The 288358-nt window shown below is 38.1% G+C and overlaps 32 protein-coding genes across 53 annotated transcripts; 18 read left to right on the top strand and 14 right to left on the bottom strand.

The window, feature by feature from the left end:
- Window positions 1–3994: 3994 nt before the first annotated feature.
- RB195_025793 (uncharacterized protein) lies at window positions 3995–12245 on the top strand (the record flags this gene model as incomplete). Its single annotated transcript, XM_064214085.1, has 10 exons — window positions 3995–4093; window positions 5271–5381; window positions 5474–5584; window positions 8431–8574; window positions 9216–9301; window positions 9798–9891; window positions 11471–11568; window positions 11651–11819; window positions 11883–12032; window positions 12123–12245. 10 exons carry the CDS (start codon window positions 3995–3997, stop codon window positions 12243–12245), a joined length of 1185 nt encoding a protein of 394 aa, XP_064069966.1.
- Window positions 12246–26212: 13967 nt separating this feature from the next.
- Window positions 26213–30096, top strand: RB195_025792 (uncharacterized protein; the record flags this gene model as incomplete). Of its 2 annotated transcripts, XM_064214083.1 has the most annotated exons (10): window positions 26213–26311; window positions 26394–26565; window positions 26675–26833; window positions 28801–28899; window positions 28972–29136; window positions 29299–29372; window positions 29442–29537; window positions 29608–29763; window positions 29835–29910; window positions 29975–30096. In XM_064214083.1, 10 exons carry the CDS (start codon window positions 26213–26215, stop codon window positions 30094–30096), a joined length of 1218 nt encoding a protein of 405 aa, XP_064069964.1. The 2 variants fall into 2 exon arrangements, with proteins under 2 accessions (XP_064069964.1, XP_064069965.1); XM_064214084.1 differs by lacking the exons at window positions 26213–26311; window positions 26394–26565; window positions 26675–26833 and adding an exon at window positions 27741–27750.
- Window positions 30097–30509: 413 nt separating this feature from the next.
- RB195_025791 (uncharacterized protein) lies at window positions 30510–44397 on the bottom strand (the record flags this gene model as incomplete). 2 transcript variants are annotated; one of them, XM_064214081.1, is made up of 24 exons in its annotated part: window positions 30510–30638; window positions 30818–30907; window positions 31557–31699; window positions 32073–32181; window positions 32337–32463; window positions 35287–35405; window positions 35498–35577; window positions 35642–35735; window positions 36016–36138; window positions 36205–36309; window positions 38308–38373; window positions 38432–38567; window positions 38636–38735; window positions 38877–38945; window positions 39020–39115; window positions 40401–40532; window positions 40611–40672; window positions 40729–40928; window positions 41447–41647; window positions 41801–41889; window positions 42284–42412; window positions 44004–44145; window positions 44203–44307; window positions 44362–44397. In XM_064214081.1, the coding sequence occupies 24 exons, from the start codon at window positions 44395–44397 to the stop codon at window positions 30510–30512; spliced, it is 2682 nt and encodes an 893-aa protein (XP_064069962.1). The 2 variants fall into 2 exon arrangements, with proteins under 2 accessions (XP_064069962.1, XP_064069963.1); XM_064214082.1 differs by lacking the exon at window positions 44362–44397 and having other exon boundaries at window positions 44203–44277.
- A 3279-nt stretch (window positions 44398–47676) lies between these two features.
- RB195_025790 (uncharacterized protein) lies at window positions 47677–53367 on the bottom strand (the record flags this gene model as incomplete). Its single annotated transcript, XM_064214080.1, has 8 exons — window positions 47677–47791; window positions 48400–48509; window positions 48563–48730; window positions 50472–50610; window positions 51182–51294; window positions 52765–52918; window positions 53045–53135; window positions 53217–53367. The coding sequence occupies 8 exons, from the start codon at window positions 53365–53367 to the stop codon at window positions 47677–47679; spliced, it is 1041 nt and encodes a 346-aa protein (XP_064069961.1).
- A 2851-nt stretch (window positions 53368–56218) lies between these two features.
- On the top strand, window positions 56219–61816 carry RB195_025789 (uncharacterized protein; the record flags this gene model as incomplete). The annotated part of the gene is made up of 8 exons (XM_064214079.1): window positions 56219–56299; window positions 56394–56525; window positions 57649–57755; window positions 59071–59141; window positions 60786–60939; window positions 61047–61164; window positions 61226–61347; window positions 61750–61816. The coding sequence occupies 8 exons, from the start codon at window positions 56219–56221 to the stop codon at window positions 61814–61816; spliced, it is 852 nt and encodes a 283-aa protein (XP_064069960.1).
- Window positions 61817–83392: 21576 nt separating this feature from the next.
- Window positions 83393–90193, top strand: RB195_025788 (uncharacterized protein; the record flags this gene model as incomplete). Of its 3 annotated transcripts, XM_064214076.1 has the most annotated exons (12): window positions 83393–83548; window positions 84476–84561; window positions 87755–87914; window positions 87973–88071; window positions 88299–88419; window positions 88712–88860; window positions 88921–89002; window positions 89374–89522; window positions 89596–89674; window positions 89731–89836; window positions 89895–90018; window positions 90107–90193. In XM_064214076.1, 12 exons carry the CDS (start codon window positions 83393–83395, stop codon window positions 90191–90193), a joined length of 1398 nt encoding a protein of 465 aa, XP_064069957.1. The 3 variants fall into 3 exon arrangements, with proteins under 3 accessions (XP_064069957.1, XP_064069959.1, XP_064069958.1); XM_064214077.1 differs by lacking the exon at window positions 83393–83548 and having other exon boundaries at window positions 84479–84561; XM_064214078.1 differs by lacking the exons at window positions 84476–84561; window positions 87755–87914; window positions 87973–88071; ... (6 more) ...; window positions 89895–90018; window positions 90107–90193 and adding an exon at window positions 83617–83754.
- A 4778-nt stretch (window positions 90194–94971) lies between these two features.
- On the bottom strand, window positions 94972–104562 carry RB195_025787 (uncharacterized protein; the record flags this gene model as incomplete). Of its 3 annotated transcripts, none has more annotated exons than XM_064214073.1 (15): window positions 94972–95169; window positions 96285–96421; window positions 98864–98933; window positions 99478–99583; window positions 99809–99903; window positions 99988–100101; window positions 100460–100646; window positions 100720–100869; window positions 102066–102153; window positions 102208–102296; window positions 102357–102439; window positions 102567–102678; window positions 102771–102843; window positions 104145–104300; window positions 104520–104562. In XM_064214073.1, 15 exons carry the CDS (start codon window positions 104560–104562, stop codon window positions 94972–94974), a joined length of 1701 nt encoding a protein of 566 aa, XP_064069954.1. The 3 variants fall into 3 exon arrangements, with proteins under 3 accessions (XP_064069954.1, XP_064069955.1, XP_064069956.1); XM_064214075.1 differs by having other exon boundaries at window positions 100720–100818; XM_064214074.1 differs by lacking the exon at window positions 100720–100869.
- Window positions 104563–116757: 12195 nt separating this feature from the next.
- Window positions 116758–128126, bottom strand: RB195_025786 (uncharacterized protein; the record flags this gene model as incomplete). 2 transcript variants are annotated; one of them, XM_064214072.1, is made up of 21 exons in its annotated part: window positions 116758–116784; window positions 116979–117067; window positions 117128–117234; window positions 119574–119701; window positions 119761–119877; window positions 119958–120071; window positions 121143–121254; window positions 121439–121488; window positions 122331–122407; window positions 122507–122630; window positions 122698–122831; window positions 122937–123042; window positions 123543–123708; window positions 124672–124766; window positions 124821–124909; window positions 124982–125120; window positions 125261–125374; window positions 125427–125883; window positions 126030–126136; window positions 126189–126310; window positions 127144–127198. In XM_064214072.1, 21 exons carry the CDS (start codon window positions 127196–127198, stop codon window positions 116758–116760), a joined length of 2529 nt encoding a protein of 842 aa, XP_064069953.1. The 2 variants fall into 2 exon arrangements, with proteins under 2 accessions (XP_064069953.1, XP_064069952.1); XM_064214071.1 differs by lacking the exons at window positions 126030–126136; window positions 126189–126310; window positions 127144–127198 and adding an exon at window positions 128110–128126 and having other exon boundaries at window positions 122331–122422.
- A 2766-nt stretch (window positions 128127–130892) lies between these two features.
- On the top strand, window positions 130893–132056 carry RB195_025785 (uncharacterized protein; the record flags this gene model as incomplete). Its single annotated transcript, XM_064214070.1, has 6 exons — window positions 130893–130913; window positions 131021–131106; window positions 131242–131365; window positions 131507–131695; window positions 131758–131934; window positions 132012–132056. 6 exons carry the CDS (start codon window positions 130893–130895, stop codon window positions 132054–132056), a joined length of 642 nt encoding a protein of 213 aa, XP_064069951.1.
- A 3471-nt stretch (window positions 132057–135527) lies between these two features.
- Window positions 135528–137026, bottom strand: RB195_025784 (uncharacterized protein; the record flags this gene model as incomplete). Of its 2 annotated transcripts, XM_064214069.1 has the most annotated exons (4): window positions 135528–135586; window positions 135716–135833; window positions 136086–136179; window positions 136758–137026. In XM_064214069.1, 4 exons carry the CDS (start codon window positions 137024–137026, stop codon window positions 135528–135530), a joined length of 540 nt encoding a protein of 179 aa, XP_064069949.1. The 2 variants fall into 2 exon arrangements, with proteins under 2 accessions (XP_064069949.1, XP_064069950.1); XM_064214068.1 differs by lacking the exons at window positions 135528–135586; window positions 135716–135833; window positions 136086–136179 and having other exon boundaries at window positions 136724–137026.
- Window positions 137027–139861: 2835 nt separating this feature from the next.
- On the top strand, window positions 139862–145095 carry RB195_025783 (uncharacterized protein; the record flags this gene model as incomplete). The annotated part of the gene is made up of 12 exons (XM_064214067.1): window positions 139862–139940; window positions 140046–140174; window positions 140242–140356; window positions 140433–140561; window positions 141350–141443; window positions 141651–141785; window positions 141864–141927; window positions 144011–144133; window positions 144235–144333; window positions 144535–144638; window positions 144700–144794; window positions 144912–145095. The coding sequence occupies 12 exons, from the start codon at window positions 139862–139864 to the stop codon at window positions 145093–145095; spliced, it is 1350 nt and encodes a 449-aa protein (XP_064069948.1).
- Window positions 145096–147685: 2590 nt separating this feature from the next.
- On the top strand, window positions 147686–159801 carry RB195_025781 (uncharacterized protein; the record flags this gene model as incomplete). Of its 3 annotated transcripts, XM_013453938.2 has the most annotated exons (10): window positions 147686–147705; window positions 147760–147894; window positions 156301–156355; window positions 157343–157458; window positions 157538–157656; window positions 157714–157792; window positions 157850–157928; window positions 157998–158103; window positions 159499–159574; window positions 159648–159801. In XM_013453938.2, 10 exons carry the CDS (start codon window positions 147686–147688, stop codon window positions 159799–159801), a joined length of 939 nt encoding a protein of 312 aa, XP_013309392.1. The 3 variants fall into 3 exon arrangements, with proteins under 3 accessions (XP_013309392.1, XP_064069947.1, XP_064069945.1); XM_064214064.1 differs by lacking the exons at window positions 147686–147705; window positions 147760–147894; window positions 156301–156355 and adding an exon at window positions 157277–157282; XM_064214065.1 differs by lacking the exons at window positions 156301–156355; window positions 157343–157458; window positions 157538–157656; ... (3 more) ...; window positions 159499–159574; window positions 159648–159801 and adding an exon at window positions 149762–149939.
- RB195_025782 (uncharacterized protein) lies at window positions 150040–156809 on the bottom strand (the record flags this gene model as incomplete). Its single annotated transcript, XM_064214066.1, has 3 exons — window positions 150040–150088; window positions 155047–155212; window positions 156761–156809. 3 exons carry the CDS (start codon window positions 156807–156809, stop codon window positions 150040–150042), a joined length of 264 nt encoding a protein of 87 aa, XP_064069946.1.
- A 3415-nt stretch (window positions 159802–163216) lies between the features above and the next one.
- On the top strand, window positions 163217–165009 carry RB195_025780 (uncharacterized protein; the record flags this gene model as incomplete). Its single annotated transcript, XM_064214063.1, has 4 exons — window positions 163217–163366; window positions 164071–164272; window positions 164343–164830; window positions 164890–165009. The coding sequence occupies 4 exons, from the start codon at window positions 163217–163219 to the stop codon at window positions 165007–165009; spliced, it is 960 nt and encodes a 319-aa protein (XP_064069944.1).
- A 223-nt stretch (window positions 165010–165232) lies between these two features.
- RB195_025779 (uncharacterized protein) lies at window positions 165233–173566 on the bottom strand (the record flags this gene model as incomplete). Of its 3 annotated transcripts, XM_013453936.2 has the most annotated exons (17): window positions 165233–165332; window positions 165388–165454; window positions 165541–165595; window positions 165724–165791; window positions 165860–165967; window positions 166049–166157; window positions 166235–166357; window positions 166484–166581; window positions 168615–168687; window positions 168745–168889; window positions 168960–169053; window positions 169144–169281; window positions 169349–169459; window positions 169513–169664; window positions 171301–171392; window positions 171482–171606; window positions 172488–172641. In XM_013453936.2, the coding sequence occupies 17 exons, from the start codon at window positions 172639–172641 to the stop codon at window positions 165233–165235; spliced, it is 1812 nt and encodes a 603-aa protein (XP_013309390.2). The 3 variants fall into 3 exon arrangements, with proteins under 3 accessions (XP_013309390.2, XP_064069943.1, XP_013309389.2); XM_013453935.2 differs by lacking the exons at window positions 165233–165332; window positions 165388–165454; window positions 165541–165595; ... (3 more) ...; window positions 166235–166357; window positions 166484–166581 and adding an exon at window positions 173532–173566 and having other exon boundaries at window positions 168565–168687; window positions 172488–172633; XM_064214062.1 differs by lacking the exons at window positions 165233–165332; window positions 165388–165454; window positions 165541–165595; ... (7 more) ...; window positions 171482–171606; window positions 172488–172641 and having other exon boundaries at window positions 165718–165791; window positions 166484–166573.
- Window positions 173567–173598: 32 nt separating this feature from the next.
- On the bottom strand, window positions 173599–174147 carry RB195_025778 (uncharacterized protein; the record flags this gene model as incomplete). Its single annotated transcript, XM_064214061.1, has 1 exon — window positions 173599–174147. The coding sequence occupies one exon, from the start codon at window positions 174145–174147 to the stop codon at window positions 173599–173601; it is 549 nt and encodes a 182-aa protein (XP_064069942.1).
- A 183-nt stretch (window positions 174148–174330) lies between these two features.
- On the top strand, window positions 174331–174813 carry RB195_025777 (uncharacterized protein; the record flags this gene model as incomplete). Its single annotated transcript, XM_064214060.1, has 1 exon — window positions 174331–174813. The coding sequence occupies one exon, from the start codon at window positions 174331–174333 to the stop codon at window positions 174811–174813; it is 483 nt and encodes a 160-aa protein (XP_064069941.1).
- Window positions 174814–174956: 143 nt separating this feature from the next.
- RB195_025776 (uncharacterized protein) lies at window positions 174957–175616 on the top strand (the record flags this gene model as incomplete). Its single annotated transcript, XM_064214059.1, has 1 exon — window positions 174957–175616. The coding sequence occupies one exon, from the start codon at window positions 174957–174959 to the stop codon at window positions 175614–175616; it is 660 nt and encodes a 219-aa protein (XP_064069940.1).
- A 202-nt stretch (window positions 175617–175818) lies between these two features.
- On the top strand, window positions 175819–176250 carry RB195_025775 (uncharacterized protein; the record flags this gene model as incomplete). Its single annotated transcript, XM_064214058.1, has 1 exon — window positions 175819–176250. One exon carries the CDS (start codon window positions 175819–175821, stop codon window positions 176248–176250), a length of 432 nt encoding a protein of 143 aa, XP_064069939.1.
- Window positions 176251–176360: 110 nt separating this feature from the next.
- On the top strand, window positions 176361–177782 carry RB195_025774 (uncharacterized protein; the record flags this gene model as incomplete). Of its 2 annotated transcripts, none has more annotated exons than XM_064214057.1 (2): window positions 176361–176741; window positions 176793–177782. In XM_064214057.1, the coding sequence occupies 2 exons, from the start codon at window positions 176361–176363 to the stop codon at window positions 177780–177782; spliced, it is 1371 nt and encodes a 456-aa protein (XP_064069937.1). The 2 variants fall into 2 exon arrangements, with proteins under 2 accessions (XP_064069937.1, XP_064069938.1); XM_064214056.1 differs by having other exon boundaries at window positions 176631–176741.
- Window positions 177783–177968: 186 nt separating this feature from the next.
- RB195_025773 (uncharacterized protein) lies at window positions 177969–179016 on the bottom strand (the record flags this gene model as incomplete). 2 transcript variants are annotated; one of them, XM_064214054.1, is made up of 6 exons in its annotated part: window positions 177969–177975; window positions 178035–178160; window positions 178244–178363; window positions 178477–178619; window positions 178685–178812; window positions 178872–179016. In XM_064214054.1, the coding sequence occupies 6 exons, from the start codon at window positions 179014–179016 to the stop codon at window positions 177969–177971; spliced, it is 669 nt and encodes a 222-aa protein (XP_064069935.1). The 2 variants fall into 2 exon arrangements, with proteins under 2 accessions (XP_064069935.1, XP_064069936.1); XM_064214055.1 differs by lacking the exon at window positions 177969–177975 and having other exon boundaries at window positions 178001–178160.
- A 5277-nt stretch (window positions 179017–184293) lies between these two features.
- On the bottom strand, window positions 184294–191053 carry RB195_025772 (uncharacterized protein; the record flags this gene model as incomplete). 4 transcript variants are annotated; one of them, XM_064214053.1, is made up of 23 exons in its annotated part: window positions 184294–184437; window positions 185437–185560; window positions 185653–185822; window positions 186087–186241; window positions 186484–186547; window positions 186653–186733; window positions 186799–186864; window positions 186921–187008; window positions 187073–187185; window positions 187526–187612; window positions 188426–188497; window positions 188560–188580; window positions 188691–188785; window positions 188844–188955; window positions 189404–189523; window positions 189591–189744; window positions 189816–189897; window positions 189979–190072; window positions 190182–190371; window positions 190471–190562; window positions 190649–190738; window positions 190841–190908; window positions 190969–191053. In XM_064214053.1, 23 exons carry the CDS (start codon window positions 191051–191053, stop codon window positions 184294–184296), a joined length of 2367 nt encoding a protein of 788 aa, XP_064069932.1. The 4 variants fall into 4 exon arrangements, with proteins under 4 accessions (XP_064069932.1, XP_064069933.1, XP_013309387.2 ...); XM_064214052.1 differs by lacking the exon at window positions 188560–188580; XM_013453933.2 differs by lacking the exons at window positions 188560–188580; window positions 188691–188785; window positions 188844–188955; ... (7 more) ...; window positions 190841–190908; window positions 190969–191053 and adding an exon at window positions 188269–188363 and having other exon boundaries at window positions 188426–188477.
- Window positions 191054–191829: 776 nt separating this feature from the next.
- Window positions 191830–203877, top strand: RB195_025771 (uncharacterized protein; the record flags this gene model as incomplete). Of its 2 annotated transcripts, none has more annotated exons than XM_064214050.1 (12): window positions 191830–191944; window positions 198312–198408; window positions 199439–199553; window positions 200163–200264; window positions 200931–201038; window positions 201158–201269; window positions 201441–201520; window positions 201588–201680; window positions 201749–201834; window positions 201889–201991; window positions 202525–202687; window positions 203720–203877. In XM_064214050.1, 12 exons carry the CDS (start codon window positions 191830–191832, stop codon window positions 203875–203877), a joined length of 1332 nt encoding a protein of 443 aa, XP_064069930.1. The 2 variants fall into 2 exon arrangements, with proteins under 2 accessions (XP_064069930.1, XP_064069931.1); XM_064214049.1 differs by lacking the exon at window positions 191830–191944 and adding an exon at window positions 198040–198064.
- Window positions 203878–205334: 1457 nt separating this feature from the next.
- RB195_025770 (uncharacterized protein) lies at window positions 205335–219270 on the top strand (the record flags this gene model as incomplete). 3 transcript variants are annotated; one of them, XM_064214048.1, is made up of 11 exons in its annotated part: window positions 205335–205391; window positions 206847–206957; window positions 207443–207599; window positions 207708–207798; window positions 208812–208935; window positions 209837–209951; window positions 213746–213896; window positions 213998–214070; window positions 216422–216545; window positions 217341–217408; window positions 219181–219270. In XM_064214048.1, the coding sequence occupies 11 exons, from the start codon at window positions 205335–205337 to the stop codon at window positions 219268–219270; spliced, it is 1161 nt and encodes a 386-aa protein (XP_064069927.1). The 3 variants fall into 3 exon arrangements, with proteins under 3 accessions (XP_064069927.1, XP_064069929.1, XP_064069928.1); XM_064214047.1 differs by lacking the exons at window positions 213746–213896; window positions 213998–214070; window positions 216422–216545; window positions 217341–217408; window positions 219181–219270 and having other exon boundaries at window positions 209837–209962; XM_064214046.1 differs by lacking the exons at window positions 205335–205391; window positions 206847–206957; window positions 207443–207599; ... (3 more) ...; window positions 217341–217408; window positions 219181–219270 and adding an exon at window positions 210361–210376 and having other exon boundaries at window positions 216422–216559.
- A 2081-nt stretch (window positions 219271–221351) lies between these two features.
- Window positions 221352–230889, top strand: RB195_025769 (uncharacterized protein; the record flags this gene model as incomplete). The annotated part of the gene is made up of 6 exons (XM_064214045.1): window positions 221352–221393; window positions 228239–228325; window positions 228396–228507; window positions 228584–228677; window positions 228787–228899; window positions 230858–230889. 6 exons carry the CDS (start codon window positions 221352–221354, stop codon window positions 230887–230889), a joined length of 480 nt encoding a protein of 159 aa, XP_064069926.1.
- Window positions 230890–231489: 600 nt separating this feature from the next.
- RB195_025768 (uncharacterized protein) lies at window positions 231490–236356 on the bottom strand (the record flags this gene model as incomplete). Of its 2 annotated transcripts, XM_064214044.1 has the most annotated exons (7): window positions 231490–231669; window positions 232205–232296; window positions 232470–232601; window positions 232662–232734; window positions 232801–232917; window positions 234013–234175; window positions 236109–236356. In XM_064214044.1, 7 exons carry the CDS (start codon window positions 236354–236356, stop codon window positions 231490–231492), a joined length of 1005 nt encoding a protein of 334 aa, XP_064069925.1. The 2 variants fall into 2 exon arrangements, with proteins under 2 accessions (XP_064069925.1, XP_013309380.1); XM_013453926.2 differs by lacking the exon at window positions 236109–236356 and having other exon boundaries at window positions 234013–234162.
- Window positions 236357–239184: 2828 nt separating this feature from the next.
- Window positions 239185–239622, top strand: RB195_025767 (uncharacterized protein; the record flags this gene model as incomplete). Its single annotated transcript, XM_064214043.1, has 2 exons — window positions 239185–239368; window positions 239453–239622. 2 exons carry the CDS (start codon window positions 239185–239187, stop codon window positions 239620–239622), a joined length of 354 nt encoding a protein of 117 aa, XP_064069924.1.
- Window positions 239623–242251: 2629 nt separating this feature from the next.
- On the bottom strand, window positions 242252–248811 carry RB195_025766 (uncharacterized protein; the record flags this gene model as incomplete). Its single annotated transcript, XM_013453925.2, has 14 exons — window positions 242252–242453; window positions 242547–242674; window positions 242804–242933; window positions 243830–243972; window positions 244028–244124; window positions 245110–245228; window positions 245286–245417; window positions 245515–245577; window positions 246246–246320; window positions 246371–246430; window positions 247755–247880; window positions 248169–248297; window positions 248351–248461; window positions 248737–248811. 14 exons carry the CDS (start codon window positions 248809–248811, stop codon window positions 242252–242254), a joined length of 1590 nt encoding a protein of 529 aa, XP_013309379.2.
- Window positions 248812–250910: 2099 nt separating this feature from the next.
- Window positions 250911–252209, bottom strand: RB195_025765 (uncharacterized protein; the record flags this gene model as incomplete). Its single annotated transcript, XM_064214042.1, has 4 exons — window positions 250911–250953; window positions 251030–251135; window positions 251218–251295; window positions 252110–252209. 4 exons carry the CDS (start codon window positions 252207–252209, stop codon window positions 250911–250913), a joined length of 327 nt encoding a protein of 108 aa, XP_064069923.1.
- A 1743-nt stretch (window positions 252210–253952) lies between these two features.
- Window positions 253953–256554, bottom strand: RB195_025764 (uncharacterized protein; the record flags this gene model as incomplete). Its single annotated transcript, XM_064214041.1, has 7 exons — window positions 253953–254036; window positions 254108–254257; window positions 255007–255141; window positions 255222–255314; window positions 256061–256162; window positions 256282–256389; window positions 256486–256554. The coding sequence occupies 7 exons, from the start codon at window positions 256552–256554 to the stop codon at window positions 253953–253955; spliced, it is 741 nt and encodes a 246-aa protein (XP_064069922.1).
- A 1609-nt stretch (window positions 256555–258163) lies between these two features.
- On the top strand, window positions 258164–259925 carry RB195_025763 (uncharacterized protein; the record flags this gene model as incomplete). The annotated part of the gene is made up of 6 exons (XM_013453923.2): window positions 258164–258437; window positions 258497–258598; window positions 258682–258777; window positions 259377–259466; window positions 259556–259632; window positions 259812–259925. 6 exons carry the CDS (start codon window positions 258164–258166, stop codon window positions 259923–259925), a joined length of 753 nt encoding a protein of 250 aa, XP_013309377.2.
- Window positions 259926–268634: 8709 nt separating this feature from the next.
- RB195_025762 (uncharacterized protein) lies at window positions 268635–280852 on the top strand (the record flags this gene model as incomplete). The annotated part of the gene is made up of 29 exons (XM_013453922.2): window positions 268635–268721; window positions 268783–268864; window positions 268951–269072; window positions 270958–271036; window positions 271115–271274; window positions 271339–271495; window positions 271548–271670; window positions 271738–271917; window positions 272099–272215; window positions 272429–272574; window positions 272658–272709; window positions 273104–273264; window positions 274148–274283; window positions 274358–274518; window positions 274591–274680; window positions 274770–274854; window positions 274927–275051; window positions 275121–275271; window positions 275481–275617; window positions 276309–276459; window positions 276579–276681; window positions 276833–276959; window positions 277031–277187; window positions 277241–277378; window positions 277433–277539; window positions 277608–277686; window positions 278082–278227; window positions 278324–278429; window positions 280679–280852. 29 exons carry the CDS (start codon window positions 268635–268637, stop codon window positions 280850–280852), a joined length of 3639 nt encoding a protein of 1212 aa, XP_013309376.2.
- Window positions 280853–288358: the final 7506 nt, after the last annotated feature.

Here is a 288358-nt window from a genome sequence, read left to right as displayed (position 1 = left end):
CTATCAACATACACTAATTTATTCAGCAATTGTTTTCTTGTTATAGATTTATAAGCAAGTATTCCTCAAAATTATAGTGGAGACCACAAATTAAAAGGTTCAAATATATCCAAAGAAAATTTGTGGATTAGAATTTTTTATCCATCATTCCGAAACGAGACACAGAGACCAGGGAACGTTCAAAGAAGAACTCATGATGTTTGTTTTTTTTCTGACAGCAAATGATCGCATAAACGATATGTTCTTTAGCGATTATGTCATGAAACATTGTGGGAATTCGAATGAACCGAGACATCAAACGGACTGGGTCGACTTTCATGTGCAAACACCGAGTGCCGATCATCTCACACCGATTGTCGGGATTCGATTACCGTGCTTCGTCCCCTATACAATATCTTTTGTCCCGATTCTATATGTACACTTGTCCAACTCACGGACACAAACTCAGTTCTCCCCCGTTCAAAACGGTTATTTTCAGTCGGTCGGCTTTCCCCGTTTAGAAACGGGTTTTTTTTTCCATTCTTTTATCTTCATTAAGATGTAGGTTATTCTTGTATGAGTAGTGGGACAGATGTTTTTCCTATCATCCTTAATTTTGTCGCTGACCTTGACTTCATTTCTATGAAGTACGCAATTCTATCTCGTAAGCAGATCTGCACTAAAAATTGCCCGACTATTTGATGAGTAGAGAAGTGTAGTGACATTTCGTTGAGCGCAATCAGCGTGGTGTCTTGGTAGTCAGCCAAATCCAGTCGGTCGGGATACATCTCAACCTCGCACCCACCCATTTCGGGGGATTACTAACACGATTCCCATCTACTCGCCTTTGTCCACCTCCGCAGTCGTTCTTTTTTTTCGCAATTTTGTTGCCTTTTCCCTTTTATAGGGATATTTGTCCTCCGACTATTAGTATGACAATCAACCACCATAATAAGTAAATAATAAAGAGTGATGAATGAAAGTGGTAATAAGCGAATAATTGGGAGACAAAAACTAATTTTAAGAAAGAGGAAATTGAGTGAGCATCCTCTAACTTTTATGATAGCGAGGCGAGAAAAAATAGATAAAAAGTTTTCAGAATAAAAGAAGTGAACACTGTTTTATTTTCCATAAATCTGGAGGAAAAATTAATGTTTAAAAGTTCATTCCTTGTGCATGTGTACTTCTTGAAGACTATTCTTGGCTCATGATCACCCATATTCTTGGACTATTCCAAACTATTTATTATTTCCTTGTTAGGCTTGTCATATTATGGCTTTAGATCTTCCAATGAGGAAAAATGTTAATTTACCGACCTAAAAGTTTTTTACATTAGATATTTTTCCATACCAATCAAATCTTGTTTTCTTTTTAGACTGATGTGTTAGATTTGTACGCATCTACCATTTTCTACAAAAGATACTTTTATATGTAACATCGGAGGCGGAAAAAAACATTATAATATTATATATTATATCTTGTGTATATATTCTTTTCATACTTTTTAACATGATCATGACAACACCCAATTTTGAGTTCACATTTACAAATCCTTGTGTCCTCGTCGCCATTCTACGACAACTAATACGCAATTAATCCGGTTAATTATTCCCTTAACGATTGTCCCGTAATTATTCGCCTCTTCACTCCAATCATCACATCACTATACGCTTAAAATTTGATAATGATAACAATGTACCACTTTAAAACAACTACATATTCTTGAATTCTAATTTTTTTTCCACAAACGCAAACTAAATAATCAGTAGCTTCTCATAAATGATGTACTTATATGTTTTGCCCAATTTTCAAGAATTACGCAGAATATTAATGATCAGGAAGGAATTTTTCGTGAGCATTTTTCCTCTACACAGAAGAATTGCTAAGTAAATTACCTGAAAACCTTGGAAACGTGCGATCAGAAAAAAAATATTAAATTACTGTTCACCCAAACCGTCAAATGAAAAAAAATTAAGGATGATAAAAATAAAATAAAACATATATTGAATCTTTCGATAAATGTTCACTTTTCGTAAATATATTTTTGTCGCAAGTTGGAGCTAATTTATATTTTGATAACAGTGTTGTCGGGGGAAAAAAGTGGGGTTAATTTATATTTTGATAGCAGTCTTGTCAAGGAAAAAAAGGATTTTCAGAAATGTATAGACCAGAACTAGAAAAATTTACGATCTAGTAATCATGCATTCGAAAAAACAGATATGTAGCCTTCTTCGTTATAGGAGTGATCATGCCAGAAAAAAAAGTCCCAAGTAGTTGATATATATATATATATATATATATATATATATATATATATATATATATATATATATAAGGAAACTCAGAACTATTTTTTGTTGGAGATTTTCACAAGTTTTATTAGGAATTCCCTCAGGCAACTTCGTGTCAGATGATGTGTTCTTGTTTATTATATTTATTTGTTCATTTTATCTATTTCATTCGAATATATTGTATTTACGTGTGTATATAGTGATGCGAAATAAAATATATGTCATATTTCACCATACGGTATGGTTTTGCCATAGAGCAGGTTTTATTAAAAGGCGGCTGGCTCATCCTAAGGCTACGAACGCTGCGAACGTTGGCGACGAGTGGCTTTTCTTTATCCGGACTGGTTTCCAAATCGAAACAGTCAACGCCTCGGATCACCATAGAGCGAAGCGCGCTAGTCGTATTTCAAGTACAATGCCATCCGGATCACCACTATCATTTCTAGCATTTTAATTGGACCATGGTTTTCTGATCGGTTTCGCATGAAGAGATGTTTTCGGCTACACGTGAACCTCTGCTAACCGTTCCTTATTAACTCTTTACTCTAAATTTTGTGTCAAATCCGGAAGCGGGAAGATAAAAATAATGTCATAAAAGTTCATTTATACACAAATTAGTTTCGATGCTCTCATTACGTAGCCAGCATATCTTCGCCTAATCCTCTGATTTTCCCCCTCACAGCATCTATTTGTTCAAAGTCTTTCTGCGACTGAAGGAAACGTTTCGCATTCTCTTCGCCGTTCTTGCCTTTAATTTTCCAGAATATTGTGCACGTTTTTTTTTCCTCTGAAATCCCTGTCAATTTGATCGCATACGGATGTGACATTCAGGATAACAATATTGTCCTATAATGTAGGTTCGAGGACTCATCTCGTTCCGAGTGCGGTAGATATACTGGAAGGCCGCCAATGCGATTAGAATCTATGTACGTCGGCGCACCTTGCCGTGGATATTTATGGCCATTTTATTCGTTTACCACATTCTTTCATGTACAAGAGTTTTTGTGATGTTTTGAAAAGGAAATTTCTGCTTCGCCGGAATCACGAGGTGTCGTCCTCGTTAGTGCTGCTGTTCATCACTCATTTCACACATCAAATATTCCGTAAATTCTTCCTGTTCGATGCACTCCAACAAGCTCATCTCTTCTGAGCAATTTTTTCCCTCCTATATCTATAGCTATTTTCGTTTAATTATTGAGAAATACGTTATTCAACGTTCCAGCACTTTAATCCTTGCTATACCCGGAATTATATCTATAATATTCAGTATCTCATTGAAAATATGCTGCAGTATGATTAAAAATTAAAAGCTTTTTCATGTGCATGTTTTATTCTGTAAATTTTTATTTTCAGACAATTTTCGCTGTGAAAACAAAATAATGTAGAGTTGAGAGTTTACGGATGTACATATAAACAGTGGGACCTCATTTTTTTTTAAAATATATTCTCCAATACTCCTCTTCATTTCTCCAAATCGTTTTTCAATTATTATAGTCGATTACCTAGACTAATTTTGTGTTTTGTACCTGGTTAATTTAAAATTTTTAGGGTTTCCCTGTCAATAGCAAATAAATATATCTTTCTATCCTCGGAACTGAGCAAATAATAGGAAACTTTAGGATTAAAGAAAATCAAATTGTATCTTTAAGAACTCCCGCTCAGTTACAATTGTTTCTCATTGGAATATACATAGAAATTCTTATTTGTTACAATTTTCAGGTATTATGGTTTGGCTTCTTCTACTTCTTCTCCCGAACCATGTTATCGGAGAAGTTAAATGTCATTCTTGTTTATCACACTGTCCAACAATTCAAGGATCAAAGGTACACAGCTTTGAAAAATAGTTCGTCCTACCTAGAAATCATACAAAAACGAGGTTCTAATTTTCTTGTTCGAGTATGTCCTCTACTAAATAGCACCATAGTCAAGGATTTATGTTCTTGCACATTAACGACCTTTAGACATCATGTATGGAATGAAAAGGATTATTTTCGTAAAACTCATCTTTCTTCTCGGAGTGAGTGAGGTTTTTTCCTCTATAAGAGTTACATATTGGTTCAATGAAAGAATTTCACAATGTTTGGAAGATCCCGGAGTTTCATGGCAGCAACTTTTCTCCTTTTAGACGAAGAATTTACTACCATAATTGAATGTTTTTGTGTAAGAATATTGTAAAAGAATAAGAATAGGTGTGCTAAGTCTTGATATCCGTGCAAATTTGGGATTTTTTTGCAATTTTGCACATTTTTCTACAGAAGTTATTATCTCAAATGAAAATCAACTTTGAGTGGAATATTGCTTTTTTTATGTTTTGCATTTCTCACAAAGAACGATCAACGTTGCAGATGTGAGACAAATATATTTATAAGGAAAAATTCCAACTACAGGAACGAAAAGATTGTAATAATTCGAAAATACAACAGCTCTGAATGTGTTTTAGTTTCTGTAAAATTTGATGTGAATTCTTAGAAAGAAATTTTACTACGATATTCTACGGTATTTACACATTTCGTGAGTAAATATGTATGTAGAACTAAAGCTTTTCATGCGATCCTACATTAATCTACACAAGCATAATAAGATACGTTGAACAGTGCCTGTGAATCATCTAACTCAATTTTTTTGTAGAAATCCAGGTAATTATCCAAGTTTTTGATCTGTAGATGCGACCAAAAATTATGCTGAAGGAAATTCCGGCCTTTGGCCCGGAAGATCTTCTAGACGAGAACATGTTTGCATTTGTATATAGGCAAACAGAGCATTTTTCTAAGCAAAACAGAACTCTTCGGTTATTTTTTAAAAATTTCTGAGAAATGTAATAAAATGTTAATAATTAAAATGTAAAGTGACGTCATTTACGCGTTGAGATGATAAATGTTGACCTATTTTTGACACGAGAACGTCTTAAAATTTCCATAAAATTGTGCACATTCTCGGATAATGTGTTGTTTCCGATACAAACAGTTTCTTTTACGATTCGAATGAGAATCACTTTCATAGGTTGACCCAGTTGCGTGCGATTGTACCTCGAAACCGGATGATATGTGTATGGGTGAAGCATGTTTTGCAAAGATTGAAATATTCTCCGATGAAAAAACTGCAATTATGCAGGTATGTTTTGTTTTTTGTAGAAAAAAAAATATAAAATGGAAGAAATATTTTTCTAACTTATCGCTTAGTGTTTTTATATGCCTGTTTTCCAGAAAGGATGTATTACGGATATACCTGGTGGACAGAAAGGTTGTCAGTATGCTAGCAACTATGAAACACTTCACTGCTTCTGTGAAGAAGACGAATGCAATACAAGACATAAGGTATTGATCCATTATGATGAGTAAAAAAAAAACTGATAATATCTCTTCTCTGATTTTTTTTAAACTGTCCACGCTGGATGTCGATCAATGGTGGACTTCTATCTTAAAGAGAAAAAACCACTTTTCTTCACTTTTTTGGTGTCCATTGCGCACAGCATCCCATTAAAAAGAACAAAAATTTGAAAATAAAAAAAAAAACATGGCTCTTCGGTACTTCCAGAAACTGTCTGCATGAGACCGCATGAGTTGAAAACGTTGATTTTTTTTTCTTGCTAATTAGTGCGGTAAAGTGCAGATTTCCAGTGAATAGAAGCTTCCTGAGATCTATGCCTAGAATCGATGAAACGCTGAAAAAGTTAGAAAAAAAAAGATAGATTCTACGAATTTGAACAAATTCTTTCATTCTCTACATACACAGTAGGAATCCTCCATAATCCTTCTAATTCCTTCTTTTAACTTCCCTTTATTATATTATTTACTGAAACGGTGAGGTCATTGAGTTTTCTGTATCTCAATTTTCAAAACGTCGGCCGCCCTTTCAACAAAAAAATCTAAGAGACAACTGTGAATGGTTTCGTCGTGTCATTGTAGGATCCTTTCACTAATCAATCGTTTTTTTTCCGGAACACGCAACTGTTTAGCTTTTTTTTGCTATTTGCGTAGAACAAAATTCAACAGAAATTGTTGAAGAAAACTGTGTTATTCACCATTGCACTCCAATAGGAAGAGTTAGAGAATTCTGTAACGAAATTTCATTTCATTTTTAAAAATTAAAAACATGACTTAACTACGCATTTTTTTTTCATTCTCAAATGTCTTTCGCTGAAAAACCATCTGGAAACATCAGCCAATATTGATCCTAAGATGCGATCTACCGCTACAGATGGCCACAAATAATTAATAATGTTTTACAATTGTTGGTAAACCTTTTTGTCTTTTTTTCTGTGCTACTATCAGGAGAAATTATGACGAATTGCGCTGATTGTAGATCGCGAGAATCTCGAAATTTTTTTTTGAAATTTTGTCCTTATTTCTTGCAAATGAAGGAAAGCCGGCTATTAAAATGTTATAGGATACATTTTGGGTCTATCTCGGTAGGCGATTAGAGGAGTATTAAAATGTTATAAAAAAAATTTCAAAAAAAAATCGCATTTGGTCGCTAAAAAATATTACTAAAAATGTTCACTGATATTTCTGTGCTAATCATAAATTGTTGATCTCGTTCACTATGTCTAGTCATTATGATCATTTTCAAATACTATAATAATAATAATATATTTTAATCACTTTCAAATACTCCTGAAAAACACAGCCGTATATTGCAAGTCGCAGAGGCTGCAACGGTCCCCGAAATGGTGACACTAGAGTCGCGATTGGCGTCCGGATTGAGCAAGACAAGAGTGTATTTTGAAAATATAATTTTTCGATGATTGAATGCGGGTTGCTGTTGCTTTCACAACATCGCGTTTGAATATTTCCACATCTCTCAATCTTGAAGCATAAAACCATTGAAATACTTGAGTTTTTCTCCGAAAATTCTCCTTCATTTCATAGAAATCTTTCATTTTATCCGTTCTATCATTAATTTCCTACATGTTTTCTTTTTTCAAAAAGATTTAACTTAGTTTCTTAAGAATCGCTTCCGATGTGATTCATGAAGATAATCTGAAAATTTGTTTTCACCACGTCCTCCTCGGTCCATTCATGGTAAATATCGCGACATTTAACCGCTACTTAAACAAATGATTAATAGTTATAGCTTCTAGAAAATGAAAATAGTTTAATGGTTTCAAAGAATTTTTTTCGTCCAAGAAAATGATTCCGTAGAATAACCTAAATTTTCACAATGTTACCATCTTCATTTTCTGAAGTGTGTAGGAAATCAAAAACCGCTAGAAACCGCAAAATCGGGTCAAAATCCAGTGCTCAACTAAAGAACTTGGTTACATTCGGTTTCGCTAAGAGATTTCGCAAAAATTGAAAGTACTGGAAGAGTTCTGGATAGCTGAACAGTGTTCTAGGTTTTATTTCTTTTCTGCGAGCAATAAATCTTAATAAACTTCTTTGATTCTTTTCTTTGTTATCTATACCCTGAAGGAAAGTAGAGAATTTGAAAATGGTAACAAAATGGAAATTCCGTTTTTTTTCTATCCTGAAAATACAAAGATCCTTCTTGAAACCAATTCAGCCTTCGACGCTCATTTCACGACAAAGTTATTCATATCCACAAGAAGTTGGAAACTTAGAATTTTCGCTGATCCTTGCGCTAGTAATAATCGCGGGTCGAGCAGTTCCGTGACTATTAGTGGCGGAAGCCATTGTTCTAATCTGGCAAGTGCATGTGACTTGTGGCCGCAGCAAATCGGTCGCCATTTCCTGGACGATAAAATTGGATTCAGCGACAAGATACGCGCACCAATACGGTGCAATCAAGGGATTTGGGATGTTCGTGCTCGTCTCGATGTTCCCCTTCCGTTCCTGTTTATAACACAACATTAGTTGTTGAGATTACTTTGTTTTGGATGCGATATCCTCTTGAGGGACATAAAATAGCGATATAGCTGATTTGAAGAATGTGTATGTTTTGAAACTTAACTCTGACATAATCATCATAGAGTGATGGAAGTTTTGTTGTGGAAAACAAAAGTTCTTAAACATGTAAACATGCCCTTACCTTAAACATTAATGTATGACATGAAAAACTGTGGAAAATTAATACAGCATCGTAGCGCTGGTGAACAGAAAATCATGATAATAGCTTCAGAAAACGGAAGAAGAAATCCTTTGTTGTTGAAGAATATGTGAATCAATATTTGTGGATCTGCAAGAAAATTTTACTTTTTCAGATGAATAACTTCATGACAAATCGCCTTCCAACGGTAGAATGTTGTGCGTGCTCGGAACGTCAAGGAGAACGTTGTCCTAGCGAAAATTGTTTAAGGAAGTGTAGAGGAAACTATTGTGTCGTTGATTTTGATGGTGTTGAACAGGTTTGATACTGAACGATTTCCAATCAATTTTACACTAAAATGTTCCAAAGAAAGTCTTCTTTTCTATTTTTTCCTATAGAACCTTTTTCTATCTAAGATACCAGACTATAAAACAAGGACGTTTTCTGAAAAAATATGCATTTGTTTTACTACATTACTACACTATTTATTATATAGTTTGTAATGTTTACCTCTACTCTAAGTGGTAGTTCCACATTCAATCTCCTAGAAATTGAAATTTGTATCTGTTTTTTTCTTGTTGAAGAGTAAACACCCCGCTGTTGAGTCCTAATATTTGTGTGCTCTCCATTAAAATTACTTCAGAAATGAAAAAAAAGATCTATTTTAACATCAATCATAGAAAATTTTCAAATCGTGCTTAGGAACCAGTGAAAAAAGGTTCGAACCATTGTGTTGGAGGTCCTTTCCCCATATTTTGTATGTAGAAAGGACATTCACTCTTACCCTTTCTTCTTTTTCAAACCACCTGAAAGAAGTGAGCATTTACTGGAAGATAGGGAACTTCAACAAATTTAAAACAAAACATTTAAACGATGTTTATAATAAATACATTGTTTCAGATGAGGGAAGAATTGTAAAATGAAAACTCTGGGTTTTCAGATCAATGGAAATTTTTTAAGGGTTGCGGACTTGGTTTTCCACGATTACAGTCATTCCTTAGAATGGGGAACTACTTGGATTATCAAGGATCTCTTATATGTGCAAGGTTCGACAATTAAATGTTCTGCTTTCTCAAAACATTGCATCAAAATCTTTTAGATCATTCATCTCCTTTTATTTAATTCCAATTTTTTCCCAATTTCAATTTTTTTTTTGAAAAGACAAGTTCAGCATTCCAGTTAAAATATAGGAAAATGAAAATGTGTAACAACTTGTAAAACATTCTCAGATTTTTATACATTACAATATTTATTATATTACTGTTGCATTTGCTGTTTAGAACAATATTCCATAGGGAACAGTTTCATATAGATTCTTCTAGAAATATTAGTGAATTGTCGCATTCTTTAAGTAATCCAAAATTATGTAAAGCTTCCAAGAATAATTAATGAGTTGAAAAAAATGAACGAATTCATGTATCTAGTAATCTCAATGACCTCTATTGGGTTAAGGTGAAATCCATAGATTCATTATAGTCAGTACACTAGCAGAATATTGATCCAGTTCTTTGTATCCATGTAAAAATTACGTCATATTTCTAGATATGAAGCGACACCAGCAACGGTTATGAATGGATGCACTTGTACGCAACCGTCAGGAATGTGCAACGAACTCAACAAGACAAGGAATTTCCAGGTATTAATGAAAATAGGAGCATTGCTATTTAATATTATTTGTCAAAAAAACGTTTTTTAATTGTTACACTGAGAAAAAGATTTTTCTAAAAAAAAAAGTGGAATTTGCAGAAAATTATTGTTATAACAGAGAAACATCTGGAATTGTTAAGCGGGAATTTCAAAAAAATGTTGTGTGGAAAATTGTCAAGTGTAGAACGAAATCTAACAAAATAAATAGTGAAAAAATAAACTGCTGGCATCCCTACCAATAAAATTTTTCTGGATTTCTTTTTAATAAAGGGACAGAAATCTTATATACACCTTGTGTATCATATATGTATTGCGTATTATATTCTTATGGCGTACATATAAATTAATCATGTGCGATGTGTATACGATATCCAGTTTTCTATAAAATTTTTCTGAAGAAGGTTTTTCAGTCAGAACTCGTAACAATTACTGAGTTACTGAGTTTGATAACATTTGATAATACTTGGAAAATATGCTTTTCTTCTTTTGTGCGACTATCATAAGAAATCTATAAGGTACAGCAGGAAATTTATTACGTGCACATAATGCAATCTGCGAGATTTTCGGAAAAAAACTGGAAAAATTTCGTGTGATTACTCTACCTCACGTCCATCGGATTGCTAAATAATATTCCTGAAAGCGGATTCATCTAAAAAAGAGTCTTGATGGCAATAAGAATTATCTACAGAACCCGAGCTTAATCATTTTAAATGCTTCACGCAGAAGACTGCTCGACAATCTCCTTGAGCGTCTCAGGTCTTCACTTAGCCTTATAAACAACAACAACAACAACCGCAACAACAACAACTGAAAGCATTAGATTTAAGAAGAAGAATTGACATGCTCAATAATTCCATTTCACGCATGGGAGTTATCCTCATTGAGGATAATATTATATAAAACAGGTGAAGAAATAGTTCATTTCGAGTGCATTCGAGGTGGTGAATGCAGACATGTGGGAGCCAAGGTAGAAGAGGAAAATGTCGGAGAAAAGGAAGAAAATGTTCGGAATAAGATGCTATCTTTAAATTTAATATCTTTTTCTGAGAATTAGAAAACAGTTATAGAATCGTGTAGATTATCCTGGGTTCTTTTGGAATATGTGATTGTTCTCTCCTGTAGCTCGCAAGGTCAGCTTTAAAAACACAAGTTAAGAAAGTAGTCGCTGAGATCCCGAACGTACATGGTTCACTTATTTGGTCTTTTAAAAAAAAACACCAGAATTTTGGAGATTTTTTTTAGTTTGTGTCAAGTTGGTCATTAGAAGAAACTTAGAACTTTGTTTTGATTCCTCTTCTAATTTCCTCTTTCTTCTAATTTTTCTAAATTTCCATGTATCAATGGTTTCTCCTTTTTTAATTCAGTAGATTTTTTTTAACGTAAATGTGTCCCATGTGAAAAACGAATTATTCACCATTTTCCACACTCACCATTTTGTAGTTTTGAATTATAGCACAATTTTTTTTATGATACTAAGAATTTATTCTCACTTCAAGTCGCCTTACGTAGAATTGTATGATTAAATGTCACAGGTAGTCGGTAATATTGATCAAATTATTTCCTTTCAGGTGAAAAAAGTGATCGAAAGGCGTCAGGATGAACAAAACTACTGCTATAGTCTAAGTCACAAATCAAGTAAATCATTCGGACAAGAGGTTTTCAAAAAGTACGCAGTTTATTACTTTTAGCAAGTAGTAATTGTAGTAAAGTGTGCTAAACACATTCTGCAAATAATATATTTTTTTAAGGTCGACAACATGTGAAGGACAATTCTGCTTTATTTCACTCACTACATCTGAAATCGTACTCGAAAGCGTTGATTTCAAGCACGATTTCTCGGAACACGATGAATTTGTTGGAACAACGAGGCCTCGATTCGAACTTTTAGCTGGTTGCCTCAAAGTTGACGACGATAATGTGAGAACCAATTCAGATTGGAAAAAATATTATCTTTGTAACAAACTCCTAACTTCTTTCCAGAAAATCAGTCTCGGATGTACTACAGAATATTTGAAAAACACGAGCGAACCTCTAAGTAAGCATTGCATATGCGATAGTCATCTCTGCAATTTCCATCATTTAGTCAGTGGAATTCAGGATTCACGTCCCAGAGCTACTAAAAAACAACAGGTGAGATTTACGCTTTCATATCCGCCCATAAACTGACTCAACGGCTTACAAGTATTAACGATGTCTAGCTTAAGAATTTTCTTTTTTCAGGAAGAAGGCGAACGCAATCAGAATTCCATACCGAGAACTCCTCCTCATCTTACAGTGAACAATCTTGCTGATTATAGAATTGCACTAATACCTTTTATCCCTCTAATAATCCTGCATATTTAATTTTCTTTTCTTCTTTTGCTATGTTTCATACTTTCATTCGTAGAACAAATTGGGTATTTTTGAATTTGTTTACGTACCAGCTTCGGTCCAGTTCAACTTGTTTTCGCTTCATGACTCATCATCTCATCCAAATCCTCCGTAACTGATTAAAATTTCGCTGCTCCGCAGCGGCCTTCCTTGAGCGCACAAAGAAAGCGTTGCTTTCTACGTGTGTCCTTCTCATTCCTTTTTCGAAATCGTTAGATTCAGATTTTTGTAAATTTTACTGACTCGACTTTATTTCGTCTTGTTGCGTTCTTTTGTATGAAGAAATTTGTGGCATGGAAAAAGACGGGTAGTGCTTTTTTCTTCGAAATAAAATTCCTTTGTCGTGCTTTAGTTTTGTGATCGACAAAATCTCCGACAAAAATCTTCAATTAGTATTGTACTTTGTAAAATATTGAGTTCAATAGAGCTTATTTTCTTGAATTTCTACTATTCCAACGCTTCCATAGAGACAAATAAATCGAATATGCATTGGACAATTGTTAATGGCTAGGCGACTAGTTCCAGCCAGAAAATTATGCATCTTTACGCACCAGTTGAGTATATTCGTTGTTTTTACGATAGAACGGAAATCCGTTTTTCTTTTCTCTTCTCCTAATTATAATGATCACTTAAAGAAATTTCAATATAATTTGTGAATTAATCCATTATTTGAAAAAAATTCTACATCACATCCATCCGACAGCACACATCTCATTTTTCTTATCGTAAATCCTCCGATAATTATTCACTTAGACTCAGCCTCGCAACAGAGTTTTTCTAGAGTTTCCTCAAACAAACTTTTTCCAGGCTTATACGTCTAATGCATTCTAATTATCATGCCAGTCTCAAATTTCATAAAATTATTCTTTTCGGGTGAGAAATTGTGAACAGTTTTTCTTCCGTATACAGTTGAGTTCCGTATCATAGATCAATAACTAATTTGCAATTATACGATTAACACCTATGTTGATGTTTTTGCAATTTGCATACATTGCAACGAAAGGACCATGAGATGGCTGTCGTTGTTATTTTGCATTTGTTGTCAGATGTTTGGATGCACATAGAAGATGCACATGTGACGCTTGCTTCGTTTACCACCATCTCCTCTAATTTTCCATGGAAATCCATGACAGCAAGGAAGTTAACGAAAGCCCTCTCATGGTTGACGTACATTCTGACAGATCTCATCTTTTTGACGAGCAAATTACTTCACTTCTAAAGGATACAGATGGAGACAGATGAAGAATTCTCATCCGAAGAATGCTGTGAGTGTCAGAAAAAAAGAAGAAAACTATTTTTAAATTAGTTTCGGACACGCTGGCGGATTCAGCGTGTCCGAATTCAGCTTCTTCAATTTGACCGTTCAATTACCTGAGTATTTATAAATAAAACATCGAGAGTTTGAAAAGTTTCACTCTTCTGACTAAGAAAAAAAAATCACAGGAGGCATCTTTTTATTTCTTGATTGGAGTTGAATTGCTTTTTTAAAAATTGTGGGATAGTACTGTACATACTGTGTTTTTCTCAGAAATTTCCGTTGAACAGTCGATAATCGAATGATCAACAAATGATCAAAATACAAAAGTTTTGTTTCTTCTTAAGGTTCTGACGTTTGAACTTGTTGAAATATTGTTGATTTTCGAATGATAATCTAAACCGTAACTTAGTGCAGTTAGAGAACATAGTGGAATTCTCAAGATACTAATTTTTTATAATACTGTAGAACTAATATCGTTTCCGTATATTAAAGTTAGGGTTAGAAGCGGGGAAAATATCAAAGACTTTGATGATGTATGTAAATATCAAAATAATAGAAAAAAGTGAGTGAGTATTACAAATGAAGAGAGGACCAGGCTTAATTGCATTCAAAAAGTCATGAAAAATTCCTACGACTAAGAAATTTCATACAAATTCGATAAGGATTCCGTTCGATCGCAGTCCGCTATTAGCACACTGAGTATTCCAAGAACATGACCTGACCGCTTTCGAATAGGTCACGCATAAAACTTTATTTTCTAAAAATATAAAATATAGAATCTTTCAACTGTGCTTATTCGTTATAACCATCATCAGCAAAGAATACAGAAAATTGTTTGCAAAAAAATCTTAAAGTTACAGCAAAAATTTTTAAAAGAAGAGATTCGAGAGAAAATGCAGTAGACAAATGTAAACATGCATTAGTTCCATGGACAAATTTACCTGTTTCCAGTCCACTGGTTCAGTCATTCATGCTTAATTTCGACCGTGAACGCTTGTTTTTCTAGCATACATCTCCGTTTTTTTTACGCCGAATGGATTATTTGGAAGTGATTTTGGTGGTAATTCCATGATTGCCCAGGAATCCAACCGAAGTGTTAATATTGTCCAGAGCAGTTGTGAAGCGATGTTGTTATTGGCATAGAGTTTCGAGCCAGTAGTGTTTTCTGGATCATACAGCTGTTGCTTATGATCATGGCGGTAGAACTTGTTCGTAGTTCTACTTCTAATTCAATAAGAATTTGGATGCAGATTCTTATCTCAAAAAGGCATCATTGAGAAACGAAACAGCACCGTGTCGTACCAACATTTTTTCTTGTGAAATGACGGGGAATTTTTAGATGATTTTCGTCATTTTATAACATTTTTGTAGTCGTTCTGCCATAAATTCATTCTTTTTTATTTACTCATTCAATTTTGAATATGAATCAATCAGTTTTCTGTTCTCTTAGAAACGCCCTTCTTAGTCCCACCCTCTATGTCAATTTTCTCTCATAACTCAACGGCTACGATCACATTTTTTTCTCGCTTTATCCTCTTTTCAAGGATTCACGTCACCTGATCCTCACGAAGCCGAGAACTGACTCTTTTTCCCTTGCCGAAAATTCTTCGCAAACAACTGTAAACGTTAATTCTATCAATCATGAGAAAACAGTATTTCATTTGTGTGCCGGAAGTTGAATTTTCTTCGGATTTCAGAAATATGTTACACAGTGAGGGATGGCGAAGGAGTGGATTGTTGTTTTTTTTTTCGGAATTGTGCAAGTCTGAAAGCTTTGCTTATAATACCGCATTGTGAACGACAATAACTGGCCACCGCACTTATTCAAAAGTGCTCTGTTCCTGCCGGCTTTGCACATACACACTACAATTTACTGCTTATACAAAGTATGTTCCCAATTTTCCACAATAATGAGCACTAGATGCTTTTGCAAAAAATATTCACATTTCAAATACTCCTAAAACTAGAAATCTGGAACCACTATTGAACCTTCAGCCTCGTATTCAAAAATAACTTGCCAATTAGGATGCTTTCATTGGAATCCCATTTATCGAAGATTACTAGATAAATTCACTAACGAATCCCTTTCATAAAATTCAGTACTCGTGGAACGAAGGAGTATCTTCAAAACTTTGAAAAGAGATCTCCAATTTCTATGTAGTAGCTTTTTTTCGTACACCTCATTTTTTCTTCGCTACTGGATTCGAATGTCAAACGTTCTACGAGTGAGTGACAGACTGCTAGGTTTTTCTTTTATTTGCAAAACAGTCCCATGAGATTCTAAGACAAACAACTTGCAAATTTCTATTCGCCGTTTATATGTGGAATTTTTGCGCATTTGTCAAAACATAGGCAATATTCCAGAAAAAACACTGACACCCTTCCAATCTTCATACCATAGCTGCAAATTTCGACACGTCCTTGTTTTTTTCTGGATCACATTATTGCTTCCAATCAGATAATGTCAGTTTTTCTCGTGGTGCAACCTCCTCCTTTGATGATGTGACATCATCTCAAAAAGAAATACTTCCAGCTTTTGGCAGAATACGGATTACTGTTGCATCCCACATGAATTCTAAAAAATCAAATAAAATAAGACTTATCACATTCTCTGGGCTGATTCATGCTGACCATCATTCAAATTAAACATATGAGTATCTATTACTCTTAATCCTAGATTTTTCCTGGATTGTTCGTTAACATTTCATCTTTTCGCACTTCGTTTGGAAGAAGCAGTTTTCACCCATTAGAAAGATAAAACTTACTTCGGAAGCTTATGTTACGGAAAGCGAATAAAGTCGACATTTTCAGGATCGATGGAAGCTTAAGATTGTTCACGAAGATAAAATGGTATTGTAATCATCCAGAGAGTTAAGTTCTGTCTTGAAAATCCTGACCGTTTCCACCTAAAGATATGAGCAGAGCGTAGCGTTGTTATCTTATTAGCATACAATACGTTTTATGTCAAATCGGTCTAACTATAAATGCATGTGTTGTTGTTTTACAGTTCACGAGTAAATCCAACAACTTTTGCTGTTCCACCAAATAACCTCTGGATTGTCAGAGCTGTCAAGTGATGCTGTTTCTGAACTTCAGCTTTGGTCTCTCATGAAAACGATGCTGTAAGCGGCAAACAAAACTATGCAATCAACGACTGGGTCTCTTGGCGAAAAAAAAGAGCGAATTTTTGAGCTTTGTCTGACTAGTGGTTCACTTTTGATGGTGTTTTTCTTGTTTTTGTTGAACTCAAAACAATTCAGTCAAACTAGGTATTCGTACAAGTCGGATATTTATTTCAATGTCAACGAACATAGAGATATACAATCGCTTATATTCAATGATAATCATGGATGTGATCGTAGAACTACGCGAGCTGCAATAATGAGGTGTTTTTGATGTGAAGAAAAAAAGCGATATGCTGCAATAATTGCACAACTATGTATGCTTGCCCCTAGGCATTTCATCATCACTGACAGATAAATCTGTTCGTACATGTACATAGATCGAGTATGTGGGATTCTCTAAGCTTGAGCTCGCCCCCTTCCCGAGAACTCTATCCAGTACACAAATAGGATCTCTTTTTTTGGCCTTTTTTTTTCTCTGCTATGAGATATGGTTGTCACGTTCTCAGCGCTTCCCTCTGTGGTGATCGCCGTTCTTGTTTGGAGCACGATTTTCATCACCTTGACGCCTAGACCACAACAATCTAACCGTGGATATAAAACGATTTACTAGTATCTAGCGGTTTACCGGCAAAAGCAATTATGACTCCGTAGGATCGACTCGGTATTTTCGCTTAAGCGGGTCGTCGTCGTCGCCGTCCTCGTCGTCGTTTCCTTATCTAGATAGAATATCTTCTTACTCCCAATAGGACTTACTCAGTGTCAAGGGAAGACATACGTGAAGGACCCACATGTTAACTGTTCTCACTTTATTTAACGAACAACACACAAAATATTATTTTACTCTAAAGTAATTTTGTTTTCAAAACGGCAAAATATAAACATCTACTGGTTGCATATTTTCAAACGTTGATGGCATTACTATCCTAGTCTTTTTCTTGTTCCACGTTTTCTCCTGTACTTTTTGATCTAAGCTGCTTGGACATCCTGGAAATCTCCCGAGTGCTTAGGTATTTGTATTTAGAAGAGGTTTTTTCTTCAAGTACATGAAAGATAAATCTAAGCGATACCAGAATTTCACAATATAAATCTTAGTTAACTCACACATACGATCAACTTCTGCAAAGTGAAATAATTGCATTTTCCCTAGAATTCATTTCTCAGGCTCAACTCTACTTTTTTCGTACAGTTGATTTATTTTATTATTTTAGACATTATGAATGCGCCGAAAAAGTATTTCACCATAAGCAGTTTAGTTACTTTTAATTGTGGTAATTTTTCTTTTCATTAATGCACTGATATAAACGCGCCTAAAAATCTGAAGCGATACTTCATTATCATTTGTTACCATAATTTTTGACTTTGATATGGACCACAACATGTATGGAACAATATATGAATTTTCATTTAAAAAATATGTGAAATTCTCTGCTTTACTAAACTTTTCATTAAGTTTTGCACACTTCATTCGAACTACTACTAGAAAAAAGATGAGAATCAGGAGAGTTTATTCCAATCCCTTTTTTCGTGTTACCACTTAGAGATTGGTGGAGCTGAAAAAAAACTAAAAATACAAAAATTAACAATGTCGAGTAGTAACCAATCACAATAAATCGGAAAATGATGACGGGATTCAAGTTAGTAGAGATCAGTTAGTAGAGTTAGTAGAGTTAGTAGAGATACTTATATTTCTGGAATTTTGAAGCTGCTGCGTAATATTGTCTAGTTGGTATTTTCGGGCAGTGGATAATAATAATTTATTAGTTATTAATTTCATTTATAATGTCATGTACTTTCCTTTTTGAATTTGTCACTGAACCCCTAAAGAAAGAAAAAAACTCAAGAGCTGACTCAGAGTGAAGAGTAGAAATAATTGTGGATTAATTAATGGATTTGTTATTATAAGGCACAGACTTTTGTTGAATTCTTCTATTATGGTAACAGTACGAAATTAAGAACGTTTATGGAGTTTTATGGATACCGAAATAGCCGAGAGTGTTTGGATCCGTAAAATTCGTGAACAACCTTGGATCTTCCGGTGGTTTTCAATTCTACACGGTATAAGAGCAATTGTAACAATGCTACACGAAGAAAAACTCATGCATACCTTAGCGGCACCACAGAAACATTATGGAAGTCATGTCCAGGAGTTGTTTGAACTCTTAGGCAGCGACGTATTTCGTTGGCTTTTCTTCGTTTATACTAAAGTCAGAAAACGCCATCGTTGAGTTCTACACTCAGTTTTTATTGTTTATAATTGTATTAATGTAAAAAATGTAATCTTCGCAGTATAATCGCAATTTTTATGAAACATAAATGAGCGTTCCGTTAATCATGTTTACTATAAAACCTTAATCGTTTACTGTTTCTGTTAATTTAGATTGACGCGGTTTAAATAATGATGTTTACGACAGCTAATTTTGTTAATTACTCCAGTTTACGGTGACCAAGAGCGCACACGGTTGTACTTGCTTACTTGCTCTCTTTCTTTCTTTCTTTCTTTCTTTCTTTCTTTCTTCCTTTCTTTTCCTCTCTCTCCGTTCTCCATCTCTCGATCATGATGAAACATCATAGTCTCCTTCTTATAGATGAAGGAAGTTGAATGATGCCTCCTCACTTAGGAGGGCCTCGGTAAATTCCCCAGGGTGATGAGATTTATAACGTTGTGAACGGCATACTACATTCCACTGCTTTCTTCTTTCTTTCTCAACTTTCCTCCTTAGTACTTTCTTGTTGAATTCAAAGTGTGAACAGTGACAAACACCAAAACAAAGTTTAAAGAATTGCTTCAGTTTCCGAAAATTATTCCAGTCTCTTAGTCTCTGTTGTTAGAAATGTTAAAGATATATTTAAACTAACTCTTCTTTCCAGAAGTACTAACGCAAAGAAGATAAAAATTGGATGAAATAAAGAGTAGCAGAAAATATCAAGGAATAACAGATTGTTCAATTTTTCCCATACTTAAACACTTTGAAATTGTCTACAGTATTCAAGGAAGTGAATTTGTGTAAGCATTAAATGTTAGTCAATATAATACAATAGTTGTTTATAATTTTTATATTAATGTATATATTTGATAGCAAAACACTTATAAACAATAGAATATCCATAATGCTCAGGAATAGGATCACAAGATATGTGCGCATTAAGAAGCACGTATGAAGCCTAACAGCTCAGGTGACAACTCGTGTCACAGCACAATTTTCATGGAATGGAAAAGTTTCGCGAAAGTGCACACAATTCTTATTAGTATTCGCTATATTTTTTTCATGTTTATTTTTACAGTAACTGCGTTTTCTCTCACTATAAATGCAAACCTTACTGTAGTCTTCTAGAAAACACTGAAAACTTTGAGCTTTTACTTTTGATCTTTCCCTGATTCTCCTCTGACAAATGGGTTCGCTATAGTTTTCAAATATTTTAGGAGTAATAATTGTAGAATACAAGTACAATCCTCATTTCTAAAGCGATAAAACATGGCTTTAAACATTTTTTTTGGCTAGATAAACTAAGAGTTTATCAAATTTGCCTTGCTACTATTACTAGCAGGCAACCTCTCACGGCGCCGCGCTCATCCGTATCAACATAAGTACGAGAGTTAATATCTAAAAAGTTATGCTGCTAGGCTGAAATATTAAAATATTGAATCTCTCTCTCATTGGAATTTTCCTATTTTCCCTTGCAGAAAAAAAAGAAGACTTCTGAAGATGTGCACAAAATATCCGTAATACTTTAACGCTTCACTAATTTCCGATATATATGTTGCTGCGTAATTTCTGTTGTTCACTCCCAAAGTCATTACAAAGAAAAGATTTAAAAAAAAACGTCTTTATTCGGTAAAGTCTGCTGGATTAAATTTGTTCATTATGCTTACATTTCACTGCTTAACTTATTTAACTACGCATGAAGAGATCCTGACGGGCATTCGAGCTAATCTACGCCACACATCCCTGAAAGAGGAGTCTCGAAAGCTCGATGCATTTTACCGTTATTTTACTAGAATAGAACTATATTGGTATTCGTTTCGTTGCTTTCCGCTTTAACCTCTGATCAAACGAAGCACAAAAACAACGACTTTAATTTGTGTTTGTTAACGTCTCTGTTGTATAAACGATTTTTGATTTTCCTCGTCTATATTTTCTTGTTTTCTTGGCTGAAGTGTCATAATTAGGTATTTGAGTGACTTCTAAAATAACAATTTGTTCCTGAACAAATATCGTTTAGCGCTCGCACACATGAAGGATGTATCTCCTTGTTTTTACAGCCAACATCTCGCCTTTCACGCATTTTTTCATCAAGAAGAATATTAGTCTTCCTGGAATGGTCGCATGAACATCTCGGTCTCTACGCGTTACTCTACATTTCAGGCTTTAACCTTAGAGCTCTTAGACTTCTTAGACCTCAGTATTATATTCCTTTGTCCTCTGATAAATTACTATCGTCGCCACATGTTATTAGGATCGTCGAGCTGTCGAAACCGCCAATTTAGAAAGAAAATCCTAAGCTTTTGTGCATGTAACAGTGTTGGGAGGTGCCTGAGGGCGGGTGCCACTTTGAAACTTGACGCGCCGATGGATAGACTTCTCTCCATTTCCTCGTTTCCGCACTTGCCATCCTCTTCAACAACACCTTCCATTATTCCCGTCGTTCAATAAGTATTCTTAAAACCAGCACAACTATTCTGATATCCATAATAATTTATCTTTGCATATCTATCTTCATGTATTAATATCCTGCTTTTTTAAATTCAGATATTGCCCAAATCTAATGATAAATGATCTACCATGAAGAGATTAATTCAATGAAATTTTCTTTTAGCAACTCCCAAATGATATTCAACACAAAAATAAAAGAAATTCTTATTGGCTAATTTTAAATACATTAACAGCTCTGCTATGCATCGTCCCCTATAAGCAGCTTCCGAGATCTGCAGGATGTAGCGATACACACTGTATTGAATTATTGCCTACATTTACTGCGTGTAGCATTTCGCTCTCACCACACTTTTTTTCTTATTACAAAAACTTTCAATACCTTATGCTTCTCCGGAAAGATCTGCGAAGCATAAGTGGTCATCTGGGAAAGCGTCTGCATACGCTTGTCCGCTTCGGGCTAATATTTATTGCTTTGAGGTGCCACTAGTGGAAATTTATCAAATCATGTCTCATTGATTCGTAAAATGAATTTGCTTCCTGTCAAGTAAATTTCGTAAAAATCACGAAATTAACTAATTCCTGTCCGTGTATTATCCTTCTTTTTTTTTTAGAAAACTAAGTAGCACCCAATGCCTGTTACAACATGTGCATTCTCTAATTATCGTGAGACAAAAAAAAAACGTCCGTACTGGATTCTCTTCACTTAAACCTTTCCGCCGATAATTCTTTACATTCAGGAAGTATCGTGTGAGAGTCTGAAAGAGTTTCAAACAAGGATGTCAGCAATTATACTAATTACTATTTCGGATGATCTCCACTCAAACGGACACCCTCATCATCACACATCCTTATTAGGCTCCGAACGAATATAGATCATGTCAACAACATCCGTGTAATATCTGATCTACTTAACCAGTTTGAATTCAGTTAGTGTCTTGTACTTTTGAACTCGAAGGGGATTCTGCAAAAATATCAATAAAATACAAGTAAACAAGTTCATTTAAATCAATCGAATTTTTCGCCAAAATTAAATCTACTTAAAACAACTTTAATGAATCCAGAAACCGAGCAAAGAACATCGTTCCATTCCTTTAAATAATTTCTGATCATCATCATTACGCAGACATCATATGACTTATTTACTATTTTTTCAACCCTTTGATGCAAAATAAAATCCATGTTTACGGGTAAGAATATATGTACACAGCAACATCGCCACCGACTTGTGTCTTAAAATCCATCAGAGTCTTTGGGAGAGGGCAAAATTGAAGTTTGAAAGTACCATTCAAATGCAGAACTGATTCTTCTTCAGAGGGAAAAGTTTGAAAGGGTAATCGCGCATGTCACAAACACTGGACCTATTTTTTTGAACGTTCATTCATATTTACTCTCTAGAACACCTGACGGAATGTGGTTTACGTTGTTTCCCCTAAGTTTAGCTAGCACGGAATCAACTCACAACTCAAGTGTTTACGGATCTTCCCAGAGTGGCCGCGGTTTCTCATTTTCTCACATCCAGACGGAGATGACTCTTCTTGGCGTTGTGTATCCTTAATTTTCTACTTCAGTCTCTCTCCCACATTATTATTCTTGTTTTTTTTTGATCCCTGGATAATTTGCGATATTCAGTAATTTTATTAATTCGTCCATAGAATATCAGTCTTTCCGCCCTCTTTGCGAGGGCAACACGATTTTTTCTTTCCTTGGCTAACATAATTCAAGATGAAGCAACATGCAAAGTTTTTTTATTTTGCACTTTATAGATATGACTTATTCAGTTCTTCTTTTCACCTTCAAATCTTTAATTGAATTATTTCCACTATATTAACAAAAATCAGATAACTTGCATACGTAGAATGAGAGCAAATTTTTTTTTCAAGAAAGGCAGCATCCGGATTGGATTTGTTTGGATTGGATTTGGATTTTTACTCGTTTAATGTCCTTTTTTCACCACGTAACAAAAAAGACCATCTCCTGTCATTTTCTGAGACAGGAGAAAGTAAAAGAGTTTCCTAGAAATATAGCTAATAATATAAAGTATACCTTTCCGCACCTTTTATCTAAGGTTTTCAAATTTTTTTCTTTTCATGGAGCTTATTGGCAGCATCGAGTATAGAGGAATCCTGGAAATTGCCGAATTTACATTTCATAGAGCTGTTTCTGATGACGTAGAGAAAAAGCTCATCAGAATCATACAAACAATGGCTATACTTCTAGGATTCCCTCTTTACTTCTTTAACAAGATGGAAGAGTTAAAACTCTCCTCAGAACTAGTAAATCACCTTTTTGATTCACAATTTTTTTTCGATTTTTTTCTACTTTTCATTATTTCTGATTCAAAGTTCCCCAAATAGCGCTTGACCTGGAAAATCAGTTATACCTTTAAATTATTTTTGATGTAATGCTTAGCTTATTGTTACAAAATTCCTAACATTGGTTGGTTTATGGTTCATAAAACCCAGGAAGCAAAATCACTTTTAATTAGAGCAAAATTCTGATAATTTATGCTTTTTAGTCAACTATGAACAAACCTATAGAAAGATTTAGAAGAAGAACTTAAAACTGTCAGGATTGCAATGCAAAGGTGCTACATACGATAAAACTCCATTAAAATTAGCGTCCTCTGGAACAGTTGGCATTAGGAACTCTTCTTCTTATCTAATCTCCTTCAAGGACAATACCTCAAATTTGTGGGGGTGTAATCCATTAGATCTTTCTGTAACTGCTACAACCTCCTACTAAAGATTTTCAGTGATCGCATAACGATGGGCATTTTTTTTTTCGAAAACCATTCATCTAACAAGGAAAGCTATTTGGTTGAGCGTGTTTTTTTGCATCGTCGTAGACAACCCTTTTGGTTAGATTGTCATTTAATTAGTTGGCTTATTTTGTGTTATTCACAGGCACGATTATCATTGTGAGACCAACGTGGTGGTTTTCCCTTCACATAATTGCGCGGAGCTACACGGTTTGACATTCATATGTATTCGTCTTCAGTATAATTTCTACACAGAGTACCCTAAGCGGTGGACCAAACTTTCATATTTGAAACAATTTCCCACAAATTTTAAGCATACCATGTCTGGAATAATAGAGAAATCCATGCGAACTTCTTCATATACATAAATATTTAATTATTTCTATAGTTGCGTGATGCAGTAGATTTCACGAGATGCTTCTTCAATAATAATTGCATAAATTCTGCATAATAGCAACTTCGATGAAAACTATTTCCATGTATTTAATTTATTTTTTGATCGGAATTCCCTCTAATGAAAAAATGAAAAATAATGGAAGTAGAGGCAGTATTACGATATTTATTCGTAGAATAGAGGATCCATAATCATAATTGTGAGATGCTTGTCATTTATTCAGATGTTCTAATGAACATTTACTGGACAACCGATGCTTCAACTAAGCTGTTCACTGTTCATTAATAATATTTTATTAAAAACCTTTAAATTACATATCCTTGTATTTTTTTAAATGATATTAGCTTAAAATCAGATATTAGTTTTCGGAGCACAATTTATTCCAACTATCCCTTTTTTGCTATTAAGTGTATCGGTTTTTTTTTCTCCAGCTTACTGCCTACCGTTGGAATAGATTCAAGAAGTTTTTTCTTTAGTTACTCTTCCGGATGATCGTGACTTCTGGGAAATAGGACTCTAAGCATAGAAGGAGTAGTGTTTACCAAGATGAACGCCATATCCTGCTGCTGGATCATGACATTTCAGACGGCCTTACCACCCACATCACTTCGCTCGTTTTTCCCCCCCCCCCCCATCAACGATACAATTCATGAAACGTTTTATTTAAACTCTTCATTAAACACTTAGATAATTGTTGTTAATGTCAAGCAAAAATATTAACGAGAAAAAAATAATCGCTTCCTCGTCTATATCTATACGAAAACACCTCAAGCCAGTTTATTTATTTGACGGTGAATATGAAAGTATTATTCGGTGAATTTGATGCCATATCCATGACACGACGACGACGTTTACACGCAACGCGTGCGCAACATTCTTGTAGTCTCAAATTTTGCGTGTTATGCTGTGATTTGTCTATGGTATAGGCTGCACATCAGGAAGTATCCATACTTTTTTTTTCCTTTCCACCTCGGTCTGGACATTGCTAACTCGTGTTTCTTTCTTCTTTCTCTTCACAAAATCAATTCTGAGACAAAGAACTTGGGGGAATTTCACTGTTCCAATTAACACATAAAATATGTGAAGCTTCAATTGCTCCACCTACATTTCGCATATTTGCATTTCTCGTTGCTAAATCTCGTTTGTGGATGACAGCAACCTCTGGCTTCCGAATTTTATAGGCATTTGCTCTGATTTTCACCATCTTCATAGTCGAGAATCTCTTCAGGACCCAACATTTGCATCATCTCGCTTCACAGTCAAAACAAGATTTCCTCTGTCCTTCACCAGCTCTGAGTAGTCGTTGTCTTGAAATCGTGTTACGAAGACCTAGTAAAGGGAAAAAAACTGTTTGTGGCGTATTTCTCTCATCCACTTTTAGTTTTTCTTCTGGTTGCGTATCTTCTTTTCTTTCGCTCGCCTTCGAATCCTGCACAAAATGTCAATTCCTAGCATGAATGCGCTAATCCGGTGACGACGTGATTTCCCGTTGCACTTTTTGCATTAATCGCTCACATCACATTGTTCCCAGTAAACGGCTGTTAGATTCCCACTATCACCAACGTAATCTTATTGTTGTCCTCCGAATTCGATGAAAGAGAAAGAGAAGACTTCTATTTATAGAGGGTAACTCACAATTGAATTCTGTCTTCGTTCTTCTCTGCGTTTAGTTTAATTGAATTTTTAACGCTTTACTCCTATAATGATATAGCATATTCTCGTAAATAAAGGTCATTTCAGACTTAATGCGGTGATGTCAAACTTCAGCTGCCTCGGCGCCCCGGTGACCATCGCGTGCCTTAACCTCGGAGAAGCAATTCTCACTATTGCTAGCATGCTCACTGTGATGCTGGTACATTCTTCTTCTTATTTCTTAATCGAAAATCTCATTTTCTTCGAATTCTGAATTCGTATCCTTCTCTATTGGATTTCAGATAATTATTCTTGGTAACCTACTTGTTGTCGTTACCGTATACCGCGATCGTAAGCTACGTCTTCAACGACAGAATTGGCTCATCATTTCATTGGCGCTCGCCGATTTGTTGGTCGGCTTATTAGTAATGCCTCTAACGCTTATCTATGAAATCACTGGAGAATGGAAGATGGGTGAGCATCGTCTTATGGATCTCGTCGTAGTCGGAGAGTGAATCGAATGTCCAGACAATCGTTTATACTCACATCCTCTTCGTATTAATCCTACGATGTGTACGTTTAGGTAACGTGCTATGCGAGATGTGGCTTGCACTTGATGTACTCTTTGTCACAGCTTCAATCCTTCATATTTGTGCAATTTCGTTGGACCGATACTTTTCTGTGACGTCACCGTTAACTTATCCGGCTAAGAGAACACCGAAACGAATGTTCATCTATATAGGTAAGGGATTAGTCGATAATTCTTACCTCAAGCCACGTCAAACTTAACGTGGTCCGTCAAAAATAAACTTCACAATGAATTAGAACAGAACAGAAGATTCACACGAAAATACACCTCAATGAAAATATTTGTTTTTATTCTGTGAAACGATCCATATATAAATTAGAAAATTCATATTCACTGGATTCGTGTATTTGGCAGTCTATGTTAGCGTTTTTTAATGCAAGATATATTGCAGCTATATGGATTGCCTATCCAGGGGAACACTTAATCTCTCATAAAGGAATGCTACTTTTACTGGTAGTAAATTTTTTTTCAGTGCAATTTCTCCACAATTAGGATTCCTGCGGCCAAATTGAAACTCTTTTTTTGAGAATATAAGATGATATTGCAGTGTCTTCATATGAGTCCTCATATTTCACTATTAGCACACGAATACACGGACGTTCTCTTTGAAAGAAAGAGAGACTGCAAAAGGAAAGGTTACAGTACGGTAGTCGGTCACGATATCAAATGTAATGTCGATATATGGGAGTTTCCTATGGATATTCAATTGTAATTATTCACAAATTTTGCTGGAGAACTCATCGTTTCTCAAGATCATCGTGAAGTCCTTTTTTTCAGAATTTTCAAAGATTATTAAATGATGTGAATAACTTGAGAATCTTGATTACAGTTATTATTATCGGGAACATTAATAAACTGCTAAAATTACATAATCCAGTTACTTTTTGAGCAAATTATTCACATAACAATTGGACTGCGTTTATGTACCGTCTCTTGTCTTTTTTTCTGCAAAATTTCGAAGGACGGTGACATTTGGTTTGGATTTTTTTAGAGGCATCACCCCACAAATCTGAGGTGGTACGGATTTCATGTGGAGTATCCGTATACGGCATAATAGATTATGGAGAGGGGTATGATCCCATCCATTTCTTCCTACATGCCGTAAAAAACGGCCCGGAAGATGCGTGCGCGCACAAGACTGGCGCGCTCCAATCGAACTCCTTGTGGAAAATAGTGCGCCGGAACGCTCGAAGCCGTATCTCCAGGGCCGTTTTTTACGGGAATTAGGAATAAATGTATTGAATCACCCTTCTCTCAATAATCTACGATCCCGTATACAAATACTCCACCGGAAATCCGTACCACTCCAGATTTGTGGGGTGATGCCTTTAGGAAGAATTCCTTCCATTCACCAATCCGGTGAACTTTCGGAGAGCTTTTATTTGGAAGTTCTCCCCTACCAATCACTACTAATCAAGGAATAGGTATTTGTACGAGCTCATTTCATATGGTTTAAAACAGTCTATGAGGCTACCTGATCAAAAATTGCGTTTTTTTTTTAATTCTGAAAAGCCAAATAGTGTGGTAGATCCTTATAATTGCTAATCTTTCATAAATGATGTATAAAATGAAGTAAGCAAAAGCAGTGATGTCACGTAAAAGACAAAATGAAAAACAACAAAGAAAGAAGCAGAAGCAAAATCCACGTTTACAATTATCACCGTGGAAATCAAGGGAAATGATTGACATGTGACCACTTCAAGTTGGCAAACACCCTATCAGACTCGTCTCCTTGGTCCACAACAAAAATCCAGCATGAGGTCTGCTGACGCGTAACAGAACAGCTCCAAACGGATTCGAACATAAACATTACTCGTAATTGGTCTGAACTTTGCAAATAATTAACTTATCTTGCAGTGCAAATGACATTAGGGGAAGTACGGTTCCTCTTGCTGGGTCTGCACTTTTTTCATTTAGTTCCTTTAATTCTAAGCAAACCTGCTCACTACTTTGAACTACAAAAATCCAAAATAAAGATACAAATGTCACTGAGGACAGGAGAAATTGTATCATTTGAATATAAATATGAACTGCTTTTTTAACTCCTACATTTGCACTTAAAACTGCAAAAAAAACTCTCTAACGTCTAGCGTTTATATCCACGTTTTCAAAAATTCTAGGTGTCGCCTGGATTGTTTCACTGTTGATATGCCTACCTCCAATTTTTGGATGGCGACCAGAGCGACGACCAGGAGAATGTGCAGTTAGCACAGATATCGGTACGATTCACAAAATTGTTCTCACTAAACTTGTTTTAAAAAACTATTGCAAAATTTCTGTACTCATTCCAGGATACGTCCTCTATTCGTCACTTGGCTCATTCTATATTCCTGTTATTATATTAGTCATTGTATATGCTAAAATATACAGTATTACTATTAAACACAGTCGGCAACGTTTAAAGGAAACGGAACGTCGTGACAACACTCTGAATCTGCTCACAGCTAAACCTACTAGTAAGTGATTTATTTCCTGAGTTCCAGGCGCAATCTCTTTTCTCTGCGGGACATTTCATATGTTTATTGTTGAGAATATCAACAGGGATTAAGAAGAATGTGCCGCATCATCGAAAACGGGGAAGTGACGACGAATCGTGGGAAAATTGCTCTTATTTTCAGCTAAACAAATTGTGGAACTTGAACTGCTCGAGGAGAATTCGGATGGTGAAGAAAAAGATAACAGCAATAATAAGGTGACAGAAAAAAGTGACCTTTACCATACACACATATTTTTTTTTGTTTCCAAAATAATTGAGTTATAGGAGGAAATTAACCAAGTCTGCTGGCAATTACGAAAAATTTCCGAGGAACTTCCTAAAGTGAAACTGAAGAAGGTCAGCGCAACTCAGCGATTACTGGTAAATTCAGTCGGAATTTTGAATACAGAGATTTAAAAAGTGGAATATTTTAATGAGTTATTCATTTTAGCACACTTTCGAAAAGAAACCTGCAGTTATTCAGAAAAGCGAAAAGGATTTGAGTGCTGAAAAACGCAGGCGAAAGTTAAAAGCGAAAGAACGTCAAGCAACGTTGCTTCTGGGAATCATCCTCTCCGCATTTATACTTTCATGGCTTCCATTTTTTGTAAGTAATTCACACCTTCGAAACAATTCTCAGTCATTTGATCATATTTTGATAATATGGAAATATTTCAGGTTTTTTACGTAATTGGAGCCTTCGGGTACGAAGCACCTGCTATTGTATTTAAATTCTTTTTCTGGTTGGGCTACTGTGAGTTTGGAACCCGTATCAATTCACGAATCCAAAAACTTTTCTAAAACTTCATACATTCCAGGCAATTCTGGCATTAATCCCGTCATCTACACGGTGTTTAACAGAGAATTCAAACGTGGACTTTGTCGTCAATTGCGGAAATTTGAACGTTACATTGAACCGATTACGGATTTCTACAAGTAATCAATCATCTTTGTCCAGCATAATATCCCTAACATTTTCAGGATTTGCCATTGTAGAAGTTATCTTTGCTTGTAACAACCATTATGTGAGATGATTTGATATTTCCCCCGTGTGCTTCCTGCCAAAACATGTATGACCACCATTTTACATGAATCGATACTAATCGATATTTCGACAAAAATGCCCTAGTTCTATTTTTAATTATAAACCCATGTGTCATTTGATTCTTTACAATTCCTGTGCTTTAATATTGTGCCATATTAAATGTTTCATGGATGAAAATATTACAAATAAATAATTTTATTAATTCTGAGCATCTATAATAGTGTGCACCTGTATAGTTTCTGACTTGAAATGTGGAAATTTTAGGCAAAAATTGCCTTAAAAAATCCTTATTGAACAATTTTTCATTATTACAGGTTCAATTGTGACATTGAACATGATGCATTCTTTTTATCACGTCGCATTTTTCTGTATTTTCTGAAGAATCCTTGTCGTGTTGGTTGTCCAAGCGATAGCGAATCCGAGGTACTGGATTGGCCCTTAATAGATCTTTCGAATTATCAGTAAACACCTGTCATTGTTGGAGTCTGGATAAACACGTATTTCGCGTATTCCCGATAAAAACACTAATACGAACGTGTAAAAGAGTAATTTGGCCGATTCACGCTAATTCTCCTGAAAAATGCTTCATATCCTAACAGATCCGCGCAAATCCCACCTGTGATCTTCTCCTCAGGATAGGAACTCCAGTCATAGATGCTGACATTGCTCGAGACCTCTCGAATGGAGATAAATGCATGCTAGATGCCTAAATAGACAATTTTATAAACATCTTCACAATTATTGTCAATTTTGTGACTGATTTAACGACGATCTTTGATTCTTTTGCTTTTGAGATTTCGAACGATATCCTTGAGCTTCGTTAATTTTTGCAACTTTTCGCTCTTTTCCAGAAATAGTCTTTAGGCTGCAAATGATTTCTTTATGCGAGATTTTCTGTGGAAAAACATGGGTTGTCGAAAAATTGTGCGCCTCACAAGGTACATATTTCCAATTCTTATATGTATTTTTGAATTTTTATTTTTTTCCTTGATCATATTCCGATTTTTTGCTGTATAGAGCTCAGTTTTGAAAATCTGCAATATGAAATAGTTATTTTAAATGATAGTTAACAGTGTTTCGAGTGCAGTGCACATTTTCCCTGAGGGGATTTTAAATATTCGTAGAAGCGCTTGCATAGACTATGACCAGCACAAAAATCGAAACCGTTGTAAATGTGGAATTCAAAGGGATCGCTGCGTTGATCCATCTTAAACGAAGCGTTGTATACAGACAATATTGCCTAGAAAAATGAATAAATAAACAATTCCGTTGGCGAAAATCTCTCTTTTCTTTTCTGGATAAGTTGGACACTCATCCAAAACCATAATTGTATAATGAAAAGTTCGTAAAAATACCTCTCTTGCTGCTGTGGTTGACACCGGATCTATAGTAACATATTCGACTCTCGAATTGATCGAATTCGAACTAGAGGAGGAATTTGCGACCGCTGGTAATGCTACATCACAGTAATCCACACGACGACAACTGTTCGTGCTTTCTGGAATGTTTCGAGTGTTTTTCTCCACTTCTTTTTTCCTCTGGAGTAGATGTAGCACAAGATGTTCGGCTGTGATTTCACGATCGATCGATGGTTCGAAATCACCCCAGTGCTAACCAAGCTCCTCATCCCTTTGAGTTGTCGAGAATATGGTACCAGATTTCTCTGGTAGGATAAAAAAAAGTCATTCAGAGGGTGAGTGCGTTCATAAACATCAAACAATTCTGAATTGAAATCAAATGCGTAGGCGAATCCCTATAGAGATGGATCGACGCTGTGCACTTTTTACATTTTCCTTTTTCTTCCCTATGCACTATTTTTTTTTCAATTAAAAGTCCGTTTAAAAAAAAAAGAATACGAGAGAAGTACGTACGCAACGAATGCACACTGGTATCTGGCCTTGAATATCGTCTAGAAAGTGATGGTGAAGTGGTTCTGGCTGTTCGTTCCGATTCCAAAGAATCACCGGAAGTGCTCGCTTGCTGAATTTCCTTACAATAAAATGTGTAACGAATTTTTTCTAAAGATGATATTTGTAATGAAAAATGAGCCGACATTACTACATTACACATTATCAGGAAGAGTAAAGAGCAGAAAAGGAGAGTTACACAAATTCGAACAACAACAAAAAACATACTAATAATGTGTGCGAACTGGGCTGCCGTGGTAGAAGTATCGGTGCCGAAACTTTTGGTGGAGAATTTGTTCGTTTTCGGAATGAGATTCGAGAACGAGCATCAGATGAAAGCGATTCGCTGGATGATCTGAAGAATCTCATTTCAACACTTCCACAGACTTCACTACTTGAAATTTCCAGTAGCTTCTTTTCCGAGTGGGTATAAAGCTTATTACAGCGTTTTTGAACACATTTTAGAAAATATTAGCTGTTGTTGCTCATATCCGATAATGAAGAAATCGATGAAATTACCGACACTTTTTCTCTCCTTCTGGAAAAGTACACTCATTACAAATCACTGTAACCCTCCGTAGCCTTTAGAGATTCTTATCATTGTTTCCTTGGCTTTCTTCTGGACCTTCAACTTTCATCCTATTTTTTGATCACCTACGAATTACTATTTAAGATTATGAATACTTTCCCGAGTTTTTTGTTTCCTTCTTCTCTTAGAATCGAGCTTCCAATAGAGATAAGGTACCCTCACGATAATTATTGCAGATGAGCTTTTTCTTAGAGAAGTTGATAAAAAACATTTATATTATTTATTTATATATTTATTTTTATTTATTTATTTTTTTATTTATACATATCTACATTTACACATTTATATTTCCAAAAACTAATAAAAGTTTAGCTAAGGTGTTATAACTTCAATAAAAGGGTTCCTTTTACGTGACATAAGGAGTCATAGAGCAATGAGTGAAAACTTCTGCAAAATGAAAAACAGGTATCCAGGAACTCCGAAGATTCTGACCGCTTGACAAATTTAACCACTAATAATTCTACAATTTCATCTAAGGTTCTTCCGCGTTGTTTTCAGTAATGCAGACCTAAAAATCAGTTACACATTTAAAAAGGAGAAAACAAATGCTCATCGTGTTCCGGAAAACCAGAGAGTCCTCTGTTCACATATTGTTTAACAAAGTACGTTAAATACATACATACACAGCGTCAAAATCCACAAAAACAATACAATGCATAGAATTTTCCTGATGCTGAATTTATTACCTCGCGCAGAGTTTCTTTCCACGGATTTTTCATGCATAAGCAAATTTCTAAACAAATATGGAAAAAAGCAAAACTGCACGCCACTGGTCGTCACATTTGAAACTCATCGTTAATTGATGGTCTAAGATAAAATAAATATTTACCTCACTTATGATGCTTTGATTTATTCCATTAGTAGAAGAAATAGTTGCGCTCCGCTTGAAACAACTTCAGAATTCTTTTAAAAAAATAGTAAATGAGCATTAAAGAATGTTACATATACCCTGCTATAAAATGTGAATGTTCTATACTACATAATATATACCGTTTATTTTTTTCGGAATCCGTCTATGAAATTAAGCTTTGTTCTCAACATAAAATTGTGAATCTCTTAGTTAATTGTTAATCTGGAGTAGATAATAGAGGCATTGTCGCCATAAAAGAAAATGTCAAACTCCTAATTCACTTGAAGAGTTCGGAGTACGAATAATTCATGAAAAACTTAGGGGAAGAGGAACGCTCTCTTTTTCTGAAGAACCTCTTCTCGTCAAGGAAAATAGGAAAGGTCTGGGACGTTTTTCTATGCGGATGGGACAAATTTGTTCGATCATTTTCTAATGTGACACAGTACTATATAATATCTAACATTTCTAAAGTCATATTATCAAATAATTCACAAAATAAAAGTAGAAGAATTTTTTCAAACAGAAAATTAAGAGGAATGGCTTCATGCGAAATGCAACAATGCTCTTCCGTAAGGAAATTACTGCAACTTTCAGGTACCAAACTCGAAGGGAATTGTTATTTTAGTGAATAATTGTGGACAAATCCGTATTGATTTCTCAAGCGATTTCTTCCGGAAACGACGGATTAATGGACTCAGCAAAAAATTGTACTAAAATTTCCCTTAGTCTCCTTAATCTTCTTACGTTATCACTACACGCTCAAAACTGCAATCGAAGGATTTTCTCAATATCGTGAAGGGACAAAAAAAAATTAATTTAAAAGAGCAACACAATCAAGACTGACCATGAAATGTAAAGGGAATAAAAATCGAATAAAAAATTGTGACTTTGGACACTTTCAAATGTAAGAAAAAAACTATGAAGGCCTTAAATTGTATGCATTTCGCATTTTCGTAGTCTGCATTAAAGTCCTTTTTACAAACAATTTTCTATAATAAAAACATCCATCTTCCCCTCTCCCATATTACTGGGCGTATATAAATCGAATTGCAGGATTTTTTCTACATGCGCAGGGGGCAGTGGTAGTTAAGTTTCGTTCACCATTAACGTGAAAACGAATACGTTTCTCCTTTTTTTCCTCCTGCAACGCATGTTTCCATGTGGTTCTGGATAAAAAAAGGAGCACTTTTAGTTATGGCCAAATTACAAATGAGCTCTTACGCACTTTATGTCCAACAAATGAAAGCATTATTGAAATAAGGGGAACTCGATCGTGTCATGAATGAGAATCAGAAACAAAAATCACATAAATCCACCAAATATGTAAAATATTTCATTTCTTCTTTAAATCTTAACATTCTCTGCATCTTATTCAAGCACATAGTTGAAATGATAAATAAATAATTCTACAAGTGATTGTTACGAGTCTGAATCCAGGAACTCAGTGAACTCAGGTGAACTCCCAGTCACCTATACAACTGAACTATTAGTATAAATATAAAAATATATTATCACTTTTATTTTTTAAGTGCAGTTGAATATACAAATGTATAGGTACCGTTGCGGTATACTCAGTAATATGCTATTTTAATTACATACGAATTCGTTTATTTTTTTCACTTACTACAGCAGCGATTATAATCAATAACCATCAGACCATGAAAAATGTGTCTCTCAACTCCGCTGTTTCAAAAAAAAAATATTCATGAATTTACTTTAGTTCTCTGGTTTGAACATACCTTGTACTTTCAGAATATGACGTCGAATTCCGTGGCGACGTTATATGAACTACTGACGTTTGATTTATGCTCACTGATGACTTTTTCTGTTTCGGTTGTTTGATAGGCATCGGTAGTACCTAAAGGACAAGCTGCTCTTATTCGAGCAAAACTCGGTAATAAAAATAAATTAACAGTAATAAAAAATCCATGAAGAATATGTAAAATTAACCTTATGAAATGAAACATTTGACGCTCTTCTGTCGCTTTCTTTCAACCGATCTTGACCACGGTAAACTGCAGCTTCTATTCCTGAAAAAAGGAGTTTGGAAAAAAAACGAAACGGTTGAAATGTTTCAAACTTGTGCACGCTTACCATCCAGCGCTTCCAGCATAGGTGGCGATGCAGCTTTAACGGATTCAGCTGGACCACCTTGATAGTGATGTGTAGCACGTTCACCGTCGTACTTCTGAAATTCCAGGAAAAAAATCCAGGACTATGATCTAGTGCAAGTAAAGACACCAACGTTTACAGGTTTAACAATCCACAAACAGATGTTTTTTGTCGTTTCCAAATAATTTCATTATCGTATTTTTCGTCGTATTTTTTTTATTTATTAGTCGTATTTTTCTTAATTCGAATACACTTTCTTAAATTTCTTACTTGATTACATTCAGCACATTCCTCCAGTGCAAGAAATGTTCACAATGTTTCCGGATATAGAAATATACAACTTTGGTAAAACCTACCGAAAATGATCCTGTCACTGAGGCAGCCAACCTTCGAGCCAATACAGCACTTACACCTGCCCTTGGTTTTATCTGGATGTCTTCCCTGGGTCGTACTAGTCCTTCTGGAGGACTGTCTTCGAACTGCAACTCTTTTATGTAGGAGACGAAGAATATATCATGAGTAGAAAAATGCAAGCAACGGTTAACCTCCTTTTGAAGCCCTGTAGGCTCACATACTACGAGATCCAAGGAAGGAGGTGGTTCGTCGAAGTCTGTTATTGAGCCCGAAGTATCTCCTCCTGCTTCATTGTACTGAAAATATGACTGTACTTGTACAATGGTAAAAGAAAGTAAAGGAAGACTCCATCCGTTGAGATTTGCTTGTGCTTGAGAGGAAACGAGAAATTACAAACACTAGAATGTTCATATTACCTATTACCTATTAATGATAAAGTTTTCCTGAACTTTGTATGTACTCGCCTTCACAGAAATTTTACTTACTTGCTATGGATCTTTAGATTATTTTTGCACTTATTTTTTCTTCTGTCAAACATTAACATGTAGTATTCGAACAGGACTATTAGACGAATTTTTAGAATCTTCGAGAAATGATGACAAAACAAAAAATCTGGTAAAGATTTTAGCAACTGGAGGCAAACAAATGTTACTCTTGAGTCTTTCACAATTAGGACAGTGGGGCAACTGCAGAAATTGAGCTCTATAAAGAATAATAGTAGATAATAATAATTACCCAATTAATTTAACCGGCGGGTGGGTGTTACGGTCTAACGCGGCTATCCGCACCTTCGCCGACGAGTGTCGTCTTTAGGCATACCTGGGCCCATGCTGTTCGATCTTCAGCTAGAGCTCGCATAGAATCCACACATCTATCGCTATTCCACAATCGGCGAGGCTTTACGTCCCGAATGAACTGCCAGTCAACGTCAATTCTCCTCAGATCTTCCCTTACCACCTCCGTCCAGAAATTTCTTTTACGACCAGGAGGCCCTTTCTAGTCCTGGTAGAGGAAGCATCCTCAAGACAACTTGGACATGACGACCTCCTCATAACGTGTCCAAAGAGGTGAAGACGGCTTTCTGTCACTACTTTAGAAGGCCGGGCCGGGCAAGATGTAAATGTTTACCACGTGTCATCCGCCTATACACCACATGTACTTCGGAGTAAAGTTCTTCTTTATGGCACAACATCGACCTAAAGTAGCCTAGCTGTCGTCTAAATAGTCTTCTCTCCATGCACTCAAGCTTCGCCATCACTTGCGCAGCCCAAGTCTCCGATCTGTACAACATGATAGGCCGAACTGCGGGTACGTAGACTACAGCAGCTTGACTTTGTCGGCGATGGGGATCGACCATGAACACTTTGCCAGCGAGTTCAATGCCGAATTGCCTTTAGCGCTCTTTTGCTGAATACCTCTCTCGTAGTTGCCATCGTTTTCGGCGCACAACCCAAATAACAGAACTCATGCACAAGTTCAATAGGTTGCCCACCCCTCCCAGACATGTCTGGTACCAAATTTAACATCCCCGAAGGGAGGAAAGCCTTGTTTTACACTAGGGAGGGATCGAACCTCCGATCGTGCAGGAAGCGGAACTTCTAAGCGCTACACTACATTCGCCCCAGCAGTAATATTTCTCGGTAATTCTTGGAATCCGTGATGGATAGCTTCTTGTGGAGAGGAATTAAGATATCAAATCAGGTATCCCTTTGTCAATGTTTATTGAACAGATGGTCTTCGTCATCTCACAAATCCAAAAGGGGAAGAGATTTCAGCATATCTGCACCAACTCCATCGTCTCCGCCAGATTTTCCATCCTTCATTTTTTGGATGTGTACCAGAAGCTCCCAGTCCGTAGGAACGCCTTCTACCGCATTCACCATATAACAGTGCTGGTTATAAAGTTCGTACGCTTCCAATGCGTATACTCAAATCCCTGATTGTATTTAGTAAAACCAGGGCCACCACAAGCAGATAACGATCAGACTTGTATTCGCGCCCCTGGCCCATACTAATAATGATAAATAAAAACAATAATAGCAGGATTTCGAAATCACTATTGCATTCCTGGTATCCAAGGAAAATGTTCAGAGGTCCGTCTACACAGGTAGGATAATCACATGTTTGGAAACCGTGCTAGCTCAAATCAGGCTACTGGTTGTAAATAGAAATGCAAGACATAAAAATCGATTAGATCCCCAAAAACAAAACAAGACAACACTTTAGGATGCCAATTTGTTTTGCAGAAATTAACACATCCTCAAGATCGGAGCCACGTACATAAATGCACTTACATATGGAGTAGAGGAAGCGAATTGAAGAGCGCCAGTGCTTGACGATTTCACAAGGCTGATACGGTTCTATAGAAGAAAAATATAGGGAAATCTAGTTTTTTAATAGAACCCTTAAAAATATAACCATTCTGTTTCGCTGATTCAAATCTGATTGTGATTTTGGTTTGAATGATGAGATAAATTTCTTTGCTTTTCTCCAATTCTCGTAACGAGATTCCTCCAGTCTCGCTGCCTTCAAATCTCCAACAGATCGTCCTTTACTAAAAGAAAAGGTGACACGGTTCTCTTATTGAGGATAAGTTTCCCTCTTATTCAAGTAAATATAAACCTTGTTGAAGGTTTATCCATTGCATGCATTAGCGCCAGCTCCGATTTCCTTCTATACCCATTGTTCGGTGATCTCGTAAACTGTTTGTTCTCTTCATTTCCTATAACAGGAAATTGGAAAGTTGCCAGGAAATAAAGCGATTTTTGATTCACTCAAGGCAACGAAAAAAAACTCTAAAAACAAAACGAAAGTGTTCAAGAGTTAGGGAAGCTATGAAAACATTTAAGAAAAAAGTTATTACCTTTTCTTCCAAAGGAGGCTTGCTGCGCGTTGATATAATTTGGCAAACTTTTACGGTAGGTGACATTAGCTGAAAAGCGTTAAATATATTCATAGATGATTTATGAAACTGGAGAAATCCACAGAAAAAATCTAATTTCTTACCTTTCTGGTTTTCTAGTATACTGTCTTGATTTTGATAGTTCTCATAAGACGTAAATGATGGTTCGAAACGACTCGTTTTCCTTGATGATGTGTACACTATAAACAGTGCTAGACTATGCCAACTTAGAAGTTATCCAGAACATTTTTCATGTTGATATTAGAATTTTTCAAAAAAAAGTGCTTTTTTTATAGATACTGCCAAAGTTACTTCATTCACTTAAAAGAAGTCTGTAGTTTGCAAGAAGACAGAGTACACTTTTTAATATTTACTCTCATTTATCTTCGTTGAAAGGACAGAGAGGAAGCTTTTCCATCTCCATAGTGATCAGTTTACTTTGCTCCGGATGAAAATAGGAAACGTCGTGCGATTTCATTCCACTCCTTGCAGTTAATCCTTCCACTTTCACAAAAGACCCGAAGAGATTATCAGTATCTGTGGAACAGAGCTCCAATCTATCCTCATTAGAAATAATGAGCCAAAAGAGCGCTACATTTCATTTTGTTTTTTTTTCCTAAAATTGCTGGACATTGTGGATCAGTTCTCAGGAAAACTCCCTTTAACAACTTATATTCTCTACCTGCACTTAACTGTTCTTCTTTTTAAAGATTAGATAGAAAGTAATAGATGAAAGTGGTTTCTGTGGCAAAATCAATACCGATAACGTACATTTGTATGAACGATGTGGAAAAAACCATTTTTTCTTACTTTTCTTTTGTTTAAAGGCATCGATACCAACATGAAACATTTTTTTTCAGCGATAAAATACATTGGATAGCAAAAAAAGTATAACTACTCAAAGAAATTATCTCTAGCTGTAGGCTCCTATAAGTATGGAAACCATCGTCTAGAAATATCCAGATCTTTTTTGCAGCCAATGGCTGCCTCACCGCTGTGAACTACCCACTGAGAGATTTTTATCCCTGAAACAAATCCATGGATGAGCACAAGAAAGTGATCTTAATCTAGAATATATCCTCATGGTTTTCAAAAATAGGAGATCCCACTAAAACACTTTACGGATCTCTTCTCATCATCGCTGCATTTCTAAATAGCAATATGGTGCTGAGTTATTTGGAACCTCATCCATGCATACGTAAACGCATTTGGCGACAAAATGTGTGGATAAAATAGCATCTCCCACCACTCCAATCCAGGCTCAACGAGGGATCACCTCAGTATACACGTTTTTTTTTCTCTCTCTTCAAAAAACCCACTACTATGATTTACCATTAGTTCTACACAAATTTTAAAATGTTCGTGAAACTGAGTTTTCCAATCCTGGAGGAGCATTTTCTAATATGAAGAGAAGAAAAAACAACAGAAAATGTCCATCAAGAGTTTGTGTGAATCCAAAGAATTGAGGAGAAAAAACTTTTCTACATCGTTCCCTCTCCGAGCCTCCTCGTTCACGATCGAGTGTGGGCTTTGAGATGCTGTGTCGACTGATATTAACGTAGTTAACTGTCGGCTCATCTCTCCCAGGAGAAGGTTTCGTATTATGGTAAAATGCCACTGAAACAACTATTTCGAGGATTTTTAGTGAATCCGACGAGAAAGTAGCCTTAAAACAATATAAGGTGGAAAACTAACAAGAATTGGCCCTGGCAAGATTACTTTGGTTCTTAGCGAAAGCCGACCCCCCGACATGAAATCTAAAATATTGCATCGGAGAATTTCAAACCATAGAACACGATCAAGAATTCTCTACCCGGATTTTGATTTTTCCTTATCCAGATTAATTTTTCTTGAACCTCTTGCAGATTCTAGATTGAAGAAGTTGAAAAGTCCGCTGAGCGTATGCGAAAACTGTGACTCTGTATCCGCTTGATCCTTTCGTTTCGGGACCACAAATTCGGGCATCCAATCGCCTTCCGAACTCTTTTTGCTGAGATATCGATGTAGGCCTCTCTGAAAAATGAAGAATACTCAAGAGGATTACGATATTAAGAGCGAACTGAACGTATAAAACGAATATATACATGTTTTGAAGGGAAGTAAGAAGGGAAAATCTAAAAATATAAAGATAGAGCTGGAAGTTACATGTGAAATAGCGCTACTGCGATCCTATATGGTATTCGTCTTAATTTCTCGGAGTAGAAAAAACTGTGAAATCAGTGAATCACAGTGCTACTAGAGGATTAACAGCGCTTATGGATTATGAAGAATCCAAATTACTAAGTAAAAAAAGAGCTCTGAAAGACATAAAGTTTATAAGATCCAAAGTGGTGCAAACGTTTCAACATGTAGGCCTAAAACTCGTTGCTCGGTAGAATACTGGCTCTCGCATATGTTTAACATGTGTGACATGAACATAGTGAAGAAGATGCGAGAATCTATCACATTTTATTGAGTGAAACGAAAAAAAAATGCTTGCAACACATGTGATTCGATAAGAAGTTCCGAATATATTTATATGAACAACAAACCTCCATCATAGCTTTTGAAAGCATTCGTTGAAATGTTTCACTACGTGCGCACATAAATACAAAGCATTCATCATCGGTAGTTGATTGATTGGATTGAATAGTGATCATATTATTTGTATCCACATTAATTTTAGTACTATGAATATCGCAGAAGAGAAGAAGTTTTGGTGGTCTACCATGAACAACCGCTAGACGTGAATCCTAAATGTGTATGAAAATGATACGCATCTCGTGGATGACCAAAGAGTATCGAATGTTACATAAGCCTAGAGCTTCCAGAATTACAGCTATTGGAAGATCCTTCAATTAGTCGTCCCTACCCTCTTTTAAACTCATAAACGTAGTGCAACTCACATGTAGATGACATCGAACTTCCTTGAATAAAACCGGGCTGAACTCCGGTCTTTGTGGGGCATGTTGAAGCTGCATGTAAAAGCACGTGTCTGGAAGAGAATCAGTATTTGTTGACATAACATTAGCTTGGAAGTCACTTCCAACTTTATGAGGATCTTCAAAAAGTACGAAATGATGTTACCGTAGTAGAAACAAATACAACAGCCATCACGTTTTATATAGTTACTTACTGATTTTTTTTCTAATTAATTACAGAAAAGAGGAGGGAAAAATGAATAGAGATGCTACTCAGCAAGGATAGATAATTCCTATATAGGCGTAGATACGATAATCCAACAAACGAAACACTATTGACCCGCCTCAATTTTCCTCTTCGATAACTATGAACTCACCGCAATGCAGAATGAACCACAAATAAAACCACAAAAGACAAAAGAAAATGTTGCAGGCACATGGAAGCTTTGGAGGCAAGAAAAAACTCACTTGATCCACATGTTGACTTCAACCACGTTTCCCAAACGACAAGACTTTCCGGAAGACTAAAGGAAATCACAACGATATCCTCAAGAGTTAGTAAAGCAATAGTTTGAGTACATTTTTTCAATTCAAAACCTGAAAAATGAGGAGGTTTGGACTGCGAGAGATTGCTTTGAAGATCTCCATAAGCCTTAAATGAACCTTTTTACTCACCGTATTTCACTGTTGAGTTTTCTCGAACTATGTTATTTACACAAAATTTTGCAAAGAGCAATAATTCAAAAGAAACTGAAATCAAAAAACATGGATGTATTTTCTTCAGGAATCGACGTTTCCACACAATTAAAGTTGAACTAAACTCATGCAAAAAAAGCATTAAAAATTATTTCTTATGTCTATGAAACTCTCTGAAAAAGGATAAGCCTCATGAGAAGGAAAATCGCGACAGAAACAAATCTTACAACTATTTACTTCTTATAAATACAGGAAATAAAAAATTAACGAAATCAGTCCTGAAAGAAGGGTAACCTGGTGATACTGATTATTTTCATAAAAACAACACCCTTTTAGAAAATTTGGTTGCATAGCAATAAAAAATGAACTCGAATATGGTGGGAAACAGAAATTTCTGACGCGAACTTTCAAAACAACTTAAATGTTTGACACATCATCGGAATTTAAAATGGTTTTTTTTTTCTCAAAAATTAAGAGCAGGTTCGAATGTTTTTCTGTAACTTGAAGAAACTTCCAGAAAAAAGTAAGGAAAATGATATTCTTCAAAAGAGCAAGCAAATCGAAGAGAAACGTGCTTTTGGTAACGCTTAGATTTTACATTTATAGATTTTTATGCACATGAGTTACTGCAATTTCTGTGCATCCGTAAAATTCCGGAAGATTTTGTGGCAAAATCTTTTGTTTAAATGATCTGGTAATGTCTTCCCATCGTTGACGTACGTAACTCAGTATCACTCCAGCTGGCTTCATGGACTTTTTTTTAAAAGGTGATTGAATAAATAAAACCAAAGCGACCACGCTAGTGGCAGCTAACTTTTACATATTTCCTGAAATTGACAAGGAATTTTTTTGTGTGATTTAATTTAAACTTTAGAAAATGAACATGAACACAGAAATAATTTAATTACGACGAATAATTATGACGAAGAGGATTTCACGGATTTTTACCTCAGCAGACTCAAGCCTCTTAATAATCTTACTTGATTCATAAAAATTTGATGTGATAACTCTTTGCAACAATCAGATATGTTGCTCAACCAAAACCAGAGTAAAAAAGTCTCTTTGGGCACATTTCAAGAGTTTTTTTTTCAAAATAAGGGAAAGAAAAACATATTTGGAAATAGTCATAATTTTACTTTAAGGAAGGAAATTCACACAGTTAGCAAATTCGGAAAGCAAAAATATATTGATCTAGGCACTAGAAAAAGCATTTCGTTTTAATAATTAAGCCATTGGCCTTAAAAAAAGTCTGCAATGACAAAAGCCTGAGGTTAAAAGTAGATTTGATACAGTTTTGTTTAAAACTTTCGTAAAAAATGCGCTCTTGTCATAGTTAGGAAGAAAAAACAATGGAGAATAACAAGTATACTTCTAAAAACACTGTTACTATACTATATGTATACTTTTCGCTGCCTATATAAGAATTTCAAAGAGAATTTCAAAGAAAAAGAATTATAATATCATCAACAGAATCATTAGAAAAAATACCTACCACTTTCAAATCCAACATAATTTTGAAGAACAAGCGAAGTCTTGGAATTGTTGTTTAGTCGTTGCTTCTTTGATTTGTAAACATACAGGATTGCAACGCTAAGATCTGTTGGTTTCTTGCAAACTAAGTAACGTTTCACCCACTGAAATACGCCATTAAATAATTTTTTTATGAAAAAATTAGATGAGCATTTACTCACTTTTCCATTTTTTAATATTCTACCACTAGACTCGATACAAAGACCATTATTGTTGAGATCAACTCGCTCCCTCATAAAGAACTTTGCAAAACATTCAAATATGCTCTAAAGGAAGAGGGAAGGGAATTCTGAAAAAAAAAAGAATAAGTATTAGGACACCTTGCTAACATACTTGGTTTCTAGGAAAGCACGCATCCAGACAGAAGATAAGCAATCACGTTGCGTTTTTACACCAGTGCTTGAAGAGATCACGCTTTCTTCCCTCTATACTCACTTAAGTCATAAATTTTTGTTTTATTTTTTTTTCTTTTCTCAAATTTCAATTATGGACAAAAAATCCAGAAAATTGGTTTAAAATGCGTAGTAAAATGCGTAGCAAAGACCGGGCAGTGCTGCTCTTCAGAAGCAACAATAGAAGGTGGAAGGTTTGTTGTTGAGTAAAATTTGCTACAAAATCATAAACAAGCGATTACTGCGTTTTTGGAAGTTAAAACATAAAGGGTAACTGTTCAATTTGACTTTTAATAACTCAATTAGTGACAATATCAAAGAATTGATATAAACATCAACAATTTCCTGCAAAAAAAACACACCTCAATAACACCGTTGGCCATTCAATTTTACAAAAAAAAATCTAATTTTATCGAAAACCAAAAATAGAAACACTAGCAAGAGTGATTTCAGTGAAAATGCTTTTTTAATCTAGTTTTAATTTTCAATCTTCATTGTACACTGATTATTGCTATTTTTCTTCGAATATAAATATTTTATAAAGGAAATTCGGAACTGTACCTTGAAATCACATCTTAATACCACCCAATACATGAACAACTATCAATCTTCAACATGTTATTTTATGAAGTATCAATTACTTATCTTTTCACATCTTTCTGGATTTTCTTCCGAAGAACTCTACAAAAATAAAACGACAGAGGTGTTTTTGACAGTAAAAAAAAGAACTTCGTATACAATTACTCCCTGACACGACATTCAGGCGTTGATCCTAGACGGAATTTTAAAGGTTTCTCTACCACAATAAGGACACCTATGTGAACATATAGTAACGTCCTGAGTCTTAATTAACAACAACTTAACCTGCTGTTAATGTCATGACCTAAGGATGACCCGTAGCTATACTAAAACAGTAAATAAACAAAACAGCTATATCAGAGCACAGTAAATATAGCATCTATTGATCAGTTAATCAATAAATTGAGTCAGTTAAATTGTCTTTGGTCATTACAGTTCATATATATAGATTCGTTAATCTCCGCGCATTCGATCAACCTTTCGTTTTTTCCGGTGACTTCACGTTGCAGATTCACAACGTGTTCCTGCAAATGTTTCACTGTTTTCATTCACAAAACAATCCATAATATGTACGAGCAATTGTTTTTCTCCATCCATAACTGTGTAGCAGTTATTGCTGCCCCTCTCTCCTTCACAGCAAAGAAGAAATGAAAAGTCCCAACGCTGTTTTTATTATCGGAAAATTTCTGTGGTTATGATGAAAAACATTAGATCACCAGTAAAAAAAGATGATTCCTTGATGAAATTTCGATAGCTTCACTGCAAAAATTCCATCGGCCTTTCACAAAAATTCCATAAATATGCACAGTAAGAGCAGAATTAGATCTCCTATGAAATCGGAGGGAAAATTTTCGTTAACCATTACTATAACTGTTATAACGACGAAGTACGACTATACGACGATATAATAAATAATACATAGTAATTTTCTCTCGTTAAAATTTTTATGTTCTAACTCTTTCTTTAGGTAGGCATAAACATGGCTATCACAATTCCAAAAGGGAGAAAATTATAATAAGAAAATTAAATTGAACCAACAAAGAGACGTTTGATATTTTTAGCCATGACACAAATTTCAACCAAATTAATAGTTGAATTGTTACTGTACATATTTTTTAGAAGAATCTGCGAAAAAAAAAGTCGTGTAAGGATCAAGACCTTCATTGACAGTAGATCAACAAAAACTATCTATTTTAGTCGCAAGATTTCGGACCACCTGGAAGAAAAAACTGCTTTATTTATCTACTACCTTCCTAATTCATGATTTTTTCTTTCAATCTGAATTAATTTTTGGAATCCACGACTATTCAAAGTAGCCTCTCGATTTTAAGTTCTAATAAAATAGACTGCAACGTAAACACGAGACGAAAAAACAAAAACAAAATCAAAACAGAAACAAACAAGAACATGACGATGATCTACAGTGTCAGTACAGAGTGAAGTAAAACATATTTCCTAAAACTTGGGTGAAAAATGACAACGTATCAAATCTACGCTCAAAATGAACAAATTGATTCACATACTTGTCTAGGAGCTCCAGGAATATCTAAGAAAAATATCGAAAACATTGAAGTGGATAACGGTAGAGATAAGAGAAGAGAAATGTATTTTATTGAGGTATATACATCATAATTGTGAACTGGTAGGGAAGTTTAACGATCGTGCATCCAGAAATGACGATTTGTGTAGGTCGTTCAATAATAAAGTCACCAGACATGCGCATTGATAATCAATAGTATCAATGATTGCGCGGGTGGCCGGTACGTAAGGTAGGAGAGGTGGTCGCGTAAGTGTGCGTGTATGTGTGTATGTGTAAAACAGGCTGAACACCGGAAACGGCACGTCAATCTTCCGTCGCCAATCCGTCGACATTGTCGCAAACGTAGCTATCATCACTGCCATCACCTTTTTCACTATTTACTACTTCCCTTTCCGTGATATTTTTCATGGATTACATTCAAAACGCTACGAAATGGTCCTGTAATTTTCAAGGACAAGATAATTCAACTGCAATATCCACTAAGACATCATGAATTTCATTTTTTTTGAATCCATTTTTTTCTGGATATGTCTACTATCTTGTGTTAGTAGCTCTTGCAATACTACCTTAAAAATGGGGACACCCGTCACATAATCCATCATTACGCAAAACGGTGAATCCCCGAAGGGAGAGATGTGATATGAAGGATGCCGTATCGAAAAATTAATTTTGCCAATGACTTACCTTCGTTACAGGTACACAATTGCATTAGTGAACTTGGATTAAATTAAATATTTTTGTGGTAATTATGGATATAGGTAGACATCCTTGAGCCATTTAAATGGGATTTTAAAACATATCCTGCTTTTGTTCACTTTATTTGGAAGAATACTAAAAAAAAACTGGACGTTTTTCCTACTTGACATACCCTATACTGTTGCATTCAGCATTTTACCGTGCAAATAAGCGTGAACAAAAGTTGACTGCGCACGAGTGTTCACGAATAATAGCACGGGCTTTTTTTCTCAGCCAACAACAGATCCTTGAAAACGTAACTCTACTTTAAACAGTTTATTTTTCTGACCTTATAAATGTTGGGAAAGGGAAACGACAATGAAAAATAGGCAAATCTATTAATGCGACGATATTTACAAATATATATTCTGAACCCCATTATCTACAAGTTAAACTTTCATTAATGATGATTGTTCAGGATTCTTGCGAGATGTAAGATGTGAAAATGATGACATTGGAAAATCGATAGCTGAGTGTTGTTGAATCCTGGTTAAAGGAATACACCTAAAAGATTATAAAAATTCGGAATTGAATAGATATCTTCTTAGAAATATTCACACTTTGAAACGTATAGTTATTGCTGAAGTAAATAAGTATCATAAATAAACAGGAGTTATGTGCCGTATCCATCTTGACCTGTTTCCTGTTTTCCACACTTTTTCTCCTGCATATTTCTTGTTTTTTTGGATTGTACGTTAATTTACTCCTTTTAATTGCTAACCAGTAATAGATGGATTTGCACCTGTGTGATTTTTGTTAGGTTGATTAGAGGACACTCAATAGAAGTTTTTGTAACAAATTGAGAATGATATACTACTCACTATAATAAGTATAAACTAGTATGAAACTACTTTTCTTGTCTTTCAGCTTTTTTCAGGAGCAGACTCAAAGATAACTCCTTCAAAATCAAACCTAATGAGCTCAGCGTTCCCGGAAATCAGGAATTCTGATGTGCAACTTTTGAAGAATTTAAAAATAACTAGTACCAGGTCGGAATTATTCTGCATTTTTCTAGTTGTTTTTTTCTTCGGGTTAAATTACACACTGAGATAAACAGCAAATTAAATCTTGTAGCACGGTATCTCTGGTGTGAATACGAAAAGATTCTGAACCTCAGTTGATTTCGAAGATGCCGTCGTAATGTCGCGGAACATGAAAGTATCAGCCATGCTGAAGCACCAATGTAGATGTCGTTGAAGACGTGATACAACAAGTAGAAGAGCTGTAGAATGTACATTTTTTGAAGCCGTCGAGATCACCATCATCAATTCTTACCCTTGTATTCATATGAAGTTGAATGACAAATGCATAAATTACGTAGAGATAATAAATAATTTCAAAAACACATGTGAACACTGATACGATTGTCAAATTGTTCTCCTGGCGTTGTTTCTCGGAGAGGACTTTCTGGTTTAGTGGAGCACAGTATGATGCAGATTTTCGCTGGAAAACAGGAACAGAAATCAATAGTACAGAAATAAACATAATGTAAGGGAGAAAATTTGGTGACGAGCCTTACAAAAGTAGTCGAAGATCCTCATTTTGCAGGGATTAGATACCTTTGGGACAATGTACACACAGAAGCACTAGCATTTTGAAGAGAAAGATAATGCGCAGACACTTTTTAGGGTCCTTGATATTATGGAGAAGACAGTCCATAGTTTCAGTGTTTTCCACAGTTTTCTACAGTTTCACGAACGGATGGTCCATCCCAAATAAAAGATTCCATTTATCTCTGTGACGCCTCGAAACTACAATGATAATAAGAGACTATTCGAAATTTTAGAAAAATTTCTTGATGTAAAGTTCCAAACTGCTTCTGACAAACACTAGTACTAATTGTTGTCCTAAAATCCGTCTTCGATGGAGTAATCCGACGGTCGGAATCCTTTTGGGCTAAATGGAACACAAGTCAGTAGCGATATTGTAGGTAGACGTTGCATAATTTTAAAAGCAGCACATAATGGAACTAACGATGATAGACTCTCTATGGATAAATATATGGTTCGGCGTGTAGGTGACAGGAATGAACATGCCTCCCACCCCTCAATTCCCCCTCCTCGTCTTTAAAAACGGAGTAGAAATCGCCCTAGTTTCTACGAGGTACGTTAGAACGCGCTATCCTTGTACACGCTCCGGCTCGCTCAGCACCCTATTCATTAGTTTTACTTGAATGGCCTGTCGAGAAGATCTTACTGATTTTCAGTCGCTCGCTGGTGAACGCGATGCGTGGGTGGCGCGTTCTAACGCACCTCGTTAAGACTAAGACTGTCTTCCCCGCCGTTTTTCAGGATGACTAGTAGAAATTGAGCGGGGACACGCTCAATTTATCCGTCACATTTACACTTGAACTCTCCATTTGTCCACAGATACCCAACGTCGCCGGTTTCGTGATACGCTGCCCTTAAAGGCAGCATACCAGAAATCTGGGGTGGTACGGATCTTAGGTGGAGTATCCGTATATGGAGTCGTAGATTATGGAGACCGAAGCGGTTCCGCTCATCTCACCCTGAATCACTGCAAGCAGCCGGCCCCTGAATGCTGTTTTGTACGATGCCTTCTATTGCAGCGCGCCACAATTGCACGCGTAGCGTCCGTTACTGCCTATTGGGGCAGTCCGAATTGATTTTCGACGAATCGCAGGGCGGAGGTGGCGCGAGGGGTGGAGCGTTGCAATAGATGGCGTCCTACAAAACAACATTTTTGAGGCGGCTGTTTGCAGTGATGTCAGTGATGCAGGGAGAGATCAGCAAAAATCCCCCCGTCTCCATAATTTACGACCCCGTATACGGATACTCCACCTGAAATCCGCACCAACTCAGATTCGTGGTATGCCGCCTTTAACTGTAAATGCCTACCAATAAACGCACAGCACATAGTACCATGCTTAAGCGTTGCGCATGTACCGTAACTAACACTCAAAAATCGGAAGCAGAAATATTTCCATACTATATATTACTTGAATATTACAACTATTTAAAATGGCACCCACACATTAAATATATTTCCTATTACAGTAACACATCTACACTTGTTCAATATTTCCCTGTGTTATTTAGAAGGACTGCAGCAACCCTAGTTTTGTAGTGGACACATGGATTACATCACAAACATCCGGAAAACAGGGAGCAACACCACAGTATAACCGTATAACCGTATCTCAGTTCTAGAAGAATCGGCTTACCAGTCTGTATTTCCTTTTTAGGTGTATCATCATTGTTATATTGATAATTATAATGGAAGCAACAAAAAAGGTCTCCAGAGCATACGCAAAAATGAAATATCGAGCACGGAAGTTGAAATCTTCAAATTGGATGTATAATCTAAAAAATGAGAAAAAATTATCAAACATTAGCTATAAAAATTAGAAAAAAATAAATGGAGAGTAATTTTATTTGCTCTGATTTAACAGATTTTTTTCTTATCAGTTCTTAATTTAGGAAGATTTTTAATTATTTCATCAAATCCTTCAGTTGGTTTTGAGCTCACAATGAAAATTAGCCATCTCCAAAATATTCTGGAAACCATCTCGGAAATAAGTGAACAACCAAAGTATTCCGATTCTGCTCCTTTTAATCCAGAAAGTGCTTTAAACTGTATTCCACACAAACAGAAAAGAGGGTTGAACACAACAGTACAATGCAAAAGAACAAAAAAAAGAAGCAAAAAAGAAAGAAAAAAAAGAGTCGAAAGCGGTTTTTTACATGTTCGCCAACGGCCAATCCATTACCCATGTGAATCACGGAATCTTTCAAGGTTATCTGCAATCTTAGGAGCAATATCCTTTTAAAATTCTTTTCATTTTAATTATGCGATTATCATTAGGAAAATAACACTTTTTCTAGAAAGCGATTTAAAAGCGATCAAAGAAGAATGGTGAAATAATACTCGAACCCATGCGCTTGCTTCTTCCATACTACTTTTTGTGGAATCAAAATCGATCCGATAGTGAACGAGAGACTGAATTGAAACAAGAATATCAGGTTCGCCCATGGGGAATTCCATATCTGAACGAAAGAATGATAAAAAAAAGCTATCACAAGTCATCAGAAACTATCAGAAATCACATTTCTTTTCCAGTTCCAATAGTTCTGATGAAGTGAAATCCCAATAGTTCTGATGAAGTGAAAAAAAAAAACGCCGTGAAACAGCCGGTCAAAAAAAGTTCTTGAAGAGGAAACAGGAATGATCTCTTCCTCCAGACAAAGACCTTCATCTAACGCTTTCCGGAGGGTAAAATTCAGAGTGTGAAGAAACAGTGCTTATGAGGTAAATAAGTTAGAGGACGATAGAACAGTTAGCTGAAACTCAAACATTCTGCTTGAGGAAAAACCGAATGACTTGATCTGAACAGAAAAGCGGACTTAGCCACTGTGCGGGAAAAGCGCTGAAGAAGGAGAAAAGAAAAAGATGAAAGAGTTTAACTATGCAGTTGGTTGTTTACGTGATGATACGTTTGACATATGGAACGAAATTTCGTGTTTCAGAACACTTACCATAATTAAATTTGCTCATATGATAATTAAAAATCTGAAGAGAAATGCTTGAGTTGATGTGAGCAAATCCTGGATGAGAGCTGGAAACCTTTCAACTGATTCCAAATAATTCAGATAAAGATTCAAACCACATTGGGAACAAAGAAGTACCCAAAAACGAGTTGATTTAAAAACAGCTTTCTGGAAACTTCTTGAAGTTAGGGTCTCTCCAACAACTATGAAGGAACTGTGCTACAGTTCACAAAGATCACGGTGAAGAGGCGCAACTATCCTCATAAATCCGGGAAGTTTTGGCAAAATACCGCTGAAGGCAATTTTCGAAAATATATCTAGGGCTCGAACTACCGGGACCTCGTGGAATGAGCAATGAATCGTTGTAGAACAATAAAACCTTCTTGTTACTTATCGCTAACTTTCTCTATGGGAGAATTTGTGAAGAATTTTCTGTTTTCTTGATTGAGTTTCCTTCACGAACATCGTAGCGAATCTGGATTCTTCTGACTTATCCGGTTGCTGGATTAGTGGGAAAGGGAGTTGTTCTCGCGGTGATATTTATGAACTACGTCCTTCTCCACAAATTTATGAAGTGCCCGTAACTTTGAAAACATCGCAGAAGTTTACTTTTAACGTCAGGAAATGGTAATATGTGGAAGAGTAGGGAAAAAATGATTGGCAGTCACTACAAACAGTGAAGTTTGAGGATTTTTCCGACAGAAAAAGAAGCACACAGGTGAATTTACAAAGACTACGTCATGTGGTGAACCTAATCCACAAGGTTCACAAATTATAGGATTGGTACTGGTATCGTAATTGACTTGTTGTGCCCCGAATTGCTAGATACTGTAGCTGAACAGCAGCAATGAAGTACTGCATGACTGCAACGAACTCACGCGCAGAAATTTTGAGCTCAAACTGAACGTGTTCCTTCATGAGGATAGTACTCTCCGAACTCTTCTAGGTGAGTAAAATCGCCAAACAAACCCTTTTATGCCTTAGAGGACTACATACTGCCGTCGCTCTATTCAAAGCCAATAACGTCACTGTACATCCTTGACTACAACGAGTTGTCCAAGCAATAACAAGATAAACATGACCAACGGTAGTGCCGCTAGAAATATAGAAGTCGAGGAACCAGCTGGAAAAATATGATTACATAAGCAGAATGATCCTTTTTCTCGATAATTTCGTCATGAAATCAAATTTTTGGTTAGTGACAGATGTTTCTGCAAGAATATTGCTGCAAAATCGAAAGATGACACACCTCCTGGATGGAAAAATAGCGCCAATGTAAGTATTTAGTATTGCAACTATATCGATAATAGCTCCGACAATAAATATACGAAAAAACATTCCTAAGAGGACAACTTTACGGATTATCCTGTCTTTAACGTAGAAAGAAGTATTAAAATAATAAGTCACGTGAATATGTTTACCTTTGTAAGCAGTTTTTCTCAGCATTATCATTATTGATACAACCGCTACGTATAACGGTAGTGTGATTGCCATAAAAGTCATACATGAGTAACTAACGGCAAGTTCGAGGTAGTCAAACCAAGGTGGTAACGTCGTGTTCGCATATCTCATCTAAAGGAGAAAATGTCCAGAAGGGAAAAAATGAACGCGAAATTGAATATAGCGAAAAAAAAAGAGTCGAACAAATGAGGCAAGCTAGAGCTGAATTATTCCTGTTCGTTCATCACTACATAGGAGAAGATGATCTGTTGCCTCTCATATAATGAAAGAGAAAGCTAATTTCCGAGCGCTAATACCGATATTCTGCCTGGAAATATGATTCTTTGCCCTCTTTATGGAGCACTTCATTTAAAACTTGTTGACTCAAGGAATAATAATACGTTAGAGAAACTAAATAGTGCTCCACACGTTTAAATAAGTATTTGTTTTATGAGTATGTCATGAAGTTACTTTTTGCATGAACTGCATTATCCTTAACACAAATGAGTTAGGTGAATGCAAAAATTAAAAAAAAACGGGAAAAAACTGTAAGTTAGGCAACATTAATGTGGAATACATCAGTAACAAACCAGTGTATAAATGAGGTACTTCAATCTGCTAATCATAGATCAGGTGATTCCAGAAAAAAAAAAGATATGTAAATGATCCTCGACTCCTTATCGGACATTGCCAACATGTGATGACATTTGCATTTTATTTATTGAGATCGAGTTTCGTCTACGCCTCCTCAAAATCACCGCTCACATGGACTGAGATTCATTGAGAAATTGACTCGTTTAACAACTCAATGAGGTTTTTTCTGTCAGTATACAAATCCAATGAAAAAAAATGAATTCCGTCAAATACAATTCTGTGAAGGTTAAATAATCCAGACATTTTTGTAAATTGTTTTCAAACCTCATCAGGAAGACTCAAGAAAGCAGGAGACAAAACGCGTTAACTGAAAAAAGGAAAGTGGTTGAACAAGATTTTATTCATTAGGTTATTATATGCACTATCAACTCTCTTGGATAACGTCTTATTTCAAAATTGACATTTTCCTCTTCCCTCATTTCCTATTTTAATTAGCAGTTTGAAAAATAGAAACTAATTAATTGTTTTTGTTTAGTAATTGTTTTGAGACGGAAAGTAATTTGAATGAAAAGAAAGCCTTTCACGATACTCAACTATGATTGAGTAATTTGTTAGAAATATTAAAAATATTTCTGAAAAGACATTTTGCGGACATTTTCCCTCTCAATTTTTGCAAAATAATGTTTTTCCATCTGTAGCGAAAATTCATTTCTAACATCGTCTTTAAGCTTCTTTTGCGCTGCTTCTGGAAATATGTAGCTTCTAGAATCTATCCTTGCCTTCAGCGGAACGCGTTTTTTTACATCATTTGCTCGTGCATTTCACGTGTTTTAAACAGAACAAGAAATCGGTTAGTTTTCTTTCCTTATAAATGATTTAAATATCATGAATATCTTGCCAAAATCGTTGTTTTCCGAAACTATTTGTTTTTTACAAAAGAAAAATCTATAGCGCTATTGTAGCGTTCCATTTTAAATTCTTTCGTTTGACATCGGTCACATTTGGGGCGGTGAGTCAATTCTGCTGCCCTTCTACGCTGCTCGGCCGTGGCATTTGTTGGGAAACCATGGACACTAATTGAAGAGCAGATTGTGGATTCTGATAAAACTCGGATTACCGTGTACTTGTTCATATTCACTTTGTAAGTTCTCTGGAGCAAACATTCCACTGCTTTGGTATGCCTTATTTTTACAACTTCTAAATTAGCATCGGTTGTATTTTTTCTCTTGTTCTTTTTTTTTGCACTTATTGTTTGCGTAGGCTTATTAGCACTCTTCTATGCTTCTTCTACTGCACTTTATAAGATTATTTTAAGAAATCCTGCTCATTCGGTGAAGTCTCGTCCTATTTCTGGGAATATATCCACGAAAGATGCTTGACGAAGAAATTTAGTGAACTTTCCACGACTAGATGCATTGCGTGTTCCAGCTACATTCTGCACTCGCCATATCCTGTCTCCCGAACATGCAAGGATAAACTCCACGTTCTGGTTGTTTATTTTATGATAGAGAGAATGCGCAGATGTCGGAAGTTGAACGCTAATTGAATGACAGTGAATTGAATTAACCCTGAATGATTGATTCAAATATATTAGATTCAGAATAATTCTGATCAATCACAATAATCATAACCAAAATCGCAAAAATCATAATCAAGTAATCAAAATTACTGATAGTGATTATAGTCACATCGCTTCTTTATACACTGGAAGCAAGACGGCCTAAAACATTTCAGAAAGAATTAAATTCACTATAAAATACTTTCTTTCCATTATGTAAGCAATAACTTCGACTAACAAGTCAGCAGTTTTCAGCTAATACAAAACAAAAATAGATCGGAGAGCGTAGTAAGACTAAATCATATTTGTAAATTAATGTCTTAGCAGAACTAATCCAGTTCACTATCGGTCAATTCGTGTTTAGCTGAAAAAGTGTGAAGACCTCCTTATCCCTGTGTCATATCCGAAGAAGCACTTCCACCGATGTTGCACTTTGTGACCACCCATTTTCGTGTTCATCGTAGGATATAAATGGGTGGTCGTAGATCATTACCGCAATCGAACTTCTCCCCATTCATACCGGAACGACACCGCCTCCTTGTGGATCAGTTCTTATGCATCGTTTTCTTACGATTGCGCGTACATTGTGATGATCGCGCAGTCGTGTTTTGGTCTTTCTGTCACAATGTAATATAAGGAAGTGATCACCAGATGATCGACGCTGTTTTCCATTGTACATACACGATGTGCTCCATGCACTTCTCTGCTAATATCCTTTTCCAGCTTAGTTTCCTTAAGATTCTGCTCACTTCTGGAACATTTGATCCCTCTGAATATTCATTTATATAATAGTGTCTACTTTGATTCCCAAAATGATCTGTTATATCATAGATGGCTTCTGCCAGTGCACCCATCAAGGAGGTTGCCATGGCGGCAAAACGGATTCTCATGTGCCGTCCCACCTACTTTCAAGTGAGCAATTTCATTTGCATCATCATCAGTGACAGAGATAAAAAGTGCTGAAAAGTTCTAAACTCATTTAGTCCACAATTTTTTCCCATCTCAGCTGACCTACTCGATTAACCCATGGATGGATATGCGTAAAGGAGTGAACCGTTCCAAGGCAACCGAACAATGGGAAACGTTAAAAACCACCCTAGAGAATTGCGGTGCCCGAATTGAAGTAATGGAAGCTGATGTAAGCGTTGGCTTTGCCTTTCACTGCATTTCTACCCGTCATTTTGCTGTCCTCATGCATGTCTCCTTTTTTTTTCCTGGACGTTATCTATTGCCTGTCATTTCGAAAAGCTGTTGGAAGGATAGGGAAGGGCAGAGGAAATACATTTTGTCGCACTTTACAAACAAATAGAAAAGGGATTCTACTGGGCGATTTACCTTCATGTAATGCTTTTTAAAGTCTTCTCGGCTGATTTTCTTAACATGGTTCCATAAAAAGCGACCGCAAAATCCAAGAAGTACTAATTAATTTTGCTGTCTTTTATGCTTCAAAAAGATTATGTCAGAGAGATCATTATGTATTTTTTACTGACCTTAATATACTTGAATGAAATGGCAGGTTTTTGATTCCATTATTTTCTGCAGTCACAAATTCAAATTTCACGCGGTTCTACTCTAGAACGTATCATTTTCTGAGTTCGCTTCTAAGATATGGTACTTAATGTTTTTTGTCTAGTTTCATCTGGTGCTAAAACTGAATTTTTTCAGGTGTTCAGTAATAAAGTAAAATTTCAGTTGACCGCTTCAAAGAGTAATCCATTTAGGCGAAACGGTTGAGCGTAAGCTGTAATTTTTTAAATTTCTCACGCATTTAATCCTAGGACGACCACAAGGACTACTTTGATTGTGCAAAAATTTGTGTTTTTATGGTGACAGTAACTAGGCTGGCAATCAAATGATTGATAACTTTCCTGTAACATTAAAATCGGCCAAAAATCTCTGTACAATGCCACAAACAGAGATTTATCAAATATAAGAAAAACACATTTGAATGTAAATAAGACCGGCAGAACATTTTGCGTAGTTAAAAACATCGTCGCACTTCCAAGAACGTTTTGACAGCAGTCAGCACCGCAGTTTAAGCTGTTAAACAAAAAAAATGTTGTGTAAACTTCGTAAAGAATTAATGTTATTCCTTTTTCCAGTAACTTGTAATGAATAACAGAATTATGCCAATCGTTGTCGAAAAGAATCACTTTTAGTATATTAATAGTGACGACTGAAACAATTGACTTCGATCACATTATGAATTCCCTCACATATATGTTCCAAGAAAAAAATAATAATAATTTCACACATTTTAGGGAGCTGAAACTTTCCCAGATATGGTTTTCTCCGCTAATGCTGCAGTTATAAAGGGTAATCGTGCTTATTTGGCCAACTTTGCGCATCCAGAACGGAAAGGAGAGAGGTAAATATGAAACATTTTCATATTTGAGTAATCCTATCCACAACACATCGCTTAGTAAGAAGTAGAACAGAAATACTAGTTAGAGGTGTCAGGAATTTCCTCGAATTATCAGGAATCACATAAGCCTTCATCAATCAGTTAATAGCAGTCACATAATCAATTATTATTTCACAACGCTTTCAGGCAATAACTCTGTTCCAGACACTGACTGCTTAGAAAGTTTTATAAGTGTTTTTTCGTTCTCTGTGTTGGATAAAAAAAGTGCAGAAGTCGTACGCTCTTGGATAATCTTTTCCACAGAGGTTTTTGAGTCAACAAGATTTTATACATCGAGGAATTCCTTTTTCTCAATAACTTTTGAAAACGTAAATCAGCTCTCTCAACAACCTATGTAGATACTTAAAGAAGAAGAACAGAAGAGATGTTCTTAGATACGTTATAGCTGAGGAAATGCATAAGAACATGTATTTTTGACTCCTAATCCTGAGAAGTGGATCAAGATTTAGCAGATATTTCTGGAACGTTTTAATTATCTTCGATTTTTTGCGGATTTTAGAATTTCCAAGCCATCTAGCTTCGCATTTGAATACTTTGTGATTCATTTGTTGTTAGCTCAAATTTATTCGTTAACATCACGTCTCCATTTAAAAAAAACTCTACGTGGCATGTTAAAAACAGCGTCGACAAATCGAAAGATTATTGTTTTTTGTACGTTTCCGGAAATCCAGAAAAGAAAGAGTTCCAGCAAATTTGGAATTGATTGCTAGGATATTGTTCAACGATCATAAATCGTGCACATCATCTTTTTGTACGGAAAATGCACCCATGCGATAATTTTCCCGTATCTGATGCATTGTTTACACCGATTGCGATCGAATATGCGCTGATCACGGCGGCTGTACGTCATGAAGTCGAGGTCATTGTTGCCTTAATACTGGGTCATGTATATTTTGATGGATATAATCAATATTCCTATAATGTAAAATTACTGCTATAACCTACAGGTTTGCCTTAGTAAAACACAGAAATCCAGGGAGAGCATAATTGTTGGTCTTTAAACGATATCTTCCATACTAGTTTTGAGTTAGATTTAAAAAGATTTAAAAACAACAACAAAACCACGAATATGCGTTATCGGATGGTTGGATAAAGTGCATATTAACAAGAATATGCAAACTGTATAGGTATTACAGTGTTTTTGGGCTTTTATTAGCTTTATATGGGTAATATAAGTACGTAGTAAGGTGGAATGCTATAGCATTACGAGTAGCCGTTATAATATAAGTTCAAATTAAAAATAGCAAATTATTTTTAGATATTTTTTCGAGCAATGGTTTACAAAGCATGGGTACGAGTGCGTAGGCGATTTGGATATTCCATTTGAAGGTAGGTCGTTCTCGTACAATTTCCAGAAAGAGAAGCCGCTCCACCCTACACTCGTAATATTAAGAGTACTGGATCAATACTTTTCTTTTATTTGATACTTTTCATTTCTTATAGCTTCCTTACTATTTTCGTAAAAATTTGTTATATTATTTCTTTCTATTGGTAAAATGAGGATTGAAATAGTCAAATAATTAAAATTAATTAATAACTAATACTTAAAAATTGTTGCCTGAAGACCCACATTTCTGGAGTTTTTTTAATCATTTTATTCTATGGAACAAATAGCGTACTCATAAATGGAAAGTGTTCTTTTCTGTCAACAAAAAAAAAAGCCTTAAGTCCTGTTTCCGGGGAAAAAATCTTAAATCTTCCATATATCTGATTCAGTGTGTTTTAGCATTCCTATTAAGATACGAAATAGATAATGTCAGATATCGTGAGCGCAATGAAACGAAAATAAAATCAATATATTCCAATGAAAAGACTCAGTACGAAATGCGATCCATAAAAAATATAACTCCCAAATCCTTGTTCATTCGTCGCTGATGGAAAAATTGTGTGCCAAGCGGCGCAATTCAAGGACCGAGAGAAGGAGATCACAAGCAAAGAGCATTCCTGATTGTGGGATACTATCTGTTCTGTAAATAGGCGCAAAGCGAGCTGATCGTGATTTATACCACATAATCCAAGGGATCAAAAATTGCATTGAAAATGTTTGGAGGATTTTTTTCATTGAGGAAGTATGTATTAGCAACATTTATATTTGTTATATTCTACTACAGTGTTACTTATTTGATTCTGAATGCTCTAGTACATCCAGCGGCTCCTTTATTTTACTAAAACTTGTGAGATATTTCTGGAAATCAGTTGGAAAAAAAGGCAGCGGATCTATCTTAACATGTATACATGTAGCAGATCTTTCGTCAAATAAACAACAGAAAAAGATAATAGCGCTCCCTTTTTTTGAAATGAAGAGAGATTAGGATCTTTTCCTCTTTTTGCTGTAGCAGCCCTTGCCAATACGTTTTAGTGGTGCGACAGTTGAACATAATAAGTTTAGACAGAGTTAAGGGACCCTTGGATTTTAAACCGTAACTAAAAAGAGAATCAAAACGAGTATATAGGAGTCGAAATGATTTAACTGATCGAGTAATTGGTTAATTTAAATAGTGTTTTTTAACGGAGAGTTTAGTGAGAAAAAAACAAATGAATTAGATTTGACGTAGGTACACACGTGTTCAAATAGTACAAAGAAATCTTATCTGGAGTGTGTCCGGAAAAGGACCACCCTTACTGATACGCTTGCTTAAGCATATCAGCACAGTAGCATTGATTGTAAGTAAAAAGTTTTACTAAACAGTTTTTCTTTGAATTTGAGATTTATGAGGTACAATTATTAAAAGTAGTTCTTTCTAGAAGAACTACTTTTAATAATTGTACCTCATAAATCTCAAATTCTACGAGGTGAAAATAAAAAAAAAAATTGGCAAACGTCTATGAATTTTGAATAGGGATTGCCTTTTTGTGTTAACGATAAAAGTATTATTAATTAAAGTTGTGAATTATGTGAAGGGTCCTTTTTTCAGATCTTCGAAAAATTGCTACTACTCAACTCGCTTTTTTTCGAAACAATGGTTTTTCCAGGAGCAGGTGATGCTCTCTGGGGAGGTGCGGGTAATCGAACCTTATTCACCGGTGTAGGACCACGAACGGATGTTCGTGCACTGAGAGATTTAACCGAGAAATTGGACGACGGCACATCATGGAAAGCACTTGGATGTCGATTAGTGGATCCAAGGTAAGCCCAATGTTTGATTCAGAAGTTCCATCTCCATTTTTATATAATTTTTTGGGACTTTCAGCACTGGTTCTGGAAGAGATAAAAAATTTCATTTTAACTTTTAGGTTCTATCATATCGATACGGCATTCTGTCCTCTTAATGAAGAATTAGCTATGTACTACCCTTACGCGTTTGACCATATTAGTCAACATAATATGCACAATGAAACGGATCTTTTACCGGTAAGCATGGAACAGAAGGAATATTCCAGAATAAAATACAGCGAAATTTGCTGAATTCCAGGTTTCTGACAGAGAAGCTCGAAATTTTGCTTGCAATGCTGTGGTGGTTGGACGAAATGTGGTTATGCATCATGAAAACGATGAAATTGCGGGTAAACTGGAAAAGCTTGGATTCAGTGTGAAGTAAGTACAGTAGAATGCAAGCAGACTTTGCAGACTAGAGTTTGAAAGCTGGGAAACTGGAAAATGAGCTAATATTTGTGGAACTGTCACATCGAAAGAATGTTGAACATTTTTTTGCAAAAGAAAACATCTTTTTATATGATAGGCCATATTTTGCGATTTTCAACTACATGATATCGATGAAATATTGGTGTAGTGAACAACTTAAACGAGAATCAAAGACGAATGTAGGATCCTTGATCCATGACGGATCGAGCCAAATGTTTACAAATCATTGCGATGCAGATTCGAGCACAAATCTCCGATTTCCTATGTGTGAAACCACTCCTCCAGATATTCACATAAACTAAAGATCCAACGGAAAAAGAATGACTTCTATGTGATTTAGATTGTTTTTTTTAGATTTGTTGATATGAGCGAGTTCATCAAGAGTGGAGGATCTGCAAAATGCTGCACACTAGCGATCTGAACAGCTTTTTACCTTAACATAATTCCTTCTTTCCTATACTTACTGATTTCCACTTCAAAATATCCTCTTACCATTTTTTGTTGCAAACTACTTCCTTAGCAATTATGTGCTAAACACATTTGCCGTTGTTCGCTTCTCATGTGCAACTTTTTTCATTCAAATTGTGATATTAATAGCAGTAGTGATTTCTAAAAAAAAATTTTTTCTAATGAATAAGAAATTGTCATATATTTACATATGTGCACATGATATCAGCAACTGTGGTTTCAAGTGATTAATTGCGGTAGAGTTTTCTTATCTGCACTCTAGTAACTTAAAAAAATAGATTTTGGGATATACATAATGGATCGATCTGATCCGAAAGAAAAAAGAGTCCTATATGTAAGTACAGACAGGATTTATGGGACCAATGACAGAACGGTAAGATTTTTGTCAGTGTAAATGGATTAGAATGTAAGGTCAGTACAAAACAATTCTACATTAATCAGACTCCATTTCACCGGGATTTTTGAGGTTATGCTGTCCTCATTTCTTAGCCTTCAAGTCAAACCCCATAATAGTCCTTATATCTCTCTAAGTGTTCTGATCCAGAGCGTCACTAAAAATTAAGCCAGGCGAGAAGCATATGGCAAATGTAAACATAAGTTTCAGTTGTCCCAAAATCCACAAAAATTTAGGAGGACACATTTTTCGACCTCCGAATACACAACACATTTATGGCATGCCTGTATACATAAAGGCAACACCCCACGAATCTGGAGTGGGACGGGTTTCAAGCGGGGCCTGTACGGGGTCATAGATTGTGGGGAAGAGGATGATTCCGTTCAGATCTCCCTGTATTAGTGTAAACAGACGAACGTTCCTTACGACGGCTTCCGTTGCAATGCGCAACCGTTGCGCCCCGCCCCTCCTGCGATTCGTCCGAATGAGTTTTCGACGTGACGTACAGGCGTGGAAAATAAAGTAATAGTAGCGCTTTAGGAAAAAATTATCCCAAAAAGATAACAATTGAAGAATAAGAGTCCGAAGATAGAGGAAAAACTGTAGGCATTGATCGCTCCGGATTTCCACAACACTGGCACAGGTCCACCTTCTGGAACTCATAATTGACAAGTTTTCTGAGCATAAGTAGTGGCAGAATTGTGATCATTGTAGAGAACTTCAAATTTTGTCATAAACGGCACTACCGTTACTCACACCATCTTCTGTTCGATCACTTCCATTCAATACTCGTCCTAGAAGAATGCGAACATTACTGTATACGTATTGTAAAAAAAAAAATTAGCGGTTTATTTTTCGGTTGCTCAACAGGCTATGACCTTTTATCTCATCTTTAGTTTCTCCATACTTTTCCTAGAAATGTAAAATCTACTGGATGTAAAGCGATCACGATCAAAAGCTAAAGGTAAGGGTTTCAGGCGTTTCCAGTTGTTTCCTCACATAATACGAGAGTTCTGAGTTTATTTCCACTGATTATACCTTATAATTAATTGCTCTGTAGTGCGGGAGATACAAAGTGAACGTCGACCGGCTAAGGTGATAAGACGACAATAATTGAGAGACGGCACAAAGTTGTGACAAGTTTTTGTCACAACTTCGGGAACACTCTTTTTCAGTGGTATACGTCGTCCAGAAGACCAGTTGCAAAGGGTAGACGATAACCGCTTCAGAGGTGGTAGATAGCATACATATTTTTGCAGATGCCTTGCTCTGATTGGAGGTCACAGATGTGTTCGCTTACCTCAAACCTCAACAATTATAACTCCACTCCTTGGAGGAAACGTAAAGATGTTCGATTTTGAGTTCTTTTCGTTAGTAGGTAAGATTCATGACGTTGTTTGCAAATGTCGTGGGAAAACCGAAAGTACCCGCTTCAAATCCACGAACCAGAAGTTGCGGGAACATCCGAGTCCTCAGTCGTCCTTACAAGGCGTTTCTCCACATCCACAGAATTGACGAAACGAAACTGTGAATGGTGAATTACTGATGAAATTGCCTAATGAAATTGTCTTAAACAGTGCGAGAAATGAAGTCTGTTCAATGACGAATGAGGTTTCATCATGTCAATCCGTTAGTGTAAAGAGCTGCTTCGTTGGGAGCATTGATCCTCAGGTAACGTGAAAAATCGCCTAAAAATCTAGGAACCAGAGACCATGAATGATATCTACTTCTGATATCTGCTACTTCTCCTAAAATCTACTACTTTGCTCTAACAACCGTACCTCCCTTCCCTCGTGAGGCTACATCATGCGCAATAATTCGCCGAGATCTAGGCCCTGCATAATGACCCGCCTCAATATTAGTGTATGAATATGATGACCACTTACTTCCTGTACATTAGTACAAAACGTGAACACCACAGTCGGCTATGCACTGTTTAGCTTCATGGTCCACAATGGCTTGGTTGTCGCTAGGACGGTTTCGAACCAAGGGTCGATAGTGCGTACACAGCGGAACCTTTTGCCGACTGCGCTACATACGCGCTCCTAATTTATTTAGGCCCAGCTAGACGTCGCTGGATCATTCTTGTGAAATCTTCTATTTCCGTCATTTCTGGGAAATTTAGCTCCATACCTCTGATAAAAAGCACGAAAGCGGCCACATCGAAGTGGAATCAGAGTGAGAGGCCTGCTTATCCTTCATCGTGTACAGCTGTTTTGGAAATGTCGATTTAAAAGCGTTCCAAGGAATTAGATGCATTTAGAAACAGAAATTTTCGATTATTGGGATCTCCTCACTAGGAGGTTTGGGCTGAGACGTATTTCAAAAGTATTCCACTGAAATCTAAAGGGTGTGTTACCGTATTGGTGACTACATTTGAAAAGAACAGAATAAACCAAGAGAAGAATGTTATACCTGCAGAGCGACATTCTTCAAAATTCTCTGCTCTTTTTCTTTTTTGTTCCCTTTATTTTTGATTCTACCTGCACTCTTCGCTCTTGTAAATCAAAATCGCCAAGTCAAAAAATAATTATTAAACAAATTTTTGTACGTCCTCTGGAATGGCACAAATAAGTGACGTAGGAAAATAAAGTTCCACTGAAATACAAATGTGAATTAAACCACCAAAATGTGGATTTAGAATGAGAATCCACGGCTATATAGTGAAACAGAGCCCCAATTCCATTAATCTTCAATTTCAAGGGTTTCCAAGGATTTTTAAGAATTTTGAAGAATAGAAAACACCATCCCGCAGAATTTCTTTTTAGAGAAAATCATTTTTCACAAAATCAATGCCATTCAATAGCCTGAAAAAAACATATCCACTTGAAATCTGGAAAAAAAAAATCCGATAAATCGCAGAAGAATGAGTTATTTGTAAAACCATATGGAAAGTTTTCATCTTTACAGGTTCAAAAGTGACCGCATTTAAGACATATTGTGGAGCAAATTGAACTAATCCATAGGACAAAGACTGTTCCCAATTGCGTTGTGCCGGCAAAAGGCAAATATAATTTGTTAGCGATTTATGAACTGCTAAAATCACAATGGGTAATGTAAAACACCGAAGTTGTAACTTCAGCTGCAAAAAAAAATTGTGTTGAGCTAAAAAAAGTCAAGCACTTATTTGAGGTACAAAGCCATCCCACAACAAATCGTTTTCTTGCAAATTTTGTATGAGAATAATTTTTAAGCTACTGATGTGTATCGTTCCTGTAATTGAAACATGTTACCTTAGAGAATTTTTCAACATCTCTTCAAAGTTATAATATTACTGTTGTGAGAGATATCAAATTGTTCCCAAAAGTATTCAAATTACTAATATGTAGCTATTATTTCACTTAACGAAAAAAGTATTCATGTCAAAAACCACATATCCTTGGAGTGCAATTATCTCGGACTCAGCCATGCTGCGGTGTAGCCGCAGGTTTTTTAATAGAAATATTTTAATGGTAGGTTTTAAGAGTTCTAATTATATCCTATCGATACAGCAAACACACATGAATCTATTGATGTATAGAAAATAAAATAAAAAAAATAATAATAAAAAATAATAAAAAAATAGAGATCAAATTGAGGTGAGTTATGAAAGAAAAGGACTAAAAAGACGAGGATCCGCTGTCGAAGAACTAGCGATTCTACTGTACATCCCGTCCCCACAACTCCTAGAATTTTAGACATCAAGGCACTCAATGCCGTCAGTCCGCACCCGCCCAATGTATTGTTGGCAAAATGCTTAAAGGCATCACTCCACGAATCTGAGGTGGTGCAGATTTCAGGTGGAGTATTCGTATACAGGATGGGAGACTACGGAGAGGGGGGTGATTCCGTCCATTTCTTCCTAATTGCCGTAAAAAACGGTCCGGAAGATACGGCTTCATTCGTTTTGGCGCACCATTTTGTACAAGAGGTTCGATTGGAGCGCGCCAGTCCTGTGCGGCGCTGCATCTTCCGGACCGTTTTTTACGGCAATTAGCAAGAAATGGACGGAATCACCTCCCTCTCCGTAGTCTCCCATTCCGTATACGAATACTCTACCTGAAATCTGCACCACCTCAGATTCGTGGGGTGATGCCTTTAAGGGAAACGTCCCAGGAATTTTCCCCATTTTATGGATGTGCGTGAGTCATTTTGTCGGAGGTGTTTTCACACATTTCGAACTGATGGCTCCGAATGCTGTTAATGTTTCAAGTTCTTGGGTTTACAAAAGAAATTCGTGGATTTTTCTTCCTGGATACTCACGAATTGTACATTACATAAGCACTAAATCCATACAGATTACGTTCTGGACCATTCTTGGGTGAAGAGATCCCAGCTAGCAAATCCTCACAGACGCTTCCTTTGAAACTCTTCAAAGGTGATTGTTTTCTTTCGCAAGTCATGAATTTCTAGGGATCTTGCAGTTAATTTCAAAAACGATGAGTGTTCATGAATAATAAAATATTTTTTAGTACTTCAGATAAGGACGACAATGGACAATGGACAAATATAATGGATTTCTATGTTGTTCTATACACACTTTATTTTCCACCAGTTGTATGGGCCTTCTAAAACTTAAGGGCCAAGGGAAATTATTGCTATTGTTCTGATATTGAAAACATTGGAGAACTTCTTGATGAGTTTATTCCGACACGAGATGGGCGTTAATCTGTGCCCGTATTCCACAATTGTTCAAAATATCCTTCAGTAAGGGTTTTTGGAAGCCTATCAACGTTTTATATATTTATATTGCAGTTTTCTGTGCGTGCATTTACGAATATATATATATATATATATATATATATATATATATATATATATATATATATATATATATGGCTTATCATGTTCAGATATTTTAATTCATCTAAATTTTTTCATTTTATTTCACATATTTTACCAATGCTACTGTGCGATAAGGAGACGTAAGTCGCTCACTTTATCGAATATGCACAAGCTAATAAAAGGATACAGAGCTAATTTGTGGATAATAATTTTTCATAATTGCTTGTTGCTGTCTTCCTTTCCAATAAATGACGTGATAAACGTTGCTCTGAATTTCAGAATAAAATAAAAATAATGCTTCAATATTAAATGCACCTCCTATTATAAAATCAGTGAGAACATGGCTGAAGTAAAGCGTCGCAAAAAAACCTAAAGTAAACTGCTAATACATATCTGTAAGAATATACGATTTTATAAAAATTTCATTAAAAATTGCACTGTATCTTATTTTTAAATCATTACCAGGATGATCATTCGTGGCCAAAGCGAGACAAAAAAGCAGTGAGGAGAGTAGAGATGAATTTTTCCTCAGTCAAGGTTAACGCGAATAATTACAAACATTTTTGAACAAAAATAATCTATTTCAATGAAGAAAACCTTTGTAGGATATCCAGCAATTGATGTATGATCTCTCTATACTGTACAGCGCGCGACAAACTTCCTTAATTAGACTTCCTCAGGTGGCTTAAATTTTTGCGTTTATATATATATATATATATATATATATATATATATATATCAATTTTTAAGTTCCTGGCTACTTGTTTAGCTATAAATTTCACTTATTTCAGAGAAGACGACGACAACAACATAAACCTAAAAATTACAATTTATAATCCATTAAAGATTTGAAACCTTCCAAGTTAAGAATCCTTAGTTGGGTAAATTTTCTTGAGTTTTGCCCCAACTTCTTAAACGCTTGTGTGACGTCATTGTGTACGATAACCTTAGTTTTGTAGAATTTTCGTAAACGTTCCTTCTCCCGAATAACACCACGAATTTGATCCTAGATTTCTAGGCTACCGAATGTACACAAAAGAATTGCAACTTCTAGAGAGGGCTTTCTGCAATATTGCACCGAGAGGTACTGTAGTCACTATACGGTAGCTTGAGATGATTTCAGGCGAGAAAAAACCATTGTACCGCACTGTGTCACAGTTGGTATGTTGAATAAATATTATATTACCTCTCCTTCTGTTCTTCTCTTTCCTTTAGGAATATAACATAGAATCATCGAAGAAAAAGGATGATATTCGCTTCCGAGGATTTCAAAACACCATTTTTTTTAACACCCATCTTTTGTTATTGTGATTCTTGAAGTCTGCTTTTTACGGGATAAAATTCCGATAAAGAAGTTCATGAGAGGACGTTCATGTAGTTATCAAAAGCTTTTAAACAAGGTAATGTGACAATTGCAGGAAAAATGTGTTAATAATGAAATTAAATTTCAAATACATACGTATGTATGTACATTCAAACGCTATTGTTCAAAGTGTTCCGCTATAAAAAGGTCGGTACGGTATGTTTGTATGGATTTTATTTGCATTTTTTCTATGTAGTCTGTCTCAGAAGAACACATCCCCAATTGTGCAACTAATTGCAAGTATTCCAGAGAAAATAGTGTTGATTAACTATACAGTTTCATAGTTTTAGTTCATTTTTTTTACATTATTTTACACTACACATGACGACGACCAGAATAGCAGAACGACAAAAATCCCAAAATAAGCATTCCACGCTGGGGTTGTTTTAACAAAAATGATATATAATCGACTGAATTAAAATAAATAAAAATTCTTGAAATAATTTAAAATTAAATTAAATTATGACATAAATAAAATGAGCAAAGGTAAATAAAAATTGGACGTAATTATAAAACTATTATTGTTCTATCAAATTGAAATATTGTTTTTGAATGGGCATACAGTCCAATGAAGTAAAGTTAGGGGCGTTTCCCTTTCTTTTATCTTCCTTCCTCCACATATTACTTTAAATATTTTAAAAATACGAATCCATTGTGTTTGCGAGCACCATTTTTATTAATCCTACAAAAATTCGTTTTCAAAAATACCAGAAAGATAATACGTTTGGACAACTGTTCTGGGAAATGAAGAATTTCAAGTTGTTCGATCCATTGAGACGATTTATGTCGCAACGATAAGGATCAATTGGTATGCATGATTTGAGGAAAATTACAGATCAATTTTTGATTTAGATCTATTTAAAAATGGTGAGTCGGTTCGTACTTCGCCTTTCTCCCTTCACTAATCATGATTTCTTTACGAGGGAGAACGCGTTGCTGCAAGAACATCACAACCTTGGGGATGTCGATGGCCCTGAAGATCTGGATTCTGCCATGTTTTCGTTGTTTTTCTACAGCAAGTGCATGTTTTAGGCTATATGACTGTGAAGTACTTCAATCCTGTTGTAACACAGGATAAGCGCGTTAGAAGATGAAGGTTTGGGCAAGTCACAGCGTCTTCTATTCCTTTTCACTAAGGAATACCTGTTGAGTAGGCTTGTTCCGGCATCTTCTCAGAGACTATATAGGGAAATTACTATTCACTATTGTGAATATCATTGCACACTTGTTGTATTAGAGTACAAAAGAAGAAAGTGGAGTGAAAATTCCATAAAAATTCCTTTAAGGAGACCGATCGTTACTGTTTAATAGCTATCGGTTCAAATTCTGAAAAAAAAAACCAGTTGAAAAACTGTACTACATAATCCACTCACTGCGCACTACACAGTACAAATTTTCCTTTTTCAGCAAAGGTAAGTAAACGAAAGTAAGCAGAAGGAAGAGCCTAGAGAGTCTGTCCGGTGCATTTTCTGGAAGTTATTCTAAACTATGTGAAGCTAGATTGGAGAATTTTCGTGTATGGTGAAAATCTAGTTATTTTGTGTGTAATGGCTTAAAGTAAACCCTCTGAGAACTTAGAAATTTAGGAGTTATAGCATTAATGAAAAACACGGATAACAACGTTGTTTATTCCAAGTAGGATCGAATTCACAGCCCGATTTTATCACATTAATCGGCAATGAAATCTTTGGCATCTTCACTTTGAGAATTCCACCGCGTCTCTAGCTGTCCCTACAGTGACCCGTTTATTCCAAGGAACGCTGACTGAGCTTTTCCTGTTCGTCATTATCCTGTCTTTGCATCTCAGTGGATTTGGTTCTCTAAAAGGGCTTTGCCCTACAAGAATTACACTGTCATTGGAAAGCTTGGAAGCTGATGTTCGTGGAAAGGTCGCTTTCGCGTTAAGCCGGTTGCAGCCACTTTCGCCCATCATCCAGCTTTTCTAGCAGCTACATGCTGTCCGGTCGAGGGCCTTGTTACGCAGACGTGAAGGCGATTTCGTCGCCAAGTTTTCGTTAGTTCGTCATTCTGCCGCCTCTGGTGGCTATTGCGCTTACGCAATGGGCGGCGGCAACGAGTTTTCGCTTGGCGGTCGCGGCGACCAAGGGGCGGGCGAAATCGCGGAACGACGCGACTCGACGACACTTTTTCTGACTGTCTCTTTCGACCGACGTCCACTTCATCGGTCTGTAATCGTCGCTTCCTCTCTACGAGTGTGCGACTTATGCGAAACGCCACCTTGTGAAACTTGATAGAAACAGCATCGTAATTAGCCGCTCAGACCAGATACAGTGTGCATTTGAACGGCGAATGCATCGGAAAACGTCGACATGAACACGATGTCGTTTGTATAAAAACTCGTACGACAGGAAATTTACGGATTAAAAGCATGTTTTCATGCTCTAAATCTGCCCTCGTGTACTACACGTAGAAGACAAGAAAGGAAGTACGAAAACAAGCGAAAACCACACCACATGTAATAAACATCTCTGCTTGCAGAAGTTTCGGTCACCTGAAAACAGCAAGGAAACTTGCAAAACTCCTATACAAACCGTGTCTTTTCTTTCGTAGAGCTGCTCCAGAGAAAGTTATTTTTTCTTTCTCTCAATTTTATGGGCAATTGTCGGGATATATGAGGATCGTCATTGAATTTATAGCATGTAACAAAAAATTTTGATTTGCTTCAAGTGTTCTTCTTGTTATTTCTTCTAGGTTAAGCATCTAAAGGAAACAAAAGCGCCAATAACCTCCTCACTTACCACCTTCTTTGCAAAAAATTCAAATCTATGAGATTGGAAAAGCTGAAGCATCGATTAAAGCGAAGACTTGTGACCTTATGGATGAGATTAATGTTTATATCGGTTGTGCTAGATAATATGAACTGTGGATCTCAACTGGAAATCGAAGAATCCCATTCATAATTTATACTACACACTAGTGAATAATTTAAAACCCATTGTTTTTCAAATTACTTTCGCTTTTGTTGTTGTTTTTAAGCAATAGGTCGAATTTGTGGGCCCTTATTTTCTCAAAAAAAAAGAGTCCCTATAAGGTAGAAATATTCGACTTGCTTACAAAGTACATGAAGTACAAGTACATGAAGCGAACAGTTTTCAGCATTTGGCGATATTTGAGAACTTAAACTGCCGATTCGACTATCATTCATAAATATTAACTCAATATATCAGTTAGATATATGTTCGGTTCGTTGTTAGGATTTATATTAGCATTTTTTTTTACATCCTTACATACGCACACTGTCCATTGGTCGGAATTCGCACGTTCTCATCTTCATGGGTTCCCCGTTGTTCTTTGTTTCATCCATTAATTTCAGATACAGACCACCTAATGTCTGTGAAGTGCAACAAGGTGCATCATTGTTTGACGAGAAAAGACAAACGAATAGAACATAGAGCTTACTCGGACAATTAGGAAAAGGGGAGGAGAGCGCCTAGAAAAAAAAACCTCAACAGGCTGCCAACAACGACCGTGTATGTTTGTTTATTTCCTCTTAGATGCATGCTGTTTCCTGCTTGTTCTTTTGGGAGAAATAGTGACTTTTTCAACTGCATGTAGTTTTCTACAAGTTTTTCTAATTCTTTTGAGTTCCACTATTCGCAATCTCATGCTTGCATCTATTTCTCTCCTCACTACTTCTCAATTAGTCAAGGATAAATTCTTTCCTTTAATTTTTGACAAATTACGTAGTGCATGAGTATCTCCAGCGCTGCTAAATTATCGGACTACTTCACTCTATACGAAATATGGCAGATTTTTTTTTTGGAATTTTGAATCTCTGTTATCCTAGTCCACAGGGCTCCAAATTCTAAGCCGGGTAAACGGACCTCCTCCCTAGCGTCCTGTTGAGGAGCGTGGTCAAGAAAAAAGTGTTAATGTGGTAGAAATGGTTCAGATGTCTGTGTGTAGAAATCGTTCGTCCATGTCCATTAGTGTTTTGCTGAGCACAACACGAGCGTTGCTACCCCGTCCGTGTCTGGCTGCCATACTCAATTACAATAGGTAATTGTGGAGCAACAAAGCCAATTTGATGCGCAGTAGAGTAATCTCGGTTCAATTGTTGGGCAGAGCACACGACGCGAAATGAGAAGCCGCACTCATGACCGCCGACAATTAGGGTCGAGAGAGGAATAGCCATCCCATAGAGACGGCTCTATGAAGCTCATAATCCGGACGTGCACGTTAACCTTATTTATCAATAGAGCGGCGAAATATTCTTCAATAATTTTGCAAAATCTATGCGATCATTTCTGAAATTTCTGGCAAAAGTTCCTATTTCTTGGCACCATCTGAACTCCGGTCAAAGACAACCAATTTTAGGATCAAATTGTTTCCCTGTGATTACGATTGAGGTGATCCCCAGATCTTGTAGAATATGAAGTGAGAAGATGTGGATGCACAACGGAAGCTGTGTGCATTTTCCCGTCGACTCTAATTACAAAGCGATTTGACGGTGTGCCATTAGAAAGGAGAAGAAATTAGGAAGCGCTGCGCTTTTCTATAGCCCGCGATACGTCGGCTGTACGCAGCAGATTGCGATTTCATTGCGCAACCGCTGCCGCCGACGGGTCACCGCAAAACCACTCATTAGCATCCCTATCCAGGAAAGCACCATCAGTGCCGCTGTGGCGCTAGCAACCCAGGAAACCATCCTAATTCATACATTAGGTCACGACAACATATTTCATCCATTCTTGTTCTGCTTATTTAACAAAGGAATAAATCAACTGCACTTTCGAGCATAATTAGGATTCTAGTTGTTTTTCTTGATGCAACATCTCTCCTCCTGGAATGTGACGTGCTGCTGCTCATTTGTTCAGAGTTTGTCTTCACAACCTTATTGTTTGTCCTTTGTGTTCTTCGGCAAACCCAATAGAGGTAAAAAAAGAATCTTTTTAAAGAATTACTATGGCATAAGGAGGATTTTTTTTTGGAATAATTTTCGTCAACGAGATAATGAAATTTAGCAATAAGAAGAGAAACGGACTTGAAAACCTTTCTCACAAAAAAAAAATCTAGAGCCTATAGTGTTCAAGTTGCACCTTTCCTCTTTTCTAAAATGAGGATTGCCATTGTGGACATTTCTATTTCATTTTCATAGTAAAGTACTGGTGAGGCAAAAAAAAAAACCGAAAAACCAAAGAGGTTCCCCTTTTAGACGTTATCAAATTGAGGTAGCAATTGACTGATAATAAATTAATTAAGGTCAACTTATCCATACCCTAGGAGGCAAAGAATTAGGAAGTCCTACTTACCCCGACCTACTCATTCTATGCACCCGGACAGGTGAAAAGACCCCGAATCCAATTTATATTTCTTACTTACTGTTCTGTCACAATCTCTCCAGTCCTAATCTGTGGTCCACTCAATTGTTAGCGATACTATCACTGAGCATCTTCGCTGGTCTTATTTCCTATGAATTTGAAAGCGCGTTCTAATCTCCTCCAAACTGAGGGTGTCGAAATCCTTGATCATATGGTTGTTCCCAAAAAAGAACTACGAGGCGGATGGATCATGACGACTTACCCTGCGCTTCTGCCACAAAGTGTTTGAGTTGAGTCTTATTGAATGCGATATTAGCAATAATGGGCTCCCGGATTCAATAATGCATGCGCGTAGCCTCAGGCTACGTCTTCCGCGGTGGGAATCGCAGCAACAATGGATCAAGCCGTGCGGCACCCTGTCCCACACTAGTCGTCCCATCATTACCGTAACTTGTGTGCGAAGTAGCATGTATGCATCAACGGCAGAGCTTGTCATTTTCCTCGATATCCAGAATAAAAGCGGTGTAGCTCAGAAGATGTGCGTAACTTTGATCAATGCCAACGCTCAAAAAGTGATGTGCAAATTGAGGAGTTAAGGATGCGTTGAAGCGAACGTTGTATGCAATTCCGAAGAAGACGAGCCACACGTTTTGCAACGAAAGGAGGTGTATGCAGTTGGCGTGGAGCAGCACTTTCCCGGATAGTTAATGGAGAGGACGACAACGATGGCCGTTGGCGCTGCCGCTGTCCGGTTCACTTTCGATCAAAACGGGTCATTGCGCAACAATTCGCTTTCATCCCCAAAAAGCAGAAACAGGATTAGCAAGTGTTTTGGGCACAAAGGCGCGCGTTTCCGACCGCCACCCCACTTTCACTTGACCGCCCGACTTGCCTTCGCTAGCACTCTTAGCCATCCACATCCTCTGACTTCGTCCTCTCCTCCATTTCAATGGGGGAGGCCCTGTGACATACCTGACGTCTAGCTGTTTCCATTTTCTCCAGCCGGTCTGATCCTTGCGGTGCGTCGCTCTGTCGCATCGCTTGCTTTCATTTCTTCAGGAGTTTTTGTGTTTATCAGAATGGTGGGAGCTAACATTCCATTTCTCTTACATTGTAGAGACTTCTGTTGTATCTCAGATCTTTTGGTTTTTTTCCTTTCTCATATTCAAGTAATTCTTGTGCTATTGCTTTGAATACGGTCAGGTTCGCGCTTTCTCCTTTCCGTCGTTATTCAATTCTCTTCGGCTATTTCAAACTACAGAATAATCGTTACCAGGTGATCACGTGCAAATCGTACACACACGTCGTCCTCATTATGGGAATAGTAGCATTTACTATTGTTTCAAGTACATCACTACCACTGCAGTTCTCGTCGCGCTTCTTCGAAAATGTCTGTGTATTCGTTGGTCTAGCCAGAGAGTGCAGGCACCAGATTTTATGTGTGACTTGCAACATAATGATAGACGCAATGACAAAGATTTGATTATTGAAGGAAGGGCACATCAAAAACACCAAAACGTATGTTTGGTCGGTATTTCTTCTGCGGCTTCCCTTAGTCGGGAGAGAAATCGAATGCGGGGCGTACAGTTTCGGATGTTTCGGATGTTCGTTGCAATACGACGACGTTGTCGTCGATGCGAATTTGTTGAGAATAACGGGGATTGTGTGCGTTTGCGTGCGATGCCCTCTGTGCTGAGGCTCAGATGCCGCTCACATCGTTTAATGCAATTTATTTTATGTGCATTGTTGCCTAACTCGCCACAAAGGCTAGTTGGTGCGCGCGCGTTCGACGACTGTCATAATAGAAGCGCGTTACGAAGACGGTGTTTGCCCTCATCATGTCACCTTTGACGTAGACTTTCCTTTCCAACACTTCCGACCTCATCTGTTCCTCATCGTTCACGATCTGTTCGCTAAAATGCGCCCCTTCTCGTCTTCCTCTCTTTTTTCCGTTGCCAACCAAAAAATGCTCTCGTACAACTGATCTCAGCACGAAAAATTCTGCAAGTCTTCCCATTTTTTTCGTTGAAAAGAAGAGTGTGCGTTCTCAATTTCAGCGAAGTGATTACCGAATATCGGCAGTGATGGTAAGGTAATGTCATGAACACTGCACAAAGGACACATGCGCTAGCCAACAGTGCGCCTGAAGGTCGGCCGGCCATTGTTTCCCTATTTACTCCATACAAGGCCATATGGCTGATAACACTTGCAAATCCTCGTGTATTTTTCAACTTTGCACATCAATTCCTGGATTCCTTCTTCTCAACAGTAGCCATTACCCTTTCTCAATTGTCAACTCATAGCGGGAACAACAAGCAAGCTCTCAGCTCGCCCTTGTCTCATCTAATCCACTTCATTGTTGATCAGTATCTCAGATGAGAAGTGTTGCTGACGGCCCAACAACACTACCTGCTATAGCATTACTGCAGCTCAGTCTCTTAGTTGTCTCTTTTTTCCTGCAATGTCCGACCTCAACGCTGCGGCAACCTGCCGAATGACGACAATACAATTTTCGGAACAAAGCGACCGCGCCATTGCCTCTCTTTTTCGGCGCCAACCCTACCCATGGAGCCGTTTTCGCAACGCCGATCCAGGATGCACGATTTTTCAATTTGGGATTTTCGATGCTACTCATTGTCCTCATTCCATGCTCGTTGCGCAAGCAAGTTTGGCGCCGCATGGCGCGGCAACTGTGGTGTCTTTCGTGCGCATGTTTATCTTGTCGGTTGCATTGAAATGAAATGGGTTGAGTGACTATTGTGAACTGTTCGGCCGTGGCCGTCCGCAAATGTTTCAATAGTTTTGACTCAAGACGCTCCACAGTCTACTCGCATTCCAACAATACCAACTACGTACAACACTCTGTTTCTTTAACGTTTAACGAACACATTATTACGTGCTGATTTTTACCCACCTGCTACTGATATTTACACTCGGAACGGTTTTGCTCGTCTCATACATGCACTCTTTGGATCAGCAACTCCTATTTCCCAAAATGACTCTGAAGCACAAAAAATTGTTATTTGTTCATCTTTATTTTACTGACGATTCTTTTGGAGTGGCGTTCGATTTGAAATCCAGAATCAAATCTAATCAAGCAAGATTCCTTCACAACAACTACTCAGATGGTTCTGAATGATGGTATTTCGTCGCCATTTCAAGCCAATTTTTTATCCTGTCAGTGGAATTGTTGATATGAACGCTGAAGAGTACTGTCATCAGCTTCACAAAGGTTTTTTTATCACGTAATCGAATAGTCTGTATTGCCAAAAAATGCTCAAGTGCAAAGAAGGCGGTCTTGTTGAAGAGCTGAGAATAGGAGCCACGCTTCCATTTCTTAGTCGAACATGATAAATCAGCAAGAGGATTTCTATCTAAGGACTTAGTCGCCTCTTCTCAAACATTTTCGACTAGGAAAATCAGCATCGGTGTTTATCTTTTTCATCCGAATTACATCCAGGGAACAGGACATTACTAACACTTGTTCGCTACTCTTTGTCATACCTTCCACCTGTTCTTGTTCTTGTTTTTCCATGTTGTTGTTATTCTGTGATGCTTTTGCTCGGAAAGGACAGCTTGTTCCTGAGAATTGTCGTTGTCACTTATTCTCGTGTGTTGCCGCACGGTCACACGCGGTCATTGTTGTGTGAAATCATAAAAACAAAACAAGCACAGTTCATTTGTAGGCATCATTGGTACCAGGCCTATTCGGTCATCACCATTGGTCAATCGACCCTACACGCCTTGATCTCTATTGGCTGGATCACTGCTGGTGCGTTTATTCATTAACTACATATTGTGTAGATCACACGTGAAACTGTTTGCAGCAAAAAAAAAAGAACACAAGGAATTGGGGATTGTTTGTACGAATTTTGAATACAAATAAAAATTATGTTATACAGTAAACTAGTTTAGTAAAGCATTTGTTCGTAAATAATTGCTGGTAGTCCACCATTTTTTCAATCCTGTGGCTTTTTGTTATTGAAATGGCTTGCGTTTAGTATGTCAAAGCTCGTAAAATAACTTACAACTTAGTTCACCATGCAATTTTGTATGAATACACACCCTCTTCAAAAAAAAGCGGATACGTCCAGAAAAGATGAATTCCAAAAGATGATTCAATCTGAGAAATCTGGTCTTTGTTGTGATCTAAGGACAACCGGGAAGGCTTGGATAGGGTTTTCTCGATGCCTGCGTCAGTACTGCATTTATTATGTATTGTTATTGTTGTAGCACTGTTTATATCATTACCACCCTATTTTCGGGCTGTTTTGAATGACATTTTTTTCTTTTCACGTCCTTAGCACCATCTAACGGCAGAAAAGTTCAGTCTGCTTAAAAATTAGGACATTGAGTAACATCATTTATTGTTGGAAAAAACATCTCACTTTGATAGTTGTGCTAAGATGTTATTCAAATCAGATAACTTTTTGACTGAAATGAAATTATTTCAAACGTATTGGATTTAGTAAAAACTGAAATTCGACATATTTCTAGTTGGGCATCAAGAGTGTACAGAAAAATAACGGTGCCCTGAGCTTAGATCAAGTTACTAGTGCTTCTGTATGTATGTATTTTAGAATTCCAAAAAAAAATCATTTTGTGATACGTATCAGGATTAAGCGCTCATTTATGGTTACGCCAAGGTGTGGCGTAAACAGGCGATATATAAGCTAGGCGGATTTCAGACTAGTTAAGGTAATTGAAAAAAGAAGAAGCGTCCAGCGGCTTTTGTTTGTTGGTATGAGGAGAATTGGTTCTTCTATGTTCCTCTTTGATTCCATTTCGCCGTCCTTCCAGTCAAACACCAGTTCCATACATACAATCGTCATGACGTTTTCAAAATGCTTTTCCCATCCGTTCTTTTACGTCCATGGAAGTAACTTCTCTCAATAGTTCTTTTCCATATAATCCAAGCATCTCATTTAATCTATTATTATCATTATTATTAGAAAATTGTAGAGGAGCATTTCCCCTTCCTCTGCTTTTTTCGATTTTTATTGTTTATTGAGATATGTTTTTCCTATGTCAATATTCCATCCTGCCCAATGAGGATCGTGTCGACCTCTCATGTGGATAATAGACAACGAGTAGTAGTCGTTGGCTTCTGCCTCTTCGACGATCCGGATATATGCGACAATCGCTTAGATCTCATAATCCATGTTCGTGAGATGTTAAGAAAATCGTATCTGCATCACTGCCATCCATATTACTCGTGCTAAAGTCTCTATAAATTCTCGTAAACAGACTTATTACTGTGTAAATTTGCTATTTTAACATACAACAATAATATACAATATTCATGATCTTGGAGCACCTTACTCAATTCTGCTTTTTGCATGGAACTATCCTAAAAGAACTGATTCGCTACACTGCTAAATAATCTGACAAAACGAGTACATTTTTGGACTTTTGAAATACATAAATAACAAGATTATATTTTAGTGAAAACTCGCAGTTACTATATATATCTATAATTAAGTCAGTATATTTTTGGCGTGTCACTAGTTGCTGGAAATTTTCATTTGATTAATAATAAATTCTTGAGAGTTTCCGGATGCTTCAAACACTCTTATTTTAAAATGCTTTGTGCTAACTCTCTGAAAATAATCTAACTACTTTTTTCTATTTACAATCTAAAATATCTACATATTTTTTTAAACATTTAAATGTTTAGTTTTACATAACTAATACTACTAACTAAAAATCATCTTCCTTTCGGTTGGTAGTGAACTTATTCTATTTCCCAGTAATCGTTTCTGACATCATGGTTGTAACGACTTCTAAACTTATCAAAAAAAAATGCCTACAGTTTGGCGACTTTTTTTTGTTCAATTACTTTTTTCTCTTGCAGATTTTACGGGACCTAAGGAGTCATTCCATCTATTCACTTCGTACATAATGTTTCTAGGTAGTCCATCTTTGCCCATACTATGAATGAGCATGTATCGGCAATCGTCATTCACTCCCACAATCCATCAATTGGACAATGGCGACTTCAGAGATGCAGTCGTCCGATTCGAGGCTATAAGCTTTGACGAACATCACTAATTGTATCTAATTGGCAATATCCACCAATATACACGGTCAAAACATCAGTAACTCTGTATATCAAGTTGAGTCCATCCTTTCGGACCACGATATTTTCATCTAAATCGATTGCATTTGATTGAATTGTTTGGTAGGTACGATGAGGCGTTTTGCTACATCTGTCCGTGCCTGCTTGGCAAACGTTTTTCCGAACTTGTTTACAAAATCGTTCCGGCCAGGCACCAAGGATTCTTTGTTCCAAGGAAAAAACCGCTGAAGAATGATAGGATCATTCTGAGCCACGGACCGACAATCACTTTTTACACTCGCAACAACATTTACGTTCGCCGGACGTTTGCTGTCCAGCGGACATTTCCGGTTTCATCCATGAAAATTATCATCATATCGCAAAAAATCGATAACCTATACATTTTTGAAATACAGAGGTAGATAATCTGAATGGTTATGATATTCCGCAAGAGTACACGTTTCCTCATTCAATATGTTTATCTACTTTCTAGTTTCATCTCTCGTGTATTTACGTGAGTTGAATTTTATTCTCTTAAATTAAATTAATTAAACCATGAGAATGCGGGTTATCCATACAACCTTTAAATCAGAAAATTCACTACCATAAATTTCCCTCATTTTTAAATAAAGAAAATTAGTGTTACAAATCCGTTGCCGTTCCATTGTTCTAGTTTTCTGATCTAAAACAGATAAGAATTCCATCAGTATGCCAATACATTACTTTTCTAATAATTTCAAGGGTTTTTTTTTGTTTGTAATGCTGCTTTAGGATGGAAATCAAAGTTTCCATTCTCTAATCAGCTGATCCAAAGAGCTATTTAGGCCTTTTTCTTAACCTTGAACTAACTAGGTCGATTGAAAAAAAACGTGTTCCAAACGATAGGTACTTAGCCAAAAATAACTCATCACTGCAGTTTTCTTAGCAGATATCATAGCTGGAACTGGGTATTCACATTTAGACGATATTTACCAGAAAATAAGGATTTGGTTAGGTATCAGTGATTTTGTTATGATATCCAGAACAAGGGTCATAAAATTCTGCTGCAATTTTGTAGGACGTAGAATTTTCTGAGTTTATGGATACAGTTTTACCTTCTTTTACACCTTTTTCGGACTTTTCACTCTTTCCTGCTCCACTGTATAGTATTAAAAGGTTTTGCTATAACAATTGCAGAAAATCTTCGATGATTGAAACCCCCCAACGCCTAATCCTTTCCGGGGCATTGTCGGGATCTATAACAGCTTATCCGTACAACGGCACTTGAAACTACGGGATTCTTCCTATCAACGCTCCGTCTCTGCGTTGTATTCTCGCATGTTCTAGGAGCTGCTCTTTCATATAATATCATATCAAATCGCAGAAATTACATCGGCGTTATGTGCTGACTGAGGAGGATCTTCGGGTCTGATATCCGAGCTATTCAGTGTAATTAGCGCGCTAGTATTGCATTACCGTATTGTGAATTGTTGCCCGCACAAGAAGAAGCTACGGGAATTCTTGAAGAGAATTGGCTAGACAATTGATGGTAAATGAACCACACATAAAATCGTCGTCATGCCTCTTGTGGCATCCGTCGTTGCCCCTGCCGACTTAACATTCCGATAAAAGCACAATATCACCGTCGTACATTTGTACCGATATAATCGCTAACGTCCTTTTTTACCCGTAAATTCCCCCTCTCCCATTTTCTTTCAGCAAAGATCCTTGCACTACGTTGTTTCTCCTGTTAACTACAATTCTATTCGTAGGTCACTATCTAATCAGTGTTTTGCAGAGTGTAAGATATCTGCAAGTTCATTTTTTCAAATAAACATTCCACCGTTCTCTTCAACATTCTCATCTCTCAACACAGTTATATTTTCTTCCCACCTATAATAGCTGTTTTCTTTTCTGACTTTGAGAAACAACATTTCAAATTTATTTCTTAATTTTTTTCTTGGAATACGTGCATTATCGACGAGAAGAAATTTTTGTAAACTTTTGTAACTACAAATAGCTAATTATGTCCTCTTCTCACGGATACCCCACTATCTCTCGTTTCAGGCACTAAATAAACTTGTTTTTAAACCATATTTCCCTGCACACAATTTTTTTTTGCCCTCTTGTGGTTAGATGATTTGAAAAAAGATTTTTTGTTGGAGATTTTGCTCAATCTACTTCCACCTGCGTTATTCAGTGCTGATGCTTTATTTTCAGGAACTCTAACAAATGTTTTTTTTTTCTGTCCACTATTTCTAATTCTGTTAGTGTCATGTTTTCTTTTCAGTACATCCAATCAGAACGATGTAGTTTCAAAATTAGCCTATTGTAACTTTATACGCATATCGAACCCGTTGCTTTTAATGCAGCAAAAAATAGTAGATAACGTTGAAAATAGACAATTTCCATTGTTTTTCTCGAATAGGGAGAATATGTGGCATTTTATTCCCGCATAACTAGAATTTTGATTTCTTTAAAAGTTTATTTCTGCTGCGATACCAACGCTTTGTCGGAATTGCAGTGTTTGCCGCTGATAACCCTGTGTTTTCCTTTGTGCCCAGCCATAGAACGAGGACCACAACAATTCACTCACTCACCCCACAGCTACCACAGTTTCAGACACTGCTTTCACTCCTCTTTGATCGTCTCTCATAGTGCTCTTCTCTATCGAGATCGTAACGGCTTCTGTCTAACAGCTAATAATCGTAAAAATTTCAAACATATGCCATACTGTCGTCTGTTAAACAGCCATTATTCTTTCGTAAGCTGCTTTAGTAGGTTCAATATTTCCATTGATGACACACGGGATCCACAGGTAACATATGGAGATCGCGTGTGCCATGCTTCTGCATATATTATGAGTTATCGTAGAGAGGAGGAACATTACGGTAGCTTCAACATCATTGATTTTGAAACATGCATAGCTGTCCTCTCTTTGCTATTTTTATTCGTTTCTCCAAATGTGATGTATCAGGTGTTCGATGCTTTTTTAAAATGTTGCCTTTTTAGCACGTCATACCTTTCCAATTGTTATACCATGCTCAGATATATAAGAGCTGACGACGTGTGCGATCCTCGGATATCTTTAGAGCTCCATATTTACTTGGATCAAAGAAGATTAGGAGATTTTTAGTTCCTTACTTGAGCGTTCACGTAATAATGCACAACTTGTCTCTGTTTTTTTTTTGTGCCCAGACATTTGTGTTTCCTGTGTGAAATAAAGGCATTGCACAAAGCCGTATCAGAACCACGCACAAGTGCAGATGTGGATGACCTCTTTGTTCCTCATTTCTACGAATGAACGATTTCAAAGCGGAACGTTCTCTTATTTCTCTCACACCTTAACCTACCGTCGTAAGATCTGTCCATGTTTGAAGACTAACAGATGGATGAAGAGGATTTGCTTTCGCGCGTCTACGGTACCCCACATGGGCGTGTCACATTGTATAACTGGAAGAGCTCACCTGGAATCACTAATCGTATCCATGCTTACCTCCTATCTTTTCCTCCAATCCCTCACACAGACACGAGCTCTAATTTTGCTTCTCTTCTCACCGACCGAGCACAATGAATGCTTAGCGACATCTCATTAGCACGCGAGGTTTCATTGTAATCGTAGCTACATGCCTATGGAATTTAGTGACTCTTTATACTATGAGCACACTGCTACACAATTAATTTTCAGTATGAGCAGCCGCCGAAAGGCCAATCCAACAAGATTCAGCGAATCAGAACTTGGCGACATTGTGCAGAAACCATCCACATCCGTGCAGAATCTCTCCGAAATGATCGAACACATTGTGGATCATACAAAAACCCATCACATTATGATGACAGATGAGGTATGAATAAATGAGCCGTCTTCTTCAGAATACAATCCTGCCACAAAAGCATTCGACAGAGACTTCAGAAAATCATGCGCATTTTCAACGACGTGACATTTGCTGCTGTGAATAAGGCCGAACACCCAGTTTCCTTCATCGAGCTGCATGCGGTGGCGGTGTATTTCATTGTGTGGCATTCGTTTGGCTATCAGTTACAATCTTGACCTTAGCGTTTTGTCTTGGGAATGAAATTATTGCAATCTTATGCACGCAGACGAAAGGAAATAGTCGACCAGGATGAGAGCCGGAAGAGAGGAACTAACTCCTTCCTCCACTCAATCCCTCGCGATCTCCTCAACGTGTAAGAACCTGACTTTCGCTGGAAAGCATAAATGAATCGTGTTGTAATTACTCGCGGCGTGCAGGTTTCGTATTGAACTGCCATTTTATCACCCACTTCAACTATCTGGTCTTTGCTAAGCGTTCAAGCTGCCGATAATCCACTTATTTTTGCTGCCTTCTTTTCCAAACTTCCTTCTGTGCGCCCCGTTTCTAATCATTCTGTGTCCTCAACACATCAGTACCTTTCACCCAACAGATATCGTTCAGCACAACGTATTTGCGTGTTTGTATCCATATTAATTATGCATAATTGATGGGAGAAACATTGTCGCGCTAAAGATATGTACGAGATATGCCTGATTGGTGTCCAATTTCGTTGCGTTTTACAAAGAGAGTCGCAAGAGGACGCGATCGGGGTAGGAGGAGTCAGGCAGGCCTTCTCCCCTCAACTACATTGTCCTTTCGCCTATCCTTTCCCGCTGTCATTTCTCATGATAGCATTGAGCTTGTTCATAGCAAGGTCACAAAGTCTTCATATTACATACGTGGCTATTGTTGTCTGAGAATTGCTTTGGAAGAATAACAATGAGAATTCATCTGCAGGACATGGATAGTTCACCTAATCCAGCCGCGTCACCTCCGCCAGCTTCAATTAAAAGCAGTGCTAGTAGCACTTCTGAACACACAAGGTTGGTTTGTTGTTAATGTCAAGAGCATCAAATTTCAAAATTATTTCAAAAATAGATACTGAATTATTTGTTTGAATTGATTGTCGAATGCTTAACCATAGCTCTCATCCTCTCGTCTTCTTAACTACATGGGTACAGTTTTTTTGCGTTCCTTTGTAAGACATCTTCTTTCGAACGATTTCTTTTGGAGTTCTGGCGCCAAGACACTAATGAATCAATAGTTCATTATTGTTACTGTAGCGGACGTTGTCTCTTACGAATCGAGCCTCTGCCAGTTCGACGGCATTGAATGAAGCCACAAAGGCGTTGGCGGTAAATGTTTGAAGCGTGTTAGCAACAAATTCGCTTTGGAATACTTCCAGCTTTTTCCGCACTAAACAATTGGGCGCCGTTTCTGATTATTCTGACAAGGCGACTATTATTTCGGCTAGTGATAAGGAGTGACCGCTCGAACGCGTTTTCTTCACCCTATCAGTGATTGTAATCACTGAAAGTAAAAGCTTATAATTGACCTGATACAGGTAGAATGGTCACTTGGCTAAAGGGACGGCGAAAAACAACCATTGTTCGATGAGCGAATTGTCCGGGGTGCGATTTTTGTGATTCGCCGAGGTTACGACTATTTATTAGAGGCTTCGCGCGCTACAGTATTGCCATTGTCCTTGCGCTTTTGTTTCAACGCGACTTGCACTATGCGATACCGATCCTAATAAATTACCCTCTTTTGTGAAACATATACATGTGCGCAGTGAGTACGGCGCTCTGAATGCCGCCGCTACCCGTTCCTTCCTCAAAATTCTACATTGCGTGGGCTTAATCTTACGACGGCACTAAACAAAATGGTAATTAACATTACCGTATATCCAATTGTATGCTGTGAGTGGCTCGCTTGAGCGCGCACGGCGTTTGACACAAACTGGGCAATAGAAAAGTTGAGTGACAGCCAGGGCAAGCGACGACAAAATGGGAATTCGCTTCATTTCACGTCGTCTAACTCTTTAATGACACCACTACGTACGCACTGCTCCGACCCTTATCGCTCACTATTACAGACTGATCTCATTGTTTCGGAAGAATTGCGACCTTTTCTCATTCGCACAAGATGTAGCTGTAGGTTTTTTCGTTGCGCAAAAACACCCGTAGATTTTGAGTTGACCATACGACATGCAACCGGAAGTGGTGTTGTGATTCTTGGCGATCGCCGAATGTCTCTAACACCACGGCCCGATGATGCTTCGACCTCTGTTATCGGCTCGAGGATCAAGCGACAACTCGTGGTCCTGATAAGCGTTGTCCATTCATTGGTCAGCTTTGCAGTCACTCTTCACTCAAGCAGCTGCGCCCTGGTTCTTCGCCGTCTTAACCGATGTGTTTTGCTTGAGAAAACTGATTGTGAGCTGCATATTTTCACAACACACACCGATCCGCAGTGGTTTCTCGTTCGCATGTGTCTTACGCAGCTTTTCGAATGATGCGACCTTGCCTGCAACTACGACTTTTTTTTTGCACTGGTCAAAAAATCGGCAAACACATCATTGCAAGAACCTGCATCATACACATCATCAATTTATTTTTCTACAACTCCAGCTTTCTGTTGGTTGAAACGTTAGCATAAGCCCTGTCGTAGATTTTTCTCCGCAAAATGTCAGAAATCGCTATCAATCCTATCACCTTCGTGCTCAAATTTTCAACTGCTGACAAATTGTCTGTCGAGTTTCTTTACTTGTGAAACACACTAGAAACGATGAGGAATATAATTGTTTTCGTTGTAATTATAAAAAAAATACCCTGGAAGAGCGTGTTATGATTACTGTTCAAAAGCGAACAACCTTTTCAAAAATACTTTCAATGGTCATTTTTTGAGGAGAAATTCTATCTAAGAACCTTGAAGAATCTACATATCTTTTGAAAATGTCTTCTATTATATTTGCCATTTATCATCTACAGCTTCTAATAATTGAACTCCTTGCTGTTTTGTTCGAAGTAGGAGGTTTGCTTTTTTCCAGTATTGTACTGATCTCGTTTACGGTGTATCTCGAAAAAAATTCGGCTTGCTATTTTCATTGAATGACACTGATCAGTGTGTTTTTTTTTTGGTGTTGGACCTAATTTCACTTTGTGTTCTACAAAGTCTCTTACTTTCTCTTAACTTTCTAACTTTTGATCATTTTTGGAATTTCCAAAAATTAAGAATAAAAAGGATACCAACTTCCATGTCAACTAAATTGTTACTGCAATATATGTACTGTAAGCAATGAATCTCAACAATAACCACCTTTTGATACAGAATGTGCTCATAAAAAAAACGACTCTGAAACATTGAGGTTCTGTGCAATAGGATATTTTTAATAAGAATGTTCGGGTTCAAAGTAGTTTCTGCAAAATTAAATAAAATCAATAGATAGAATTTGAAACCCCCTCCACAAGATTCTACTTGGATACTAGTGATATTGTTAAATAAATTAGTTAATAGTTCCTTTTTTTCTCTCACAATCTGTACATAACTAACTCCATACTCGATTTGCTTTGTCCAATTGCTATTGAGAGATTTAAAGGGTTGAGGAGAGAGGGAGAGAAGAGTTGTGCCTTCAGTAGTGCTGGGAACATTGCTAGCATCAGTAACTAAGCTAATGACCGCATAGAGAATTCCATTCTTCTTTCATTCGTCCCATACCGCTTATCCTAACCGCAAGACACAAACGATAAATATTTTATTGTATTGAATTTTCAAATACGAATTACATAAAATGATTAGATTTTGAATCATGGATATGGACGTTGAATTTCTGTTGTCTATAGCACTCCGTCGCCCCTAATTATCTCTCTTCATGCATTCAAAGGAGGTGTGCGTGTGTGTGTGAACTACCTTGGTTCAATTCTCCTCATTTGTCCTCAATGATCTTCCTATCACACACTTATTCTTCTCAATTATGCTGCTATCTGAAGTAAAAACTATTATTTCTCACTTAATCTTCAACAGAACCGTGAGAACTCTCCTTTAAAAAAATTTTATCTCCTCCTTATGTCATCAGAGACGTTGTTTGAGAAAGCGTATCGTTCTTTACCTTCTTTATCTCCAACAGAGAACAAATAATAATATCCATCTATACAGAGTTTTCACTATGTGGAACCATCATAGTTTCTACATTTTCGATGGTGTTTTGATAAAATTCCTAGGAAGAACATATTTTAGCACGTCCGCCACTACAGGAGTTACTGATTATCCTGATATTCTTGCTCAAACCGAACAAGGTTGTACTGTCCTAATTGACGGAAATACGCTCAGGGAGCTCTTGAACTCTTTCGAATCCCACGACGGAAAGCTTGATCTCATTCAAAACGTGATAAGACAGGTGAATTCCAGGTTTAATTAAAGGTATGTCTTCCTGAATTTCCCCACTCTTCTTACAGCTAACAACACTAAAAGAACGACTATCAAGCGAGGAGCTGTCTAAGGAGGACAAAGAGGAACAGTCGGACGCTTTCATAAAAGAAGATCCAACAAATCAGGTGAAAGAGCACGCTTTTTTTAGCTGAAACGTTATGGTATCTGACGGGTGCATTACGTAACGCTACCGTACCATTATGTTTCTTTTTACAAGCCGCCAGTAGTCGTTGCGCTCGTTCGTCGCTCATTGTTGCAGCTGGCGCGCGATCCGCTGACGCATGCTTCTTCGAAAGAGGATCGCTGATGCATTGACAGACCGATACACGAATTTCTTTCTTTTTCCTTCCAGAAAATGCAGTCGGACACATTTGATGACATGCTTCTACGGCAACAAATGCTGATTCATCAGCAAAATCAACAACGAATTCTGGCAATGATGGCTCAGCCAAACTTATCCCTGCTCTTTCCAGGTTAGTGTCCAGGAACAATAACAACATGACTGTGGATATGGTTACGATTCACTCACAACAAAATAACTATATATGCGTCATTATTATGTACTACCGAACCGACCGATATGAAACTCTTTTCTTGTCCTGAATTTAAGAATGTCGAAGAACTCCTAGAAAGCAGTGACTTCTCACTGAACAAGGCACCTTCACATTAGCGGCAGACTTTGTAAATTACTTACTCATAGAGAACTAACACCTTTCAAATTAAGAAGCGAAATCTAATTTGTGCTAACCATTTCGTCTGTTTGAGGAGCTCCTTATGAACATTTGCTTGGAAATGGAATCATTGGCGCCAGTATGCCGTCAATCCTACAGCAGAATTTAGCTGCATCACTAGCAGTGGTCACACCGAAGCCGAAACCCGAAAAAATTCCTGATTGTCCACTTAATTTGACAAAGGTAGAACATTTTATTTCCTATTCTCACTATTACCAATAACTAATATTCCAACGTGTCTAGGTAAAAACGGAGGAGATCAGCAAGCCCAGCCCGATGATCCCAACGTTGTCAACCTCACCGATGGCTCCCTCAAACATTCTCGGTAGAATTCCATTTGGAATCCCGCATAATTTCGCCTCAGATTGTGAGAATTCGACTGAACTTTCAATACAACATTATAGCAGAGAGGTCTCGTGATAGTTCAAAATGAGCTATCCGTATGCTCTGCTGTTTTCACAACGTATACAAACGTTGTTTGCTTGGTTCTCTAATAACGTCGAACATATCGCACAGCCACCGCCGGTCGGCTCCAAAGGTTTGCCCTAATCAAACAAGAACTCGATCATCCGGGTCACCATCGCTTGTTTTTATCAAAACTTTTAAATATTTTTCTTTTATGAGTTTATTTTGTGACGATTGCTCAACAATCAAGCAAATAGGTCTTTTTTTGAAATCACCTCGACATTGTTTCAGCTTCTGCGTTCACTAACCACTCCCCAGCATCTTCTGGGAAAAGCACACCTGGAAACGGATCTCTTCTAACTTCAATGGAACCTCCAGCAGCTGTTCGAGCTCAAGCAAAATCGCCAAACCATATTAAACGACCTATGAACGCTTTCATGGTAGAAGCATTTGAGAAATCCTTATTTTTCATTACTTTTCAGCAAGATAACTCATAACTAACATCAACTCCAGGTATGGGCACGCGATGAAAGAAGAAAGATTCTGAAGGCACATCCAGACATGCATAACAGTAACATTAGCAAGATTCTTGGTTAGAAATCCTCGAATGATTCACTTAGTAAAGACGGAATATTTTGGTTTCTACAGGAAATCGATGGAAATCCATGAGTAATTCCGAGAAGCAGCCATATTATGAGGAGCAGTCTCGTTTAAGTAAGCTACACATGGAGCAACATCCTGACTACCGCTACAGGTGCAAATCGAACCTCCTACCTTTGCTTTCGTGCTCTCCTCTAATCATTTAAGTTAAGGCCACGACCGAAAAGGACATGCTTAGTGGATGGGAAGAAGGTGCGTATCAATGAGTACAAGACCATGATGAAGAAGAAGGAGCCGAGTTGGCCCGAAGATCAGTCGATATCTCCGACATCTCAGGTTAGTCCGAAATACGATCACTGACAGTACATTACTGTGTGGCGCATGCTTGGAAGGTGTTCAACTCCAAGTTTAATTCCAATTTCAGCTAGACTTTTCGGGTTTGACGGGTGCTGCGCTACTAGCGGACTTCGCCCATCATCATCAGTCCCATATGTTGCAGACTGCGGAGTAGAGTTCCTCGGAAAGCTGAGGAGTTTTAGTCAGCCTATGTTTGCGTTAATGATTCTGATAAGCATTCATGTTAAATACCGTCATTGAATTCGTTTTGTTTTTTTTTTCTTGTTTCTTGTGTTTTTTCCTCTGTATTTTATATTGCCAAGAATCTCTATCAGTCCGCACCGCGCTTTCTTCCGTGCATTTCATTGTTTCGAAACACCGGACTGTACGTTTTCTTTCCACTCGTAGCTCTTCCACTCATCCTCACAATTCCCTCCATCCTTCTTTTCAAGTACATAAATTGAATTCCTTCACACTCAACATTTCTTCCAGTTACTTTGTATTTTTATTACCGAAAAAAGAAGAATCTCTATCCGTCCGTAGAGCGCTTTCATTGTGCATAATCGTTTCGAAACAACGGACGGTACATCTTTCCATACTCACTGTATCTCACTCAACAATTTCCCACAATTATTGTTATAACATTGTTAATCACTGTTGAACAAGTATATGTCTATAAGTTTTCCTCGTTCCTCATTCTTCAAGCACTTCATTCTAAGTTATCTTGTGTCATTCCCTACGGCAATTTAGGATGCGCACAACTTTTTTTGCGTATAATTTTCTCCTGAATCACTGTGTATATTTGAAGCATATCAACATTTTCACATGTCTTATCTTTTCTGTACGATTTTATTTCATAATTACGTGATTTTACAGCCCTGTATTTGTTAGTGAACTAGTCTCGAGAGTGTTTGTGTCTATGTATATGCCCAGATTTTCTATACGGTACGGTAAATGTCACGCAGTGAAAACTACGAAATTATTCCTGTTTCCTAGCCGATAACTGTATTTTTTTTCGTGTGATTGGTCACTTCACTAACCTTACTAATAAAAAATTCTTTCAAGAAATGTTTGTAAAAACTTTCATCTTTCTGGATTTTCTCAGATAACAGTAGCTTGATAAACACATGTACGAATATATACGTGCTTATTATTGACAAAACGTACAAGCTTTCCCATCTTAACGGGATGGAGGATATGGTAGGAAATTCATGTTAATGGACGGATGCTGTCGCTATTATAAATTTGCGTTGCTGGTATACGGTGTGTGGACGGTTAATAATGGATGTTTGGAGTCACGGAAGACGCACGATTAGATAATAATCGACAAGGTGGACGATTGATGCATATTAAGCATGTCGCCACCTGTGCACGTAACAATCTCGTCATCTTAAAGCTTCGCCGGAAAGTGAGCGTTCATTAGGGGATATATTATAAGGAGATAGGTTTTTATTCGGAATACTTCCGAGGAAAAGTTCTAATGCTGCAAATTGTCTTAAAAAAATGGCACAGAACTCAAATTAATCTATTAGCAAATCTCAATCTAAGTGTTACATGTACTTCCTTCCGCCACAAATGTTTCTGTTTCCAAGCATATAGTGGAGATTTGTTTGGCTACCTATTAAAATTTATTATAAATAGTTTAGTAAGTTGGAAAACATCGACATTTTTGGCTACATTAGTCGCTCCTACCATTCCACGACAAGGAGGTTTCCAAGCGCAGAACACTGGGCGTCCAAAAAATTCCGATTTCTCAGTTTTTCAAACAATCGCCAGTATTGGTGCTATCGTATACCTGCTATTTAGGGATCATGGACGATAAAGATTACAAAAATCCCTAATTTTGGCTCCTCATGGCAGCAGATGAAGTTATGCTTAGGGCGACCGACTTAATTCTATTAATATTCGAAATTAACTTTGTTTTCCTGGTATCTCCATCAAACTTTTACACTAACATTTACATTTACACTTGATCTAACAGCAACCATAGTCCAATTTTGATAACTTGAACGTAAAAAACATCCGGAATTCAAAGAATACCACGTAAAGTCACTTGCAAGAAATATCTCACACTTTCCCTCGAGCTATGCCTGAATCAAAACATTGCTTATGTAGTCTCACAACCTAACATTTGTGTCCCCACATAAAAGACCGGTGATGGAATTAATTTTTTAAAGTGTTATCTAGCAAAGCTCAAACACTATGTACTAACTCACAATTATTCTCCAGAAAAACGTGACAAAGTCCCAAAACCATCTTATCCGCGTTTCCCTTCAAATCTATCTTCCAATATCTTCGTATCTTCAAGATATCCATCTGATAAGTAGCTGATAGGAAGCAAATGATTTTTTAATGAAAATCGGACAGAATTTTGGCGTAAAATCCTCGAAAATGAAACAATTTGTCTAACTGTTGCAGTTTAAAATTAACTCCAATGACTCGGTTTTTCAGGTAAAAAAAAAAACTGTGAAGCTTCAAATACCATGCATGATTTATACAGGAGTACTTTTACTGCTAGTAGCCTATTGAAATAAGATAATATCAGCTCATTATAAACATTATTTGTTGTTTTAACATTAATTTGTTAATAATAATGAGTTAATTAACCTACAGTTATTTTTGGGAGTACTCGAATATGTTTCCTAATTTTTTCATTCCATACCCTTTCCTGTTTTTTTAACTGCGTTAATTCGTGAGAAGAGAGGTTGGAAGAATGCTATGTTTATATTGTTTATTTGTATTTTAAAATCATCACAAACGTTTGAATCTTAGAAAAGAGAAAGATGAGGTGAATAGATGTTAATATAACTTCTTATTCGTAGCACATTGAAGACATTTAGTCAAGCATCAAATTTCGAATTAATCCTTCATTAATCGTTGTTCTTCCTCATAAAAACTTGTGAAAAAGAAATTTCTAATAAATCTACATTTTTATCTTAAAAAACGCACGCACGCAAGTAGAAATTTCGCTTAGAATTATAGAATTCATTTATTCAGAATAAATTACAGAAATTGTAATTATATGTGTTTTGATGCGTTTACAAACACCTTATAATTATTTTTGTTTCTGAAAAATTTAGAATAACGTTAAATAATTCGGATACTTTGAACATATGCTGTAAAATCATATGCACTTTTTTTTCGTTGTCATACAAAATTCCAACTACCACCTTAATTTTTCGGTGTCTGATGAGAAAATCTAATCGCGGTCTATGTGATTAACCCTATTTACCCCTACACTTATTAGCATATTCGGCACTCATCAATCTCGTATAATGAAACCTGAAATGTTTCCGTTTTACTTTCCAGAAATATTGTTTATTCCATCGCCAAACATTCAATACGTCACCGTCACACAGTAAAAAATAGATGAACGCTATTTTCATTGAGGTCGTGAATTTTTCCCTTCCTATGATCAGCTCATATATTTAATTAAAACCTTTTTTCCTCATAAGGAGCTCATAAAAAGTGTGACTGTACGATTCATAACTAAACATTCAGATGTACTATGGTACATTCATTTTTGCGTTATTTTGGTTCTTTTTATCCTAATTTTTTTTCTATTGTTTCCTTATAGAAAGTTAGTTACAAGGTTGATATAAGGCAAGTAAATTTCTATTTCATCACTCCTCCGATTTTGTTTACTGGAATATTTACCACGTTGTTACCATCTTCATAATTGAATCACTTACGTACGTGAGTAGCTCATCGGTTATATGAGCATTTAAAAAATTTGCTTAATTTATAAATCCAGCTATAGTGCCAGACAGTTGATAATTGTTACTTTTTTATGATCTTAGCTTATGAGGTGGTGATGAACCGTCGTTCTCTGTCATTTTGATCCCATTACCACCAAAACCAGATACCAAAAATAACCAGGAATGAAGGTATGACAACCAAAGTAATTTTCATCGAATTTCTTGTTTGTTTTTTTTATAATCATTTGCTCAATGCTACACGGCTTATTCGAGAAGAACACAACACTTAAAGGTACATATTCTTGGAATTCTAAGAGGTAAAAACTCCTACCTTAAATGATAAGTTTTTCTAATTGAACAAAAGCTATTTAAAATTCACTTTTATTAACGTTTGATTTGTGGAGTGATATAAATATTTGCAGCTAAAGAAGAGGAAACGATTACTATGTTTATAAAATACACATTTTGTGTTAGTAACATGTGCAGGCGCACAACCAATAAAAAAAACCTATTTTGACTGCTTACTGGAATTTGTATCCGAACAAAAGTTCTACTCCACCAATCAAAAAACAAATATATTTCATTTTCGATTTGAATATGTAGCTCTCATTTTAGATATACTTGATCTTACTTTTTTTTAAGCAGTAAAGAACTATTGAATATAGTGATAGAACTAATGTAAATCGTTAGCTAATTAATGCCATTTTTTATATTTTTATAGAAAACGGTTTTCAACTAAACGGGTGATAAAGCAAACAGCTGAGGCATATTTATGTGTGTAATTCCAGAAAATAGAAGATTCACAATATCGGTAAGATCTTTACATAATTGTAATAATGGCATAATCATCATCAAAACAGATGCTTTGTCGCAAACGAACAGCAATCGGAATGGATAGTGTCGGACAAGTGTGTACAAAAGGATCGAAGTAACCTTGTTTCGCGGGGGGAAAAATGTTCACCACTTCTATCTAAAAAATGCATGACTCTGAGTCGGTACATCACAAAAAGAAACTAAAATTTAAAAAAAAAGCAGCGCAGACCATTATGACACAAAGTGAAAATGCGGTCGTTTCAAGTGAAAAGAAGAGGCGATGTGAACTAGATGTAAAGAAAAAACAACTCGCATTAACAAGCACATATGTAAAAAGAATATATGTATATAGAACACAGATTACACTTAATCGAGAGCTAGTCGTTTTTCAAATAGTGAAAGAACAAAGGTGGCTAACACCCGCAATGAGATCCATATAATCTCAGAACAGCCACAGAGCAGAAAGCAACGAAAACACGACGCCGGCAAAAAATCGTGCCGTAGAAGATGTGTGCGGTTCGTGAACGTTTTGTGTTTGGAGCCATTGTTCGTAGATATACGGCTCCTCTTTAACATCAGGAATTGTCGGCAATTCATTCACAACATGAATCTTCCATCCCATGTTGTACTGAGAATAACTCTGGAAGGCACACTCGATTAGAAAAGCATGAAATAAAAACCTGGATGTTAGAAAGAGTATCGTAAATTTCTTTTCATTCCACTACGAATATGTACATTATTATGGAGAGCTGACACCGACCTCAACCAGACGATCACCTCTTCTCATACAATTGACCACAATGATGCATATAGAAAGTGAAAACCATCAGAGTAAATGAATAATTTTTTGGAATTTAAGTCCCATTTCACTGTTAAAGAAGTGTTTACCAAAGAAACTAGACGAAACTGACTACCGTTCAAGGATTTGAATTTTGCACATCTGAGTACCAGTAAGTAGGAGATAACTCTTTAATTTTTGTCCTAATCTAAATTTACAAAATTTCTTAGAGAACTGTGGATAAATTTTTGAAAGAAAATCACGTCATTACTTAGCTTTATTTTACCGAATGAAAATTTCATTAATCCCAACTTCCTCCAACTCATTTCAATTCACGGAAAAAACAATGCTTGACAACTATCTTGTTCAAAAAAAATCCACGCGACTGCAAAAATTTCATTTTTGCAGTCGCGTGGACGTGGATTGATCAGTCGTATTTAGCGTTGATTGCAAAACATTCATAGCTTCAATTATCCGCGACAGGTGTATTATCAGGCCGATAAGCAATTGTTTAACTTCGTACGACAACCGCATTCGAATATATTATTGGAGTCGTTGAATTGAACCATGGGCAAGGGTAACATATAGTGCAAATCGCATAGAATCGTTGTTGTTGAATCCACCGATTCACCACGATCGCTGTCGTTGTTGTCATGTAAATCAAGGAGGATTCTTGAAAGGGCGCCGTTCGCATCACTATTGTTAAGCATGTGGTGTTCTTTCACTCAATCCTGAATAGTCGAACAGCTTTCAGCGAGAAGAATCGAGATTGCCGTCCATTACGCTCCGTCTTTCGCTAGACAGGGACCAACCGCACTTCCAACTACTTTTCAAATAGAAAAATACGTGGATCTGCTGACTTCAATTAGATCAACAACTATGTCACTCACATGCCTTACCTAATCTGCCGCAATTGAACAAATATAATTAGTGATAGAACATCAATAATTACTTCCTTGGAAGTAAACGACTTTTACCTGATAATAAAGAGTATCAGGAGTTTTCTCATCCGGAGTGAATTGAAAGTATGCGGCTACTTTGTCCGTTTCGCATTTTAAGCGTAGTGTTTTTCGGAAATCAGCGAATGTAGAGAATTGTGTAGGATCAACGTTGTCTGGAATGAAAAGGAAATAATTTAAAGGTCAAAACATATTCTAAGAACTATAATTGTTTGTACAGTTCAATTTTACTGCTTAATATCTTCTTGTACGAGCATATACCTTGATCCATCCTCATAAAAAAGAACCATTTGATCGAATACGGATTGTACTTTATTATAAGATACTTATCCACTCGAATTTTTTTATCACTATGTTAATATGACATGGCAAATATAATATATATAATATATATAGCAGCACCAATACGGAATTTTCCACAACACGTCTCTCTTCTCGCTAACGTAGACTGAAGAAGTAAACTAAAGTCATATCAAAGTGTCGCTGTGTACCCTTTGTATGAATAATCAACTACTCCTCATTCACAGGTCTCAATAATTACTCCGTTTAAAGTTTCTGAGAACCTATGAGACACCATGAATTGTATTGTTCTGGAAATTATGGAAAAGAGATGTTACACTGCGTATGATCAAAATCCACAAAGAGAGAAGCAAAATTTCTGTAGAAGTTCGATCGTTCAGTGTTAGCTCTAAGAAAATTATTCAAACATCCAATTCCAATAAAAAGTCAAACGAAATTTTCACGAAAATGAACATTTTCAATTTGTTCGAACTCTCCGTGAACTACTCATATCTCATTCAGGCTTCGGATTTTATGTTATACGGACTTTTCACTTACGAGTTTAAGGCCTAAAATGAAATGAACGAAATGACTGCTCCATTTAAGTTCCCCAGAATCCTGAAAGTATTTACTAAGGATAGCAAGAATTTTCCCCACGTTCTCACAACCTACATAAAGTCCACGTAAGTGCTCTATCATGCTGATGTAAACCGGAAAAAAATCACAACCAGTCCTTTCATCTCCAAAAAAAAACCTATTTGTAAGGAGACCAAATAAACAAGTTTTTGCCAAAATGCGCTCCCAACAAAAAGAGGGTTATAATCTTCTAGGTTGTTATAAAGAAGACAATGAAAAGCTACGGCAGCTGTAAATTAACCCGAATAAACTCCAATAGACTAGTTCTAGGATATAAAAACGGCTACGTCAATGCCGAAAGTTTATTTTATTACATAATTAGAAATAAGAAAACAATGGTGCAAAAGACTTAAAGTCGTCTTCCTAAATCTTGAATCTTAAATCTTAAAATCGTTAGAAAATCAGCGGATACCGGATATAGGTGCATACATGCATATACGAAAAATATAGAATATGTCAGAATAGGTCCTAGAGGGTCGAAAAGAAGAGAATGGTGTACGGTAACAAAGCCTTGTTAAGACGAAATTTTAGAAAAATTAAAGATTATAAAAATTTCAAAAAAAAAGGTAAAAAGATTCCATAGAAAATATTACTAACTTCGACGAATGCATCATTTCGGCTAAACTAAATAAAAATTGAACACTTAGAAAGGATTACTGTTCAAGAATGTGTTGCGTTACTTTAATTTTAGAGAGTAAAAAAGTAGCGACAGCTATGTATTCTTTCTATAAAATCCTAAATCCAAGAAAGGAAAGAATAAAGAGTTTTTATTTATTTTTGTTTTTTAACATGCAGAGATGTTTAAACATACACCAACGTAAGAGTATGTACAAATTTTCCCAACATATCTCTAATGATACGGTCTAGCCTAATCATGATAAGGTTTTTTGTACACTAGTTAATTGCTTCATTAGGTGATAAAATATGTTATCAGTAAGTTATAGTATTTATTAAGATATTTTAAATTTCTCCTTTGAGAGTCCTTTCATAAAACTTTAAATAATTACAGACTTAGCTACAAGTATTTCGCTATGACGGCGATCAAATACTGAAATGGATAAAAGCAATGCCCTTCTTTTTAATTATCTAAACCCGGTCGAAATAGATCCACCAAAGACTTACACTTCAGTTTTTTTTCCTGTTTTTTTTTCCAATCTCTCAAACGAAAAACTAGTCGTAATCACCAAAAAAGTTGTTTAAGAGAGAACGGAAACTGATCTGAATCTTCATGTACTTCTTGACTTCCAATAAATTCTCTTTTGGTTCCGGAAAAAAGCCTCTACTTCTATGAAATTTGGCCCCCAAAAATAAATAGTACATTTTATATCACTTATAACTACAGTACTTCTACTTATACAAATTCTCTACTTGAAAAGATTCGAATGAAAATGTCCAACTAAGAGTGGTTGAAACGACACGATTATTGTCAACTATTCGAAAATTATATTTCAATAGCTACCTTTCTACCAAGTCATATTCCATTAATTGAGCAGAGAAAAATGAATCCAGAAACGATGAGCGTGTCTCAGCAAATATTAAACTTTGCAGATTTTCTCCCCTATATCCTGTAAAGGAGTGTAAGTTTGCTATTTTTGAAAATAAATATTCGCCACTGTTCACCAATGTCAAGTGTTCTTATAAGTCTGTTGCCCTTTTGTATGACGATACACACGAGAACCTACCGTCATTCGTCCAAATGCACAACCGGCCAGACACACGCGATGGATCAGATCCGGAGAACAGGTTTACCTGCTGAAACGAGCTGGAACCATTTTCGTTGTAGAGCAACTCTAACCATTTCACATCATACAGGAATACAACGAAGAATCTTTCGGCCCAAAGGAATTTTATTAAACTATGTAGTAAAAACTAAACTGGAACCATATCAACAAGCACATAAATAGGATGCTTATAGAGCTATGATAAAAAAAAGTGATTCTCAGAAGAATTTGTTAACGTCTATATTGCAATGAATGCTACATAACCTGAGCTTTCAAAAATTGAAAATCTTCCCCTGACGAAACTATTTTCGTACTTTCTCAGAAGCGCAAAGCTTCCACAAATCGTACTAAAAAAAACTAGAACGTTATGAGTGCGCTACAAAATAGCTAAAGTGAAATATTTTGCCTTCTAACTTTAGTGATGGTCAGAATACTTTAACATGCAAGGTACTGTTCTTGATGAGGAAAAAAATGAAAAATGTTGGTGAATCCAACAACATCTTCGGGGTATACAGATCCTTCACTAATCCTAGCATTATTACATTATTACTGCTTGAACGACATGCCAAATATACCTCTTTTTCCTCGTTACTCAATTTACCATAACCACCAGATTGATTATCGGTAATGTACAGTGGATTGTAGAATTCGGATGTTGATTTGTCGGACCCACCTTCCACACTAAAAATTTGCTATGAATGTATAGTTTGCAAACATTTTATCACGTGGAAATACCGCTGTGACGTTTTTTTTTTTATTTTCACGTCCTGGCGCATGAGTCAGAAACTCACGTGATTACTTCTGTCTGGTCTGGAACCAATACCTCACGTACCAGCTGACAGCTGGTTTTGTTACGTCATTGCAGAGAAAAATTTGAAACAGCAGTCCAGAAAAAAAGCTACTCACATGAACGCATAAGTTACTCCACGTTTCAGGTAGATGTCTCCGAGAACGCCGTTCACGTACCACACGTACTTTGCAGGTCGCGCACGTGCCATTGCCTTAGAAAAAAAAAACCGTTGTCACTTTCTCAAACTTCTCCTTCCTCACTATCGGCTGTTATTCCTCCAAAAATCATCTTATACCTGATATCCTTTTTTCCCTCCAGGAACGCCCAATTGAAAGGTGAAATTCCGTCGGTTTTCGTTCCCGAGCAATGAGGTCACCGGCCATCCATCCATAGCAGAAACGTCGTCAAACTAAGCGAAAATACTGTGGAACGTGTTCGTCGTAAGGTAATAACAACGACCCATATCCTCATTACGCTTCATCGACAGCAATTATCGTTGCGCAAACTTTTTTTTATCACTGCATCTGGCAGCGTTCGTAAGAAAAGATGTTATCATGAGCTGACCTTGCAGATTTTATAACTCGGAAAAAAAACCTTTAGACAAAGATTAGGTTGCAGATAACGAAATATCGCTGTCTTGTTCCAGAAGACTTTGGAACAAAAGAATATAAAGAACTAGTTGAAATTCTAGAAAAAATCTTCCAAAAACAAAGGAGTTTTGTGAAGCGGAAAAAGATCGATGATACACGAGATTCAGGAGAACTTACTCGTTTCTGTGACGGAACATATGGAGGAATTCTGGACGAAACATTAGAAATTGCTACATGACCGAAATCGACGCGGAACTTGTAACAATAGATAGCCAGCCAATCGACATGTTGGATATCGTAATCAGCTGGGAGATCGATAATCAAATCTTGTCCTCCACGATAGCGTTCATTCATAGCTGTGATCCTGAACAATAAACTACTTGCAGGATTCTTTCGGTGCTATATAGTGATACTATGCAAGTAATCCTATAACTCACATTATGCTCATCATTAAGAAGACATTACAGAATCGATAAAAGCTTTTTCTTCTAATACTGACTTTAATACCCGCAATATTGAAAAGCATTTTTATTGATCTCGAAAAAACTACAGGTTCCTTCGAGTGCTCATTAGAATCCAGACAGTTTCTGGAGTGTATTTAGGCGAGGAGCAGAAATAAATAGAATGCAACCAGACCAGTACAATCACATGTCCAACAGGCAAGAAAGAAGTTCGGCACAAGACAGGCCCTTGGGCGTGCGAAACCAGAGCAGAATGGTGCCACCACCACCTCAGCGACCGATGTCCGTTCTATCAAACAGTGTAGGCGGCGAGTGCTCACGTGTTCGACACGTGCACAGTAGTTCAACGAATTTTACAACGCTTTGCAGTTTGTGACTATGCAGTATTTACTGATAGCAAACTGCATGAAACTATCGTCTGATGTCTGTTCTTTGTATGGAGATCGCTCTTGTCAAAACTTGTTTCTCATAAGATTTTACTGGTCGACGGGATCCAGGAAAAACGTGCACGGGTCTGGCTTGACTATTTTATATAAACGAATGACATAATTGTTCCAGTCAAATTAGGCTTAAATAAGTCCTTAGATATTTGTCTACATCTGAAGAGACGACTTTTTAAAAACAACATCGCAAGAGAAAAACTTTTATTTTTCTAAAGAGTGCAGTTGTAAATGATCTCTTCCGCTGAGATACGATTAGAGATTTATGTATGTTACTTTTACGTTTCTTTTTTTTTTCCTTAGGAGTTCACACGAAGCCCTTGTTGTATAAGAGCTGGCTGTATTTCTTAATTGTTGTAGAAATAAATAGAGGCATACAGGAATAGTCTTTGAAATTGTTGTTGAGACTTGAAATAATCCAAGGAAGTATTGAATCAATGGTACACCACACTAAAATGAAATTGCTCAAATGTTTTTTTTTTCAACAGATAGCAGCATGACTCACGTAATGAGCTGCTTTAACCTCAATGCCGGGCAAAACATTCGATCTCTTCACGAAATTGTGGGAAAACTCACGCGAGCGCCTGCTGTATAAACAATAGAGCGCATCTGACCAGCAAACAATTCTCTATTCTTTTTTCCCTTTGACTTCGAACTAATCACGCTCTCAAAAGCCTTAGCGCTCCTAATGAAGCGGCAGGATTTTATTTCTGAAGCTAGGAATGCTTGTCTTTCTCGGATCGTTACTCGTTCCTTGCATACATCGGTCTGACTGCAATTTTGTCACATAGAACATGGAGAACATACTCCCCCACGTAAATGAACATGTCCCATGAGGTGGTTAGCAACTGATTTTGAATAAGAGAAAAATAAAAAACCCACAATTCTGGAGTGTCTCTTCCTCGGATGGGCACTTTAACTCCGGCATCGTGAGCGACATTAGGACCTCTCCCAACGAAGAAATATCCATCTAAAAGGAACATATAGTTTCGTGATTTTTTTTTCTAATTCAATATTTCCTAACCTGGCGCTTTGTCTGCATCAAATGTAAATCCAAATATTTTAATTGTTCTCTTGTCAAGAATAAGGATAGGTCCGGAACCGACGGAGTACCTAGGAATTAGAATATATTTATCGTTTTCCGAAGATAAAACAAGGTTTTCTTACTCTTACCTACTACCTTTCAATTCGCTGGCTAAGAATTGCGGTCGAGGAATAATAATGTTTTCCGGGATAAGCACAGATCCGAAATTATGCTGAAGTAGAATATAATAGTTGGTTCTACTATTAAGTCTGTAACAACAAACAAAAGAAAAAACAAAACCACCGAAAAAAATGTGAAAATGAAAAAATTAAGATTCCACAAACGAAATGATAATTTACCTCGTATTTAAAGCAAAAGAGTGAAAAGCTCTTGAAATTGGTGATTTTATGTCTACCAGGAAGAGTAAGAACCACTTGTTCTGCATTTTCATACTTTCCAAGCGGGGTTATCCTGAAAGAATCGAACACCTCTATAGTCTTTTCTGATGACTTCGTTACACAGAAGGAAGCAAATCCGCTATCGTTCCATGAAGATCTACTCACCCGTACTCAAATGACGGTACTTTAGTGCCATCTGTTGTCGGGCTCTCCTTGCGGTCCATCCAGAAATAGAGATCTGAAATATTTACACAAGAAATTAACTCATCTGTAGCGCTGAACTTTTTCTTTTACTTTCCTAGTAATCAGCTGTTCAAGTGAATCCAGTAAATACATATCAATAATCACGAATTTCGCCAAGTTACTTGTGATAAAAACGCTTTAAATTTCAAGAATTGAGTGGATTCATATTAGAACAAAGAAACATCAATTTTGGGATTTGTTTTTATGGAAAAAAACAGTTAATTTTCTGGCGAATGCTGAACAATACCTGAAATTTAACGAAATATTGCTAAACCTCAGATAATATTGCTGGTGGTACTGCAAAAATCGCAAATAATTTCACTTAAAGATGAAAGCATCCTGCAACTGATGCTCGGTTTCTTTACTTCTCCTCACCGTATCTCCGCAGCATTTTCTAGTAATCAGCATCGATTACATAAATTTCTTCAGCAGAATTGAATATTTTCCTAGGGAATCCACTAGAGGGGCCGTAGTCCCCAAACAAATCTTTCCCATGGGAAAATACCAAATTATGTTGATTGTAAGGAATATTTCTGCTAATTATGTGGCGTGTACAATCGTTAATTGTTAGGCTGTTGCTAGCAGTCCCTCAAAGGTCGTCCTCACTAAATCACTTTCCTTGCAACCTTCACCTCGCGACACGGCAGTCGTATTAAATGACTACAATCGCTACAAGTCCTTGGCAATCGTGTAGCGGGTCGCGACGCTGGTAGTTACGGATTGTAAATTACAGTACGAGAATAATGTGCAGTGAAGATCAGATCGACTCGTGGCAACTCATCAAGTAGAAGAAAAAGTTCGCAATAAATCCCATTGCTTAAACGATAGCGATTCTGTATTGTTGCTGGCGCTGTTCCCGTAAGGCTGTTGAGTCCTTGTTGACAGGGTTTTTGTCGTACGACGGCATTGTTTTACGAGTTTGGAGCCGACGGCCTAGGTGTTCTTATGACACTTGGAACAATGCGTATGAAGTGGCTTCGGGTAGGGTTCGCCTTTGTTTGGTCTGCTACCTGCAGACGATCGACGGCACACGCTGTCGCGCACTGACAATTGTCTGTAAACGCGACCTCGAATCAAAGAAACATGCCGATCGGACAACATTCATCGAACGTCGCCTTTTTAGTGTCCAGAGTTAGCGCTGACGATCTATTGAACAGAAATTTAAAAAAAAACAAGAGCTAGAAAACGGTTCAGCCTATTCGTTTGAACGCAACTTCGCGATTGTCGCTAATCCTCTCCATAACGACTATACTTTTCCCCACGAAAGCAGATTCATTAATTAAAAGTTCCGCTTACCAGGAGCATTTCCATTATATGTGAAATTAACAATTTGCAATGTCGTATCGTTCACGACATAGACCTTCCCTCGAACGTCACCATCTGCCAAATTTGCCAATTCGCCAATGAATGTACCATAGTCCGGATCGTAAGAATTTATTTCTTGGGCGACTACTGCAAAGAAATACGTTGCAAAGTGTTCCAACCAGACAGGAATGAATGTGTAAGTACTTTTTGTGTGCTCATTTCACAACTCGTTTTCAGGATTGTTAAGAGCAAACCAACGTGTGTACAGCAACATTTAATAAGTAAGGTTTGAAAAGGTGTGCAAATAGAACAGAAAGGTTACAATATTTGAGAAGCATATGACTGAAAAAGTAAACCTTGACACACCTGATATCCCAATGGATAGTAATACTGCCGTTCTTAACAGCATATTGATTTAATCTGAAAATTATGTTCTTATTTTTCCAAAAACGACACGGTTAATGTTGTCCTCATAAGTCTGCGATCTGTGTTAAATCGTCGATTAAAAAAAAAACAGAAAAAAAACGAAAAACGTAAACAACAAACCTAATAGTGTTTGCATTTGTCATTAGTAATTATTATATATACGAGCAACTGTTTTCTTTTTAAAAAAAAAAGTGATCCAGACTATCTATGTAATAATGCAGAATTATGGCAAGGTTTAAGGTGTCCGAATCAAATGATTTTTTTTTCTCAAACCTATAATCGGGAGAAGGAAACATTCATAGATATTACTTGATCCACGGCACAGGTACACCACAGGCAAAATTGTGCAGCTTCAAATCTGGACTTCTTGACATTAGAGACGATCAACAGGTTTTTGAAGGAAAATCAGATCGGTCAATATCTAACGAATGACGAGAAAACAAACAAGATGCGGAATTCGAAGGAAGAAATCCCACTACTAAATTAATTGTGAAGTAATTGTCCTTGTGGCTGAAGCAGAACAAAAATTCTTAGGAACATATTTTCGAGAGGGAGAAGGATGGAGGTGTCATGAGGTGTGAGACTGACCATGGCCTGTAGACCAATGCGTCGGTGGCGCAACAGAACGCAAGCAACTGTGTCTGCGTGTGTGTGTGTTTGTACGTATGTGTGAGGGCGTCCCCCCCTGAGTCCACTTCACAAGAATAATTGGCACTGCTTAGCTGCATTAACCATGGATGACGAACATATGCTTTGCCGTAGCAGCTCATATATCATGCTTGAGAAATTGTCACTACAATGCCGTATTTAATCGCAGCGGGGGTGACTGTAACTATGCTTAAGAATGCTAATAATTTTCACCATAAAATCAAATACAGAAAGATCGACGAAGGTGAAAACATACACGAATGCGGGAAAATAAGGACGAAAATACACGATAAAAGGCGTTTTTATGCGGAGGGTGTTGGTTCTCAAAGCATTCGAGTGGACTTTTGACCCAATATGAATGGATCGTAAAGGTCGCGCCACCTGAACCAATACCAACCACACCAGGACCTCGAGTCGCGCAATCGCTCACCCGGATTACCATATTGCCACACACATATCCGATGTCAAAAATTACTGCCCATAATTTGACAGAACGCTGGAGACAGCAAACGACTATGATTTACCTTTTCAACAGAGAAGCAATCAAAAGAATAGTTCAATTTAGAAAAAAAAAACTGTTCATACAAGCTCGAATACGTTTTTTATTAGCTCAACGAAAATCTCCGAATTTGGTTATTAGTAGTTGAAATTTTGCAAGAATCCCACGCGAGTGCACTATCCGAAAAAAACTTGCACTTCAAAAATCTCCTCGATAAAATTACAAAATTGAGTAACGCTAAAAGAATTCCTTCAAGCATCCAGGAAAAATAACATTCAAAAAACCTAACCAATAAACAACAGAAAAACAAGATCTAATATAGCGCAAATTTGAAATTGAAGACGTTTCTACTTTGTCGCGCTAGAAATCCATAACTCTTCTCTCTTCACAAAAAGACTTTTTTTGTGTTGCACTTCCTACTTTAACCTTACAAGGACTTTCCGATGAATTTCTTTAGTGGAACGATAAGGATGGTAACGTGAAAGTGGAACATCGCGCATCTCAATAGATGACAGAATATCTCTTCTCAAAAATCCCTCTTCAATCAAAAACAACATGGGTTTCAAGAAGTGAGAGCTTATGTAGAGAAAAACTTTTAGGAGAAAAGATTCGAAACGCATGTTTCGAAATTTCTACAGGATTGCCGTTAGAAAAATGATCTTTCTATCGTATCCGGGTGGCCCAGGAAGAAGTACTGCTGCAGAAGAGATGAGTGAGAGATGTTAAAACGTATGAGGACGATGAATAGCATGTAAACGTTCATCACTCTAAGAGTGCTAAAGCATTTATCGTCTACCCTCTTACCCGCCCCCTTCATTCACAAACGCATTAGAGACACATAATGCCTTCGGAAGCACTGGAATACAATACTTGGATTCGCTTCATTAGTAGTCTCCATCAAAATTTGGCAAAGTACCGACTCAAATACTAACATATGGAGATCTTAGTGACGTTTAAAGTTGTAAAGGATACGGACTGGATGAACTAAGACGAACGAACGAACGAAAGAAAGAGACATAATGGTGTGTCTAACAATGCACCCAAAGTCTCGTCTGGCAAGAATGAAGAGCAATTATCGTTGAGGAATAACGTACAATTTCAACAATTATCCCGAACAGGTGATCAGTCTATTAACAACGAACAATAGGATGTAAGTGTGAGCAGAATGAAGAACATGCTAACCTCGATGTGCTAATAAATAGTCGCGAACGAATAAGGATTTGCCGAAAGACTACGTAGCCTTAAATACCTCATGGAAGCATTAGGAAGCAGGAAAAGGAAGAGATCTAATGGCCGAAGATGCTTCGCGCTTTCCAGGGGTCAACGGCGACCTCGCAAACAAACGAAATGGACGCAAGCGTTGCCTCAACTACATCTATACAAACACCTCAAGGACCTCCACACACACACACAAATACACACATATGTCTGGCTCATAGCCAGATAGATTCCAGCCAGAAGCATGACGAGCTTGGTGCATGTGCAAGCAATAAAATAGAGGTCAAGTCGACTGGAGGTTCGTCCTCGTTGTCTATGCTTATCTTATCGTTGCGCAGAGTAAGAATTCTAGCAAATGGTGGCAATCGCTCAATGGCAAGCGTATAATTAGAGAATAGTGATGAGCATAACGATCCTCATTCGGATTAGATAAGGATCTGAAACCTCCAGCGTTCAACGGATCCATTGTCGCCCTTTGTGCTCATGATGCGACGCCCGATTATGGAGTCACGTTGAACCGATTCGAGCATGAACTCTCACATTCGACTCCACGAAGTCAGCAAGACTTTGAAAATCTTAGAGTGGGTTGCGCGTGGGTTTTCTGAGCCCTGTAAATCTTCTCACAACCGGTCAACCTGAATTTCCTGATAACGTCGGCAAGTGTGCGTTACTTTCTTCATGTGTGGTGGAATAAAGAGAGAGTCGAAATCCAGTTATGCGAAGGATAGACGCTAATCTTAGCAAAACGGGAGGCGCGCGAGCAATCTCGCGCAAAGAAGTGGAACAATTAACCAGTTAAGAACGAAACCTTCGCTCGTACTGGAAATTCCATGCGCAAGCCAGCGCTCACAGCCAGATGGTCAGCCGGAGCGTCCAGACAGTCCTCTCTGGTATATATTCGTTTCGAACGAAATGTAGTTCCAGAGAAGATAGACTAGAAAATTGTTTGAAAAGAATAGAGACGTTATCACTTCCTGCACATAGTCAGAAATCTTATATTTAATAGAAACAAATGAGTTTACGTTACAAGTTTTATGGCTGGCTCTTAGTACTGTTTTTTTAACAGTAATGAGATCGTAAAACCCTCTAAACTGCTTTCCAAGCAAAAAAGTCTTCCCCTACGTATGTATAGAAGAAACCATATGATCAAAAGCATGGCAAAGATAGGAATGGAAAGGTGGGAATCACTGTTCCTATCTATCTGAATTTGAAATAAGAGCTCAATGGAATATGAAAAAACTCAGAACTTTCTATTTCGCTACATTTTGAAAAGAAAATTTTGAACGAATGTATAATTTCAGAAGTTTCAAACAGTGAGCAATGGGTCTTAACAGGATGAGAAAAAAAAAACGCTCTTCATTGTCAGCAATCCACCAAAAAAAAAATTTCTAATCCAAGTCTAGGAAGTTTTATTATGTATACGCTTCGAATTCGTCCATATTACTTTTATTGTTTTGCTCGTTTTATTTCTCTCGTATAGATTTTCGCAGTCATTTGCAATTGGCACCTTTCACTCGCTGAAACAGACCAGAAATCACTGGATACGAAAAAAAAATGAGCCATCGCACGATGGCTGCAACAAATGCAATATTAAAAATATGATTAGAACAGTATTTTATAGGATGAATGTCTGAAGTAAATCATGAAAGCAATAAGGGTTTTCACCTTGCGGAAGGAGTGTCTCGTCATTCAATCAAAGACGATACTTTGCAATTTCCAAACTCTTTAATCACGCTTGATTGTATGGGAAGAAGAAATGACAAATTCCAAGGACATCAAAGAAGCTGAAGAAAGAATAAGTACCATTGTAATAAAACGTGAATTCTGCAATAATGATGTTAGAAAAAAGAATGCTCATTTATAGTTTAGCGTGACCGTTGAACGACCTTGCCACATCGTCTTCGTTCATTTCAAAGCCAACAACAGTACACGACGCTTGCATACAGCCGCCCATATATCTTTGTGGTGAGATAATCCGGGATTTGCATATTATGGTCACTATGGTCGGTGAGGTCGGATTGGGTCGGATTGGTGACTCTGCCATCTGCAAACCATCACCTACTTCTAACTGCGGCTAATATCGTAGCAATAAGCTTTGTGATGTGCTTGGCTTTCATATGAGCGGATAAGAACAGGTAATTACAGCCGTGCTATACACACGTTAACCATTGTGATATTCGCATGCACTATTGTTTGGATGATGTCAGGATTGGCAGGAAACTCGAATCGCACTCTATTATCTAAACATTAAGTTGTTTAAACGCTGCGTTTAAGACGATGCAATTCGCAGCATGTGAAAGACGAGATTTGAGAACCTATCCTACATCTCTGGCAATTAATCTTCCATTGATTCTTCATAACAGATAGTTTTCAGCATGTTTCAAGTCCGGAACTTATCCCATCCAAAAAACGTCCTCGAGTGTTACCATAAGTGGAACCGATCCGAATGTTCTGATGGTATTCTCAAACTCTCTTCTTCAAGTAACCTTAAGAGGTTCTAGCTAATCGCCAGTTAGCCTGAGAACTGAAGGATGAGTATAGAACGGAAGCTTTGAGAACGAATGGATGAATAAAACACAAAAAAATACCCAGAAAATCGCTACGTTGTATTCCACTTCAACCCTTGCAGACTACTTCTCCGCAGCCTTTAATCGAGCACGGAATTCAAATGAAATTCGGGAGAAAATTCAACTTCAATTTTCTCAAGAGAAGAAAAGTGATCTAAGCACATTGTTAATTTTTCAAAAGTTGTTTGGAAACAACTGTGCTGGTAAAAAAAAAAAACTGCAGGCCAATAATATAGAATAATGTTGTACAAAGGTAGAGGAGAAAATAAAAGGCAGATAAAGGGTATAAAGGCAACCAGAGATCTACTTTTTAACAAATAAAAAGAGATGACCGGAACGCTGGGGGACTAGAACTGAGGTCTCAGCAATGTGCAGTTTGACTCTTCGCCCACGATTTGCAGACTCTATTCAGTTATACGCACAAATCTGCTTCAGCACTGCCAATTCTTATAGAATTTTAAACCTAGACATTAGAAGTAGACAGAAACAGATGACATATGTAATATGAAAGGGAAATATGGTTTGCAGCAAAAGCGAGAACTTTAGAGGAGTGATGAAAATAGAGATTTCAATGAATTCTTGCAAAAAGCAGCTCGAAATATGACAACAACATTCAGATTCATACGCAGTGCTTATGTAAACGAATTGACTAATAAAAAACGTAGACTAAAAATAAGTATTTTGCAAGCCCATTTCGTTCTACGCAAGAGTACACGAAACGAACGAAAAACGGTTCTTAGCCGGATGGTATGAGGGCGGTGAACTGGCTCGCGATAGCATCTACAACATGGAAGGCCGAGCGTCGCCGCCATCAGATCGAGCGAAACGAAGTCCGCCCCATCACCAGCCACAGTTAAGAGACGGAGTTGCAGACGTTTATTGCAAATTTTTGATTTTCTAAAAGTTTCTCGATACAGTTATTCCAGATGGTTAGGAAGATGGTTAAGAACATTTTCATTCAGTTCCACCTTAAAGGGGAAGAATAATTGCAGCATTTAACAGTACAAACAAGTGTTGTGACGCATTTGCAAAAGGTTATATTGCAGTGAAAATGAGAATACGGATGCATGCTACATCGGCGCGAACAAGTTGCAGATAGAATCTCCACGAAATGACGCACTGGTCGAGTCACACAACGACAAAAACTATCCACTTCTCAGTTCAACGAGATAAGATTTACTCTACTACGAAGTTTTTAGGATCGAACTGGTCCTAAACCTCTCTTTTAAACCCAAAATGGGCCCTGTTCTGCTCCAGCAATATGCAAATATATAGCAGTCCATACCGAGTAAATATAAGGAAGCTTTGCTAAGAAGCTCGCATCAATGCATAATGTTGATCGCACTTGAACATATTCAATGGAGGATTTAGGCACAGATTGGCATATGGATGGTTGCAGGAGGCACGCGCAGATTTGTCAACATTGCAAGGACGTTTTTGAAATCGTCCACACAAATCTGCATAGCACTAGTATATAGACGTGAATAAATAACTGGATATATCCATTCTAATTTTCAAACAATAAGCGTGCGAGAGATCACTGCAACACGAGCGTTCGAACCAATTGTCCGATTTTATTGCACCGGAAAAATTGGGTCAACCTTGAAAACAAGATGATAGACGCACGGAGTTCTACATCGCTTTTGTTTCTTGATAGCCAAGAGTACACCGATAGGATGTAATAAGTGTGGGGTCTTCAAGAATCCCAATAAACTACCATTTTTTCGAAAAGGGTACATTTGATAGGGGAAATGATGAGAAGTGAATGTCTATGATCGGTCTAGAGATTGACGGACAAATTCATGGTGGCATAGTGGAGAGGATTTGCGTGTGAGAGGCTTACGCGAGTGTGATGCTCTCGAGAAGCGAGTTCGCGCTCCGTTAGTGACCATCGCTACCACTTTGCTATGTACACTAAACCTCAACAGTCATTCTATACGCCGATCTTAGTGGTGAGAAAAAGTGCGACAATACGCAAACCGTACGACGGATGAAAAGGATTGAATGCACAGACGAACATTGCACCTTCCATTTGTTCACTGGAAACGTTTAATATACTTCTCAGAGCATTGTAACCAGGACAGCGTGAGAAAAACTGAAATCTCTCCCGATATAGAGAAGAGAGAATAAATGCTGAGATGCTCGTCCAGGTGATGAAGTGATCGAAAATCGGAAAGTGCAAATATTGCACTCTAAAGGGAAGCGCCTCGAAAGACGTTCTTCACTGCTTGTTCTGCATCTTTTTAGAGAATATTCTCTTTATTCTTCTTCCGCCTTTTCAAATCAAGATACGCAGAAGCAAACTATCGCGGCCGTTAAAATACAAATAAGTGGACTCTCAAGTTTCCTTTCCTTCCTCATTGAGAAGAATCAGATTAGAAAATTTCCTTGTTGATTTATTTTCAACCGTTTTACTACTAAAAGTCACTCACAATATTCGAATCCTATCGCTTTCTGTACCGAATTTTACAACCTTGATCTATATAAAATTATTTTAGTAAGGAGAAATAGAACAGAGAGTAATCGAATAAAAAGATATACACATTTACGGTAGATGACCAGCGCAAACGACTAGAAACAAGCAACGCATCAAAAATGAAAATGAAGAAAAAAAAAGGGTGAAGAAAATGTGATTTGCGTTGATCAACCCGCTTCGAATGCACCAAACCGTTAGGCCTCAATTCCAAACTCATTTCAGGTTTATGAACGCTAAGGCCTTCTACGCAATATCTTCTGAGGGCCGACCGGTCCGTCAAATCAATTTTTTAATCCTGCCAAATAATTGCGGTGCCAATTTATCAATCCCAGAATAATCAAAGCTTTGGGTAGCCTAGTGCACAGTCGCAGCGGATCCATTTACAACAGCGCTACACACTCTTTTTTAATTAGTAAGTAATCTAGGTGTAATTTAGGAGAATGTTACATATTAATTTCCTTAAAAGGAATTCTCCCAGTAGAAAAATCAAGAAAGAAACTGAAAAAATACAAACAGTCGGAATAGGCACACAAGTGGCAAACATTCTGCTATCTTTAAGTGCAAATTTGCACTGTTTCTGGAAGTTTTTTGTGGGTGTATGTGTGATAACTTGACGAGCATTTAGCATTGGAACAATGAATGTGAAGCAATTTAAACAATAAAGTTGAAGACTACCTCCCTAATTACGTTTCGGAACATATCGGAGTTGAAATTTCGGTGGGAGCTCGCACCATCATCGCAACAATAACAAGAAGTGCATGTGGATGACTTTTTCTCGCACGAATGATACCGAGACAAGATATGATGACAGCAGCCGGAACGTAAATTTGAAAATTGTGAGTAGAGGACGTTAGAAAGACATTAACATGAGAACTGGGTTCCACGACGATATCGTCCCTAACGCAAAAGACAGAATGAAAGTGAGAGATTGGTGCATTACATTAGGCGTAGTGGCACTGTAAATGCAAAAAGTCGCTTCCAGAAGAAGCTTGCGCTAATTAACAGAAGAGAGTTTTTGAGTGAACAACGTAATATTACTAGGTATGAAGAAGGAAAAGCTTTTCTTCCGCCTAAAATGACTCATTAGTGTGGAATTTTCTGAACCCTTTGAACCCTATCGTTCTTAGTACATCCGCCAGAAGGCTTCGTTCAAACAAAATTTCATACCATCCCTTACTATATTGTCTGATGCCCAATTAAAACAATATCATGATATAGGAGGAAACCTGGAAATTTTCAACCAGATATTAAAGAATACACTCAAACGGAAAATAATATAGCATATAAATGACGACGGAGAATCTTACATATACGAGAGTCTAGGCGTTTTTCTGCGAGAACTGCCTAGTTTCTTCCAATTGAGTCTTTTTAGGAGCCTATATCAAAAGCTGCTGTATGACAGGTAGGCAACGTTTTAGAAGTTCTGTGATATAATTAAATGATCCCTATAAAATATGAATACAGAAAAGAAAGCACTGGCATTTTTCGGTTACCAAAAAAAGCAACTTCCACGCTTAGGGATTGCTTAAAAGTACAATTCGATACTATCATGGACAAAAAGTTCCGAACAAAAATAAGAAAGTGATTCATCGCCACTCTGCCGAGTCCGAGATACTGTATGCTACCATACTACAATGCGTAAACATTGAATCAAAGGAATGTCGAAAGATCGGGATGTCGCTACATGTCGCTTTACTTCATAGTGAGATTTCCTAACGTGTAGAATCAAGAATGCTGAACTGAATTACTCGATCTAAATCTTCCCCTACTTTAGTTCAACCCGATGAACCCGATAACCTTATATGATAACAATTATCGCAAAAAAAAGCGCTCTACTCATCTTTGAAGCTGATTATTTGTAGAAGATTAGGCATCAGATGCTTTTAAGGAGAAGCGGTGCTGCACAGTATAACTTTTTAATGCGTGACCACTCACTCACTCCCTAACGAGTTCAGAAGTTCGAACTCCCTTAATGTAAAACTATCTAAAAACCATTGATAATGGAACATTTCCGAACGGTTGTAATTTTGAAGTGAATTAAGTCATCCAAATAATTCTCGAACAGTAGGAAGGAGCACTTATGATAAAATAAGTCAAAGTGAGAAATACAAACAACACTGCTCAAGGTTTCTATAGTAGTGAACTAGAGAAAAACCTTCTGCCTAGTGGCAAACAGCGTTGCTCATTCTTTACATTTACATTTTCACTCATATACTTGGTCCTCAGTTAATGAAATTTGAAAAATCTCTATTATCTAGAATGAACCGTACCACGTTCTTCTTGCAAAAATGATTAATGATGGTCTGCCTGGAGGACAATTTGCTTCAGTCTTTTAGTGAAAAAAGGATGACTTGAAGACTTGCTAATTAAAATTACAGGGAAAGGCTCTGCGTGGAAGTTTGATTTGAAAATTTAGGAGACGAGAGCCTTCGAATTGAATTAGACTACAGTGAGGAATAGGATGAGTAGAAACGAACACTACTGGAATTGTGTTTGTTCGTCCTTAGCCTTAAGAATTTTTAGGGACGTGATTGGTTTTCGTCTTTTTGGACGCAATGTAAATAGCAGATAATTACAGACATCCGTCCTCCTCAATAATGATATAAGTTTGAGCGTTGTTCACATAAGTTTTACGAAAATGTGGCGGCCAATCTGAGATGTTTCATCGAAAACATGAGCAGATAAAACCGAATACGATGTGTGAGTCATTTGAACGGAACGACGACGACGACGACGAATCAAGTTGATTCTGATGAAAGACGATGATAATGGTTGACGATGGCTTTGCTCAGTCCAGCGTTCGTCAATCGGTCACCGCGCCGATCGCGTTGTCGTTGTGTCTAAGACGTGTTCGTTTAGGGATTTACGTGCGTACGCGAAGGCAACCAGCACACCGAAGGCCGATCGTTTTGGTGAATCATTCCTCTCGGGTTGTGCGTATGGTGTGTGATACAACAACATAGAATTCTACGACATACGCACCCGAACGCCGGCCTACGCCACCGAAACATCGTGATCAAAAGTGAACCAGAAGGCTGCGATTCGCACCGTCACAATTCATCCTCCATTTGTATTCGTACAATGATGAAGGCGGCGGCGAGGCAAATTCCCCTTTCAAAAAAACGAGTTGGAGTCATAAGTAGCACTACATTTCACTTTCTACGACGACACCTTGGCTGATCAAACAGAAACGGCCTCAATTTGAAGAATGTCTAGGAATGCTATCGCGAATACGCAGTGGTTGATCACACTGACAATGTCCCTACTGTTAACATCCGCTCTAAACATTACGAAAACTCATTTTTATGTCAGAAACACAAATTTTCGTATGTGTTGTTGAAACTGCAACATTGATGACAAACGTCGAAGTAAAAAACCGGAACGAAGTATTCGAAGGTGCAAGGTCAGTGAAATAGGTCATTTCCGGGGAAATTCGAGTTCTCTCTTCTAACATTTTTCAAGAAAAAAAGTGATGATGTTATTTTCGAGACTATTAAATCAGAGTATAGAACTATTTGTTAAACAGATCAACAGTTGAAGAAAGTGTCCAAAGATATCACATTTTGGTGGAGGAAATTCGTCAAAGTACAGACTTTCTCTTTCTCCAACATTCTTTTTTCCTATGGAGATAACCTGTTGGTAGTGAGATTTTCGAATCAAAAAATAAAAATAAATAAATAAATGATCAGCGATGACATGTTCAAGAAGGCGAAACCGAGCAAATGAGACAGAACAACCTGAGTAGTGAAGAAAAATGAAAAAGTCCTCATGTGGTTTAATTTTCACAGTATTTACTTCACGTAAAACTTCCTTCTGAAACAGAAGAATTGCTGTACATAGAGCATGCAGAATCAAAGGTCAAGATCTCGATCTATGGAAGAAAGAGGTGAACTGGGTCCTGAGAATCTAAGTCGGTCGTTTTCCACGAACATTCGTCTACGCTCCATTATCATACTCACCGCCAGAAGGAACTCGTATAGGAGGTGATCGTGTAATAGCTAGCGTGAGGTGAGCGTTTGGGAGATGGAGTGAGGGGAACCGTTTCGCGACGCCCTGCTTGAGAGTGCTCACCGTATCAACTAACCTTTTAAGTGGTTGATGGCGCATAGCTCCTTCTCGCATCGGCAAAGCGGCTGAATTGCAAATAGCACAGGTTGAACGAGGCTGTCTTCATTTTTGAGATCAAATGCACTCGTTCTGGGATGGAACGTGCTACAGAAAATGAGTAAAGTCTTCTTCGAGATAGAAAGAGTGAGAATTTCCTCTATTCTCTTTCTTCTTCTTGCAGAAGTCAGCTTAAGAGAGAAAAGTGCAAGTGTATTTCAACAGCAGCAGGCTATGAAACGATTACGCTCACTACGACTTTGATTGTACAGTGACATCTAAAACAAGCATCAAAACAAAATAATGTCTGGATCGTAGCGGTAATCTGTGTGTGCACGATGCGATTAATCGGTTAACGCTATGGGAAAGGCGAAATGAGGACAACGTCCATTCAGAGTCAAGAGAGTGTTGAAATGTGATTATATCTAAACTTTTTTTTTTCACTAACGTCATTGCACTTGTGTAAATTTGGTAATCAGAACGAATAAGGAGAGAGAACAACAACTTTGGGTAACATGTTTTACAATGAAATAACCTCCACACCTCCGTCATTGAATGAGAACAATGAAAAAAATAATAATAATGTTTATTGGAAAGCACGATCCGATAAGAGACGAAAAAAAAGCATTGTATACCCATGAGATTGCCGACGTAAGTCAAGAAGAGTCATTGCGTGTATCTGCACGATGGTGTCTGAAAGTAATATGAGCCAGCTACAATCATTTTTTGTGCGAATTTTTTTTCTTTTCATCTTCGATCGGAGGAGAAACCAGAACTCGAATCAGAACTAGCACATCGCAAACGTTGAGTCCGCATCTATACGTCAATACTCCACATACACACAGGTGCTACAGCAAACCAGTCAACCTAAAGAATGTAATTCTTACCGGAATACCATTCATATCAGGTGGAAGCTGCATATCATTATATGGCAAGTAGATATGACTATACGATACTGCGTTAGTTATGGAGAACACTGAAAAAAAGATGGAATCATACAAGATAGGAGACATGTAGTTAATGTAAGGATTTTTACCAGAGAACCAAAAGACGTCCTTAACATCTAGGTTTCCCGGAAGTCGCAACAATACCGTCTCTCCGTAGTAATCTCGCAGCGATTCACAGTCAAACAGTTTGAACGTACTGAAATGATTGTACTAATTTATGTCAACGATTATTTTGGTATGATTCCGATTTGAAAAGTGTTATTGACGGTAGACCATAAAATCAGAATAAGTGATTGATTTGGAGTCAAAGCGGTAATAGGGGATTCTTGATTTTTCTTTCCCAGTCATATTTTGTCTTTTTTTTTCTTGAACAATCTTCAGCAGCATTTATTTGTGCAGAAAACTGCCCTCAAACTTATTTGGTTCAGCAAATTAACTCGGACTCCTTGCGAAAATCACTAATGCACCATATTTTCATACGGAAGATATTTTTCTTAGAATCTAAACCTTCCAAACCATCGTTTCACTTTTACAACGCTAGCGAAAAACAATTTGGATGAAAGATTCCAAATTGTACATATTTTTCCCATCGTCAATTCATAAATTTAATGTACAACTATTGGATGAACGAAGAATTGTTGCAACAAGGTTCAAAGTGATTAAAAGTCGGCACCTCCAAAAAGTGACCTTGAGCTACCATCACAAAAGAATACGTCATGAAAATATCGGCAAAAAATCGATGAAGATTTGTTTCAAATAAGCATCTCTTCCAGTTCTCTCATCAAGAGACTGGGAGAAAGAGGTTGCAGAACAATTGCTCAGTGTCTTTTCGACGAAAAACAAGTAATATCCTCATATTTATTAAGCCAGAACAAAAAAATGCTCAGAATGTTTTGAAAAATGACATTTGCAATTTGCACATTTGCAGTAATAGTACCTATATGTATATGTATGACGAGTTCTTTCCGACATAAAGGAGATGGTTTTAGAAATGACGTCACCACAACTTTCATTCTCGCATCCAGTAACAACAGCTCAGTAATTAAACTAATATAGGCGTTTAAAACGCGTTACACTAACCGGTAGGAACTTTTGCAGCTGCTTATTTTATTCTGCTAGAAGCATTTGCTGAACGCTCTTCTAGTTCAAAGCGTCTAAAGATGCACAAATAAGAAGAGGTACGGAGTTAAAAGTAGGAGACGCTCATGAACCGGTTACGTTAAGTTACTCACGATTTGTCCACCGGTAATGAACTAGTCTAGTAAGTCGAATTTACTCACAAGCTACTTTCACTCTCCAGTGAAATCCCCAGGAAAGCTCTGAATACTTATCCTGAACAAGTTTTTAATTGAGTGAGGCTCCAAGTCGGCTGGTTTGCAACCACGTATATCCTCGCGAGTTCAACTTACATGCTCGTATACTTACACAGCACCAAAGTTCCATTGATCACACCATTTAAATGAGCTGCCTTTGTAAAAGAATAGTCAAAGGACGAGTTTAGGATGTATCGAGGGCGTGCGGGAGTTTCGTAGAGGTTTGTGCACACGATCAACTACTTAACCTCACCCGAGTGGACAATTCTAGCGTTGAATTGAACTGAGTGCTAAGTAGAAATCTCCAATTTGTGTTGAAACTATATATCTCGTAGACTACATAAGCTCATATATCTTTTTGGATCTAAGCATTGGAAAAACTCCTACCATACATGAAAAATTAGTGTGGGACAAATTTCGATTAAAAACATATGGCATTTCGGTAAAGTCATCAATAGGACCCTCTATTAAGTATCTACGTCTACATGTATCCAGGTGTCAGTATTTTTTCAGCAGCATTGACCTCCCCATCTGTATCGAAATTGTCCTTCACACTATTTCCATTCCCTGTTTAATTTCTACGAAATGGACTCTCCGAAAAACGCGAAATCCAATGTATCTACAAGTCACTACCATGCTTTCAACTTTCAAAAACTTTGAAATTTAAAAACAAAAAAGATGCTCTGTTGTTGAAATTTTAGAATGGTTTCAAAATATTGTGGAGCTTGTAAATAATTGACTATTTTTACCCACAGCAAATAATTGTTAATTGAGACCTATACAACAAAAAACGAGAAATGCCTACTACTTAGAAAAAAATCCACTTCTACGCGCCGTAAGGCACTTAGTAATGGAGAAGGAATTTCATTTGAAATGCCACAGTTGAGTTCAGGAGCGATACTTGAAAAAAAGATATGAGAAAAAAGGAATATCCTATCCATCCATTATCTACCCTTATATATTTCTCAAAGAGTTTTTTTTAGAGATTTCATTTGTTAAGTCCATATATGTCTTATACACATTATACCTATATAGATCCTGTTCATTACCTGGTGCATGGAAGCTGAATCCAGGGCGAGATTGTGAAATGATAACCCATGAATTAATTGTAACGATACGTTAAAACAACGAAAGAAATGCAATAAAAACTTCTGTCAAATGTCGAATAAAAAAGGAGAACAGCTACTATGAATGTTGTTGAGAACAGATAAATGTAACATACGAATCGTAGATTGGAACGATATGGCCTTGTGCGTTCGGAAGTATATCCTTCCCGATCATGAACCATACGGCAGCCCCTCCGGTTTTTAACGTAAAATTACTGATTTCCATCGTTTTAACATCAACCACCTGAAATATTGTCAGTATGTACCATTACGTTACTGTATAAAAAATTATTATGCTCTTACAGTGATTGGTCCAGAGCTGGCGTTAAATCCACCGTTTGGTGAAAGACCACGTAAATTCACTACGCCAGGAATCTGAAACGCGGGTCCATTCGGAAGTAGTACGGAAGCCACTGTTTCCTAAACAGAAGACAAATAACTTCTAATATAACCAGCCAAGGAAAAGCTTTTTCATTTAACAACTTTCAAGAATAACTCACATGGCGCTTATGATCCCTCAACGATACCCAATGAATAGATTTGGTTGTTCTTCCTTCCGGAAGTGTGAGGAGAAGAGGTTGGAAGCCAGCAAACCATTCCAGTGGTTGCGCATTCTAAGTCATACAGAAGTATTGGAAAACGCCTTCTGAGAGTACGTACATGAATTTGTAGAAAATTTCACAATCTCGATAAAAGGAAACCGTGTGGAACTCCTCACGAAAATCACCACCTTCAAAATATTTTCCTATTTTTATTTAAGAAAGAATTAAATGTACTCGTGAAATAAACAAGTGATCAGTTCATTTCTAACTGTTAAAGAAACCAAACAGCGCAGTATGTCTCAAAAATTCTGCAATAATTTTGGCATATTGTTTGAAAGTGGAGGAGCGATAATCACCTATTACAGTTTTCTTGAAGATTAAGCTTTTAGGAACTTTAAAAATAATAGTGAACTTTTTAACTGTAACAACGAAAATGTAAACCCTATCCTTCTTCTGTGAGATCATGCTAAACTGACAATTATCATTCAACATAAATTGCGCAGTCGTATGGAAGAGAACTAATGAAAAACTGATTAATATCCTTCTGGATAGTAGAAACATTCCCACAGTAGTTCTAATGATTTTGCCTTTAACTTTTGTTTTTTGTTTATTTTCATTTTCGTTTGTCATTGTCACCTATCACAAGGGCAATTTTCATATTGAGCATATGAGGTATGCATCTCACCTGGACACCATGGATTTTAAAAAAGCGGCAAGTTGCAAGAGTCAAAATAAGCCACATAATTTTTAACCACATACCGTTTTTTTTGTCTTTGTTTCAACAAACTATTTTTTTCCACGTAGACGACATTTACACAAAACCAGAGAAAACAATTTTATTTTAAAAGAAACCAGTTGCCAAAATGTTTGACGTGTATACGGAGCTGGTTTTTATGCTGTAATTTGATGATCAAACGTACGGTCGGAAAAAAACTGAAAGAGGAAAATGTTTTTTTGAGTTTCTCTACCTGAAGTTAGAAATCAAAAATAACCTCGTAAGAGTTCTACGCTTTCCTTCGTACATACATTATGCCAAAAAAATCAAAAACTCCTTCCCAGGGCCGATATATTTATATACAAGTATTAAAGTAACTGCGATGCTTTACAAATGTAAAATAGTGATTTTATTTGTAGCAAACGCACGCTGTAATTGATCCTTTCGTCTTCAGGCTGAAGAACTCTAAATCCAGCTGGTCCAATTGTGTTAAAAGATGAGTAGGACGAGCTTGGGTTACTCATTTCATCTTGTTGTGTGCTGCAAATGAGTTACTGTACAAGTTATTGCTGGAAAATAGGCTACGAAAAAGAAAAAATGAGGTAATCTTGAAAGTCAAAAAAAGTGAAAATTATTTTTCCCTACACTCTCTTAACAGAATTTTTGTCACGATCAAGCTACACTTAACACATTCATATTTCGGTATAAAATAGAAGCGACTTACGTCTGTAGCACACTTCTTAGATTCCCTTCGCTTAGCTGCACTGTGCCTCCCTGAAATCGTGGTGCTAAAAGGAAAAAAGAAGACAAAAAAAAAGAAACATTCGGGAATAAGTGGCTCAAAATGGCGGTATCACTAAAAGATGTTAACAGATAAATAAATAGGATAATATAAAAGGTCCTAAAGTATATTCGAGTTCGGCACGACCGACATACATGGTTGTCCTGCGTGCAATCATTGCACATCAGGTTTTCGGGCATTGATTCAGTTCTGGAGGAGGTACCTATGTATGGTTGTCAGCCTGTTGATCGACTCTTGATTAGTCGCAGCACACATTGCAACCAAATTTCTTCCCACTTCTTCCAGGTTTATTTCAGGATATTCTCCTCAAGTTTGGCCGTTCAACAGATGTATCCTCAATTTTATTTATTCCTCTTGACTGTAACATATGTGGAAGCGGTAGACCGGAATAAATCTTTTTCTGGCATATACTTATCAAAGATAATTAGAACCGAAAGTTTTAAATCTTCATGGAACACTTTGCAAATGTAAATGTTTTGATTGTGAGTTTCATTTACAAAGTGGAATCACTCCGGAGAAACATCGAGAACATTCGAAAACATTCACATAGAGAATATTTTCGACCTCTAAGTTGAATTAGGTCCCTTAATGAGCTTTTTTTTTAATTCGATGCATATTTTTCTGTAATATGAGAACTGTGAGTTCGGTTCTTTGTCATTTTCTCTAAAAAAAAAACCCCATTGCCAGATATCCTGCTTTCTTCACAATTAAGTCACTGAGAAAGTACATTAAAAATTATATGCGAACAATTCTCTTGATAGTGAACCATTGCTTTGTCATCACTGAAAGTGGTCTTATCCTAAAAATGAGGTACCTTCAGCACTAATTCCACAGGTTTTTTAACGTTACCGCTTGCAACCAATCCAGCTTTCTCCGGAGTTTCTCCTGAGGCTGGAATTAGCACGTCTATAACGATTAGTCACTTGATTAACTTTGAGTATTTAGGAAAAAAATTTTAAGGAAAAAGCCATGTTCTCGAAGCTCATTTACCATCTCTCTTCACCCGAAGGATATCAGTCACTTTCTTTTCCTTATCTTTGACCGGTTCGATAGGTTGGGTTCCATTGAAAAGGGTGTTTCCTGGCAACATCTTCCGTATTTTCGCTTTTAATGGCTAAATAATAATGCCATCAAACTTTGCTAACATTAATTGTTACAAACTATTATGAAGATACTCTCACAGGTAATTCCTCAAGTGCAAATATAGAAACATCAATGGGCTGCGGTCGCACGTAGAAGCCATTTTGAGATGGAAACATGTCAGCAAGTATATTTTCAGTGTGAACAAGTGGTCCCAACCAGAACGTAACATTCTCTGAAGATATGTTTCATTGAACTACAGAAATAAGGTCTAATGGAGCAAGACATCATGCGAATGACTCTACTTCCACGTGTTCACTGCTGTTTGAATGTTGCCCACCTGACAGAAGTGAGCCAGGTTGGAAAATGAATTTCGAAATGATGAATCTTCTTTCATCCACAACCCAAAGTGCACCAGAAGATTTGAATTTCTTCTTTGTGTTTATCTAAATAAATTTTGCTTTAATTATCGCACTCAATTTAAAAATACACCGTCCGAACTGATTGCAGTCTGTTTCCCTTAAAATCTTAGTCGATGCATTCTTAGGTTGTAATTTCCAGGAGTTAGCTCAGTAGTAAGATGTTCTCCTGATATACTCAAGTTTCAGCTTAGTGAAAGCAGACAAAAAATGTTACCCAAATCCTGAATCTTCATTTCGCATTTTGCTAGTCTTTCCACAGCGCGTAAGTGTGTAACTGATCAGAAAAAAATACGGTCGTTATAAAACCCGCGACTCAGAGGTTAAAGGCGACTGTCATATCACTGACTCAATTGAGCTGAGAGTACAAACGTGGCGGGGGAGGCGCTAGGGTCTATTCCCGAATTATCTTCACTGAGGACACTTTACTTCAAAAATTGCTGCTCTGTAGGATTGTAACTTGCGAAGAAGTTAGTTAATTGAGCAAATCTAGTAAGAGCAAAAAGCATTGAATGTAAGTATTTTACCTGTTCAGCAAAACTTCCACAGTATTTTCCATAGTACGGTAGCTTGTCTGCAGAAACTTTAATCTCCTTATGCTTGTTTGTCGGCCGATTTTCTCGAATCCATTCGATTAGTCGACTTTCTTTCTCTTTTTTCGAATCTTCCCTCGTATCTTCTTTTACGAGAGACCTAGGTATAGTAAACAATGCCGAACACAGAGTGCTAGTAGCCTTTTTAGACTCGAATAAACCTTGAACACGCAATAAAAATAGCGGGATGGGTACACAGAGCTGTGTTTTTTTTATTTAAATTGGTCTAAAAGTTAAAAATCCGATGAAGTGGAAAGTAAACCAGTGAAAAAGCAGCAAAAAAATACGGGCGTCGTGGAAATTAGCAATTTTTAGGAAGCAAATCCATCGTACATAATTGCACGAGTCGAAGGGAAAAAAAAGGATTTGCGGAAGGCGCAGCGGCTAAAAAACGTGAACAACAAGATGCTGTTCTTGAATATACTACATCTTTTCAATATAAGAAAGAGATGTAAATACAGCGTGTTCGACTGCTTATGTAATAGCTAGATCGATAGGAAAGCGAAAGAGAAAGGATTTCTGCCGCCTCGCGCTTTCACTTCGAAAAGAATAGGAAGAAAGAAAAAGAAAATAGAAAGAAAAAGAAGTTGGCAGATTATTCCCAAGAGTTTAAACCACAATTTTTTCAAGTTTCAAACCGAAATCTAATAATTATCCTCATATGGTGATGAAATATGTGAGGCGCAAGTGAATTGCTTCTGTAGTAAGGAATACTTCCAAATACTTCGTGAATTATTCTCTTCATGTAATCTCCAAATTGCCACTCTTTTCCGTTTGTTAGAGGTCATTTTCACAAAATGAATTAAAATTTTTCCTTGTTAAATGGGAACAAATCCAATTTGTTCCTTTGGACGGTGTCAAGGTTCAATAAGCGCTGAAGAATCATTTGTTACGTGTCATCGTGGATATCCAGAAATAGACAGCCATCATTCATTTTCACTTCCTTTTTCAATATTTTTATAACTGTATGCATCCAGCACGATGTCATGCACTCCACTATAAGTGACATCGTGCTGGTCATTCATCCCAAGACTAAAAGTGAAAAAGAAACATTTTCGTTTACTTCAAGGCAGGACCGAGTGTCTCAGCGTCTAGTTCTCCTGAAGTGATTGCTGCTTTTAGTAGTTTTCTCTCCTCCTCTGGCAAATTCTCCAAAAGCTGAAGACATAAATAATTCAGAAACGACATCATCCTAACGGACACAGAATATACCTTCAACGAGTCTTCTTTGTCTTTTGTCAATGGAATTTGTTTTTGTTTATTTTCGTTTTCCTTCAACGACTGGTTTAGAGCGGAAGCGGCTGTAAGTTTCCCATGTTTAGAAACACAAAGTAATACTTAGGAAAGTAAAATTAGATGTTATTAACAGGTACCTTGTGTAAGTAACTTTTCCATGATTGTCGGCTGCGGTTGCGAACTTCCGAAAGGAAGATCATCTTGAAAAGCAGTGGTGGGAGCATGTAGACTGCTTCTTCGAAGCACGTTTGTCATTGCCTCCAGAAGACCACCTTTCTGTGCAGGCGAAGAGAATTCAAATTAGTTCATTCATGTCTTCAATTACATGAGTATTTTTAAGTACTAGCTTTGGAAAAAATTGCAAAATAATGCGTTGAAGTACTTTGTAATTTTTCTAGCGTCTTTTTCTAACATACCGGTCCATCTCCTCCACCAAAATTCAAAATATTGTTGGCGATTTTTGATATTTGATCAAGTGGGGCACCTCCGCCTAGCAAAGAATCCAGTGGATTTGCTGCCGGCTTGGTAAGCTGCAACTCGTTTTTTGAAGATCGTAGACCACTTTTTGGAAGAAACGCAAACCTGAGCTCCATGAAGTGCCGCATCAGGGATTTGGGAGGCAGCTTTACTTTGTGAAAAAACGGATTCTACAATGTTGTCCTCTATTGCGGTATTAAGCGGAGAAGAAACAAAATGTCCCGGTTTAAAAGAGCTAAGCGGATTGACTGAGCCCAACGTTGCGGCTGCAAACTGCTGAGGCCTTTTCTGTGTCACATAATGAGGTTTACCATTATCCCAAATCCCAGCATGTACAGGAACTCCATTAGGTATGGATATAGGACGTGGAGAAGAATTTTGGGTTCTCGGAATTGCGTTATTTGCAACGTAAGGAATGTGGTAGGTCTTTGGAGGGACTGTTGTGTGCGGGGTCTTAGCGAGTAACTGCTTTCTTGCGACATGGTAACTACTTGTTGTCGTTGTTGCCTCAACTTGCAGACGGTTTCTTAACTGCGATCTGATTATCGGCCTTGGACGAGAGCTAAATTGAGATAAAATTAAATTAAAAATTAAATAATACTTAAATAATAAATAATTGAATTAAAGATTAAATAATCAAAGATTAAATAATAATCATTCTCCAACACTTTATAATATAAAAATAGGCCAAACAACATCCGCTCCTACTTCACTTCGGTTATTCCTTGTTTTTCATATCTTGAATCGTTTTGCCGCCACCTGCTCCTGTATACACCATTGGATAAAGGTCGATGTGGAGACAATTTTTCTTCCAGCTGTGTGTAGGGAAAATATTAACGTCGAATGATGTGTCAGTTACAGACAAACCTCCGAATAATATGCTCCCGGAAATTCCTTTGCCTGCTTCAAACGCTGCTGGTACTGGGACCAGGGTATAATTGCAGCCGGCCGCAACACATCATCACATGATGCAAAAACCAGTAAGAGAGCTGGAAACGTTAAAGTAATCGCCCTTCCAGAGTTTATTCACTTTATTGGGAATTTATCTGAGCGTTAAGATTTCGTTTTCAAGAAAGAAAAAGAGAAAGGACTTGCAAGGGACTGTGTTGTATAAAAACTTGGATATATATATATATATATATATCTTCTTTAGAACATTAGGTTAGGCCAAAAATGACGAGTGATAAATGCTACGGGGTATTGAGTCACGGAACTGTTCAGCCACATTCGAATACATAGTTCTTCGGCAGTTCTGATAAGTTGTTTGGATTCTACCAAGCTAATCGTATCGACACAATGGATGACCGGAAATAGAGCGTAGCGGGTGATCCGCTACCAAGGACGTAACTCCATGGTGGTCCGTGTTGCATATAAATTGCTAGCAAGGATCTACACAAATTGTGCACAAGAGGTGATATTCAAACATCTAAAGAAGACGACTGCAAGGTTTGCAGAATTTTTCAAAACGCTGGTGAAAGTGACGTCAAAAATCGTGTAACAGTGCGCCACGAATGAACAGTGAAATTGACATCTTTAGAATATTCATGATGTATCTTCCAGCTCTCTTGTCAAAATAAAAGCTTTTTAAATTCTCTCGATAGTAGTGGAGCCGAGAAAAGATGATGCTGAGTATCTAAACTAAGAGGTCTGGTACGGTATCTAGCATGCATGCAGAATACTGTAACACCCTCATTGTTGTGAAGACGGCGCACATGTTATTCACTGAAAGGCAAACAGAAAGTACAAAGCGCATGAAAATAGCGGTTAAACATGTTCGAAACATAAAACAGCTTCTAAATAAATCTAAAACATGTTCACTCACGAATGACGTGCACTGGAAGAGGTCGCATCTGTGTGGACTGATCAATCGGGGTCATAGCCCGCTCCTCGTTCAACCTCCTCGTTTTCCCTCTCACGCCGCCCGCGCGCCAAAACTGACCAAGCTGCCTAGTAACCGGAACACGAACGTTGGAACACGCACTACCACTTCTTTTGCCATAGTGCGTTTTTCATGGTTTAGACGTCATCTTTCACTTTGACCGATATATACTCGCAGGGATTTCGACAAAGTGATGTCCACGTGAAAATGCGTAGACCATTGGAAAGGATACAAAGGGAAGCACAGTTCACTTTGTATCTTCCCACAAGTTACACAAACCACGTCAATGTTTTGCAGTATTTCAAACGCTGAAAAGAGGTTCAGGCTAGCGAGATACCTTGAGTTGAGTTGCTCAGATTACCGTCCGCTTGTGATTTCGCCCACTTTAATGGCAGAGCTGATTAAGTGAATAATGAATTCATATTCATTATTCCTCAAGATCTGTAAACAGAATTAATTCACCAAGCTCTGATATGATGCGCTTGTAATTGGTCAGTGGTCATGTTTCTCAGTTATTGTTACAGTTTTTCATCTCCGTTGTCCAGTACATCTATCTATCAGAAGGAGTTTACATGTGTTTTACGAAGTGACGGGAATCTCTTCTACTATTTCGATTGCTTAACCCTGAGTGTTTTTGCATGGATTCAGCAGGAAACCCTTTGCAACACTTGGAAGTGTCCTGTTATGTTATAAAATGGTCGATGTCGACTACATCCTTGCTGAATCGTAGTATAATTGGAGAACAAAGATGGCTTCTTTAGCGTTACTGTATTTGTAAGGAATGAAGACAAGGATGTGAAACCAAAAACAGTAGAAGACGTTTTATAACTGTAACAAGATGAGAAGAGGTGAGATGATCGGTTGACATACACTCTCATTTCTCTTTGCTGTCCACTTCATTTACGCTACCTACGTAGGTTCGCCATAGACCTGTAGAATGCTAGTTTAGGCAGGGAGTTTTCTCTTTAATCTCTGGTGGATTATCTACCGGATTTCTAGTGGATTTTCCATCTAGAACTCATCTTTCAGGAAAAGGTTGCAGTAACTAATATTTTAAGTGATTTGTTCTATTGAGTCTTTGCATATCTTTTTTTTCCACACTGTTTTCTGTAATCTTTGATTCACAAGGTGTTCTTTTTTGGGAACTACTGAAAGGTAATCAGGCAATCAAACCTCAATCACCATATGGAGATTGGGGCTCCTTGTCGCCAACTCCAGAAGCTGCCCGATGCAGTGTACAAAAAAAAAACACCTCGAAGTCACACTGCTGCATGACGACGCGAGACCTCACACGGCAAAGGTGAGAGGCCAATATCATTAGGGCCTGGGCTCGACGACCTCACGTCACTCTCCCTGTAGCCAGGACCTGCTCCATCCAACTTTCACATTTTCCGGTTCCCGAAGCAGCACCTATGCGAAAAAAAAAAACCTTCGAAGACCTCGATAACCTCTAGAACGTACTGAACGACGTTTTATCGTCGCAGTCCCCTCTTTCTGGAAGATAGGCACTTTCACATTAAGGGCTATATGTACCTCATAATGATGGTAATAAAATAGTTGAACCCTGCTTTGTTCCAATAAGAGCTTTTTTTAAGTGCGTAAGAGGTTATGCAAAAACCCAATATAACTCGCTTTAAAAAAAAGTGGCGAAATGAACACAGGATAAGCTAATAATCAGAGAGTTTTTCATCTGACACCAATATTGATAAATAATAGACTTTCTGATTTTGGTTTCTGGGATCAATTCGCACCCTTTAGTGAAAGGTTTGGTTGCTTTAGCCACTTGATGCAACGTAGTGATTCAGCATTTCAACTCTCCAAGGTTATTCTACATATCTGTAACAGTTATAATGGTTAATGTTTACCATCAAATCAGTGAGTCCCAATTGTCGGAATAATCCACAATTTGCAATTTCAAAGGCAGCATACTATCTGACGAATGTGACGTCGTAAGGAAATGCGCGGGAAAAGCTAAAGATGGTGTTGTAGATTCCCGAGGTGATTCCGCTCATCTCTCTCTTATCGTCGTGAAAGAAAAACGACGCGGGAGCCACTATAGTTTCCTCGAGGCACTTTAGAATGCCGTTCATTGGTTTTACTTGAACGGATTGGTGGAAAAAACACCGCTAATCTTCGACCACTCGCACTTGGATGCGGCGCGTGCACGAAAGTGGCGCCTTGCAACTGAAATCGTCGCAAGAAACGGCGTTCTTCACGCCATATTTCGCGACGAGTGGAACCACCTGAGTCCCGCAATCTATTGGGGTGGTGCAAAAGTTATGTGCATTTCTCGTTGCCTTATCATCACTACAAATTTTTTTCGGTTACAATCATCCTTAATACTGGAAGCAGTATGGCGTTTAGTAGCGCATTTCGAATCAGTATTTGGTCAGTACCAAGACTTAGAAGATAATATTTCCACCAAATCTTTTGGGAGTTTAAGCTGGGCAGGTCTGCAGCGGATACGGCTCGGATTATCAACGATGTTTAGACTGAGGGAAGCACCAACGAATCCACGGTACGGCGTTGGTTCCGAAGGTTTTGTTGCGGCGATATAGCCTTAAAGGCATCACCCCATGAATCTGAGGTGGTGCAGATTTCAGGTGGAGTATTCTTATAAAGGATAGTAGATTATGAAGAGGGGTGATTCCGTCCATTTCTTCCTAATTGCCGTAAAAAACGGCCCGGAAAATACGGCTTCATTCGTTTTGGCGCACCATTTTGTACAAGAGGTTCGATTGGAGCGCGCCAGTCTTGTCCGGCGCCGCATCTTCCGGGCCGTTTTTTACGGCAATTAGCAAGAAATGGACGGAATCACCTCCCTCTCCGTAGTCTCCCATCCCGTATACGAATACACCACCTGAAATCTGCACCACCTCAGATTCGTGGGGTGATGCCTTTAAAGTTAACGAAATTCGCGGCCGCACTTCTAAAGATGACGACCACCTGCTGAAAGCAATCATCAAAGATGATTCGCTTAAAACAACACGAGAGATTGCCCAAGAATTAAGCGTTGACTACTCGACAGTCGTCACCCATTTGGAAAAAGTTAGAAAGATGAAAAGTTGAACAAGTGGGTCCCACACAAACTGAGTGAATTCCAAAGAAATCGCCGTTTTGAGTTTTTTTTCTGTTTTTTGAAAAAAAAAATCGTTTTTTCTTCTCACCATTTCTGCTACGCAACAAAAACGATCCATTTCTCGATCGCACTGCTACATGCGATGAGAAATGTTGTTCAGTCGTTGATGTAGGATAGAACACTTTTCATCCATTTGCATGAAACAGAATAAAACAGACGGGATGGGATGAACGTCTTCTTCCCCTTATCCACTTCACTTTTACTTCAGGTCAATCTGCGCCGGATTACTAAAACTACAAATGAAAGCCCTAAGGCTTCCAGTTCAAACGAAAGTACAAAAAGCCCTGGTAGCCTGCATAGCGCGATTCAATCCTTAGAAGTGAATCTCTTCAAATTTATCATTTCTTCCTAGTTCTGCGCAATGCTTCATGCTCACTCATCACTAAACAACCTCATGGCAAGCGAAATGACGGCAGTATGATGCTACGTACGTATTCGCACTAACCGCGCAGCAATAACGGATAGCTATTTCCTTCCTGCTAAATTCACCATGCGTTGCAAGCGTTTCTGCGGCTGATTTCGCTCAGAGGATGCTTCCCATACGAGATTGTTCATGACTGTGGACTTTACTGAAGTAATGTTTGAGTGATTGACGTCACTGTTGGCAGCTCTATTGCTTCACATTTTTGCTCTGCTTGGAGTGCCGTGCTACAGGTCCAATGTTTCATAGGTTTGATTCAGACTCGGAGAATGCGTCGTCGACGTCGACGTCTTTCAAATGCATGCAAGGACATACCAGATTACGTTACGGCGGTGGACGATTCTAGGTTTACTCTTGTATCATAGTTCACAGTAGAAGAATCTGTAACTCCATTTTTCTTTCCAACCATATCTTCATTACTTCAACAGAACTATTGAACGCCAAGGTTAGATGATAAGAACTAAGAATTCACGGAGTTTAGCCAGTATGCAGATGTCAAGGAGACGGAACGAGAGCTACAGATCTGGAGCCTCGATTGTCCTCTCTCTGAGGAAGAGATAAGAGAATATTTGGACGAAGCAGAAAAGAACATGTCTTCTGAAAAGGTGTGTCATTAGTGGTTCTACGATTCTACTGCGCGGCTCCTCTCCAGATACTAACGGCATTCTAGTTCAATTGCTTCTAGCTAACTTTTTCAATGCTTAACATAAAAACCTTAAATGAGGGTAGTCTTTTATGTTTTCCAGGCGCATGAAATATTAGCTTATTGTAAATTCGACATTCGTGAAGCCCTGACAATATGTAAAAATTTCGTGGAACCTGATCTTCTGTTGGACAGCGAGAAACAAGTGGTGCGATGTATGATGCGTGCCGAAAAATTTCGTTTGCTTTGCCTTCCGAGAGCGCATCAGCGATGTCGACCATTGAAAGAGATGGTAGGTTTTATCTCCTAGATATTTGGGATTTTTTTCCTAATGAAGGGATATCTTTTTTTCAGCTGCCACAACAGTCTACGAGCAGTATTATGAATTATTACTATAGGAACAAGTTCAAGGATTTCGTATTTGTCCCTCGATATCGTGACTCACGTAATTCACGGCGTCAGACCGTGATGAAAAGTGAAGATATAAGATCGACTGTCTCTTTGGCAGCGGAAATGGCGGTCAAAGTGAAGGTAGGAAAAGACTTATAATTTCCTTTTGAGTTATGCTCTTATGTGATGAAGACGTGGCGGTTTTTCATGGTTTTTAGGTCGTCCACCCAATGACTGATCTACCACCTGTTGTTCATTGCTAGTACAAGTAAGAGTATTAGTACATGCGTGATTCCAATCCGACTTTCTTTCAGTACGTTTGTCATAGTAGCATTATTGCGGCAAATATACTTTCTTTCTTCATACAATTGAATCATTTCAATACAAGGGAATCCCAGATCTAATTCAGTGTACTTCTATCTCTGGGCTGGTTATAGCTGACACATATCATGTGTCGTCCAACAAATTTTTCCAGCTATGCATTATTTCCTTCCTACATTTATCAAAGAAACTTTGGCAGGCAATTTCTGAGAATCATGTGATGAGTTGACCACATTTAACGTTTTGTCGGCGTAATACAACTTGGTGATTTTCTATTCAGCATTAATTCCACCAGAGATCTGACCATTATTTCACTTGAATTTTGTGGTGGAATCTTTTTGAGGAAGAGCATACCCAGACATCCTTTCGTTTTGATTGTGAACTACTTTTCGGAAAATAAGTTGAAGTTATTGGAATGGTACTCCTAATTAGGGGAAATTCTACAGATAGCTTCATTAAGCAGGAAAATTTAGCACCACTTTTCTTCCTTAAATTGAACTGAGTGGACCTAAACTGTGACAGTGAACGTCATCCGTTCAATTTTTTCTAAGTTCATGTGTCTTGGACGCAAATTAATTTATGATGATGTTTATCATATTATAAATGTAATCCCTTAGGAAGCTGTTGGTGTTCCTGAAAACAAGTGGCAATTGAGGAAATACATGGAATACAAGTATAAAGGAGAGACCTTTTTTGTACCTCTGCCTATTCATCTTCGACAGTCTATTGTGAAACATGTGATCTAGTGCTATGTCCTTGCTTTAGAGGTCTTTTTCATTTCTAAACATCTCAATACTGCTTGATTTTGACTGCATTAGCTTTTAGTTTTTATAAGGTCTCCAGAAGATTATGAATAAAGAGTGACATCGGTTAACTTAGCTCACTACTAGTGCACTAAAAGCTGCTGGGCTTTGTCGAATTCTGCAACCCTAAGATCTCTTTTCAGCCATATTTTTGACTTCGACCTTAAATGAAATGAAGAGAAGCAATAGCTAGAAGGAATCTTCCATATTTTGGTTCTAAAAAAATGTCACTAAATGTGTGTAAATTTACCGATCTATGAATAGACGACGGGGTTGTTATTGAGGTTATATCATTCTTATCAAGCTTTTACTTTACTTTCTTCTCTGACAGGAGTCAATAGAATTACTTTTCAGGATTTTTCTTTTGTGCTCGTCACTTGAGTGGTCGATGTCATAGAAGATGTCGTGATGTTTATAAAAGTCGTTTCGAGGTGTAAACCTCGTAACACACTCTCTATGTTGTATTGTCTTCCTTGTTTTTTTTTTTTCAAACAGGTTTAGGCTCTTCATGATATTGATGTTTTTTCTGAGTAGGCAATTGGTAGATTTCTATCATATTCACAATTTCTTCGTTAATGCGTGATAGATCTGATGTCGAATACCGGTTCCTCCTCATTACTTTCTCTTTTACCCAATGATCCATCTTTACTTTTCTTCTCTTTTTTTTTTTGTTGCTTATTGTATTCTAATTCTGGCGTTTCTTTCTTTTTTCCCGTAACCATGTCATAGACCGTAATTGTAATAGGGATTTATGTACACTTTTGTAAAATTACACCGTGAGTCTCCGAAAATAGTTCTCCTAACTATTAATTATACTATTCTCCTCATGGCTTTATTCAAAGTTGTTACTCCTATTACGTTTTTGGCTTTTGTGTAATTCCCGAATTCTGTCTAACAAGTTAAATTCGTGTATTCTGTGTAAATTCTGTTAAAAAAAAATCTTCTTCGTCAAGTTAACAGACATAGAGAACCACGACATCTTTTCCGGCATCATTTATTCGTACAGGTTCGTCTGGGGACAAATGCACCTTGACAGTACAGTGTACATCTACAGCGAATTAGCTTATTAGTTAGCGAATTGAAATGGCTTTTATTCCTGTCTATATAGTCTGAGAGTCTGAGACCTAATATATCTCGTTAGAACCTATTTATCTGGAATAGGTGTAAGTTACCGATCCAAACTTCTGGCAATGGATTCTGCAACAGTCCCACGGATATGTTGGTTCATAAACTTAATGACTCCGAAAATGTCAAGCTACGGTGTCACACTATTGTACATAAGATGTCCCTAGAATTACGAATTAATTGTGGTTATATTACAACACGTCATTTTTGGAGGATACTATCCACAGTTCGATAAGGAATAAGTTGAAACAAAAATAATCTTGAGTAGGACTGACTATCATCTTGCAAACGTGCAAATCTTGAACTCTTCTATCCTGCGCACCCGATGGGCGGGGCAAGTTTGCTATAAAGGGGCACCATCACCCAGCGTGTCTATGGGAGGTGACCTAGAGAGGAATGGAGATCGATAAGTGACTATGGGAAATGAGGCGAGGTGTATGACACTCGTCATTCGAGAAAATGAGGACCTATTTGTATAGCATGGCGACGTCTATCTAACCCAAAAGTTGATGCTAACATAAGGAACTTTTGCACGTTTTGGATCTGTGGTGGCTGGGGGTGCCATGAGTCATATTTATCGCATGTTGTGCCGTCTATCTGTATCTAAGCATTAGTTTTTTTCCGTGGGTCGACAACAACGATCTGCGTATACACTTCTGTGCTGTAGAGAGTAACCTACAGTTGTAGTTCCCATACTGTTATCGCTATGTGCTAACATTCATGAGAATCATACAATTTGCGTCGGTGGCAAGGCGTAATTTACAATTTCTTGACTGGACGAAGAAAAAAGACAGATCCACAGTCGAATGATGGAGATATTCAACTCATGTACTTATCCTAACCAGAGTCCCACGACGTAAGAATATTCTCCATGGTGGCATCAACTTCTGGACTACATGGGCGACAACAAATCACACATATATAGGTTTTCATTCACTCAGGTAATGCCTAATCCACATTTCATCTCACTTCCTTTTGTTACTTATCGGTCACAATTCCTCGCTATGTTACTTCGCGTATACCGCCTAATTAAAGGCATCACCCCACGAATCTGAGGTGGTGCAGATTTCAGGTGGAGTATTCTTATAAAGGATAGTAGATTATGAAGAGGGGTGATTCCGTCCATTTCTTCCTAATTGCCTTAAAAACGGCCCAGAAGATGCGGCACCGCACAAGGCTGGCTCCAGTCGAACTCCTTGTAGAAAATGGTGCGCCAGAACGCCCGAGGTCGTATCTTGCGGGCCGTTTTTTACGGCAATTAGGAAGAAATGGACGGAATCACCTCCCTCTCCATAATCTGCTATTCAGTATACGAATACTCCACCTGAAATCCGTACCACCTCAGATTCGTGGAGTGATGCCTTTAACGCATGGTGCTCATAATATACTTACACGGCCCACCGAATGTCCAGAGTAGGATTTGTACGTATATTGCTCCCAATTAGTCAGAGCAATAGCTTCTCAACTCTTTCTTCATTGAACTATCTAACTGTCACCAGGATCAAGCGTAGTGATGGGATGCGAAACCTTCTCGAATACGAACCCTGGAGTAAACTTGCTTAAATGTTGTTGAAATATTGGTATAGAAATATCTTCATTTTCATCCTACTCTATTTTTATTCTATGAAATCTATGAGATCTTTAAATACTGATTAAAGCACATACTTACTTACTTAGATGGTCCATCTTTACTAGACATGCGGCCCCCAGCATCTTTTCCTTTTCTTTTCTTCGTTTCATTCCCTTGCCATTGTCATCCATGATGTCCTTCAGTTTCGTGAGCGACGTTGACTGCAGCCGTGAACAACATCGGCGATATAGTATCGCCTTCTCGTACCCCCTTTCCAATACGTATGGTGAGGAGGTGGTGAAAAAGCCCTATCCTAGTGGTGCATCGATCGTAGCAATTGGCTAATGCCTTCACATACGACGCTTCCACACCTTGAGCAACCAGCGCTGACAGTGCTGCATTTGGTTCTGCGCTATCGAACGCTTTCTCGTTGTAAGGGTTAGAACAAAGAGCAAGCGGTATTCGCAACAAACATCTCTGACCCACGACACGGTCTGGATGTGGTCCATGCAGCTGAACCCCTGACGGAATCCAGCTTGTTCTTGAGGCTGAGCTTCATACAGCGCCCTGGATAAGCGCGTGAGAATGATCTTGCTGAATACTTTGTAAAAGACGCTCAGGCCTCAAGGACGTTCCGTAGGTCCTCTTGTTCACCTTTCCTATAAATAAGAACGGTTCACGAGGTTTTTCACTGGTCTGAGATCTTTTCCTTCTGAAGACAGGACCTCACGTGGTCCGCTAGAATTAAACGAAGCGGATGGACACCAGCCCGCAAAAAGTCTGCTGATATAAAGTCAGGTTTGTGGATTGTGCCGGGTTTCATGCTCTTGATAACGACTCGAAATTCCAAAGGAGAAATCCGTGGTGGAAGTTTCCTAGTGGAGATGACCGTTGTTGATAGAAGGGTTGCCGAACGGAAAAGGTTCGTGTAGAACCTTTCCGTGATGATTTCCATCTCACGACGAGAAGAGGTGCGAATCGCGTATTCGCTCAGCAAGGCTGTTAGTATAATATTCTAATCGCGGAGATCCCTGCGGCAATTCTTTAGACTCGTCCTTCTTTGTGCTACTTCGAGAACCTTTTTCTGTCTCTATTTCGAAAGAACCTCCCGCTATGGTTTTCTGCAGCTAGTGCTTGCTACTAACCGCTCAGTGTACGATGCATTCGGATCAGGAATCAGAGTCCTTTTTTCTAACAATTCTTTGATGGTCTTTGAAATTCGATCCAAGTTTGTCGTGAGCGGCTTCAAGGAACGTTCAGCACATGCTCGCAGTCCTTTGAGCAGCAGTTCGTAGTCCACGTTTGGGTCCTCCTTCATTCGCCAGTCAACTCGGAAGAAGGAGTCCTCGAGTGTGCAATCGTCGTATGCGACTTCTTTCCTCCTTCGTTCCCGTTGGCGGATGTTCTTTCTCATTGTCTGGATGTTTTCAAGCGTGTTTAAGTCGTGTTTTCGCACGAAGGATGCGGCGATCAGAACCAATACAACAGGATGGCACCTTCGAGACGTTAAATAGACACTATCTTCGGTTAGTCGGTTAGTGAGAATGTGGTCGATCCCCGCACGAGTCGCGCCATTGGGCGATTCCCATGTCCACCGACGATGACCTTACTCCATGAAAAGAGAATTTCCATTGAAGAGGCGAGCGACGGACAACAGCCCGGCGAGACGATTGCCGTTTTCATTCCGGTTCCCTAGTCCAGATCTTCCGATCCTGTATTCCTCTTCTGCAGCCTTTCATAGTTTTGCGTTGAAGTCTCTGACAACGAATTTTAAGAAGGGCTTCGCGTTGCGGATGAATCCCTTCAGCTCCTCATAAAACGCGTACAATTAGGATTCATCAGCTGCTGATGTTGGTGAGTAGCGCTTGATGATGCTGACGGTTTTTTTTTTGCGCAGGAGGCAGAGGCGAAGAATGGCAAGACGAGATGATAGGACCTCGTCAGAATCAACAAGATGGACGTCAGATGGGTGAACAACAACAAAACCGACACCGCCTAATTTCGCGGCGGAACTTTCTCTGCGCGAATGATGAGCATACAGTTATTCATCTGTCGTACGTCGCTCCTTCTATTTTTGGTCTCTTGCAGAGAAATCACGTGAAATTTGATAAGATCTGAAGTTTCGAGAAGGGCATTTGGGTCAGCGTCTGTAAACACTGTTCTCGCGTTGTAAGTACAAAGTTTGAGACCGTTTCCTTGCGAGTCATGCACATGTCGCCCAGGTTGGAGTCAATTTTGTTCTTAGCAACTTGAGATTTGATCGCCTATCACCGTTCGCAATGCCGTCCGATGTCTGAGACGGCAGGGCCCAGTCTGCAGTTTGCTGAGGCAGTGAGTACGCTGGAGTAGCAGATAGGCTTTTCCCCGTACTAGGCAGCCGTGTCATGGCGAGCTTAGCTTTCACCACATGTCGTGCTGTAATTTTCCAAGAGGGTGGTGAATCTTAGCACTTGTTTACTCTTAGCTAGGCTTCTGATTCCATGAACTCGGAATGTGAGAGGTGTCAAACTCCTTGTCAGCTTAGAAGACGCTGTCAGAGGACGTACCTCCACTGTGCGTAGAAGTTCGACACCACGAGTCATCTCCACGCCACTATAAAGCGGTAAACCGTTGTTGAGGATTAAAGCACATAAAACGAGAAAAAAGAGGAGTCAGGTGTATAGGGCCAATTTCAAAAGAACGACAAGAAAGAACAAAGAAAAGATCAGCATTTTGTTATCTCTAAAAAACGAAGGATTCAATTATACGTAGTTTTCAGCGGTTTAAAAGTGGATTTACTAGAATTTATTGACTAAAAAAAGCTAAAAAGCTGTGGACATTGTCAGGTTTGGAAGATCGCAGATAACTTAGTAATAATAGGATTGAGAGAAGTCTTTTAGGTAGTTTTTTTTTACTAAAGAAAGTTTGGCCCAATGAACATACCGCTGTTTTCTGCAACCTAGTAGTTTTTTTTTTTTTTTTTTGAAATTTGGATGGAAAAAAGATGGTGAAATTGGCATTTTTAACACGTTTTCCCATTAAAAAAATTGGAGAAACCGCCCTGGAAAACTATTGGTATAGCATCTGATAGAGAAAATCCTCGGCTTCATCACGCTGTAAGAAGATTCGCTTCGCTCTGAGTTATTCCGAGCTATTAGACTTTGTTCAAAATCATACACTTTCGGGGCGCCAGCAAACATCGGGATTTTGGCAACTTTTGTCACTCCAGAAAAATGAGACAGCGTTTTAAAAAATCACCTATATATTCGGACAGAGGGGCTAAGACAAGCCCCAAATGCTGGATTTCTCCTTTCCATGCCGTCTAGTTCTCTCAAAATATGAATAGGAAATATTTTTAAAAACAGAAAAATTCTGAATTTGTTCTCATGTAGATTCGAGAAAAAAACTGGAAGGTCGCAAAAAACTAGTAGTATGACTATTTTGTAGGGTAAACCTTTCTCTATAAAATGCCGCCCAAAGTACTTCTCTATACCCTCTTATCACGTTTACCAGAAAATAACAGCCAGACGTGTTGATCGATCCCCAAGTGCAGTATCTCATCTGTTGTTGATCAGCGAATACTCTCTCTTAATGTATCCTGAGTGTTTTTAGGGCAGTCAGTTAGAGGTTCCACTGCCTGCACGATCCATCAGAGTTTCGAATACGCCCTAAAATTGGTACCAGACTTCCTGGTAGGATAAAAAACTGACTTGACACATCCGCTAGCCACCGCAAGTCATTGAATGGCCAGTTACACGTTCATTAACCTCAAGCGACTCTGAATTGAAGTGAACGAGGGCGCATAACATCGCATCGCGGATTGATTAACGCCAGACACTTTATCCACTTTATTTTGTGCCTCTGGTAAGGAGGGGGTCATCCCTTACTTCTCGATGCAATCAAGTCTCTTTATTTTAGCATGCTTGGTCCCTCAGGATGTTCTCTAAAAATGCATTAATATTTTTGGAAGCTGTACGTGAAAAATGCAGTTGTGCACAGAACATCAAAGTCAAAGTCCCGGAGTCATCGATGGAGAGTTGCTCTATGATCGCATTCTGTTTGTGTCCTCCTAGCTCGTAATATAGGTCTCGACTAAAGAAGAACTGGTGAAGTGAAGAGCTTCTATTTCCATAATATTCTCTGATTCATATGTTAGCATTTTTGGCAAGAGGTATTCCCAAATCATCGACATATAACTGGTAAAATTGGCCAGTTTGCGCGTAAACCTCGGCTCCAACAAATGTCTCCTCTCGTGCGTCCGTGAAATGAAATGCGGCCCTGGGTGGAATGTCTGTGCCTGTATTTGCCGAACCCGGGAAAACCAACTTCAGTCGATGATTTTCTGTGTGGTTAGTTCTACCTATGAATTAAACTAGTTTGGGATTTACCGGTTTCCTCTGTTGGGTATGACTGTTTATACATCGTATGTTACAATCCCGTCGTTTGATTTCTAGTAATGAGCCTCGAAACTGATGGGTTGCGTCAAAGGCGGGTGGGTGTGAAACGATTAGTCGAGGATTTAGACATTTTTGAAAAGGTTGTTGATAATGTCAAGGAGGAGAAAAGATTGTCTTCAGGTCTAAGTAGGTTGCTCTTACCTTTATTAATTTAATTATGGTTTTTGAGTCCCTGAGGAGATGTCAGTTTTAGTTTCTGTCATATGTTTCTCTGTTATATTCTGCCTTGTTGTTGGCGAACTAATGCACTATATTTCTGGACGCAAAGAATACGAGTATCGTTTTGATGTGGATACTGCTCTTGATGAGTGAGTTGCGCATCCCTTTTAGTTTTTAGCGGCTGGTGCGCTTTCGTGCATCTATTACATTTGCTTCGATGTTTAGTTTACCAAATCTGGACATTGATTTGGTCGTCGCAACGCCTTGTAATAACCTTGCAGTTATGAGCAGTATGGATGAAAGTGGTGGAATATTTGCTCCCTTGCAACAGAGCATTCAAAAGGATCCTACTAGGTGGGTGAGATCTCTGCTAATCATTGCATTTCTGAACTAAATGCGAGAGTGATAGTATTAAGTTTAAATTTATCATGTATATCAGGTAAGAACAAGAAAAAGTAAGCTGTAAAGCATGGAAAAAGTAATCGTTATTCACAAGGAAGATAAGAGAACTTTAGTTAGGTGGCATTGTCAAAGTACCGCTGGAAATGGTGACATTGCCTGATTATAATAGAAAAAAAAAGTGCTGGGGAAGAATGAGGAAAGGACTTTGGAAAAGCTGATTGACATTCTGTTTATATTTCTAACAGTTTAATAACTCTTCAAATGTCCAGCATAGTATTTATGGGTCTCTGTGTACATACCTCCTTCAAACTCAGTCCTGACTTGGATCAATTTCGGAGCTCTGTGGTTTCCAGCACCAAACCCCGAGACCAAATATCAGTATAAAATTCGAAATGACTACCTGGGGTATTTTAGGAGTACGTGATCGCTTCTCTTGATGGACATTACCACTAGTTTTAATCACTTTGAAGTGCAGCAATAGATGAATAGAGTCTTTCGGGGTTACTTTCAAACATTAGCAGTCGTTGGTAGCTTTATTCCTTTGCAGAAATTTGTAGATTCTTGGGCGTGGCTCTGATCTTCGTTATTTATCAGCTAGGAACTACAAAGCTTATTTGTAAATTCTACTCATTTTAGTGCCGTATATGGTATAAAAGAGAGCATATTTTCCATCTCGTAATCCTCACAAACTCTGCGGGGTTACTTATATTTTCTATTAAATATCTTAACATAAATTCCAGATTCGAGTTTACTGAGGAAGAACAAATGTACTGGACGATTTTACGACACGCGCATGCGACCATCAATAACGGCGGTCTTAGGGGGCTTGAGGAGGTCAGAAGATTGGACATCGTAATGCTCGTTGAATTCATTCATTGATCATCCTTCTGCTTCTAGTTCTAAAATGATTTGATTCCATTTTTGCGAACTCAATCTCTATGAATTCGTTTGCGCTTTTTCTCTCGTTTCACGCTCTATCCTTATCTTTGTCTGATTAGTTTCACTGCCAATTTCTCACTCCTGATTTCATCGAAATTCTAGTTGCAATACGTCGACTCAGACGTTGAAGATAACTTGGAGGAGCTCGCTAATAAGAAGCAAAATGATGAAGCTGCAGTACTTAGTGAGCAGCGAAAAAGTCAGAAAGATGGAGATGGCTTTGGAAATGGTCAGATGGTGAGCTACTCGTTATTTTTGTAACTAACGTGTTTCCAATAGTTAAGTCAGATCAGGGTATCTAGTCAAGTTTTGCAGATCGTCATGATTGGTAATGGAATGGGTATGTTTCAAATTGTGGCATCAAACGGTGTTGATGAAGGTATGTCTAGATCCATTAGTTATTCTTGTTACGTCATGATGCAGACACACGTACGTAGGACGACTTTAAAGTATCCAAGGTAGCGGCATAGTAAAGAGAACGTTAAAGGCATCACCCCACGAATCTGGCGTGCTGTAGATTTTCTTTGGAGTATACCTATATCGGGTCGTAGATTGTGTAAACAGAGGTGGTTCCGCTCTTCTCTCCCTGCATCACTGTAAACAAACGGCTTCAGAATGCAGCTCCTTACGACGTCCTCTATTGCAAAGGACCAACCTTTCTCCCCGCCCCTTCCTGCGACTCGTCGGAAATCCGTTCGGACCTCCCGATAGGCAATTCCTTTCATTCGACGAATCGCAGGCGGGGGCCGGGCGCAACGGTTGCGCATTGCAATAGAGACGTCGTAAGGAGCCGCATTCCGAAGCCGTCTGTTTACAGTGATGCAGGGAGATATGAGCGTAACTATCCCTGTATTCATAATCTACGACCATATTTAGGTGTACTCCAACGAATATCCATACCACGAAGGGTAGGGAATATGATTGTCATCTCTGTTCAATACATTCTTAGGCAAGGTTTGAATTTATGTTAGAAATTGAAACTTCTAGCAGTTCAGTTTTTCAAATGGTGGTACGTCGTATTCTTCATTCGTTATCTAAAGAGACAGTTCGTACACTATTGATGCACGAACAACAGTTACCTCCTCACGGGTTACCGTCTTCATTACACTCCCAATTGCTTGCTGTACATTACATGCAGACAAATCCTTTCTGTGAACATACCATTAGCGATTCATGGACGTTTTCTTTACAATGCTCACTTTATCCGTCATTTCGGATCACATAGATCGGACAAAGATAGACAGATGTTAGAAAACACTCTATTCTATAGGAACATTCCTTCCCATGTGGGCGAGGAAAGGGCTGACCTTTCCTCAGCATTCAGCAATTCGCATTCAGCAGTTCGCGTTGAATTACTCGTGAATGTGGGCTCTCCTCACGCTCGATCAGTTAAGGCACAAAGGTGCGATCTTGTCTCCGGTAGACTGCTTCCATTTCGTAGATTCACAAATTTCGAAAACGTAGCGAAGTCAGACTCTTTTTTTAAAGCAATGCAGGTTATTCCTTAATAACGTTTTCTGAGACGATTTTCAGGGAATAAAGCAAATTTTTGGAAGTATCATCTAGTCGTAATTCTATAGAGTTGATTATAATAAGGTTACTTTGGAGAACTTTATTTTGACGATTGGAAAGGTTTTTCAAATGATGCCTCATCTCGGACACTACCACATACTAGAATATTTCGTCGCAGAAAATCAAATTAGTGGATTATCTTTTTAACTTCATTGATTTTACTAACTCGTTGCTTCTGTTCTTGAACGCCAATACCCTATCATTGTGGAAATTTCTTTTTCTCCTGCTAATTCGATGTGCCTTGTCTCCGCATCATGGCGGTAGCCTGGAAAGTTCTCTATCTACTCGTTCAGCATATAAAATTACCTGTAAACGAATGTCTTTGTATGCACATTAGATAAGTCCATATTAAAGATCCTAAACCCAGCGAAATTTCTTAAGAGTACAAGATGCTGCTATTAATTGGCATAGTCGACTCCCGGAAGCTCCACATCAAGTTAGGATATGAGCGGTCTTGGAAGGATTTGTAAACCATGGAATTATCGATAGATACTTCGATAGTCATGGACGACCTTCAAAATGATGATTTCATTTATATTCCTTTATTTCTCGAAATAACTACCCAAATCTGTCAGGAACCTAAGGCCTAAGTATTAGTCTTAGAGGATCTATGACATGTAAGCTAAAGTTATTAGGAAAAAGGTAAGTTGCAGCGTCAAAAAATAAGAGGGTCACTGAGTGGCCCCCTAGATATATTTCCCCTATATTCCTTTGCTTAAAAGTGCGATATAGTTAGAAGTGCTTTGGCTATGACTCATGAAAATCTCTTATGAGTATGTTAATGGTCTCTATTGGATCTTCTAATTAAAAATAAGTCATTACGGGAGAACATTGTAAAACTGTTGTCAATTCGTTCCGCAAGACTTTTGCTGTATCTGTGGACATTGTAGGTACTGCATGTCGTGTGCATGGTAAGTTCCCCGTCCGCAAAGGAAAAGAAGAGAAAATTACAATTTCTGTCGGAACTTCGCTTGGCTTGGGAGTGTTTGCTCATGTGGAGGGATTTCAACAATGTATGTCTGTTATTTTATTGAGTGTATAATGTGAAGATAAAATAATCTTCTGCTATCTCTCGTTGGTTTTGGTAGAAAATTACGTATGATTCTTTGGTCAGCTGGAAACATTTCTCATCGTATCGAGAAGTTCAATTTTGGTCGAAGGATTAGAGGTCTAGTGGCTCCTCTCGCTGGTGCTGAGCAGATTTCTGAAAGTGGTGAGAATTTCCGCAGAACTATTGGTATAATTTGCTTGCAAATGTGCGCGTGAAATCTATATTGTCAGTATCACTGTATCAGTGACACTGACAGTATAGATTTCACGCATCACATTTCATTCTTGCTTTGTGCTGATTCCAGTTATCGGTCTACACCACTAGATTTGTCCCAAGTATCACTACAAACTTACATGGATTTAGGTCAAGATATTTATCGATACTTCATAAAAGTAGTCCCTACAAAGATTTACCATGGAATTTTTGGTCGTTTCACAATGTCTTACCAGTATTCCGTTACGTTTTTGGCAAGTTTCTTTTTCTTTTGATTTCTGTTATCTCATAAATGATTCCTGTTTTATTGTTAAGAAGAAGAAACTAAACGAGGGTGAACACAGTCACGGCGGTATTCTGTTTGAGTACGAATTTTGCGCGAATGTTATAGAAATTAAAGAGGCCTACAGGTAACACATCGTATTAATAAGAGGCTGTTCTTTGATGCAGCTTGTATCTGTCTAATCTATGATACTAAATTCGTACGAGAGTGGATTCTTTTCAACCCTTGCTAAATTTTGTTTTAGATCACTCGTATCCCTCTTGGTTCGGCTCTGCGCCGTTGTTGGTGGAGTATTTGCAACTAGTCGAATTATTAACAACGTGATTCAATTGATTCTGAGTGTAATACCATGGGCGAAAATCCCAGCTTCATCGACTGTTCACGTCGAAAAAAGTGCTCTGTTAAACAGTGGCATAGTCGTACGATAGAACTTCGTTCGTGTAATAAATTAGGTGCATCACTTGGGACCGTTTTGCTTTTTCGATGCAAGCCTCAGCAAGTAACAAAAAGTCATGTGCGGATCTTTATTCGAACCAGTGAAATCACAATTTCGTTTTTTTTTCCCATACCAAACGAACACGTTGAGTGCTTCTCTTTACACTCGTTTCATATATGTTTAGTAAGAGGTTTATTGCTACTGCTACTGCTATTTATTGCGACAACTAAATCGAGCTACTAAGTTTACAGTTCAATTTTGAACCTTTTTGATTTCTCGTATCGAGCTGCTAGAATTTACGCTGTGATATAATACCTCACTTCGTTTTCAAATCGCTGTTGCTGCTGATGAGGTATTGCAGTAATTTTTAAGCGATAACCTGTACATGAACCTTGTATTTAGTCCCTAAACAGCCTTTGCGTTGCTCACTGAAGCTTGCCTTAATAAATGTTTGGGATGAATGGATGTGAGTCTTAGCGGTTTTGTATAGGCATGACTGTATTAGTATGTGTAGAATTATGCTGTGTACTGGATAACCGCATCCTTAAGTTATGCGTTTGTGTCTTCTTTATATTTCTGGGTCGTTATTGTGCCTTATTCTGTGATATAACCATAGCTCTGAAACCAAGCTTGTTTGCTTCTATTTTCCACTTCACGGGTTTATTTCTTAAAGTCTATTGTAGGTAGGGAAATAAATTGTTGGTGTTTTTCATTGTCTTCGCCTTTGTTAAATTCGAAAATGTGAAATTATTGAGACCATTCTTCCTTCGAAAAATGACGATTAGGTTCCGTACATATACCATCACGTTTGTGGCATCAAAAGTGAGTGGCAAGTTACTTGGATGTTTGTTAATAATAATAGTTTTTGAGTGTTCTGCTACTCATAAGATCCTCTTCCAGACCTTGAACGTGGTACTTTTACATTTAAATTCTGTCGCGGACGTTGAAGAGAGGAATCAAAGGAAGAAGGAATAGATGCTTGCCGTGAATCGAGCCTCTGAGACAACGTTCTCGTGGAGCATTTGGTAGCACTTGAATTTGTACATTTAGATGTAGGAAGAAGGTATTCGATTGTTTTGTTTCCCCCTTCAAATGCAGCGTTGCAGCGTTTCTTGTTTGTGATTCTAAAGGCTTCATCTTTGTCAACTCTTTAAATAACTATGAAGTAGTTCTAAGCTATTCCATTCGCTCGACAGGTATTTAACTCATATCAGTTAGTTCTACTGAAATTTGTAAAGAGTCCGTGGTTCAATTGCCCTTCACTGATAAATTCCTTTTTTATTTCAATTCTTCTTTATTGATAAATTTTCTTCACAGAACATAGAGTATGAAGACCAAACTTGTGGTTTTTTCGTTGAGATAGATTTTATTTTATTTATACGGTTGATTGGTTAGGATCTTGTGTAATGCATCGTTTGGCTGAGTGTACGCTTTCTTTAGGGGGAACAGTGGTTGAAAAATACCGGTTCCTACGAAGGTCTTTTCATCAGTCACTTGTTTCTTTTTTGGATTCATGTTGTAGATTTTGAATGATTATCAATTCTATGTCAATCAATCAAAGGATAAAAGCAGTAGTACGACCAAAAATCGACTGATGCATTCTTTTTCGTGTGATGATCTTTGCTGGTACTAAATGAAAGACATTTATTTCCATGGCTATTAATTCCTTTGCGTGAAATTCACATTTCGACTCTCCTGTTTATATCCGGGTCGAACAAACTAATGTTGCTCAGCTTTTTACTAATGCGTCAAAAACATGACAATATCAAGAGAAATGTACGGTGGGACAGGTGGCACTAACTTTGGAAATCTCCTTTTGCGAATTTTTTCTTTTGTTGTTTGCAAAGCTTGCGTTCCCGTTAGCCTTTGGGTGATTGTTAGGTGAACCTGAGTGATATTGATTACTAGGTAAGCTTGCACTGAGACGATCGAGTCTTGTGAAATTTTTAGAGTCTTCTGCGCATGTTTATTTGTCAAAATTTCTGTCACTCCGAAGTACTGTATGTAGGGTCTGATAGGGGGGTCATCTTCCAGATATCGGAAGTATTTCTTTCTTGTCATCTCTCCTTATCAGTGGTTTTGCTCCTCTGACTTGATGCAACTTTGCGCTGTATCTATTTAATCAAACAAATGTACCAGGTTGACATTTGGCAAAACCGATCTGTCATTAATATCCTTGAGCAATTGTTGAGTTGTACTTGTTAGAGTGCGGATATGTTAATATTAGAATTCAAATGCATGAAGCTTTGACCCACACACGACACCTTCCGTCACATATATTATTGCATTGTCAATCAATCTGACCAAATCAAGTTAAAAATCAGAAAACAGATGGATTTTTTAGTACATCTTTGAAAAACACGTGCAGGACATGTTAATTTTCTAGAGAGCTCTGTTGTGAAGATTCTGCGGTTTTTTTTTGTATGTTGTTGTTATACCTTTCTCTGAAATAAAGTAAAAATGCTTATATGATTTTGAGCTGGTGTTGTGGTTGTTTTGCTAATTCCTGCAAAGTACTTGTAAACGATTTTTCTGTGTTAGTTTTTTCGAATTCTCTGCAATATGTTTTTTTTTAGATAGGCATGGGAGGGCAGGAATTTTCGTGAGTTTCTTGTACCTGTTTGGTCGAATATTACCGTTTAGGTATGTGTTTAAGGTATGGGCCTAAAATTATGAACGGTGGATTGGCTGGTATCGTAGGGGTGACCTGCGTTTTTCCTATTGATCTCGTCAAAACTCGGCTGCAGAACCAACCCATTTTGCCGAATGGAGAGGTACAGTACAAAGGAATGTGGGTTTTATTTGAGCTCCTTTCTCAATGAGCAGCAAAAGTTTTCTCCCTTTCTGACATTTTATTGTTTCATTTGACATGTTCACGTGAAGTTTTCATTCTCAATAAAGTGTGCCTGCAAAACCATACATCCCCAACTTATGTGATTACCCAAGCCAATAGTTTTCCTGTAGTAGCGGTGGAGGTAATCGATATTTGGCCAAATTTCATTTCAACAACGTTCCCATCGTTCGGGTTCGGGGCGCATACGATTCAAGGTGATAACTATTGGAGTTACAGTTCTTCGATATCGAAACAGATCATGCTATTTCTGTGTATATCCTTTTTATCCCTTTTCATTCTCCGCACCAATCGCTCTTCGCAAAGTCGGTTTTAGTGCCTTCACGGCGAAATTTCTAGATAAAGGTCAACTGAGCTGACACCTAAAAATATCTTTGCAATTGTTGGAAACAATATTAACCAGGACAATGAAAATATTAAGAAAATCGATTGTCGATTTGTCGATTCTTGTCTCTAGTAAGGATGCATAGAGTTAGCGTTAGAGACATGAATACTTTTTGAGGTTCTCCTACAGCTGTAACCACATAAAGATAAAGGATGAAGTGTTTGGCGTTAATCAATTCGCTTGGGATGCTCCACCACGCTCTCAATTCAGAATCGTTTGAGGTTTACGAACGTATAACTAGCCTATACAATGATTTGCGCGGGTAGCCGATGTGTCAAGTCAGTGTTTTTATCCTCCCAGACAAGTGTGGTACCAACTTATCGATCCCAGAGGCATGAAAGACTAGGTGAGCACTAGGATGGATTCGAACCTCCGATCGATCTTACAGACAGCGGTACCTCTTACCGACTGCGCTACACCATGCGTAGTGGATTCGACTATTATGCTTGCAGCGCAATTGTTGCTTTCGCTGCTACATTTCTCCCCAAAATATCGCCACTTTCGACTGCCACCGTGCGAGCGCCAATCGATTATCAGGTTATCGCTAATTTTCACATGTTGCGGTTTCGTTTTCCACCTTGCCTTGTACGTGCTCATTGTTATTCCTGCAAAGAGCGTTTTTATAAAATACGTTTATCAATGTCATATCAGAGGTATTTCGCATCTTTGCAAATGTACTAGTTTAGTTTTTCTACTGTTATGCTACAATAACATAACACAAAAGTGTTGTGCAACCTCGTAAAAACTTGGAGATAGTTTTATTCAATAAAGAAAAAGCTGTTGAAAAACTAGCCTGTTTTGAAGTCGACACCTTTGATGGTCTAAGACTGGTTACTCAAGTTGAAAGATATAGAAACGATTCAAAAAGGGGAATTGTAAAGTAGTCAAAAGAATGCATGGTAGTACGCGCTTAGATGAGAAATAATAGATTGGATTTGAATAAAAAGGAGTGTGGGGGTGGGCAACATGTGGTCGTTCCACCAGTCCTGTCAAATCATGGACAGAGTAGGGCGTGGAGTTTAACCGTTTCCCATTAATTACTCTTGGTTTTACATCACTCGTCGAAAATACGTACGAGGTTTACGTACGTACGGGCAAGTCTATGCAGCAAGGCCGCTGCGATTCACGGGCGCTAACCAATTTTTTAAAAATGAAGTTGGTAATTTACAAATAGCTGGCATAACTACGCTACAGTTAATATCTACAGAAAGTAAGTCTGCCAATGATTATGACCGAATGGTATTTCGTAGTCGGGCTACGTAATGATCACTTCTGTCATGGTTACGACAGATTTTCGATGAAGAATCACAGAAAGTAACGCTACACCACGTTTTGTCATAGCTCACGTCATCTTGTAATTGTGCTTGGATAATTGACCTTGGTAAATATCCCAAATGCAAACATCAAAGTTTTTGTTGACAGCTTGTTAGAAACAGATTACATGATAGATACTGCATCTGTGAAAGATGTGTTATTTGTCCTTACGGAAAAACAGGCGACTGCGCACAAATGGGGGGTAATATATGAGATTGAGTGCTTGATGTGCAATGCAACTTACATTGGGGAGACCGGTTGGAATGTTGGAGTGAGGATTTATTAACACATGGCAGGAAAACGACGAAAAAGTTTGATAACACCACTAGGCACAGACATGAAGCCCACAACGGAATCGATTATGATGTGAAATGCGTTATACTGGCTCACGAAACAGAAATATCGGCAAGGAAGACGTTGGAGCCATTTTGGATTCTTAAAAGAAACCCTTCAATGAATAATAGGAATGAATGTTTGTCGATAACGAATGAGTTCTTGCCAGTTGTACCGCTCTGTGACCTATAACCGCTTGACATTGTGTGTGTAGATCAAATCATCTATATCGTCGCTGGTGATCTACACGCAGCAATACTCATTCGCTGGTACACTGAGTGACAAGTGCGTGCTACCAGCCGCACCATATCCGGTGGAACAACACGTAGGACTATTTTCAATGTAGATGGGTTTCTATTTTCACTACATTGAACGATTATCGAAACACTGACCCAGGGTAGTGTGGCACTTGACGGGATAAACGGGGTGCGTGTAAAGAGGGTCCCGGCGGAATTTCGAGCATGCCCTGGTCATGCCTCGTCAGAGCAATTAGCGATGGTGTGTATCCTAAAGAGATTCATTTTCGTTGGCACCTAACTAGCTGACTGCTTACCTACCGCTAATCATACGCTGCGTCACCGGCTATGATACTATTCACTATCTACTAAATTGTTTTGGAGAATCAGACACATTCACTGCAATTTTGTGACGTGAGGTGATCTCAATTTTGCAATCGTACCAGAAGCAAGAGAAATCCTCACGTGAAATATGAGATAAGGATGTATCTAATAGCTTCAATTTACGTGCATAAGAATTTTTGTTAACATGGAACATTCCAGCTTTCAAAAGTAACGGTAATGAGAATTATCGTTATCCTATAACTCCCAAGCTTTCTCCTAGCCTAATTTTTTCAGCACAGAGGGACCCTCTCTGTCTCTGACTTCTTGGAACTTAAGAAAGAAAAAGAGTTAAAATTTGATGAGATTTCTAGACTTTTTGAAGGTGATATAAAGACAAACTCACTCCCTTTATTATTAGAACGCCATACAAAACCCCATGTACTTCTATCTAACACTATTATTCTTTGACTTATTCGCTAATTTCCACTCTTCTTTGCAAATTTCCTTGTGACTGTGCAGTTTTCTGCGTCTCTGTGGCAAGAAGGACATCTATGACGGTTGTCTGCGTCTTCATGAACGACTGGAGCGTGACTTCGTCGAGATATGTTCGCGTATCCGCCGGCATATCTACTGGGCACGTCATGTCTCGGAGGCATTCGCGGAGAATCCGCCGGGACCCTCTTTACCGTTCCCCGGATAAACGTAGCATTGCTCCATTCATCCTCTATTTAGGCCTCTGATGACGGCGAAAAAGCCGAAATGTCAGGCAGATAAAAAGGTTTCATCTAAAAACCTCACAGGCACACTATCACACGACACTAATTGTACAGTTTTACGTCCTATTTATTGGTTTCTCTTCCCTGTATCTTTCCAAATAAAAATCATATAATCTTGATTCTTCACCAGTAATAAGTGCATCCATTCAAACGGTTGGTAACAAGTCAACGAAATGGATGTAATGAAATAATGACAAGTATTATCATTGTAGATTAAATTTTGCATGGATTCTAGAGAACACTTCTGTCTTCCCACTCTCAAGATAAGGGCGGGAAGATTCGCATTAATCGCATTTCCCCACTTATACCAGTGAGTGGAGAACGAGGTCTACCTCACAAGTATCACCGTAATAACAAGTAATTACCAATATTAGATCCGGATATCATGGGCACTCAGACCCATCAGTCCGAATGATACTTGTAAGAACACGCCGAAAAATTGCCCAATACAAAACACACAAAAAAAGGAAAATTAGCGCGAAAGTTGTTTTTAACCAGGTTAATAATAACTTAGCAGAAAATATTGTTGTTCTGTAACGGTTTGCGAGTGGTGCGCAAGTAATTTTCTCATACGTGTTCTAGCAGATGCTTTGAGGACTAATATGTCTGAACGTACTTGATATCTGAACTTGCCAGATCTGTGGTAGGAAATTTCTTTTACCCCGCATCTAGACTCTGCCTTTTGGTGGAGAGATCGTAATCTCGGAAATTCTCACTTACTCCCAACCCTATCTTCAAATGGATACTACTCTCGCTCCCAGGTTTTCTTCCAGCCAGCTTTGAGATTACAGACTCATCTATTGAATCTGTGAAAAGAAGCACGTAGATTTTCAATCATTTTTAATCTGGCCTGAACAATTAGCGATGTATTGTGTCTCATGGAGATTCACTGCTTGTCATTTCTTCCTAAAAATAGCTATAGCTAAGTCAATAAGTACCTGAATCTGCCTATCTACCACCGATCGTCAGTTATATCCTTGCTCCATCACCGGCTAGAAATTTTCTAACGAAAAGTTTGAGAGGAATTTTGTGATATGAGGTGACCTCAGATTTGTAAGCGTACCAGAAGCAAGAGAAATCCTTGCGTGAACTAGAAAGAAAGATGCATCTAATAGCTTACGTATAGGAAGATTTTCGTTGAAAACAGGGAACATCCCTGCTTTCAAAGGTAACCGGGGCAGTGATTATCGAAGTCCTTCGAGTTCAAAGGTTTTTGTGGGTTACGTTGTTTGAATGTGAATTTTTCGAGTAATTTTTGTATTTGTGAGACACTTGGAGGAATAGGAACGGTAGAAAGTAATAAAAAGCTGGTCGTTTTTATGAGAAATAGGTGCTTGAGAGAGGGGTCTTCTGTATCTCTGATCGCGGAAGAAAAAGAGTTTATTTGATAAGATTTCGAGACTTCCTGAGGTGATTTCTAGACGACTTCTCTGTCTTGGTAGACCACCACACCAAATATCATGTAGTATTAAGTACATTGTACCTAATTTATTCGGTAAATTCGACAACTCTCGCCATTCTTCTTCACATCTCTCCTTACAACTGTGTACTTCTTTGCTTTTCTATGGCTAGAAGTGCATCTAAAACGGTTATCTGCGCCTCCATAAACGACTGGAGCGTGGGCGAGGCATGTTTGCGTCTCCCCGGCATATCCACAGGATCCGTAATGTCTCGTAGGCATTCACGGAAAAGTCTACGTGTGCCTCTTCACCATCTCCTCTAGGGTACCACAGCATTCTCAAAATTGGAAAGACTAATTTACAAAAGACTGGCGACAATAAATTGAAAAGAATGCTTGAAAAGATGCTACGGTATAAGTGAGATATTTACCAATGCGATTAAGCTAAGATGGTGTGCCGACGATGATCTCTTGAGCTGCATATCGAACGAACAGTTTTTTGTCGATAGTCCAATTCAAGCAACAGCCAAGAATTTTAACAAATTTTATTCGGGTAACGTTTCGGCGTTGTCGCCTTCGACAGAGCCTGGAAAGTAGTACCTAGTAGTAAAACATATCAGTTCACTGTCTTTTTGCTACCCTTGGAAAACAAAGAAATCGGTCATTCGGAACATGTTTAGGACAGCCGTAAGGGTGACATCTGATGTCCAGGAGCGGATCGATGCCGTTAACCTAGCGCAGCGGATAGCAACTCTAATGGCTACACTGCTGATGCACCTCGCAGACCAGGTCTTCTTGCGCAGCGAGGTTATGCCAAGGTGGATGACTCCAAAAAGATCAATTTCTGCTTACCTTTCATGACCGACGGCCTGAGTAAGGCGATGATGGCCAGTCTGGTTAGGTGTGGTCTCGATGACCAAGTGAGAAATGTGGAAATACCTGCCACAAATCTCAAAAAGCACTTAGTGCAAAACAAAATGTACGATCGCATTTCCCTAACTCAAAACTGTGTAATATGTCCATTTGGTAAGGCAGGCGACTGTATGATCTCTGGTATAGTTTATTTGATTTCGTGCACAGCATGCGGCGAACAATATATTGGCGAAACAGGGCGACCTCTTTGTGTTTGTATTAAGGAACATCTAGATGGAATGAAACATTCAAATGCAGCAACCGCTCTCGGAACCCATCGCAGAAAATGTCATGAAAATGCTCCTTTCTGCATAGCTGCCACGATCCTATCGTACGAACCCGAAATTGTGGCTCGCAGAACTTTGGAGGCGTTTTGGATAAACGCTCAAAGTCCAAAATTGAATAGAAAGGAAGGATGCACAACCGTGACCAACGAGGTGTCTCTGTATCAAGACCTTTGCGGGTTTTGATCTAGGAAGTCATATGCGGGTCGCATCCTAATTAGTACTAGCGAGGCGGATTATTAGAGATTTTATCACGCGGAGGTCCACTAATATCAGGGCAACGCGGCTACCTAGGTAAGCACAACGATTTGGACTCTTTTGGTTTGATTTTGGATGTAGCACCTTAGGGAATGATGACTTATTCTGGATGAGGCATTTGAGAGGATATATCACAAATGATCTGACTTTCCAGGCTCAGACAAAGGCGACGACGCCGAAACGTTAGTCGAATAAAGTTTGTTAACATTCTTGGCTGTTGTTTAAGTTGGACTATCGACAAGTTGTAATCTCTTATGCCAAGATTCAAGGAAGGTCGAACTTCCGCACTTCTGGAACAGTTTTTTTTTTTCTCAACGCGCACGTGCAGACCGTTTCACAATGTTGTACGTTTGTTGTTGTTGTCGTTACGAGGTCTTGTTTGCGGTACGGTTAAAAATTAGGTGAATCCATCGCTGGTATCTACAGGAAAAGACGTCGAGGAAAATGTAGTTGATGGGATGGGGGAGGGGCAGTCAGCGGCGCCATTATTTTTGGACGCTCTATCTTACTTTTTCTCTTAGCTACTTTAGCTTAAATGTCATAGATCTGCTAAAACTAATTTTTGGGGGGTTAGGGCTCCCACTTTAGCTATTTACTTCCAGAAATAAAAGCACCACTGAGTGCCTCGCCCCTCAACTACATTTTAAAGCAAAATTCGCAGCATTATGACAGGTCACAACCGTTTTTGGTGCAGTATGCCTAGGAAGAAGGGGAGCCAGAGACGCGGGAAGCCAATTTTGTGTGCAGGTTCGCAACAGCCCCGCAGTCTTGACCACCCGCTAGGCACATTGCGCCGCATCTTTGTTTACTTTTATTTACGTATACTCGCGAAGCAAAAAAAAACGGTTAGAAAGGACACCAACATGCGTACCTTCTCTCTCCATCATCGACCATAATTCGACTTTTTTGAGTCTTCTCCTTCGCAACACGTCGTCGTAATATTCGTGCGTCGTTGCGTTGACTATTGATTTCACAAATCCTTCGATGTGCTTGAATAGTCAAGGCCGCATTGGAAAACATGACTTGCAACATGTGCACTGAAATCTTATATGTCTACATAAGGGAATGCGTGTATAATATAATCCACCTCTTCCATGTTCATCGCTTGCCGCCAGATTTCTGAATTCGTCGATAAATAGGATTTATAGGAGCATAAAGTGTGGTTGTCTTATGCTTACGTGTCACTGTTTATCTCTAACACATTTAAATTCATTCAGAAAATCTGTGAAATTCATTCTGTGTTGTTGGAAATTCTTCCGCAAAAATCGCAATTTGTTTCACAGGCAGTGGTAGCATTTATCAACTGATTGGTAGTCGGTTTTTGTAGTCTGGAGTTTCAGGTTCAAAGGAAAGTCAAACTCAAGTGTGACTGCAATTGATTGTTGAGTTATTAATGCCGATTAATGATCTTGTCCGCTGTATCCAAGCGTACAATAAGACGGAAGAGTTCATGTTTTTGTTTGTTTGTTTATGCTCAAAATGAGTTCCTATAAAATCTTAACGGTAGCGCCGATATGATCTAAATTTTGCACCTAGATGCTGTGGAGTTGAACCAGCTTCTCTTTGTGCGATGGAATTGGTTCAGTTCCTGACCGTATAACTATTACTGCTTTCTATCATTTTCTTTCACGTACGATGAAAGTTTTTCAGGAAAGGGATTTCGCGCATGGCCCGAAAAATTGCATTTATCAAACTTTTTATTCTTCCAAGTTTCTCCTTCACCGATATTGTGCCTGTAGTAACTGGGTTGTCGAGCAAAAATATTTGACAGCGATTGGAGCTTAATCAGTTTTAAAGACCTACACCACAAAGTTGTTGTCTAAAGGGAGAGTGTAGTGGTAAGATGCCTCTCATAGTCTCAAGTTTCATACATACAGAGCTGTACTTCATTCTTGCAAATTCTCACCTATTTCGGGTGGTCCCCGGAAGGGCTTCGGCACAAGCCGGCACTGCTACGATCCTTGTGAATATTCTTCTAGTCTTCCGTCCCACTCGTACATTTAGTACAAAAACTATATATCTCTGTATTTCTATCTATGTCTATCTATCCCACCTTGTTTGATCTCAAACATTGTGTTATCAGTTATTATCTTTCTCTATTATTGTCCACTTTTGTTTTTTTAAGAGCTGATTGTGCCAGGCAGACATGGAGGTCCGGAGGAGCTTCCGTTTTTCTAAAGGTTGGAGTTAGAATTTTACCATTTCTGTTAATTGGTAACAGGCACACTATAGATCAGTTCAAAAATTCCTGGGTGGCGTCATCCAGATATATAAACTTTCATAACTCATTTCTTTAAGTTAAAGTTTTCCTACAAAATCGTGAACTAGTATATTGAACACAGTGGAGTAAACACGAAACAAGAATACCCATCCTTGTTGTAGTAAAATCTGGATTTCTTATTCGAATAATAAATGGGCACTATACACATGTGGCTATTGATTAGCAGAATTCTCGCGCAAATAGGACATCATTTTTGCTGTCTCGTCAAACCGTCTATCGTTCTAATCATCTCACTTTTCATCAACAGTAAATTGCGATCTAGAGATGGATCATTATTGTTTGTATGTATCAAAGACGAACTAACCTCTAAAATGCAAAATTTCTGCACCTCGCTCATTTTGTATGCAATCCATTGCCTCCAGTTGTTGACTGTGTCCATTTGACGCTCCTCTCTCGAAACGAAGCTTTCAGCTGTCCTCATATTTGTTGCCATTCAGTCTGAGTTGCCACGCCTTTAGATTTTCTTTGTTGGGGTTGAGATGTAATCGAAATATCTCCGTCACCGAACTTTTCCAACTACTCCAGCATAGATATTGTGAAACTATTCCTGGCACAAGCTTTTTCGAGATTGGCCGTAACTTCTCTTCCTGGACAACTGAGAGTGAACTGAAAAGCATATTTACGTGAATTATCTTCTTGTCCATCTCTTAGATCATGTGCTCCTATGACTAGTGAACGTAAACGAACGCATACAACATCGATCGATAGTGGGCTCACCTGTAATCAAGCAAAATGCTGTGTTGAATAGAGCTGTTTTCTTATGTGAAGTAGCAATCGATTATATCGAAGTGCACGATCAGACGGCGCGAAACTTTTGGACATGCTTGTATTTCTAAACAGCTAGTACGTCCTTAGACTTTACAGATCTTTGTCGTTTGTTTTCCAGGTTCGGGCGTTGTATTCTGGATCAGCCGTTAACATCGTTCTGATTACACCTGAAAAGGCTATAAAATTGGTAGCAAATGATTTCTTCCGACACCATCTTGCTGCTCCGGGCGAGAAGTTAGTGAAAGCTGCTGCCAAGTTTTGCTATCGCTTGAAACAGAGTTAAACCAATCATTTGTTAGGTAGTTGTTTTCAGAAAACTTTCAGCTTGGAAAGGAATGACAGCAGGAGGGTTAGCAGGAATGTTCCAGATCGTTGTCACGACACCAATGGAACTTCTGAAGATTCAGATGCAAGATCAAGGACGAACTGCTGGTAAAGCTATGGATTTCCATTTATGCTTTGTTGCCCCTTTCACTATTTCTTTTTAAGTTCCTGGTCAGAAGAAAATGACGGCTCTACAACTAACTTCCAAATTACTGAAGGAGAGAGGGATCGCTGGGTTATATAAGTAAGATGTTATTTCTTGTCCACTATCTTTTTCAGTTTTCAAAAGAGTTTATTCCAGGGGTTTAGGGTCAACTTTCGCTAGAGACGTGACATTTTCGATGATGTACTTCCCGCTATTTGCCTATCTTGATTCACTGGTATGGAAGTTTTCCCTTTGTTTGTTTGTTTGCTTATATGCGTCTTGCCTGAAAACTTGGCGCTATCAGGGACCCCGAAAAAGCGACGGAAGTGGCGATGCTGTGTTTTGGACTTCGTTTGTAGCAGGTCTCACAGCCGGGGCATCGTCATCATTTGCTGTCACCCCTCTTGACGGTAACTGTTATAAAATTAGATAATCTTACACTCTACCGATACATTGGTAATGTTAAATTGCGTTGACGTACTAGTTTTTGGAGTTTTCTTGTGAACAATTACTATAGTAATCAAATAATAGTTCATTGGAGTAGTTGGCATCGAATAGATTCATCTGGGTGGTTGAAATGCATCTGTCCCAATGCGCGCCCTCTTTCTTCTTAAACGCTTCCTCTTCTGTGTATCGTGCTGCAATCGAAGGCGTAGGGCGCTCATTCTGCTGAACATATTCGGTGCCGCTTGTGGCTGTAATAGTCACTATAATAAGCATGATTACTAGGTATAAATGCCTTTTACACACAACACGATTTACCGCAACTTTCGATTTCTTCCAAAACTGTTATTTTTTGTGTATTTGGATCTGTTGTTCCGCACAATTTATTTGCTCACCCTCTGGCATATGTTTGATGTGAAATTCAATAGTTTTCAATTCAAAACCTACACATTAATTGCTGGGCCGTTCACTTCACTGACTCTAATTTCTGACCTATTTGAAGACGAACAAAATTCCCACCGGCGAAGTCAAACAGAACTTGAATTCCATTGTATTTACGTTAATAGAATCACTGTAGAATATCTGTGAACTTCTTCTATGGAGATTTATGAAACCTCTCAAAAAAATTATGCATTAGTCGAAATAAAACACTAGAATGAAGACTGCACTCTTTTTCTACTGCATTATAGATTGATAAATTCCTCGTTTTTGTTCTTTTTGGAATGAGTGAATGAGCGTGATTGCTGCCAAAAAAACATTTCTGAACATTTGTTTGCAGTGGATTCACGAAAAGTATCGAAGCTATTATGAAAGATAAATGTTATGGGTTGAGTTTATTTCTTGTCAAGTACTTGCCACGAAGTAACCAAACAAACTTTTCGTCTGCTTTGCATTACTCCACTAGTAAGTAGTATAGCTGCGGCTGATTTTAATTGGAATGTTTATTTCTATCAAAGACGCACAACCAAAACCGCGAATCTTCTCATTTGAGATAACGCTTACACTTAGCAAAACTAAAATAAAGTCAAAAGTAAAGGATAAAGTCACTGGCGTATCAATCCACTTAGAATGCCAACGCGTTTTACTGCAATTCGTAATCATTGAGGTTTTGGAACGCGTGTTAGCCTATACAATGACTTACGGGGCTAGTCGATGATTAAGTCAGTGTTTTTATCCTCCCGAGTCTGGTAGCATTTTATCGACCCCGGGGGATACAGTGCTTGGTTAGCATCACTAGGGCGGCTTCGAACCATCGACCCATGTGAAGCTCTCTACCTCCCTACTTAAATGTCAATATTCTTTTTCTCAGAGAACTTTTCTTGTCTATGTTTTACTATGCATGCTTATTGTAGCTTTTACAGTTATTAAGACGAGGATGCAAACAATTAACAAAGGAGCTCATGAAATAAGATATAAGAATGTTGGAGACGCTTTTGTGTTAGTTTGCTTTGTTTTTGCGAAGACCAAAGTTTTTTCCTCCAACGTTGTAGTTCAAAGGGACAGTTTTCAGGAAGATTCTTCAAATGGAAGGACCCCGTGCTTTATTCAAGGGTGCCGCCTGTCGTATGATGGTGATGGCTCCACTTTTCGGTATAGCGCAGACCGTCTACTACATTGGAGTAGCAGAGAAGATTTTAGGAGTACAGAAGGCTACCCACATCTAGGTCTAAAAATGAGTCCGTCCACAGACAAAGACGGACTCAGAATTTAAAGCTGCGATGATTATTACGGTACTGATTGCCGTATTGTTCAATCCAAATTACTTGCTTAAAGCTTGTCTGTCCATTATTCGGTGTAGGTGTTGCTCTTAGGAGATGAGTTCATGATTTAAATCCTAAACAAGAAGAAAAATCATCATATATACCTCAATTAGACTCAGCATTAAGTAACATAATGTATGTTTAGTCAGCTTAAGCTGAAAATATAAGCGCCAACACTTATGCTTGCCCCGGCGACCGCGAAGGGTCCGCTGCAATTAACGCGATTTCTTTGCTTGACAGACTTTATCTTCTACTACTTCTACTCTTTGTGATCCAGTCTAACATGTGTCATGTGGCACGGTGAAGATAATTGTCGGCGCCTATATTTATCTCATCGAATGATCGATATATGTATCTCTGAGATGAGTTTTATCGTACATTCTAACACCAACATGTGTCTTAACCCTGTGAATTGTAGGACGTCCTATCATTTTCTGTCTTATTACCTACTAATTTTGTACATCTGATGTATTTTAAATACGAACTACAGTGATAAAAGATTGCTCAACTCGTATGAACTGGCTTTTTTGTATTATAGTTAGCAGTAATCGTGATCATGAGTTCATGGTGCAGTGATTTTGCGAAAATGGTACAAATTTTCAAAATATCGCTTGCAGATTGGCGGAAGTTCTTGCGTACAACCAGATCAGATTCTACATAACGCATGGATAAATCTTGAAGTAATGCAAAAAATGTGATGCGTGAACAAACTCAAAGGCCGGGGTAGGATGGAAATAGTAGGAGTCGAGTAGAAACAATTGAAAATATGAAAATAGCAGAAGTCGAGTAGAAACAATTGTGCTACGGTCACAGAGCACAGTAGTATGATGACTGTGTAAATATGGCTGGAAATAATGTGGTAGACATGCGACAAGCGCACCGACACGGTACGATCTCTTACATGGAATACGTTCCCAACGGAATAATGTACGGACGTCGGATTCAGTAATGCAGGGACGTGCTAGAGTAGTTTTTTTAAAGAAAAAAAGATGCATTTGTCCGCAGCCGACTAGACCTAGGTCTCAGATGGAATAACATAAAATTGAATTCAGTCAATCCAGAAGCAGTTGGGAACAGCGAAAAATGAACAAAGTGTTACTGTTGAGATGGGTTCCATTATTGGTCGTTTTGCATATGAGCTCCATTTTAGAAGCACTGTTGTATATTAAACAATAATGAAAATTTTGAAAGGGTCGTCTATGAGTTGTTTTTGACTCATGAGTTGTAATTGTCTCATAGGACGGTTGTATAAAGGATGGTTGTGAAGTTAAAAGAATTTTTTTCAGACCACTGATCCAAAGCTATTGTGTAGGGGAAATGTGTATGAAAAACACAAATAAAATTGGAAAATCCCGACGGGATTTCATAAATCTTCTTTTTTGGATGGATCTTCAACGCATTATCCATAGATCACATGAGACGCTTTTTTCATTAACATATCATTTTCACCACAAAAAATGTGGAACCACGGAAGTGAGTAAGTGAAAAAGTTCCAACTTTGACTTACATAAGCGATCGAGATGTTGTGGTTTGCTTCGATGATCTAGAAGTCCGCGCAAGAAACCAAAGAGGATAGACTAATCCGTGAAATAAATAACAGGATGCAGGAACAAGTTAGGTGAAAAGTTAGTAGAAACTAGCGTGCTCTACCTTATGACCGGCTTTGACTGTAGAAAGTAGAATTGTTATCAATTTGTATTTGATAATCTTCTTAATAACTTCCTACCTTAGCTTAGTGCGCACAGAAAAAAGTGGAATTAGCAAAGATAGCTTGAACATTGAACAGTTTTCGATGTTTTTTGCTGTTTTTGCGGTATCAATGTATCGATGATTGTTTTCTAGAAGATTGTAATCTGGATTATCTAGCGAGAGAGAAAGAGCCCTCTAGTCATATTCTTCTGTGGAAAGAAAATCAAAGTAACGTTATAAACCATGCAACAAAGGAGGAATGATAAAAGTGTTGGAAAACGATTGGAAATACGTTCCCACAAGTCAAGGACAGCGGACGATCTAACCTAATGATTGAGTAGTTTCAAGTAATGAAGTACAATCAGAATGTCCGTGAACTTGTGATTTCTTGTAGTGGAATTTGTCATCAGCAAAGTACAGCCTGCGCCAAGTGTTGCTGCACAAAAAGAAAAAGAAAATGATGCAAGATTACTTATCAGTTCCGTGGATGACAAGTACGGCTAATTCAAAAAGTGCATCGTTTAGTTGCACTTTTAGTACTGATATGATATAGAACCAGAAAAAAAAGTGAACTGGAGTTTAGAAAAGACGAGAGTGCAATAACTGGAATGAGGCAGTTTGCAATAGAACAGGTGTGTTGATATGAGCGTGCTGCGCTGCACAGAACGGCCACATTTTCATAAATCCAGCAAAGAATTTAACAGAACGGCTAGCGCATCTTCTCTAAAGAAACAAGGAACGAAAAAAATCCGTCCTGTCAGTAAATACATTCCATAGACTCCTTGGTCAAACCTACCAGAATATATCATCGTCTTCAAGTACCGTTGCAAAGAGCGAGAAGAGAACAACTTGGTTAGATGGAAAAGGAAATTTATGACACCGCTTACTCGACTAGTTTGGAGCTGTTATTGTCTTTTTATTTCTGAACCATTAGATGGTATGTAGCCCTTATCTGAACTGTGAAATGGGAAGAATCACCACCGGAAAAATGTAAAACCAGCTGAAGGACATTTTTCATCGACTGTTTTCGTAAATATGGAGTTCTTGCAAAATTGTTGTACGTTTGGCTTGCTGGGTCATTCATGACGCTATAACAGTAATATTTGCCAAAAGAGAAGGAGGGATGAAGTGACAAAAACTTCCTATCATTATTTGAATGCTCGCCTATCTTCGTTAAAACTTCAACAAAAAAGAAACTTCTTTCAACTAAAAGATGTGATGAAGCTCCTATAAGTCTCTCACTCTTATAACTTTGTACATAACAGATAGTTTCTTTTTTTATAAATGTACAATATTGTTTTCTGCTGTGTTTTTCTGTGTTCCTTCATGATACAAAATGCTGGCAATCAATATTAGAATATGAATCTCATCATTTGGTTATAAAGTGCGACATTGGGCTCGCTTCCTCACTATATCTCATGTCCGGTTGTGGGTGGATTCTTTCGCCGTTCCGATGACCTAAATCAGACTCGCAATGAGTAGCGCGAATACGACCCCGTTCACTCTCGACTCAGCCGTCTTCGATATCGCTTCTGTTGCAAAATCTCCTTTCTCTCATATCTATCACATATTGAAAGTTATGGTCATAGGTAAAAGTCGTTTACGTGTTGACTTTTGTGTACTCAGTTGAATGGAGAAGCCTGCCCGGCTGCAAGTGCCTTACGTGGCCGCTGCAGTGTCACTTGGCTGCATATTGACGGTGGCCGTTGTACTGCCCGTCCTGCATATCCAGCTCGACATGGCACAGACGAGGCTTCAAGCTCGGATGGACTCCTTCAAGGTTCAAACCTTTGGCAAACTTTCCAATATGACTTCTCGTAAAACAGATTCTTGCTTCCTCTTTATTGGTCTAAGAGGACCACATCAGATATGACAAATATTATTCTTATATGACGTGAAATTCGTCGCATCTATTATCTATTATACAAAATCCAAGGATATTCAGTTTTGACAACAATGATCTCACTTTGCTTATCGCTTCATGTAAGTATCTTTTCCGGAGAACAAAATATCCAGAGGAAGCATTGTTGAAAAGGCATAATGTTCCGTCTGTTGTAATAAATTCAGTTTGGTTTAAATCATTCTCCAAACAGAAGAATAAAGTTCAAAAAACAAGGTACTCCTTGGGCATGCTGAATTTTCTTCGCAGAAGGTTCTCTTGTAGTAAAAGCTGTGGATCTAAATTTTCTAACCCTCCTCAATCCTTACAATAATTAGCATTAAATCAGAAATATTTGCATAGAAATCTACACAAAAAGAGCGCTTGTCGCTTTATGGCATAAAAAGATTATTCCGTTAAGCGCAAGCAGAATTACAGCTTTTTACGATGGTCTTTAATAATGACACAGTCGTTTTGATCTATGATAGATGGAAAAAAAAACTGAAAAAAAACCATAATAAGAAAGAAGAACCGAAAAATCATAAGAACTCCGAGTTTTTTTTTTAAAGTCTTTGTTATAATTAAATCATGCAACCTGTGTTTAGTACACTGCTCGTAACATCTGGCAAGACATAGTTCTTGTGAAAAGTCATGGAAGAATTCGTCGTCAAGGATATGGAAGCTACGAGACGGCAAACGACAACCAACAGTGCACTTCATGTGTGCAACTTCAGTGCCCTCCGGGACCACCTGGCCCTCCAGGAGTTAACGGGGAACCTGGAATGGATGGTGCTCCTGGACGTCCAGGTATATTCATTGCTCTTTGAAAACATTTTGTGAACCCACAGAAATCCTGCTTGTGGAATCTTCATTGTAGGTAAGCCTGGACTTGATGGACTTGACGTACCGCTTGATCCTGAACCGAGCTTCCCATGCGTGATTTGTCCGGCAGGTCCTCCTGGAAATCGTGGTCCACAAGGAGAAACAGGTCGTCCTGGAGTTGCCGGAGAACCAGGACATCCAGGTTTACCAGGGCGACCGGGAAAGCCGGGACGTGTTGGGGACGCAGGACCACAAGGGGAACCCGGAGAAAAGGGTGAACCCGGGATTAAAGGTCCACCAGGAGACGATTCTCTTGGCGGAACAGGAGTCAAAGGGCCACCAGGGCCACCAGGACCCCGTGGACCTAAAGGACCACCGGGCGCTAATGGGCTGCCGTCGCAAAACCCTGGCCCTGCTGGTCCGCCTGGAGAAATGGGACCTCCTGGTCCACCTGGGCCACGAGGAGAGCCTGGGCCTCCAGGACCATTTGGACCTCCAGGAGATGCAGGAGAACCTGGTGGACATTGCCCATCATCGTGTGGAGTACGTTTTCATTTACTGAGAATTGACTGTTTAAGAAAATTACTTCTTCTTGCTTCTAGGTCCAAGAAATCGTTGCTCCTTCGGTTTCTGAGCTTGACACCGGCGAGTATCCTCAACAGAACTATCCTCAAGGTGGTGGTGCTCGTGGAGGCTACAGTGGTGGATACGGAAAGAAATAACACTCGTTGATGGAGCTCTTCGAAAAAACACAATAAACTATTCGATCACAAAGCCTTTTAGTGAACATGTGAATTTTTCATTACTTCTGTGCGCTACATTTCTGAAATTCGATTAAAAAAAGTTTTATTAGAGTACAATACTGGGCATAATAGCAGGGTGGTCAATTCCTGGGCCCGAAAGACTAGCGAATGAGTGGCGACATCCGATGCGATGGAAAAACTTTCAGCGGCACAGTCCACACGTCCTAGCACAAAACTTGGCCTTTTGGTCATCGTTGTAGAAAGCATTTTGGCAGAAACCGTTCACCTTCCACGAGGCACAGCTAAATTAGGATTTGTCATTTGTCCTGCTATCTTTCTTACACACAAATATTGTACTTGGTTGATGAATCCATGCATGATGTTCCAGGAGCGTAAGTGTTTCCTCCAGGAAAAAGCGGGCTTGCTGGAAATGATGTTGCATAATCCTTACAACAAGTCAGTAGTAAGGAAAGGGATTTGTTTCAAAATTATATAAATGTTAATGCTCACAGGTGGTTCCAGTACAATAACCGCACGTCTTCTTGCAATTAACTTGGACGAATGCCTGAAAGAATTCCCTCACATTTCTTGCACAAGGTAAAAAGAAGAGATGGTGCCGAAGGTGACCGACTACCTCTCATGAAAACTAGTTTTCAATGTTTGAAAAAAAAAAAACGGGGAGGAAGTCTAGACCTGCATGTCGACATTACGGCAGATGCTCTTGTCGTTTGCACATTCGATTGCTGCATCAACGCAACCACCTGGAATTTGCAACAAGAAGAGACCAATTTCTGATCGGTAGTAGTTACAGGAGAAGATGAACACAAACCTTCAAGGCAAAAACCGCACACATTCGGGCAATCACGGGCGACGATTTCACGCCATTTAGGATCTTTGCATTGAGCCTGAGTGATGGTGGAGCAAGTAACGCCAGGGACTGAATAGTAGAAACGTCTGCGGTTGTTGCAATTCTAACTTATTTTCAAAAATGTAGCGCTGTTATGTTGCAATGACATACATTCTCTGTTTGCACAGTTGTACTCGGGCGTTAAACAACAATAACCGCATGTTTTTGGGCACATATTTATCATAGCCTGCTTTTTTTCTTCAGAATCGGCACTGTTCATCTAAAATAACATAATGATTTCGTTGAAAATGAAATGAAACGAAACGTTGTACAGAAATGTTCACTAGTTAATCCTACCTGGTAGCAGTTAGAAGCTCGGTCAGTGTCAGTACCGACTGTAAGTGGAGTTTGTGCAGCTACAATTGAGTCGCAAACACCGTCAGAAACGCTGTTGGAGCAACCCAAGGCACGGTCAGCCCACTAAATTTTTTTTTTGCTTTTCATAGTAACACTACGTTTATAAATGTTTCTTATTCTTAAGAAGATCTCTTCTCCTTTATTCTCAAAACTTTGAAGCTTTGAAGAAGTATAAACTGTACACTTCACCTTTCCATCAGCCGTTGTACAGTTTTTGTCTGTAATTCCGGCATTGCTCCCAACAGCTAGAAAAGCGACGGCAAGAACGAAGTATGACATGATGATACCTAAGACTATAACGTAAAAAAATGTAAAAAGAAAAAGAACCAGCTGGCGAAGATATGATATTAGGTGGTAATGATAGTGATAATGATACTAATGATAGTGTGCTAAATAGTAGTCTGTCTTTAGTGGTGGTTTCGTAAGAGGATGATACAGCTTTGAATTCCTTACGCTGGCTGATTGAAGTGATATCTGCCAACGTCTGAGACTGTTTTTATATCCAAGCTCATCTTTGTGATCTGTTTATGGATCCACCTGCTCTCAGTGTTGCAATGTTGTATTTGATTCTCAGCATATTGTGCAAATAAAAGAATAGTGTGATGTTTGCTCTACGATTATGGCTATTAACACAATAGCATTTCAGTTGCACTCAGTAGTGCAAAATCGCCTCGAAATCCTCTCTAAGTGATCTAATCCGTTCACTTTTGATGTACTTCGGTGCAGCTATGAGTAATATAGATATGTAGCTCCTCTATTTGATTTACGCACAACAGGAATTTAAGTGTGCTGAATTAGTTCTTTTGACTAAAATACTTGAAAGATAAGTAGAGAGACAAGAAAGCCACACCATTCAGCAAGTTTTTCGAGAAGGAAGGAAAGAAGGAGAAAATTCTTGAGGTGAATATTGCATCCAAAAAAGATGATCAAAGGAGATTATCCGTTACTGCATTTCTCAATTAATCGTAAATTGTATTCCCGTATTTTCAGTGTCATTACTCGAATGCTCTTCTTCATAGAGTAACGGAAACTTCGTATTCCTGTAAATTCCTTTATCTTCAATATATCGCTGACAATGATAAATGTTGTTGGTGTACGTGTGAACATCCTGTCAGTACTGGAACTAAAAAAATGTAAATAACTGATTGCAATATATTTTATTAAATCAAATCTTTTTTTCCACAGTTTAGTCATCTTCTAATGTTGCAGTTTTTGCTTTTCGCTGGTGCAATACTGAACACTATTTCATCTAAGAGTTTATTTTTGTGTTCTTCTGCTTCTTGGCGTATTAATTCGTTGTAACAAGTATTGGTGGCGTGTACATGGTGGGACATTCAAACAAAACTTCTCAAAAAGCTTGTGTAGTGGGAATTTTTGTGGTGAGGAAAATAAGTAGTGATCCTTACGTTCTTCACAGTCGGAAATTTAGGGACCATAGAGCGTTGGACCGGTAAACAACTGTGTTTCGTTATGTCAGAATTTTTAATAAATGATCAAAGTAACGTGGACAAAGCGAATTTCCTATGTTTTCATTCTCGTGCTTCTATTCAATGTAGAGAAACTATTTCCTTTCGGACAACAACTTTTAGACAAGCGGTCAAACCTCAAGAAGAAGTGGTAACGCAAGAACTGTTAGGGCAGCCGAGGATGAGCAAGTCCACGTACCTCATTTCGACCTCTCATCAAATACGCTGTAACAGCGAAACAAGTTAATGGTTTAATGCTCCATTGCTGCCAAACTTTCAACTGTGTAGAACGGAAGTTCTCTGCCTGGTTCTTCCGTCATGCAAGCCATCACAGCACAAAACTCTTTCAAAAAAAAAAAAGTTCGAATAGTTATGAACTCAACATTGTTGAAAAACTCATGAACATTGAGTAATAAGGAGAAAATTGAGGTCATCGCCGTTCAACTTCTCGTTTACCTACTTGTGTAATTATATAAATAGTAACCACCAAAGAATGTGACAAATATTTATTTCTTAGGATGCATTTACAAACGCACAGAAATTTATTTGCTGATTGCTGCGATCTGCGATTGGAGTGATCGGTGGAAACGATAAACGATTGGAGACCTCATTGAGAACGAATTAAAACATGCATGTAATAGGAAATTCAAATTAAAAATTATGACCACTAACAGGGATGTTTCATTGTCTTTTTTCCGCTTTTCGCTAGACTGTGGACTAGCGATCCGTGATCAGTAACTAACTGAGAACTGATTGACGTAAAAATTCAAGGCAGTGAACATTAAAGAAATGAATGGAAAGACGTTAGAATTTGGTTTGTTCATAATCTATTATCTTCAGGTCATCTTCCTCACCCAAGTGCAGCTCAACGTCGTGGAGTGACCTCAGTGACGGCCTGTGTCCCGTTGACACATACGAGATTCCTTGCTAAATAAAGTCGTTTTGGTCTTTTTCTTCTTTTTTTTCTTGTACAACTCTCCCCACTTCTCTCAGTAGTCCATAGACAGTGGCTTCAACTTCAGTCGACAAGCTACTTGTTGCTTCATCCAGGAATACAAAGGATGGTTTGTGATAGAGTATTCGTGCGATTGAAAGGCGTTGTTGTTCACCGGGGGAAAGCGTATCTTGCCTGAAATGTTTTGAAAACCAGGTAATAGTTGGACGAGAATGATTTACGCAACTAACACGTTCGGACATACCACTCAAAGTTTGCTGGATCGGTCAGACCTCCGCACATGGATATTAAGTTTCTGAGATGAAGAGCTTGCAGAATGTTAATGATCCTGGTATTGTCTAAAAACACTTTTCATATATTGAAACAGTTTCCTAAGACACCCTACTGGATACTTGACTTTCAAGAAAAGTAGAGTAAACGGAACCCACCAATATCCATGTTATTCTCTCCTTTATCTATTTGAGGGAACACAACCTGTTGCCTGAGGGATAACTGCCCAGGAGGAAGGTATGGGCGTTGAGGAATAAACATAGTGTTGTTAAGAGTAAAGTTCCTAATAATTGCACCTAAAAGATTTCAAATGGAACTCATAAAGTCAACTCATTAAAAATCATAAGTACAATGAATATTTACCGGATCGTTGCTCCCATAATTTCCTTATTATTCTCACGAGGGAGGATTTGCCAACACCGCTATTACCAGTAATCAATAATGTTTTACTCTTGGAAAGTTTGAAATTGAGACCTAAAAATTTGATTAATGAAAGTCTGAAGTTTGAGGATACACTTGGATTTTACCAGAAACAAGATCATGGGAGCCTCCAGGCGTAGAATAGGTGAGTTCCTTCGTGATAAACAAATCAGGAGATTTTGCTCCGTCGTCACTATCTGTCCATGTGATACTGTCTTCGTCATTTAGTCGTTTCATACATCGAACTAACTCGGCTATCCTGCATAAAATAGTCTTTATATGAATGGTTTTACTTGGAATTAACATAGATCAAGTTGAATTATGTAGTTGGAGAAGAACTGTCTTCAGAAGCAATTGAATTGCACAGCTACGTGAAGCTCATGACAAATTGTTCACAATAACGTGTCTAGCAAATAAAGATGGTCTTGCTGTGCAACCGTTCTGCAAGTGATTAATGATATTTATTTCAAAAAACTAAAAAAAAAAGCTTCATAAACCTCTAAAAACCTTCTTCTGACTTAGATAAGCAGTCATAATGGAGAGGGGGGGGGGGGGATGATTCTGTCCATTTCTTCCTAATTGCCGTAAAAAGACACGGCTTCGGGCGTTCTGGCGCACTATTTTCTACAAGTTCGACTAGAACACGCCAGCCTTGTGGGCACCGCATCCTCCGGGCCGTTTTTTTACGACAATTAGGAAGAAATGGACGGAATCACCCTCCTCTTCATAATCTACTATCCCTTATAAGAATACTCCATCTGAATCTGCACCACCTCAGATTCGCAGGGTGATGCCTTTAAGGAGAAGTTGGAGGTGCGCTAATTCTAGTCCATTACTCCGGATTTCGTTACACTACTTGTTTTCATGGATTGACCTCATGATATCTGAGTGTTCTCAATTTTCTTTTTAATTTAGGTTGATTCGCTAGATCAGGAAAAGTCGACTATTTGACTTTTGATCCGTGCAGATAAGCGCGTACTCATACGACCACCCAGACTAATGCCAGCTACAGCAGCTAATCGCCGCCTGATAAGAACTTCAGCGCCTACTAAAGCAAAGAACACTCAGAGTTAAGGGAGTCATTTGAGGTCTCATGAAAAAATCACATGTGCTTTCAACGTTTCAAACACTATTTCAGCATGGTACAGGGTTCGTAATCGCATCAAATTGCAGCAAGTAAGGAATAGAGAATTTTTTGCAAGTGCAGCTAATCTTTTATATTGAGAGATGTCAAGCCACTCACTGGACCATAAAACACTTTTATAGCTAATCTTACTTCCAGTTGGTTTTGTTCACTACAGGGTAACAGTTGTATTACTAAGAGATTCATATACTGCCTCATAAACATTACTCCGCATAACTCATTCGGCATATTATGAATCCTTCCTTGAAACACTTCGATGAGAGTAGAAGCCATAGTTTTTTTTTTGCTGTACATTAGCACTATGAGGCGAATCCACCCATATGGTGGCATCCTTATCTCTGAGATTTTTTTTATCAGCAGCGCGAAAGGACGGAGTTCGCTGCAAAAAACTGAACACATTTATCACGTGAAGTTGGTTGGTGGAACTAGCAGTAAACGAAAGAGGTATAGATGTGTGCAGACTTGCAGCAATGAACTCACAAGGTATTTCTTTACTTCTACAAGGAATCTATGGGAATGATGGAGCACTGGCCGACTTAACGTCTCTTGCACTCTTCCATGATCTCTCGGATATTTTTGAAAAGACAGTCTCGAAGTTCTTAAGTTTCCTCGAAATTAGGTGCCGACTTCAAAATAAAAAGATTTGTTCCTCGCTCGGAAAGGGCACTCGTAACCATAGGAGTGTTTAAAACTAGCGTATGTTCTCTTAAACCCCTAGAAAAAACTAAAAGAAGTAAATGAAGAAGAAAACCTTTGTGTATATCCTGCCATTTCTCCCACGTCGAGAGCCAGGTCTGTTAATCTTGTAAAGCTGTTGATGAGATAGATGAAGAAAAACGCATTCTGGAAGACAAAAACCGTTCGTTGCAGATACTTATCAATAAATATGCAATTTTGGAACAAAAGATAAAAATATATTACTTGAAACTAACGTTACTGATTTGTTGAGCAAGAGTAGGTGCATCCAAATCCTGATAAGAGTTGAAAATAAATATGGGGAACACCTGGATCACATAACTCAGAATCGCACCGTAGAAATCAAAAAAGTTCTGGAGAACTGCAAAAAGAATAAACTAACGTTGTTAATTATGCCTTAAATTTCTAGTGATTACCATAAAACGTAGGCTTGATGGACATGTTTAAAACAAAGAACTTTTTTTTAAAACTGAGTGTACACTAACTTTCATTCTTTAAAGGCATTCAATGGTATATCACGAAATTGACGATTTTAGGGTTTCTGCGGAACAATATGCGTTCGGATTGTAGACTATGATTATGAGCGTGATAACGCTTATTTTCTTCTAAATTTCTTGTTCCTGAAAAACGGTTTCTCAATTTCTTCGTGATGGAAAACAACTTGGGAAACGAGCTTAGTTCCTAGGAGGTACGGTTAGAGCGCGCCATCCTTGTGCATGCGTCGCGCCAACGAGCGAGTATTCGAGAACAAATGAGGTCTCCTTAGCGGCCTATTCACGTGAAACTAATGAATAGGTTGCTGAAAGAATATGAGCGTGCACAAATATAGACCGTTCTAACATAAATTGTAGGAACTAAGGCGTTTCCCACGCCGTTTTTAGGACGATCAAGGGGATTTGAGTGTGGCCACACTCATAATTGTAATCTCCAACCCGGACCCATATTGGTGCACAGAGACCCCAACATCATCATATTCATAGCATGCTATAGCTAGAACAATGGCAACAACCGGAGTGACTGTGAACGAGGTACTAACCAGTAACTGCAAAACCAAAATGATCGAATATTGAAAGCTAATTTCTAGCAACTTTCTTAGTGAAGCAAAAGCATATATTTCAAAATTTGGATCAGATTTGAAATGTGGACTTGCTTCATTAGGATAGCAAACATACAACAACAAAGACCAAACCAGATGACATTGATAATGGAAAATCGTGGGAACATCCAGAAAAAGTTCCTCACACTGCGCAGGATATTTCCACAACGTAGCTGCTAGTTGCCTCTTCAATAAGCGCATGAAAATGCGATTACTCTCTGATTCCTCAAACTCTGCAGCATTGTAGAAAGCTGATTCTTCGGCACTATTTCGAACGCTGACATGCTTGTATCTAAACATTTATTCACTGTTTTAATTGACTGCCTTCCACACTCATTAAGGCAACATTCTCTGACCCTTAGACTATGAAAGTGTTCCTTTATAACAGCAGTGGCCAAGATGATAAGTTATAAAGGTCTTATCGATGCTAAATAGAATCTCCAATCACAAAAAAAAACTAAGGATGTACAAACAATCGAGAATTTATTTATGTTTTCTTGTTATGCCAACGAGGTTTATTTGGAACTTTTTTATTGGCCTGACGTTTCGCCAAACTCGTCTTTATCGAAGGCCTGAAAATGCTTCGAGGTCTTTGATGCCATGCATATCCCATCAAACTCCTCCTCTCTTCTCGCCAAGCCTCGATACCGTTCTAAGTACACCACGCAAGACTTTCAAAAGGAAAACGAACTGAGTTAGTCTCACCGACTAGCGAGGCTGGTGAACCACCTCGTTCTTAAAGATTGTCAACAAGGCGAATGAGATCTACGCACTGTGCAGTATCCTTAAGAACTGGTGTGTGGATAACGTTAAGGAACTGCATGTGGGACAATCTTATAGCTCACAGAGTGTTACGAACGGCAAGAAGTCATTGGTAACTGATAAGCACTCATTTTTGTTATTCATGGACGGATTCCTGACGGAAATCCAGAATGCTTCCAATGCCTTCCTAGCAGATATTTCTTTCTCGTGCGCAAATATTGTACATTTTATTTCAAACTCATTTTCATCATGCTTATCATTTTTGTGGCGCCCTAGCGGTGTCATCGAACTTCCTCGCCTTTTACTAGCCAAATGTTCCTTGATACGCACGTTCAGCATCCTTCCAGTTTCTCCAATATAAATGGCGTTGCACGTTAGGCATTCTATTTGGTAAATAACTCCGATGTTCGCGCAATCACCGGCCTTACCGAATGGACAAGCCACGCAACATTCTGACACGCATTGATTATCGTAGAATCTCTTGCGAACTAATTGTCACTTGATGCTGTCGTTTGGGATATCCACCAACACAACATCATCTCGCAGCTGTGCTCGCAAAAGAGTCCGGTGTATAGCAGCAGTTAAGTAGTCAGAGACGAAGGGGATGCACAAAGGAATTCTACCTTCACGTGGGATCCTGTTCGTAGTTCGAGATTGGGTGCTAGATTTCAATGTCGAATAACCGTTTGAACTAACTATGCTTGTGGCTAGTTTTAGTGATTCCTCCCGTTCTTTATCCCCTGTGCACATTGCTGTTGCTGTTTTGACCATATTTCGGATAATTGCCTTTTTCATGCCATTAGGATGGGCTGACTTTGCGTTTATCAGTACGTTTTTCGAGCTTTCCTTGTGATACCATTTCACACTTGCAATGCCATTGTGTAGTTTTATTTGAGCATTCAAATAAGGCAGCCAACCATCTTTTGGTTGTTCTCGGGTGAGTTTTATGTACTGCGATCGTTCATTCAGAATTCTAAAGCATTCGTCCATTTCGGATTGCGTTGATGTTATAATGAAGCAATCATCGATATAACGGCAGTACATCTGTGGAAGTCATTTGATGTGACCTCTTTGTACACAAACGGTCAAATGTTAGATAGACACGGCCGTAATATAGAAACCTTTGATCTAAGCAAGCAACGCATAGTGATCCTGATCAACGAATGCCTCCAGTGCAATATTTTTGAATGGTCAGAAAAATATTTCTCTCAAATAAGAGGACTTGCTATGGGCCAAAGGCTTGCTCCAGTTCTTGCCGTTTGCTTTATGAGCAGAATAGAACAACCAGTGATAGAACGTCTTCCACAGATGTACTGCCGTTATATCGATGATTGCTTCATTATAACATCAACGCAATCCGAAATCGACGAATGCTTTAGAATTCTGAATGAAAGATCGCAGTACATAAAACTCACCCGAGAACAACCAAAAGATGATCCCCAAGTGGCGGATAGGGAGCTAATCGCGGACCAAAAGCGACCTTGTGCTTGCCCAGAGACGCGGGTGGATTCAGGTAATGGACTCCCTGTTTCTGCTGAGCCAGGACTGACTCATGACATCCTTGTATCCCGCACTTCGGTCCGGCCAAAAGCCCGCAATCGAGTGACTGGGAGGTGCAAGGGAGGCGGTTTGGAGTCGCCTCCAACAAATAAGCTCCACATGTCCACTCAGGGAGAACGGAAGTTCTTCCAAAAACTTATGGGACTATAGGCTTGCAACCTGCCCATGGGTTTTAAAATTCTTTTGCATGTCACAGTAATAGAAAAGAGTCTCCTGATTCCGGAGGAACGGTAGCGCCAGGAAGGACGGGGTTGCAGGAGTCACATAGGCTACCGAAACGGAAAAGGACTAGGATGACGATCTGTACTTATAACGCACGTACGCCTGCATCGGAAGCGGCCATCGAAGATTTGATGATGCGAGCCAAGAAGATCAAATACGACGTCATCGGACTGACCGAGGCGAGACGACGTCATACTCTCAACGCCGTATATGAAACTGGAGAAGAACTGTTCTCAGGAACATGCGACAGTAGAGGTGTTCGAGGAGTTGGCGTCCTCGTCAACACGAGTATGGCAAAGAACATCGACTCTTTAGAACAACTTACGACCCGAATCGGACGTCTGCGGATGAGGAGGTGTGGTCCAACACCAGCTTTGACTATCTTCGTCGCTTACGCTCCAACATCAGGCTGCGATGAAGAAGAAGTCAAAGCTTTTTATATGGATCTGGAGAAGTTCTACCGAGAAGATCATGCCTTCTACAAGGTCATAATTGGCGATTTCAACGCCAAAGTTGCCCCAAGAAGCACGCCGGAGGAACTTCATACCGGGACCCACGGCCTACAATGGAACGACCAGGGGGAGAGGCTCTCCGAGTTCATCACGACGACTATGACCATTCATGGGAACTCGCAATTCCAGAAGCCCTCCTCTCTACGCTGGACGTGGGAGTCTCCTGGTGGAGGATACCGTAATGAAATATACCACATCATCGTCAGTAAAAGGTTCTGAATGACGGACGTCGGTGTTGTATCAAAGTTCTATACGGGATCGGACCATCGCCTCCTCCGAGGAATATTTTCCTTCACAAGGAGAGCAGAGAAAGCAGCCAAGTTCAGATGGAGAAATCCAGGAACTATCATAAACTGAGATCTCTTCGCTACTTTAGCCGGCTTTTGGGAAGACTCCGCAGTGGACAACATCGACGAGGACTATGACCGGGTCGTCGAACTGCGCGAAGAAAGCTGAAAGTTCTAAAACCACCAAGAGACGCCTGTCTCTTGAAACTCTTGAGCTGATACGCCAGCGTGGAGCAGCACGAGCCGCAGGGAACCAAGAATTCACGTCCGCGCTCGCAAGGCTTTGCAGAGAGGCAATAAAGGAAGACCTTAAAGAGAGAAGAGCAGAAGTGCTGACTGAAGCTGCAGATGCGGGGAAAAGCATCCGCTATGCCCGTCGAGACTTCATCAGTCGCAAGACGAGGATGACTGCTCTCCGGAATCCGAAGGGAACAACCATTGCATCGAGAATGGGGATGGAGAAAATCATCTACGACTTCTACTCTGATCTCTTCGCCATGCCCACTTGCTCTCATCATCTGATGTTGTTCCAGAGGTTCACCCGTTCGAAGTACGAAATGTTGTGATGTCGGTTAGAAATCGTACGGCACCCGTTTCCGACAGAAAAGGACCAGGACACCTAAAGAACCTTCCGCCATTACTCATTAACACCCTAACAAGGCTCTTTACATGTTACATGTCGGAATGCAAGGTTCCTAAACAGTGGAAGACCAGCAAAACCGTGTTGTTGTTTAAGAAGGGAGATCCACATGACATAGATAGTTATCGCCCAATCTGCTTACTGTCCGTCATCTACAAGCTCTTTACAAGAGTGATCCTTAATAGGATTGAAAAAGTCTTAGATGAAGGACAGCCATGCGAGAAAGCAGGGTTACAAAAAGGATTCAGCACGATTGAACACATTCACACTGTTTCGAAACTCATCGAGGTATCACGAAAGTGCAAAATGCCGCTTTGTCTCACCTTCATCGACTTGAAGAAGGCCTTCGACTCAGTTGAGACGAAAGCGGTCATGGAAGCTTTGGACAACCAAGGCGTCCCTACTCAGTATGTAAAGGTACTTCGAGAGTTGTACAGTAACTTCACGACCGGAATTTCGCCATTCTAGAAGAACATCATCATTGACGTGAAGAGGGGGGTCCGACAGGATGATACAATTTCACCCAAAATATTCACAGCCACTCTCGAGAACGCAATGCGAAAGTTGGAATGGGACGACATGGGAGCGAAGGTTGATGGTCGGCAGCTACACCATTTGCGCTTTGCTGATGACATCGTACTGATAACGCTTAGCATCAGCCAAGCGGAACGAATGCTGACCGAATTCGACGAAACATGTGGATGCATCGGTCTTCAGCTGAATCTACAAAAGACGATGTTCAAGCGGAACGGATGGGTCTCGTATGCCCCATTCACGCTCAACGGAACGAACATATCCGAATGCACTAGCTACGTTTATCTGAGTCGGGAACTGAACATGATGAACGACCTGACCCCCGAGCTGGGCAGAAGGAGACGAGCGGCTTGGGGAGCGTACAAGAGCATCGAAGATGTAGTGAAGAAGACCAGGAACACCCGGTTTCCTGCTTTGATCCATGCTTCGGAAACCTGGGCATTTCGCAAGCAGGAAGAAAACGCGGTGAGCGTCATTGAACGCGGAATTGAGAGAGTGATGCTAGGAGTATCCCGTTTCACGCAAGCGAGGGACGGGATTCGAAGTTCTCTCCTACGTCAACGATCGAAGATTAGAGACGCCGCCGTGTTTGCCAAGGAAAGTAAAATAAGGTGGGTCGGACACGTGATGCGCTTTAATGACAACCGTTGGACCAGAGCCGTGAGCGACTGGGTTCCCGCGATATTAAGCGCACTACAGGAAGACCGCCGACCCGATGGTCAGATTTCTTCACGAAGTCCTTCAAAGAAAAATATGATGCTCTTCGTGTCCCACGCGGAAGGAGGAACCACTGGGCTACTCTGGCACGCGATCGGTACAAATGGAAGAATTACTGGCGCCCGCTCGACCAGTTCGAAGATCAAGGTGACACTATTGGATATTGGAGGAGATTATCGAAGGAACGAATACATGCGCGTGTTTTAATGAAAGTGAAGGTCACTGGAAATAAAATTTGAAGAATAACCGGGATACCTGATGAGATGAGGAATACCTGCTGTTAAATGTATCATAACACTTCGCAAGATAGACTCATTAGCTAATAACTTTAGGTGTTGCTTTAGGAGAGAATGCTGATAGGAATTTAGGGGGATCTTTTTTTTGTAATTCTAATCAGATACTTCATTGAAGTTAAACCCAACAGCTTATAGATATTTGAATGGGAAAGAATAAACAGACCGGAAATCCCCTTCGCCTTTCTCTACTCTGGAAGTCCACTTCGTGAGGGGTGAGACAATGATTCGGTTTGCAATCACTCCAAGAATGAAGTATGAGTAAATAATAGCGACGCCAAAACCTCCAGCTCTAGAAAAAAGGATTCAGATTTTTTTCTAAATGCATTAGTGTGACTGCTGTCTCCAAGATACAAGAATGACCATAAAACTCACGTAGCCCATGTTTTGTAAGTGTACCATCCAATAACACCTGGACAAATAAGAATGTATGGAAAGATATTTTTGGCAAGTGTAGAACACATACGCTCTGCATCTTGTGTTATACGTTGGTCGCTAAAAATATGTCTTATATCTGACCGAAGTGTTAAAAAGACGAGAGAGCGTCGAAAGTGCTGATAAGAAGAGTTGGGGAAACCCGTTAAAAACTAATGTGAGAAAAAACGAACGGATTGTCAATCCCGGCATTATCTATGCCGTTCAGATAAAAGTAAGCGCTTTTCCTGTAGTACAGTTGATGTAGAGCTGTGACTAAATTCCTCCTTATCGCTAGATACAAAAGCCATGTAGAGAAGGATGTTGTGGCCAGAAGCTAAAATGTCATGGATTCGCACTTTTATCGGGAAGGTTGGCGACAATTAAGAAACTTGGAATTACAAATGATTGTCCGAAGTAAATCAAAGTTGCTTTCCAGAAGAGATTCCAGAAATAGGGTTCATTTCTCGAAAGAAGTGCCGAGTAGAATTTACCGATGATTTTACCAGAGTTGTAATTGACGACCTCATCTTAAGAACCAGGTTTAGCCGGAATCAACATCGAGAATGATATTCAGTACACAACTTACATCCGCCAGCACAAATGAGGGAAGTGACGGTGAGGAGAGCAGCATATTCAAATCTTGGATAAAGTAAACGCAGGACACGTCCAAAGCTTGTGAGAAATTTCCAGCCGAGATAGAAATCCTTTTCTTCCGGACGTATGTGAACCATGGCGAAGAATAATTCAGGAATACGGCGCTATCAGCACACAATCGCGACAAGAAACAAGCGAGACTACGAGGGCATTGAACAACCAGAAAAAAAGCAACCACTACGTCGTTGACAGAAGCTCACAGTTGTGCACCGTAAAACTCAGAGCTCGTAGAATATTATTTATTCAAACTAATATTTATCAATTCTTTGATAGTATATTATATGTAAGACCGATCAAGCGCACTTTAACTTTATCGACAATGTTTGTGTCAGGGAATTGGAGGCAACAAAAAAATGTGTTACGTATCAAGGGCATCAGGATCTCGGCGCAAGACTGGAAAAATGTGATTTTTCTATTGTTTACGACTATAAAGAGGAAAAATAGTGTGCGTAGTTGGTAAATGTAATTATGTGTATGAGTACGAAGGAAAACAAAAAATTGTAGAAGCTTGTTTTTCCCGGAATAAGTGGCTGCCAAAAATTCAGAAGCAATAAATGACAACCTTGCCCAACTCATCAAAAATCAATACACTGTCATCATGCTAGATTTATCGAGCGTCGAACAAAAGTTTCATTCAATAGCTACACAACAATCCGGAAGAATGTAGCGGTCAACAGATGAGTGGAAAAAGGCAGTAATAGCGAATCTGTTTGAAGATTTACGTGGGTGCGTTTTGCGAGACAAGAGTTTGCGCAGAATTCACGTCCTAAGGATGACACTTCATAACAGTGCACAAATAGATACACAAAGTAGAAAGCGAACGGAAGTTCCGAGAAGAACTGGTTTTTGTTCAGAAAGCATCCAAGATTCAGTATTATCATTGGTAAGATCTCAGAAATAATGCTAGTTGCCAAATAGTGGGAAAACTAGAATATTCCAGACATGTACTACATACACGCACGTCCAATGCAATTAATTGTGCGAGAGGAGTTGTAATCAGGACTTCTCATTCTATAATGCCAAATGCAGAAAAGTGCACTCTTCTTTATTTCACTGGAGGGAAATCGATAACAAAGCAAGATCATTAATGTGGATAGTGGGGTGGATCGGCGCAATAGGTGCCCTTTATAATCCGATTCTTCGTAAGCCTAATGTCAACCTTTTTCTGAGCTCACCTTTGAAGAGCATCTTCAGATGCAAGACAAAGGCGCAGAGTCATCGTAACGCTGAAAAGTTCCACAGTTCTACATCAGTTACTGATTAATGGTCTATGTACATCCAGAGATCAAGGCTATCATAGCGAATCGAGTAAAGTCGTTCTTGTTGTTCTATCGCACGTTGTTGATCCCTATGATGAAGACTTGTAAAGATAATTGCATAATATGATAAACGTAATTTTGATCAGTGGCACCTACTGGTAGCAAATATAAATGAATAGGTATAGTTATTGATTGACTGACTGTTAAAGGCAGCACCCCACGAATCTGAGGTGGTGCAGATTTCAGGTGGAGTATTCGTATACGGGATGGGAGACTACGGAGAGGGAGGTAATTCCGTCCATTTCTTCCTAATTGCCGTAAAAAACGGCCCGGAAAATGCGACGCCGCACAAGACTGGCGCGCTCCAATCGAAACTCTTGTACAAAAGGGTGAGCCAAAACGAATAAAGCCGTATCTTCCGGGCCGTTTTTTACGGCAATTAGAAAGAAATGGACGGAATCACCCCCCTCTTCGTAGTCTACCATCCCGTATACGAATACTCCACCTGAAATCTGCACCACCTCAGATTCGTGGGGTGATGCCTTTAAGCTTTTGCTCTGCATTTGGTGGGATCAGAAAAGAAATGGTGTAATGCTAGACATTAAAACCGAATGAAACTTTTACTTTTGTTCTCTGTTATTATCAGTTAATCAAACTGAAGAACGAACTGTTGCGAAAATACATGTTGCACAGCTATCAAAGAAACAGTGTTGCTGCTTGAATGGGATAAAGTTTCTGGCGCTGATCAATCCGCTTGGGATGCGCCCCCACGTTCACTTTAATTCAGAATCGTTTGAGACTTACGAACGGGTAACTGGCCTATTTAATGGCTTGCGGAGGCTAGCCGATGTGTCAAGTGAGTGTTTTTATCGTCCCAGACAAGTCTGGTACCAATGGGTCGGCTCCGAAGGAATGAAAGGCTTGGTGAGCACTAGGGCGAATTCGAACCTATCCTCGAATGGGATATCCTTCCAAACTCAACGTGCTCACCGGACATAGCGCCCTCTGGTTATCAGCTGTTCAGATCGGTGCAGCGTTACAGTTGGCAGACGATTACGAAATTTTGATCAAGTATGGAGATGGGCGATGAATGGATCGTTTCGAAGCCGACATCATTTTATCGCGCCGCTATTGCAGAATTACCAGAAAGACCAAATCACCAGAAACCCATAGAAAATAGTCCAACAAAATACTTCTATTGAAATAACTTGTACCAATTTTCCTCAACAAATGCGTTTTTTACCAGAAAAAAAGCCAGAACTAATATGTGTGTGACCTAACTCAACACTGTGAGCTCTTATGAAGCCTTCTCCGTAACATGAGTGAAAAAGAAACACTTGTTTCAAATTTTTACTGATACTGAGCTGTATATGGTAGAATATGCATAGCCACTCCGCTCTAAAACCTGTGAGTTTACCCTGATCATACTATAGATAAAATATAGATTTGGACTACACTTTCATCCGCGATTAGCTCCTTACTCGCCACCGATGGACGCGCCATTTAGGCTCGCGACTGGTTTTGAACCAGGTTATGAACTCCCTGATGAGGGGATCCGTACGTCGGTCCGACCAAAAGCTGCAATTAATTGACAGAGAGGTGGTACGAACAAATGATGGGGTTGGAGGAGTCACCTAGGCCGGCGAAAAGGAAAGAACTAGGATAGCTATTATTTGCTTGCAACGCATGTGCGCTTGCATCGCAAGCATCCATTGAAGATCTGATGATGCAAGTCAGGAAGATTCAGTACGACATCATCGGACTGAACGAGACAAGGGAAGACGCTGCCCACTTAATGCCGTGTGTGACACTGGAGAAGAACTGTTTTCAGGAACATACGACAGTAGAGGAGATGGCAAAGTCGATGTAATCGCCAACACGAGTATGGGCTTTCTCTATGGGTTTAGAGAATGTTACCAGCAAATGAGATATCATTTACCGGTGTGTTGTCATTTGAGTTTCCAATCGTTTGAATGCTTTCTCTAGAGTAATGAGGCGCTTGAGAGGATATGTCATTGATGACTTAGATTTTCCAGGCTCTGATGAAAGCGATAACACGGAATAATAACACAACGGAATAAACGGACAGAGGGGCTTTCCGAGTTGATCACGATGGCTAAAATCCCTCAAGGGAACACGTAATTGCAATTGTCCTGTACTGGACATGGGGTCATCCGGTGAAAGATACCGTAATGAAATTGACCACATCACCGTAAGTAATCAGTTTTGCTTGACTGATATCGCTTTTGTTCAAACATTCTATACGGGATCGGATCGCTTCCTTCGAAGAAGATTTGGTTTCGCACGGAGAGGAGGTGCAGCCGCAAAGTTCAGAAAGAAGTCCCACGACCTAAATCGATTGATATTTCTTTCGTTATTCAGTTTTTGGAAAGATACCGCAATGGTCAACATCGACGACTAAAACGACCTGTTTGTAGAACATCTTGACGACTGTACGGGAAAATCCGAAGAATTTTCAGCCCAATAATAGACGCCTGTTTCCGAGAACTCCACAGCTAATATGTCAGCGTGGAGCAGCAGGAGTTGCAGAGAACTCACGATCGAGCTCGTGAGGCTTTGCATAGAAGCTATAAAAAAGACGTCAAAAAGAGAAAAGCAGCAGTTATGATAGAACGTAGCAGAGACGAGAAACAGCATATGACACTCCCGTGGGAACTTGTAAATCGTTAAACAAAAATGACCGGATTCAGATGGAACAACCACAGCAGACTTCACGTGGACCTTATTGCACGGGCGTGAGACTTTTGCAATCCACAAAACTGATGTGATGAAAATACAGGATTTAGTATCAAGTCGTGGATAAAATCTTGATTTAAAATGAGTTGCGAAGAATGGAACTGAAGGAATCACACTACTTCAACTACGTTTTTCCTGCTTACGAACTTTGCCCTATACCGCAGGAGGTCATAAAGGTATTGTGCAGCGTCACCACAAAGGCCAATCGATTGAATCCTGTCATGATTTTGCAACTTGTCGATAATGTATTATCTTAGCGGACTACCATATAATAGAAATGTTCCGCTGACACTAATTAACATGCAACTCCCATTGCCCCATAGATCAAAACTCGCACTTATCCAGATACTAAGTCAATTGTAACTAGAAACGTCTTTTCTTATGAATCTCTCCGTCTCGCAGTCAGTTCACTCGTAAAGCTTCTCACATTGCACAGTGCTGTTCTCTTCGACTTCTCACATATGAATTTTCAATCGACTATTTTCCATACCCTAATTTATCTTCATTTAACTAAAAGCATTTATGAAAAACGAATTTAATCATATTTCACATGAGAGCGACAACACAAATGTGGAGAAGTATGATTTGAACACAAGATCGGAAAAAACCGATGGTTATTTGATTGGGCTAAGAGTGAAAACCATACGAATCGTATCACACAAGAAAGTAAAAATTAGATGGTAGCCTGAAAATTTCTAACCAGTAAGATGGAGTTTGACTGAGATGAACGAATCCTGCGGGATAAATATCGTGTTGAGGAATATTTCGTGCCCGTTTTCTCAATTTTGAGAAATGTACATAGAAAGTATTGGCAAAAGTTAAACACCACTCAATAGAGAATTTCTCCTTCTATACGAGAGATGTATTCTACTTCATTTTTTTAAACTCTTTCCTTTTCATACCATTAAAATAGAGTGTCAAGTGGGCAAAACGTAGCCTTCCCGACATCGTTTTTTCTATTAGATCGAGAAGGCGGGGTCGCAGAAGCTATAATTGAATAAAAAAAACTTGGTAATCACTATAATAGTTTCTTTTCTTGTGAGAAACTCCCTATCAAACTGCATCTAATGTTTTGCCAGTACCTTTTATTTTACGTGAGTTTTTAAGCGTGAAAAGACGGGCAGAATTATTCCAAAACCAATACATTGTGTACATAGAAGGTGATGGAGCAGAAGTATTAAATGATGTATGTGTTAGATATATAAACTGAACTTGTAGATATATGTACAACGAAAGAAAGTCACTTGACTAGAGTATGGACTCGCTCTGTATCGACTTACAGGGTTTTATGGATGAGAAAATCACATATCACAGCAATGGTAGACAGTACAGAGAAAATTAACACACTTTTGAAGCAGTGAGATTCACCATTCTTGAAGAGTTAGTAGAGCCATTTCCTCTGCCTGGTTCAAACTTGAAAACTACTGAGAAAATCTCTCCTCCCATGCGATCAGCCAACCATTGAGTTTTAATGACAGCTGCCTGAATTGTATTGGTTGAAACTAGAAAAAAAATATAGTGTCTATCTTCCAAGATCTGGATGGAGAATAAGTTTCAAACTCAATGCAAACTCAAAATCGTTGCTCATAATTAATTTACTGGCATTCAAAAGTTTTGAGAAATAGCAACTAGAGTTGTTCCCTCTGAGTGAGATCGCCGAATGAAAAATGTTAGATAGTAAAAAAAAAACCGAATTCTCCGAAACCGAAAAGAACAGTATTTCTTACTCGAAATTCTCCACACATTCCTAATCGAAAAAGATCCGCATAAAGAGAAACAAACGGCTGGTTTTTTAAAGTTAGCTAAGTATACATCACTGAACCTAGAAAATAATATGATAATTGGACACTTAATATCCAGCGTTGATGATATGTGGAAAATTATGGTAAAGTGACACTTAATATTTCTAAGTAAGGTGTGGGCTTAGTTTGAGATTCTGAACTATCCCACAGCTAAGACGGATTTTCGATGTGGGGTTAACTTAAGTAGCAAAATCGATCGTTGTAATCTGAGAAAACAGATGAATTAGGAGCAACAAACTGAACTGTTTACCCGAGGAAGCAACTCCACACACGAATTCGCTCTACGCCTTTCATTATTAGGGTTGACATAAAGAGTTGCTTCATTAGCTGAACTGATATCTAGATCTTTCTCATTTCCACTTGATACTTGAAAACTACGTCAAAGTATCGATTTTATACTGAACAAGTTAACCTAACATTAGGAATTCCCAAGTGAACGCCACTTTTAACCATTTGAAATTTGGAAGTTCTCTGCTTTCAACAAAAAGCTGCAACATACATGCATGTATCACATAAAAGACCGGGAGCAATGTTTAATTTGGAAAGGTTGCTTATGACTCCAGTTCTAGCCGGGAAAACCCTACAATCGTTAAAGTGGCATGCTTAGCTTTGCAGAATGACACAATACATCGCTGATTTGAAAAAGGAAAAATTAGGGAAAAAAAGCAAGAATTTCCACCTTCAATGAGTCACAGACGAAGTGAGCATGAAGATTTGTATGCAGCGCTCGTCCCATACCTTCAATCACAACAAGATCTACCTGCTCTTCCAGAACTCGACGATTCAATATAGAATGTACTCTCCTGGAAAAGGATCAAATATGGAAAACGTTCATGCGTATGAAAAGGAACTAAGAGAGAGCTCAGTTCCACAAGTGGTTGAAATTGAATTTCACCTGAAATCCAAACATGGGGATCCTTGTCCACTATGCTCAAACATTAGTCTTCCACTGTCAATTGCATTCCGAAGAAAAAGGTCGGTCTGTCGTAGAATCGGAACCATTGTCATCATTTCTTTATATGTCAGGTCATTAAGTGCTGGTGAGAGGTTCGAAACAATTATAACCTAAAAAGGATCATCTATGGAGGAAAACAACACAGTGCAAGCGACCACTCAACATCGTGCCAGAACCTTCGCCGGCTCAGGGAAGAGGTCAACACTCCTCAAAGCGAGATTTCTGTGAGAAGACCGCGACAGAAGGCGCACCCCAATCACTCTAGCCCGATTTTGGAGTGATGTCAGTTATATACTTAGCATTGCTTTTGGAGCAGTGAATGTTCTCAGAGTCAGAAAAAAGTATCCAGAGAATAACTCCAACACACAACCCACCTTAGTTCCTCGTTTTATCAGCTCTCTCGCAAACGGGATCACACCCAGGACAAAATCTGCTCCGCTATTATCGACGAATATGGCAGCGCAATGGTATGGTTTTGAATCCAGGGACTTCTTAAACTCATCGTATGAGTCGATCAGCCATGGCCTTTCTATAATAAATAGGGGAGCGTATCGAAAATGCTTCTTGGAAATTTTTGGAGACTTTTTAGTTGGGTATCAAATCTCTGTAAGATTAAAGGCCAAGAGTATTTATAACAAAAGAACAAGTTGCACGGAAAACAGCAAGATAACTTCAAATATAAGCGCAACGCAAAGAAAAAAACTCCCGTAGAAAGATTAATTCAAAAGAAGAACAACAAATCTTATGAGAGTAAACAATGCTTAAACATACCAGGAATGGAAGAAACAGCAGCATCAAAGGAGAGTCCCTCCGAAGATTCCATCATCTCAACTACCTAAAAGACTACAGCTTGAGCAGGCAATTATATAAATTATATATATGCAACATGAAGGGAATAATTAGTAGGGATGATATGCCAACGTTACCACCTAATTAATACCTTCTGAGCACCCCAGTCAAATACGTTGCCTGCTAGTAAACCTTTTGACACTCGGAAAAGACGTTCAGGATCAGCTTTTACCTTAAAAAATAGACAACGCACTTATTCTGTTCATCTACTTTAGCCGAAAACAATAGAAAAATCACCTCATCTATAGACTTCAGCAATGAAGCCAATTGCTGCAAAGCTGCCGCATTCTCCACAGTTTTTTGCTTAAACAACGAGAATTGTTCTGATATCTTCTTGGCTATGATTTCAACCAACTTACAGTGAGATAAGAATCATCAAAATCCTGTTCGTTGAGCATCTGTTCCCTGAGATCGAGCAAATTTCGCACATTAGAATTACCATAAGCGCTTAAAAAATTGGTCGTTTAAAAAAGACGTAATAAAAATTCTGTAAGAAGCTTATGGAACGTACAAAGGCTTTTCCCTGATAATCATTAACTGTTTGAGGAATTTCTCTCGGAAAACTTGAACTCTTTGAGGAGCAGTCCTGCTGTTTTCCTGAGACTCCACGGCTTTTTTGATGACCTAAAAAATGGGAAAGATTAGTACCAGAAGTTTCTTCGAATTGATGTGGGTATAGCACAAGTTCGTCTAAATTAAGTACCAAGCAACTCGTAGACTCTGGCGCTAGAACTTAGTAACAGGCTTTTTACTATCCGTGCAGCGACACTATCTTGCGTTCAGTAGGAGTTTTTTTTCTGTTGTTTTCTATCTTTTTTTTTCCTTGATCGTTCATTGAGAAGTCTCTGATATCTGACAGGACATACATATTTTTTTACGAGAATAGCTTCTTAGTAGCACGTAGCTCTTTTTGGAACATATAAACATGTAATGTAGGACGATGATATTTTAAGGAAAAACGTACGCTGTCCACACTTTTCTCAAAAGTTTGGAGCCAGAATTCCCTTGCTTCGCTATCCAAGGTAAGATCCGCAACATCAGGCTTGTACACCTAGATAACACATAGATAAGGGATTCCAGAATCAATAAAAATTGAGATTCTTCTTGTTTACGTAAACGAAGCAGTTTGAGAAATGCAAATGGAGAAGTAGGAGATAATTCAATAATCATTCAACATGGAAATTGTGTAAAATGATGAAAATTGACAAGTCCAAAACGGAAAAGAATACAGTAGTGAGAAAAAAAATAAGATACTGCTTCCCCATAAATTATGAAACAAGAAGAGGAAAAATGCAAACTGAAAAAATAAAAAAAAATAAAATATTAGTTTCTATTAAATATTAGTTTGGTCCCGTAGAAGATGCAACTCATTGTACATGTCCTCGGAGTCACTAACGAAATTTTTTTCGAGGTTCCATCATTGTTCGGTAGAAGTTTGTGTGAGTGAAAATTAGTTAGTTCTTTTTGCAAGAATGGACATAATGAAATATCGATTCGATAACTTTTTTTCTTCCAAATGAAAGACAAGACCCAATAAAGTAGTCAGAGTGGGTTGAATAGCGTTTGACTCTCAGAGAATTCTCTGTCTATTCAGACTCAATCTTTGGCTCGAAGCGGAAAATCTTTGGTGAGATTGGTGAATTAGCTCTTGATGCATCTTTTTTTCGGAGCAAGATGTTAATTATTATTTGAATGGACTAAACAAACTAGTATATCACTGAGAAAGAACAATATCAAAAAGAGAATTAAAACTCGTAGAAGTAATAGGAAAAGAAACTTCTCCTTAGTGATACACTCAAAATCTTTCAGACTAGAAAGAACAACGCTCAAAAACTAAGTATTGGATGTGGACGTTGTAACATACCTGAATATTCTCCGCTAGAAGAGGAAACGGCCTGAGAACAATTTCCGCACATTCGAGTTCGAGTACACCAGCCTATATTGAAATTTTCAGCATTGACCTGAGACGACTTGTGAGTTGTGTCCAGACTGAAGGACCCCTTTTGGATTTGCGTGTACCTAAAGTCGTGGACACCTTCCCAGTCCAACCTGCATGCATAACATGCAAAGGCAATGTTTATGGCGAAAACAAGTCCTTGCAAGAAGCATTAGAAAAGTAGTTAACTCACCGTAAATCCCATGGATAAAGGAGCAGTAGGCACAAACCTTCCGAGGTCAGAGCACCCTGAGTAGTATTCATGCCATGACAGCCGTTCTGCTTCATCTGTAAATCTAACTATAAAAGTATTGGGAGGAAAGTTGAACAATATCCCGGCACTCACATCCTGCTCCAAATTCTGCATCAACGTGACTAGCTAAAGATGCCCCACTGAGATATGCACCGATTGCAGAAGTATAACCTTCATGTCGTAAGAAATGAGCCTGCTGCGTACCCTAGGCAGACACATTTTCGCCGCATGATTTCATTGAGGAAATTTGATGACAGCTCGCAGAAATCGTAAAGGAAAGCGTTATGGGAAAAAGAACAAATCCTTGTAGAAAATTTTCAGAATTTTACGTTCGCAAAGCAGATATCTGAGAAGATAGTAGGGAAAAAGAGAATTAGGAACACGTCAGAACGCAGCCATACATACAACAATTACAAATACTAATGGGACTATTTAAAGCGCCTTGAGTGCTCTGAGATTCAAAACCTTACTGCAGTTTATTACTAGATTTATGGGAGCTAAAACCAGGTATGGTCAAATCAAGACACGTAATCACTTCCTAATTCTAAGGTATAATAAAGCTAGCTTACAGCATTTTCTTCTGTAATGGAAAATTGCAAATATTCAAAGCAGAAAAAACTAATAAAGATGTAAAACTGAAGAATAGTGCTTACTTCGCTCCAAAACTGGATTGCAAATGATAAAGTTCGCATAATGATAGCGTGGTTTCGGATGAGGAATCCGTTAAAGTAAATTCGATTCGTCTTTTCCCTCTGGGCATACAAGAAGGCGAACTTTAAGTAGAATGAGCAGCAATTTACAAGGCAATAATTCCATGAATGAATTCGAACGAAAACGAACCTGACCGATACTATTGCTAATCATGAGTAGAAGACTTCGCATCACATTCTTTTTAAATTCGGGGCAATTCTTCAATTCATCAGCAAGTGTCTTTTTGGCACATTTACCAAAAGAACCAGCGATGAGGTCACCACTAAGACCCAAATTTGCAAATCTAAAGTAAAATTAGGCAAAAGGGAGTGGAATGCGACGGAAGCAATACAAAAAAGGAGGGAAGTCAATTACTTTCCACCGTAGATATCGGAGACCAGTATATCAAATTGTCTGTGATCACCGTCTTCGGCCATCCTCATCATTTCATCCAAATCTAAAGTTAACTGTCCAGAAACAGCAAATTCTCATAGTAGGCTATCATGAGAAACCGCGGACGATTAATGGGACAACAGACCTAATTCTGAAGTGAGGAGATTTCCCAACCCAAAGAAGCATCCGCCTCCTAAAGAGGAACCTCCGACTCGTTCATACTTACAATCATTATCTACCTAGAACAGTTCTATTAAATGTAGAATTTGAGAAAATAGAAAGACATTCATCGGATGAAGCTAGGTAAGGTGACAATTACTAAGCAAAATGGAGCCGAAGAGGGCGTACCCTAAAAACAGAAACTCCAGTGCCAACATTAACGAGCAAATATGGACAGATGACGGAAGGGCGAATAGTTTCGAAATGATAACGACATTTCTCGTTGTGATGATCGTACGTGAAAGACTCCGCTTCAATATTTCGTATCAGAAAGTTTGTTCCACGAACGAGACAGTCCATTTCCTTTACTTTATGAAGTCTGAAAGTACGCAGTACTTATAATCTCTGAAGAAAATATCGAAGCAAAAGATTTGGAAGAAACAGATTATTGCATACTGAGAAAAAGCTAGGAACTCACTCAAGACCAAGCTTTTCTATGATCATTTGTTCAACGAGGTGAGTCGAAGAAGTGCTCGCAAAGGTGGCTTTCTTGGTTGCGACGTGACCGTTCTGAAAAGCAAAGACGATTAACCGATAACACAACGCTGGATAAACATAAAGCAAATAATTTGGACAGAAAAAAGCTTCGAGCTAACCTCTGCAATATAATCTAGGACGGCCTCAAAGTCATCAAGGCGCACTTGTATGCAATAAAGTCGTAAAGCATATTTCGCATCGTGGATTAACTGTAAAACAAATGAACTGCCTCTGATATTATGATTTAACAATCATTACAAACACTAGAATAATTAACTGAAAAATAATGCCAAGATGCCAAAAAAGCAGACCTTCTTATCATGTGTAGTCCTTTTTCTAGCGACCGCTGCTGTGTAAGCAATTTTTACGACTGACTGTCCTGGAAAGGTTCGGCTGTGATTATAGGCGGTACAAATACGACCCTCTTAAAAGAACTAACCAATATCAAATGCTATCCTTTTGATGTTCTTGAGGTTCTTTAGAACTGTTCTAATGGATTGCGGAGTTGCTGCAGAGGAGGCCATGCGCCTGCAATCTAAGAGTTGTGAGTATACAGGGTAGTAGCGGTCGGATTCCACAAATATCCTTCGAGAATCTATCCGACAATAAGTAGACGAGAGCAAAGAAGCAATAGCATGAAATCATCCGATGACACCTTAACAACCGTTCAAACAAGACTTCGATGGGGAAACTGAGAAAAGCTCGACAGTAGTTTCTGTTGCAATTCTGCCTCAACATATCGATTGGAGCGCTTTAGGTGGCTATGGGACATCGACCTGCCTTAGAAGCCGGTGGTTTTCTCATTGCGATCGTGGTGAAGTCTGCTAGCGACCCATCTTTTGCCTATACCAGGTTTGAATTACGAAGAAATGAGCTGGTTTCCTTCTTTCTGCTGGTGTAAACCTGGCGATGTGGTTCACGAAAACAAGTTTTAAGGTGAACCTGTTCACATGCGGATTCTAAAAGACGGACATGAAAAACACCGGTATGAAAGGTATGAAAGTGGGTGTGTATTTTACTGCATACAGTATATATGAGTGAAATGAATCCTTGTTACTTAAGTCACTAGGCTGTTAGTTACGTTGACAACTGATCGAAAGGAAAAAAAAAAAGAAACTAAATTGTGGTGCCATTCTGATGAACAGCTGCAACAACTGAAGAGAGGAAAAACAGTCAAACTATCTAGAGATGAGAGAACGGAGAAATCTGACCTAACATCTATTACGTGTTTAAAGAAATTCTGTTGGGTCAAAACGACCTGAAGGTCGGTGCAGTTGCGTAAGCGGTTGCGCTCGAAGCGATGCGGTTGAGCTCACGGTTGCGAGCTGCTCGGGCCGCAGGAATGAGTGGAGTTGTAGTAGGGTCAAAACGACACGAAGCACTTATGCATCTCTCGAAGCACGTGGAGCATAGCGGTTAGAATCATGGTGAAATCCTTGTTGGCACCACCCGCTGCCGTTTGCGGCGGTCTCACCTCGGTTCTAACTGCTGCCTCCAGCGCGCCATTTCGAGCGCGTACGCAAACGTACCGCAATTACACTCGTGATTCATGTCGTTTTGACCCGATTGTAACAAGTTTCCCACCTATATCCCAACCGTATCAGCATCACAACATTAGGTCACAACGTTTTGACACGACTTCAGCCGCACAATTCTCCTACTGAAGGTAGGGGTAGTAAAATGTGCTTGCGGGGATGGGGGAACTTAGTGGCGCTCTAATTTCTCGAAGAAAATAGGTAAATCGATCGGGGCCCTAAGACTTAAGCAATAGTATAAGAGGATGTATGACATGTAAGCCAAAGTTGCTAAGAGAAAAAAGTAAGCCTTCCCCCAACTACATTTTCACCGGTAAGTAAGTTGTCAGTGATTACTACTAAGAAATCTTTAGAATTTTGATTTAATTAAAACAAAAGCGTATATGTTAGTTGTGGCAGAGTGAATGCTCATATGAAGTTTTAAATTCGAAAGAAAAAAAAGAAGAAAGCCAAGAAATGTTCCTATAAAAGGTTCATACGTTTTTTTCTTAATCACTTGCATCAATGAATTCCTAACTACAGTCGTCCGGCAGTTCAGATTTTCTTTGCAAAAGGTTGTGCAGTGAAAATATCATATATTTAATACTATGTCAGGTAGCTTCTATAATTTAAAATTTTTCTGAAATTTAAACACCTTATTTTAGTTTCTTCTTTAAAATGAGAAGAAGAAAACGGATGTGATACGTGAAGCCCTGTGAAGTATTTGGAAGGAAATGAGTGCAAGCACGGAAAACTCATACTTTTATGCATCTATTCTGCATTAAAGGTTTTCAGAACAGAGCTATATCGAAGAAAAAGGTGCTAAATGCTAAGAGAAGATGCTTTTAAGAGGGTTAGGTGTTTGACATTGCATTCCACAGAGGTTGTCAAACAGTAGCACACATCGTGCCAGGCTGCTCTTGACAATAGCGTACTGATATGATTCTACTCGAAAGGATAAGGCTGATAATGTACCTTGCGCTTAGATGAGTCATTCTCGTAATAAGACATAACTATTTTTATTCTAGGACACTTATTTAATGATCATCTGAATTTCACTAAACTGTGAAGAAACTTTTGGCTGTGCTACCAAATTTAAGGTCTTTGAGAGAAAAAAAGATCATCAGACGGTTAAAGGAAAAAGATGGGCAATTAGCAAGGATGAATCGATAAAAGTTCAAAGGTCTCACCCACTGCTCTTCTCCTTCATTCTTGATAAGAATCGTTTCGTGCACGGAAATTAACGTTGCAAATGAAGCCAGGTTGGAGAATTGTCATCACAAATTGAAGAAGACTCCTTATAAATAAAGACCACCTATGTAAAACCAAACAAGAAAATTTGCTCCTATATCTGCTGGGGTGCGATCAAAAATCACTGCATTGGAGAGGATTTCTCAATGTTAAGAACTCGAATTAATGGAAGAAAAGTTCTTTTGAAGTTTGTTACAGTCCCAGTGTTGAGTACGTATTCTGATTTGAAACTTGCATGCGAACATAAAACTTCTCAACTATCGACATGAACCCCCAAAGTACCAAGGTTATCCTTTTCAAAGTTTTGTGACAGTCTTTGTTGCTGGAGTTTCCTTAATAAATTTTAATTTTAATTTCTTTAAACAATAATAAAACGTACAGTAGGGTTAAAACGACATGAAATACGTACACAACTGTGTACGCTGCTTCTCTCGAGGTGCCTCGGTGGAGCGTAGAGGCTAGGAGCGTGGTGAAACCTTTGCTGGCATCACCCATCGCTGCAGCTTGCGACGGTCCCACCTCGGCTCCAACTGTTGCCTCCACCGCCCCGTTTCGAGCGCGTACGCAAATGCAGCACAATTACACTTCTGATTTATGTCGTTTTGACCCGACTATAGAAGCGTAGCAGGGTCAAAATGACATGAAGCACGGCGCAGTTGTGTAAGCGGTTGCTCTCGAAGCGGCACGGATGAGCGCAACGGTTTGGATCGTGCAAGGATCCTCGCTACCGCCACCCATCCATCCAGTTCGACATGGTACCACCTTGGCTCCAACCACTCTCTAAACGGCGCCGTTCCGAGCCCAACCACTTACGCAACTGCACCGTGCTTCATGTCGTTTTCACCGTATATGGGTTTGTGAAAGCACTAAGAACTCTTCTCTTGATTATGTTATTTCAAAATTCCCTAATGAGTCACAGTCAAGATGAAAAAGTTGGTATTTAAAAATTTAGGATTGAAAAAAAAAACCAAGAGAGTCTTAATGAATATTTTCTGTAGTTCAATGACTTGAATGACACTATCAACACTGCAACTCAACCACTCCCTTGTTATATATATATATATATATATATATACGTCAATCCTCGAATCGGTTTCTATCAAAGGGAATGCACATCCTGGAGATGAGGCTGTTAGCTGCTATTGATTCCAATTAGGATGTTTTGCATGTGGTCAACCATTAGATAATTTGCAAATGTTCAACTAAGAGGTTCTTGTATTTTTTTCTAACCAAAAATGCCATTTATTTTGTCGAGGACTGTATTGCTGCTTGTATGTAGATCAGTGCTCATCTAATAGTAGGCAAACGAGCTTTTAATATCGATAAGTGCCTGTCCAAAAATCCTCCAAATCTATAGAAGTATGTTTTTTTGGAGTACATATGCTCCTCGAAGGGAGGAAGAAAATTAAAAAAAGCTGATTCTGGAAGCTCCTTCCGGGAGCTATTAGGAAATGTGCAAAAAATTATATTTTCGAGAATTATCTTAGACTCAAAAACATTGTCAGGGTTTCGTTTGGTACGTCTCATATGACGTTAACAAAAAGAATGTCAGTAGTAGACACAGCTCATAAATATCCGGTTGAAGTTCAAACATCTTCGTTTCAGACCATTGATTATTAATAACGAGACAAAAGGCGAAATTTCAAAGCATCACATAGATATTTATACAGAATTACAATTATTTATTATTTATTATTAATTTTTGATTAGGTCTTAATTGAAAGATTTTTATCTAAACGTCAAGTGCAGTAACAGCAACTACAGATAAATAATAATTTTTTTCTCTCACTGTTGAGGAATCTTAGGAGGGAGTCAGATCATTTCGATCCGACATTTGCAAGACAGAAGTGCCACTTGACATTCTGTACTTTCATGGTCGTTTCATTGAGGTGCAAGACCGATGTGTTGGAAGAGTGTAAATCAAGTATTTTTCGTATCGACCTAATGAACAAACTTTCGCCCCAATAATTGATAAATCGTTCGACTTCTCCACTCATTGTGTCTTCGTCACCAAAAAAGCGCCGTCGTCTATTTCTATAATAATGAGGAGCGTGCATGTTAAGGACCCTGATTTACCAATATTTCTTTACAAGACATACGTTGTGCCACATCTAGAATACGCAACGCCAGTCTGGAGTCCATTCTTGGAAAAGGATATTAAAAAATTAGAGAAAGTACAACAAATTTTCACTAGGCTGGTTTATTATAGATGGTTTCACGATCCGAGTTACCCTGACACACTTCCTTCCTATGAAATTCGACTTAATGCGCTGAAATTAAAAAGCATGAAGTACAGACAAGTAGTCAACTATATAGTTTTGGATTTTCGGATTCTACGAATGGAAGTTAAGCTAAACACAAGCAAGTATTGGATTTTCCGACCAACAAGCGGGAGAACAGGAAGCTTCAATTTACACTACTCTAAACTCAGACGAAAACTCTTCTCAACTACGTTTAACTCCTTTTTCTGCAGAGTTGCGCGTTGGATTAATCTACTTCCAGCTGAAGTTATGTCTAGTCCAAACTCAAAGATATTCAAAAACAGGCTATCTAAATTAAATGTCTTACCTATTCTAGGTATGAGAGAGGCCTAAAATCTCATTGTTTCAGAAACGTGGGGAAAGTTCCTCCTCTAAGAAGTGACCACAATAAGCATTGGGTTGATATGTGTTTTCAGCTCACAGTTTTAGTTCCTCTTTTTCTGTTGTTCATTATGGCACTAGCTATGTAGCTGGAATTCTGCCTTGATATGCTCCTTTTCAAATTCGTCCCTACAGTTGGTCCTTATTCTCTCCTGGTGGTGGAAAGCCGTTCAAGGATACCAAAGTTGGTGAGCCCTTGCGGTTGAGGTCCCTCCACCCGTTCGCCCAGGGTCCCTGACGGATTCCTTTGTTCGAGGTTAAGTTGGTCACCCAAACCCTAGTATCCGTTTATCTACCGTAGCGTTCTGGGTCTGGCTGGGAAGAGGATCCCGCGTGAGGATTTCTCACTTTCTGAAGCAGGAGAATGACCTGCCAACACACCACCCCTTTTGCCTTGAATGGCCATGGCTCTGAAGGTCTTGTTGTGTAAAATACGAGCGAAATTCTTGTGAGCTCTGTTCCATCTTTTTTTTGTTTTATGGCACACTTGCAGGTGTTTTCAATAAATAAATAAAATGAAAGTAATACAGGTTGGAACAACGCTTACATTTGAGGCGAATTAGGAATTTCGGTACGGAACATTGAACATGATCAATTTCTTGGTAGTATTCGCTAGTTTGTTGCGTATTATCGCTTTTTGATCCTGAATTTCCTAACAGTTTTATGCTGTAGGTATTTAGTAATGTTACAACTGGATTTATGCTTTCTTGTTATGCCAACGTGATTTTGGTGGAACTTTGTTATTGGACTGACGTTTCGACATCGTCTTTATCAAAGGTATATCAGATATTTCCTTGTGGCGGGCTAATATCGCTCATTTTACTCCTACCTCATTTCCATCGTGTTTCTCTTTCTTGTGCTTTTTAAATGTTGTTATCGAAGTTCCATGCCTTTTACCAGTTGAAAATTCTTGATACGCAAACTCAGCATCCTTCCAGTTTCCCCGAAATGAATGACATTGCACGTCAGGGATTCTGTCTGGTAGATGACACCGGTCGTCTGATTAGAGAACAAAGATCGTAGTCATCTATCAGATTGAGTTCCTAGGGTGCAATGCCATTTATATTGGAGAAACTGGAAGGATGTTGAGCTTGCGTATCAAAGAACATTCAACTAATAAAAGGCGTGGAAGTTCGATGACACCATTAGGGAGGCACAAGAATGAGAAACATGATGGAAATGAGATTGAAATGAAGGGCACGACAAGAAATATCGGCTGGAAAGCACTAGAAGCATGCAGAATTTCCGTTAGGAACCCATCAATGAAGAACAAAAATGTATGATTTTCATTCAGTAACGACTTCATGCCATCCAACAACACACCGTGAGTTGTGAGACGGCCCCACATGTAATTCTTTAACACCATCCAAACACCACTACTCAAGGACAGCGCATAGTGTGCAGATTTCATTCGCCTAGGGTGAGAATGTGTAAGAATGCGGCTGTTCTCCAGTCCCGCGAGACGGTGAGACTGGTCAACATCTTTTACTGTTCGAAATTTTTACGTGATGTACTTAGAATGATATCGAGGATCAGCAAAGAGAATGGCATATGGATAGCATCAAAATCTTCGAACCAGTTCCAAGCCTTTGGTTGTCTGAGGCTGCCGAAACGTTGCATCACTAATAAAACTTCACCAGAACCTCCTTGGCACAACAAGAAAACATGAATCCAGTTCACAATGTCGATGTTTCAAGAAGAAAGGACTTGTATAATGTTGCAATTGTTTCGATAATTATAAATTAAATTATAAAATTAGAGTGCATTCCTAAGAGATTAGGTTTGAGAACAGCTGAATCTTAAACGGGACAAAATAGCTTTCTTGAGAAAATGTGAGTAGACTTGAGACCTGAGTTGGTTGCAGTTGAGAAAAAACATCAGAAATGTTGTGCGTAGCAAACCGTTTCACTTCCTCTCCTTGATATAAACAGCATCAACATCAACAGCAAAGGACTTTCACCGTGCTATTTTATTAGAAAAAAAAAGAGTCATAGATGTTTATACCAGGTTCTCACAAGTGCAATCAAAAAACCTGATCTGCGAAAGGTCGCTTAGATCGCAAAACTTGTTCTTTTCTCCAGATAAATCACTTCGTTTAAGTTTATGCTAAGGACACAAGCTCTGCTAGGTACAACCTCATCAAAGCATCTTGTGACATATGACAAAAGAAAAACAATGATATTTTGCCTCCCTTCCAGCGACTGTATTTTGCCCTGTCGGTCATTGACTGTGCATAGCTAACCTTCTTCTCCCTTCGCATTGATCAACACTTGCTTTTCCACTTCGCCTGAACTGATTTAGTGCCCGGGAAGACATCAACATTCTCTGTTGTTCGAAGGATTTTTCGCCTTCACAATGGTCGCAAATTTATTCAGGTGACGATCGCAACATTTGCGACGATTCTGAACGTGCTTTGGCCGGTCTTCGAAAAGACGAGCTTAGTCGCTTTGACCCGTCACCTGCGAAACCAGAGTTCGCCCTCGTTATTTCGCCGATTTAAGAAATGAAGATGGGCTTGAGATCGTCTTGTGCCCCCACTTCCGTACGATTCACCTTTATCGTGTAAACTTCAATACATTCTGGACAAACTGTTGCAATTTTCCAGTCTATTCGCCTCTCTACTCAGATATCCTGATTTCAATTCGTTCAGCCATTCAGCTCGATCTAGAACTCGTCTGGTTCTACCTTCAGTGACATAATTTTCGTTTTCATCCACTCTTCGCATGCTTTCGCTGTCACCAGCTGGTTTGCACCAATACCAGCCGATCTCTCTGAATCTGTTCCACTCGCTCTCTCTGTATGCCGCTTTCCTCTTCCTTACTATAAAAAGGTACTGATGTTTTCAAGAAGCAACATGGAGCAGCCCTTAAATTATGGCATCTCTTAATCTTCTAACCGGATCTGATCCTGCCAAAAGTATTTATTCTCAGGAGAATTTCCTTTATAAATTTGCATTAGCCAGGCACGCAGGTTTCTTCGATTTTGAGTAATCAAGCGCTCACTCTGTCTCTCAAGGGATTATGACGTGATGGAAATAATGCTAGTCTTTCATCTTCATCGTATTTTTCTGTACAATTATACACTGTTTCATGGTTAGAATTTGTTTTTTCTCCTCTTTTAGCGCAAAAATGTCCTCTTTTCCGCATAAGTTGAATCGAATCGGAAATCTGCTTATGTAAGCCTGTTTCGCGCGATTTTCTCTCTGCTAATGGAAAGTAGCATAAAGTGAGACTAAATCGACTTTGCTGGTAAACTATTTTTGAAGCTATTCTTTGGCTAACTACTGAATTTACATTTCAAAGGTCTTTATTTTGATAAGCCATGTTCTGAATTTTGTAAGTCCCAACGAACCATTTATTTTCTGACGGCGCCCATTTGAAATAGTTCCTACCCACTACAGAAAAAAAACAATCGAGAAATAACAGTATCATTTATCTTTGTCTTCTTTCTTGCGTTTGTGAACAAAGGGAGACATTTTTCCTCAAAGTCTTGACGTCTTCAGTCATCACACCACTATGGACAGCGAAAATGCCCTTCGAACCGCATTATCAGGTGTTCTTTGTCCAGAACACGACACACATTTCCATATTCGAAGATGGTTGAATGGCTACGATGGAGTGAGTAGCTTCGTTTATTTGACAAATTTTCAAAGAAATAGGTTCGGAAGTAAATCTTATGAAAGCACCGGTCATACTGTTTTTGTCCCAACCACTGTAAGCGTTTTTGGTAATTCTCATTTGAGCGATGCTTTCTTTCATTCTAAAAAAATCCACTCCACATTCCTAAAAATGTTCTTTCAGAATTTTGCTTTCAAACCATAAATTACTGATGTCTTTCCTAGTTTTCTAAAAAGAAGGGAAGGAGACATAGCGTGGTTCGAAGTAAGAGTTGGTCTAATTATTTTGGTCAAACCACTGCTGTACGTGTCAGGAGGTGCTGAGGTGTTAGAAAGTATGGACTGATGAGTTTGTCCTGTGGAGAGTAAAAACTTCTTTACTATTCTTTCTTTCTTTTTCTAGTGGAGCTCTTTTTTAATTAAGCGATATTAAAAGACCTTATTTTGTTTGCTTTACTTTAGGATTTACATAGTTGCTAATTCAACGCTACTTCAATAATGTCCGAAACCTTTTTAGTGTTCATTGAGACAAATGAATCACGAATTTATTTTGCAATTTTTTTTTGTAATTCACTTTGACGAATGAACTTGGCTGAAGTATTATCTTAAGGATGTTGCAAAAGCTGCAGAGAAGTACAAGGAGTATTCGCGAATCAGAAAGTCTCTGGGATACGATGATTTTATAAATGTGAAGAAGCTGTATGACGACAAGGCAAGAGTTTCTCCTTGTGTTCTGATGTCAAACATTTGAATATTGTGTTTTATCGTCCTCATTGTCTTACCTAAATGTTGCAAAATTTCTTTCTTTCTTCATCTCTCTCTCTCTTTCTCTCTTCCTGCTTTACATACACCTTGTCTTCTTCGCCGCGCCACAATGAAAAGGTCTGTCATATTCGCCCGATTCAACAGGATCTTTCTATAGCTGGGTTCGGAAATCATCCTAGACACAGGAGTACAATCATACAGTATGCTTTGAAATTATAGTTCCGAGAAAATGAATAACGATTTGGATTTTTTAAATCGTTCCTCAATTCGTCAACGTTTTTGTAGGCGCTACTCGGGAAATAGTGAAGGATATATATATATATATATATATATATATATATATATATATATAACAACAGCTTCTACATATTTCCTTAAAATATATATTATATTATATATATAATATTCATTTATTATTTGTTACAACACACAACTAATATTTAGGTTTTTTTAATTCTGTTCTATTTTCACAGATCCGTCACTTCTTGGCTGGTTATTTTGAGGTTTTTAGAGAATTCAAACTCTGCTCAACCTAACTAACTTCCTTCCGGTTTATCTGAAGTCTGATGTTGGTTCAATTCCTTCACTTCTCATGAATGAAATAAGATTTCAGACAAATTGTGCTAGATACGTCAGACAGTCTAGACTAACTTCTAAGTGGATCAATGAGAAGGATAACGGAATCGTCTTTGTAGAAATGAGCATTGAAGATCCTAAGAAGGTTTGAGTTGAACACCTTTTGCTTGCATCCACAACAGAAACATATTTGCCTTTTCGTTGACCATATACAGTACATGTCGGATAACCACTTAATATATCACACGATTTTACTTCTTTCAGTTCATGAAAGTCGTCAGAGTTGGCGAATATCTACGTTCCTTCTTTGGTTACTGTGAATATTTTCAAAATTTGGTGTTGGAGCGAGAAAAAGCAACAGGACGTCAGTCTCATGGTAAGCCGAAAATTTTTTTCTAATAGTGTGCTTTATTTTTGCTGCTGCGCATGTTTTAGCACATTAAAATAGACAACAGCATCTACATATTTCCTTAAAACTAAACTAAATTATTTTAGTAAACTACACAAGATGTCGTGTAAAACCTCCGGAAAATCGTTCTTTTTTCAGGAATTTGCATCTTCGATATGAAAGGGATAGCCGTCACACCGTACATGTCCCCAACGAGTCCTATTAATTGCCTCATGCTAGTGAGTGAAACGAGTTAACCAGAAGTGGTCATAGGGAAGCAGTGAAGTGAAACAGTACGTTGTTTAGGCTCGGGTTAACATTTGGCTGGACTATTACGCAGAATTATTGAAACATGTAATTATTGTGAATCCTCCAACATTTCTGGCTTTGGCTTGGAAGGTAGCATTTGAAAATTCAACGATTTCCTACTTTAAAGTTATGCAATCGTCGATAAATGTCATTTATAGGTGATTTCTTTTCTTTTACCAGCGAAAGTCCACAACAGATTCCATTTTGCCTCAAAATATCCAGATCAGTTAGCGCCATACCTCAGGTTAGCTATGCAATCAGCTTTTGGAGAAAAAGACACTACTTGAAAATATTTTAGTATGAATGCCATTCCACCAGCCTTCTCAGGATCATGTGACATTTCAAGCGAGCTGGATAATGGTTGCTTCAAATCGGCAAAGATAACCGACGACGACTATGTGGTTTGAAACAGAATTTATTTTCTTAAATAGGAAAATTTTTAGATCCTCAAAGATTAGATTTTGGCGTAGTGACTTTACACGAATAAAATGGTTCGGACGGTAATCTATGGGAAGAAAATCGAACTCTTGTTCATGTAAAACATTTTGCGTTCACTACGATATAATTCTTCTATTTTTTCAGTCCTCCGAAAATATGGAGATGAACTATAGGTCTTTGGTTTTTATGCGGAATTTTTTTTTCTTTTTTAATTTTTTTTCCAATTTTCCTTGCTATAACGTCTTTCCTCTTGACATCTTCTAAAATTTGACTTCTTACAAGTACGGGACAAGAATCATCGTTGTGATACGCTAGTTCGAAGAGTCTAAGCATGTTTAAAGAGCAGAATAAAATTCGATGAAGTCATACCCCAAAACTAGTTATCAACAAATAAAACTAAAGTAAAAATAGAACCATCCCGCATTATCTCCAAGCCAAATACCGTTTTTCCCAATTATGGGTTATGGCTTTTTCGACTCTCTTCTTTTTTTTTTAGGAGGATGGTTCTCTGTGGAAGGCTCACGGGGTTGAACCTCTGCCCGAATCCCGTACTGTGAAAGCGGGCGAAGAGGTGATCGTAGAGTTCAGCACAGGAGGAAAAGGGAAAATGATCTATCAGTACACAGTTAATGCCGAAGTTCAGATATGGTTCCAGCAAGGTTATTTTCCTATTAATTTGTTTAGATTTAATTCATTTACAGGCGGGCGTATCACAATTTTTTCGCGCTCACAGCGAAAGCCCAGAGTTGAGGTTGTAGTTGTAAAAAAACGGTATGGAAACCGCTTCAGTTCTTACAAGGCACATTAGTACGCGCATCTATGTACATCAGCAGCCTATTCATGGATTTCATTTAAAGACGGTGGTGAAAAGACATAATTGATCTTCGACCGCTCGCACTTGCATGTGGCACGTGTGCAAAGGTGACGCTTTGCAAATGTAATCGTCCTCAGAAACGGCGTCTTCCAAATCGTTTTTACTCCATCAGGAGAGGATGAGCGGATCCACGCCGGTATCCGCAATCCACAGTCCGAACTCCAGACTTTCGCTGTGATTTTCGCACCACTTTAAATTCGTGATATGCTACCTTTAACTGTGCACCTTAGCAGAATGCAAGGAAAACCAATATGCTCCGGTGGATTCGAAGCTTGTATGTGCCTATTCTATCTCTTCTGGAGTCTGCCTATCCCAGAATCCTCTTTTCTTTTGAACGTAATATCGCGTCATTACTACACGTTTAAGAACGGATGCATAATAAAACACGACTATTGGGAGTATCGGGCGTTCATCAGGATGCTTACCAAGTCATGCGATAAAAAGAGATACACGCTAAGAAATGATTGCTGGAAGTAAACGTGCGAAACTCAAAGGCCCTTTCTTGGTAGTGATCTCGGATTTTCTGGGATCCTTCAGGAGGATCTGATAACATCATGAGGCTCCACGGTAGAAACAGGAGCGGGAAATGGGGGGGGGGAGGGGGATTGAGGAGTGAGATGAGTGATGAGAACAGGTGAATCTCTAGAAACCTCTAGAAAGCATAATGGTGCCTTGACGTTGAGAAGTAATGACGGCAGTAGGGCGCGGCGCGACCCGCGTGAACTCAGAGGTCTATTAAAATGCACAACTATAAATTCTGCAAATACACTCCACAACCTACAAATGTGGACAAAGGTTACACATTCTTCTTTTCCAGACGAGATGGATTTGACTCCGAGGTTTAAGATGATGACGCCAAAATTATCGGAAGAAGAGATCGTTGACCTTAAATGTGATTCGCAAGTGATTCTCCGAGTTTGTAATCGTAGCAAAATGTTTTCGGCTAAAGTGAATTTTGCTGTAGCATTTTTATGAGTTGTAGGATGTATTTTATTGTTAAAAATGACTACAGACATATTTAAGATGTTCTATATAATGAAATTTTATTATTTTTGTGTTGTTATACTTTCTATCGTTTACCTCCATACCGCTGCATATATCAGCACTTTCGTTGAAAAAGGAGAAATGCTCTGATGCATCCATTTCTTTAGAAATCTGGTAACGGTGCGTCCGGTTCACCAGACAGTCTTATAATGTACATTTTATCCGAACGCTACACGTTTTGAATGCGTTGAGTTCAGAAGTAGAACTATTATTTCCATCTATGCTATGTTTTCCTGCAGAAACTTCTTTAAAAACCGATCTGAAGGGAAGCTAGTACTAGGAGTTTTGCTTGAATATCTTCAGAATGGAAAATTTAACACATTTATTATATTGTGCTAAAATAAAATAGAACAATAATGCTCTCATTTTTAGGATCTCCTTTCGTATATCTTTGTAGGCTGCAGCATGTCATGCTCATTGACTTACTTGAACCTCTCAGTACCATGATTTGTGGTACTCAATCAAATAAAATCTCCACCTTGTGTAAACATCAACACATTTTTGTTCGTGGATATGTTCGTAGAAATCTTCCATACCGCCAAGGATATACTTAATTCACTCACAGTGTTTTATCATTCTTATTTCTTTAAAGCTGATCTCTCGTCCTCTAACATTACCTTTGTTCTCCAGTAATGTTTACTGCTGCTTGGATTTTGTTGCGTAGCCGTAGTTCCAGAGCTGTTGGTGGCAGACAACGTTTTGAAGTTCTTCCGTGATTTATTGTCCCTTCTTTAATGATCCCCGTATATATTTGAGTGTAACGGAATAGGTAAATAAATATGGGTTGAGGAGAATGTCTAATGCGGACAAGCTCGGTTTAAACATATACCGGTTTAAACGGTAGGACGCATACGCTGAAAACATGTTAACAATCCTAACGTCTCTAAATTTACTGTGGTCTCTCATGAAATCACGATTTCTTCATTTTCTGTAACTGACCTTGAAAGTGGTATTAAGGACAATCTTTCGAGATGTTCTTTGATAATCCTCCTGCTGTATTGATCATACTTTCTGTCTGGAGACAAAATACTTACGTTTACAAGAATTCTACCTTTAATGGTCTACTTTACCACTTTTTTGGTTATCGTGTTGTGACAGTAAATGATCGGCTTATCGAATGTTACTGTCAAACATAGGCGGTGCTACTTCCAGTAGCGACGATAATCTATTCTATGTGATTCGAAACCGAAAAGCAAGCTCTCGTCTGGCTTCCACCATTATCGTCCTTGATATTTTTTTAATCATTGTAATGCGGAATCCTAATCAGTTCCACTTCTTCTGAAAAAGCACACAATACGGTGTTCAAGAGAAACGCGCTCCGATTATTTTTCTCATCCTATTTTCGCTGTATGTCTCCACGAATCCTTGCCAAAAATGTCCTTCTACAGATGACTGTGTTGGTTTTAGCATCATTTCTTGTTGGTGCCCTGTTAGTTAAAGAACTGGTAAGTGCATCATTTCTATGGATTAATTAATGTAAACATTTTACTATTTTACTTCATAATCAAAGGTTGCGAGATATTTTTCACTATGAGAGTTTAAATATTTACTTTGTTGGATGAATTTAGTGTTATAGCCAGATTGTGAATGCCAATACGTTCTGTGACCAATACTTTAAAAAATATTTGTAGCTCCTGTAGTTGACGACATTTCGTGATCTATTTGATCTGTTTTGCTTGATCAACCTATTTTTTTCATATTTCCTCCTATTTAGACCACCAGGAATTAATGGGAGGAACTAAGACAGTGGTTTCAAACCACTGAAACCTAAATCCTTCGGTTTTGATTTGAACTGAGCAGCTCCCTTGAATCATCCTCCCCACTACAAACAAATCATGATCATCTGCTTCTCTGATATAAATATACAATGTAGACAAAAAGTGTAACGAGAAAATTCAAGTCCTGAAATGTCTGTTTCTTAAGAAAATGAAACATCCAGATATTCTTATCGGTCTTATCGGGATCAGATTTCAGATAGGATCAATTTAAGAAAACCAGCTACGGCTGCAAGAAGTTACTTGTATCATGTACGTTGCCCACAATATAGCCAATCTTGATTTATGGTTACTGTCACTGGTTGGTCTCGTTAGCTAGGGTCTTCCCGTAAAAACTTGTTCTGCAATGTGAGAATTAATTGCCATGATGGTAGGAGCGACAGGTTTGCTGAAAGCAGCACTGTCAAAAGAAATAATGTTCAAATTCATTAAAACAACATCAGTAATAAAGTTTCTAGATTATTTGACCACTAAGTTATTACTGTTGACTTAAATTTCCCATAAAGAAGCTATCTAAACAGGAACTAAGGCTTAGTCGTATTCCTATAGCTTCTCCTCTAATAGTTCCTGGATTCTTCGGGACCAGCTATAATAGATTCTGCTTTCACGAACTTCTTAAACTACTGAGGTTTTACTGAGCCGTCTTTTTCCAACGGTTTTTTCTGGAATCATTGGCACAGGTATGGACCGAGAAACTTCAGCCCTATCGCATCATAATTTGTGAATAAGAAAGGATAGTACCACTTGAAGCGTAGTTTTCCATACTCTCCTTCATCCCAAAAAGTTTTCAACAACAATCGACCCTTTTTGGAATATTACTGCTATTTATATTAGTGTAACAGAGCTTAAAAAGGTTTTCTAATCACTATCACTTCCTGAGAAGTTTCTACAGTTTTTCTAGACTGCAAAAGTTCTTCGATTTGCATTCCCTTAACATAAACTGTTTGGTAACTACGAATACGTATATAATGTACACATCATTAGGCTTTTTCATGAGTTTTTCCTGCAAAATATCTTTATTTTAATTAAGGAAAGGTTCAGAAGAATAAAACAAATAAAGCTATTCCATTATCACTTTTTCTTTGCAAAAAAGACCCGAAAATAAGGCGGCCGAACTCTTTTCAGGAATGTGCAGAACAGTCTCCATTTACTATTATTCAGGAGGACACAGTTTATCATGGAAAATTCTCTAATCTCACCGTTGTCCATTTTATTGGAAATTCGGGAAGAACTGGGGTAAGCTCTTAATAATTTCATTGCTAAAAAAATGAGTGGCTCGAAAAACGGAAGTGATGTAAGAACCCGGGACAGTGAGGTTCGAAGAACCCAGTAGCCGGAGATCTCTGGACTTTCTTAAATCCTAAAATCAGGCGTTGTGCACAATCCACAACTATCACTAACTGTTTTGTTTTGTTAATAATTCTTTTCTCATCTTTCATTGTTCTACGAAAGAATTCGGGATTAAAAAACCTCACTTTTGCCATTAATGCTCACAACTTCTTCGCTATAACGTAACTGAGGCCGCAGCCACACATCCGTCATAGTAAAGTAAAAGTTATAGTTTTGCTTCAAAATATGTGTTCATCTTTCGATAGAGAAAGGTACGTAGAGGGGCAGCTTGCTTCACGTAAATCAAAACTTCTTCTCATCCGTTAAATTTTTCAACATAACTACCATCCTATCAATTTTATAAAGAAACTAGTGATTTCATTTATTTGCAGACGTGGGAAGTGATGAACACTATTACTCCCAAGAATCCTGAACACATTAACGGTGTTCATGTAATTGCTCGACTTCGAAACAATGGAGAGACATATTTCATCTTCAATAAACAGTACAGAATTCCGACCAAAAGCTGGACCTTAGAATTTCCCGGAGGCAACGTTTTCCGCATGTTTAAAACTTCTTCTCAAAACAATACCTAGTTTTGGGAGAATTAGCATTTTCAGAGGTATCCTATTATCTACACAGTAATCGCATTTCTAGGTATACAGGAAGCAGGAGAGTCATCCACAGAAGCTGGAATACGGGAGCTTAAAGAGGAGACTGGATACGCTGCCACAGATGTGTTGTTCAGGTATATATTGCAAAAGAAAAAAAAATATACGTTAATAATTTGCGCTTATACTCGTAAAGCGATTGGAAAGTAGGAAATTGCTCACCGGAAATGTGCGAAGAGGCAGAGAATCACAAAAAAATCAAAAACCTGAGGAAGTAAAATATAACTATTACTTCACTTTATTGGGATTAGGTATTTTCGCAAATTCCTGTTGGTAGATTCGTTGTTTCTTTTTGAAATAGTTGCTCAATTACTCTTGAAGATTACCCAACCATGAGGTTTCCAGGAACAGTAGGAATGTACATAAAGGTACATGTACTTAAAATACAACAAGCTTTTTTTGAGCAATCCTCTCAAAGAATAGGATGTGCTGAACAATTCGCGGTGAATTATCAAAAAGATATTCTTTCAGAAGCAATGTTGACAGGGTGTGGAGTCTTTTTAGGAGAGTTTTTTTTTTCTTTCTAAACCACTGCTAAGTTCCCTTCTCCGCGAGATTTCTGTAACGTGTCTCGTTTCACTCTCTTTGCTTCATAAAAAATTGGGCAAATAATTTTTCCTTCGTATTTTTTCCTCACGGTCCGAATTCCCAGAAAGTCAGAGAATGAGTGATTTTGAGAAGGAAAGCAACAAAAAAAGAAAGGAAAATCTGCGCATTTTCTTGCATCTTGCCGGCCCCATTATTGTCTCTGAAGTTGTTCATGTGACGTCATTTTGACGGATGCTGGTTGCATGATCCTTAGGTATGTAAACAAAGCTCGTTTCGTAAAGGATGGTTAATTTATTCCCAGGTCTCTGTAGAGGGGAATGTGTTTTTTTTTGTGAAAAAGAAAACTTAACGCAAACCTGTGAAAGCCAATTGCTCTCCTGAAGAGAAAATGTGCTACGATGAGCAGTGTAAATTATTATCACAAATTTATAAGAGAGGAAATCTGGTGCTTGGAACTCAAAAACATAACTGATCTTCTTACAAATTCAACGTAGCAGTACTTTATCCTACTATTGTAACAACAATAATTCGCTTCTCGCAGCTCTTCCGGTAGGCAAGGCACAATGCCGTCAAGATTGAATGACACGGCCCGTCATGTTGTCGCCGATGTTGACGGCGATGCTCAAGTGAACTCACATCCCAAGCAGTTCTTAGACGATGCCGAGGTTAGCTTCACTGCTCTAATTAATAAAAATTTTGAGTTTAAAAGCATCACCCCACGAATCTGAGGTGGTGCAGATTTCAGGTAGAATATTCGTATACAGGATGGGAGACTACGGAGACGAGGGTGATTCCTTCCATTTCTTTCTAATTGCCGTAAAAAACGGCCCGGAAGATACGGCTTCATTCGTTTTGGCGCAACATTTTGTACAAGGGGTTCGATTGGAGCGCGCCAGTCTTGTGCGGCGTCGCATCTTCCGGACCGTTTTTTACGGCAATTAGCAAGAAATGGACGGAATCACCTCCCTCTCCGTAGTCTCCCATCCCGTATACGAATACTTCACCTGAAATCTGCACCATCTCAGATTTGTGGGGTGATGCCTTTAAAGGAACCGAGATAATCCAAATCAATTCTATTAATTCTAGTCGTTGTTTTTATTTTGAGCGTTGTTTGAACTCTGCATCATGAAATCTTTCGTTCGCAAGAAAATTTTGCTTTAGAAAGCTAAGATTTGATTCCTCGAAGCCTTGCTTTTAGTGTAATTTTGTGGTTATTTGTAAGAAAGTAGGGATTGTAGAATTTGTACCATTGACTCAATGTTTTTCAGCTGTGTCTTATATTAGCTGAACTCGTAGTTTTCTTCACAGCCTTTGTAAATCGTTGGATAACGAGTGGCGCAGAGTGGAGTAAGGTTAAAGCATTCTTAGGCAGTCTTCAAAAATCCCTAAAATTTCCAATTCAAAGTTTTTCTCTCGGTTGCACAACGAGGAAAGGGTTGCCAACAACAGCGCTATATTGCTTTAATATACCTTCAAAGAATCGTTTGAAATTAAAAAAAAAGAGTTAGTGAATATAATGATGTTTCCAAGAATAAAAAAAGAAGAGACTAAATGAAAGCATTGCAGATGACGAAGGTCGTGTTAATCAAAGCGTCTGATCTGTTGAAGACAATACAATCGCTTGAAAAGGAACTTGATATCGCCAGCAATGTGTACACATTTGCTCTCGGTTATGCCATGCGTAACTTGTGACGTATTATTTCCGATCCATGCCTTTCAGCTTTTCCCGGATACGAGTATTTTGAACAGTTCAAATTTTTTTGTATATAATTACTTGCAGTGTTAATAAAGGTCATAAATTTGATAGCTGTCTATGAACTTCTAGAAATGAATCACGATGTGTTTCAAGAGCTTAATGAGGTATAATCTTCAGAATAGGATAAGTTTGTTGCATTAGGCAGTTATGATATTCTTACTGTTCACTAAATTCCATTAACGATGAATCCCATACTGCGGAAGGTAGTCGGCCAATCGGAAGTGTGCTCTAATTGCCACTGGTTGCCATGCCGATACTACGGTAGCCGAGCTTTAGGCGGGCGGGCTCGTTCTGAGCACTCAGCGCCTCAGCTACCTCAACACCTTCAGAAAATATGTACCCATCCCTAAGTAAGTTTTGTCACCTATTCATCGTCTGCTATTCTATATGAATTGAGAAACGAATGCAGTGTTGACATTTACGGAAATCCGGACACCAGTGAGAGTATTTTTTTGGCCATTGCCCGAGTTCCACAATAGAGCGGAAGCGGCGCTTCCGCAGCTTATTTCCTGACCCGGCGGAAACCCCGTTTCCTTCCTCTTCCTTCATACCCTGCCTCCAGCAATGCCAATGGCCGCTGTTCTCTACCAACACCTTTCAGCTTACTCTACTATTTTATTTTTTGTTTCAAATATGTTTGTCTGAATTTGCTCCGTTCGTGGAGAAACTGATGGTAGAGCATGTACCTTACACCTCCCACATACCATTTTCTACTGATGGTAAGTGCGAGCTGAAAGGCTGTTGCCATTGGAATGCTGTGGTACTTCTCTTGCTAAAATATATGGGCAGGTTTTGGAGTCGCTTCTGCGGGTCGGCAACTATTGAGTTGCAAGTTGTAAGCATAATTTTCTATGGTACACCGACACTTATCCAGGAGAAGCTTGAAAAATTCCCTTTCCGTAGATAGAGGTTGACAACGCTTGAAATATAAGTAGATATTACTGCAAAGTAATACCTCGGACAAATTTTTCTGGGGCACACAGCACTCTCCTGGATCCATTTGTCATTTGCATAAAGACTATTATCATTTCTACACTGTTTTCGAGTTATAATGCATTGGAAATAATTCTTTAATAATTGAAGATGGATATGAAAACATGTGCCCTCGGACGCCCTGGGACACATCGCTCTCACAACCGGAAACATCTCGGCTTAACACAGGTGAATATGACGTATATTTTCTCTGAGTGTGATGAAATGCGAGATCCTGAAGATGAACGGTTTTGACTTAATCCTAAAACATTATCGGTTTGCTTCAATCGTCATTTTTTCCCGTCTCGGACTCAGAGGTTTCAATTTGCATACAAACACGGATATTTGTCTTCTTGTATCAGATAGCAAGCGCCGAAAGCCATCATCGCTTTCCATTCTTATTGATAGCTTGTGCAGACACTATTCGCAATAATGAAGAGTGCTCGACGTGAGGCTAAGTCTAGGATTTTGGAAATTCTACAGCAATCGATCTGATTGATAGGAATATTTGCGTAATAGTCCAGTCAGATTCCCCTTACTTTCTTAAGTACAGATATCCATTGAAGGAAAGTTGTATAAAAGTTCATTTTTCAAATTAATTTCCGCGATGTCGTGATGGCCTGAAATCAGATTATTTAAATGAAAATCTTTGACTCCTTGTTGTTCGCGGAAATTGTCGACAAATTTCCTCCATCCATATTTTAACGACTCTCGCATGGACATTTAGAAAATTTGCAAGGATAAACATTGAGGTTGCTATGGGAAATTGCTAGAAAGAACTGTTCTTCTGAACTTTGCTCAATGTTAAGAGTAATTCTGTTCGTCATTGTGAATTGTTTAAATCGCTATTCTGATATATATTTTCATCATCCACAGGATATCCTTTTCAGTTGAGGACATTAAAACCGTAATTACGAATCTTTTACAATGACGTCAACAAAACTATTTTGTTATGATTTACATCACTTTGTTATTGCAATTCAACAAAAATTATTTTGTCGCATTCAACGTTTGGTTCTTTTTCACATTAATGAGGTAAATGTTTAGCAACATCTGAGTTGTTGCTATAAAATGTTCCTACTGAATCGACCCAAACAATTATTAGGCGGTATGTCCAGGCGAACATAATGGTCCATTTACCTTCCTTGCATCATAATTGCTCAACCAGTGTGCTTGGTTGCCTGATATTTCCCACAAGCTCTTAAGAGTTTGCAAATGCCCTTATTTTCAGGATGTCTACAGTACACTTCGCTCTTGTCACGGATGCCGAATCAAGGTGAATTTCGTGCGACGAGTTTCTTAACTTGAATGTTAAAATACAATACTGAGTCATATCACCCAGAAACTACCTGGGAATAATGGATGCTTGCAAGGAGATGGAGAGAATTTCACTGGTAGCATTAGGGAATGATTCCAAATGATGGAAATTTTGTTCCTTATATGTGTAAAAACAGAAAGTAAATTAAAATCTGTCGCAAGCGTCTTCCAGTAAAAAGAAATAATATCTAGTTCTGCATGATTAAAAAGTACAGCTGTTGCTCTGCGTTTTGTTAAAAAATGTCCTGACCATTTCGGATGTCTTCTGTCAATAACTTGACAAATGAACTAGTCAGTACTCTTCGGACCAGAATAGAAGTAACATTCAAAAATGATAAGCAGAAAGCGGGTAGGACTCAGTCACAACACCCTCACATCACATAATTTTTATAACTTACAAAAACTTATTGAGGTTCCGTAAGATTTATTGTTTGGTCCATCACACCTTACCGGACCACCATTTAGAAGAGCTATGGTTTTCAGAACGCTCATTTTAGATATCACTTCAAAAAGGTACTAGTTCGGTCCTTACAGAAAGGAATTTTGGTCGGAATGAAGCTCTAACGCGAAGCCTACTGAGTACTGAGAGAAGAAATGCACCAAAAATGAAGTACAGTATGCATATGATATCATTGGCTAGTGTTCATCAACTGCAATGGATAACATATCCTTGAAAAACATAAAAATGGTCTTATATGAAAAATAGTTTTCTCAGACAATCCGGTAGATATCTCAGAAGGTTATCGCAACTCTTCCATGTTTCTGCGTACGAGAAATTTTTTTTTAACATCACAAATGTTCTGCCAATTTGATGATTTTTTTATCTCTAGTGAAGGCAGTTTTGACCGAGTGTACATTTTTATGGAAAGAATGAAATTTCGCACATCTAACAAAGATGGTAGATAAAATTTCGCTTGGTGTGGTGGTGAGTGGTTGCACCGTGTAAATTTCTTTGCTTATGCTTCTAAACCTTCTCTCTCGGATAAATCTGTACAACGAGATCTTCCAATGAGTAAAAGTGGAAAAAAGGGGAAGTATAGGTATATAATGGTGCGAATGTAGCGCAGCAGATAAGAGAGTAATGTGGGACTGCACAGTCAATGGTTTGAAATCGTCCCAAAACGAACCAAGACTTTCATCCCTGCGGGGTGACTGGGTTAATATTCTGGGAGGATAAAAACGCTGACTTGATACATCGGCGGGCCACCGTAAGTCCTTGTGTGCGATGTACACGGTTTCGTGAACTTCACTCGATTCTAAAATTAAGACGAAGTGCTGGGCGGATCTCAACGAGTTGATGAACGCCGCCCGTTTTGTTCCTTATCCTTCAACAAATCAGTAAGCGATATTGGAGGTCCAGAAATCAGATCTGTTATGATCACCTTGTTTTGCTTATAATATCTTGAATTCAATAGAATCGTAATTTGTAGGAAGTGGCCAGATCCAGTTATGGCAGTTTCTTCTGGAGCTGTTGGCAGACGCAGCTTCAAATGCTCACTGCATAGCGTGGGAAGGAGGCAGCGGAGAGTTCAAACTTGTCGATCCGGATGAAGTAGCACGGAAATGGGGCGAACGAAAAAGGTGAGGTTTATACGTAAGCGCAAATGTTATTAAGACGCTTTTATTCGTTTTTTTTTTGGAATTGAAAGTGTGAATTAACGGTCTTATGAGTATTATTTCAGCAAGCCCAACATGAACTATGACAAACTCAGCAGAGCGTTGCGATATTACTACGACAAAAATATTATGACTAAGGTTTGTAGTAGTAAAAATTTTATTATAGTTTTATTGATAAAATCTGCAATGTTCTCGTTTCATTCTTTCGTTTTTTCTTGAACTTCTAACACTGTTCAATTTTGAGGATTTCACAGCTTTGATTCTTCTGGAATTCATTCGGACTCAAATCTAGCGAGCACATAAATGTAGTTAAGTGACAATAATGTGGATAATGGATTTTTGTCATTATTAGTGGATGTGAGCAATTGTGTTTGTGATGATCTGATTTAAGGGGAAGGAAATGAAGAACTAGGAATTGAGTTAAAGGCGGCGTATGACAGAATTCCCAATAATGGGATGGATCTGGGCATGAGTAGACAGGAGTTCATGAATTTGAAAGAGACCATAGTCAATTTCTTCGGGAGATCCAGAAAAAAACGTGTGTATGTCAGCCCTGGATGTTCTTTTCTCCCTAACGATGCAACTCACTACGGCTCATAAAACACGAAAGATCCGCAACGCATGGCCGATTGTGCGGTTGGGGAAGCTTCTGCTATTTAAATAAGATACATAGCTTGGATTGCGGACGTTGCACAACGATAATGCCGCAGGCGATATGTCTTGTAATAAGTAGCATCGTTCATGAGACTCGATCTTATAAAGCTGTTTCGTACATCTTTTTCTTGATTACTGGGCGGAATTGAGCATGTTGGGGTTCATATTCGTGAAATGAAAGGGGACTTCATTGAAAAACAAATTTTCTTATTCCATTAGTGTTTGTCTCGAAATGGTTCCAAATTGCATCTAGAAGTACATGACCTACCGGATTCAACTTATACTAAAATCTCTTGTTTGCCTTCAGTTTTCGCTAGGAGATAGCGCATTGAATTTTCCAAAACTAAAGATTACTTCAAGTGTAGTTAATACTATAGTATCATCATACATAACTGCATGCTCTGACCATAAGAACATCTTTGAACGCTACCAAATGCATTCCTTGACGCCCGAACAGGTCCCGACATGAAAGCTCCCTACATTCACAGAACGATTGTTTCTCAACAAGACGTTTTTCTTGCACACTAACCCATTCTAGAATAGATATCAGAGATTTACAGTCTCGGATACAACGATCAGGCTTCGATTTCCTCTTTCTGAGGAGATTTTCGCGACACCTCAGACGACTGAGTGTGGGGAATCGCGAGAAGGAAGAGATAGTAAGCATAAATAAATAGTAGTGAGCAACTTTACTGGAAACGCGTCCACACAGTCACGTTCAGAATAATTTCTGTAGCTTGGTTCGGATACTTTAACGTCATTATTGCCCTTAATCATTTCAAACTATTGGAATCTTTCAAAATCTCAGGAAACTTCATTATTTGGATTGCTGCCTTTAACTTTACCATAGGATGCCGTACGATGGATGCAGATGACTCATTCTGAGGAACTATAATTAATCAAAGGAACGTTTCGCTGATCAGATCAACTGTTTTAATTTCCTTTAACATCCAGAAACAAGTGCTCCAGTCATGAAGGACACTTTTCACTCTTGTTTACAGTAAACAGCGGTATCTGAGGCGCCTTCGTATTTTTTATTCACGCAAGAGTTGAATGAAAATGAAAAGAAGGGTTGAAGACAAAATTACTACAGCAGACAATATGGCGTTAAAACTAACAGTGATTTATTACATACTATATTATTATACTTGTTGATTTCCTCGTGTTGAGTTGGATTGTATAGGTATCACAAAACCAGTCTGGAGTCGATGCCGTGTGATTTTATTTTACTTGAAAGATTTTATACTATATCTACAACTATGTACAGTACACTGGCACATGTCTGAGCTGCTATCTACGTCAACTACGGCGTATTTCATCTTTCGTTTTCTTCATTTAGCGGTTGTGGATATCATTAATTTCAGGAAGTTATTATATGGCGTATTGCACTTACTTAGTGAACGAATCGTGATGTAATCGAAAGTTGATGTTTTGTTATCACACATGAAACAACTGGCGATATTGTCAGAACTTTAGTCACACGAAAATCTTTGAACTGAGAAATCAAATCCGTGATTATAGTTCTTCTTTGTAGACGTAACTTGTGAATATTATAAAATACTGTAGATTCAGTTATTTATTCCCTCAACTCTGTTGCTATGAAAAGAAAATTCTCCTCCGTAAATATTGCCGGCTCTGTAGAGCGTTACGTGCCTGGCACCACTCACTTTGTTTCTCTGCTTGACTCAGCTTTTCTTTCCTCGGCAACGTGCAGCGCAAATCGAATTGCGGTGCGGTCGTTCGGTTGAACACATCCAGCATCGTTTATAGATACACTTCGTTCTTACCAGTTGACTGTAACTAATTTTAAAGACGTCATTAAGTAACTATTTTAGGTGCACGGGAAAAGATACGCCTACAAATTCGATTTTCAAGGACTAGCACAAGCCTGTCAGAACACAATGAATGGAAGTGGAGATCTCTCTAGTGCTGTGCAGTCACTCAATCCTTATCAAAATAGTAAGAATTCCTAAATATTCTTATTCTTTGGAAAATCTAATAAAATTGCGCTACAAAGCAAGACAAATGGACTGCAAGAACATGCCGTCTCTGGGATTTTAGTGCGACAGGTTTCCCAAGACTTTTATGTCACTGAAAGCATGGCTGGGAATTGTATCCACATTGTTAGAGCACGATCAGTTCGAGTTTCCCCGACAAAGGAAATAATCTTGGTAATGTTTTTTAAATAGCTATGAAGTGGAAATATCTGAGCTACAAAACCTTAATGTTAAATAGCCCTTACGTTATTTCTGGAAATTGCAGTTTCAAAATTCTCTAGCGGAAGCATTTTGACATGTACTTAAAGGCATCACACCACGAATCTGAGGTGGTACGGATTTCAGGTGGAGTATTCGTATACGGAATGAGAGACTATGGAGAGGGGGGTGATCCCGTCCATTTCTTCCTAATTGCCGTAAAAAAACGGCCCGGAAGATGCGGCGCCGCACAAGGCTGGCGCGCTCCAGTCGAACATCCTGTAGAAAACCGTGCGCCAGAGCGCCTGAAGCCGTATCTTTCGGGCCGTTTTTTACGGCAATTAGGAAGAAATGGACGGGATCACCTCCCTCTCCATAATCTCCCATCCCCATGCGAATACTCCACCTGAAATCCGTACCACCTTAGATTCGTGGAGTGATGCCTTTAAGATAACAGATCTCGGAGACAAACAGTACTGCTTAGTACTGATATATTTAGTAATACACTTAATATATTAGTGTTATTGTTGTGGAAATAAAACGAAAAGTTTACATTTAGTATCGAAACTTACACCTTCACAAGTCCCCTATCAATTATTGGGAGGCTCAGACAGGTTAGCACAAGCAGTGAGTTTATTACATTTCTTGTCTTTATTTATTTATGACAGGACATCATGTAGATGACGCTGTCCCATTCTCTACGTGTAGAAATGGCTCCACGTGCGTTTTCAGTTAACGTTAATAGTTTAGGCAGAAAATGCTGAAAAGGTAACAATAATTTTATGCTGAATTCAAGAATTGAGTGTAGTGGAACCCATATGGATTTTATGGATAAACTGAGAACATGGGATCAGTCGCTTAACCCTCTTATAATAAGTGGAGGTTAAAGGCACCTTTCCACGGATCTGACGTGACGAGGGAATTCGTGAGAAAAGCCAGAGAAGGGGTTGCAGATTGCGGGATCAGGGTGCACGCGCCGCATCCACGTGCGAGCGGTCGGAGATTAATGAAGTTTCCTCGCCAACCTGTTCAGGTCAATGAACAGGCTGCTGGAGGAAACGGAACGTATACATATGGGGCGTTCTAACATATCCCGTAGGAACTGAAGCGGTTCCCACCCCGTTTTTTTACGGAGAAGTGAGCGGAACTGCCCCGGATCCCTCTATCTCCATACATCCCGAACTCTTACACTTTCGCTGTGGGTTCCGCGTCAGATTCGTGGCATGCTGCCTTTAATAGTTATCCCCCTTCACCATCCAATGAATCACAATCCTCTCTTACAGTTTCCTTAGGCCGCACATAGTCATTGATTTAGTGAGAGAACATGAGAATTCTTAGCGGATATTTACCTGTATTCATTGGTTATTAGTTCCTCACTTTTCTTCCTATAAACTAAAGAATAATACGATCTATCATGATCCAGGAAAACTAAAATTACTCCTTACGTAGTAGTTTTTTATCCTTATTTACTCTTGCCAAAACGTGGAGCAAACCTAATTTTGGATAACTCTCCTCAGTGACTTGTTTGTCGTCTAGCACTTCGATTTAAATTTACCCTAATTTAGCTTCGCTCACGAATTTATGGACCTGCTTTTCTGTCACAAAGAAAATCATTTTTTTTAGATAGCAGATTTGTCATTGATTGATTCCTAAAGTCATTGATTTTCTGTGAGTCCTCAGTTGTTCTTTAAGCTAAGGAGTGATTCTTTTTCCATTGGAACTCAGTGCATTTAGAGACGACGTGATCATTCCAAACATTTATTCTCACCGCCAGGTATTTTTCCTGGATTAACATTGAGCCAGCTATGAGTTGATAGTAGTTTGCTGCTTTTTATTTCTTTTGTTTAGAAACCCCTCACGTTTAGAATCACTCAATCGTTATTAGTAGGTTTAGAATGGATGAATCAGGAAAGAATAAGACTATTAAATCTTCTTTCTCCTCTTTTTTTGGATTTTATTGCTGCCAATAATCAGAAAAAAAAAAACGTGGAAATCGATAGTGAAGCAGTCCTCGAATACAGGGCTACTTTTGTAATGTTTCACTGCAATGAATATATTGTAATGGATCAATATTAGCAAATGTAGGAAATGGAACCATTGTCAGGAATGCGTTAGCTTGTGAATAAACACCATTTGAGTAAAAAAAGAGCTGGCGAAGTAATTAAGTACGAAATTTCTTCCCCCTTGTTTGCATAGGCCAATTTTGTCACTCATCATTAATTAGAGAATATATTTAAAGTCGAAGAGTACGGGATACGAAATCCGCAGAAATTTAACGAAACTAGATCTTAAAAATTCTTACTTTAGCTACATATGAAGTGCTTGGTTAGGGTGAAAATTTCCTTGGACAATCTTTGCTTGTGTCAGATTTTTAGTGATTATTACAGCTATTTTTCCAGGTACCCGTGTGCAGTGCATATTGGCCAGCTCAACCACAGGCCTACATATATCCCACGGTGTCATACTATAATACGAAACCAACATTGTAAAGCAATATATGGAGAATAAATTTATTACTAAAATACATGTACAGAATTACTTGTACTGTATACAAAACATTCCTGTCAGCTAGTTCTCTGGCATAACAACGTGGTCGCAAACATTCTCGTCGTGAGTAATGGGTTTAATGTGCATTGGAACTCTACACAAAACCCGTTATTATTCCCTGACATCATTGGTGTTTCGTTGGTGCCATTAAGTCGATCCAGGTAGTGCTTCGCATAAAAGTCGTTTGAGGTTAAAATCTTAGAAATATACGTAAACAAAAATTAAGAAGTCTTACTGGGTAACAGAGTACCACTGGAGTCATTCCTGACACTTGAGGTGCTTAATTTTAGTCCGGGTATTTAGGAAACTCACCTCTACACGGCAGTGCATTTATGGATTTTTGGCTCCACATAAACAGCATTCCCCAATGGGCGCGGCAGAAGCTGTTTTTGTTGCTCAGTGTTATCGGAACTTCTACTGGCGCTCCAATTTTGTCCATGTCGATTTGTGTTGTTGAATAGAGCTGGAATTGGTCAACTTTTTCTCAAAATATCCCAAAAATCTCGCTTGTTTTTTCTTAGCTACATAAGCATAATAAAAATAACTATATTTAATTTGGCTCTCATGTTGAGCTCATGGAGTAAGGGAGTCTCACCAATATTTTATTCATCATGCCTCTAGTTTTTCTTTAGTGTCTTGCTAGGTTTCCCACAAGGCCGCTGCTCCTGCTGATGAGGTAAATTGAGCCGCGTGGAATTTTTGTAACTTTGACTTTTAGATTTTTGTTTTTCCTAGCATTAATGTCAAATCCTTTGACGTTTGCCTCGATACGAAATCCATCTAAATGACGCAAATAAGATAGTTTTGATGAACTGCTGAGAAATACATGAGGTTGTGCAGAAGGCGGCTGTGTAGGCATTCATTTTCAGTTTAAAATTTGTGTATGAAGGAAAAAAGACAACAGATATATGTTAGCCTTCCAAAACCATTATTTCCGCAAATTCCAATAAATCCATGTTTGTCGACTGGGTTTTTGGGATTAACATTTTGTGTCAACAACTACTGTCGATTCGTCTGGCTTCAGTGTGCCTACTCGTATCGTCTGTGCTATTGTTTTCTGTATCGGTGAGCATGTCTTCTTCTCAGGTAAATATCTGCACTTTTCCTTGCAACATTTACGTTCTGAATGCGGATTCTTAATTGTTTCGATTTATCCTTAAACGCTTAGTATAAGTACAAATGTTGGACGATCCAGTGTAATTTCACTTTATTGTTCAACACAAAGATCATCTAGCGGGGTCAAAACCGTTCTATTCGATGTTGAAGCAAAATTAATATTTCTGATCCATTTTAGAAATACAGGAAGACGTCTTAAAACTCTTCTGATCTGAAATAAGAAGTAACTTAGTGAAGCAACTATAGTACCGTAAAGTTTATGATAATGTAAGCGCAGACATTACATTGTGTTCTCTATCAAACTTGAACTCAACAGTCTATGTGCTGATCCAGTTATTCCTTTAGTTGCCACATTCCTTAAATGACGGGACGTTGCATTCGTTTCTTATTTGTCTAGATATGAGTTCTAAGTGGTTGCTTTCGTGAATTCTCTCACGTTCTCATCTCTAATTCTTGCTTCGATTCATGGAAGATCTCCACTTCATCAACGAGGAAAGACGGATTTGCAGCAGTAGGCGCTGTAGACATCAATTTAGTGTTTCCTTCGCCGATGTTTAAGTAAACATCATCCTATCAGTTAGCGATGCAGATTAGATTGGCGACGTTGTCGTTTCGATGCTTCTACATTCTGAAATAGCCGTGAAAATGTTTCGTTCATGTTTTGCGCTTGCCACCGAATCTCCTCGTTTATAGAAGTTCCGAGGTGAGCGGCGGTGTGCGGGCCACCGCTGTCGCCACCGGCCTGGTGTCGTCGTCGTCGTCGGTGTGGCCAAGCGACGTCGCTTTGTGGATGAGTAAGCGAGACAGCCCGCCCCAGTCGTTCGTCGCACTGTGCGCGTCCCCAACCACCAACTCGCTCCGTCTCTCTCCTCCATACTCAACCTAGTACCGTCCCCGATAACCGCACATGGGCAGCTGTTGCTCACGTAATTCACGCAAATCTCAAGAGGTACCTTTTGATCACTCTTTTTACGCGGTTACTGTATTGTAGTCGAGTGCATGAACGTGCTCGAGTGTACGTTGTGTGGGTGGCTTTACGGACTTATCTACGATCTAAGTCCAGCATGAACTTTTCACTCCACAGATGCTAACGCTATTGTTCGTTTCTTATCGCTATGTCGTCAGTGCGTACCCATGTTTGCTCTTTTGCTTTATGTTGTGCAAACAGGAAGTTTGTAGGAAAAGAATAACGGCATTTGACGCGATCAAAAATGTGCAGTTAATTGCCTCTGTGCGAAAACAGATCTCGGAACCATCCTCTGACTGGGAAGCTATTTCCGGCACTTTGTTTGCATAGTTAAATGCTGTAGCGTGTAGCGTTTCCGAAAGTAAACGTTTCAAAACGAGGTAGTTCTTCTTATTATATAATTTCACAAGAAGTTCTATAGCAAATCCTTATCCTAGCAATTGTAAACTTTTTTCCGAAAAGTGTTTCTAACACAGTGACGCAAACTAGTGGACGCTGTTATAACACCAGTACACAATTGAGTTCTGAATGCCGTTGTTTACTCTGTTTTATTCGATGGCAAAGACTGCGCAGCAGCAACAGCTGGAACTTCAACATTTCCTATCATCCTCCATAATTCTTCAGGATGCACGAAGTAGGAAGTTCAGGAAAAAACTGTATAGAGATAGAAACTCTTTCTGTTACCAGAACATTTGTACCGTTCTACAGTATGCCGTGGGAAAAGAGGCGGATTCCGTCAGTTGTAGAAAGATAATTTCACATTGAATTGGAGCACATTTCTTTGAAGTTCTTTATACGTTTTTATTGGTGCCGTTAAAATTAGAGCGTCAGAAAGTACGTAAGTGATAGAATTTACTTTGAAAACTACAAAGTTTCTCGGCAAAAAAAGAAGTAACAAATGCCAAGAAATGTTGCGAACTCGCAAATTAGCCTTAATTTTTGTTTTTTCTGCTCATCGCTCAATATTTTCAAATCTCCTCCTCTCTCAATGTTTTCGAATTTTCTTTTATCTGAACTGGAAGAGCCAGCAGAGGCTTATAGAACCTCTTCCGAAAATTTTAGGACCTTAACAGTTCCTTACCTTTCCGTGTTCTACCTCTTCCCAAAGTTGCCCATTCACTCAATCCATTGCAATTAACTGAAAATTTATCTGCATGCAGAGTGCAATTTTTTCCCGAGGTGAAGTTAGTTTGAACACCTTTGTTCCGAGAATATCTGTGTTGTTGCGTGATTCGCCGGTAACAGCATCGGAATTCCCTGTTCAATTCCCTGCGAAGCAGCCGTGGAGGTCGCTGAGCGAATATGCTTGTGATATACACTGACTGTATGTGCATCCCTGTGCGTGACGGACGCATTTTTCATTGGAATTTCTCCATATTGATGCATCGACTCGTAAATGAAACTGACATAGAACATCGATCGGCAGCAGTTGTCTGTCTGTATGTGTTGTTCGATGTATGTATGTGTGTGTGTGTGTGTGTGCGTGGTCGCAACCGAAAACTAGCTCCGATCGCCGATTTCGTTTCAACTTTCCTATAATAGTCTGGTGAGGATAATTGTTAGGAGAATGAACATCATAAAGACGAGATCCACACGAAGTGGCATGGATTCGAAATTCCAGCAAACAACATGTTGTGCTATTTCCCATCTTATCACTTTATTACGGTCTCTGGAAGAGAGAATCAACTCTCAGATTCATGCGTAGAGCAAAGTTCACCGCGATGGGAACTGTTCAAGCGAATGACTCCGTTAAACAACGGTTTTCCTTAGCGGCAAGGACATTTTGCTTCTCCGAATCTGAGGAAAACCTGTATGATCTCTTTTGTGGACAGGTTACAGTTGTATCTTTAATTTAATGTTTTTTTTTCACATTTTTGCTACGTCTTCATGGACTAGTTTGTCACGTGCCTTTCGCGTTTCAAACGGTTCGACTCTGTTGATTCTGCTGTGAATTTTACTTCAGCATAACACTTTATGAATTGACAATATAAAATTTTGTACAAGAACAAATTTCAGTTAGTTAAAGCACTTCAAATTCTTTTATCGGTGTTGTGTATGGCATTAACCAAATAAGATACTCCTAGAATAACTCCAGTAGGGAGCCTCAGTAAGAATCGTTATGATCTCAATATGGAGCAGATAAGGATTAGCAATTAGATTCCAATTTGTCGTAGACGAGAACAACTTCTCTCCTTAACTTCTGAGAAATCCTTAGGTTTGTATTTAGCTGGAATTTAGTTAATACCTTTGCTTAAAGATACTGCTTCTTGGCATAAAAAAGGTCTTTTGTCATTCATTCCAACTAGAACTACTGGATCCGCGGAAATAATCTAGCATTTTTAAGAGGAATTCATTCTACCTCTCTGTTTTTTAAATCATGCTTTTCTTTAGAAATTACATAGTCTCACTTCAATTTTCCCTCTCTAAAAATGTGCATATTCCCAAGTGAAAAATCTTTCAAAGTAATTTTTTCGGGAGCACACATAGGTCAAGTTTAGCTTTCGCTGGCAAAGTTTGCACCAAAAAAGAAAATTTTGTTATTTTCCGGATCCAATTGAGTTCTTTTTCCGAACGTTCTCGGAAGTCTTACTCAACATCTATAAACTCCAAATAAATACATATATCATCACACCCACGCTAGCTAGTCACCAAACTGGTACGCAAAATAAACGTTGCTGACTCGTTTATTTGCTAGTACCACTATTTTTACTTGATTGCTCTGCAAATAACCAAACATACATGTGAAATTCTTCTTTTTACAAAATTTTTCATAACTGATAAGTGACGTGAAAACTCTTAATTTTGTGAGAATATTAATTCTTTTTTTGGTGACTCAAGGCATCTGCTACGAAAATTTCACGGTTTTGAATGATTTACATGTAGTCTGTATGAGCTATTTTCACGGGTTCCATATGTAACATAAATTTTTATTGTAGTGTTCGCATAAGTAATTGTTGATGACCTAATTCTGTTGAACTATACCCTCATTTAAGAATATTTTAGTAAGAAACATGCTGCCAAGCATTTGACAACTTTTTTTTGTAGTAAACTAGTTGCTCTCTGTCAGGAAATCTTGATAGGACAGGATCTCCCTATATATGTTTTGAAAGATGTGGTTCGGGAAAATTTACAGTATCGAGTTCTATCTGGTGGCAGGTAGTGTTTAAGACGAAATTTGTACAGAGACAAGGAAAAAATGCTCAGAAGCATCTTTTTTTTACTAAGCGCAAAAGGTGATTATAGAACGAAGGGAAGTGTTGAAAGAGTGACAAAAATTCGAATCCACGTCCAGTACTTTTCAAGAAGCTGGCTCACTATAAACTTAACGTATTTTAAGCTATCCCAAGACGCATAGGCCCGATCACAGTCCAACACCTACGTGTTAGGAATTACTTTGTTATCCGAACTAATGCTTTTAATTTTTTTTGTCCTGCGGACAGCGTTTTTTTTTCTGATTTACACACTTTTTTTTAAATTAATTGCTAAACTGTTCTGATGAGAAGAATTTACGATTGAAAATTTCCTTCAACGCTTCCTGAAGCTATGTACTCTAGTAATTCATACCAAAATTGTCAGTTATGTCAAGAAAACGGCAGTCGAACTGCTTTTCGAAAAGAACAGATTGAAGAATTAAAAATAAAAAATGAATAAAACAACTCTATAAAATAGAAAGAGTGTTTAGAGATTGATAATTGTAATAAGTAATGCTGATATGCGCTTCATATTCATCTTAAAAAATAGCTACATATATTGTGTTCTTTTTTTCAAACGCTTGAACATTTTTGCATATTTAAACGTCAAGGCTCGATTTCCAATCGCCTTCTAGAGGAGGTTTTGAAACCTCCACCAAAATATTATTTTTCATACGGAATGGAGATTTGATAGCAAGCCTTTCTCATGAGAACTTTAACTGTTTCTTATCTGCCATCCAGAAGAGATCATATTTCAAAGTTCTTTGAAATCGACTAAAAACATCATATTGAGAAAATAGTTTTCACGGTATTTATTTGCAAGTACTTCGTAGAAAATAAACACTCGAAGAAACATTTGAAATAAAAATCATATGTTCTCGACTAGCTGTTGAAGGTATCGTTCTATATTTGAGGTAATACACATATTTGGTGTAACAGGTTGGATTTTTTTTAATAAACAAAAAAAAATCAAGTTTCAGAAACGTATCGAAGTGTCAGTTTGCCAAATAGAAATGTTGAATAAATATGATCAGATGTTGTAGCATTTTGGGAGGTTTCAGAATCAGAATAGGTCGACTTTCAACAGGCGAAAATTGGGTTATTTTTCACGTGTAAAAATTCACCAATTTTTCCAAATGTTTATGGATCTAGTTCACCCCTAGAATTTCACATTTTACTTATTTTACGGATGAAATGTGTGAACATGAAAAGAGAAAAACATTTTCCAATAGGTCTAAGATCATCTTAGTATATTTTTGTAACTTTGTTTAATTGACGATTCTTACTAAAATGACAATTCAAAAAACTGACAGAAGTTTATCTTGAGTTAAGAGGATTTTACGAATTTTTTTTAGTAGACACGTTAAGGAGGCATGAAGTTGTTCTTTTTTCATTAGGAACGACAGAATGCAATAGATAAGCACGTGGTGCGTTCGTTTTTTTTTGTTTTTTTTTTCCCTGATGTCATTGAAGGAAGACGAGTAAATCTAGGTTTTTTTTTGCGATTTTGAGAGCAACCGTTAAAAAAGATCCTATTTTGAGAGCGACACTGACCTGACATTGATGTACAGATATGTACATTTTTGTGGATTTCTTTTATTTTAAACAAAAAGGTAGTTAAATCATTTTTGAACGCAGAATACACATTTCGCACCACTCAAGTGCTCATTGTGGTTTGTTTCTGGATTTCAACGATGTTCTCTGTTGTACATGACATGTCCATTGATTAGAATTGCCTGAGTGTATTGCCGAATTGGCGACCTGTTCGTTCACCTCTCTCGAGCTAAGAGGCAACGATTGAAAACACGTTCTTCGCGGATCACTCGACCGTTTAATCGAGAGATTTCAAAATTAGACTTCAGCAATAGGGAATTCTTCTCGTAAACATGTCATGTACGTCAATTCGCCACGTTTTAACTTATTTCACTAACTGTTCCCTTTTTAAGCAGAGAGGCTAGACACGTATTAATCCTTATCCCCAAAATTTATGTATGGATGCCAATTCTAAAATGCTTAGAGTTAAGAAAAATCGAGCGTGAAATCTGCTTTCTTGAATCTTTTCACGTTCGGATAATAATATCGCTCATGAGGATTTAAGAATGCATATGCGCCTACACATTGCTCCGTGCATATCGTTTTCAAATACAGTATCTTAGGAAAAATTGTTTAGAAATCGAAGCCGATACGATGAGCGGCGACACTTTAAACATTTACATTCGCTTCAGATTTAAAACAACAATATTGTTTAACTGAAAATATGCCAGCTATATTTAGAACGGAATTTTTAATTTAAAAAAAGCAACAGTGAAAACATTCTTCCTGAATCTTCTCATCAGGCTCTCCAAATATAACGCAAATCAAGTTATTCGAAACACAAATAATAAAACAATAGTTTTCCACAAAAGTTATCCACAAACGCTCGTACTATATGTAGATGAATGCTTTAGTCAGCGGTTAGTCATTTAAGGACTACAAGAGCTTGGCTGTTCCTTTCGTGACTTCACGCCCACGATTATTGACACTAATGAAAGGTTGCATATATAAATTGAAAAAATCCTAAAGTGTTCTTCAGGGAAAAAATCATGGAGGTCAGCTGCATGATTAAGCAAAGCAGAACATGTTTGGCTACTACCTCCGTGACCATACCTTCTGCACAAGATTGCAGAAATGCAAGAAAATCTCGGAGAAATAGTTTTGATGAAATTATCATATCAACTTCTGGATTAGTCATGCAAGGAAATAATTTGAGTACCAGGGACATTAGGTAAAGATGAGATAAACACACACATACATATTTCAGGGAGTGAAAGTGATCGTCTTGACTATCTATAAATCACAGAAAATCCAGCATATCAAAACCTAGAAAAGATCTCGAGGTGGCGAAATAGATCTAATACCTTTTACCTTGAAAAGATCCAGGGTGGAATGTATAAATGGAGGAAGTTTGAACGTACAAAATCAGTGCGCTTGGGAAATGTACATAAAGAAGCGTAAAGATAGGGGACTACTCATCTTTTTATAGTTCACAGAGATAATAAACATGATTTTGTCTCTTATCAGCTGATCATATGTTGCTTCATTGCACTTTAGTGCTTTAGGGTTTTTAAAGGTACTATTTCACTTTCAGCGTAAATTTACAATAATATAATAATTAATAATATCCCTCCTTTCCTTACCTCACATCTTACTCAGGATATCCTTAAATGGCTCTGTTTTTTTTAAACAGTTGAAACAGGATAGAAAACATCAAAGGATTTCGTTCTTACATGAATGATATTCCGCTTGTGACAACAAATCTGCTTATTCTTAATTTTTCAGCTGTTCGAGAGGAAAATTCCGGGAATACTACTTGCACACGATTTTTATCAAATAGAAAAATATAATAATGATTTCTACTTTGTGAAATCCTGAAACTCCCGTACTATAAAACAGCAAATGCAGATGAATTTTTTCGGACATGTCAAATGCGCCTACTTCCTAACGCAATTGGTTCTAGATCTTGATTTATTCTGTTTCCGAAGCAGGGTCCAAAAAAAGTAACATGGTTTCTGCAGTTATAAACTAATCCACTCATGGCTTTAGCTTTTTGCATGTTGCCAAACTTTTCGGAAACTGATGAAGTATGTTTGCGTTTAGGGCGGGGATATCGGCGAGATTCGAGATGAGGACCTTAAGGGCATATTCCGCGAGTTCGACCTAAATGGAGACGGATTCATTCAGAGGGTTTGCTTGTGATCTGCTCAAATTTTAGCCCCTTTCTGGAATGTAACTTTGTGAACTGAGAATATTTTAGGACGAACTGCGGTCTGTGATGCAAAAGATGGGTCAGTCACCAACGGAGGAAGAGTTGGATGCAATGTTCAACGCAGCCGATCAGGATCATGACGGGAACATTGACTTCAAAGGTGGGCATTCCACAGTATTTTCTCCATTTGAATCAAATTATAGGTGCTAGTAGGGAGTCATCCTTTTCAATTCCAGAATTTCTCCAAATTGCCCATGCAAATCCGCTTTCGCTTTCATTAAAAGCCGTTTTTGAGGAGTTGGACGTTGATGGCGACGGATACATAACTAGGTAATCGATCGATAATTGCGAAAATACACCTAGGACGATTTTAAGGAAACAATGCTGTTGAAATGTGGTTTTCACTGCTTTTTTTCTGGATTATTCAAGGTATTTTCAGATCTGAACTTCGAACAGCATTCCAACGAATGGGCCACTCCCTTTCTGATCAAGATATAAAAGCTATTTATAAGCACGTGGATGCCAATAACGATGGAAAGATTAATTTCCAAGGTTAGTTCACTTGTTTTTGCATGAATTCATTCATTTTTGTATTCTGAATTGCTTTATCATTTGAAAATTTCAAAAAAAAAATGAACTGCTTACTGAACTTTAATGAAAGATACCGAATGGAGGTATCCAGTAGAAACTAGATTTCCAGAAACGATAGTGAGAGCGAGAATCCTTTCACATTCTCAAAAACAACTAAAAAATCTTATTTCCAGAAATACCTAGAGAAAAAACATTTCTAAACTCTTAGATTAATCGTCATAGAATAGAATTAACCATGGTATTAACTATTTCAACAGAAATAAGTAACAAAAAAAGAATCGTCTGTACCATCTTTTTTTATTTTCTCCTCAACTTTTTTTCGTATTACCATTGATTTTTCTTAAAATCTTTCACCTAATCTTTCGCTGTGGCCGATCTGACCAACTTCAACCACACTCTGACTTCCTTGTCCTCTTAGAGTTTTTTTTTTTTCCAAGACGAGCTCAATTTTATTAAATGCCTGAGAAATGTTTCCTTTTCATACGAACTGTTTTCAACCCTTTTCATAGACCTTTGAACAAACCTTAAGATATTTCATTGAAACTTCGTAAAAAAGTGAAAATTGTCAATATTAATAGTACCTTCGGTACTTGATGGTATTCAACTAATCATCCACTAATAGGGTCAGCGCGATTCGAATTCCTACGTTACCGGTTTTGGTATATGAATGTTGATGGCATCTTACACCAAATAATGTACCACGAAATAAAGAACATGCCAGGAAATTTGAAGGGATCTCCCGTAAATAACGTATCCGGTGACAATATTTTGATGTAATCTTTGTCAGCGGGGAAAATATTTGTTTAATCTCAACTTTTCTCACCGTACCCGTAATTTTTGTAATCTTTCGAAGAGGAGGATTATCCCTTGTAGTACTGCCTTTGTGCCCTGATTGCAAAAATAAAGTCATGTAAAAGGAGAAGTTTTCAAATTTACTGAAAATGATGCTCGAAATTAGTCATTTTCGAAATGTGGAAAATATCGGTCTATTTGAATGTAAACAAAAAAAAACTTTGTCGAAAACATTCATTGAGGTTGGATAATATTATAATATGGTGCTGTTGAAGGATGGAGTAGAAATTGAGGATTGTAGGTGGGATGAATCTGTATGTTTAAAATCAAAACAAATTTGCTACGTAAAAGAGATGAAAAGTGATCAGTAAATAAAATCATGTGGAAAAATCCAGCAATATTTGCGCATGGATTTTGCTTACTGTTCTCCTTTATGTAGTTATCTGTTGCTAAAAAAAAAACAGTTGTTCCCATATTATCCCAACAAAAAGTTTTAATTTCTCTATTATTTGTTTTTTCAGTGCAAGTATACATAATCTACAGTAACCTAACCGGAATGTGGCATTCCATATCAAATATGAGGTGCTTTTGGTCTGTTTAAAGGCATCACCCCACGAATCTGAGGTGGTGCAGATTTCAGGTGGAGTATTCGTGTACGGGATGGGAGACTATGGAGAGGGGGGTGATTCCGTTCATTTCTTGCTAATTGTCGTAAAAAACGGCCCGGAAAATGCGACGCCGCACAAGACTGGCGCGCTCCAGTCGAACTCCTTGTAACGTCTCCTCGAATTCTCGTAACTCCCGTAGAAAATAGTACGCCAAAACACCTGAAGCCGTATCTTCCTTGCCGTTTTTTACGGCAATTAGGAAGAAATGGACGGAATCACCTCTCTCTCCATAATCTGCTATTCAGTATACGAATACTCCACCTGAAATCCGTACCACCTCAGATTCGTGGAGTGATGCCTTTAAATATGCTGTATTCACAACACTTGCATTATATTATATTATTCACCTCATAAAACCTAAACAACATAATTGTTTCTTCATTTCATTACACATATTTCTATATGTATTTAGTTGTACAAATATGTGGAATGCTTGAAAAAAAAAATCTAATATTTCAGAATTTTGTCAGATGATGACGAGAAGGAAGTGAGAACGTCGGTCTAATCGCAACATTACGTTCCTGCTGTACTTCATATGTACTCATTTAATACTAATAATCCAGATTATTCATATCAAAATTGATTTATACACTAATCCCAGTAATCGCTACGTTGTTGTTCTCTCGTAAGCGTTCAGCATTCTATTGAAACGGTGGCATTTTTTTTTGCCGCAAAATTATAATGGCCTAAGTACTGAATGTATCCGACATTCATCACCCATTCATTGCCTCTCAAATTTGTGATCTAAACTTCTAATCAGATTATTTCATTCATAAGTCATTTATGTGTTCTGTGATGTTCATACGGTATAAAGGAGGGTGATTAACAGGAGGAAATACAGGAGCAGTTTTATCCATGGGCACATCATAGATCTGGCAAAACAACGGAGATCAGTAAATTCAGAAACAATGACATGGATTATTTATGCACCAACGTCATAAATAATGGAAGACTTCCTAATCAGAGAAAGAAGTGAACAGCAGCGAGGCAGCAATCGAATGTAGAACAAGAGAAAATAGGCAAATAACATTATATACGTACCTCCATGAGGTTCTCAACAGACAATAAACCCTTTTCATATATTTGAAAATCTATGCGAAAGTCTCTCTCATCCGGCTTCCATAAAGTGGCGCCAATTCTCGGAGAGGTAACGAACTGGATAACTCGGCTTTCCTCAGGATTTGATACGCGGCTACTACGGATATTAAAAAGGCCAACATCAATACGAGAGTTCCAGAACCATGTAAATAAAAGGCAACGCCAATCCTTTGCTGAAATCATAGACTTTAGGTCTGTGTTCAAGAACTTATGACATAGCAGAAAGCTGGAAGGGAGGAAACTGAACAATATTTTTATGATGCGGCAATAATACGTATGCCTTTAAATATTATCCTCAAAATATCTCTGTTATGAAATTTTATCCACTGTTTCAAACATGAATGAAACCATTTAAATATCGAACTAATTTCCTTCTAGAAATGCACGATTCTCACTACGATCTTCGCAGAAGTTTTTACCAATTTGAATTTCTTTCAAATTAAAAAAAATGTTGAAGTCAAAGTTTTGCAGTTTAAATGTGAAAAGCGGAAAATTCAACGGACAAAGTCGTTAGTGACTACGTAATTGTTTTTCCCTTTTTTCTTTTTGGAGAACGTAACAGTCCAGACCAGCATTGAAAAACATGGAAATTTTCAATACATGTACCGTTTAAGAATGGAAATCGGAACATTTTGACCACAGAAAACAGTGCATGTCGGGCAAAAACTGGGACAACGAGGATGGGAACAATCGAATTCTTGCACTAACCTCGTACGTGCCCACAAGTCCTTGAACAAATCGGTTATCCACACGATGTGCGGCAAAAAAGAAAACTCCGTCACCAATAACAGCGATGAAAACTGCAAATAAATCCACAAATTTCTGGAAAATCCTGCTTAGGAGCCTTTAACTGATGCGAATAGAGAATCCGCTGTGGAAAAGATCACAGCAAAAAATGGGAGCGTTTATGGTTATGGAGAAATATCATTGAAATGTGAAAGAAGAGCAAAAGAGCTGTACATGGTAAACTTACATGCAAGAAATACAAATACGGTAAAAATCACGGCACATCCCCCATTGCACGGCGCGCAGAGACCACAACAAAGAGCAAACGACGAAAATAATAGTGATACGATGAGAAAACCAAGGACGGCCTTGTGCCAAGCTAAATTCCAGTTTTAATGAATGAGTACCTAGGGAATTGTTGAATAATTTCTTAAAATACCAAAAAAATGATGATGTTCGCTTTCGCCGGCCGCACTGTTTTGATCGATATCCTCGATATTTTCATCGATCAACTTAAAATTCATAGAATAACTATGGAAAATCCACTAAGGAATCCAATGAGCGTAAAACTTTACTACCTGATCAGCCGATTGATCGAATTTGTACGTGCAGTGCAATGCTTGCCCGCCTCCGTAATCACGTCCAACAGCAGCGAGATAACGCTCAGCACGTGCACAATCCAACCAGAGACCGTGCTAAAATAAGGCTTCATTAATTGAAAAATTTAAAATTAACTTCCTTCACTGTACCAATAAAAATCAAATCTTATGCAACTTTTGCTAATTTATAAAGTAGGAATTTCCTGTCAAAGAAAAAAGAACAAGATTTTCTCGTGAGGTATACACCAATACATAAAAAGGTGTGCAATCCCCCATATAAGAAGATGGTGTCTCGCAACTCTTTTTCCAACGTATAGAGTTTGAGATACGCCTCACAAGAAGGAAATTTTAAAAAAATAACTAAAAAAAAGGTAAAAAAGATAATGACTCTTCCACTGAAAAGTTCATTGAATGTATACATACACCTTGTATAATAAATTCATATACGGTTTTTTGGAAAAACAAAATTGGGGCTATTCCTCAAATTCCACGACCAACAAATTTCTACGACTGCATACTAGATAGCTTCTCATGCTGAACTATCTTCTCTTCTTCCTCTTCCTCTCTCTTATTAGTGAGTGGGTAGAGTCATCAGCGAACTTAATTTCTTTAGAGACTACTTTTTCTACTTACTACTTTTACATATTCTCGTTAGTGTTCTTGATATCTTTTTTTTAAAGTGAAGGCAAAGCGTTTTTTATGAGTGACTATGAGTGGCTCAGTTGCAAGCTTTATGACTACGTAACTAGTTTATAACACTGGTAGAATATCAATTGTATCAGAAATTCTTTGACTTCTTGACAGTTCTTTTGGGAGTCGGAACTCAGACAAAAAACCTCCTATCGATTCTCCCGTAGAAGGATCGATGAAGGGATCTATCTCGGTGGCGTTCAAGGCGAACCAAGGACGAACTGTTCCCAGCAGGTCGCCTCAAAGACTATCTAAGGAAATTACCAGATCCTCTTCTTACGCTCTTTTGTACATTTTAGCCAAAGTTGAAGCGAAGATGTCCACAAAAAGATGCTTTTAGTAGAACTCCACTCCGTACTCATAAGAATTGATAACGAAAACTTGTACAAAAAATGCATATGTTGTGAAGAAAGGGTCTGTGTTCGCTTTCATACAGACCAGACAACATTTCATTCAATCTGAAAGCGTCGCGAATGTAAAAATGTAATTAAAAATTCTCACATGATGTTCGGCTCGGAATTCACGGATGTCGACTACTTGCCAACTTGGGCTGAACAATCCGGCTGCACTTAAAGCGAACGAAATGATAATAAGGACGAGAGCTACTACAAGAATACATGTCTGTGCAAATCGTCCTTTTTCTTGAGCCATGCGATATCTTATCCTGAAAATAATGCTCTTAGTCTTCGGACTTCACCACAATGGGAAGTATTGACATACAAGGGATTGTAAGTAAACAGATTCAACGACGAAAACAAGTGAGAAGAGGTGTAGGAAGCGAAAAAGGTGCGGAAAACAGTACAGTTAATCGATAATCATGTGCCATTGAAGAGGGATCATTTAATTGAGCGTAACAGACTAACATTTGAGGAAGTGTTTACTGTGGAGTAGTGGAAGTGTTTATTTCTGGAACTGGGAGGATGAAATATGCGAGTTTTTTCTCATAAATCTGTAACTACTAGTTTATAGGCTATTTTTCGCTTGAAAAAATGTTCAATGATACTGTTTGTTTGCTATCATAGTGGTGAAAACAACAGTGAACTTGAGGAAATAAAAAAAAGAATTTCAAAAACCAAAAATAATCAAGTTTAATCTTTTTTTTGTATTTTCTTAATAGTTCTAAGCCGAACACGCCCACATTCACCAACTATGCATTAATGTTGCACCAAAAAAAACCATGCAACGTTTTGCAAAGGATGAACCAACCGCTAGGATACGACACTGTCGCCAAAATTTTACGGATCGGTGCTGTTGAGGTCAGTCGGCGCAGAAAAACTATACGTATTTATCGCGCCCATACAAAGTATGGGCAAAGAGATCGATAGTGGTACTAGTTTAAGAGTGCACGTTTCCGTAAAATATTGAGAACATTTTGAAAAGGAAACCTCGGCGTGCCTCGATTTTTCAAACGAAACTAATATATCCTTGTGAGGTATCAGACCTGGCAAGAAACTCATTAAGCCAGATACAAGGCCGAACAAGACGAGTTTAATCAACTAAATGAAGGCACTAGCGTGTAGTTCCTAAGCTCATTCGATGAGTGACCACCGATTGGACAACTAATTGACGCATTTCCGCACCTAACGGATATTTCGTGAACAATGTATGCATCGTATGTGTGTGTGCACGGACAATGCATCCAGGCCGAACACTTGAATCAAAGGCAAGGGTGGGCAGAACGAGGAGAAGAGTGAATTGTTACGTTGAGTGGCGACGTGAACCACAAAACAACAATGTCAAAAGAGATTTGCTAGTTCAACGATGAAAAATTCCAGAAATTACCAAATGTTCTGGATGTGCATGTAAAAAAAATTTTGCATTCCTGCGGATCGCCTAAACGTTGTTCACCGTACATGTGCAGAGTGGATTTCTTTAAATACGTGGTTATTTCCATTAGGATTTCTTCAACGCTTAAAAATAACGGAAATAATGTGCATTATAACAAATACAAATCTGACGATACATATATTATTGCCACTATTTACACTTACGAAATATAAATTGTGTTGGTGGTTCATTTTTTTCACTGAAATTAAAAAAAAATATTTTGCTCCAGAAAGGGGCTGGAATTTTGGCGGAGTAAATGCTTAACTACAACCACTTAAGACCACGTCTCGTCCAAATCCTCATCAAAAAATCAAGGTTTATTTTTTCGAAATAAAATCAATTGAGTTCACTTGTAGTGGTGTTGTAACTGAATGAGATAAAAATAACTGACCAGGTGAACCAATCCTGTCATTACAGGGAGTGAAAAAATGGAAAAGTGACAAATTCTTTTTTTTTTTGGAGACCACAAAAACAACAGTAAAAGAAAAAGTAGGACATAAAGAGTAATTTGGAAGAAGATATTTATAAATGCAATCCCCTCTATGAATTTTATGTTTGGTCCTCCCCGTCCAACTTGCAGCTTTATTCAGTATTTGAAGAATTTTTGTACTCTCGAGAAACTGCTTTGCTAATCGGGAAAAAGCCCAGAAAAACAGGATTATGGAATCTGGTTGGCAGCTGAGGGACGGTGAAAAAGGATTGTTATTTGAGACGAATCCGAGCACGAGATGATGTATTGTCCGTAGTGCATATGTACTTATAAAAAAGACCGGAGAACGAAGAACGTATCAATGCAATATTTTGCGGAAATCCAATTAGCAAGCGCGGTGAAAATCCCGGAGTCGTTATTCCAGAAAGAGCGAATATCACGGAATGCAATATCCGTCGATGATGAGTATGGGCAAAGGTAGTACTCGTCGTCGAGGTTGGCTTGGCCTTGAATGATTGATTCGAGTGTGCGCCAGCCAGGTGGTAAAGGGGGGATCATTAGCGCAACCCGCGCACCACATACGTACATTGCAGGATTCTCGGATCGAAATTTCCATATTTGGACATCTTACACACAACTTCAAACTGAGGAAAACGCTTCACATCCTGACGTAGGACAATAAATAGCGTTGCTAGGTGGCCAGTTGTTATTCGCACGGTTGCTACCTGACCGCAAATTAGAAACGTGTTCTGATGAACCCACAGATTGCCTCCTTGACGAGGCTTCAACTACTTATAGGTTAGTAACACCTCCACTTTTTTCGGGAGGAGATTTATACGTGTTGTTCCCATGTCTCACCTGAATTTAAGAACCTGTTCGACGATTTCAGCGCCTAGCATTACCATGCAATTACCATTATAATGGACCTATTTAGGTGCATGCAGGTAGGCGTCGAGTTGGCTGTTGAACCTACGAGAGGTGGACGGAGTTAATGTTGCCGCTAACGTGTTCATAAGGGCATGAGCCGCCAAGCGCAATAAATCAAGCTGTCACAGAAACGTAGAGCAATATAATTGAATGAGGGCCCTGGCTTGATTTCAGAAGTGTTATCTTATTTAGTGGATAAGTAGGGCGTTCCAGGAAATGTGTATATTTGACAATCATAATCAGATTTTAAAAAATCACTATAAGGTTATTCTGCCAGTGATAAATACGTTGTGACCTTCTAGGTCAATTTGAAGATAAATAAATAACTTATAAGTACAAGAATAATTCAAATACAAATAAATATATAAATTAAAATATGGTACACTATAAAAGTGACATCGATGAAGTAGAAATCTGTGCTATAGTAGAGGCAAATAAAGGAAGAGAATATCATTAGTAACGGTGTTCGTTGCTAAGAAATTTTTTGTTATAGATGAAGTGCTCCAAATAACTTCTGGAATATTTCCACCCCAAATATAGAATCTTAGTCCTGAGCTGTGACCTGTTTGCTTCAAGTTCTTTGAAATATAGAAGAGAATATAATATAATAGTATATATAGATAATGCATATAATATATATATGAGAGAATTTCAACAATTAATATTCTATAGAGTATAGAAAGCACGTCTAACTACTGTTTTTGCAAAATGTCACTGGAAAAGAAATTAAATCACGACTTTTCGGACTATTGGAAAGTGTTTCATTTGTTTTTCTCTCTTGAAAGCTTCAGAAAAATGGGATGGAAAAAAACATCACAAACAAAGTTATTAAGGATATTTTTTCCCGGTCCTCGTTACCATTTGTGTTATAGAAAACCTGTTTCTTCTCACAGTATCTGAGATTCTTGGTCAGTTACATAACTTTCTATTATTGCGAGGTGAAAAAATTCCATAACGGTGAGAAAGCAGAGGAGGGTTGGAAGGTATAACTGTTATGATGGCGTTATTCTAAAAGTGGAGTAGAACAAAACATGTGTTTGCTAGGAAAATAAGGGAAATCTCTTAAAGAAATCGAGCATCAAATTAATATGTGTGAACTTTGTCGAAGATCCATTCAACTCTATTCATTACTTATTCGAAGAGGAATAGATGAAATAGACATGTGTGTTCTAACAGAGAATGAAGAGGATGAATATGAAATGAGATACCCGCACTGGAACAAGGACAACTAGCACAAACAATCAACGTGACATTAATTCCTGCTTAATCTATACAGCTAAACACGTTCCATCCCTCTTCGCTCCAAAAAGGCTTACTATTCTCGTAGTGGATTATCCTATAGACGTTCTGGAAAAAAGTACAAAGTATTAGAAAATAAGATACTCTTCGAAAATTGAAACGTTTGTGTACATATTCACGAAAATAAAGCAAAAGAATGCCTCTACATAGAGCGAAAGAAAAAATAGGAAGAAAGCTCTGAATACACACGCAGATGTTATTAAATATATGAGAAAAGGGCATACGTTTACATCAAAAAATCGAGAACTTCCGATAAAAGAAGCTGTAACAAGCCTAAAATTGAGCAACAGGTAATGAAAACTTGCTCTTCCACTCATTCTCGGATAAATCGTTCACTTCCGTATCCAGAAAAGACAAAAAATTAGAAACGACCAAGTTTATTTCTTTGAAATCTCCTGTGTATTAATTTCCTATTTTGCTACAAAGATCTTACGGAATCAAATGCTGTTGGTGTCTGCATAAATAAGAGATATCTTACCATTTCTGTTCCAGACGGCAGTTTCCCTCTATCCCTTCAGAGCAATTGTCGCCGGATGAGAAAGATCAATGTAAGAAAGCGTTCAAAAAATTGCTATGGGAACAATTCTCTACAAATTACAACAAAATTACTACAAATTTTCTCGAAAATTTTCTTGAAATTTTGTGAGTGGTAATTTATAATGACAGATCAATAGTTTACTAATTTTTTAAATACTACGAATTAGAAAAATAGTACTACAGGTTTTTTTTTAACAGAAGGACGATTTTAAACAAGTTACGTTGGTGATTTGTACTTTCCGGTGTAGAGTCATTTACTATGATGCGTGCTCATTGTTCGAAAATATCGATAATTGCTTCTCCAGAAACAATAGGTAAACATTTTAGCTGACTATAATGTCTCTGATTCATCTTTGTTATTAGCGAAGAAATTAATAATGACACTAATTAACCCTGAAAAGACGACGAAATGTCAAAAATTCCCGTTATCATTGATTTTTCTTGGCCTTTTTTCACTAGTTCCAGCGATTAAATGTTTTCTAATAATGGTGATTATAGCTTAAGGAATGCATGGAAATTTGAAATAGCAACAATTTTTCCGCGGTATAAAAGCCTGCGATGAAACTATTAGCCATACCATCATTTCACCAGATATAATTTTTTCTAAGTTTTTTTCAATAACTTGTACATCATAAGCTTGCAATTTTTAGAAAATGTTCCTCTTTTTCGCTTTTCTTGCTATCCTTGGTGTGGTAATAGCAATGCCTCCGTACGGGAGTCCACCAGCTGCCGCTCCACCTCAACAATATCCACAGCTCGGTCAACCACAAGCCTATCCTCTGAAGTACAAGAGAATGTGGATTCAACAAGAACCTAGACATTATCACCCTCCTTTCTGTAAGTTTTTCTTTTTTGCATAACTCTTCTTAAGACCATGGAAGAAATCATGAAATAATACAAATCTGATGTTTTTTTTTTCAGTCTACCAAGGATACCCTGGCGGATGGTTCCCTCCTGTATGGGATTTCACCCTTTCAAATCCCTTCTATACCGGTAGACATCACCGAAGACATCGTAGACGTCACAGCAGCAGCGACAGTCGACGCCACAGTGGAAGAAGATGCAACAGTAGGGACAGCAGAGACTGCTAATTTGCTCAATGTTCTACAGTACAATAAATTTTGAATAGAAACTATTTCCTCACACAATAACAAGTTCAAGACGATACTGGGATTGCAAAGAAGGAAGAAGTTCTGTGTGGAGTTCCTTATTCTAAAAAAGTATTGCACAAAATATACAGAAGCGAATGGTATGCCCTAAATTTTCTTTCGTCCTCTCTAGAAATGACGAACGACCTTTGATAGAATTTGATGTGACTATTAATGAACTCTCTTTAGGGACACTTCCACTAGTTCCACTAGTTACATTAAAGCACTTTTGTAACCGTGTTCTCAACCAGATATTTCGTGAAAGTTTATTTTCTTCAGCACAATGATTATAAAATTGATGAGAGGACAATTTGAGATGAGCTTGTCGTTGTAACAACTTTGTAAATATTACTGTATACGATTATAAGCACTACTGAAACCGCTTACACAAAAGAATATGAGTGAATTTTTGAGAAAATATTCATAAAGCTTTGATTTAAAGGGATCACCCCACGGATCTGAGGTGGTGCAGATTTCAGGTGGAGTATTCGTATACGGGGTCATAGATCATGGAGAGGGATGTGGTTTCGTCCATTTCTTCATAATTGCCGTAAAAAACGGCCCGGAAGATGCGGCGCCGCACAGGGCTGGCGCGCTCCAATCGAACTCCTTGCAGAAAATAGCGCGCCGGAACGCTCGAAGCTGTATTTTTCGGCCCGTTTTCTACGGCGATTAGGAAGAAATGAGCGGGATCACCTTCCTCCCCAAAATCTACGACCCCGTATACGAATACTCCACCGGAAATCCGTACCACTCCAGATTCGTGGGGTGTTGCCTTTAAGTTTATTTTCTAATACTATGACGAGAATAATGTATTAAGAATGTAGATTACCATTTGAAAACAACTTTGAAAAGTATGATGCCAAAATAAAGAGAGTTTTCTCTTTTTAAGAACCTCAGGAAGTAAAGTTGTCGTGAGATTGACAGTGTGCGTTTGGGTCGGGAACCAGAGGCAACCTGCAGGCGTTAGTATTAAATAATTTGGATTAGCTGAAATACATTAACATTGAAGTTTGAGAAAGATCCTGTCCGAACTGGAGAAACAAAAGGTTGAGATTCATGATTTGTGGACCAAAAAATGATCCTTTGGAATTTTTTTTTGTGATAAAAAAACATTTTAGTATTTTTACTACGTAGGTGGAGAAATTTTCCTTTTTCTGAAGTCAGCAGAATAACGAAAGAGAGTAATAATTCCCAATACAATGGAAACAACTTGGAAAAAAGCATATATGGAGAAATATATGTGAAGCAGTTCCTTGAATGCATTCGACGATAAAATAGCGATTCGCTAATTGCATCCTGAGGATACACGTTTTCTTCCGTAGTTTATGGAAAATTTGCATCGATGCTTGCACGTTCGCACAAATGGAAAATGAGGAACTACGTGCTAATAATAACTGTGTGGGTCACACAAAGATACTGAAATTGAGGAGTATTTTTCAAATTTTCAATGACTTTTTTTTGAGAAATGAGAAAAGATGAAATGAAATATTAGACTGTTGGAAAGACATTCTATTGGGAGATTTTTGATTAAAAACTGGAGTTTAAGTAAACTGTCAAGGATGGGAAATCCTGAATACTACGCACTAAATTCCAGTTTTCCTGAAATGCTCAGCTTTACTACCCGGAATGTTCCAAAGTATTCAAACTGGTAAATTTAAGGTATTTGAACCAGTTGCTACCATATGATTAGTTAAGAGTTTTTGATAAAGTAACCACACTACTTTTTTGTGAAAACACAATTAACTTTTTTCTATTTATTTTGGGCGTTTGTACTCACTTTTACTTGGTGATCTCGCTGCGATCTTCAACCTCTATCTAATATCCCGAAATTGATTACAAGGAATAGAATTTTAAAAAATTTAGGAGATATCCTTGCTGATGACTACGAATGTGTCACTTTTTGCCTGTAACTGTTCTATTTTACTGTTAACCTCTGCTAAAGAGTCAAGAATTTCGTGCTCGCTCGTGAACTTCTCTACGATAGACTGCTTTTTGATTTATTTTCACATTTCATATCATTTTAAAAATTCTATCATTCCGTTTGTGAACCAATTAACAAAAAAAAAGAGACTAAAATAACACCACCAAAGCATGAACGAGTTCGAAGACAATCCGTTCTAGGACTAGATAACTATTAATAAAAACGTTTCTCTATAAGCACAAAACACATGTGAGTAATTGCGGGATCCACGATTTTTTAATTTAGTTTTCGGAACATAATTTCGAGTTTTCTGGAAGAATTCTTTGTAGAAGTTTTAGACCCAATGGAACTCGAATAATTATTGCACCACTAATATTTAGTGGAACTAATTCCATGAGAAACAGCTGTACGGTAATGTTTCTTAAGAAACATTAAATAATAATGATGAACAATCATAAGACAGAAATAGGTCCAAATTGAAGTAATAGTAAACAAAACTCATGACATGTGAAAGAGGAAAAAAATGAGGTTAAAGCACATTAAATCCGCAAGAAAAAACGGTGCCACTGAAAACGTGAGAACGATAAACGATTTATCATCGATAGAATGTAATTATTAACATTTTTATATGATGATGTACTTTTCATACTAGTAGTATGCTGTTCTTTTGTACTCCTCAAGCGACTTCAACGGGATTTTTGGACGGAAATTGTAATTTAGTAGAAGATGTGACGTCGAGAATGCAACTATCCATGCAGTCCATTTTTTGTTCTTTTTCTGACCAAATCCACAGAAATGAATGACAAAATACCAAAATACAGCGGTAAGTAATGCACGATATATGCGCATCCTAAAACACGAACATGGATAAATCGGCGACAAAAATAGCAGGTGTTGACCGAAATTTTGAATGGAAGAAAAAATAAAAACTATTCAACTATACCGTGTTAAGTTTGCTCTGGCAACTTGTAGTTTATTCAGGTCGTCCTTAAGGATATATCTTTTTATTCCCATAGTGTAATCAAAAAGATATGAATCCCAGTTCAGTTGCCGTATATCGAAATTGAATTCCTAAAATTTTACTAATTTTACCAGAGATATGTAGTACTTAGAATAATAATCTTAAAAAAAAAATCCCTCACGAACTCAAGAAAAAGCTCGCTGTGCTTACTCCTACGTTCCTGAACGAAAGTGACATACTTGTTGGTCCTCGACGTGTAATGACTCCCACAATTTTGGCAAATTTTTGGATCGGAATGTCCATCCATGGGTGGTGAAGTAATGTAGAGCTTCGACCATACGCCAAACTTTTGCGTAAAGGCGAACGTTTCTGTAATGTAGAACGTGGTAAAGATGTCATAACGGGAAATAAATTGCAGTAAAACCTTTAGATTTATTGCTATAAAAGGCAGAAACTAACTAAGTAACAAAAACAGCTTATGGATTTACGAAATTCTCGGTGACTTCATCTATCCCACCGTGCGCACCACCTCTTTTCTCTCATTTTGGAACATTTCGCAAGAAGATCATCGGGATTACTGGTTCAATGATAGCTCAGTTACTGTTTCTCTACCGTTCCTGCGACTGCGGATGTCATGATTTCTGAGAGATTAATCCAACAAATAGATTGCCTCATTCCTCATTCCAATTAACATAACGGCATCCATGGTCTCTGCTCATGTAACTGATACTGTTAATGTTATCGGTTTCCTATTTCAATGTGCAGCCGTGAGCTGAGCTTGAGTTAAGTTACATTTCCTATGGTAGCTCCTATCCAGCACAAGTATCAGAGTAAGTATCTAAGCAGAGGTAATGACCATCGCTAAAAATCTTAACGATGGTCATTACCTCTTCCTCTTTTTTTTTTGGCGCTGATGTAGTGTAGCGGTTAGAGGTTCCGCTTCCGGCACGATCGATCGGAGGTTCGAATCCGCCCCAGTGCTCACCAAGCCTTCCATCCCTCAAGGGTCGATAAATTGGTACCAGACTTGTCTGTGAGGATAAAAGCACTGACTTGACCCATCGGCTAGCCACCGCAAGTCATTGCGGCCAGTTACTCGTTTGTAAACCTCAAACTATTCTGAATTGAAGTGAACATGGGGGCGCATCCGAAGCAGATTGACTGACGCCAGAAACTTTATCCTTTTTTATCCTTTTTTTCTTTTTTACGGTTCTTCTTTTTAAAAAAAATTACAGCGAAACGATTAACTTAGCATTGAAACGAACTTTGATTTTCTTCCAATCAGACCACTGATGAAGTCAACTGTGCTCGCTGGGATATGGTGTTTCAAGTAGTAATTTAATTCGAACATTCTTCGACTCGAATGGAATCGTGTGGATGGAATTGCGAAGCATTCTTGCATAGGATACTGTAAGAAGATAGATTGTACAAATATCCTTTCGAAACACACGTGATTCGCTCACCTCATTGTAAAACTGTTCAAGAAAATTGACAACTTTCTCCCATTTTAATGGATTTAAATCTCCAGATGCGCAATGCATAACAGGTATCTCATCGTAACTAGAAATACATAAAATAATTAAAGAATGAAATTTTTTCAAGACCTTTCCTTCGCAACCCTCCATCCATTACATACATTGCACCGATCAATTCTTCGAATATTATTGCAGAGAGGATTTCGAACTTTCGAGTGATGTTCAGCAAATCATTATGGCCTGATTGATGTAAGAGATAACAAAATTGTTCGTTAAGTTGCGTGATAGCACCATATACAGGAAAAAAACAGTTTCGTACAATGACTCTCATCACTTGACAGTAAAGGGAAATGTCAATCTTATCCGGTCATTCTATGACACTTTCCAGGAATATTCTTTATAAATGTGTTGTTTTTCATGAAATGCTCTTTGCCCCTTCTCACCTAAAGGTTATACGACCACATCTGTATGTCCCTCAGAAAGAAGGTTAGAAAAAAAATTGTTTTCGTGACTTTAGGAGAAAAATTGGTTTAGGAGAAACACAAAGGGAGTTATGCAGTTCAGGAGATGTGGAGCAGAAGAGAACCGCTTTTCACTTCCCTTAGATTCTTCTCTTAGCTTTTTTTTTAAAGCTATGTGCCTCATGAGAACCCGATGGATCCTGACGATATCAAAACGATATCAAATCTTTCTGTCAGCAAATGCATTGAAGGGCTAAAGGAAGACAGTTCAATCTTGGTCTACAGTAACTAAAAACACAACTCAAAATTAGGTCGAGTAATTAAGATTTTAACTAGAAATTTCAATTTTCTTTTCGATCTATTGAAAGAACTTGGGCGCCTCCGCTTTGGCAGTAATAAGCAAATCTGACATAAATTTTTTCAAATCCATTTCATAAGAAGGTATTACGAAAAAAGATCTATGATATTAAAGCTTAATTAAGTAGTTATGAGTATTTCTTGAATATAAAATCAAAGTTTTTGTGTTGACTGGATACGAAAATAGGGTGTTTTTGTGCCTCTATCAAGAGAAGAATCACTCAGGTGTTAAGAAGAAGAGCAAAAACTTACATCGTATTAGCCCTATGGGCAGCTGCAACAATTATCATGTTTGCAACGATATCCACAGGAATAATGTCCGCTTTCGAATGAACACTTCCACACATATTTGTTAACACTCCTTTACCTACCTGAATTACGTCAATTTGCTACTTTTATTAGTCTTTTTTTCGTTTACTATTTTTTACCGCTGCAAAAATCCCTGTAGGCCCATTAATATTGTCTGTCCATCCTGGAAGTGGATCCTTCCACATTGCACCCACAATAGAAGGCCGTATAATGATCACAGGGAGTTGTTTAGCATCTTCGACGAGTTGGGTCTAAAAAATAATGAGATGCTATTATTTTCTCGATACTTATGACTCTTGTTTCTTCACTTGTGTTTTAATTTTCTCTTTTCTCGGACGCGAACCTCACCTCTGCTAGGGCTTTTGTCAATGTGTACGTGTTGGGTCTGTTTCCCAAAAGTTTTGGAGTGATCTGAAAGAGAGCTATTTATTCTCTGATTCCAGATAGCTGTGTTTTGAAGGGAAATCGTGGATAAAACTGCATTTTCAGTCTACTCTCTCACAATTTTTCGTGATTCTTCTTGCCGCATTTGGAAAAATTTTCAAAGAAAACTATAGAGCTTCGATATAAATCAGTTCATGTCAAGACATTCTCAAAGTTCTCAAAGAACATAACACCGGGAAATCGACCCACAATTCCATCCGCCTACTTATACATACTGATGTTCTTTTCCCTTGATGTTATCCTTAAACAGGGAAAAGTTTTGAAGGATTACAAATCACAGGAAAATTTCAAGATAGTTTTTTGAACTGACGCAATTGGTAAGAAGATCCGCTGTGACCACACGCAGGATGGTTTGAAGCCGTCCTAATGTCAACTAAGCCTTGCACCTCTCCTGGTAGGTAAATTGGTACCAAACTTGTCTGGGAGAATAGAAAAGACTAGTTTCGTGCATCGGCTGCCCACCTCCCCCCTCCCGCAACTTTTCTCTACGCCAGACACGCGTTCGTCTCATAAAAACCTCTAACGATTCTGACTTGAAGCGAACGCTTTAGGGACCGTCGAACCAAAACTCTCCAACGCCAAAATCCTTACCCTTTTGTCCCTTTATTTTTTTCTGAAAATATTTTCTCACTCACCAAAGTGATCATTTCGTTGTCCATCCATCGAATAGCTTCAAGTAATTTTTGTGGAGCAACGGGTGGCTCGTACACCTAGAGAGTTCTTAATTTCTAGCCACCCACGAATTATTCCTTTCACTAACCTTCTCCTCCGTTTCGGCTCTGTCACAGTTTGCGTACGCAGTGGAAACATGGACAAGCGCCTGAAATGTTTCAGGGATTTTTGAATGATTGAATTTTTTCGCGCCGTTGAAGGAACTTAAAGCACGGACTGTTGATAAGAGCAGACATTTTTGCGATCAGTTGCTGCTCAACCGGCAGTGTGTACGAGTGCTCGAATGAGTGGATGTTAGGCCATAGGACAAAGGTTAATCATGTCTGTGAATTGTTTGATAAGCAACGCAGAGACTGGAGTTATTTAATCGCTACGCCGAAGATCATAATGGTATAGTGTAGTATGAACAGCACCGAGAATCGATTGAAAGGGAATCCACGTTCTGTAGTTGTTTTGGATAATGTTGTGAAAATAATAAATAATAAAAAAATAAAAAAATAAATAATAAATAGATCAGAAAATTACTTCATCATAAAAATTTTATGCATAATTCACTAGTAAGTTTCTTTTTTTCCACTTCCACATGCACAAGTCTCGTAATCCTATCAGTTTAAAATTGCAGGTTTAGCTCAAATGACATGAACTGAGATTAAAACAAGGTCAATGTTACAAAGAATTTGCAAATAATGGTAATACAATCCAGAAATCCTGAGTTCTCAACACTATGAGAACCATTCACTACACCTGTTCTCTACCAATATTACTTCAACTTCCTGATGACACAAAAGATAATTGAAGGTTAAAAGGGACTTCCATTAATTTACTATGACCTTTTAGCATTGAATTAGTCGCTCATACCGTAAAATAGTACGCGAAATGTTGTTATCAACTGGTTTTTTGTTCTCGTAAAGGAGTAATGAGTCAGTGAATGAACGTTAAATGCAGTAAAAAATACTTGAACTAGTCTAGAATTGAAAAAAAAAACTAAAGCGGATATACTCCTCTTCTGTTTTGCAGTTATTTTAACTATTCATGGGCAACGAACAAAAAGGTGTGCTTAAGGAGAAAAATTCCCAATGTATTAACTCTCACGATCATTGACCTCAAGAAATTATCATGCTCTGATAACTAACACGTAACTGTCACCTGAGGTCGTGGTACAAGACAATAAATATAACTAATGTAAAAGAGATCAACGGATTGGTGTAAAACCTTAAAATCAAACTACTCTCAGCTGTTTACTTGTTTGTTTTCTCATTAACCTTCTTAGTTACTTACTTAGTACATCCAAAGCGCACCGAAACATTTTTTCTACTGCCAAATATTGTTCCTACATAGTCAAGAAGAGCATATAAGCCAGGAATGTTCGAGGAATATTTCTGTGTTGTGAGGAACGATGGAGAGAACTCCTTCGGACTTTAGAACTCAAAATTTCTAGTTTATCTTGGATATGTTTATAAGGACGAACTCACAACAAGATTCTTCATTTTATGGCAAAGAGCGACAAGTCGAGTCGTGCCGACCACGTTCATTTCGACGGCATCCTTGAGTTGTTCATCAAATTTAACCGTAGCAGCGCTATGGATGACGATGCTCACCTAGAAATGTTTCTTTTTCAAACTACATATTTCCATACTGCCGTTATTAAGAAGTTCTATTCTTAAAATATTTGCGTCGTGCGTTGTTCTTGCATGTTTTTACGGCTTTCCACGTTTTTCTTCCATTCTTGACGGATGCATCAGCTGATTTTGATATTTAAAAAAATAAAGCGCCTTACCACACGACGTAACATCGTACAAAAACGTTACTGCCTATTTGCTAACTGATACGAAGTGAAAAATTTGCAGAGAAGTGAACTAATTGAATGCACTGTACTTGAAATTAACCTCATCGCAAATATTTTGCATATCGTGTTGGTTCAGGCCCAAATTGTCTTCCATTAGATCACCGGAAACAGGCACTAGTTTACTGAGCATATGTGGCTTATTGTCTCGGATACGATTAAATAATGGATCCTAGAAATGAGAAGTTCGATGAGTTTTTCGATTAAAAAAATGTCTGCTAATACCTGCAAAACTTTCTCCAGTCTTTCCTTCGGTGACATTCCTCTTGCAGGACGAATCAGGAGAAATATTCTACCAACATTTGGAATAGACCAAAGAATTTTTTCCACGAGAACCTGTCAGTAAAAGTCTCAACATCGTTTGCAGTACTATTTATTACCTGATTATTCAGAATTTCAATTTTCCTCAATTTCTAAGGGATCAAAGAAAAAAGGATTGGGAAGCAGTTCTTTGCTCGCTTAACTGCAAATTATTTCATTTTTCTTCACAGGAAAAAAAAAACACGCAAATTTGTTTTTGCAGCGTCAAAAGAAGCGAAATTTAAGATACTAATGCTAACGCCAAAAACATGAAGGTAACGAAATTCAATTCTTAAAAGAGTTGTTCGTACCTTCCCTAGAAATCCAGTTGATCCGGTGAGTAGAATGCACCGCTCTGAATACACGTCCTTCACCCTCCAGGACATGGTTACCCTTAATAATACGAGCTTTATTGATTGGGTGGTGGAAAAGATTACTCCGTAGTAAGAAAGAAGATAGTACGTGATCGCTAAAGCATAGTTAGATAAGGAGAACATTCCCAGAGAGTAAAAATTGAGTTTTTCCCAGAAAAGAAGAGGAAACAATCATGCTTGGTATTAGAAGGATATATTAAGGATGATGAAGCAAACAGGATAATGGAATATAACGAAATTACTTAGCATAATTCTTATTGGAAGTCAGTTCACGACCAGTTTAAAAAAAACGAAAAAAACGTGGATGTAGCAGTGATTTTCTGGAAGTATGAATACAAAAATCATAATAAACCCGACAACCTATCACAGAACGCCATATAAACGATTTTATCACTGTTTTCGAGATCGCAAAGGTCCCATGTGACGGTTATTTTCTTTCCTTCATTCTTCTATGTACGGAGTACTTTTTGTTGTATTCAAATAAATAAATTTCGCATTTGAGGTGTGGGGAATTTCTGTAGGCCATGGCAATTCAGCAACTGAATTCACGTTCAGCTATGATAAATGTTCGCAATATTCGTAACGTAGCTGAACTATGAGAAGAGAACTCAGAGGGGTTGCGATGAGGTGAGTAGAAAGTGGAAGGCACGAGTGCCAGGACCCTGATATGCGCTTGCTGCGGTGTACGTGTTACAGAGATAACAACTGGAGGAAGGCCTCAATCACCCGGCAAATGCGACCAGCACGAAGACGTCAATGTGGTACATAACTGTACCTAACTAGTTCCTCAGGGCACTTAACTCCACTTAAGTGAGGACATCATCATTTGATTCACTTCCAGGAAATCATCCAGAAACTGGAATTCTGAAACGAGTGTGCCCGCCAGGGTCATCTGGTCTTATGTTTGACGTAAAAAAAACCTTTTATATCAACACTCTTCAATTTGTTATTTTGAACATTAACACGTTAAACATTTTATTAATGAGATTAATTTTATAGAGTTGTTTTTCTAGGAATTTAATTTTTTGAGTTTAAGATGTTATGGTTGAGTTTTAAATAACAAAGAAGTAGAGAGGGGCAACAGTTATTTCAGTTAAGCTCAGCTGTTTGCTATCAAGGTTCACATCCTCCATTATTTTAAGGTCTATGATGAAAAGAAATTAAATAAAGACAGTGAAGGTAGTGCTTCCTTCAGAGGCGGAAAACGAATAGACGGCAGAAATGTATTCATGGTTTTTTTCCGATGAACCAAGAGGATATTCGATTATCTCTCCGTTTTAGGAGATATGAAGGTTTGAATGAAAGTTTGGAGTTCCTTTACTGCGAAACTGAGATCGTTGAGTAAAATTGAGTTAAGAATTTGATTTAAAAGAGTAAAACAAGGGAAACAATGTATTTCTCTCGCAATTGCACTCCAGTAGTCAAAAATGTTGAAAGGAGAACTTGAAAGGACTATTTCTCAAAGAGTGGTTGTTTCCTACGAAACAGAATACAGGAACTGAACACAACTAGCAAACGACAATGACAAATAATTCAGAAAAATAATGTAAAAAGTAAAATCCAAGGATTCTCAATATTCACTGATATTTTAGCAACTATTTGAGTACACTCATCAGTTGGTGATAAGGATGTCACGCCATTGCCCACCGCAAAGTGCGAAGTTTCTTTTCCTTGCAAATACTCCAGTGTCATCTGAACTCCGATCATACCTCACCTTCCGTAAATAAATAAGACAATCCATGTTCAAATGGAGGTTGCTTTTTTTCCGTTGAAGTTTTCCCATTGGGCTTCTGGATTGCTCAGTTTCATTATTCTCAAAGATCACCTTAGAAATTTTTGCTGTCTCATTCCTTTATTTATTTTTATTTTTATTTGCTCATAACTTATATACAAGAGTCACAGTTCTTTATTCTTGCTTAGAAATCTACGACACACCATAAACAAGGAATTAAGTACATAGCTAAGTTTATTTAACGTTGTAAACAATTACGTTCCTTATCCTTTGGAGTAGGTAAATTGAGCATTCATGAAGTCTTGACGATCTGACTAAGACAGGAACAACAAAGTGAGTAAATCCAGCGAATAGTTCAAGGAATTCCCATGAATCATAATCACACAACTTGCGAGATAATCGTGCTCTCTGGTGATGGATCCCTGAAAAAAATGTCTAAAATTACGTTAAGTTCTATATTTGGAAATAGTAAAGCGCATAAAACAATTTTTTTCTTACAGACAAGCAATCTTTATGTTGACGAACACCAGTAAAAATCCAGAGAATGAAAGAATAACCACTGGAATGAGCACAGACAACGAGTACATCTGGAAGAGCAGTAACCCTAAAAAATGCAAGACTGAAACAACCTGATAAGCAAGAATAATCCTTGGTTGTATCCGTAGAAAGAAAAAAAAAACTCTTACAGAAAACTATAAGCATTATGAAGACGACGACAGCAGTGGCATAATAGAAGATTGTCGGAAGTACAGCTATGAAATTGCCTGCAAATCCCTATATCACCAAATAAAATGAAAATAAAAATTCGAGGTTGATCAACAAGTTAATTGTAGTATTGGAAAAAAAAATTCTATAGCTGTTACAATCAAAACTTGGATATCTACTCCTCATACTTTGTCGCTTAATTTAGGAATTTTACATAGATGCTACAGTTTTTCCTTGCGAACCAGTTGAATATGAGTTCATTTTTGAACTTCGCGATGTTTCTGTGGGGTTTTTCTTATTTTTTTACCAGGGTCATTTAAGTCTCATCCACATTTATTTCGTTTTCTCGACTATCCGCCTTCTGGTAGAGTTAAAAACATGCTTTGCTCTAAAACATCAGTTTATGCTGCTGACAAAAGGCAGGCGTTGAATTTTTCCCCAAACTACAATGGTCCGTTTACAAATGCATTTTTCGTAAAGTATTCAGGAAAAGTGCGGTCACCATTGACATAACCGCAATATTTCGTCGACTTCTGAAGTGCTCATCATCAATAATTTCTTGGTGATAGCATTGGGATGAAACCTATGGGATCTGCTCTAACGATTTAAGCTCTAAATTAAATTTCCACCCTATTCCAAAGCAACTAATCACTCCCGCCTGGTTCCAACTGGTTATTATCCATTCATTTACACACTGGTGTGTCCACACTGAACAAATAAAACTCTTTGTGTTCCAATTAAGTAGGGAGGACAGGGAGGACAGAACAAATAAAAACTATTCAGCAATTTGAATTTGTGGAACAGAAACGTTTGGATCTGCAAGAGAGATCTTTGTCCTTAAATCCTGGGTGGCTGCTAAAAATGTATACTTACCATTCTTGGATGTACATGGTGCACTCTTCTCTTGTTCATCATCTTTAAAACCATACGAACTGGCACTATCACTCCATATAAAGTAAGTAGCGTTTGTCATACTTAAATAAATATGAGTTCGACTTCTCAGTGCAGATAAACATTATTCCAAGGGAAGAAGATCCAGAAGAATTGCGTCATTCAATGAAGAAGATTATGACAATATGAAATTGTTCACGTGTATCATTGCAGATGAGGTGAAGAAGAAAACATTGCAATTACAATTTATATCAGTTTTTGAAAGCTCAGGCGCTTCTTGAAATGTTGAGTTAATTCGTAACCGTTAGTTAAAGGACTATTTTTAAACTGAGCTCCACATTAAGCTTATTAAACCCCGCCTTTGAACTGTTTGTCAGCTACAATATTTATTTGAACGGTGCAAGTTATTCGTTCGTGGTAAACATGTACGTCGCGTCAAGCGGCACCTATTTACCTTCGTTTTTTTTTTCTTCAACAACACGTGCGCGACTGATCTGGTTGATTCGCAATTTTTGGAAGGTTTATGGGACCCTTTTCGATGTGTTAGGGTAGAAGCGAAACGTATGCATGTCCTCGTTTGAAAGGCGAACTAATGTAGATAATTCAGATTTGAAAACGACAAGGATGACTTTGAAACGACGTTATCCAGTACAATCTTTATTACAAGTGAATATTAAATTCGGAAGACTCTGTATATCGTCGTTTGAACAAAGAGTTTTTTGTGACAAGAATAACGAGGAGATCTGCTTATCTGAACAAAAGATCTGAGCACAACAGTTCTGCTTATCAACGGCAGGATGAAGAGTGTTTTGCGTTCTACACGAGCATTGAATAAACTTTAAGAAGAAAATAGAGGTATTTAAATTCCGACACTAGCATTCCCCTTCGTTTAGTCATGAGGTTCTATATTAGTGGAATAGCTGACAAAGAAAATCTTCATGTTAACTTTTACAATAAAGTTTATAGTTTTTGTTTTTTTTGTTAATTATCCCAGGATTATACGCGTAGAAAGTAGTGAGAGAGGAGCAGTTTTAATTTCCTGTAGTTGATAGTTGGATACTGAAAAAACGAGGCTTTCTACGGAGTAAAAGTGAGATTTTCTATGAAGATGATTTGAACACAAGAGTTGTATGTTTTTTTACTAACATACATTGTATATGATCGAGTTCAAGATAAGTAACACAACTTTTTTTGCTGTAGAAAAATTTATTTTGATTGCCCAAAAATGTTCTCTAGATCTTAATTCACTTATTCAATTAATCGGATTATCACAGTGGTGTGAGTTGGCTGAAAATTGGTGGCCTTTTTAGATGAGAAAATAGCCGGAAAATAGCTCAAATTTTAACATATAACTACATATTAATTTAACCATCTAACTTCTTCATTCATAAAAAAATTAGTGATCTGAACAAAGAATTGTGGGGAATTTTAAGGAAAATCGTATGGAGTGGGATGTGGGAATTATCCGCATTTCACTTCCTGGATGGATTTGCAGGAGTCTTAGTCGCTTTATCAGAGCTCTAAACTTCCACATCTTCAAGGCTGTCTTGTGCAAAGCACAGTTTCACCTTTACAGTGATGAACTGAAACACCGAGGAGAGTAACAAAGGCTGAACATCCTCATGAACTTTCATATTTGACTCTTTATTAGCTATTTCACAAAAAAAGTATAGTTAATGAAAATGAAAGCACGACGATGAGGATAGCAAGGTACACTATCTATTGATGCAGCATGAGCGATGGAACCCCTCAAAAATAAGCGTAAAGCGTTAATCACATAACTGCATACTATCTTCTTGAAACATCCATAAAAATTTCCATGTTATTAATGACGGCAACAAACTTTGCCGCCACATTGCGAATAGCCACTGGAACATGAACATCCAGAAGATGAGATTGAGCACGGCATCTAAAACAATAAACTTTTGGAAAGATTCCTTGGGAATTTTGGTTTTTCTCTTTGAAAAAAGTGCTAATTACCACTATCTGTTGCACATTTTGGCACGATTGTGAACACGTTTGTTCACACGAAGGTTGACAGTAACTAATAGTTGCATATGCTAAGCATTTCTCCATACAGCTACTTTTGCAGCTGCTCTGACATGAACATTGCCCAGTTTGGACCGGTGTCTGCAGAAGAATTATTCAATAATTATAAATTATCAATTACAATCAATCGATAATTGTTAGTGAAAGTAAATAAAGTGCCATGTATTTTGTGTAATGCCATATTAATTATTACTGTAATGTTAGATCATGTGCAATTTTTGAATGAACCATTCGAATCATCGTCAGCGTCTGGTCGCGAATAAAATCAAATCCGATTTTAGTCCTTCAGTTTTCGGGAAATGAAGTATCCACTGAATCATATTTCCAATCCATTGTGAGAAATTACATCAAATGTCATTTTCTTACTGCTGACGTGTTTTGAAGAGGTGGAAATGGACAGTAATATTTAAAGTTTCCTTTTTTTGTACAGTCAACTAAGCTGAACCCAAATTGAGGTTGGTCAGCTTAAACGACTGGATATTACTAGAGGTCAATGGAAGATTTAAAAAAAAAACTGTTCAGCGACTAACTCAAGAGCTATTTAACCTACGTTACTAGAAAATACCTATTCTGGGTGACTTTGGCAAGCAGTTTCGGGACAGTTTTGACACGATTTTCAACAGTGATTCGTCAGAGATTTTGTCAATGAAGTTGTTAGAAAGCGTTTCTATCGGGTTTTCTGGAAAGTAATGAGACATTGTCAAAAATCACAAGTTTTTTTTTTCTGGAATAACATGAATTTTGACAAGACTGCTGAAAACGACTTCTTTGTGACCGTTGTGTACATTCTGATTTCCGTATTTATTGTGTTTACAAGTTTGCAAACATACCTGTACACATAGTTGTGATGCCGAACAAGATGCTGAACACGATGATTGACAGGCGTTGGTGCACATTTGACTCGTGCATGGCAATGTGCACTGTTCTATGCAGCGACTTTGACAACTCGATGGTTGAGTTTGTGTCTGTGTGGAAGAAGAAAAATTTAAAGGAAAGTTTGTAGCCTGTTTTCTTTCTCGAATTCTTTCAACATATACGAACGCACCTGAACGCCTACACAGACAAGTGCGCAAGCTTGTTGACAATTACAGCTGCCTGATAGGCAACCGGTTTGACATGCTTGGTGACAAGACGAACACTGAAAAATTACCAGCATCAATATTTTTAGTTTCATTGGGATTTGGAAACCGCCAAAAAATCTTGTGTCCCGAATCCGAAAGGATCCAGAATGGAAATATTGCGAGTATTGCGAAAATGCTCCACTTTATTTCTGATCTACATCTTCACGTACATCAAGAACATTGATATCTTTCTGGAGATATAAGCTTGCTGATAGTCCGGAATATCCGACTACAGACGAGATTTATATAGCATTTAATGGTGGTCAGATATTATGTTTTTAATAAGATAAATTAATAAATTAATTGCAAAGAAAAATGGAATGGAAAAGGATGATGTTCTTTTTTTGATGAATTTTATCTCTATAACGTCGTTTATTTTGCACATCACTCAGTCCAATCAACCAAAAGGCAATATGCGAGAATATTTATACAATAAATGTTAAAATTCGCAAAAAAAAATGAAATCTGAACAAATTTGCAATTATCTTTCATATACAGAAGAAGATATTCACTTTCCTGAATATTGCACAATTCTTTCTCTTTCATAATTTGTTATTTATGGCAGTGTAAATTAATATATATGTAATTAAAAATAATTGATGAGATCATCATCGTGGTTTTATTGTCGCTGCAACGTTCCCCTTCTATCTCAGCTGTTTCTCAAAAATTCTAGTCTATTTTTTCTTTCAGAGCAAAGCGTATTCTCCCAGAAAATATAATAAAATGAAGATGATAGTAAATCTAGTTTCACAGGATTTCCTACCTGTGAAGCTCTACATACGTGTGCGCATGACTGTTGACAGTTACAGCTCCCGGATTGACAGGAAGCATAACAGCTCTCTTGACAAATGTTACATTGCGACATCTGAACATGTATGTACGTATGAAGGGCACTTGTTTGCAAAATTTTTCTCTAATTAGCAATCCTTTGGAGAACCGTTCTATTCAAAATGATTCCGACTGGCTGTGGAACACTTACGTTACCTGCATTTGAGTCGAACTACAAAAAGGGGCGCAGGTTTTCGGGCAGTTACAACTGCCTGTTGAACAGCTTGAATAACAAGATTGCTGACAGATTCCACAGTTGAACGACTGAAAACGTTAGGTTACCGTGATATAAAAACACCGTATTTACTGAATAGTATGTAATCCTTATTTCAATAGGAAGTCTTCGGTAAAAATGATTACCAATGTCGCTATTGAAATGTCAACAAAGCAGAACAGTGAAATAAGTTGAATTAGCAGCAGCTCCTCCATTTCTGTAATGATAAGGCTAAAAAATTGTACTGTAGTAGGAAATTAAATTTAAACATCATACGATAAATGACGGCTCAGGATCAAATCCTAATGAGAAATTTTTGTTAAGAATGAGGTTGAAGTATTTTTTTCGTTTCGCTAGGAAAACCAGTATTCTCGTATAAAAGAGTAGTGGCTGCTACAAGATTGTTCAAAATTATGTTAAACAACTAAAACTGAAAACAACTTTTTTTGAATTGATACATAATCAGATAATTCGTGGCTTTCAAAATATCTATATAGCTTTGCTGTAACACAAATTTTCATTGAACGTAATGTAGCATGAGACTGATTATGCTGAGATCTTCAGGCGAATGGATAGGAGTAGAGGTAAACATGGCTTTATGAGTATGATCACGCTCAATAATCCAAAAAAGTAATCCAGTAATCCAGAAAAAGACGTGAGAAACGCGCTATGTTGCACTATTGGTTCCAACCATGTATCTCATTACGGATAGTAGAACAATGGTGATCCGCATCCTCCCTGCTATTGTTCTCTGCGAGGTTAAAAAGCTTCTGTTGCTTGCTTGAGTTGGAAATTGCAAATGTTAGACGACGAAGTTGCATGCGTTCGCGTTTTCGTGTAACAAGTTGCATTGTAGTGTGGACGGGTGCAACTTGCAATGTTCTCTTCTTCGCGCTTTCTTCTGAATTCGTAGGCGGAATTGAGCGTAATCACGTTCACATAGCCGTGGAATACACTCCTATTCCTATCTGTTTGCGGATAGAGCCAATACCTTTCAATTTTAGGAAATGTTGCACTTAAATCTAGCTGACATAAGAATTCTAGGAAGTTTGCCGAGTAGACGTAATGTCGATCTATTTGTGATCCAGGATGAGCATGACAAAACTGTTATTCTAAACAAAGCCAATGTTTGCTCCCGAATAAGGATAGAAATAGAACTAAAGAGTAGCATCGCATGTTTTACCATCCTTTTAATACTCGGAATGTGAAAGTTTGTGAAGTTGCTTTTACAATAGAAACTTTCACGCTGCACAAAAGAATCGTTGTTCGTGGTAATGAGTAATGTTAGCTATGTTATGTTAGTAATGACATCATCTTTCAGCTATGCGGATACGATCCTGCATAGTTCCCAAGATGTAAAGTTGGGGAAGATTTTGGAAAAATTCTCCAACAACGTGAAAATTTTCTAAAGTTAATCTATACTTATTGTATTCCATTAGGATTGTATTCCTTGATGTCTTATTGTGCGAATGACAATACAATTCCTATTGTTAACTTCAGTGATTGCATATTCCATAGAAAGGTGAAAAAGCATCTAAAGAGAAAAGTTTCTCATTGTTCTTCTTTCTCTTGGATAACTTCAGAATTCCATTTCTTTTCTATTTGCTTTCTAAGCGCTTATTTGAATGTGAGTTTTATGCATTAAATTCTTTGCAAATGTCTGCTCATTACAAAAAAAAATCCAGAAAAGCACCAAGCAGTTGCCTAAACTTCTTCCTATCCACAATGTCATTCGGCTTTGTCACAAGTTATCGATCGGTAATTAACCCGCACAGCTGTTCACCTTGTCGGTCACTTTAACCTCATCGCCTATTCATTGCCTCAATGTTCACTCTTCTGATTCCCATCATATTCGTTGGTTTCGCTCACTGTAACACCGTAACCACCTTAAAATACAGTATTTATCCGAATAAAGTGGATATTGGAGAAACTCTACCGGTCAGCGTCTATAAGCTGCTTAACGATTCTAAACAGCTAAAGAGCTGTGTGAATAGTATTGCAATTCATAGTCATGACCATCTTCGAGGATTTGCACTTCTCCGGAACGATAAGAATGCGCTAGGACTTGTAAAACTTAACCATGAAAGCATTGATCAGGGTAGGTGTACTGTTTATCCGAATTTTTCATCTTTCCAAAACTCTCACTGGATTTTTAAGATACCTTTGCGTTTTCACTCGGAGGAAGATCAGGGCAGATGAAGATCTCCACGAATCAGTTGAGGATCAACCTCGATTTATCGACACTTCCGAGGGAATTTGGTACGTTTTAACATAATTTTATGAAAATCTTGTTATAAATACAAAAATTTTATGACCACTACAGTGCCAATACACAGTTGCAGTTGATCTTCTTGGTGCTGATGAGAACTCTTGCTCTTGTGTCCATGGAAATTGTGCATGTTGTGCTTCCGTGAAGATTCCGGATTTCCATCACGATTGTGGGTATTAATGTTACTTTGATAAAAAGAAACCGTAGTCAACAAAATTATAGGGGGTCTTATTATGTATCTCTAAACATTTAATGTTCATTATTTACTATAGTGAATACTATGCGAATAACGTGTTCCCATTTTCGCTAATAGTCGCAAATCCAGAAAATTTTTGGGTCATAATTTTCGTATCGAGAATACGTATTGTCAGATACACGAATCCGTATCGTTTCTAACCTCAACGATGAGCAATCAAGTTCGTAAGCGGGAAATCCGAGAAAATGTTTCCATCTCTTCAAATATTGGCCCTATACAACTTCGTGGTGGTTCCAGACAATGTCATCATCAACATATTTATCTATTCGGTTCTTTTGCTTAAATATTTGCATATTTGCAGTTATATTGTTTACGTTTTTGTTCTTTTAAAGCTTAGAGATTTCCTGAACAACAATGACAACATATCCAGAACTAAAAACCTCCGGAAAAAAACGAAAATTTCAAAAGGTGAGGATCTCACTAGTGCTTTTATCGAAGAAACAAATGAATGAATGTTAGCTTCAACAAACAGTATTGGATTTTCTAAATTTTGAATTCTGAGTATTTTGTAGTCTGCGTGAACGCTACGTATAACAGAAAGACGATAGGTCTCGATTTATCTATTGGCATTGATGGTCACTATTATACACAGGAAATTTCTGGTAAGTCCCGCTTCACAATTTATTGTTCAAGTATTTCTTTTTTTTTACTCAACAACTTATTCCACTTAAACCCCTGTTACTTCGTTCAGTACGAAATCCGCCTCCCATCTGCATATCCGCACCTTACGCGCACGACATTGCTGGAATATGCGTGGCTTTCAAGGACGTAAGTGCAGAGAACTAGCAAAAAATTGGATGTTTCAGTGAAACTCTCTGAGCAAATTTTTTTCTAAGAGTCGTTCATAGTTTTGTGAGGTTGAGCTACATTTCTCATTCACCTAAAAATAATTCTCCTAGATAGACGCATAAAAATTTCTAAGGCAATCCTAGACTGTCTCATTCCAGCTGGATGTCTCGAAGGAAAAACGAACGCTCTCTGGATGTGTTGAACTTGAGATAGAAGTGATCCATATGAGAGTTGTTCAGCTCCACCTCGGTTGCTTTGTTATGCCCATTTGAATAGGTTGGAATAATTTTGATAAAACGTTTTCTCTATCGTTGTCTCTCAAGTAATTCCGATATAATGAATAGTGGATTCAGTGCTAAACTATAAATCGTGTCGATACCGAATTTTCGACGCTACTTTTTTCTGCATTTATTGGATTGACATGCTATCAATTATTTACGTGAGAAGTGCCAGGTTCACATTGAATTCAACTGAAATTGAAACAGTCTGTTTGATGTCTGCTCGATTTTATTATTATTTATTTATTTTATTTTATTATTCATTTTATTTATTTGAATGAATGTTTCAAGTAGTTTTTTTAGAGGGTCCTTACAGTGTAAACTACCATAGGGACCTCAAGAAAACCCAGAGTGTTCCTAGTGTGCAAAAGTGTTTCGATGTTATAAAGTTTATAAGTGCTAAATATTAAGCCGAGACGCAAATTCTACCATCGGAGCTCCAAGTAAAAAGGACACAAATATGATTTGGTGTCCCATAAAAAGCGGTAAACAACTGAATCTCACTTCTGCTAATGAGATATCTATGCTGAAAACTGTGCACGTAGCACGACAGGGCAAAAAAAAACTTTCAAAAAAAGGAGTGATACAAAAACAAGAAAAATAAATTTAAGTCTCTCTTGTGGACACATGGTATGTGTAATTGCCAGTACTTTGTCCCGTTACTATTCCTTAATACTTACACGTCGTACTACTCAGCATTGCGTATTTAATAGCTGTAACGTGAATAATATTTTTTTTTGCAAATACTTTTAAAATCGTCAAAAACTTTTGTGCGTCCACACAGCAGTTCCACCGAAAATCCAACATCTCAGACGAATTTCACGTCAAATCAGTTTATAAAATTTAATCCATGAATCGATATTGTCATTGCACTAGTGCTGAGTGATGAAGTTCGTTTGACAGTGGATTCATGGACCTATACCTCTTATGGAATTGCTAGTATTGATTGTTTAAAAGCAGATATTAAATCAGTTGAGATTCATAAACAACTGCTCGAGATTTTAAGCTATTGATGCGTTTTTTGAAGTAACCGACACTACTTCTTTTCCTGTATTTTGGATTGAACGAGCTCCTCCAAAAAGATTGAGATGATCCCGTAATAACTGGATTCGCTTATAGGAACTGAATTGTTGATTGTAAATTGAATGAAGTAATTACTTAAGGACTGAGTAATTTGTCAAAATCAACTGGACCTGTTTTGAATTTGTTTTTCTCAGATTATTATTAAGTCGAGGAATATGAAAGTAAGACGCGAGCGTTTTTTTTAGATTATTTTCAAAGAAATTGTACCTAAGAATAAGAACGTATTTTCTTAATGTTACATATCATTCAATGGAGAGCTCCTCACTCTACAAGACTGTAACGTTCTATTTATTTAGTTTATTGATTTTATTTTTTTTTCAATCATTGAATTAGAATGTCAAGAGGACAGACACTAACACCTTCATTTTTTGGAGTTAGTCGAGGTAATAAATTCATTGAAGCTGTCTGCCTGGACTGATAGATAGAGACTGCATAGACTTAAAAAAAGGAATTTAAAAAAAAAAATCAAAGAAAGCTTGGAAACGGAAAAAGTACAAAAAATGAAACATGAAGAGAAATCGACATGCGACATTTAAGAACTATTTATCAATGGGAAAAAAATAATTGAAAACGAAAGGTAAAATTAAAGAATACATATATGTACATACTAGTATTTGACTAGCAGTAGCTGTTGCTTTCAAAAAGAAATTTAAAGAGTTATTTTTACTTCAAGCTGCGACAACTGGATCGACAGGTGTGCGATCCATTTTTGAGGTCAACATCCGCAATTTTTGAGCGCTACGAAAGACGGCAAGCTAATTTCAAGCATCGCTCCTCCTTTACGAATACCACCGATCTCAGCTTTAACGGCTCTGTCGTCTCCATTAAATGAGCGAAATAAACAAAAAGTCAGTTTATTTAGTGTCAGGAAAACTTTATTTTATTAACTTGTTACCCAATTTCAATTATTTGAAGAAAAAATGAGAAATAATACAGCTAAAATAAAACAGAATGAGAAACTCCTGAAGCGCGAAAAGCCCACTATCGAGTGTTATTTGACGTTGTAGGTATAATTTCTATTTCCACGATTATATTCTACTCCGAAAAAATAAAACTCTTACGATTTAATCCTCAACCCAATATCTGGATATCGTAAACCTGTAAAAATTCTGTCATATGATGTTATGCTTCGAAATGTACAATTTCTGTACAGTTCCAGTGCTCTAAAGTCAACGAAGAAGAAGAAAATGTTCTCGTAACAAAAAGACCTGCTTGAACCATCATACTATTCACCGAAGCGCTGGAGGTAAACAACCTTGACAAGAGGAGAATTTTTCGATGTTCCGCTCACGTTCCCCATGACTCAGCTAAAACGGCAAAACTGATTGAAAATTTCGAAATCTCCTTTTTGAAATATGATCCTAGTCTCTTCAATATTCAAATACCCTCCAATCTTATAAATTTACTGTCCTTTTTCGGCCTCAAACTTCTTTGAGTTCTTTTTTTTGCACAGCTGACGTGTGCATTTTAACTGGGCATGATTGGTCACGAGTTCCTGAGAACAGTCGCACCGATTACTGACGGCAAGTGTTCCAGATATTTGTGCGCTATTCACATTCTTTTTATTAAATAAATCTACTTTAATTCATTGATCGATTTCTTTTTCATTACAATGGTTGAGTCATACGTTTATTTCGTGGTGTTCATCGTGAACTATGGTGGAATGCATGATTTTTAAGCTGAATCATTGTCACATTATAATCATTTAGTCTGCGGATCCGCTCTCGGAATTATGGAATGGCTATCATTGTTTAATCTTAACCGAACGCGGTCATATCTCCCATTTTTTTCTTCAATGCATTTAATTATGTCGAGCAATAACCTCACGTTTAAATTATCAAAACTCACGCGAAAAGATGATACGTTTGATTTTTTGCGATTAGAAGAATGTTCTTGGAAATCCTGTCCATTTGTGGATCTAGAGAACATATGGAATAGTACTTCATCTACAGAAATGTTAACCATGTGCGTGTGGAGTGATTCTATTTCAGTCCTACTTCCCTTATCCCCAGCCATCATCCATAATGTATTACGGGAATAGCTAAGATCGCTAGAAATATTAGGAAGGATTTCAATTCTTGAACAATATTTTTTTTAAATATGTGCATTTTAACACATCAAATTACATTCTATTGAAATGAGGGCCGTGAAAAATGTGTTCGCTTCTGGACATTTAAACAACCTACATTTTAGAACTATAGACATACTTTAATTAGAATTCATGAAATATTTAACGCGAACACGTTTTTCACATATTTTGGAACTCACGTGAAACATTCCAGAATGTTACACTAAATGGTTCTTAATTCTTTGTATGTTATTTAAATTTTTCTTAACAACATCTTACTATTATATTGTGATATGAACAGTGCGACCATATTACATTTTTTTGAAAACATGAAAATTTCTCCTAAAGAACAACAGATTACCTTTTAAGCAGTTCCTTCTTCTTTATTACCAATAACGATCAAAGAATAATTATTTGCATATAAAGAATTGTAAAAAATGTAAGAATTACTAGTAAGGAACATAAATAGTTCACAATATATCCAACTGCAGACATTTCATCGTCTCATTCATACATATGTACAACGTTTTTCAGAAACACATTCTCGAATCCGTGTTACTTGTTTGTCTTTTTTCAGGAAATTTGCTCCATTTGTTTGTATTTCTTTCCAAAAGCTTGCAAAATTGGAGAAACTGTATACTTGTGATGAAGAAGAACTGCGTAGAATTTGTCGTCACGGTTCATGTGTATTCAAATATGTCCCGAAATCGCCAGGAGGAATCGCCTAGTGGAGGTGTGAGGTGCCTGGCGGACCATGCTTGGGCAGTGTTAACCATTCTAGCTATATATTATATTATAGTATCGTCTGCTGTATAAGGGTACGGGGTCAGTGTTGGAATTTTGAAGTTCGTAAATCGAAGTGAATTTGACATAATTCGTAAGAGTATAGCGGTAATATCCGTTCATCATTCTCTTTGCGATAACAACCAGATATGTCAGGATTCACAGAGGCTGCAAAAATCTCGTTCATTTGAAAACAGCCAAAATTTTCTACAATTTCATCACACGGAAATCATGACCAACTGTCATTCAATGTAAGCGCCTAAACCAGATCTCGTAAAGAAAAATCATTCCTAAGAAAGTACCGAATCGCGAGACTTAAGCGTCCATTGTAGGTGGTTAGCAACTGTTCAAAAATTGAAAAAATTAACGAAACAGAACAAAGTTGTAAGTTTGACATCGAAAAAATCGCACAACCGCAAAAAAGCTAGAAGCTTAAAATTTAAGCTGTTCTCAAGAACACGTTGTTCACGTGGAAAATTTCGTAGCAGATCTTCAGCAGCTTAGAATGTGTACCTTTTTATCCTTGTACCTCCCATGCAGCAATTTCGTCAATTTCCATGGACAACGGAAATTTCGAACCCGCATATGATGTTGAGTACCAAAATGCTGTAAACAACTTCCTGATTACGAGTGTAATAAACATTTCTTCTAATTCTTCAGAAATTGGCATAAATCCTGGGAACACTTCTTCCTTCCACGGAGATGTATCCGCGGGATATGCAAATGGCAGAATTGTGGAGGTGTGAAAGAAATTAACGAAGGTTGGGGAAACTTTGCTTGTTGTCAGGCCATACATTTGCCAAAACCAAATTCCTGCAGTATTTTTGAGATCAGCAGCTCATTTGCTTTTGAATAGTGTCTTCAAAATTCAATTTTGCTCACTTCCAAAAACTGCGACGGTTTGCGTCGGATTTTGGGAAAGAAGTTAGTGGCTGTGTTATGTGTACAACGTTCTTCCAGAACACAGTCACGGGTCTTTAGTCCAACTTTTTCAAGTTTGAAATAATCCTGTGAGTGTTGTGAAACTTGTTCTAAGAACAAAAAAGTGTGTTTTCATTACGAATCGAGTAGGATTTGTTTAGAGTGATCTGCTGACGTTCCGGGAGAAGGGGTATGTTAGATTTTGATGGTACCACTCTGAAAGTCAGTAATATAGATAGGAGATTAGGGATTTCATCAAATAAATTTTGGTCTTAAACCTGGAGACACAGATATTTCAAGGTTTTTGCAGGTATAGAATCCTCATCTACTCTCGTCTGCTATGTTGCCATAGTTTTTTTTTGAATTGGCTGTATTAAAAATTCTTAATTCTTAGTAGTGTCCATTACTACGTATATTTTCATGCTGACGGAGCAGCGAGGAACGAAGGAGACCGAATTCAGTGTCGTTTCAACTATGTGCATACAATGTAGGGCATGTGACAGTCAAATTTCGAGTGATTCTTATTATTTTCCAATGAACTCTAAATAGCGGATTCCGGAATTGCTCAAATTATCCTTGCCTATCTAGAAAGTGTTAAGAGAAATCATCAGACCGAAATTACACAGAATTTGTCGAAAGTCGTTCCCGAAGTCAGTTGATGGGAGTTCTGTCAAGTACGTTCTCAGACTACTTTCGTATGCAGGATGCCAATGGTAATCAGGATTTTATTCTTATTCACCGGTAACCTCGACGAATAGTTTGAATTGAGGTTTTCATATCATCAACACGCGTAGGTGGATGAGGACCGACATGTCTGATTCTCTGTTATTTATCTCATTTGTTTTCGAAGAAGTTTGTTGCTAATGGTTAATTTGCTTCAGTTCTCAGCTTTTCCCACTCGTAAAAATCGTAGTTATTCTACTGTTAGTATTTATAGCTAGAATTTTAAATTACTCTACTGTTAGTGTTTATAGGGAGAAAATGCGATAGAGCCAGTGAAAATAGAGCGAAATGTAATGTGAGCTGAGATCGCAATTTCTATCTATGTTTATACTAAACTTATATTTCTTATTTATTTGTTGTACTTATGTTTTATTAAACTTATTTATTTTGACTCCTTTCTATGGAGGGTACTAACGTCTTGACGATTCCTAGTCGCCTTTTTCAATCTATCTCAAAAATGCTTTACACATTAAGATGTTCATCCTGGATTAATCCTTACTGATCGAAAATTTACCATAATATCTGGAAGTGAGATGTTTTGAGTCTGTCGGTTTGTAAAAATATAGGATAAGCGCATGTCTGGTTCTAAGTGAACCAGTGGGAAGGGTTGGAATCCGAAGGAAAACTACTGGCAGCATGTGCAAACTCTGGAGAGACATCACGCCTCTGTCAGCAATTTGGATTATGGACCTACGATCCGATATAGACGTGTCCACGTCATTAACTTCTTTTTGAGTTTCCCGCCAGGTTGCACGAAGTGCGAACAGTACGATTTCACGCCTAATACCACAATGCAAAAGAGAGAATAGGCTGGACATCTGTCGATCCGACGCATGTAAATGACCGAAATCGGCCCCCACATGCCGAGGTCACAGCGAGGGTGCAAACAGCTGGTGACCCTTCTCGTACCTCAGTCATATCCAGCACAGTCGCATCATTGTTATGATACACATGTGAAGTTCACCTCATGCATGTATGCTTTTTTTTCGCGCTCATCCTTAGAACCACTGATTCACGATCTTATCAGAAGATCATTTCCGTCAGTCCCACACAGCATTCCAATGACATTTCTCAGTTAATGTGCGTAGAAAAGTCCAGAAAGTAACTGCGTTGAGACAACCAGCGGTTACAATTCAATGTTACATCGATATCTGAATAATGGCACCCGTTCTCCAAGGACATTCCAGGCTGTTTCGCCATACATGTTCGCATGATTTCTCGCATAATTTCGCAACATCGACATTTACCTGCGAGGTGCCGTCACTGTCATTGTCATCATGTTAGCTCAAGGATTGCGGTAACTCTGATAGGTCAAATATGTAAATGAACGACGCCTCGGTATCTGGCGAAGTCTGCTGACCTCATTGTTTGTTGTTGGTCGTTCGGCGGCCGCGCCACACACGATGCATCGTTGCTCTCTTCTCACCATCGTACAATCCATAATATCATAGAGATCCACGGATTCTCTCCATGTATCTTCTTCATTTTATCGATTAATTCTCACATCCGAACAGTTCGCGCAATGTTTCCCTATCGATCGATCGAACTTTTTTCGACGAGTGCAGCAAACACATGCGATCGCCACCAGCCTAGCCCACCAACGTTGGCGAAATGAATGATCCGGCGCTGTAGACGGTGGTGCAGCAAAAGCGATGATAGTTTGCTGGAATGCTTTTCCATGGATCATCGATTTATTTGCCTTATCGTTTCGACGTCGAGTATGAATCATTCGACTGCTCATCGGCGTCAAATTCACACTTCTTTTTCGGCACTCGCATCATAGTTCAGCTTCTTTTATATATTATTACATTGATCTCTTGTCGCCTGGGAATTCCATTCAAAGTTTTTCTAATTCAGGGTCGTTAGGAACAGATTTCGACAACATAGTACTAATCCAAATGAATTTGTCTGAAACCGTCTCCTTTTTGGTTTGAGCTGAATTCAACATTCTCAGTTTAAATCCTTAAAATGTTGTTCTCCATAATCAACCTAATCAAAAGTCCTCGGAAAATAACAAGTATTATACCAAATCTTCTCAGGTTTGATTAGGTTATAGAACTCAGGTTAAATGACTCTTCCTTTCATTCTTATTTCTTTGTTCCACCAAATTTGTACTAGACCTCAACAATTATATTTAACCTGACAAGCTTTCTTTTTTAGTTAATTTTTAAGAGCGTGAGCCCAAAGATATCTTTTCAGTGAAGTTCTCCATACTTTTTTTCCAATGTCAATGCGGAACTACTGCAGAAAAAGAATTTTACTGTTTTTACCCTAATTTCTGGATAATTTTTTCTTGAAAATTACAACTTTATGACAGTGGGAAAAAAATATTTGTTTTCTTTTTTATTTTCATGCATTTATAGACTAATTCAGAAATAGTAATTTTTGAAAGTGGACTCTTACTACTGAGTTGCTGTGGAATGCATCTTATTAAATCTTTTCTTCAGAGTTTCTGTTAGGAACTGTCCATATTTTTATCTTTAGCCCTTACTGTAACTTTCAAAAACAATCAGAAATTGATTTTCGTTAAATTGGAATATTTTTGGCATTTCATTACCATACACGGTTCTATTATTGCAGGTAGTAAACAAAATTTCTGTAAATTAGTACCGGGCAGCATTCATTGCCACATTAAATACCACAGAGGTCATCTCAGTGTTGTTGTGTTGGCTGACCGTAACTCAATGACACTAATTGACGGATTAGGCGTTGAGGTGTGCGGTTGTTGTTGTTTAGGGTAGACGAGTTTCCTTTTTGCCGAATGTGCTGCCGTTTGGTTATTGTGTTTTGTTGCGTTGACCTTGCTTGGCCCCCCGGTCGACAATTACACATAGTGGTGCCGTTACCTCATTTGGAATTGACGTCCGAGAGCAGTTTAACGACGTGGAATTCAATCGAAAATGCCGATAATGTTATCCCCGACTATATCCACAATTTATGCAATCTCTAGCCTCTTCGCCATAAGTGAATAGTTGCCGGATGTGGATTCATCGTTTCACAACCACTAAAATCAACTCGAGTCTCATTCATTCAGTGTTCGCCGATCGCGTTGTTTGTCGTTTAATTTACGCTGTTCACCTCAAAAATTATCATGAATTCCAGAAAATTCATGAGGACGATCACACATGCTTTTTGATATAGTTTATCTTGTTCTCTTAGTTGCCGTTCATGGATTTTCACCACCTACTCTTGAAACGGATAAGGAAACTCAGGTATTTTTCGTGACCCATGCTCCTACTCCGTAATACATCCTGAATTCCCTTGTTTCTTTAGCATGATCCAGCTATTGGTGATTTTGTTGAGTTGGATGTTGGTGGCGAGATACGATTGACATGTTCTGATGTCACTAATGAAGGTAAGACTTTTTTCCGAGAAATTTACCCCATTAGAGGTAGAACCCATGGAATTTACGTACTAGTTTAAAAAAAAATTCTTTTACAGCTGTTGAATTCCTGTTGCCAAATTTGACCGATAATCGTGGATATTCCGAAGAGGATTTCAACTCTCGGTACAGGATAGAGGACGTTTCTTATGGACATATTCTTCACATTATTGATTTAAAGGTGCGTGAGGTATACACATGTCGAGAGATTCTGTTCGTTTTTGATCTCTTCTTTGTTTTGCCATTTTCGTATAATATTCTTCTAAAAAGTCTCTTCTTTTCTCCTTTTCATCTTTTTTTTCACGTCCTTTAACTACGTACGATATTGATATTAATACGAGAATTATCCACAGATCGTATTCGTGGACGAATGAAATATCTACAAACTCATGGCTTTATCAGAAATAAATATTTATTTCTATTAATCTAGTTATATTTTAAAAAAAGAATTCGACTTAGAATGTAGAATAGAACTCACGTGTATTTGCTACAGTATAATTTCTATGTATTGCTGTGTTTACGTAGCTACTCCTTTGTTTTTTCCAATTTTTCTCTCTTTTCCTAAACTCTGGAGGATTTTCTTCCCAATATTTCCAGGAAATGAGACCACTTTCTTATTGTTCACCGCTTTTATTCAGTGACATATTCATTGGATCTTTCCATTCTAGGAAACAAAAGAAGGCCGAATTGAATTACTTGCACCGTACTTTCTTGATTTTTCTTTTTTTTTTCTTCGACTCTATTTTTCCCTTAAAAGTGCGCTAATTCAACACAATTCTTCAATTTCTTCCGAAGGAAAATCCTAGAGAAACTCGGGAAATCTTGTTTTGTTGGGTTAGTCCAGCGCTTGTAAGCTCAGCAATTATTAGTGGACCACCTCGTATAGAGGAACTCAACATTGCTTAGTCACCTCATCGAATCACTATCATGATACAGTGATTGCTCATTCCTGTATATATTTGTAAACAAGTCACACTTAAACTTTCTAGTAAGCTACAAAACGTTTTCTTATTGGTATTCATATATATATATATATATATATATATATATATATATATATATATATATATATATATATATACTATATATATATAACATATATACATATATATATAAAATTTGTGCCCAATCAATTATTGATTAACGTGCTTCTCATTTGCACTCGGTGTTCATGGATTGGTGTATTGCAGGAATCACCTGTGGTAGGGCCTGTACACCAACATGTCAGAGAAAATATTTCTTTTTTTGTTGATGTATTCATAGGAGAACAACCTTCCTGGTTTTGTTTCACTTTCTTACTTCGTGGGCTTTCAGGAGAGTTTTTTTTTATTTAGCAAAAATTTAGTTATCATTCATCATAGTCTATAAACAGTTAATCCTCTTCTCTTTCTTTCTTGTTGATTTTTTTTTGCATGAAGTACTTGACAAGTTTCGGCAATCCGAGTCAGTACATATCTATCTTGTGGTCGAAGAAGATCGGAGTTATGAAGTTTGGTCCAGGCCACCGAATTATAAATGAAGTAGTTCTCTGGTCTGTGACTTTGATCCATTTTCTTTCTTTTTCTGCGAAATTCCGTTATGTAAATATTGCATGTTCTTATTTTTCAAAGACAATAAAAGTGATCTTTGTTGGGTAATTACGCAATGAGCACAAAGGTGTCTGTTCATTTTTTCCTTCCACACGAGTAATTCATTTGACAATAACAAGATTTGACATTTTACTCTGTGACTTTATGACTAGCAAATTTCTTCGAAACGGTGTGTTTTGAACCGCTTAAAATAGGTTTTTTACTATACGCATCAGCATGATATCATTTTTTTTTCACCTGAAAAAATTGCATTCTTGAGTCATTTTTATGTCAGTTGATCGCTGATCGTACGTTCTGCTTGCTATTTCTTACTCTCCTTCTTATGCTGAATTTGCGCGCAAACCAATAATTTTTTTTTCAAATTAGCTTCGACTTTCTAAAATTACCACCGTATTTATTACTTATTTTACTATTATACCGTACTTATTAGTGGGCAAAAATATGATATCTTTATTGAATACTCTGTGTCATTTCTAGGAAAGCGATACTGGGACCTACACATGTCATTCCAAAGACGATCCTACGTTAAGCTCAAACATCCATATATTTGTTCGAGGTGAGTGGCTATGCTCTATGGATTTTTGCCTACACGTTACTTAAGAGAAGACAGCCCCATTTGAAAACATAATTTCAGGATCGAAGGTGTTCGTTCCGGCCAATTTTTCGGGTCTGGTGATCAGTACAGCGGAGTTCGTCGTACCGTGTAAGACCTCAAGACATGTTTCCAAGGATGAAGTCGAGTTACGGGTAAACGGAAAAGTATGGAAATCGGCATCTAAACACTATGATCCAAGGTGGGCATTTTTAATTGCTGTGCAAATAAATCTTAGTGCAGGTGATTTTCTTCTATCTTTCCAGGCATGGTTTCAAAGTGAATAGCAAAAATGCTGAGGACAAAGTCGTAGATCAATTGTCGTTTGAGTGCGTTTTTAAAGGATATCCGGCAGATTCGGCTACATTTTTCATAGTTATCCATGAAGCTCAAAAGAATGATCTCGAACTTGTATTTGATGAGGTGAGTGTTTCAAAAATGTTGTATTATACAAAATATTACTGTAGTATTATAGCCTGATCCGTGGCCTTACGTTGGCGGATCATACACACTTATTTGTACTCTGAGACTCCGAGGAAAGGGACGTATAGAGAACAGATATCAGTATCATCTCAATTTAACCTGTCCAAGGTGTACGGTCAGTTCTAGTGTGCTATATTACTAGTGTCCAGACAAATAAGCTTCCTATGAATTACTTATTTCAGCTTTCGGATGTAGTTCACACAAAATCTGCAAGGAATGACATGATTTCTCATACGATTTCGATTGGAACGTTGACTTCAGATGATAGTGGAGAGTACGCTTGTGGATGGTATTATGATCAGCAACTTAATCAGACCATTTACAAAAACGTCGACGTGTCTCCGAAGAAGGGACAAATTAAGGTAGGTTTGAATCAGAAGAGAAGGCCGCGAGAAGTAATTGAACTTACCAAAACTACAACAATTCTTCTAAAAACCGATCATATTCAGTGTACTTAAATCAACGACGTAAGGTTTCGAAGTAGCAATGAAATGCTCAAAAATTTCGCCAGAAATCCAAACCAGTTAATACGTGCTGGTTTAGGTACTGAATAGAACACCTCAAGAGGTTAACGTAATGGAAGGCAATTCAATTAGTCTCTCTGCTGAATTGGCCGCATTTCCGGAAGATTTGCCGGGATTCAACGCTAAGTGGATCAGAGTACGTTTTTACATTCTCGGATAGTAGATTTTATTTTCTCCCTCATTTCTCTCACTTATGTAATTCATTACAAAACATCTGCTTCTTCTCAGTCAAATTACTGGTTAATTGATTATGGTAGAAAAGTTGCTCAGTTTGAAATTATTATCTTAGAGATAATTGTAATAATTAGATAAGTAACCACAGCTATTCGGATTTTCTTTTGTATTGCAGAAATATGTCAAACCGCCAAAAATTGTAAATGAGACGGAAAATTTGGTCAGCGATAATGATCATCAAATCGTTAGCGAAAGATTAACTGGAGGACGAGTTAACGAGAGAATCGCTATTAAAAATGCTGCTACCGATATGAGTGGAGTGTGAGTCCTTTTCCCCGTCTTTTTTTTCTTCGTATTTACTTCCTCTTTCTTCTCGTTCATGTCTCTATTACTTTTCCCTTTAGCTACGTTTTAACAATCGAGTTACTGGATACTGTGCGAACCATCGAATGGAAGGTTAGTTGCGCTCTCATCTTCTATTCAAACTACTTATAATTCTTCCAGAATGTGATTTTAATTTGTATATTCTCTCTTGTGCTTCTAAAATGTTATAAGACGGATGGATTTTCAATGTTTATACTGTTAATATTATTTCAAAGTCAGTTTTCAGTGATTATCTGTATATATACGATAGAAATGACCGAAATTTCCCATTCCACATTGGTCATGTTTTTCCCACCATCTATTTTACATTTTTCTTTCGAAAAATTCTGGACAAAAAGATTCCATCTGTTACAATTCCTACAAAAGGGATGATATATTCTTGTTACTGTTCTGTGAATATAGTTTTTTTTTTTCTTGAAAAAGATGAGACCCTTTATGAAAGCTAAAAATCATGACATCTATACAGGTGAACGTCCAGAATGAACGCATCAAAGCAAGGATTGATGTAATGTCACCGAATAGTTGGGTGGTATTCGATCAACAATACTATCAGATAGGCACACCGTTACATGTGAACTGCCTTGTCACTGCGATACCTCTGGCCGCAGTTCAGTTCATGAGGCGAAGGTACGGTTGTTTACTCATCTCTATTACCTCTACCGTCTATTTATTTGTTTTGTCACTATGGATTATCGACCACGTTCTCTGCTTTATCATCCATTCTATAACACTTACTCCTTACAAGCACCCACTTATGGCTAATATTTTAAGGGATCTGGATTACCTCATAGTGCCCCTAAGTACATCGAGGTCATTCTAAATGAAGACCTAAGAAATAAACACGTTGTCAGACATAGCCGCCTTGAGGATCCAGGATTTTTTTTAAACCAGCAACTGGTTACACTGTTGTAGCTATTTTGCAGTTTTTTTTAACTTCTTAAAAGTTACGAAGTTAATCTCCTGGAGGATTTTCTCATTTCACGAGGAGTTCTTTCCGGTGAACTTAGGAATGCATTTGTTTTAACCTGAAACGAATTTTTAGTACGCATAGGTTCTATAAAACAGTACAGGTTTTTGTTTGTGTTTTACAGAATTCGTGGATTTAAATGCTACAGCCATTCCCTTTATTCACATTGATTTTTTGAGCAGAGAGGCGGATTGGGATGGTCTTCAGCATCCACATTCACAGTTTTAATCTCCGTCTGTCTTTTGACACTTTGGTCCTCTATTACCACCCAACCACGAAAACGTCTAGTTTTTTGTTTTTTTGTTTTTGTTTATCAGCTTCTGTGGCTATCACTCTGTCCTTTTTGGCAGTTGTATCGTTTTTGTTAATAACAAATATTAAAATCTGACATCTTTCTATAATCGTAAAACTGAAATGCTAGATATACTAATCAAATCTCGTTAAAATTTGATGCGAATAGGTTACTTTTTACTAGTTGGAATTATGGAATAATTTCAGCAGCATCTCTGGAATCTACATTAAATCACGACTTGAATTCTTCAGGCCCGGCTCGCCATGGATTGATGTGGATCGTTCAGAATTAGTCGAACTAAAGGGTACATATGAGAGTGGATATCTGTGGAACACTACTGTACAGGACGATCTCGATTTAAAATGCGAAGGCGAAAGAAATGGAAAGGTATCCTAAGACTTTAGTTTTTCGTATTTTAAGTTGTGTGAGTTGTGAGTTCTGTTTAAGTCATGTACTTTTAGACCAGTGCAGAAGTTAAGCGAGTCCGAGCTTCCGAAAGTGAGCCGCATGTGAAAACAAGTTGGACTCGTTCCGTTCATTCCACGTCACAAGAGGATCCTAAGGAGATCTACGAGGGTGACAATGTAGAATTAACATGTACCGTGCCTAATGATGAGGAATGGTTCGTGTTGTCAAAGAGCACATCAAAAATTAAATACTTCCTATTCACATCGCCGGATGGGAATTAATTTAGGAATGTACGTTGGGTATTTCGGGATCATAATATTGTGGATGTTTCGACCACGGTTGATGCACATTCACGACAGTTAATCGCAAATATTAAGTGAGTTGTTGATCGAAAATCCTGTGCGTGCACCGAAACTGTTCCCGGTCACTTTTTTTCCCAGAAATCGTATCACAGAACATTTTCAGTAACGTCACCGGAAGTAACGCTGGCGAGTATACTTGTGTGATGCAAAAGGGCAATCAAGAAAAGCGTCTGAAACAAATCATCTCAGTAAGAAATCCCTTATTACTTGTCAATTTGTTGCGTTCAACGAGGGACTCATATTATTCGAATTTCTTTAAGGTTGTCAAAACTGTAAAACCGTATCATACACAGTCCGATCCGGAAAAGCCACGGCTTCTCGAGTACGGTAAAGCAGCAGATTTTGAATGTAACATCGACGGAACTCCACGACCAGACTACAGATGGTTAGTTATATTTTCCTGTTCAGGATCATCTACCTGCCATCGTCACAACAAATTATTCTCAAAATTTAGGCTCAAAGATGGGCATTCGTATGAAGGTGGAGAGCAGTCTCCTGACAATCGTCGATTACATATCGCAAGGGTTGCCGCCGAGGACAAAGGAGAATTCGAGTGTGTGGCTACAAACAGAGCTGGGACGAGCGTTTACAAGTTCGCAGCTAGGGTGAAGAGTAATTTAGATTTATTGAAAACTGAAGAAAATGTATGATATAGTTACGTAAAAGTAATAACATAAACATTATAGGACACTCGTAAACAATTCTTCTAACTGTAGAATAGCTACAGATTTACTTTAGAAAAAATGGAGTATAAAAAAATCCAAAATTGAGGGGAATGGGAAATTTCTCTGTAAATTAAGTCGTCGAATTTCAGGTAGAGGGAGCACCAAAACGAGTTTCTAGTTCATTCCTATTTGTGATTTTTATGCTTCTACTGGGACTCCTGTTTTGCCTCATCACGGCCCTCGTGCTTTACTTCAAGCAAAGAAAGAAGGCTATTGAACAAGAGAGGTGGGAAACTGTTTTTTTTTTTCGAATTAGGCAAGTGCATTTCATGTGAAAGGGAGACTACGAGGTTTAAAATCACTCGAAAATTCTTACTTAGCACTGAAGTAAGATTGGAGAATCTGGATGATACTCTTCTATAAAAAGAGATGCTTGTGTTATTTCTCATCTTGAAACCCTTCTCGCTAATTTGTGAACAGCTTGAGAGTGAATGTGCTGAGTTTGAATATAAATTCTGCGGCTGTTGGACATCCGGCGTTCGGAAGCAGATTTTTTGAGCTCTCTCTATCAACTCCTTTAGTGTCTTTTTCTCAACTTAACACTAAAAAAAGCAATCGTTATGCCAAGGTTCACGCAAAGTAGAACTGTCACAGTTCGTTTTTCCTTAATCTTACCTCTAGATGAGAAATCTTTTTTAATATGCGCTTGTCCATAACTTTCTCGGACATAAAAGCCTTTAGACTGATTCAGTAGTGAATAAAAAACTAAAAAAGAGGAAATACGGTTGCTGAGAAAGAGTGAAAAAAAGTGCAAGGATGATGAAAATAAATATTCAGTTGTCGGGATGAAAATGACAAAATTCCTTGAACAAAAGCCTTAAGTTCTAAATTGCTGACTTTATCATGAACAATTTTAGTATTCGGATTCATACTTACGAAGCATTGTGATATTTTTCTTGGAATATCTGTGTTTGCAGAGCTCTAAACGTGCTCTATGAACAACTGATGAAAACCAGTGAAGGTCCTCCACCGAGTGGTCCAAAACTTCCGCTGGATCAACGTATTTATCAACTACCATACAATCGACAATACGAACTTGAAAGAGACAATCTCGAAATTGGCAATAGGGTAATCTCTTGAAATTTATACTGTCTATTACGAAAAAAAAAAAGAAACCGGGACCATTCATTAGCTGGTACTTCTGCTTCGCTTTGCTTTATGACCAAGTCTGATCTTTGTCGGTTTAGCTAGGATGTGGACAATTTGGGCAAGTATGGATGGGATGGCTGGCAAAGCCTCGTGTAAGCGATTCTATGGCTGAAAAAGTTCGACTTCCTGTGGCTGTTAAAGGTGCTAATTCTTCACCGCTTCATTCATCTTTCAGTTTATGATTTTGCTGGAGTAAATCTGTAAAAAGTCCGCCTTTATGTGAGGTGTAGAAGTTTTTTTTTTAAATATGAACGAACAACGAACTCTCCGATACCGCTTTATTAATATTAAGGTCCCTTGGTTGGCACCAACGTGCAACACCAGAAAATGCTTGCTGATGAATTGAAGATCATGTGTGCCATAGGAAAACACCCGAATGTTCTGGCTCTTATTGGTGCTATCACTAAAAATATGAAAGGGTGAGAAGGGATTTTACAGCTTCTTAAGTTCGAAGTTCATCACTTCTTCCTCAATATTTGCCTATTTTCAGCGGAGAACTCTACGTGGTTGTAGAGCTCTGTGATAACGGAAATCTCAAAGATTACCTCTTGAAGTACAAAAATAAGTTCATAAACGAACTAAAACAAACAACACCTCCTGATGACGGCTATCTACGCCCGGATTCATCTGTTAAAACTCAATATGCTGTAAGTTGTGCTTTTTTAGATATTGTTTGTTTAATCGAAGAACCGTTTTCCAGTCTGAGCAGATCCCCGACTGGTCGAATGATATGGAATCGGATCGATTACTTTCCGACAATACTATGTTAGCTACAAGTGACTTAATTTCATTTGCAATGCAAGTTGCAAATGGAATGGAATATTTATCCTCAATACCGGTACGAATTGCCTTGAAAAAAACAATTTTTTAAAAATATTTAGAGCTTTTCTAGTGCATTCACCGGGATCTCGCTGCAAGAAATGTTCTACTCACTAATAAACGAATATGTAGGATTGCCGATTTTGGTATGGCGAAAAATGAGAACAAGAATTACTATAGGTGCGTGGCTTCTTCTTTTTTGTGTGGCGGAAGTGTAGGCGGAAATTAGCGTTGACGTCCTGTCACAGGTTACGCAAGAAGAATGTGCTCGTCCCCTTCCGGTGGATGGCCATCGAAGCGATTCAGGATGGTGTTTACACTTTAGAGGTGAATCTTCCATACTCTTTCTCTGATGTCGTTATTGAACGTTGTCCAGTCCTTGAAGTGTCTTCTTTTTAATATTCCTGAACATAATTCATGAACAAATACTAATAATAGATAACTAAGCACCTTCATTTACCTGTAGCAAGGTATGCGTTATGTATAGACTCATATTATTTTTTCCTACATCTTCCAAGGAAAGCTTTACTCTTTTTTAACTCCAGATGTAAATTCTGGGCTTACAATATTCAACCGTTTTACCGCAACGTGTGTGCCAATTTTTGGTAGTTTCCGCTATATTTTTCAGTTTATTTATACTTTCAAGCATTTTATCATATCGTGAATGAATAGTTCCAGGCGAGGAGAAATGTTTGTATTTTCCACCAGTTATTGATTTTCAGTCCGATATCTGGTCGTTTGGTATTCTTCTTTTCGAAATTTTCACACTTGGTGGTCTCCCTTATCCAACAATAGCAAATGAAGATCTTCTTTCAAAACTTCTCGAAGGACATAGGAATTCAAAACCCCAATATTGTCATGACGACATGTGAGTAGCAAATACATATTTTGAAGTTTTTTTTCGATGATTTCTTCAGAATGTAACAATTTTTGTTCAGCGAAAGCTTATTGTGGAATATTTCAGATATGATCTTATGATGAGATGTTGGGAAAAAGATCCAAATGAGCGGCCTAATTTCACTCAATGTATTCATCATTTAAAGGATCAGTTGCGAAAAGCCTCACCACAGGTTGGAAATTTAGTTTTGTCGCTTGTCCGTGTGCCTACACACACTTATTGGATTGAAAAAATCTGGTAAATTTTGCCACAAAGTTGCTGAATGAGAGCTTATCTTCTTATATAGTTACATGCTGAACCGGCAGGCGCCATCAGCTTCCGAACTCGAGCACGCTCATAGACCGACATATGCGGTTAACGAGGAGCTACCGACCGAGTCGGAGGTTCTAGTCTGTATTCAAAAATGAAAGAAAAAAGTTCTGATGGAGACGACGGGATCAGCGCAGATTTGCTAGTATATTTTTCTCTGTCTGGAACTCGTGAGAAGACGAAAATTATCCGATCAATATGGTGCAACGAAAGAACACTTGACTCGTGTAGAAATGCTATCATACATTTCTTCCACAAGAAGTTATCCGTCACGGATCCTAGGAACTACTGAGAAATCTCTTTGTTGCGTGGTATGTACAAGATTTTGGAGCGTATTATACTTGACTTAGTTATTAAAACTCGCGAAGTAACAATGCGCGAGGAGCAAGCTGGCTTTCGCCTTGGCCCATCTTTGACTGACCAGCTGTTTATCGATAGGAGAGTGATCGAAATCCGGCAGCGCTATTCGAAACCAATGCAATTTGCTTTTCTGGACTTTAAACCGCTTTCGACTCACCACATCGAGACCTTCGTCTCAGTGCGCTTCGCGACGATGGAGAACCAGGAGAGTTACGTCTACTTCATGACATGAATCAAGAACAAATGCTGCAGTTCGAACAATAAGCTGATGTACAACACCGTTTCGAGTGGAATCTGGAGTAAGACAAGGAGCAGTGGTAGGATCTTTCAAGTTCAACTCCAACATCGATGATGCAATGAACAGTCGATCAGTGTCCTGCCGACATCGTCTCAGCACCATCAGCGTGTGCCTTGACTGTTCTTGAGTATGCCGATGATGTTGTTATATTTGCGGAAAGCTGTACGAAACGTCAACGTGTAGTCAGTCGTGTGGTGTACATCAAAGCTGGTTGAGGTCTATGGACTACGTGCACCGCCTGATAAGCCCAAGGTGATGTGGGTCTCTTCGAGGCCTTGAACGGGAATCAAGGTGGACGGGCAACCGATCGAACTCGTCGATGAGATATCTGGGCTGTACGCTGAAGAACAACTGCAGCTACGAGAGAAAGATATTGGTCAAAGTAGCGCTAAGGCCGCTTCAGCATTTAACTCCTCAATGAAATGCCTGTGGTCGACCTCCATCATCAACAGAGTCAATTTGTGAGTTTACTTATCCGCAATTCGTCCCTTCATGATGTACGTATCGAAGGCCTGGACATCACCATCTACAGTGGTAGCGAAAATCTGCTGCATTTAAAGGAGCTGCTTAGATTGACTACTTTTGGCCTAGTATATGCCATAATGAAGAGCCTTACGCGGAAACCGATGTGGTGTACCGGCGAATGACACATGGAAGACACATTTTGCACCACCATATAAGGTGACTGCAGAAAATCGTCTTCACTTTCTCGGTCGTATACTGAGGAAACCAACATATCGCCTGAGACTTCTGACTAGTGTGCCGGGTTCGGATTTCGGAGTTTGCCGGAATCAAGCTGAAAGAGGCCACCTGGCTGAAAACGGAAGTTCTGGACTGAGGTGGTGAAAGAGGACTTGAGGACAATCGGTGTGGATTGACAGTTTAGGCGAGACATATGGTTCGCAGGATTTGAAATAGCGACGAAAGGATTCATTCTGTGCAAGCTCTCGCAGGAGATCGAGGAAGTTCGGCACTGCTATGTTCAGACACGACACACCTTAGTGAAGATGCGCTCGATCGCGTCTGGCTATGATATCTGTAAGCCGATTAACTCAAGTAAGCCAATACCCTGCCGAACTTCAGCGAGTTTATCTATCCTAGTCTTGTTTCACTTCTGTTTTTATCATGTTGAAGACTATTCTGGAGTAGATGATTGAAGAAAATAAATTAGTAAACAACTGCTGTCTTCGTCGGATCTATGCATCATTTAGAGGACTAGTTCACACTATTTTAAATGATACTGGATGATGATTTTGAAAAATGAATGATTTTGAAATTATATTGATCAGTGTATGAATCCGTTTAAACAAACATTTTTTTTCCGAATTTGGGTATCCTTTCTCTCAGTGTTGATGCGACAATGCATTTTGTGAAATTAAGAATTTTAGCGGACCGTATAATTTCAAAGGTCATTCAGATGTTTTATATGTCCAGAAAAAAAAACCTCTTTTCAGCTATTGGAGCGAGTTGAGTTGGACTTGGGTGAAGAATGTAAACGACAGGATGCGTTGTCTCAATGGCTTTCACCAGAACCGGATTCACGTGAAGGTATTAACGGATTCGGTACGATGACACCATCCTCGCCCAAGCATACTGAACGTATTTATATTAGCGAATTTTCACGGTAGCTTAATTATTTGTGCTCATCTGTTCATCATCCTTTACCATAGATCACCTCCGAATTCTGTAAAAATGCTAGTGCTTAATGATATTTCTCTTCAAACTAGTCATACTTTTACAGTAATTACATTGAAGTATACATGTCTCGGTTACAAACTTCTTTTATTATTTTTTCTTCGTTGCGTCTCCCAATAGTTGTATCATTTAGGGTGGCATGACCTTTGGATTAGGGTGCGGGTATGTTTTTGAAGAAATTTAGGATTTGCGCTAGGATTTGCTTATTTACATGTACCCTGCTCTGAAGAAGTGCGAGTGCTGCCTCAGATTCTGCTGTGCTAGAAAAAACATTATTTGGGGAGTTTATTGTATGAGAAACATTTATCATTCAAAAACTTACTGTTCGCCTATACAAACTGTACGTTCTATCACTTTTTTCTTTTCTTTTTAACACTTGCCATGACTACTTACTTCGATCTTACCCTTGCGGGGTTTTTTTTTACTTACGCATACATGCGTGCTTGTCTCATGATTTTAAATCATACCAGTGTCTCTGAAGATTCGATTATAAATATTCTATTTGTTGTTCTCGAAGAAATTCAAGAAAATAAACGTAGATTACACTGAGCACGGCATTACAACTTGCAAGGATAAATGCATCCAACCAGAGAGTGCATTATGAAGTTTTCCCAAAATTTTAAAATCGGGATAACTTTCTTATTGCAGCAGCGGATTGATAGGCGCCTACCAGAATTCGGTTTGTTTTTTTTTCAGCTATTCCAAATTTTAACTCCGTTGTGTAATTCTTCATAAATATGTGGTTTGACATCTTTGTATGTCTTAATAATCGAGAGTCGATTATGTGACAAACGTGGAATTTTTCAAAACTGTACTTTAAAGGCATCACCCCACGAACCTAAGGTGGTACGGATTTCAGGTGGAGTATTCTTAAACGGCATAGTAGATCATGGAGAGGGGGTGATTCCGTCCCTTTTTTCTTAATTTCCGCAAAAAAAAAACGGTCCGGAAGATGCGGCGCATGCACAAGGCTGGCGCTCTCCAATCGAACTCTAGAAAATAGCGCACCGGAACACTCGAAGCCGTATCTTCCGGGCCGTTTTTTACGGTAATTAAGAAGAAATGGACGGAATCACCCTTCTCTCCATAGTCTACGTTCCCGTATACGAATACTCCACCTGAAAGCCGTACCACCTCAGATTCGTGGGGTGATGTCTTTAAAAGAGTTATTACGAATAGTATAAAACAACATAGATGCTTGGATATTTGATACCCATCTTCGCTGGATGTCCAGGCCCCATCATCTTTTCCACCCGTTTCTTTCTTTCGCCATCGTCATACACGATGTTCTTATGGTTCGTGACTAGTATTGACGTATCCAGCTGGTCCATCCGTGTAGCGAATACATCACTCCATCTTGTTGGCCAGTTTAGAACCTCTTTGAATCCATTCTAGTGTTCTTTTATTTCATCTGTCATCGATTCTTCTCATAATGTGACCGTTTATGTTTTGCTTTCGGTATATATGTTGGTGGGTCGCGAAGATGGGACATTGCTCTTAATTCAGAGCCGCGAAGAACGGCTAGGGGTTGCAAGGACCGGGTGCTAAGTGCGCTGGTGGAGCTTCAGATGACATTCCTCAAGGGGTCTTTGGGTAGTAGGTAGCTTCTTAGACATGGAAGCGGTGTCTCCTCACGTCTTCGCTGCGTAATGGAGCGCTGGAAGAACTCTCGAGTCGAACAGATGGGCGCGGAGATCTTATTCCGTTAGCTGTTCCGTAGCTTCCCCGACGGGGTGCGAATGCTGCCCCACGCTGCTCTCATCCTTCTATTCAGTTCTTCCTTCAAGTCGTTTTTCATCTTCATAGAACGTCTAGGGTAGACGTATAAATTATGAAGTTTCCACGACTAGGGAGCCTTCAAGTTGTACTCCTCCGTCCTCGCAATAGACGTTCTTCATGAACTGTGCCTTTTTTCGGTTCCGAATGAAGCGAAGGAGGTATAAAACCAATATATTATTATGTCACGCTGAAAACCTTTGTGCTTTATTAAGCAGCATTCTGATCGTCCGGGTAAAGGCGGACTTCAGACTATCTCTGGTTCTCGTTTCGCTTCCCTTCAGTTATGAATACAAGTTAAAAAAAAAAAAACAAGGAACACTTCCTGTAAACTGCTGCCGGTAATGCTTGTTTTCAAACGAAGCTTACTTTGCTCTTTCTTTTTAAAAGAAACATACACATTAATGCAGGGTTTTATCTACAAATGTCTAAGTGTTTAACATTTAGAGAACATCTAGAGGAAAGCTCGATTTCACATCTATATTCCATCTATACCGCAGCAATTTGAAAACATGCTTCCAAGTATTAAACAAAGTTTTCCTCTTTCTACTCGGTAATTAAAATACAGTGCAATCGTGATTTGACAGCATCATCATTCCGATAAAGATAAGAGTGATACGTCAGATTATTAATCTGCAAACTACAATTTAAGAACACACACACGCATACAATGTGACAGACTAAGCTCGTTATTACATTGCATGAAATTGAAAATGCCTGTAAATGTATAAAAGGATAAAGGATAAAGTTTCTGGCGTCAGTCAATCCGCTTCGGATGCGCCCCCACGCTCACTTCAATTCAGAATCGTTTGAGGTTTACGAACGTGTATCTGGCCTATACAATGACTTGCGGTGGCTAGCCGATGTGTCAAGTCAGTATTTTTGTCCTCCCAGACAAGTCCGGTACCAATTTATCGACCCGGAAGGATGAAAGGCTTGGTGAGCACTAGGGCGGATTCGAACCTCCGATCGATCGTGCAAGAAGCGGAACCTCTAACCGCTACACCACACCCCTTAATAAAAGTTTTGACTGCTAACGAAATTCCCCCGAATTTCCACAGGATGAACTCGCTCCAAGTCTGAAAGCAGAAATGCCTGGATAAGACTCGCTATCCAGTGAAAATGTGAGCTTTTCTTCTGGAATATTAATAATTCATATGAGCTTATACTCTCTTTATCTTTTTACGTAATAGTGACTATCAACGATTAGAAACCCTTCTTGGAGGGAAAAGCTCTATAAATTTGGATTTATCAAGATTAGAGCACATTTTAGAATTAGGGCATATTTTAAGTCACCCACTGCGAATAACCTCATTGGTTTGGCAGTGGAAAGTAACTTCTTCAACTTACTTAGTGTTTTACGTCCATAATGCGGAGACGATCCTTTAAAAAAAAACGATTACAAAAAACTGAGAGAGTAAAAATGTTAATTTTGTTTGAACTGATATTCCCTGAGTTATTATTTATGTATCACTTATTTATCTATTTCATTTAGGGTTTATCAAGAACATTGATACCGACTCGATCGAGAACTTTACCAATCATCGTTGTTCGGCTTACAGATTTTTCATCTATTTGCGAACGTAAAAGTTGTTAAGTCTTTAGTAAGTATTCGAGGGTCTCCTAAATAGCTCTTTATGAGAAGAGATATGGATAGAGATCTCTATTTGCAAGTAAACGTTACATACTTTGGATGTCCTGACAAATTAAAAAAAGGACTTGAAAAAGGGATCCACATCCAGTGCTCTGTACGTATTATGTCTTTCAACAAACCATTGATGTAATAAGGTAGTCCATAGAAAGTAGTCACCACTATGAAATTGTACAATTGTAAATTTTGCAATTTTAACTTCCATTTATAGACTGCTGTTCTTCTATTTGTTTTTATTTCATTTGTAGACTTTCATCACTTCTCCTATTTTGTGACAGGTGCTGAGCATGACTTTATCATGAATATTTTTTTTCAACAACGGCTATATTTAGTGAAGAGCGAATGGAGTGTGCGGTATCATCGATGTCAAATTCTCATTAGTAATGAAATTAAGTTATTCATCGATGACAATGAGAACAATATCAAGGGCCATTCAGATGATTCTAAATATCACCACATAAAACATCAATCATATTTTTGAATCGTGTGCTGAGAAAATGTGCAAAGTCCGTAGATGAATCGGAATGATATGACTGTTCCTAAGAAATTGTACTGTAATGTCAGCGATGATAATCGTTGATATAAAGGTCATTTTAAGAATAGCACATTATACAGAGAAATGTGAACACAAACGTTAGAGTTCTATTTTTGTTCTGCGTAGGTGTTCGCTCAGTCATGCGACAATAATTGAACGATTTCGACTCGTATTTCATATTCGCCGAGGTAGAAACATAGAAAGACCATGATATCTGTGCAATGTAAAAATGTATAAATAAGTGTAATCAGAAAAATATTTGAAATATATGGAAGAAGTGATGTAATAAAAGAAAGTAGAAAAATTCTTATGGGTCGGAACTGATAAAGAAAAAGAAACTTTTCCCTAATTTATCCTAGATTCAACCTGGATTATTCATTGAGCTCGTCTAACTGTATACATATAAGCGTAGGCACAAAATGTCTTCAACCGGATGACCGCAGCGCGTCTGTTCCACTCTCGCACATAATCTCTCTTTCTTATACCGTGTTCCGATAATTTCGCGTCGCGATCACAATCGTCAATACCGACTTCAGTAGTGATTAAGAAAGCGAGAAAGTGTTTTTTTCTGTAGAAAATGGTCCCTGACGAAGTGTTTAGCCCTAGTTTCACATTAAGCGCCTCTACATATGTGACGGGATTTCCGTGTATTTACCGAGCATAGCCGCTTGTATATAGCATGTGGTTTGAGCAACTTCAAGTTATAAAAACAAATATTTTTAATGTGACAAGTAGTATTTGTATCACTGTAGTATTTATGTCATTTGACATTTGTCAAATTCATGGAGTTTCCCTTATGCATTTTCCATTTCTAACATAAATATGAGGAATGTCAAATGATTCCTTATTGGGATTGATTGATATCGTTCAGCTTGATCAGTAATATCAATTGGTTTATCGTTTTCTCCAAGAAGACGAGAGAAGTGATATGTCATTCCTTTATTTTGAAGCGGCATTTCTTTCGTAGGAGTGGTTTTTATTAAAATGCTGAAAGAGCTATGTAAGGACACTTTAAATTTAATAATGATTTCAAAAGAAATCCAGAAGGTCACTCCTTGATGAGTGGATCTATGCGATGCATTGTGGCATTTGACGACCTAAATAAAACAATTAACAACTAATTTCTTCGACGAAGAACTGTTCAAAGAATATTTCGAGTTCATATTATTGTTTTGGGATAGAATGAGGTTATCTAGATGTCACCCCGTTACCAGCTACAATGAGATGTCTTGTTTATCACTTGATATCTTTCTGGACGTGTCATTCATTTCAAAAATGATGTCATTTCTGTTGACGTATATTTTTTATTGTGCTCACCTACGATTTCTGCTACATGTAGCTGTCAGTCAAAGAAGTAGAGAATCGTTACAGAGCTCATTTTTATGACAAATTTGCAAGATGTTCTACGGAAAGTGAATATCCGCATACTGTTCAAAAAAATCTACACATAACGTTTAGAAACCGGGTCCTTCTTCCATCAGTTTTAATCGAAAGAGTTTTTTCGGTCTCAACAAACTAATTATTCCAGTTTATCTCCTACTTTTTCAATTATAGAGAATAAGGAATAAGGCAAAAGGAGAAAAATAAGGATTACAAAAATTTCTCTCCTGTATCTAAGTTATTGGGCGAGTGTAGTGTAACGGTTAGAGGAGCGGTTAGAGGTTCCGCTTCCTGCACGATCGATCGGAGGTTCGAATCCGTTCTAGTGCTCACCATGCCTTTGATCCCTCAGGGGTCGATAAATTGGTACCAGACTTGTCTGGGAGGATAAAAGCACTGACTTGACACATCGGCTAGCCACCGCAACTCATTGAATAGGCCAGTTACACGTTCGTAAACCTCAAGCGACTCTGAATTGAAGTGAACAAGGGTCGCATCCCGTGCGGATTGATTAACGCCAGAAACTTTAACTTCAAGTTTTATCTAAGTTATTCAGGTTCTTATAATTTGGCATTTAGTAATTGCTTATTATTATGTGCTGTGAGAGCATTTGCAGCAACACATGTGTACTATTGCTTTTTTTGAATAGGTATATCGAAGGATTCACATCTGAAGGTATTGTTTGTGGGTGATCGGCCACACACACTCATATTTCGTGCACAATAGCTTCACACAATATTTTTGGAGGATTCTTTTACGGATTTGATAATTTCTCATTTGAAAACAAGACATGTCATTCCAAACACGGATTTTTTTCCTAGTAAAAACGAAAAGTAAGATGTTCTTCAAAAATTTTAATACGAAATGATTATTGTGTGACAGATAAAGTAATAAATAGGTAGAAGTAAAGAATGGGGCCGTCTATGAAGTAAACAGATGGATCTCATTTATAAGACGTCATAATAAAACAAAGAATGCCCGAAGTATGTATATCTTGAAGGATTAGAAAAAAAAATGGTTGGAAATGAAGATGTCAAGGTACTATGCGCCAGGCTTGAGCACGCGCCGCATCTTCCTGGCCGTTTTTTACGGCGATTAGGAAGAAATGGACGGAATCACCCTCCTCTCCATAATTTAATATCCCGTATACGAATACTTCACCTGAAATCCGTACCACCTCAGATTCATGGGGTGATGCCTTTAACTCCCGTTTGAACGGTTCTCTAGAAACACTTAGCACTGGAATTTTTGCCGCGGTCTGTCGTCTTTCAATTTCGAAAAAATCAAAATCTCTTGAAATTTGTTAGGATGTTGGTCGAAAACGAACGAACGCAATACTTTGATTCACTTTCATTTAGTACGTCACTTCTCTACTCAGCTTCTTGGGGTCTTTTGTTACATCCCGGAATGACGAATGACCTAGGAACCATGTCGTCAATTTCGCTTCAGTCGCTTTGTCTAATATAGTGTGTGAAGATGTATAAAAAGATGCACTTACATGAAGATGCAACAAGGAGTAGAACACAGGACAACTTTCGACGAATTTCCCAGTAAGATAAAAAAAATTTCCCTGCCGAGAGATATGGAAGAAGGTTTAATGTAACGGGTTGAAGGATGAGGACAGGACGTGAAAGTGACAGAGTGCAATAGCCTACATCTCTATGATTTTTTTTTCAAATTTCTTCCCCCTAACCGCTTTTTGTTTCGATTTTCATCTTTAAAAGGATGCTATAAGGATTTGTTATTTATGGGTGGACGATTATAGGTGTGAATCTTCGTGGGTCCCACGGAGATCCTAGATATAGGAAGATCAATGAAAAAACAAATCTGTCGAAATTCTACATTTTTGGTTTGGACGATATTATTAACTATAACGAAAATTTCCCGAAAAATTTAACGGGAAATAATAGAATATCTGCACTGTTCTTCAGCGTATTTAATTCCTAGATGTCTTTGTCGTGATACGTTACTAGTACTCTCAACGCGGAACTCCAACAAGTTTAATTTCACCAGTTTTTTTAAAGTTTTGTATGGAAAGGATGGTCTCCTGTATCCACGAAAATGGTGCCAGCTATTCCGGAACACAACTTTCCTGCA

The sequence above is a fragment of the Necator americanus genome, chromosome X, assembly GCF_031761385.1.
Source record: "Necator americanus strain Aroian chromosome X, whole genome shotgun sequence".
Classification (NCBI taxonomy): domain Eukaryota; kingdom Metazoa; phylum Nematoda; class Chromadorea; order Rhabditida; family Ancylostomatidae; genus Necator; species Necator americanus.
The sequence above is the reverse complement of the archived record's forward strand: the minus strand, read 5'-3'. Positions and strand labels throughout refer to the sequence as shown.